Source organism: Lissotriton helveticus, chromosome 9 (assembly GCF_964261635.1).
Source record: "Lissotriton helveticus chromosome 9, aLisHel1.1, whole genome shotgun sequence".
Lineage (NCBI taxonomy): Eukaryota > Metazoa > Chordata > Amphibia > Caudata > Salamandridae > Lissotriton > Lissotriton helveticus.
Window position 1 is genome coordinate 1,227,553,171 of NC_136070.1, and position 288,358 is coordinate 1,227,841,528.

The following is a 288,358-nucleotide window of genomic DNA, read 5'->3' on the forward strand; positions in this document are numbered from 1 at the left end:
GATTATTAACCATTGAGAGCGAGACAGTGCTCTGTACTTTAGCCTCGCCAGAGAGATTTGCTAATAGGCGTGTTCTCTCTTTTTCTTTCCATGTGTGTGCTGGTTTGTGAAATCCAATGGTCCTCTCACCAGGAGAACCAAAGGTGACATTTACTTTGTTTTAAGTTTCCTTGTTTATTATGCACTAATTAAGCAGTAGCAGCATAGGTCCTGACGAAGCAGTAAGTGACCCCGGGGCACAGGTAAAGCTGCAGAAACATGTCGACCATGACTATATGAACTGTCCAGGTAGTAATTTGCTGACACTACCTTTTGCACTGTTTTTAGATAGTGGGAGTAGAAGGTTGCTAATAAATTTATTTTTCCTTCTTCCACCCCTTTTTAAATCACCACATTTTTGAGAAATTCTTTATTTTCATTATTCAGCACTGCTTACTAGTTACGTCCTGACTACTACCTGTCATAAAGCTCATTGGGTTACTGATTTCCACCAGGCTTACGCTGTGCCAAATCGTACATTGGGCTCCTCCCTGTGTACTTATGGTGGCCTTCCCAAATGATGTAGGGCGGTACAGGATGGAACTCTGATGGGAACACTGTAACTATCTTGAAGGTGTCCCATTACTGATTTCGCAATCAGCACACGCAATCATTCAACCCTCACATATGAGAAGGTTTTTGACTTAATGCTACTTGGTAGTTGGTACTGAGATTATCCGCCTCAAAGGTTTGGGCTCTCTCTTTATAATATTAGTATGGACTAGCAGCCCGTCCCGACGTTGTCCGGGTATGAAATAGAATGTGTGTAATGTGTGTATTTGGCAAGGGCAATTTATTTTAAAATCTCGCGGTAGACAACATTTTTTGTTTCATTAGAATAGGGAAGGAGAAGGCCCAGCTGCAGCCCTGGTTGATGTTAGCAGGCGCGTGTAATTGGTGTAGTGATCCGGCGCCTGAGCCCGGCTACAGCCCTGGTTGATGTTAGCGGGCGCGTGTAATGTCGTTGAATAAGAGAGTTATCAGCCACGGGTAAATCCGTTTAATGAGAGAGTTGAGTGACAGCGAGTAGGAGAGGCTGCAGTAATTGTCCCCGCAGACACGCTCATTTGCGTGTTCCCCCGCTTGAGGCCCAGATGCAGGCCTGTTTGATGTTAGCAGGCGCGTGTTCCCCCGCTTGAGGCCCAGCTGCAGCCCTGGTTGATGTTATCAGGTGCATGTAATTAGTGTACTGATCCGCCGCCTGAGCCCAGCTAGAGCCCTGGTTGATGGTAGCAGGCGCGTGTAATTTCGTTGAATGAGAGAGTTTAGTAACAGCGCGCAGGAAAGGCTGCAGTAACGTTACTTACCAGGCCTCCAGGTGAACGCATTTGTCATGCCCCCAGCACACGGCCACAGCAGATGATCTTCTGATTAATGTATGACCCACATGGCATGAAAGGCGGAAAGTAGCACACGCCCCCAGCGTTTCTCACGCCCCCAGCGTGCCCCTTGATGCCGCGCAATTGCGTTCACATGGCATGAAGGCCGGACACACGCCCCCAGCGTTTCTCACGCCCCCAGCGTTTCTCACGCCCCCAACGTGTAACGCCCCCAGCGTGTCACGCCCCCAGCGTGCCCCTTGAAGCTGCGCAGCAACGTAATTGGCGCTTGTATGTACGACTCACATGGCATGAAGGGCGGACACATGCCCCTAGCGTTTGTCATGCCCCCAGCGTTTGTCAACCCCCCAGCACACGGCCACAGCCCACAATATGATAGCCGTACCACACGCCCCCAGCGTTAGTCACGCCCACAGCCCACGCCCACAGCACAATGCAGACACACCCACAAGGGACTACTTTGCTGGCACGGTTCTTTTACCTTTTAAATGTATAGAGGAGTTGGCCTAATGGCTAAGGCGCTCGACCTCAGACCTGGCGATCTGGGTTCGAGTCTTGGTAACGACGCTAAACATCCTGTGATTCTGGGCAAATCACTTAATCTCCCTCTGCCTAACAAAAATGAACGTGTGTCCTCATGTAACGTAACTGGTGCTATGTAAAGCGCTCTGATACCTGATTCAGTTCGGGTCAAGTTTGCGCTATATAAAAAACTGCAAAAAATAAATAAATAAATATGGTGGCCGTCTGCATAGCCTATGTCCTTCTGCTGCAACTGCCCTTTTCAACGCTGTATTGGGTGTTGTGATAGGTGCTGTGGTTACTGAGATTATCCGCCTCAAAGGTTTGGGCTCTCTTTTTATAATATTAGTATGGACTAGCAGCCCGTCCCGACGTTGTCCGAGTATGAAATAGAATGTGTATAATGTGTGTATTTGGCAAGGGCAATTTATTTGAAAATCTCGCGGTAGACAACATTTTTTGTTTCATTAGAATAGGGACGGAGAAGGCCGAGCTGCAGCCCTGGTTGATGTTAGCAGGCGTGTGTAATGTCGTTGAATGAGCGAGTTATCAGCCGCGGGTAAATCCGTTTAATGAGAGAGTTGAGTGACAGCGAGTAGGAGAGGCTGCAGTAATTGTCCCCGCAGACACGCACATTTGCGTGTTCCCCCGCTTGAGGCCCTGATGCAGGCCTGTTTGATGTTAGCAGGCGCGCGTTCCCCCGCTTGAGTCCCAGCTGCAGCCCTGGATGATGTTATCAGGCACGTGTACTTAGTGTACTGATCCGCCGCCTGAGCCCGGCTAGAGCCCTGGTTGATGGTAGCAGGCGCGTGTAATTTCGGTGAATGAGAGAGTGCAGTAACAGTGCGCAGGAGAGGCTGCAGTAACGTTACTTACCAGGCCTCCAGGTGAACGCGTTTGTCACTCCCTCAGCACACGGCCACAGCAGACGATCTTCTGATTAATGTACTACCCACATGGCATGAAGGGCGGAACGTAGCACACGCCCCCAGCATTTCTCACGCCCCCAGCGTGCCCCTTGATGCGGCGCAATTGCGTTCACATGGCATGAATGCTGGACACACGCCCCCAGCGTTTCTCACGCCCCCAGCATGTCACCCCCCCAGCGTGCCCCTTGATGCTGTGCAACAACGTAATTGGCGCTTGCATGTACGACTCACATGGCATGAAGGGCGGACACACGCCCCCAGCGTTTGTCACGCCCCCAGCGTTTGTCACGCCCCCAGCACACGCCCACAGCCCACGATGTGATGGGCGTACCACACGCCCCCAGCGTTAGTCATGCCCCCAGCCCACGCCCACAGCACAACGCAGACACGCCCACAAGGGACTACTTTGCTGGCACAGTTCTTTTACCTTTTAAATGTATAGAGGAGTTGGCCTAACCGCTAAGGCGCTCGACCTCGGACCTGGGGATCTGGGTTCGAGTCTTGGTAACGACGCAAACATCCTGTGATTCTGGGCAAGTAACTTAATCTTCCCGTGCCTAACAAAAATGAATGTGTGTCCTCATGTAATGTAACTGGTGCTATGTAAAGCGCTCTGATACCTGATTCAGTTTGGGTCAAGTTCGCGCTATATAAAACTCTGCAAAAAAAATATATATATATATGGTGGCGGTCTGCATAGCCTATGTCCTTCTGCTGCAACTGCCCTTTCCAACGCTGTATTGGGTGTTGTGATTGGTGCTGTGGTTACTGAGATTACCCGCCTCAAAGGTTTAGGCTCTCTCTTTATAATATTAGTATGGATGGATAGAAGCCCGTCCCGACGTTGTCCGGGTATGAAATAGAATGAAATAGAATGTGTATAATGTGTGTATTTGGCAAGGGCAATTTATTTTAAAATCTCGCGGTAGACAACATTTTTTGTTTCATTAGAATGGGGACAGAGAAGGCCCAGCTGCAGCCCTGGTTGATGTTAGCAGGCGCGTGTAATGTCGTTGAATGAGAGAGTTATCAGCCGTGGGTAAATCCGTTTAATGAGAGAGTTGAGTGACAGCGAGTAGGAGAGGCTGCAGTAATTGTCCCCGCAGACACGCAAAATTGCGTGTTCCCCCGCTTGAGGCCCATAATGCAGGCCTGTTTTATATTAGCAGGCGCGCGTTCCCCCGCTTGAGTCCCAGCTGCAGCCCTGGTTGATGTTATCAGGCGCGGGTAATTAGTGTACTGATCCGCCGCCTGAGCCCGGCTAGAGCCCTGGTTGATGGTAGCAGGCGCGTGTAATTTCGTTGAATGAGAGAGTGCAGTAACAGTGCGCAGGAGAGGCTGCAGTAACGTTACTTACCAGGCCTCCAGGTGAACGCGTTTGTCACGCCCCCAGCACACGGCCACAGCAGACGATCTTCTGATTAATGTACGAACCACATGGCATGAAGGGCGGAACGTAGCACATGCCCCCAGCGTTTCTCACGCCCCCAGCGTGCCCCTTGATGCGGCGCAATTGCGTTCACATGGCATGAAGGCTGAACACACGCCCCCAGCGTTTCTCACACCCCCAGCGTTTCTCACGCCCCCCGCGTGTCATGCCCCCAGCGTGCCCCTTGATGCTGTGCAGCAACGTAATTGGCGCTTGCATGTACGACTCACATGGCATGAATGGCGGACAAACGCCCCCAGCGTTTGTCACGCTCCCAGCGTTTGTCACGCCCCCAGCACATGCCCACAGCCCACGATGTGATAGGCGTACCAGACGCCCCCAGCGTTACTCATGCCCCCAGCCCACACCCACAGCACAACGCAGACACGCTCACAAGGGACTACTTTGCTGGCACGGTTCTTTTACCTTTTAAATGTATAGAGGAGTTGGCCTAACCACTAAGGCGCTCGACCTCGGACCTGGGGATCTGGGTTCGAGTCTTGGTAACGATGCCAAACATCCTGTGATTCTGGGCAAATCACGTAATCTTCCCGTGCCTAACAAAAATGAATGTGTGTCTTCATGTAATGTAACTGGTGCTATGTAAAGCACTCTGATACCAGATTCAGTTCGGGTCAAGTTCGTGTTATATAAAACTCTGCAAAAAAAATAAAAATATGGTGGCCGTCTGCATAGCCTATGTCCTTCTGCTGCAACTGCCCTTTCCAACGCTGTATTGGGTGTTGTGATAGGTGCTGTGGTTACTGAGATTATCCGCCTCAAAGGTTTGGGCTCTCTCTTTATAATATTAGTATGGACTAGCAGCCCGTCCCGACGTTGTCCGAGTATGAAATAGAATGTGTATAATGTGTGTATTTGGCAAGGGCAATTTATTTTAAAATCTCGCGGTAGACAACATTTTTTGTTTCATTAGAATGGGGACGGAGAAGGCCCAGCTGCAGCCCTGGTTGATGTTAGCAGGCACGTGTAATGTCATTGAATGAGAGAGTTATCAGCCGCTGGTAAATCCGTTTAATGAGAGAGTTGAGTGACAGCGAGTAGGAGAGGCTGCAGTAATTGTCCCCGCAGACACGCACATTTGCGTGTTCCCCCGCTTGAGGCCCTGATGCAGGCCTGTTTGATGTTAGCAGGCGCGCGTTCCCCCGCTTGAGTCCCAGCTGCAGCCCTGGTTGATGTTATCAGGCGCGTGTACTTAGTGTACTGATCCGCCGCCTGAGCCCGGCTAGAGCCCTGGTTGATGGTAGCAGGCGCGTGTAATTTCGGTTAATGAGAGAGTGCAGTAACAGTGCGCAGGAGAGGCTGCAGTAACGTTACTTACCAGGCCTCCATGTGAACGCGTTTGTCACGCCCACAGCAGACGATCTTCTGATTAATGTACGACCCACATGGCATGAAGGGCGGAACGTAGCACACGCCCCCAGCGTTTCTCACGCCCCCAGCGTGCCCCTTGATGCGGCGCAATTGCGTTCACATGGCATGAAGGCTGGACACACGCCCCCAGCGTATCTCATGCCCGCAGCGTGTCACCCCCCAGCGTGCCCCTTGATGCTGTGCAGCAACGTAATTGGCGCTTGCATGTACGACTCGCATGGCATGAAGGGCGGATACACGCCCCCAGCGTTTGTCATGCCCCCAGCACACGCCCACAGCCCACGATGTGATGGGCGTACCACACGCCCCCAGCGTTAGTCATGCCCCCAGCCCACGCCCACAGCACAACGCAGACACGCCCACAAGGGACTACTTTGCTGGCACAGTTCTTTTACCTTTTAAATGTATAGAGGAGTTGGCCTAACCGCTAAGGCGCTCGACCTCGGACCTGGGGATCTGGGTTCGAGTCTTGGTAACGACGCAAACATCCTGTGATTCTGGGCAAATCACTTAATCTTCCCGTGCCTAACAAAAATGAATGTGTGTCCTCATGTAATGTAACTGGTGCTATGTAAAGCGCTCTCATACCTGATTCAGTTCGGGTCAAGTTCGTGCTATATAAAACTCTGCAAAAAAAAATATATGAATGGTGGCCGTCTGCATAGCCTATGTCCTTCTGCTGCAACTGCCCTTTCCAACGCTGTATTGGGTGTTTTGATTGGTGCTGTGGTTACTGAGATTATCCACCTCAAAGGTTTGGGCTCTCTCTTTATAATATTAGTATGGACTAGCAGCCCGTCCCGACGTTGTCCGGGTATGAAATAGAATGTGTGTAATGTGTGTATTTGGCAAGGGCAATTTATTTTAAAATCTCGCGGTAGACAACATTTTTTGTTTTATTAGACTAGGGAAGGAGAAGGCCCAGCTGCAGCCCTGGTTGATGTTAGCAGGCGCGTGTAATTGGTGTAGTGATCTGCCGCCTGAGCCCGGCTACAGCCCTGGTTGATGTTAGCGGGCGCGTGTAATGTCGTTGAATAAGAGAGTTATCAGCCACGGGTAAATCCGTTTAATGAGAGAGTTGAGGGACAGCGAGTAGGAGAGGCTGCAGTAATTGTCCCCGCAGACACGCTCATTTGCGTGTTCCCCCGCTTGAGGCCCAGATGCAGGCCTGTTTGATGTTAGCAGGCGCGTGTTCCCCCGCTTGAGGCCCAGCTGCAGCCCTGGTTGATGTTATCAGGTGCATGTAATTAGTGTACTGATCCGCCGCCTGAGCCCAGCTAGAGCCCTGGTTGATGGTAGCAGGCGCGTGTAATTTCGTTGAATGAGAGAGTTTAGCAACAGCGCGCAGGAAAGGCTGCAGTAACGTTACTTACCAGGCCTCCAGGTGAACGCATTTGTCATGCCCCCAGCACACGGCCACAGCAGATGATCTTCTGATTAATGTATGACCCACATGGCATGAAAGGCGGAACGTAGCACACGCCCCCAGCGTTTCTCACGCCCCCAGCGTGCCCCTTGATGCCGCGCAATTGCGTTCACATGGCATGAAGGCCGGACACATGCCCCCAGCGTTTCTCACGCCCCCAGCGTTTCTCACGCCCCCAACGTGTAACGCCCCCAGCGTGCCCCTTGAAGCTGCGCAGCAACGTAATTGGCGCTTGTATGTACGACTCACATGGCATGAAGGGCGGACACATGCCCCCAGCGTTTGTCATGCCCCCAGCGTTTGTCCACCCCCCAGCACACGGCCACAGCCCACAATGTGATAGCCGTACCACACGCCCCCAGCGTTAGTCACGCCCACAGCCCACGCCCACAGCACAATGCAGACACGCCCACAAGGGACTACTTTGCTGGCACGGTTCTTTTACCTTTTAAATGTATAGAGGAGTTGGCCTAATGGCTAAGGCGCTCGACCTCAGACCTGGCGATCTGGGTTCGAGTCTTGGTAACGACGCTAAACATCCTGTGATTCTGGGCAAATCACTTAATCTCCCTCTGCCTAACAAAAATGAACGTGTGTCCTCATGTAACGTAACTGGTGCTATGTAAAGCGCTCTGATACCTGATTCAGTTCGGGTCAAGTTTGCGCTATATAAAAAACTGCAAAAAATAAATAAATACATATGGTGGCCGTCTGCATAGCCTATGTCCTTCTGCTGCAACTGCCCTTTCCAACGCTGTATTGGGTGTTGGGATAGGTGCTGTGGTTACTGAGATTATCTGCCTCAAAGGTTTGGGCTCTCTTTTTATAATATTAGTATGGACTAGCAGCCCGTCCCGACGTTGTCCGAGTATGAAATAGAATGTGTATAATGTGTGTATTTGGCAAGGGCAATTTATTTGAAAATCTCGCGGTAGACAACATTTTTTGTTTCATTAGAATAGGGACGGAGAAGGCCCAGCTGCAGCCCTGGTTGATGTTAGCAGGCGCGTGTAATGTCGTTGAATGAGAGAGTTATCAGCCGTGGGTAAATCCGTTTAATGAGAGAGTTGAGTGACAGCGAGTAGGAGAGGCTGCAGTAATTGTCCCCGCAGACACGCTCATTTGCGTGTTCCCCCGCTTGAGGCCCAGATGCAGGCCTGTTTGATGTTAGCAGGCGCGTGTTCCCCCGCTTGAGGCCCAGCTGCAGCCCTGGTTGATGTTATCAGGTGCATGTAATTAGTGTACTGATCCGCCGCCTGAGCCCAGCTAGAGCCCTGGTTGATGGTAGCAGGCGCGTGTAATTTCGTTGAATGAGAGAGTTTAGCAACAGCGCGCAGGAAAGGATGCAGTAACGTTACTTACCAGGCCTCCAGGTGAACGCATTTGTCATGCCCCCAGCACACGGCCACAGCAGATGATCTTCTGATTAATGTATGACCCACATGGCATGAAAGGCGGAACGTAGCACACGCCCCCAGCGTTTCTCACGCCCCCAGCGTGCCCCTTGATGCCGCGCAATTGCGTTCACATGGCATGAAGGCCGGACACATGCCCCCAGCGTTTCTCACGCCCCCAGCGTTTCTCACGCCCCCAACGTGTAACGCCCCCAGCGTGTCACGCCACCAGCGTGCCCCTTGAAACTGCGCAGCAACGTAATTGGCGCTTGTATGTACGACTCACATGGCATGAAGGGCGGACACATGCCCCCAGCGTTTGTCATGCCCCCAGCGTTTGTCAACCCCCCAGCACACGGCCACAGCCCACAATGTGATAGCCGTACCACACGCCCCCAGCGTTAGTCACGCCCACAGCCCACGCCCACAGCACAATGCAGACACGCCCACAAGGGACTACTTTGCTGGCACGGTTCTTTTACCTTTTAAATGTATAGAGGAGTTGGCCTAATGGCTAAGGCGCTCGACCTCAGACCTGGCGATCTGGGTTCGAGTCTTGGTAACGACGCTAAACATCCTGTGATTCTGGGCAAATCACTTAATCTCCCTCTGCCTAACAAAAATGAACGTGTGTCCTCATGTAACGTAACTGGTGCTATGTAAAGCGCTCTGATACCTGATTCAGTTCGGGTCAAGTTTGCGCTATATAAAAAACTGCAAAAAATAAATAAATACATATGGTGGCCGTCTGCATAGCCTATGTCCTTCTGCTGCAACTGCCCTTTCCAACGCTGTATTGGGTGTTGGGATAGGTGCTGTGGTTACTGAGATTATCTGCCTCAAAGGTTTGGGCTCTCTTTTTATAATATTAGTATGGACTAGCAGCCCGTCCCGACGTTGTCCGAGTATGAAATAGAATGTGTATAATGTGTGTATTTGGCAAGGGCAATTTATTTGAAAATCTCGCGGTAGACAACATTTTTTGTTTCATTAGAATAGGGACGGAGAAGGCCCAGCTGCAGCCCTGGTTGATGTTAGCAGGCGCGTGTAATGTCGTTGAATGAGAGAGTTATCAGCCGCGGGTAAATCCGTTTAATGAGAGAGTTGAGTGACAGCGAGTAGGAGAGGCTGCAGTAATTGTCCCCGCAGACACGCACATTTGCGTGTTCCCCCGCTTGAGGCCCTGATGCAGGCCTGTTTGATGTTAGCAGGCGCGCGTTCCCCCGATTGAGTCCCAGCTGCAGCCCTGGTTGATGTTATCAGGCACGTGTACTTAGTGTACTGATCCGCTGCCTGAGCCCGGCTAGAGCCCTGGTTGATGGTAGCAGGCCCGTGTAATTTCGGTGAATGAGAGAGTGCAGTAACAGTGCGCAGGAGAGGCTGCAGTAACGTTACTTACCAGGCCTCCAGGTGAACGCGTTTGTCACGCCCCCAGCAAACGGCCACAGCAGACGATCTTCTGATTAATGTACTACCCACATGGCATGAAGGGCGGAACGTAGCACACGCCCCTAGCGTTTCTCACGCCCCCAGCGTGCCCCTTGATGCGGCGCAATTGCGTTCACATGGCATGAAGGCTGGACACACGCCCCCAGCGTTTCTCACGCCCCCAGCGTGTCACCCCCCCAGCGTGCCCCTTGATGCTGTGCAGCAACGTAATTGGCGCTTGCATGTACGACTCACATGGTATGAAGGGCGGACACACGCCCCCAGCGTATGTCACGCCCCCAGCGTTTGTCACGCCCCCAGCACACGCCCACAGCCCACGATGTGATGGGCGTACCACACGCCCCCAGCGTTAGTCATGCCCCCAGCCCACGCCCACAGCACAACGCAGACACGCCCACAAGGGACTACTTTGCTGGCACGGTTCTTTTACCTTTTAAATGTATAGAGGAGTTGGCCTAACCGCTAAGGCGCTCGACCTCGGACCTGGGGATCTGGGTTCGAGTCTTGGTAACGATGCAAACATCCTGTGATTCTGGGCAAATCACTTAATCTTCCCGTGCCAAACAAAAATGAATGTGTGTCCTCATGTAATGTAACTGGTGCTATGTAAAGCGCTCTCATACCTGATGCAGTTCGGGTCAAGTTCGTGCTATATAAAACTCTGCAAAAAAAAATATATGAATGGTGGCCGTCTGCATAGCCTATGTCCTTCTGCTGCAACTGCCCTTTCCAACGCTGTATTGGGTGTTGTGCTTGGTGCTGTGGTTACTGAGATTATCCGCCTCAAAGGTTTGAGCTCTCTCTTTATAATATTAGTTTGGACTAGCAGCCCGTCCCGACGTTGTCCGGGTATGAAATAGAATGTGTGTAATGTGTGTATTTGGCAAGGGCAATTTATTTTAAAATCTCGCGGTAGACAACATTTTTTGCTTCATTAGAATAGGGAAGGAGAAGGCCCAGCTGCAGCCCTGGTTGATGTTAGCAGGAGCGTGTAATTGGTGTAGTGATCCACCGCCTGAGCCCGACTACAGCCCTGGTTGATGTTAGCGGGCGCGCTTAATGTCGTTGAATAAGAGAGTTATCAGCCACGGGTAAATCCGTTTAATGAGAGAGTTGAGTGACAGCGAGTAGGAGAGGCTGCAGTAATTGTCCCCGCAGACACGCTCATTTGCGTGTTCCCCCGCTTGAGGCCCAGATGCAGGCCTGTTTGATGTTAGCAGGCGCGTGTTCCCCCGCTTGAGGCCCAGCTGCAGCCCTGGTTGATGTTATCAGGTGCATGTAATTAGTGTACTGATCCGCCGCCTGAGCCCAGCTAGAGCCCTGGTTGATGGTAGCAGGCGCGTGTAATTTCGTTGAATGAGAGAGTTTAGTAACAGCGCGCAGGAAAGGCTGCAGTAACGTTACTTACCAGGCCTCCAGGTGAACGCATTTGTCATGCCCCCAGCACACGGCCACAGCAGATGATCTTCTGATTAATGTATGACCCACATGGCATGAAAGGCGGAACGTAGCACACGCCCCCAGCGTTTCTCACGCCCCCAGCGTGCCCCTTGATGCCGCGCAATTGCGTTCACATGGCATGAAGGCCGGACACATGCCCCCAGCGTTTCTCACGCCCCCAGCGTTTCTCTCGCCCCCAACGTGTAACGCCCCCAGCGTGTCACGCCACCAGCGTGCCCCTTGAAACTGCGCAGCAACGTAATTGGCGCTTGTATGTACGACTCACATGGCATGAAGGGCGGACACATGCCCCCAGCGTTTGTCATGCCCCCAGCGTTTGTCAACCCCCCAGCACACGGCCACAGCCCACAATGTGATAGCCGTACCACACGCCCCCAGCGTTCGTCACGCCCACAGCCCACGCCCACAGCACAATGCAGACACGCCCACAAGGGACTACTTTGCTGGCACGGTTCTTTTACCTTTTAAATGTATAGAGGAGTTGGCCTAATGGCTAAGGCGCTCGACCTCAGACCTGGCGATCTGGGTTCGAGTCTTGGTAACGACGCTAAACATCCTGTGATTCTGGGCAAATCACTTAATCTCCCTCTGCCTAACAAAAATGAACGTGTGTCCTCATGTAACGTAACTGGTGCTATGTAAAGCGCTCTGATACCTGATTCAGTTCGGGTCAAGTTTGCGCTATATAAAAAACTGCAAAAAATAAATAAATACATATGGTCGCCGTCTGCATAGCCTATGTCCTTCTGCTGCAACTGCCCTTTCCAACGCTGTATTGGGTGTTGTGATAGGTGCTGTGGTTACTGAGATTATCTGCCTCAAAGGTTTGGGCTCTCTTTTTATAATATTAGTATGGACTAGCAGCCCGTCCCGACGTTGTCCGAGTATGAAATAGAATGTGTATAATGTGTGTATTTGGCAAGGGCAATTTATTTGAAAATCTCGCGGTAGACAACATTTTTTGCTTCATTAGAATAGGGAAGGAGAAGGCCCAGCTGCAGCCCTGGTTGATGTTAGCAGGAGCGTGTAATTGGTGTAGTGATCCGCCGCCTGAGCCCGACTACAGCCCTGGTTGATGTTAGCGGGCGCGTTTAATGTCTTTGAATAAGAGAGTTATAAGCCACGGGTAAATCCGTTTAATGAGAGAGTTGAGTGACAGCGAGTAGGAGAGGCTGCAGTAATTGTCCCCGCAGACACGCTCATTTGTGTGTTCCCCCGCTTGAGGCCCAGATGCAGGCCTGTTTGATGTTAGCAGGCGCGTGTTCCCCCGCTTGAGGCCCAGCTGCAGCCCTGGTTGATGTTATCAGGTGCATGTAATTAGTGTACTGATCCGCCGCCTGAGCCCAGCTAGAGCCCTGGTTGATGGTAGCAGGCGCGAGTAATTTCGTTGAATGAGAGAGTTTAGTAACAGCGCGCAGGAAAGGCTGCAGTAACGTTACTTACCAGGCCTCCAGGTGAACGCATTTGTCATGCCCCCAGCACACGGCCACAGCAGATGATCTTCTGATTAATGTATGACCCACATGGCATGAAAGGCGGAACGTAGCACACACCCCCAGCGTTTCTCACGCCCCCAGCGTGCCCCTTGATGCCGCACAATTGCGTTCACATGGCATGAAGGCCGGACACATGCCCCCAGCGTTTCTCACGCCCCCAGCGTTTCTCACGCCCCCATAGTGTAACGCCCCCAGCGTGTCACGCCACCAGCGTGCCCCTTGAAACTGCGCAGCAACGTAATTGGCGCTTGTATGTACGACTCACATGGCATGAAGGGCGGACACATGCCCCCAGCGTTTGTCATGCCCCCAGCGTTTGTCAACCCCCCAGCACATGGCCACAGCCCACAATGTGATAGCCGTACCACACGCCCCCAGCGTTAGTCACGCCCACAGCCCACGCCACAATGCAGACACGCCCACAAGGGACTACTTTGCTGGCACGGTTCTTTTACCTTTTAAATGTATAGAGGAGTTGGCCCAATGGCTAAGGCGCTCGACCTCAGACCTGGCGATCTGGGTTCGAGTCTTGGTAACGACGCTAAACATCCTGTGATTCTGGCCAAATCACTTAATCTCCCTCTGCCTAACAAAAATGAACGTGTGTCCTCATGTAACGTAACTGGTGCTATGTAAAGCGCTCTGATACCTGATTCAGTTCGGGTCAAGTTTGCGCTATATAAAAAACTGCAAAAAATAAATAAATACATGTGGTGGCCGTCTGCATAGCCTATGTCCTTCTGCTGCAACTGCCCTTTCCAACGCTGTATTGGGTGTTGTGATAGGTGCTGTGGTTACTGAGATTATCTGCCTCAAAGGTTTGGGCTCTCTTTTTATAATATTAGTATGGACTAGCAGCCCGTCCCGACGTTGTCCGAGTATGAAATAGAATGTGTATAATGTGTGTATTTGGCAAGGGCAATTTATTTGAAAATCTCGCGGTAGACAACATTTTTTGTTTCATTAGAATAGGGACGGAGAAGGCCCAGCTGCAGCGCTGGTTGATGTTAGCAGGCGCGTGTAATGTCGTTGAATGAGAGAGTTATCAGCCGCGGGTAAATCCGTTTAATGAGAGAGTTGAGTGACAGCGAGTAGGAGAGGCTGCAGTAATTGTCCCCGCAGACACACACATTTGCGTGTTCCCCCGCTTGAGGCCCTGATGCAGGCCTGTTTGATGTTAGCAGGCGCGCGTTCCCCCGATTGAGTCCCAGCAGCAGCCCTGGTTGATGTTATCAGGCACGTGTACTTAGTGTACTGATCCGCTGCCTGAGCCCGGCTAGAGCCCTGGTTGATGGTAGCAGGCGCGTGTAATTTCGGTGAATGAGAGAGTGCAGTAACAGTGCGCAGGAGAGGCTGCAGTAACGTTACTTACCAGGCCTCCAGGTGAACGCGTTTGTCACGCCCCCAGCACACGGCCACAGCAGACGATCTTCTGATTAATGTACTACCCACATGGCATGAAGGGCGGAACGTAGCACACGCCCCCAGCGTTTCTCATGCCCCCAGCGTGCCCCTTGATGCGGCGCAATTGCGTTCACATGGCATGAAGGCTGGACACACGCCCCCAGCGTTTCTCACGCCCCCAGCGTGTCACCCCCCCAGCGTGCCCCTTGATGCTGTGCAGCAACGTAATTGGCGCTTGCATGTACGACTCACATGGTATGAAGGGCGGACACACGCCCCCAGCGTTTGTCACGCCCCCAGCGTTTGTCACGCCCCCAGCACACGCCCACAGCCCACGATGTGATGGGCGTACCACACGCCCCCAGCGTTAGTCATGCCCCCAGCCCACGCCCACAGCACAACGCAGACACGCCCACAAGGGACTACTTTGCTGGCACGGTTCTTTTACCTTTTAAATGTATAGAGGAGTTGGCCTAACCGCTAAGGCGCTCGACCTCGGACCTGGGGATCTGGGTTCGAGTCTTGGTAACGATGCAAACATCCTGTGATTCTGGGCAAATCACTTAATCTTCCCGTGCCAAACAAAAATGAATGTGTGTCCTCATGTAATGTAACTGGTGCTATGTAAAGCGCTCTCATACCTGATGCAGTTCGGGTCAAGTTCGTGCTATATAAAACTCTGCAAAAAACAATATATGAATGGTGGCCGTCTGCATAGCCTATGTCCTTCTGCTGCAACTGCCCTTTCCAACGCTGTATTGGGTGTTGTGATTGGTGCTGTGGTTACTGAGATTATCCGCCTCAAAGGTTTGCTCTCTCTTTATAATATTAGTATGGACTAGCAGCCCGTCCCGACGTTGTCCGGGTATGAAATAGAATGTGTGTAATGTGTGTATTTGGCAAGGGCAATTTATTTTAAAATCTCGCGGTAGACAACATTTTTTGCTTCATTAGAATAGGGAAGGAGAAGGCCCAGCTGCAGCCCTGGTTGATGTTAGCAGGAGCGTGTAATTGGTGTAGTGATCCGCCGCCTGAGCCCGACTACAGCCCTGGTTGATGTTAGCGGGCGCGTTTAATGTCGTTGAATAAGAGAGTTATCAGCCACGGGTAAATCCGTTTAATGAGAGAGTTGAGTGACAGCGAGTAGGAGAGGCTGCAGTAATTGTCCCCGCAGACACGCTCATTTGCGTGTTCCCCCGCTTGAGGCCCAGATGCAGGCCTGTTTGATGTTAGCAGGCGCGTGTTCCCCCGCTTGAGGCCCAGCTGCAGCCCTGGTTGATGTTATCAGGTGCATGTAATTAGTGTACTGATCCGTCGCCTGAGCCCAGCTAGAGCCCTGGTTGATGGTAGCAGGCGCGTGTAATTTCGTTGAATGAGAGAGTTTAGTAACAGCGCGCAGGAAAGTCTGCAGTAACGTTACTTACCAGGCCTCCAGGTGAACGCATTTGTCATGCCCCCAGCACACGGCCACAGCAGATGATCTTCTGATTAATGTATGACCCACATGGCATGAAAGGCGGAACGTAGCACACGCCCCCAGCGTTTCTCACGTCCCCAGCGTGCCCCTTGATGCCGCGCAATTGCGTTCACATGGCATGAAGGCCGGACACATGCCCCCAGCGTTTCTCACGCCCCCAGCGTTTCTCACGCCCCCAACGTGTAATGCCCCCAGCGTGTCACGCCCCCAGCGTGCCCCTTGAAGCTGCGCAGCAACGTAATTGGCGCTTGTATGTACGACTCACATGGCATGAAGAGCGGACACATGCCCCCAGCGTTTGTCACGCCCCCAGCACACGGCCACAGCCCACAATGTGATAGCCGTACCACACGCCCCCAGCGTTAGTCAGGCCCACAGCCCACGCCCACAGCACAATGCAGACACGCCCACAAGGGACTACTTTGCTGGCACGGTTCTTTTACCTTTTAAATGTATAGAGGAGTTGGCCTAATGGCTAAGGCGCTCGACCTCAGACCTGGCGATCTGGGTTCGAGTTTTGGTAACGACGCTAAACATCCTGTGATTCTGGGCAAATCACTTAATCTCCCTCTGCCTAACAAAAATGAACGTGTGTCCTCATGTAACGTAACTGGTGCTATGTAAAGCGCTCTGATACCTGATTCAGTTCGGGTCAAGTTTGCGCTATATAAAACTCTGCAAAAAATAAATAAATAAATATGGTGGCCGTCTGCATAGCCTATGTCCTTCTGCTGCAACTGCCCTTTCCAACGCTGTATTGGGTGTTGTGATTGGTGCTGTGGTTACTGAGATTACCCGCCTCAAAGGTTTGGCCTCTCTCTTTATAAAATTAGTATGGATATATATATATTTATACTAGCAGCCCGTCCCGACGTTGTCCGGGTATGAATTGCTGCCGGCCAGTAGTATATTGTTTTGTAGGATTTTGTTTTGATAGCATTTCTTATCTGTGACAGGGCTGTGAAACGCTCCAATTCACAGTGCACTGCTGATGCACTTAAGAGTGCGCGTTCAGTAGTGTGTGATCTCGAGTTTCCCTACTTTATTTTTCCTTTCAATATTATATAGCGCGAACTCGACAACATGGCATGAGCACAATTTACATTACAGAAGAACACATTCATTTGTGGTAGGCACGGGGAGACAAAGCGATTTGCCTGGAATCACAGGATGTTGAGCTGATGCCGAGATTCGAACGTAGCTCCCCAGCTCTAAAGTTCGCAATTCTAGAACTTGTGGCGGGAGGTGTGTCTAAAAGTGTATGTCGGTGCTGGCCATCAATGAGAGAGACCTGTGCATTTTTCAAATGGGTGGTAAAAAAATATGACTATGTTGCTGGAGATGTGGGCCGCCGTGCCACGAATGTACTTACCGGGGGAGGGTATTCCGCAACTTTCTTTCCGCATACCATCACTCCGTATACTTTCATTACGAAAGTACCATGACTCCGCAATGCCATTATAATGCATGGCATTAGATTTGATATGCTTTTACCACGCATACATTTACAACGAAATTCGTTGTAAATGCATGAATGGTAAAAGCATGTTTTTTTTTATGTTTGGATAAGGTAAGTATGGGTATAGGGGTATATGTTTTGGGGTACTGAGGTATATGTTTTGGGGTGTTTGGGTATTTTAAGGGTTCAGATAGAGTTTTGGGTTATGGGGTACAGGGGTAGTTTTAGGGTTTAGGGATAGGTATGGGTTTTGGGGTACAGGGGTATTTTTAGGGTTCAGGGCTAGGTTTGGGTTTTGGGGTATAGAGGGATTTTTAGGGTTCAAGGGTAGGTTTGAGTTTTGGGGTACAGGGGTATTTTAAGGGTTCAGGGCTAGGTTTAGGTTTTGGGGTACAGGGGTATTTTTAGGGTTTAGGGCTAGGTTTGGGTTTTGGGATACAGGGGTATTTTAGGGTTCAGGGGTAGGTTTGGGTTTTGGGGTAAAGGGGTATTTTAAGGGTTCAGGGCTAGTTTTGGGGTACAGGGGTATTTTAGGGTTCAGGGGTGGTTTTGGGGTACAGTGGTATTTTTAGGGTTCAGGGCTAGGTTTGGGTTTTGGGGTACAGGGGTATTTTTAGGGTTCAGGGGTAGGTTTGGGTTTTGAGGTACAGAGATATTTATAGGGTTCAAGGCTAGGTTTGGGGGTACATGGGTATTTTTAGGGTTTAGGGATAGGTTTGGGTTTTGGGGTACAGGGTATATTTATAGGGTTAAGATGGGTTAGTGTTTAAGGGTGTTGGGGTATTTTAAGGAGTAAGGTTGGGTTATGATTATGGGGTGCAGGGGTATTTATAGGTAGCAGGGTGGGATTAGCACACGATATGAGACATGGCATGAAGGGCGGAACGTACCACACGCCCCCAGCGTTTGTCACGCCCCCAGCACACGCCCACAGCACAACGCAGACACACCCACAAGGGACTACTTTGCTGGCACGGGTCTTTTACCTTTTAAATGTATATGGTGGGCGTCTGCATAGCCTATGTCCTTCTGCTGCAACTGCCCTTTCCAACGCTGTATTGGGTGTTGTGATTGGTGCTGTGGTTCCTGAGATTACCCGCCTCAAAGGTTTGGGCTCTCTCTTTATTATATTAGTATATATATATATATATATATATATATATATATATATATATATATATATATATATATATATATATATATATATATATATATATTTAAATCGATATTTTTACATCCAAGTTTTTTGTTTTTTACATCGAGATTTTTGAGTCGAGATTTTTTGGTCTTACCTGTTTAGGGATGGAAGTCGATATTTTGTAGTCTATATTTTTTTATCAATGTTTTTAACATCAATATTTGTGTCATCGATGTTCTATCAGTGAACTACTAACACAGCAGACGTAAGAAAGAAACAGGCAGTCCAAAAAAAAAAGTAACTACTGTAAGATTTTGATTTAACAAAAATGTGTGCTTAACATTCGGAATATTTCTGCGCTAAAACGAAAACATTGCACCTTAAAAAAACGGTATTTTCATGTATTTGACAACTAGCCCCGGACTACGCATCAACTCTATATTGTTTTCCAATGCAGCCATGATGTATATTATCATTTCTCATTCTGACCTCACACATAACCAAATTGTGCACTCATGATCTGTGTTGACCTGCTGTTCTCAAAGATTTCCAGAGTATGTCTTTTGCTACATTCAAGGCTCTTCCTGCCAATAACAGTGAATGTGATACTTCCATTGTTTGGAACAAGATTTGTACTGCTACAATCCGATGATGTTAGGTTGGAATACAGCCAGTTAGAGGATAGTACTATGCCGGTGGGAATAGGTGACATTGTATAATCCTGAAATCTGATTTGTTTAGCTTTGCTCAGTTTATGCTGACTGTGCAATTTCCATTGACTCCCTTTATGGATTTGTCTTTGAAAGCCAGAACATTTGGAGGTGAGCCTGTCTAGTTTGCCACGACTATGAAAGCAGAACTGTGCCCGTCTGTCTCTTGATTTTTACTCAGAATATTTTTGCTCTACTGAGACTTGACTTCATGTCGACTCTTTGCAGCATCTCGTTGAGCTGCATCTCTTTGAACCTTATACTAAGTCCCTATGTGGATTTACCATGAATTCTGAATAACCTTTTATTTTTGCTTAGTTTTAAAATAAGCCTTAGTGGCTTCCAAATTCACTAGAATCCACCCTTTTCTCAAACCTTAATTATTGACTATGGGGAATTATTTGCTGTCAGAACTATTCTCTGTTGGGCCTCATTACCTTGTTCTTGAGGTTAACCCTTTCTCCGATCCTACCTATGGGCTTTAAGTTAGAATATCAGTTAAAATAGCATCAACATTACCTCACTCTGTTTCCGTTCTTCTTGAATTGACCATACTCCAGTTAGTTCCTCAGCCTCTAGTCCCTCTTGGTTCACATACTTTTTCCAGAAGCATACCTTTCTGGTGCATTGATATGTTTTGTGCCTGTGAAGCTCCCAGTTTTGCAGATAATATTCCCTGAAAGAACATATTTGTAAATTCACGATAATTGGGGAAGTGAAGTCCTGCAACTTCGCACACCAGTGCTTCAAGAATATAAATAATTATTATGATTATATATATATGTATATATATGTGTGTATATATATATATATGTGCATATATATATGTGTGTGTATATATCTATCTATCTATCTATATATTCACTGAAAAAACCATAGGTTATAGACCATATATAGTTAGGAATTAGCATTTAGAAAACCTTATTTTACTCACACAAAACCATTGAAATTCCATATATAGTTAGTTGCACTAACTATATATCGCGCACCCGCAATCCACTGCTGATGATGTCACATATTACATCATTCATGACATGGTCAGTGACATCACTGATGACATCACTGATGACATCTCAAATGACATCACTGATGACATCACTGATGACATCTCATTTGACATCATTCTTGTGCTAATACGATAAACCTCTTCAGACTCTAATATAACCTTAGATACACTCAGTGTATACAGACACTCACACACTGTCACTCATCCATGGAGTTACTCACACACCTAGTCAGTCATGCAAAGAAACAATCTCACCTCCATTTCCTCAACTATACAGTTATACACACCTTACTTATTCAAACATATACTAACACATATTTACTCTCTTATACAATCCCTGATACAAGTTCACAATGATCCATACAGCCACTCACACATTCAGTGGCTCTCATGCACAGTTATTTATATATGCCAACTCTCACATGTACTGTGTTTTACATATGTACTTACTATGACATGTAGCATTGAGATATCCATTCACTCATCAATACACTCATGCACACAGTCAACCGCCCATGTAGCTTTTTCCACATGCACTCTTGAACTCATACACCTAGTGAATCAACTGCTCACACATCTATGCACAGAGTCACACACCTCCCAGCCACCCCCACACAAACTCAATCTCCCATAGAAATACTTGGGCAACCAATTAATAACACATATAGCCTCTCGTATAGCTAATGATCAACACATGCAGCAGTTTACATCACAACAGACATAATGATGCACAAATTAAGACAGTTTAGTCACTAACCCATGCATTCAGTGAGACACATTTAATCACTCACTCATACAGTCAGTCACGCACCTACTAAATCCTTCATCCAGACACTTATACATCCACTCATTCTTCAATATCTAAGACATATTTTAACTTTACAGAAACATACAGTCACTGGATGTTGTCATCAGTGATGTCATTTGAGATGTCATCAGTGATGTCATCAGTGATGTCACTGACCATGTCATGAATGATGTAATATGTGACATCATCAGCAGTGGATTGCGGGTGCGCGATATATAGTTAGTGCAACTAACTATATATGGAATTTCAATGGTTTTGTGTGAGTAAAATAAGGTTTTCTAAATGCTAATTCCTAACTATATATGGTCTATAACCTATGGTTTTTTCAGTGAATTTTCAAGGTTTTGTAAATGCTAATTCCTAACTATATATGGTCTATAACCTATGGTTTTTTCTGTGAATTTCATTGGTTTTTTAACAGCTAATATCTGTAGCTGTAAAATGTATTCTTCTTTAAATCCAAAAATATATTTTATATGTTTATGAATAATTTTTTTTTTAAATATTTTTTTTTCTTCGTTCCCGCTTCGCGAATCGGGAAGCTTCCCGTTAGCTGACCTTGATGCCGCGAAATAGACCGCGAGCCGGTAAACGTTTCTTTACCGCAAGTGCCGCGTTAGAAAACAACATCGTGACGCCTCCCGTCCGCATGACGTTCCACGTTGTCGCGTGATACGTCATATGACGTGCTACGTTAGCGAACTGGTACGCGAAGCGAGTGCCAAAGCGCAGGTTTCTGGAAGCAAACCGGGAGGCCCTGCAAAGCGCTTAACGTAAACACAGCAAGTCATGTGACTTGGTAATAACACTTTTCATTGGTTCATTTCACTTTTGGTTTCCTAATGATGTAAGACTAGGTCATATAATCTAAAATGAACACTTTTGATTGGTTGAGAACTCTTGTTTTTCCCAAATGATGAAAATCCCTCCTTCTTTCCTCACTCTGACTTTCATCATTGTGAGAGAAAGACCCTTTGTGATCACTGAGCAATGGCTTCTTTAGTAGCTTCAGCTGGTGCTTCCCCACCACCTCCACCACCTCCAAGGAAGAGAGGACCACCTGCTCAAGTTGTAATTCAACAAGAAGAAGAAGAAGAGGAACAGGAGGACGAGCACGAAGAGAGGCAGTTTTTGCCTGAGCAGCCCAAGACGTCTCACCGGAAAGAAAACTTCATTTGGCAATTTTTTAAAATTCCCAAAGGTCAGAAAAAAGTAAATGCAAGATACGTAACTTGCCTTATATGTCAAGATAGACTGTCCAGAGGGACCGACAAAAAATACAGTTTCGGAAACTACACAATGCATCGCCATATGACTAGGTGGCATCCTAACAACTACAGTGCTGCACAGTTTCGGAACGACCTAGATAATCTCCCTATTATGGCCAGAAGATCTGTTGTACCGGAAGTAACGGGACCAGAGGGCAGGGAGATGGTGCCAAATATACAAATGAGATTTGGTGAAGTAAAACACACCTGCGTATTTTGCGATGGATTCATTTCCTACGGAGAAAGAAGCATCACTCTGATCAACAGAGCTATTGACTATCATATGCAAGTTTGTCCGAAACGCCCAAAATAATAAATACTTCTTTTTTTTGTTTTGTTGCTCCTGTTGAGCCCTTTACAATGAATCGTTTTCATTGCCCCCTCCAAGAAAAACCCAAAAAAATATAAAACTGTTCCGAAAAATTCAAAAACATTAAAAAAATGTTCAGAAAAAAAAAAAAAAAAGTTCTTTTCAGAACTACCTCCCCGTTATTAAAAAATTGGTACAATATTTGGAACTGTGCCAACCTCTATTTCTCTTAGTTCGCTTCCTAGTTCGCTCGCTGGTACGCGAACTGGAAGCGAACCAAAAACAGTAAGTATAAGGGAAGGAAACACACACTTATGTTAAAAGAAAGACAGCTATAGGGGAGTAAACTAGAGATACTATTACCCATAATCCACTACTGATGATGTCACATATTACATCATTCATGACATGCTCAGTGACATCATCAGCAGAGGATTGCGGGTTTTTTGGCAACATGCCTTATCCACGGTTTAATAACGCTGCCTTTTGCTTTATATAAGTTTTCAAATTGTATGAAATATATACCAATAGGTCTTTATGAACCTTTAGGTAGTGCTTTTGTTCATGAGGTCTGGTCGCTTCCATACACATACAGATGTTTCAAAGATGATCAAGAAGTTTATCTGAATGGAGAGGAATGCACTGAGACGCCAGATCATTCACTAATGTGTAGGCACATACAGTTACACGATTCATGCAACAAACACCGACCAAATATGGCTTGCGTGTTGCAAGGCACGCCAGTTCCTGCTATCATCCCCACGTTCAAGTTGTTGGAAAATGGTAGTTATTTGATGCTCAATAATGAAGATTGTTCTGAGTTAATTAAAAGTATTCCTTTTATCGTAACAGTAAGTGAACGGGTTATTTGCTGCAGAAATGTTCTATTTCCTCCCACACATGAACATAGGGAGTTTTCAATCTGGCCACAAATACCAACCTTGGGACACGTTTCAACGGCATGACAAGAATAAGAGCTCTTTTGTCTCAGAGAGAGGTGGCCTTGAGTTCGGCCCGTGAAACTTTCGTACTTCACATAGCGAACACCCGTACACAGGTTTGCCTTTCAATTTCAGCAACATGTTTCCGACTATCTTTAACGCATCCTCCACAAAATCCCTGGCACACTTTTTTAAAGTTGTTACCAGTGGTCTCGTGACTTCATTTGAGAAAATCTTTGGAGTCATCCCTGCTCCCTTTCATTCCATTTTCTCCACTCTGGTTCGTGGATTGCATTTTTACTTGCATTACCAGCGGACGCTCTTGTGCTTTTTTACATTTTTAAATATGGATGTCCCTCCTATGCAACCTCCGACCCTGCAGCTGCTGACACTGTTCCGCAATCGCATGCTAGAATATTATGGCACAATGCCGTTGGCGATATTAAGCACGGCATATGGATTATCTTTTCGGTTCTCCTACTTCACCTGTGTCCAGCCTGTATTTCACTGCCTGACCTGTGATTTCGATTGGGCCATTGATTTGTGTCTCTGCGGACCGGTTTCTCCTGACGTCGACTTTAATCAGCTGATGACTCCTATCATTACTCACGAGTTGGTTTGTCCTGGCGAAAGGATTATGGCTGTGGCATTGATGCATGGACTACTTGGTCCCTGGAATTTACTGGCGGCAGCACAGTCTTTCTTGGAACACAGCTTTCTTGAAAACCCACCGAGCTGTCCTCTGATGGTGATAGAGGATCCGGTGCTGGGAGAGCACGTATGTTCTTTTCCGCTTTTAAATTGGATGGCTGAACTGTTTTCGGATGAAGACGGTGACTTCCTGTTGGAGGCTGTTGCAGCTTATTTTGCATACACAGTTATGTCATAGACCTTTTTCATGTTTCATATGCTGAGTACTAGCATTTCATTGACAATTCATTGACTTAATTGTCAAGTTTTTATTATTTACCTTGCCTATTGGCTTAAGACTCGATAAAGTACTTGGCTGTTTTATTTTTCTTTAGCATTGAATTTTCCTAGTTTTTAATGCTTTACCTTGCGGACCGTCCACATATAAACTTGCAATCTGCTCTCATGAGATGGCACTTCTATTATCTTATTCAGTTCGTTTCCGGATCATGGGGAGGTGTCATCTAGGTCCTGGATATCTTTACACCGTGTTAAGTTAGCATGGGCTCATTACCGGTTTAAACGCCATTTTTCCTTTTTTGCAACTTCTGCACACGACATTTAGTTGTTGCTTTAGCTTTCCACCTAGTAGTTCATCGTGGTTTACATGAGAATAATATGTTATTGGTCTACTATCTGCTTTACTTGTTAAACTATATCTGTACAGCGAGTGCTAAAGTTTCAAGAACAACACGATACAGAATTGTTATGAGGTCTGATCTCCACGACTTCATACTCATAACATAAGTGCAACTTCTGCCAATTCTGGGCATGAGGCGGGTTTTATATTGCTTTGCCGAACACACATACACAACAGTTGATGCGGTTCACATGAAGAGAGAGCTGGTGTATGCTGATGTGATTCCTTCAAATCTAAGACACTAAAGTATGGGCACGCCCTAAACCAACACAAAGAGACCTTCTTAGCAAATAATATAATATGTGTATTAGGGAGGGTGAGATATAAGCAGCCGCGGGCCGTGGAGGGAGTTACGGTGAGGCAGGGAGGCGGGGAGGGGGAGAAGCAGGGTGGAGCCCTCTCTACCTTGCCCCTCCCCCTCCCCGCCTCCCTGCCCCACCGTAACTCCCTCCACGGCCCGCGGCTGCTTATAAGTGTTGCTAACTCTTATTCATTTACAGCATGTTAACATACTGTCACCATTCGCTTTTTATGTACTAGTAACTATGCTGGTAATTTTGCTACTGATAATATGTGTACTTGTATTCTCCACCCTGCTTCTCCCCCTCCCCGCCTCCCTGCCTCACCGTAACTCCCTCCACGGCCCGCGGCTGCTTATAAGTGTTGCTAACTCTTATTCATTTACAGCATGTTAACATACTATCACCATTCACTTTTTATGTACTAGTAACTATGCTGGTAATTTTGCTACTGATAATATGTGTACTTTTATTATCTAAGGTACTACGCCTGAGAAGACGGCATTAGTAAATAAACATTTCAAATACACATGTGTTCTTCTTAACTCCATGTTCTGGTTTCTAAGAAATATATAACGACCGACTGTTCATGAGTTCCACGTATCCTGAGGTACTATAAGTTCATATTCTGGATTGTCTAAACATTGAGAGTTTGTTATATCCAATGTGACACTGTACCTAGCTTGCTAAATAGTTTTTGATTACTAACGTGAGTTTTGGGACACCCTAATTCGCCGAGGTTCCAATCCTCTGTCCACAGTTCTGTGTGAGAACAGAAACCCTGCGACAGGGGCACCCCCGACCCTTGCTGGAGCTTCATCACACTTGCGATACAACTCCAGCAATGCGCCACCTTTACGGCACAGATACATCACGCATCTGTGCTGTTTTTGCCCCGTGATGCGCCGCATTGTAAATGCAGCACACCATAGGTGACGGAACAGCGGCACAGAATGACTAACACATCCCTGGTGATGCGCCAGTCATCATAAATCTATCCCTATGCTTCTTATCTTGTTAGAGATGAACCGCCATATGTATCATCAAAGTTATTTGCATTTCCTAAATAGCGAACTTTAAGGAATAAATAGCGATTCTTTACCATTCCTAGTTTGCGATGAGCTATTTGCTAATTAGCCGAATGTAGCCCAATGAAGCCCAATGTAGCCCAATGTAGCCCAAAGATGGCCGCCAGACACACAAAAAAACAAATGTAGCCCAAATATCAGCCAGATGTAGCCCAACTATAGCCCAGTGACAGAATGACCAATCAGCTTCGCAAACCTCCGTTACGCGAAGCGGAGCGCTGTTACAGATATATATCTTTTTTTGAACGTTAATTTCTCAAAATCCACTGGAGCACATATATTGAGACCTAGCAAAGGCACATCGGGCTACCAGTCCCTAATATTTTGCCAAGTTTCGTGCAAATCCATTCAGCCGTTCGATTATTATTTTTATTATTTTTTTTTGCCCCGCGGGGCCCTTTTAAAACCTCCACATCAAACCTAGGGGGTCAGCGAGGATCTACTATGCCCCCTTATAGTTATTTCCCCCTTTGTTTTGACCTCCTCTTGTCTCTCGATCCTACCGAGAGACAAGATGGCGGCCGCTACGGACTGTTTGGAATGTTGACAGACGCCGGAGAACCAATCAGCTTCGCTTCACAAAGCTCCGTTGCGCGAAAAGTCCGCGAACCAGAGCGCTAACCGGTCCGCTGTTACAGATATATATCTTTTTTTAAACGTTAATTTCTCAAAATCCACTGGAGCACATATATTGAGACCTACAAAAGGCACATCGGGCTACCAGTCCCTACAATTTTGCCAAGTTTCGTGCAAATCCATTCAGCCGTTCGGGCTAAAAGTGAGGCCAACCGCCCTATGGAAAACTCAATGTTAAAAACACGTTTTGGGACCCCCCTTTTTTCTCGGCCCCCACTGGACGAACCCCCCCCAAATTTTCAAGGGCTGCTCAGAAACAAAATGTGCCATTTTCCTGAAAATTTCAGCCGATTCCGTCCACAAACGCCAAAGTTATTAGACATAGAATTTTCAAAAAACCCATAGAGAAAAAATCCTAACTATATATACCTACTGGCGACCGCCAGTAGGTAATATACATATATATATATATATATATATATATATATATATATACAGAGAGAGAGAGAGAGAGACTGCACTTCTGTTGTTGACAACTTCTCCATGACTATGACTTTCTTAGAACCACTGAATTTTAGAATACATTTTGAAAATTCTTCCATATAAGTTACAGAGTGCTGACGTGTTTGCCGCAAGAATCTCAAACATGATGCTTCTGGCCGAAAAGACATTGATAGTGGCACCCTCATAAAAAAGGAATGTGAAGTGGTTGTTGGGTTCTAAGCCCCAGGTGGAGACACATGGAATGAGTTGCATATGTTGGCCAACATGGAGCTAGAGCCAGACTATCTACAGGGGATAACTGAATATTCCCTTGCACGCTGCAGAGGGGGTTGGACTGGTACACAATAAGAGCCCGGGAAATGTTTTTTAAAACAGCCTTCTTCTTTTCACCCTCTGTCTTTTCATTCAATCATTTGTATTCTCTCTTTCTCTATCTTCTTTTTGCCTCTACTGTGGCTACTGCTATAAATGCTGGAAAGCTGGAAATGTGGGCAGCTATGGAGCTTAAAACCAGCAATGGCCCTCAAAATCAGCCTCAAACAGCTCCAGTCTGATGCCAGATGAGATGAATGTCTAGTCCGCCTTGGTCCCTCAGGATTGAGGAATGTTGTATGTGGTTGACTTTGCGTAGCACTACTGGACGTGGCGAGGCAGCAGCCTCTTGGGAAGATCTCCATTTCTCTGTTGGAATGTGACTTACCATTTGAATATTGAAGATGCAGCATGATTACAAGGCACTCCAGTTACCCAGTGGAAAGCAATACCTTGGGAAAGGGGAAGTCAAAGAAACCAGTTGTCCCAAAGTGCATACAGCATTAAGCCTGTTCCTTAAGCCAGGGTGGTGTTTTAGCCTTTTCCGGTCTTAACACTTTAAGTGCGCCTGTCGGCCAACGGCTGTCCCGAGCACTACCTCGGTAGTGCTGTGCACGTCCGTTGGCCGACGCGGCCCCGCCACTTAATGGAACGCCCCACACCACGGCAGAATCGCCGCCGCAGTTAAGGCGTTAAACATGTCTACAATGGACTCAACTTAAGCATTGCTTCGCGCTGCCTGTGGTGCCAAAGATTATTCGAGGATGCAAGATATGGCGATGGATTCAGATGTTAATATTTCGCTCTCCTCACATAGGCTATATGAAGTTTTCACATCAACCCATGAGTCCAGCAGATAAAAGAGAAACTCCCTGAACTTGGAAAATTGATTGCCAGACTCTGCTCTAATGTGAATCCACCAGGAATGCGAAGCTGGACATGGAAAGATACTTAATTGGATAATTGTGATCATAAACCTCTTGGAGACTGAGGGCATTTCTTACAGATTTATTTTATTATATGTTTTGGAGCCAAAATACCAGTGGGAGGTGTAAAAATGTATGAATCATTTCTAAGTAATGATGACTTGGAAGCAAATTGTGGCTGTCCTAATATGTAAGGAATGAATGGTTCTGAGGAAAATAAGGAAGTTGTAGCTTATCACATGTTTTCAAACTGATGCTGCAGAAGGTATTTGAACGGCACTAACGTTGTGAGATGTTGTGTTCCTTGTTCAATGTATGAAATGTTTATTTTCTGGCAGCTCAGCCTTAGCATATTGGCACTTGTCCTTAGTTTTGCACAGCTGCAAGCCTCCACAGCATTCAGATATTTGCAGTATATTATATTATCTAATACTGGTAAAGCTGAATAGGGGGGGCTGAATTTTGCCTCACAGTTGTTGTAAAATTTTCATGTGTTGCTTTGATTTTTGGAAGTCCAAATACAGCTTATAAAGTACTGAAAATGTATTAACAAAAGAAGAATACAAAACAGTACTGGAAATTCCTACAAATGTCCTGGTTTTTGGGAATCATCAGCGATGAGTACTGTTATACTGTGTTGTCATGGTATGTGGATTTGTATAGCGGATTATCAACCTTGAGGGTATCCTGGTGCTGTGTAGGTCAAGGGCCTAGCCACGGTGGGGTTATATGAAGACCTTGGTTTTCACCATCTTGCAGAGAGGAGGAGGATCTGATATGGAGTGGGAGGTCGTTCCACGTTTTAGGAGCAAAGCTTCTCAAGGTGAGGGGAGCAGTAGGATGTTGCTTTACTCAATTTAAATATTTGAATAGGGTGCACATCCAGAAAACTCAGACAACACTCTTATATTGAATCATTGCACATTCCAGCACCACACCTCAGGATGTTAGTACTTGTCCAGGCATAAGGTAATACAGTTTTGTTCCAACCCCCCACATCAATAAAACCCATGATTTTATAACGCAGGCGGTATGCCCAGGTACACGATCAGAGAAAGGAGACACAGCCGCATCATAAACAAACCAAATGAATATATATAACTGGAAGAGAGCCAGCTAGGTTCTTCCTAAGGCTGATGTCCTTCAGCCTCTTTGGTCATTTATTGGGTCTCCATCAGCAGGACTGCAAGGCTGTGGAGAGGATGTGGCCTAATGGCTAGAGCAGTCGACCTTGCAGCTGGGGAACCGGGTTTGATTTTCGGCATGGACGCTCAACATCCTGTGATTCTGGGCAAATCACTTGGGGCCAGATGTATCAAAGGGATTTTCCCATTCTGTGTCTATGGGAAAATGTGTTCATACATATGGCTCTTAATCTCCCCGTGCCTAACAACATTTATGTATCCGTCTGTAACGCAACTGGTGCTCATGTAAACTGCTCTCATGCCTTCGGGTTGTGTTTGGCTATATAAAACTCCCCCCCAAAAAAACATTGTTATGCTCCTTCCTGCTCCACCTGCCAGGGTTTTGAATGGGGTCGACTTCTTGGTCCGTGTTCACCCATGTGCCCCCCTCAAATTCCTTTGGTCAGCGGGCCGAGATATGCAATGCTGCCATCCATCAGTCCCAGCATTCACAATCAGGGAAGATTTGTTGATCCCAGCACTGATATCATTGGACAAGGTGTGTTCACCGTATAAGTGCTGCTCAGCGGGTTAACGCCAGTACCATTTGGGACCCAGCAGCCTCCGGCCACGCAGGCAGGTCAAGGGCTGCAAAAGGCATAGCGCTCCACTGAGTGTGCTACCTGTGAGTCGGTGAGGTGGGTCAGTTTTGCTTCTTCAGCCCAACACCCCTATCATGTTCAGTTAGCACAACTGGGCTCCCCCTGGTGCCCTGATGCATATCTAACTTTGGATCCAATGGCCTTTAGAATGCTTGTGGTCCTCTGGTGCTCTTTGTGGTCAAGAGTTGTTTCTGTGGCGGCGACCAGATCCTTGAGAGAGACATTTCATCTGCTAGTTCTCAGCATCTGCTGCTCATTGATGCTGATGCACTGAGTATTTCAATCAGAGCCAGAATCCTGTTTATAGTACAAATAGGAAAAATGGCCGATGTGCTTAGAACACTGGCATTTGTAGTCCTCAGTTCCTTACGGCTCTGGGGTTCTCGCGCTACAAGAATCCTATAGCACCCAAAACCCAGGTGCTTCATAATTATCAAGGAGTGGCATGGATGGAGACCCACTGCTGTTGCCGCGTACCATAGCATAGGTCCTCCAGGGGGGAGGGCATAAGACCACCATCAATGTCTGTTCCTGCAGCACACATAGGCCCACAACAAGAGGTGGGGGTCTACCACTGGTTCTGCCAGTGATTATGAAAGAGTGACCTCATGAGATACTCTCTGCTGGTCAATGCAAATGCGGATATCAACAGGTCTATGTGATGAAATGCAGAAGACACCATTCATCAACGCAGACCATGGGGGCATACTTACAAAGAAATGACGCAGCATGGCACTGTAAGCAATTTAGCAGCGCCACGCTGTGTCAATCTCAAAAACACAGTGATGCACCTTGTGCCAGCGCTAAAAAATCTACCTAGCACTTACCCTGTGCAGAGTTCACAGAGTTGCCCTACGCGAAATTCTGCAAAGTTGGAAAAAACTCTGCTGCGCTACGCGGAGCTCCGCAAGTGGCAGAGTGCGATAGAAAAATGCTGTTTGGGGGGATTGCACAGTGCCGGATGCTTGTCCGCACTGTGCAATCACTGTGAACAGCACCATGCACAAAGCAAGCTTTCCTTTTCTGCCGCTAGAGTAGATTTTGACTCGAGCAGCAGTTTTCTCAACGCGAACGGGCAGTTTCACAAGGTGAGTGGTCGCGAGCATACGTGACCACTCGCAATGAGAAACCAGACCCCCCGCGTTGAGAAATCTCGCCGGGAGGTTTATTTTCCACGCTCGTGCTCACCAACTTGACGTTGGTGAATGCGAGGAAAAAAACTTTGCTCTGCGAAGTGGACTTTTTCGGAACTCAGCGAGCTCTGTGTAACGCGGAGTTCGGAAAACTCTGCAAACTCCGCGAGCAGAGAGGAGTTCACCGCCCAGGGTTACATAGCACCAACGCAGACACCTTTGTCCCATGGTGCAAGGGTGCCTGTGTTGCAGGGATGATTAATTATGTGCAGGAAGGGACACCTTACTCCACATAAACAATCATTAAAGGCAATTGTCTCCTTCTATGTGTGCTGCAGCATACGCAGAAAGAGCAAAAGACAAGCTGAAATAAAAGTCTTTCTCATCGTTGTACCACTCTAACACCTGCTTTTCAATGGAGTTATTTTTTGGCGTTATCTCAGATTTACAGATCCTTGTAATTCTGGGGCAGTGTCAAAAAGCAGTGGGTGTTGCGGTGGAACACCCACAGCAATACCCTTTGCTCTTCCCTTTGACGGAGAAAACTGCGTAAGAGAGTACGATATTAGCAATGCTGCGTTAAGCCACGCAAAGTGGCTTAGCACTGCATTGTAAATATGGAGCAGGGCATTGCACCACTGGGGTGTCATAAAAAGTGATGTTCTGGTAGCTCAATGCCCTTGTAAATATGAACCCATTTTTCTGAACTTTCTCAGAAATCAGAGGATAATGAAGTTGCTGCAATATGGCTGACAAGAGTTGAATATTAAGAATCTAAAACAAAGTAAAACATACCATTGACAGTGCTATTAACGGATTACACAATCAGATGACACAGTCGATATCCAATCAAAAACAAAGGAGGGAGGTAGAGCGAAAAGTCTGGATTCTTGCTCCACGGGGATACTTAGGTAAACACAGAGAATCCAACACGAAAATTGGAAGGGAAGAGAGTGATCAACGAGTGTTGAAGCACTCAGTGTTTTGTAAAATACCCCTCACACACCAAAAGGCCCCTTGGTGTCATGCTTCATCATCGGGGTCTTCGCACCCCTCTATCCGGATGCGGCGTGCTGCGACCTACGACTACGCGGGAGCACTAGTAGTAATGACTATGTGTGGTGTTAGGTGTGTGGGGTGTATTTAGTTTAAGTGAGTGGTGGGATGTGGTGAAAAATTAAAAAATACCTGGCGCATGAGTTGAAGGAAAAATTTATTCTGAACTCTGGCTGGTATTATTAAAAAGAAGTGCAGTGTGAGGTCAGGGCTGTTGTATTAGGGAACAGGACCTCTGGTGTGCGGTGTCGACATGTTTCGGAGCCAAGCTCCTTCTTCAGGACGGGGGCACGACCTCCCCACCTTACTCACGTTTTTTAAAATAAAAAGTGTATTATACAGAAAAGTGGCAAAAAATAGGCTAAGTGTGCCTACAGCGGTCTGCTACAAGTACAACTTCATAACCAGCGGAGCAGCGTGTGGGGATAGACGGTGTCCATAGCGTCCTGTCATTGTGAGTATTCCATAGATCGACCTGAACAAGACCATTCTTCTGAAATCTAAGTGAGTAAGAATGATTTATTAAAACCTGCATCATTCTTCCCAACAGATTGCAATAATTAGCAACACCCCAAACGTCATTTTTGCTCATGAAGCCCACAAGCAAGCTTCATAAGTATGACCAACAATAACTCTAAGTACCAAACATGTGTGTTCTATGTTGTATGTGTTGTGAGTCCTTTTCCTTCCACAGGCTTTAAAACAAGCATTCTGGTGAGGTTCCAGGTGACTGCACCTGCTTGAACTACCCGCTACAAGGGTAACCAATGTTGTTTTCTCCCTTTTTGTCTTTCTACAGGTCATTGTACTTGTAGCAGACCGCTGTAGGCACACTTAGCCTATTTTTTGCCACTTTTCTGTATAATACACTTTTTATTTAAAAAAACGTGAGTAAGGTGGGGAGGTCGTGCCCCCGTCCTGAAGAAGGAGCTTGGCTCCGAAACATGTCGACACCGCACACCAGAGGTCCTGTTCCCTAATACAACAGCCCTGACCTCACACTGCACTTCTTTTTAATAATACCAGCCAGAGTTCAGAATAAATTTTTCCTTCAACTCATGCGCCAGGTATTTTTAAATTTTTCACCACATCCCACCACTCACTTAAACTAAATACACCCCACACACCTAACACCACACATAGTCATTACTACTAGTGCTCCCGCGTAGTCGTAGGTCGCAGCACGCCGCATCCCGATAGAGGGGTGCGAAGACCCCGATGATGAAGCATGACACCAAGGGGCCTTTTGGTGTGTGAGGGGTATTTTACAAAACACTGAGTGCTTCAACACTCGTTGATCACTCTCTTCCCTTCCAATTTTCGTGTTGGATTCTCTGTGTTTACCACAGTCGATATCCAGCCACCTGTAATGTAAGAGGAAGAAGGAGCATTGTTACCTAAACTGAAGGTTTCTCCATTCCATTCGCAGGAGGAAAACCCCCTAATGCGAATCAGGTTAACCTGTTAGACAGTTTTTTTTTTTTTAAATGTTTAATTTTTACAAGTTGTGGTCATTGCTATCAGATGATTGCATCAATCATTACTGGAAAATGGACTCAAAATGCTCCCTATTTAGGGTGTGTGTAGGGGGGTGGGGGTTGGTGGACAAATGCACATCTTGTAGTCTAAGTTAGTCTGCATACATTTTGTGGTGTTCAAACACCATTCTGATTTCAGGCAGTTGGAACAGTTGTATTTTTTAAACGGGTGGGGTGGGGGGAGGGGGACTCGCTTGTGGTGAACAAACCACTTATTCAAACCCCTCGCCAGTTTCAGGGGTATTTCTTGCTCATTATTATCCTGAACCAGATTTACTCCTGTCCTTGACAGCTCTAGTGGCCTCATTTGGAGTTCAGCAGAGTGGAGCTAAGTCATGAATTATCAGAGCTCCAGATCTGCCCAACTTTAGAGTTTGGGGAAGTGAATATTAGGGTCAGTGAGCCTCCGCTGGCTCTGCCGGTGGTCACGCAATCACAGACTTTGATGAATCAGGTCTGCCTTTCTTAGCCTCTTCTTCACCTAAGTCCTTACTTTAGAAAATACCCCGAAGCAAGATCATGCAGCTCGATGCAAAAAGACCTACTCACCCCAGAATGCTGCAAACTCATGTCGCTTCACTAGAACGTCAACTGGCAGAAGATGCATGGCAAGGCACCTTCATGCATGCAGATCAGTAGAATGGACTGATATCTTAAAATTCACACTTCCTGCTACATAACACTCCAAGCACAGGTTGGAGGTTGGTTTAAGGCTGCTCCACTTGTCAGGTTGGGAGGTGCAAGCCCCATGCACTTTGGTCCACTATATCATAGATTGCGGCAATGCTTTCACGGACAGGTGGTTTGAGTCTCCTGGAACATCTGTATTGGTTACATCCTCTGGATCCAGAGGCATAACTGAGGTCTGCTGAGTGGTCCACGGAAGAAAGTAATGCCCGAAATCATGCCCGCTAACCCAGAATAATGCATCACAGAGTCTCTGCGGGTTCTTCAGTTTTTCTGTGTGCTTTCCTCACTTGACGGACACATATGCATTTCTTGAGTGTACAACAGGTGGCCAATAGGAGTTGATTCTGCATTGGTGCAGGTACGTGATATGTTGCTCAATGCATACTACAGTGGGGTCTGCTTTTTAGTGTATGGGTGGTGTTTTGAGCTGCAACTGACTCTCTGTCATGTGGTGCGTTTCAAAGGGTTTGAATTCGAACAAAAGAGGGAAGGGGGAGAGGAAGAAAAATGCCCCAGGTACATCCTCACAAAATTGATAGATTAATCACAACGCAGTGGCAGGGGAGGGTCAATCAGTTTTAAATGTGTCTCTCCACTTCATAGTATGTTGAATGATACAGCAAAGTAATCCTTTTAATAGGATGAAAGCCTTCACTCAGTCACTCAGTCACTCGCTCCCTCACTCGCTCAGTCACTCACAGGGTGCATGCTTCGTTACAGGGCTCCTCCTTTTAACATTTATTAAAGAGGGCTACAGCCCTAATAGGCAAGGAAGCTCTTGAGGGGATCGAGCGCCAGGACGCCCCTTCGCTGGGGCAGCTGTGCGCTGTACAAAAACAAATAACATAACATAACATAACATAACAAAAGAAGAGGAAGCCCTATTGATGTCAGAGGCGTGGGTGTTGTAAATTGTGAAATAGTGGGGATAGACGTAATGGGAAAAATGTAACCTCTAGTGGACTGACTCCTTTATTAAAAGTCCTCAGTGTGTAGAAAAAAGTAGGGGAATCTTTGTGCCCTAGGAAAGGGGTAAACATCACTTACAACGAAACTTTTACAACGCACTACCATTACAACGCGGTCATTACAACGCAAACTATTACAACGCATTGCGCTGGGGGGCGCTCTAGGATAGGGAATAGGTTAATTTACTATCCAATAACCTTCCCTAGTGTCCACGGGGACTGGAGTTGGAATAGTAAATTAAACTATTCACTATCCAACACCCAAAAGCGCTATGCGTTGTAATGGTATGCGATGTAAAAACCGCGTTGTAAAGGCAGGCGTTGTAATAGCCTGCGTTGTAACGTCATACATCCTAGGAAAGGGTCGATATGTTTCTGCACTAAATACAGCCCGACTAGGAGATGCATTTGGGCATTCATCAGGATATGACCCTCTCTATCTTATGATCACTCCCTATAGTATGAAGTGCAAAGCAAAAATGATGTTATCTTGAGTGCTGTAAATACTGGAAAATAAGTAAGAAACTCGACAGAATAATAATAGATGTGGGCACTAACCCCCAGATTCATCAAAGTCCTGTTTTGCGAGTCCTTAATAGCGATTTTTAAGGAATCGCTTTTAAAGACTCTCAAAACGGGATGCATGTAGAAATCGCAATATTTTTTGTGATTTCTACTGCTTCCTTATTTGCGATTCGCTAATTGCTAATTGCAAATAAGGAATGGCTGTCCCATTCATTCCTATGGGCCTAAAGGCCCATAGGAATGAATGGGGAGCTATTCCTTATTTGCGATTTGCAAATAGCGAATCACAAATAAGGAAGCGATTTCAAGGGTGCCAGGGTGTCCAAAGGACACCCTGTAGCACCCCTGAAATGGTGATTTACACTGGTGTTGCGCACACACATGTCCAAAGGACATGTGTGTGTGTAACATACAACGTAGAAAAATGCACTAAAGTGCATTTTTCTAAGTTTTCGCTATTTACCACGTAGTTAGACTTCGCGGTAAATAGCGGCCCCAGATTGCGAATTCGCAATTTTAAAATTGTTCATGAATTGCATTTAAGGAATCTCAAATTGAGATTCCTTAAATGCAATTATTCGCAATTTAGCGATTTCTAGAATTGCGATTTTTGCATTTGGGATGATGAATCCCAAATGCGAAAATAGCACTCGCAAAGGGCCAGATTCTCAGAATCTGGCCCTTTGCGAGCCGATTTTGGCTTGATGAATCTGGCTGTAAGACCCATGTCGCACAAGAACAAGTGTGCAACGCATTTGTCATGGCAATCAGGTGCACTCGAGTAATTAAGGAACCGGGGGAATGCCATATTATCCATTTGCCATGCCACATAAGTCATGAGGGGGGGGGGGTGGGGGGGATGAGTAGGGAAGTTTGTTTTCTGGCAACAAATGGGGATATAGCAAGCTACGATGGGATGACCGGACTAATTTTTGACTTCCTCTTTGTTGGGATCTTATACCCGCCTCATCGTGGTGAGTTCCTGTATTTACGGGTACAGGGTACATGGTGGGCAATATTTGTGTATTTACAGGTAGATTCATCAAGCATTTTTTCGAGCGCAAACGGTGCGAATCGCAAAATTCGGCCGTTTGTGCCCGCAAAATGGCAATTGAGATTCATCAATGGTTCATGAACTCGCAATTTGAAAAATCGCAAATAATTGCGATTTATCAAATTGCGATCGCATTTAAGGAATCTCGATTTGAGATTCCTTAAATGCTATTCATGAACGTTTTAAAAATTGCGAAATCGCTATTTTTGCCCGCTATTTACCGCGAAGTCTGACTTCGTGGTAAATAGCGAAAACTTAGAAAAATGCACAACTGTACGTTACACACACACATGTCCTTTGGACATGTGTGTGCGCAACATCAGTCTACATTTACATTTCAGGGGCGCTACAGGGTGTCCTTTGGACACCCCTGGCACCCTTGAAATCGCATCCTTATTTGCGATTAGCAAATTGCTAATCGCAAATATGGATTGACTCCCCATTCATTGCTATGGGCCTTTAGGCCCCATAGGAATGCATGGGGAGTCATTCCTTATTTGCGATTAGCAATTTGCTAATCGCAAATAAGGAAGCTGTAGAAATCGCAAATAAAATTGCGATTTCTACATGAATCCCATTTTGCGGGTCTTTAATAGCGATTCCATAATAATCGCTATTAAGGACTTGCAAAACAGGACAATGATGAATCTGGGGGTTAGTGCTATGTTTTGTGTGATTCATTGTGATGTTGATTCCACCTGCGCGGGCACTCACTCACACGTCTTGCAAATTGATCTTGCTAGTATCTTTCAGAGCTCTGGTTCAGGAGGCACATATGGAACGTTTTGAGATTAGGTTGTCAACATCAGGCAATCTTTTCCTCTTGTAAAGTATTCTTTAAATCCTGTTAGGAAATAAACAGTATTACTGACCTAGCATGCTTCCCAATACACAGTTTGCTGCTAGGCTCCTGATGCACAATACTCTGTGCACTAAAATGTGAAACGATGTAATCCTTATTATTAGTCTCACTACATAAGTGGATAATTACTCGTGTGCATTGGATTTACTACTGCAAAACATCTGTCAGCACGTTGACTATTCCTCAGTTGTGTGCTTACGGCTCAGGGTTGGAACATAGATGCTCAGATTAGGAGGGTGGGGAGGCTGACATTACGAAGGTTGTTAACACCCACAAAGCAGTGCTTTTGAATATTCATATATATTCCCAACGTTTTTCTTTTCCAAATTATAAAGGCTAAGTTTGTGCTAAAATTGTTATGTGTAAGTGTTCACATGTGGTGTGAAAAATCACATATTTATCTAAAGGGTTCACTGGAAGGGATTTATCCATGGAAAAAAACTATTTCATATGTATAGAAATAAAGATTAAGGGCCTGGTCTACTATTTAGTATGTGATATACCAATTTTCCAATTTATTATCACATCAAAGAATCACAAAATAGGTTTAGAAACCCATAAGAAAGAGCTATTTCGAAGGGGCTTATTTAGGTCATCCCTTCCAAACAACCAGTGTTTTGCGACCGTATTCTTGAAAAGTTACCGACTCTCCTGCTGGGGTAGTAACCCATTCGCAAATGGCAAGCGGTCCCGCTGGATACCTTCCACTTTGTGAATGTTAAAACAAAGAGTTTTTGGGGAGTAGACTCGTAAACAATCAAGCAACAAAAACCCTTTTTCCTTTTTAGATTTAACTTTGTTTTTATTGACATTCTGCAGCAATAAAACAGCAAGTACAACATATCTGTGACCGTACCTCAGCATATCTACCCCCTGGGACACAATCATCTCCAGTTTCATATTTGAAACATCAATGTCCCTGGAATCAGGTCCAGCTTCACCGTTCAACACAGGACCTGTTCCTATGGTGAGTGTACTTCTCCTGATCATGGCCAACCAATAATATTATTTAATTGCACAAGCGGCTGCGACATCTAGCCATCTTGTGTTCCTGGATCAGGGTCACCCTTTTTAAAGCATTAATTAAAAAGATGCGCTGTTTTCTCTGTGATTCTCTTCTCACCCTGCTATCCCCCAAGAACTATCTGGAGTGAAAGGTGAGTAGGACAAGAGAAGAAAAAGTGTAGAACAGGAGTGATGGAGCCTCACGGGAGTAACACCATGGAGGCTAGCAGGATTGTAGTCGCCTACCGCCTAGGTTCTCATCATCAGCATCCACCACTCCAACCAAGAAGTGATAGTGTGTAAAGAAAACAAAGATAATAGTGAAAGTAAAGGTGCTGAGGAAACAGTGCCTGCCTGTACACCTAGCTTGGTGTACTGCAGGTCTGGACCCAAAGTACGGAAAAGCGTGTCAAATGGCACACCAATCCTGTGATTATAAAACCGAGCTGGATCACACTGGCCAAATGTCCTTTATTCTGTGCTGTGTGTCTGCCCCATTTAAAAAGCAGACATGTTTTGTTGCCTTTGAAAACTTACGGCAACTTCTTCAGGGCTTGGGTCTGTCACTCCACCCTGCACCAAATTTCAAATATGCTGTTTCTCAGCGCTCGAAAGGCATCCTATACCTCGAGAATGGATGTGCCTCTGTCAATGTTTTTCAGGGTTTGACCCTCGTGCTGCAGCTGTCAGCCGGGTCCTTGCGGCTTGTCGAGCGTTGTCTCTGCACCGTCGGAATGTAATAGGTCGGAATGTAATAGGTCAGTCGGATAATCCTCACACTTGTTATAGTTGTGACTTACAGATGTGTGGTTATCCATAGGACTCCTTTAATGAGTGGTGCTGCATGTTCATCCTGGGACTGTGATATGAGCATGGCTTTCATCGTCCCCTATGACTAACTGCATTTCAACCAGTTTTTGCATTCTGTCCATGTAGCATCTTGTGTTGTGTGTTCAGTTCTCTCTTCTAACAAATGTGCTCTGGTGATATGTTTGTATACACTTTCTCATGGCTGTCATTGTGTGTGAAAAGATGTGTGTGTGCGTGTTTGGTAAAAAATATATTATCATGGGTTTAATTATGAGGGCCCTGCATCACTTTTGCACCATGTAAAGTGGTACATGCATGACGCAGGGCTCTCATTTCGATGTATGAAGCCACGCAAAGCCACCCTGCATTGCTTTGAGTGGCCTCATAAATCGTGAGTAAGGTGACGCAGCGCAAATCACTGCTTGCCTTAATCTGTGCCGAGGAGCAATTCTATATGTGTTGTGGTGGGTTTTGCCAAGCAGCGCACATAGAATTTGATGCTGCCCTAGATTTACAAAGTGGTATAAAACGTGAGAAAGAGCCAAATCCATGCGCCTCCCGAGGTGAGGCATAACAAGGAGATATTCCTCCTTGATTTTTCCTCTTTCTTTTCGTGGTGCTGCATTCTGCAGCACAAATAGAAACAGGAAAACAGTACGTAGGATTGTTTTGTGCAGAAAGGTGTCTCTTCCTGCACTAAAACAATCCTGAATTGCAATGGAGGCACTATTGCGCCATGGTGCAAGGATGCCTACTTTGGCACTCGGCTGCCAAAACTGTGCCAGTGCAGGGAGAAAAGAAAGAAATGCACCATGTTTCTTGAATACGTTGCAGCCTGCCCTTTTACTTTGACGCGCTTTGCTGCCCTATGCCAAAATCCCATAAATAAGGTTCATAGTTTTCACTGCTTTCCTAGAATTGGATGTGTCACACAACTGTTATTCATTTTGGATGCTTGGTTGGCATTCACTTATTTTCATGTTAATTGGCGAGGGTGGCGGGTGATTGTGTACAACAGGTGTTTTTGCCACGGAGCAGGGCGGCTCTAGGCTCATGGCGGCCCTGGGCAGGTAGCGTAGGTAGGGGGCCCCAGAAGAGGGGTCCGGCCGGTGCGGAGCGTGGAGGCTAGTGAAGAGGGGGGGTTAGGGTGTTTGGAAGTGGAACAGAGCCGGAGGCCACCAAATCCTTGCCAGGGGCCGTCACGCAAATATATATCCATCCTCAGAGGATTGTTATATTAAAGATTTAGGGCAAGATGTAGGAGACCGGTATTTGAGTTTTGTAATGTAGGGGGCCTTTGATTTACAGAATTGGTAAATTTACCGATTCTGTAAATCAATATGTAGGTGGCACAGTAAACAGTGCCACAGGCCCCGAAGAATTTGTTATTTACCATATAATACTATTGCATGGTAAATAACGAATTCCTGTGTACATGCACATCTGTGCATGTACACCTGTGCCACGTGGCACACATACATGCCCTGAGGGCATGTATGTGTGTCACATGGCACACAAGCCAGAAACAGGGGTGCAACAGGGTGTCAAAGTGACACCCTTTCCCCCTTGGCAATTCGGTATTTTTACCGATTCGGTACATACCGAATCGGTATTTGCCATTGATTCCTATGGGCTTCAAGGCCCATAGGAATCAATGGCAAATACCGATTCGGTAATTACCGAATCGGTAAATACCGAATCCTACCGATTCGGTATTTGTTACCGAATAATTACCTACATCAGATTTACCGATTCATGAATACCGAATCGGTAAAATTCAGTATTTATGAATCGGTATTTACCTACATCTAGCCCATATAGTGGTATGGTGTCCCCTGGGGTTTGGTGGCAATGTGCAGGTGCACAGCTAGCACATGCCTAAGGCCGCCCCTGCCCGGAGTATTGTTAAAGGAAGCCTCCCTTTTAAGGAAGGGATTTTGCGTGTTCGCCTGTGCGCTCTTTTGTCTGAGTTTATTCTTAGTTGTAGATTATCTGTTACAGGAGGCAAGGTGATGAGTCAGTGCATTCTTGGGTTGATTCTGTGTTGGTGGCTAGTTGTGTGGTATTTAATCTGTAATCAGTGAAGTTGTTTTGTGAAAGTGGTGCCTGCATCAATACTAATATTATAAAGAGAAAGCCCAAACCTTTGAGGCGGGTAATCTCAGTAACCACAGCACTAATCACAACACCCAATACAGCGTTGGAAAGGGCAGTTGCAGCAGAAGTACATAGGCTATGCAGACGGCCACCATATCTATTTTTTTTTGCAGAGTTTTATATAGCGCGAACTTGACCCGAACTGAATCAGGTATCAGAGCGCTTTACATAGCACCAGTTACGTTTCATGAGGACACACATTCATTTTTGTTAGGCACAGGGAGATTAAGTGATTTGCCCAGAATCACAGGATGTTTGGTGTCGTTACCAAGACTCGAACCCAGATCCCCAGGTCCGAGGTCGAGCACCTTAGCCATTAGGCTAACTCCTCCATACATTTCAAAAGTAAAAGAACCGTGCCAGCAAAGTAGTCCCTTGTGGGCGTGTCTGCGTTGTGCTGTGGGCGTGGACTGAGGGCATGACTAACGCTGGGGGCGTGTGGTACGGCCATCACATCGTGGGCTGTTGGCGTGTGCTGGGGGCGTGACAAATGCTGGGGGCGTGACAAACGCTGGGGGCATGTGTCCGCCCTTCATGCCATGTGAGTCGTACATACAAGCGCTAATTACGTTGCTACGCAGCATCAAGGGGCACGCTGGGGGCGTGACACACTGGGGGCATGAGAAACGCTGGGGGCGTGTGTCCGGCCTTCATGCCATGTGAACGCAATGGCGCCGCATCAAGGGACACGCTGGGGGCGTGAGAAACACTGGGGGCATGTGCTACGTTCCGCCCTTCATGCCATGTGGGTCGTACATTAATCAGAAGATCGTCTGCTGTGGCCGTGTGCTGGGGACATGACAAATGCGTTTACCTGGAGGCCTGGTAAGTAACGTTACTGCAGCCTCTCCTGCGCGCTGTTACTGAATTCTCTCATTCAACGAAATTACACACGCCTGCTACTATCAACCAGGGCTCCAGCCGGGCTCAGGCGGAGGATCAGTACACTAAATACACGCGCTTGATAACATCATCCAGGGCTGCAGCTGGGCCTCAAGCGGGGAACACACGCCTGCTAACATCAAACAGGCCTGCATCTGGGCCTCAAGCGGGGGAACACGCAAATGAGCGTGTCTGCGGGGACAATTACTGCAGCCTCTCCTACTCGCTGTCACTCAACTCTCTCATTAAACGGATTTACCCGCGGCTGATAACTCTCTCATTCAACGACATTACATGCACCTGCTAACATCAACCAGGGCTGTAGCCGGGCCCAGGCGGCGGATCACTACACCAATTACTTGCCCCTGCTAACATCAACCACGGCTGCAGCTGGGCCTTCTCCCCCCTTCTTCTAATGAAACAAAAAATGTTGTCTACCGCGAGATTTTACAATAAATTGCCCTTGCCAAATACACACATTACACACATTCTATTTCCTGCCCGGACAACGTCCGGACGGGCTGCTAGTTTATGTATAAAGATATGGGGCCATATATGCAAAGGCTTTTTGTGGTCGCAAACGAGCAGATTCACAGAATCGGCCTGTTTGCAAACGTAAAACTGCTTTTTAACATGTACAAAGCCCTATTTACGATTCAGTAAACTATTACTGAATCGCAAATTGGGTTTGCGATTCGGTATTAGGAAGCGACGTGTTTAGGGCGTCCCTTCCAAATTCTGAATTGCAGTGGTATATGTGAAAGTTTTGCAACCGAAATTCAGTCACAAAACATTCACATTTTACCACCTACTTTGAGTAGGTGGAAACCCATTCACAAATGACCGCTGTCTATGCTTAAACACGCAAGGTGGTCTGCATTTCCCAGCATACCACCATCCCTTTGATTTCAGCAATTCCTAATGGGTCATAAACAGTGGCGTAACAAAAGTTGAGGGGGCCCCCCCTGCCACGCACACGGAGAGGCCCATGCTCTAGATTTAATCCGGATTTATTGGGCCTGAATACTGTGTTGAGGAGCCCCCCTGCAGCTCGGCCCCCCCCCCCCCCCCCAGGGAACTTGTGGGGGCCTGTGTTACGCCCCTGTTCATAAAGCGAGATCTACCTCATTAATATTCATGAGGTATGTCTATTTGAAACCCACTGGGAATATATTGCCTCTCTACACGTGCCCATGGTTCTTTGCTCCACTGTAGGAGTCTCAGTTTTGGATGTGTTTCATTTCGGTAATAATAATTTTGTAGATTGCCTTATTATAACTGAAACCATATTAGACCTTGTTCGACTAGGCCCTAGATATTTAGCTAGGTAAAAAAAACTATCTGTTCAGCCATGAGATCTTTTAATAAAGTATTTTTAGTTCATCTTAGTTAAGGTGTCGGCATTCTTTCCTTTCCAAACAATATCAGGGGTGCAGGAAGTGTTAGTCTATGTAAAGGTTTTCAGAGGTTCCTGCTATACATATGTTTACATATGTTTGTAGTTTTCCCCTCAAACTGCCAATATTTCCTAAAAACTGCTGATTGATACCGTGAAAATAGATGTGCTTCTTTCCTGATCCTGTTCTTGGAATAATGTCTTTCATCCATCAAGTCTCATTCTTGTACGTGCCAAAGTCACGTCCCTCAAACACGAGCGGTTTCCTAAACACCCCTTAAGGCGGGGAGTTGCGTCACACACGCTCACAGTGAATGTTCCTTTCCACGTCAAGAGGGAACACGATCCCTGTTTTGCCAGAGATGGATGGTCGGCCGCCATCTTGGACAAACACCAGCGCGCGCAGGCTGGAGCTGGTTCTCATAAATAGAACATGTCTCTTCCGTGCTTTTGCAAGGAAGGCATCCTGTGGAGGGGGAACAGGGAGCTGCAGCTGTTTTGAAGAAACATCAAAATAATGGTTGTGCCTGATAGAAACAGCAGCTTGCTGCGGTTTCTGTAACTTGAACCCCCACTCCGATGTCTTAGTAGTTTGCATGCTGGTCTCTTTCGTTTCATTACGTATTAACATCACTTATCAAAAATAAAATAATAAACATTCAGGAGGAGCTTATCAGCCATGGAATCTGGAAACTTTAGATCATTGAATCAAAAGCTGCTTGGTACCCCGGTACCCACAAACTTAGTGAAGTTTTCTTCAAAGGTTTGAAAACTTTCAAAAAGTTAATAGTTTGAAAATTAGGAGGAAAATGTTAGAAAAAGAATTCTCATAAAAAAAACAAATCTAATTTTACTTGCGGAATTTGTACACAAAAAGTAATAACAGTGAGTCTACACGCATGCACTGTTTTTTATAGTTTACAAAACTTTGCAATCTTCTTCATGAAGTGAATTTTGTAAACTATGCAAAACTTTGCAGGTGAAATTTAAGTTTTATCCAACATCACAAGTCATCCCGTCAATGTGAACATTTTGGAAGAGGAAAGTGGGAGATTTTTTTTAAATAAGCGGGAGAATGTATTTACCCCATTGACTTGTATTTTGGCCTGCATCTAGTCTATCGGCATGTTTGGGACTTGCAAGTGTGCTGCTGCAGGATAATAAATCAGAAATTCAAAGTTTTTTCCTTACCTGTCAGGAGCACAGAGAAATCGCTATGGCAGGCAGAGACAGCTTGACAAAAAATGTTGTGCACCTGCTTGCAGGTGCAGGTTACTGGCACTGCACAATCCGTTCAAGAACAGTCCGTACAGTCAGAAGCCTGCCAAGGAATCGGGTTTTTGCATGCAACAGTCAGGAGGTGGGAGAATAGCCTTGAGATCAGTAGTCTCCTGTCTGAATCAGAAGGGTTGGCATTATGCCATTCACTTTTATACTGCACTAGGTACCACATTTTATTAAATTGCACTTGGGCTAATATTTCTGAGTCTACAGTGCAGTGAGCTTTTGTTTCCGTTATTTGTCAAGAAGTCTCTATAAGTTGACTCTTATGCAACAACCCAGAGGCATCTTTCTCATCACAATTCTGATCTCATCCATTCACTGAGAATAATAAAGTGTAAAAATGTAAATCCGTATTTGTAAAGCACAAACTACTCACCCTTACGGGTCTCATGGCGCTGGGGGCCGTCATGGAAATTAAGTGAGCTATTGCCCAGTCACATGGTGCTGAGCCGAGCTGCCGCCGGAGACAGGGGTCTTACCGTGAACCCTGTGCTTCAAAGTCAGCCCACCTGGCCGCTGCACCACACCTCTCCACATACAACATAAGTGTAGGAGCCATGACGCTTCAATCTGTTCCATGCTGAGGATGGAACGAGTTAATAGAACAATGGGCGACGTTCAACTCTTCCCGCCCAAACCCTGTAGAGTTTTCATAGCGAGGGTGCACTGCTGCCCCTTCCGATCACCAGTGATAGGTTCCTGTAGATAGGCGTTGAGGATGGCTCTCTAAGCAAATCTTTGGGGAACACTCTGCAAGTAGGGCAATCGGTAATAGACCGCAGTATTATCAGCTGCTGAAGGAGGTGGGAGGGGCAGAATATCCAAGGCAGATTCTAACTCCTTCCTCTGCATTAAGCTTTTCATTGCCATTGGTCCTCCTGGAACAGTCAGTACTTTGGGGATTTACTTTCTATTTATGTGAATTGTGACTGCCATTTTTGATCTTGGGTATGACAACTTTCATTAAGAGCTGCTAATTTGGTAACTGCATCACCAAGCTCATTTTCTAAAGCATTCAACTAAAGTGGAAGAGCATCACAGCAAGATTTGTCATTATAAGGAAGAAAAAGTTTCCTAAAAAACATTTTGCCTGACTACATGCCTGACTGCAGAAAATAAGAGCAAGCAAAGAGAAGATGTGTTATCGTTTCTAATGTGCTTTTGCGGTAAAAACCCAGATGCTGGTGATGAGGACTTTTGTCTAGGCTTCTCTAGTGATGCTGAGGATCAAATACTGTAACCAAAATCTTAGATAATTTGCAGGAATCTTATGATCTGATGTGCTTGATAAGATCAAAAGGGACTGTCCACATAAGTGTGCCACATCTTTGTATCTTGCAGATAATCTGCATCACAATCCATATTCAAAAATGTAATCTGATAATGAAGTTATATTGTTAGCTGAAAGATTTCAAAAGGCAAAAGTGAGTTAATTTCTATCAAGTAGGGACTGGTGCATGTATGTGCTATCTGCATGTTGGACACTGCCTAGTTGTGAGTCAGAAGACCATAAAAGATCAAATTCTATAAAAAGGAACAGGCAAATAATTGAAGCCGAAGACTTCAACTGATCCACTACCAAATTTCTCACTATGTTTGCTCATTAGAATTTTTTTTCTGATGATTACTTTGTCACTGCTTCAACACCACAGGAATAGTTTAGCAGAGCAGACAGATCAGAAGGGGGGAAAGCTTTTAACCTTTACTTTTACCCGTTTTATACACACACACACACACACACACACACACACATACACACATACGTATATATATATTCACTGAAAAAACCATAGGTTATAGACCATATATAGTTAGGAAATAGCATTTAGAAAACCTTATTTTACTCACACAAAACCATTGAAATTCCATATATAGTTAGTTGCACTAACTATATATCGCGCACCTGCAATCCACTGCTGATGATGTCACATATTACATCATTCATGACATGGTCAGTGACATCACTGATGACATCACTGATGACATCTCAAATGACATCACTGATGACATCACTGATGACATCTCATTTGACATTACTGATCACATCACTGATGACATCATTCATGTGATGATACAATGAACCTCTTCAGACTCTAATATAACCTTAGATACACTCAGTGTAAACAGACACTCACAGACTGTCACTCATCCATGGAGTTACTCACACACCTAGTCAGTCTTGCAAAGAATCAATCACACCTCGATTTCCTCAACTATATAGTTATACACACCTTACTTATTGGAACATATAATAACACATATTTACTCTGTTATACAATCCCTGATACAAGTTCACAATAATCCATACAGCCACTCACACATTCACTGGCTCTTATGCACAGTTATTTATATATGTCAACTATCACATGTACTGTGTTTTACATATGTACTTACTTTGACATGTAGCACTGAGATATCCATTCACTCACCAATACACTCATGCACACAGTCAACCGCCCATACAGATGTTTCCACATGCACTTTTGAACCCATACATCTAGTGAATCAACTGCTCACACATCTATGCACAGAGTCATACACCTCCCAGACACCCACACACACACTCAGTCTCCCATACAAATACTTGGGCAACTAATCAATAACCCATATAGTTAGTCATATAGCTAATGATCAACACATGCATCAGATTACAAAACAACAGACACAATGATGCACAATTTAAAACAGTTTAGTCACTAACCCATGCACTCAGTGAGACACATTTAATCACTCACTTATACAGTCAGTCATGCACCTACTAAATCCTTCATCCAGACACTTATACATCCACTCATTCTTCAATATGTAAGACATATTTTAACTTTACAGAAGCATACAGTCACTGGATGTTGTCATCAGTGATGTCATCAGTGATGTCATTTGAGATGTCATCAGTGATGTCATCAGTGATGTCACTGACCATGTCATGAATGATGTAATATGTGACATCATCAGCAGTGGATTGCAGGTGCGCGATATATAGTTAGTGCAACTAACTATATATGGAATTTCAATGGTTTTGTGTGAGTAAAATAAGGTTTTCTAAATGCTATTTCCTAACTATATATGGTCTATAACCTATGGTTTTTTCAGTGAATTTTCAAGGTTTTGTAAATGCTAATTCCTAACTATATATGGTCTATAACCTATGGTTTTTTCTGTGAATTTCATTGGTTTTTTAACAGCTAATATCTGTAGCTGTAAAATGTATTCTTCTTTAAATCCAAAAATATATTTTATATGTTTATGAATAATTTTTTTTTAAAATATTTTTTTTTCTTCGTTCCCGCTTCGCGAATCGGGAAGCTTCCCGTTAGCTGACCTTGATGCCGCGAAATAGACCGCGAGCCGGTAAACGTTTCTTTACCGCAAGTGCCGCGTTAGAAAACAACATCGTGACGCCTCCCGTCCGCATGACGTTCCACGTTGTCGCTTGATACGTCATATGACGTGCTACGTTAGCGAACTGGTACGCGAAGCGAGTGCCAAAGCGCAGGTTTCTGGAAGCAAACCGGGAGGCCCTGCAAAGCGCTTAACGTAAACACAGCAAGTCATGTGACTTGGTAATAACACTTTTCATTGGTTCATTTCACTTTTGGTTTCCTAATGATGTAAGACTAGGTCATATAATCTAAAATGAACACTTTTGATTGGTTGAGAACTCTTGTTTTTCCCAAATGATGAAAATCCCTCCTTCTTTCCTCACTCTGACTTTCATCATTGTGAGAGAAAGACCCTTTGTGATCACTGAGCAATGGCTTCTTTAGTAGCTTCAGCTGGTGCTTCCCCACCACCTCCACCACATCCAAGGAAGAGTGGACCACCTGCTCAAGTTGTAATTCAACAAGAAGAAGAAGAAGAGGAACAGGAGGACGAGCACGAAGAGAGGCAGTTTTTGCCTGAGCAGCCCAAGACGTCTCACCGGAAAGAAAACTTAATTTGGCAATTTTTTAAAATTCCCAAAGGTCAGAAAAAAGTAAATGCAAGATACGTAACTTGCCTTATATGTCAAGATAGACTGTCCAGAGGGACCGACAAAAAATACAGTTTCGGAAACTACACAATGCATCGCCATATGACTAGGTGGCATCCTAACAACTACAGTGCTGCACAGTTTCGGAACGACCTAGATAATCTCCCTATTATGGCCAGAAGATCTGTTGTACCGGAAGTAACGGGACCAGAGGGCAGGGAGATGGTGCCAAATATACAAATGAGATTTGGTGAAGTAAAACACACCTGCGTATTTTGCGATGGATTCATTTCCTACGGAGAAAGAAGCATCACTCTGATCAACAGAGCTATTGACTATCATATGCAAGTTTGTCCGAAACGCCCAAAATAATAAATACTTCTTTTTTTTGTTTTGTTGCTCCTGTTGAGCCCTTTACAATGAATCGTTTTCATTGCCCCCTCCAAGAAAAACCCAAAAAAATATAAAACTGTTCCGAAAAATTCAAAAACAGTAAAAAAATGTTCAGAAAAATAAAAAAAAAAGTTCTTTTCAGAACTACCTCCCCGTTATTAAAAAATTGGTACAATATTTGGAACTGTGCCAACCTCTATTTCTCTTAGTTCGCTTCCTAGTTCGCTCGCTGGTACGCGAACTGGAAGCGAACCAAAAACAGTAAGTATAAGGGAAGGAAACACACACTTATGTTAAAAGAAAGACAGCTATAGGGGAGTAAACTAGAGATACTATTACCCATAATCCACTACTGATGATGTCACATATTACATCATTCATGACATGCTCAGTGACATCATCAGCAGAGGATTGCGGGTTTTTTGGCAACATGCCTTATCCACGGTTTAATAACGCTGCCTTTTGCTTTATATAAGTTTTCAAATTGTATGAAATATATACCAATAGGTCTTTATGAACCTTTAGGTAGTGCTTTTGTTCATGAGGTCTGGTCGCTTCCATACACATACAGATGTTTCAAAAATGATCAAGAAGTTTATCTGAATGGAGAGGAATGCACTGAGACGCCAGATCATTCACTAATGTGTAGGCACATACAGTTACACGATTCATGCAACAAACACCGACCAAATATGGCTTGCGTGTTGCAAGGCACGCCAGTTCCTGCTATCATCCCCACGTTCAAGTTGTTGGAAAATGGTAGTTATTTGATGCTCAATAATGAAGATTGTTCTGAGTTAATTAAAAAGTATTCCTTTTATCGTAACAGTAAGTGAACGGGTTATTTGCTGCAGAAATGTTCTATTTCCTCCCACACATGAACATAGGGAGTTTTCAATCTGGCCACAAATACCAACCTTGGGACACGTTTCAACGGCATGACAAGAATAAGAGCTCTTTTGTCTCAGAGAGAGGTGGCCTTGAGTTCGGCCCGTGAAACTTTCGTACTTCACATAGCGAACACCCGTACACAGGTTTGCCTTTCAATTTCAGCAACATGTTTCCGACTATCTTTAACGCATCCTCCACAAAATCCCTGGCACACTTTTTTAAAGTTGTTACCAGTGGTCTCGTGACTTCATTTGAGAAAATCTTTGGAGTCATCCCTGCTCCCTTTCATTCCATTTTCTCCACTCTGGTTCGTGGATTGCATTTTTACTTGCATTACCAGCGGACGCTCTTGTGCTTTTTTACATTTTTAAATATGGATGTCCCTCCTATGCAACCTCCGACCCTGCAGCTGCTGACACTGTTCCGCAATCGCATGCTAGAATATTATGGCACAATGCCGTTGGCGATATTAAGCACGGCATATGGATTATCTTTTCGGTTCTCCTACTTCACCTGTGTCCAGCCTGTATTTCACTGCCTGACCTGTGATTTCGATTGGGCCATTGATTTGTGTCTCTGCGGACCGGTTTCTCCTGACGTCGACTTTAATCAGCTGATGACTCCTATCATTACTCACGAGTTGATTTGTCCTGGCGAAAGGATTATGGCTGTGGCATTGATGCATGGACTACTTGGTCCCTGGAATTTACTGGCGGCAGCACAGTCTTTCTTGGAACACAGCTTTCTTGAAAACCCACCGAGCTGTCCTCTGATGGTGATAGAGGATCCGGTGCTGGGAGAGCACGTATGTTCTTTTCCGCTTTTAAATTGGATGGCTGAACTGTTTTCGGATGAAAACGGTGACTTCCTATTGGAGGCTGTTGCAGCTTATTTTGCATACACAGTTATGTCATAGACCTTTTTCATGTTTGATATGCTGAGTACTAGCATTTCATTGACAATTCATTGACTTATTTGTCAAGTTTTTATTATTTACCTTGCCTATTGGCTTAAGACTCGATAAAGTACTTGGCTGTTTTATTTTTCTTTAGCATTGAATTTTCCTAGTTTTTAATGCTTTACCTTGCGGACCGTCCACATATAAACTTGCAATCTGCTCTCATGAGATGGCACTTCTATTATCTTATTCAGTTCGTTTCCGGATCATGAGGAGGTGTCATCTAGGTCCTGGATATCTTTACACCGTGTTAAGTTAGCATGGGCTCATTACCGGTTTAAACGCCATTTTTCCTTTTTTGCAACTTCTGCACACGACACTTAGTTGTTGCTTTAGCTTTCCACCTAGTAGTTCATCGTGGTTTACATGAGAATAATATGTTATTGGTCTACTATCTGCTTTACTTGTTAAACTATATCTGTACAGCGAGTGCTAAAGTTTCAAGAACAACACGATACAGAATTGTTATGAGGTCTGATCTCCACGACTTCATACTCATAACATAAGTGCAACTTCTGCCAATTCTGGGCATGAGGCGGGTTTTATATTGCTTTGCCGAACACACATACACAACAGTTGATGCGGTTCACATGAAGAGAGAGCTGGTGTATGCTGATGTGATTCCTTCAAATCTAAGACACTAAAGTATGGACACGCCCTAAACCAACACAAAGAGACCTTCTTAGCAAATAATATAATATGTGTATTAGGGAGGGTGAGATATAAGCAGCCGCGGGCCGTGGAGGGAGTTACGATGGGGCAGGGAGGCGGGGAGGGGGAGAAGCAGGGTGGAGCCCTCTCTACCTTGCCCCTCCCCCTCCCCGCCCCACCGTAACTCCCTCCATGGCCCGCGGCTGCTTATAAGTGTTGCTAACTCTTATTCATTTACAGCATGTTAACATACTGTCACCATTCGCTTTTTATGTACTAGTAACTATGCTGGTAATTTTGCTACTGATAATATGTGTACTTGTATTCTCCACCCTGCTTCTCCCCCTCCCCGCCTCCCTGCCTCACCGTAACTCCCTCCACGGCCCGCGGCTGCTTATAAGTGTTGCTAACTCTTATTCATTTACAGCATGTTAACATACTATCACCATTCACTTTTTATGTACTAGTAACTATGCTGGTAATTTTGCTACTGATAATATGTGTACTTTTATTATCTAAGGTACTACGCCTGAGAAGACGGCATTAGTAAATAAACATTTCAAATACACATGTGTTCTTCTTAACTCCATGTTCTGGTTTCTAAGAAATATATAACGACCGACTGTTCATGAGTTCCACGTATCCTGAGGTACTATAAGTTCATATTCTGGATTGTCTAAACATTGAGAGTTTGTTATATCCAATGTGACACTGTACCTAGCTTGCTAAATAGTTTTTGATTACTAACGTGAGATTTTGGGACACCCTAATTCGCCGAGGTTCCAATCCTCTGTCCACAGTTCTGTGTGAGAACAGAAACCCTGCGACAGGGGCACCCCCGACCCTTGCTGGAGCTTCATCACACTTGCGATACAACTCCAGCAATGCGCCACCTTTACGGCACAGATACATCACGCATCTGTGCTGTTTTTGCCCCATGATGCGCCGCATTGTAAATGCAGCACACCATAGGTGACGGAACAGCGGCACAGAATGACTAACACATCCCTGGTGATGCGCCAGTCATCATAAATCTATCCCTATGCTTCTTATCTTGTTAGAGATGAACCGCCATATGTATCATCAAAGTTATTTGCATTTCCTAAATAGCGAACTTTAAGGAATAAATAGCGATTCTTTACCATTCCTAGTTTGCGATGAGCTATTTGCTAATTAGCCGAATGTAGCCCAATGAAGCCCAATGTAGCCCAATGTAGCCCAAAGATGGCCGCCAGACACACAAAAAAACAAATGTAGCCCAAATATCAGCCAGATGTAGCCCAACTATAGCCCAGTGACAGAATGACCAATCAGCTTCGCAAACCTCCGTTACGCGAAGCGGAGCGCTGTTACAGATATATATCTTTTTTTGAACGTTAATTTCTCAAAATCCACTGGAGCACATATATTGAGACCTAGCAAAGGCACATCGGGCTACCAGTCCCTAATATTTTGCCAAGTTTCGTGCAAATCCATTCAGCCGTTCAATTATTATTTTTATTATTTTTTTTTGCCCCGCGGGGCCCTTTTAAAACCTCCACATCAAACCTAGGGGGTCAGCGAGGATCTACTATGCCCCCTTATAGTTATTTCCCCCTTTGTTTTGACCTCCTCTTGTCTCTCGATCCTACCGAGAGACAAGATGGCGGCCGCTACGGACTGTTTGGAATGTTGACAGACGCCGGAGAACCAATCAGCTTCGCTTCACAAAGCTCCGTTGCGCGAAAAGTCCGCGAACCAGAGCGCTAACCGGTCCGCTGTTACAGATATATATCTTTTTTTAAACGTTAATTTCTCAAAATCCACTGGAGCACATATATTGAGACCTACAAAAGGCACATCGGGCTACCAGTCCCTACAATTTTGCCAAGTTTCGTGCAAATCCATTCAGCCGTTCGGGCTAAAAGTGAGGCCAACCGCCCTATGGAAAACTCAATGTTAAAAACACGTTTTGGGACCCCCCTTTTTTCTCGGCCCCCACTGGACGAACCCCCCCCAAATTTTCAAGGGCTGCTCAGAAACAAAATGTGCCATTTTCCTGAAAATTTCAGCCGATTCCGTCCACAAACGCCAAAGTTATTAGACATAGAATTTTCAAAAAACCCATAGAGAAAAAATCCTAACTATATATACCTACTGGCGACCGCCAGTAGGTAATATCACGGTTCGTGAAAAGTTTTGAACAGACACGCAAACCACTGGAGGTAAAAAATGTATGGAATTGTACCACAAGGTCCGGCATGCATCAGAATTGAACTAATTAATGTAATGGCACACCGGAGGCCTATAAATTATCTTAGGCATTCAGGGGACAGTGACAGCCAAGTACAGCGTGCTTTTTCAAACTGCCTCTGAGGAAGGAGCACGTTTGCTCTGAAACGCGTCAGGCAGAATGAACTAAAACAATCGGAATTGAAAGCCTGTTCCTTGCAATAAAGATTTTGTAATCACCAGATGGAGGAGTGCGTCTTCAAATGCTTGGGCATGTTTTTGGTGAATATATATATATATATATATATATATATATATATATATATATATATATATATATATATATATATATATTACGCTCCAAGTTGCACCCAGCGGGTCACTCTCGGGTGGGTGCTTTCTCGTGGTGGTGCGCCACGCTTCTATTCAGCTCCTTACTCCCAATTTTTTTCTTTAAAGAAGAGTATCAGCACTCGCGGGGGGGATTTTCAGATATTTATTCAGCAAAAAAACGCGTTTCAGATAACCTTCGTCAGTGTTTACAAAGCGACACATATATATATATATATATATTCATATGTTGAAAGACACAAAGATTAAAGTGGCATCATAGTTAGGTGTTGAAATTGGTTAAAAACTAGTGCTTATCAACCATAAAACACTGAAATTTGCCAATTATAGCTTAATGAACTAATCAGTCAAAGTCCGTCCCAATGGGTGGAGGGGCCGCGTCCCCTCACCTTTCTTCCTACCCCAAAAAAGTGCCTGTCAGGCTGAGCAAGTGTCACCCTGACAGACACTCTTTATTTTCAGGTCATGCAGCCAAGAGCTAGACATGTGTTAAATGCACAAGTTCCTGGCTGCCTGTGCTGAACTTTGCCGGGTTGAAGATGTCAGAGCTTCTGTGGGTGTGACCTCTTTAGCCTGGCAAAGCACCTTAAGGCCCTCTCCCTTGTGAAGAGAGGGAGCGTCACTGATTGCTATGGCTCTGGGCGCTTCAGTTCTAAGCCTTTAAGTGCCCAGGGCCGAGTGTCAATCATTGACACCTCGTCACACAGTGGAGTGAGCAACGCTCACTGACCCCATCCCACTCAGTGACAAGTAGGGAGTGCTGCCTTCCCTCATTGGCTGACCTACGGTCAGTCACTAAGGGAAGGCAGTAGCCCCAACCCTCCTGGGGAATATTTGGAAGTAAGTGTTGTGAATGGATGTGTCTGTGTTTGTGCAAAAATGTGTGAATGCATGCATATGAATCAGTGGTTATGTGTGTGTTTGTGTCTTGTCCATCTGCCTCCCTGATAAAATTACAAGCTGCCACTGGAACTAATTATAACTTTTCCTCTTGCCATGCACTGCTTATGACTTCACATATTACATCACTAATGAAATGTTAAATTACATCATTGATGTCATCACTGGTGACATCATCCAAGCAACTGCTCTTCAAATTACTTTATAAACCTCTGAATCATTTTAAAATACAAAGTAGTACTGGGCCCACAAACATATTCAGCATAGATTGAACTCATGTATATGGATGCATGTCTGAAACAGAAATACTGTAGTAGTGGCATCAATTTTGATTTACTATGGTTAAAGTTATATGGTGCACAATTTAGCCACCAGTAAACCTTTAAGTGGAAACAGTACTAGAGTTAAACAAGGTCGAAATTGAGCTCAACTAGTGTGAATTTCAGACATATGTTTCAAATATGTTGCGCTTTAAATAAATATCCCAGTTGGCCAAATATGTGAGATAAACTAAAGCTTATCCTTATAATTCCTTATTCACCTGTGGATTTCTCATGCTGATGTTAGAGAGTTGTCATGTAGCGCTATCGACGAATTCTACATAAACTGGACATTTTTACCTTGCAGATAGTTCTGATGATTCTGAGCATTATACATTATTAACCCTTTGGATGCGTCTGACAGCCCCTGGCCGTCCGACGCTATGGGTGGCGTGTGCGTCGGACGGCCGGGAGCCATCCGATTTACACTCACGCAAAATGTTCCCGCACTGCAGGAAAATTTTGCACCCATCCAAAGGGTTAAGAAGGTATAATATAGAGCACTCCGTATGGAGGACATCCATGGCCTCCGTAAAGTACCTATTGCACCACAGTAGGAGGCCATACTGTAAGAATTTCACAGGTCGCTGGAGGGAGGGGCGGGCCCTCAGACACTGCCCCCCTGTAGAGGCCATCCTCGATAGGAGGTCGCAGCCTGCAGCTCCCCCTTGAGGCGCGACAGGCCTGCATTGTTGCCTCGCCTATCCCCCCACGTGCTCTTTTTATTTTTACGCCCCTAGAATCTTGGGGTGCTGTAAGGGGGAGGGGACGCAACTAGAGTGGGCCCAGCGGGAACAGCTCTTACCATCATGCATGCAAAACCCAAACACAAACTAAACATACCACACCAGCAGCATATGTACTGCTCACCATAGTTGAGTTGCTTCTCGACCTTCTCGGTATAAAATCAACCGTATAGGTCTGCCAGTGGTGAGCTGTGTGTGCAGTGATGCACACAACATCTGCTTTGTCACTGTAGCACAGTGTAAACCCAATGAGAACTGTAAGCCATAGACTGCTTACCTCACGTAGTGAAGTGAAATTGTACTAGAATGCTCAGAAGTTCTTGTTCTTCATGTTTAAATCTGTTGCACAGTTGTCTTATTGATGGACTTAACAAATGTACATCCTATCTGAATCTACACAGTCTGTGGGCAACTCTACTGTAATGGATGAACACATGTGTCTACGCAACAATACGTGTACCATTCCTGTTCATCACCTGTAAAGTCAAGCAAATGGTATATATGTAACGTGTATGCCAGCACAGCTGAATCTAAAGATCAATAAACAGATGTTTAAAAAGAAAATAAGAATGTATAATATATGGTGATTCACTGACAAACGGTCAAGTCACAGTATACCTTTAAGCATTATCCTATTGGTGTACGCCATTCTCCTCCTTTCAGGAATATGCTTAATGTATTTTTACAAACTATAAAGGGTTGTGCATAGGACCTGGTTGTACATGACTTATCAGTGGGTAATGCACAGATGTAAAGCAGTTGACAACGTTCTATGTTAGATGAGATTTATAACAGGTGCAGCTTATTACGGTAAAAAAGAATCAATCCCCGTTTGAATGGTATTTAAGGATTAATACATTGCTAATCACATTAACATCTACAGAGACATATGAAGCAATTCACAAAGGTAACTTACACTTGTGAGTTATTTACACATGTATTTTTACACTTCCATGTATTGCTGATCACATTAATATCTACAGAGACATTATGCTTCTTATGCAATCGGAATACGAATGAAAAAATAATGATCTGCATGGCGTGAAAGGTTACATCCCTTAGCACTAGGGAGGTTATAAGAAATTGGGTTTCAATATAGTTTGCTGAATACCTTCCAGTATGAAATGGGTATATCAGACTGCCCCACCCACTCTCCTCTGCCCTCTGTTCTTGCTACGTTGTCACTGAAACCTTTGGATTTTTTCTACTCAAAAAAGAAAAGTGTGTGTATGTGCGTGTCCTTTTCTATCTCAACATGGATGACACTGTGCAAATCCTATGCTTAATAACATGTATAGAAAAGCAGACTTTGAAGTGAACAAATGCAGAGTGTCACTGGTGGTTTAGAGTGCTCTATGGCAGGAGGTGCTCTCCAGTTAAACTTAGGAACTACCCCGAGTTCTCTGCTTCTTTTTTGCATAATGTATGCTGCACTCTATGACTGAAAGGGTATTGTTTTGATTTTTGGTGGCTCCTGTCCAGTGAAAAGGTGAATCATGTCCATGTAATGTTAGCGAAATCCCGGTTCAGAGCACACAATAGTTCTTGGCAATGATTTTATGGAGAACAATGGGAGAAAGGACATGATTTTGACTTTACCCACTTGCCCATTGTAGCCTTAGGGCACCAGTCACTCTAGCCCAGGTTCTGATTAAGTCTGCCTGTATCATGAGTGATGCATCGCTGCTCCTGCTGCCTGCAGATGCCACATTTTCCACGCCTGCTCGTGTTTCTAATGATGCCCACAGCTGCCGGGAGAGTTTGACATTCCTATAGGAGACGTGTCACTTCTGCACAGGGGCTTCAGATCTGCACAGTAAGGATCGGTTACCCCGTGCTGTAATGTACAGTAACAGCTGCTGGGAAGTCTTCCATTACAGACCCCTCTAACATGGCGGGGGGAGGGAGGGGGGGGGGCGCACCTGCAAAAACAAAGCTCGGCCGAGCTTGTCGCGAGGGACAGAGAGAGGCACTCAGAGTTGTGATGCAGGTAAGAGTGATCACATTCATATCTCGTATGTGCACACCACTTGTTGCCACTGCCCTGTGGCTCCGCAACACAAAAAGAGGTGTTCGTCTGACCTGACTTAGTGGTTGTGGACCTTGGAAGGATGGAAGCTTGGATTGGCTCTGCTGGATTTGAGCCTGCAGTCTGCAGATTCCACGTCGATCTCTGGAGCAGATGTACTACTCAACTGAGCTAATCTAATTAACCTGCATCTTAAGCACAGAAAGAATCAACGGGGCCGATTCACAGAACTAATCTGAGACAAAATCCTAAATTTACTACTTTTGGTATTCACAGAAGACATTTAGTAGTAGTAAAGTTAGGATGTTGTCTTAAGTTAGAATTTGGTTTTAAGACAAAATCCAAATTTGAGACAAAATCCTAACTTGAGACAAAAGCCTAACTTTACTACAACTAAATGCCTTCAGTGAATACCAAAGGTAGTAAATTTAGGATTTTGTCTCAGATTAGTTTGGTGAATCGGCCCCATAATGTGTAATATTCGCCAAACCTTGGGACAGGGGGTGCCTCAGCAAAGACAATCAAAAACCCGAACGAGCAAGACGTTACCCAGGCTGTAAAACTCTCACTGACAACTGCTGCTGCTTGGGCACACTAAATCAGATATAGGGTCTGAATGGCGAAGGTCGCCGATTGCACCACTGCAATTATGCGGTAAGATTTAATTTAAAGAGTGCAAGGTTTGCACTTTGGCGGGGCAGTTTTTCACTGTGTGGTAGGTGATGTTGTGGCAATGTGTGTACCTTGTAAAATGCAAGTTAAGTGTACTGTGTGTGCAGTTTATGCTAGTTTAAAGGAAAGAGAATAGTACTGTAGAATCTTCTCTGATGTTATGTGGATGCTGAGATCAGACCCTGTATGCATGCATGTTTGAGAATGGTGTGATCTGGAGTGTTAGGTTTCCATGTTGTGATTGGACAGAACAGTTGAGAAGGCTGCTGAGGATCTTGGCTGAGCGTGGTAGGTGGCACTGTTTCGGGTGTTGCATTGCATTACCTTTGACTTCATCTTGAAGTGATACCTCCTTATTCTAGCAAAGAGCCTACAGTGAACCTGCAGTCTCCAGTGTGTTCTATTACATTCACTCTCCATTGGAGATCAGGGTGGAAGCTCAACCAGAACACAACCTTATGAAGAACTGTGCCCATGTGGGTGTAGGGTGGAAGTTTCACCAGGGTCAACTTTGTGAACAATTGTATGCCTGAATTAAATGTGTCTAGATGGACTGTGGACTAGGGGTCAAACCAGTGAACAACTGTGTGCATGTCAGAAGCCCATGCGTAGGCTGGGTGAAAACTCGACCAGGGCACAACCTCATGAAGGACTGTGCCCATGTGGGTGTTGGGTGGAAGTTTGACAAGGGACGTCTTTGTGAACAAATGAATGCCTGAACTAAATGTGTCTAGATGGACTGTAGGCTAGGGGACAACCCAGTGAACAACTGCGTGCATGTCAGGTGCCCATGCGTATGTTGGGTGGAAGCTCAACCAGGGCACAACCTTATGAAGAAATGTGCCCATGTGTGGTGTTGGGTGGAAATTTGACCAGGGGCAACTTTGTGAACAGTTGCATGCCTGCACTAAATGTGTCTGGACTGGAGACTAGAGTATAACCGAGTGACATGTCAGGAGCCCATGTGTATGTTGGGCGGAAGCTCAACGAGGGTAGAACCTCATGAAGAACTCTGCCCATGTGGGTGCTGGGTGGAAGTTTGACCAGGGACAACTTTGTGAACAATTGCAAGTCTGCAGTACTGCAGTAAATTTTTCTAGATGGGCTCCAGACCCAGTGAACAATGTGTGCATGTCAGGAGCACATGCGTATGTTGAGTGGAAGCTAAACCGTGCAACAACCTCATGAACGTCTATATGTCTGGAGTAAATGTTCTTGAGGTTTTACATTAACTTTTAGTTATAGTTATCTTAAAGTAAAGCCACTTTATCACAAGAAAGACCTTAAAGAGAGTTTGCACATAAATTTGGCCCAGCTGCCACATACAACATGTTATATTTGCACTAGTCATTTGGTTCAAATGTCTGGCCCGATTTACAAAGGTAAATTGAGACGAAAGTCTAACTTAACAACTTTTGGTATTCACAAATGGCATTTACGGGTAGTAAACAATTGCGGCCCGTGCAGGTACGAGTGGTGGGGCGGTGGGACTGGGTGGGGTGTTATTTCCACAGACGACCACGATGGAAAATTCATTAATTAATGAATTTTCCCTCATGGTCAGCTGTGAAAATCCCCCCAACCAGCTCTACCTGCAGGGCCCGAGGCTGGTAGTAAAGATAGACTTTTGTCTCAGTTTATCTTAAGTTTTTGTCTTAACTAATACGACCTTAGGTAAACTTAAGACCAAAACTTAAGTTAAACTGAGACAAAAGTCTAACTTTACTACTCGTAAATGCCCTTTGTGAATACCAAAGACCATAAAGTTAGACTTTTGTCTCTGTTTACCTTTGTGAATCCCACTCATATTTTTTTTACTTGTCAAGTGGTGCAAATATCAGTGGAAATTCACAATCACTTATTTTTATTTAATTGAAATCCTCTTTTTACCGGTTGGATTTTATATTACGGGAGCCAGTCCTTATCCAACCATTCCTTGATCTCAATTAAGGCTCCCTGTTTTCCGTTTTTACTGATTTTTCCAGACAAATACAGACAGAAAACCATTTATTTTCATGTCTGTATTTATTATTACATGTGGAAAAAAACTAACAGTGGATTCTTTTTGTCTAATTCTAAATGCTGTCAGTCATGACTGCTTGGCCAATAGCTGTGCGGATTGACAGGCAAAGGCTTAAAAAAACAAAAGTAATTTTTTAAAGGGGCTTAAACAACAGTAGATATGCACAGCCTTGATACTAAAAAGTTTATGTTTTTATAGACTTTCATTGATTTATCATCTGTAGGTGTTCAAGCATAAATGCATATTTATCAGTTACTTAAATGTGGAAATATATTAGTTACAACTCCATTTTTTCACAAAACCCAAAATAAATATGGATAAGTACAGAAAACATTAGCAAAAAATAAATATGGATAAATACAGACAGAAATGTCAACAAAATAAATACCATAAAACCGCGAGCCCAAATCACACTATACCACATTGGGATCTGAATTAGTTTATTTAGAAACCCATAAATCAACTTGAGAAATCCCTAGATTGGTAACCTATTTTTAACACTGGCATTGTTGTGAAATTGTTTGTTGCTTTCCAGTCCAGAATATTTTTTGCTTTAAATAGAAACCAATATTTGTCATGTCCTTTTGGTCAAACACAAAAGCCCTTAAATGTAATAATTTATTATTTCATGATATATCTGCAAAAAGGTCCACTGAAACTAGAAGAATTATAAGTTATAGTTCTGTGATGCCAGGTTATCTTTTTTTTCCCCCGAAGAAAATGCAGATGAACAGCAAAAAATGAGCACTTTGTTGTACAGTGAACTCTATGTTATACTATTTTAATGTGATATAGCACACAAATCATCCCAACGGGGTATCTATTGCTCACTCACTGACAATGTGTCCCCTTGCAGCACAACCTCTCCATTTGTTGATTTACCATGTATTTTCCCAGCTGTGCTCTCCCCACATTGGGCCGCATTAGGAATTCCTCAAAATTCCTGGTGTGGTAATGATCCAGGGAATGCTGATACTACGCGGTAATTCCAGGGTGTGGATATACTCCAGTATTTCACATTTGACCTTTGGGATTGGGGAAGAACTATGGGAATCAGTGTTTTTGCACTGATTCCAGTATGTTTTCCTCAAATCCAGGATGTTGTTTTCCCCACACAGATTTCACTAAGTTTTTCTTGGTGAAATGTGCACGTGGTGGGAAAACCCGAAGATAGGGGGCTTTCGCACCACTTGTAATAGTGAGTGCTATGCAGATATCACACTTACCGACTGACTGGCTCACTCACTCACTCATACTTACTGTTATTTCTGTTGTTCGTCCACCAGCGGTAAGACGCCTTCGGGTAATCGTGCGCTACACAAAATAAATTTACATTACATTACATTACACCACACACTCGCCATCCATTGACTTCCCCCTGTTACTTCCTAGTTGTCACTACCTCCACTGTGGCAAAACACATTCAGTATTCCAAACAGGAAGTTCCATGCAACAGAGTCTGGTCTTGGGCTCCTCTGATTGGCTCATGAGACACAGGACAGTCCCCAGCAATTACTGTGGCCCAAAAAAAGATAGAATGAGGTGGAGGGGCTAAACATGGGAGTACAGTTTGAAGTCTTTCTCTAAATTGCAATCCTCAGTGGGTGGTGAAAACTTCAAACTAAATAACATGCAGTTGCCGTCGCCTAAAATAACCCCTGCTGTTATTTTCTGGTGTGAAAGGACTGAAAGAAAGTGAGAACTAACTCACAGGAATGAGTTTTCAAACTTAGCTCAAGATGGCTTCCGCACTTGGACTTGTCTCTCTTGAGTAATCTTGAACGGCATTGGATTTCGCGTGGTATTTTCTGACATGACTCTACAAAGGAGCGGCAGTGACAAGATGGGGGCCAACTGATACATGCTGGTCCATGTGCTGAGAAACCTCATATGACATATAAATAGCACAACAGAAATTTCCAAAACAGAAGGTTGGCAGCTGGACTGAAGTGCCTGATCCTTTTGCGTCCAAAGATAGGTCAGTCCCTAAAGCCATCAAGTGACAGACAGAAGAGCTGCATTAACACTGAAGAGGAAAGCTGACATAATTTCACAGCTTCCGGTTGTTCGGGGCTGTTAAATGCTTTGGTAAAAGTGGCTTTCAGTCTTCCAAAGTCACTAAAATGTACTTGACTAATTGGGTAAGGATTGCAAGAGACATTTCATAGAGGGGTGAAGACTTGGGGCCAGATGTTCAACCATTACATTTTGCGAGTAGCAACATGGTCAACGACTAGCTGCCGCCTCCCCCCCAATCCGGCACCCAATACCCAGGAACGTGGACACGAGACGTCTTTACTTTTTGGAAGGCGGGCGCTAGTCGCCCGGCCGTATTTATTAAAGTATGAAATTAAAAAAGGTTTTAATTGCATAATCAACAATTTATACAAAAATTCAGCAGGACATTTAGGTTTAGCAATAAGTTTGAGAGCCTGACTTTAACAAAACTCTAATACATGTTATTTTCCTAACTTATACTAAACATCCTCATCTAGAATTTTTGTACATTTCTGGCCATATGGCAGGGTCACTACCGGTGTCAGGTCCTACAAGCTGCGCCTCCCCTCTGGAGGTGCGCATGCGCAGTGTTACCCCGGGAATTGCCCGGTCTACGCCCTGAACTCCATTTACCCACTAAAGGAGGGCCCTTACTCTGCGCCGGTGGCGTCGTGAGTCCACGCGCGCGGGGTGGCTACCAGCCTAAGGAAAGCGTGAACTACTCCTACCCGCGCTCCTTTGCTTTGTAGCATCCATTACCTTGCCCCTGGAGTTGTGGGAGTGGCCCGCAGGCCCCTCCCCCTGGGCGGGAACCTCCATAGGATGATGCCCGCCCCCTCAGACCTCAAATATGTGCTCACCGATAATGACCTTACCGCATGCCCCATACCTAATAAATACGACGACCTATGGGAAAAAATTCTAAAGGACAGCTACACTGGCTAATAAAACAGTATCAACGTATAGCTACAAAGGGAAAAAAGGCCTAAAGACACATAGCATTAAATACAGTTCACTTCAAACAGTATCAACGTATAGCTACAAAGGGAAAAAAGGCCTAAAGATACATAGCATTAAACACAGTTCACTTCAAACAGTATCAACGTATAGCTACAAAGGGAAAAAAGGCCTAAAGACACATAGCATAAAATACAGTTCACTTCAAACAGTATCAACGTATAGCTACAAAGGGAAAAAAGGCCTAAAGATACATAGCATTAAACACAGTTCACTTCAAACCGTATCAACGTATAGCTACAAAGGGAAAAAAGGCCTAAAGACACATAGCATTAAATACAGTTCACTTCACACATGACTTGATAAAAGGGGGAAAAATTCCTAGACAAAAGCATCAACAAAATATACCAACAGTTCATCTCTATTACCCTGTGAGACCCGTGGACCGTACATCCAGAACTTACCATTCAACCAGACATAAGAACTGCTACCAAACATTTTGTTCCAAGGGATGGTGGGTGGGAAAACAAAGAAGCCCCGAGCGCGGGGCACACCGTTTCGGCGAGGGAGCGTCCAGGGACAAGGGGGTCTCCTGGGCGCTCCCTCTGTCTATATTCCCGAGGGGCCAGGTGGCCCCTCCTCTAGCCCGCCCCCCTTGACCCGGACCCACTTCCCAGGATCCGGGTCAAGGTGGCCGCCAGCCAACCGGCGGTGGGCCGCGCCCCCCAGGGCACGCCCCCACGGCCGAATGGCAACAAAGGAAACTGTGGGGGCGACGGTCGCCGCGCCGCCATGCGTGCGGGGGGGCCGAGGGCCCCCCCTTTTCACATGGTCAGCGACTAGCTGCCGCCTCCCCCCCAATCCGGCACCCAATACCCAGGAACGTGGACACGAGACGTCTTTACTTTTTGGAAGGCGGGCGCTAGTCGCCCGGCCGTATTTATTAAAGTATGAAATTAAAAAAGGTTTTAATTGCATAATCAACAATTTATACAAAAATTCAGCAGGACATTTAGGTTTAGCAATAAGTTTGAGAGCCTGACTTTAACAAAACTCTAATACATGTTATTTTCCTAACTTATACTAAACATCCTCATCTAGAATTTTTGTACATTTCTGGCCATATGGCAGGGTCACTACCGGTGTCAGGTCCTACAAGCTGCGCCTCCCCTCTGGAGGTGCGCATGCGCAGTGTTACCCCGGGAATTGCCCGGTCTACGCCCTGAACTCCATTTACCCACTAAAGGAGGGCCCTTACTCTGCGCCGGTGGCGTCGTGAGTCCACGCGCGCGGGGTGGCTACCAGCCTAAGGAAAGCGTGAACTACTCCTACCCGCGCTCCTTTGCTTTGTAGCATCCATTACCTTGCCCCTGGAGTTGTGGGAGTGGCCCGCAGGCCCCTCCCCCTGGGCGGGAACCTCCATAGGATGATGCCCGCCCCCTCAGACCTCAAATATGTGCTCACCGATAATGACCTTACCGCCACAGGCCAGCATTGTTAACCGACGATCTGGCCTCCCCCTGCCTAGACCTACCCTAGAAAGTTCTCACTCTAGCAAACCTTCCAACCAGGCCCAGACCCCAGGCCCCTTCCTTCCTCCGTCAAATGGACTCCCCTTACCAGGTAGGACAAATACACCCATGTTGGATCATCTGGAACCGGGGCTTGAAATAATTTGTCCCGCTGTGTGTTGATCCTCTTTATCGAGTGATTCAACGCCCTGACCGGGTCCTTGCCACCCTGGGATCAGTTGAGACCCACCCACTGTGCCACCCGGGCTTGTCCTGAAGACCCACCCACAGTGGAGATGAACCCATCAATGAGTATTCGCCTCCCCAGTTTGGCCCATTCAGTCCCCCCTAGGTGAGGTATCACCACTGACAGGGGGTCGGGCTGCTGCGCTAAAAGTCCCTGAAAGCAGTTCCTGAACTGACCATGGCACAGACCCTCAAACCCACTCTTCCCTGTCCTGCGTCCGGCACGTTGTTTGTGCTGGCACATTTTTCGCTCCTCAGCTTCTGACGAGGAGTTCCTCCCCTGCGTGGCAGGTTTGAGAAACTGCAAGAACCAGAAAAAGACCAAGAAAACCTGGGCAACCATTTTTAGCTCCTCAACTTCTGGTGAGGAGTTCCTCCCCTGCGTGGCAGGTTTGAGAAACTGCCAGAACCAGAAAAAGACCAAGAAAACCTGGGTAACCATTCCCACTTCCACCTTAGGGAATGGGTAACACTTACACCTGCCAGCAATACCTGGGCCCTTGGTGTCTTCTTTCTCGACGTATGCTTTCCTTTTGACGTCCACCCACTGATGATGTTGCGGTGTGGAGTACTCCTCAGATATCCGCCATGGACCCAGCCGTGACTGACGTAAGCATCCCTTGGGCTGTCCACCTGTTGCAGCTGTTGTGATATGGAGCACTCCAGGTATCACCCATGGACCCGGTCATACATAAATTGGAAAGATAGACACACACCATTAGTCTTTCCGGCAATAACTGCTGTACACGTGTCAGACTTACATTACCATCAGTCGCTAAACTTAGCTAATCTTAAAGCCAGATCCGTACACCTCAACACGCCGACAGCAAATGTTAAGCATAGCCTCAGTTTGTCTGCTTCCTGCCCACGTCTTTATGCATAGGATCTATGTGTTAAAACAAGACGGCTTACTTAGCAGTGCAGTATCACAGTTGTTGGCTAAAGATTTAGCACAGTCCAAACTCCGCCAGGCCCCAAGCTGGCCCCAAGGACCTTTTAAGTACGCCACTTTGGCTTCTGGGAAATATCATCCCAGCCACCCGGACATGATCACATGCATCCCCAGAACTATGTGATGCCGCAACTAGGCTCTTGGGCACCTTTTAGGTGTGACATCAGGGTGTGTATCTTTATCAGGACCCCCATTATTCGTTCTAGAGGCTCTAGGCCCTGTCTCTATGCCATTCGTGGTTCCCCCACCATATTATTAATATATGGCTTTGGTGTACCCCTAGAGCTCAACGTATATGGTGGTAAATTACTGTGTGCTATAGAGGTCTTCCCACCGAATCATTTGCCTCCAATCTCATCCTAGGCTCAACGTATATTGGCCCATTTACCTGTGTGAAAAATAAGTTTACTGACTGAACCAAAGGGGGTGTGTTTAGTACAAATACATATATTTGTTGTTATACACCTGCCCTTTTCCATTTACTCATTCATGACATTAAAGAGTGGTAAAACAAGCAGCTCTATATTCCTTCAAGACTTAGCCTGAAGGCTGCACGCAATACAGCTAACCCTAGGATAGTTTACTAAGAATGTTGGTTTAAACCTATCATCCATGAAGGGGGCGTTTGGACAGGTGCAATGTTAGGACTGGCGTATATCCCCCCTATATTAGTGAACAGCACCTCATATGGTGATTAGCTCCACAATGAAATAAGTCCATTGTTTGGCTTTCTGCCTTGGCTTGCGAAGGAAAGTGGGACCTGGGAAACTATCCCTCAGTCTCGCTAAGCCCTACCCTTAGACGTCGTTAACCCCCAGGTTGACCCCAATGGAAGGTGGTATACCCTATTCGTGAATGGTTCCATGATTGTTCCAACTATCACCTAGCAGACCACTGATAGTCGTTCTATAATGACAAATTTGACTTATGGCGATGGATGTTCCTCGCGTAAGAGAACTAAGCAGCAACCATGGCTTCGATAAAGTATAGCAAGTGCTTATGGGACATGAATAAGCAGCCCAGGCATGTCACCAACCATCCCATTCTCTAGGTGAAATTTAATGTCCCCATGTAGCGTGAGCTCTGATTTAGACAATGAGTTTTTCAGAACTGAACTCATCAACCGAATGCCAACAGAGCATATTTTGGGTAACTCACCACCCCTGGTGGGGACCCATCCCATCAGGGAGCTGCGTCTGCCTTGTGAATTCTACCCAAGTACAACCCGAGCATTTTAAACGCCCAAGCTCCCCATTGCTGGGTCCCCCCCGGCACGTGGATGCGATCCAGTTGATGGGCATTGGTGACTTCGTGCACCTCGGGTCACATTGAATACAGCGGATACCACCAGTGCCAATTTAAGATGGCGTAGGTGCCACCGTCTTTGGGGCTGACTGGATTCTTAAATGCTTGAAGAGCTGGGGATGTGTTACCTTACCACACTTGTGTCACACTGGTTACTGATGAAAGAAATTTTAAAGGTACAAGTCTAATTTCGGCTAGAAAGGCAGCAGCATGCCCCCCAATAACCTTCATGTAACAATATACCCCGATAATTAATAAGTAATAAGTAATATAACAATAAAATTAAAATTTTTCAGGGCCCAACATCGCGACATAGTCAGATCTGCCTCCAGCCCAACAGCTATAGCCCTGCGCAGTATTTTTGCAATAATGAAGTACAAACACTGCAAAACCAAATTTATCCGAACACATCGCCTTCCTCTTAAGATGTCACACAATTTGGTAATGACCAACCCTGAAGTATTTATTTAACACCCACCCGAATGTCTCAATTTACTACGAAGGACATAACAATGTTCCGTGATCCGGGACATTCTGTTTTGTCAAGCACAGGGAGATTACGCGCTTTGTCCAGACTCACGGGATGTTGAGCGTCATCACAGAGTCTCGAACCCAGTTCCCCAGAATTGAGAGCAACCACCCTAGCCGTTACAGCCACTTTGTCTGTGGTTGATCTATATCCTGCCCAAACATCACAAACACCCTAATGGTAGTCCAGGCAGACCCGTCATCTCTGCATGTGGTTTCCTAGCAGAACCCTCACACAATATCTAGACACCCTTTTCAAACCGTTTATTGTACTACTGGGGCAGCTTGTGATGTAGGACTCCCTTCTCTAATGTCACCCAAGACGAGACCATATCTGGGAATAAAGATGTGGTGAACTCAAGGACACTGCCACCCCAGGCCCCACTAGAATTTCTGTTGAAATGGCATCACAAGTGGTACCGCTATATAAATTATGTCATATGATTCGGTAAGTTGAATGAGCTTTAGAACTGACTTAACAATCAGACTGAGTATTTCCCATGATGCATGATACGGAGAAAGCCAATTCCTTGGACCTAGCCATGTTAGTTATAGAAGGCGAATAAGCGTGTAACTTGTACACAAAACCAATAAAGCTCTACACATTATTACACGTCCCCGAAGGGCACCCAAGGACACTGGAAGGAACTCTACCCTTTGAGCAAGTCCCCCAGACCAGGCAGACGCAAACAGGGTAAGTGTGAGTGGTACACACCTGTGCAGCTTTTAACCCTGTGGTCCCTCTGCGATGATGCAGCAAACATGCCACGCAACACCGCCCTCGCAGAACTCTGGGGACCGTAGCTGGTCTCAACAATATGGTCCTCGCCTTGTTGGTACCACAATTCATCAGCTGGCCCACTACATATATAAATATTCAGACGACTAGCAATTTGCTCTGAGTCATCGTGGCTGACAATCAAACACCAGACGTAGATCAATAACTCCAAGGTGTTTCTTTGCTACCCACCGTAACCATCAGAGGATAGTGCTTTGTACTGATCTAGGTCAAAGTTGGCGCTTTTCAAATCTCTCACTCACATTCCCTGAGTCCCGGTCCCATTATATACACGCATACGTATTATGTAGCACTTCCAAGTACATTATAGAGCTTTGTTCGGTTACGATTAGAATCATAAAAGTAAAAACATTGATATATTATATATACATTACACCAATAATATCCTTTCTTTGGGAAAAACTAAATGGCAATGTGCAGACAAAACTACAACGGAAAAGCATCTGGAGGGGTCCATTAAGAAGTATGCTAAGGGATAAATTACTGACAATTATTTTCAGTAGCCAGTGCTCTAAAGTAAGTCAGTGGGTGCAAGAAAAGTTGAGCAAAGACACATTTAAAAAATGCTCACAAAAAAGCAGGTGCTGACTAAACTACAGGGTTTCATAAAGTCACAGTGCTCTAGCAAATCATCCATTCATAGTTCACATTCTTTAAAAGGGATTCGGGCAAACACAGTATGTGGATTTCACAAAGCTGCGTGTTTTGTTCAGGTGTGTTATATGGCTAGACTTTTGGCGCGCAGTGTATTTGCTCAGAAACAAGATATTTCGTTCGAGATCCAGAGCCAGGAGCGTAACCCAGGTCTTCAATCAGTAACTATGCCACTAGACCACATGTTCGATTTTAATGCCATATAAATAATTCAACTGAAACACCGCTTGTGCCGAAGGCAGAATAAACAGACATCATAGTAACCACCTTGAACATCAAGCACATCTAACAGGGAGCATGCGTTTGTTTCCCAACATGAAAAACTTGCCTCACTTTCCTTCGAGATTCGCTATTTTTAGCCTGAAATTACAAAAAACTGCGCCGTCCGCATAACACTCAAACAAGGCTGTGGTGCAGTGATTTCATTGCTGCCCTGAATTCAATGCGGCTGAAATGAAAAAACGTCAGGGCTCGAAGGGAGCGTGTTCCTATTTGCTCCCGAGTTTCTTTGGAGTGGGGCAGTTTGCCGAGGAGGGAAAAACACAATAAATTTTTGGCAAAGTCAAGATGTCCCGTCTCTGCTTTTCCCGCTCACCCTGACACTCGAGCCTGGGTCTCCCAGACCGCAGGCGAGCGCTCCGCTCATTGAGCCACAAACACCGCTCCGCCCCTATGAAGGGCTACCTCACCGTGCTCAGCCGCTCTCCATGGCTGTCCCTTGTCCTGACACCCAGCCGCTTTGCACCCTACGGCCCCCCGACGGGTCTCCTCGCGGCGCTCCGCAACCGTGAAGCGATGCTTCCCCGCGGCTCTCCACTCTCGCGAAGGCGCTGGCTCCACGCGGCGAGGAACGAAGCGGCTCTGAATGACGCCATACTCGCGAACGATGCCCAACGTAAACCCTGTAAAAGAAAGGCAACAATTAATAAAACAAAGAAGCCCCGAGCGCGGGGCACACCGTTTCGGCGAGGGAGCGTCCAGGGACAAGGGGGTCTCCTGGGCGCTCCCTCTCTCTATATTCCCGAGGGGCCAGGTGGCCCCTCCTCTAGCCCGCCCCCCTTGACCCGGACCCACTTCCCAGGATCCGGGTCAAGGTGGCCGCCAGCCAACCGGCGGTGGGCCGCGCCCCCCAGGGCACGCCCCCACCGCCGAATGGCAACAAAGGAAACTGTGGGGGCGACGGTCGCCGCGCCGCCATGCGTGCGGGGGGGCCGAGGGCCCCCCCTTTTCAATTGTGAGGTTTTGGGACTTGCAAAATGGAATGTACACAGTGTCTCGGACACTGTATGCGATTCCTAATGGGGTAGTTAAAGACGCATCTCATTCATATTAATGAGGTAAGTCGCTATCTGCGACCTCATAGGAATCTCACATATCACAGGGATGGTAGACTGTTGGGTACAGCAGACCACGATGTCTGTTTTTGCTCTTTTAAATAAAGCAACTTTTTTTCAAATGCAGCCCGTTTTCCTTAATGAAAAACAAAGTTAGTTTGAAAGAAAAAAAGTAAAAGTTTTCTTTTCATTCCCTGGGACCACTGCCTGCTCTTAAAAATATATTTTTGCATACATTCACAAAGGGGAAGGGTTCCACCTGTTTGAATTAGGTGGTAACTATGACTGTTTTACTACAGTATTTACGGGTGCAAAACAATTGTAGATAACAGTCTGACTGGCTATTAAAAAGGGACGCCCGTGTCATGCCACCTCCTAATAGCGAACTAGAGTTTGTACATACCACAACCCTTTTAGAGGAGGGCAAATGGGATGATTTCCCATTTGCATCCGTTTAAAAGGGAAGCACATATGGCCCTAGGTGTCTAGTAACCTTACTCATACTAAGTTATGGCACCTGTGGGGTTTTATATGTGTCTGATAATGCTATTAGTTGAGTTCAGGACTCAAAAATCCTTGAATGTGATGGCCCCATTTAAGTGTGGACCGTCTATTGAAGAAGACCTTCCAAGTCATATTACTAGCCTCTCCATGTGTTTTTCAAGTTTTTATTTTAATTTAATAGACCTTCAATGATGCCCCTGCACAGTGGCTGGGATCTAAAGAGTCCATTGAAAGTAACACAACTGTTATCATAGAGAAAAGCTAACACACTAAGAGGTGCCATCTTTATCTCACGCAGTCCTAGGTGGCATCTCAGATTTAAGAGAACTTTCCAGGACTTATACTAAAAATGTCTGTAAACACAGCTGAAAAAATAAATGCCACTACTCTCCTTCGCATCCCTGTTCCAATACACTTTGATGATGGTTTACAATGATGCATCAGCTCCAGGAACAGTTCAGTTAGAACTGCCAAGCCAGGTCCTCCCTGTGCTGGATCCAAAGCAACTCAAGACTTGATTTGGCCTACTTGGGCCTCTTCAGTTGGTTGTAGCCTGCTTCCCCCGGCAGAGAGATAATGTTACCCACTTTTGGGAATATCCATCTTACATAAGGCATCACAATGAGGAATGAAAAAAAGTGATGGATGGAATACCCAAAATAATCTCAGCTGCTGGTAACCACTTAGGACTGCATCCCAATCCCTCTCTTATTTTTGGCCACTGCACCACCTCAGATTAGTCCCAGTCATATTCAAATCAGCCTCGGTTCAGCTCAAACAGGGAGAGTCTACCCCAAACTGCAAAGTCAGGTCCTCTATGAACACAAGCAACCCAACACTGGTTTTGGCCTACTTGGGCCTCTTCATTTTGGTGTAGCCTGCTTCCAGTCTAATGGGTATGCCCAGATGTATGTCCAGTGCCCGATACGCCATAGAACTCAATCTGCATCCTACTGGCGAGCCCCAAATAGGACATAATGAGCCAGGGCTGCTATTCGTCCCTCTGGATAGACTATCTCCACAAGGAGCAGGGTTGATGCTGATTTACATAAAGTGAGCCTTTATCGAGAGTGGCATGGTGGGGAAAACACGATGAACTGAAATACGGCTCGACCGATCCTCATTGGCTGAGATTCGATGAAGCATTCCATCCATTACCTTGAAGTAGGAGCCCTTTACAGCTGTAGCTAATAATGTCCAGAAATAATCCAAGTTCTTTCCAGCAAAATGGTACATAGAAGTTAGGATTTGGACTTTTCATTCAAATGCCATTTTTCCCCTGAGTGGAGTATCCAGGGCACAACTTTAGAATATAACCTATCCTTCAGCAGACCTCTTTAAAAGATGTGATTGTATATTTCATAAGCCAATTTCAGTCTGTGAGTTGGATCTAAGTGTCAGTCAAGCTACCCCAAGTGTTTCCAAAGGATTGCACGTCAATATTGTTCATTGAGCTATAGATGAGCACTAAATATATTGAGTTTACTTGGAGAGAACCCACTCTCCTGCTTGAGTAACCTACTTATAACCTCCTGTCTCTAAGGCTAAGTGCCAAGCTCATCCCAGTGACTATAATTAGATTTTGGGAGTCGGGAGTGAATGCAAACTTTCTTTTGAGTTCCAGAATAAAGAGGCAGTGATATTGACAATTTGTGAGCCATTTGACCTCAAGATTCTGCTTCCTCCTTTGAATTTTCCTGCTTGGATTTCACTTATGGGGCCATATTTAGAGTTTTGTGGATGGGATACTCAGTCAAAATGTGACAGATATTCTGTCCGCCTAGTTACAAAGTGCTATATACTATTAGGCACATGTGAGGTTGGAGAAAGGATTATCTACCACATTTGTGACGGAATAGCCCATCTGCCAGAATCTAAATAAGTCTCCTCGTGTTAGGACAAACAACTATTTTGATGATTTTCAGAGCTGCTTTACCAATAGTGACCAATTGTGTGGAATTGGGTGCCATTGCCCTTGGAGTGCAAGCCATGAGAGAGATTACTACATCTCTCCAGGTGATTGACCACATTTGGTAGATGACTGTTAATTCAATATCTCATCCACCAGAGCCGAGAGTTGTCTTAGAGCACTAATATTTTCACTAAGACAGGTAAGAGTGCACTTGTCTGTACAACTCACTACCCTTCCTGTAAATGTTCACTGCATAACCTAAATGTTGGGCTTGGTATTTTCTGCAGAGTAATCCCTAGACTTTTTGCCTTCACCCTCCTGCTTTCTGAACCGTTTTTTTGTTGGATTTTAGGACTCTGCACTTTAGCACTGCTAACCAGTAACATACGAGAAAGTGGCTACTGGCAGGAAAAAGCCTTGAATGTTACAAAGGCTTTCATTGTGTTGTGTTTTTTGAAGAACAGAATGTCAACAATGCTTTAGAAGTGCATATTCTGGGTATGCATGGTGAACACAGAAATGAAACACATACATTATGATGAGTGCTTTAGAGAAGAATAATGGAGTTGAGGTCTAGTTAGAACCTACTCTTGTGAAGCACAGGAAAAAACGGTTGTGTGAACGGCAGCGTTGTTTTCATGCAGAAATGTTATATTTTATTAATTCAAATTCAGCTTTATCACAATGTTGACAAGACTTTTCCTGGTAGCAGCAAGAAAAATCCGAATAGGTGAACACTAGCAAAAAAATGTACATTTGACTGACAGTGATTGAATCGCATAGGTATTCACCTGATGAACTAGTGTTGGTTAAGGTACAATGTTCTCAGGACACCCCCGTGCCGCACGGCCACCATCTGTTGTGTGTGCAACTCGCCCCGCTGCTGCCCGCAGCCTCGCTGAGCCTGCCTCACCGACCCCGCCCCCGCCGTATTTGCGTGTACCGTTTGTTTTTAATTCGTTTCCTTTTTGTTTCCCTGCATCTTGTTAATATTATTATTGTTTCCCATTTGCTGTAATTGTTTCTTGATATTGCCTGTGCTGTTTTCCTGTCTCTCTGCCCCCTGTGCCTGCCCGCCCCGCCGCCGTGCCAGAGGCCACGCCCCCTTTTCCTTCTGTGCCCTCCCCGCTCACGCCTCCCAGCTGCTCCTCCATCTCTCCCACTTGGCCATAAATGGCGACCGCGCGGCGCAGGTGAGTGTGACCTGTTCTCAGGACACCCCCGCACCGCACGGCCACCAGCTGTTGTGTGTGCAACTCGCCCCGCTGCTGCCCGCAGCCTCGCTGAGCCTGCCTCACCGACCCCGCCCCCCGCCGTATTTGCGTGTACTGTTTGTTTTTAATTCGTTTCCTTTTTGTTTCCCTGCATCTTGTTAATATTATTATTGTTTCCCATTTGTTGTGATTGTTTCTTGATATTGCCTGTGCTGTTTTCCTGTCTCTCTGCCCCCTGTGCCTGCCCACCCCGCTCCCCGCTTCCGCCGCCGTGCCAGAGGCCACGCCCCCTTTTCCTTCTGTGCCCTCCCCGCTCCCGCCTCCCAGCTGCTCCTCCCTCCCTCCCACTTCGCCATAAATGGCGACCGCGCGGACGCGCAGCGGTCATGCGCAGCGGGCGCGCCGATTGTGCGCTGAAGGCGCGCCTAAGGTAAGCCCGTCTGCGCCCGTCCGCGCCTGGACCGTGCCCAGCGCCAGGACCTCTGGCCCCCACCGACGCAAGCCGACCCGACAGACCTACGACGCCGCCGCCCTCAACGCACTCAATGCCGGCCGGCACCCCGCCTGCTGCCGGGCCGCCCCGAAACGCTTCCACGGACCCTTCACCTGCACAACCTGCAAGTTCACCTGCCTCCGAACATGCACCGCGCCCGCCAAGCCAAACCCCAGCAGCGACCTCAAGTGCATCCTGCTCAACACCCGCTCCGTCCACAGACACGCCGTCGAACTCTGGAACCTGCTCGACACAACATCACCAGACGTCGCGTTCCTCACCGAAACATGGATGCCTCCTCAGCCCCCGACATCGTCATCGCCATCCCGGATGGATACAATATCATCAGGAGGGACCGCATCAACCAGACTGGGGGAGGCATCGCCATCGTCCACAAGAACACCATCCGCATCATGACCGACGCCGACGACACCTACACCACTGCCGAACACCTCCACTTCCAGATTCACACCGACCCAAAGACGACCCTCAGAGGCACCCTCATCTACAGACCCCCGGGACCACGCACACAATTCAGCGAAGACATCACGGACTTCATCAGCCCGCACGCCCTCCCCTCCGCCGACTACATCCTCCTAGGGGACCTCAACTTCCACCTGAAGAACAACAAGGACCGCAACACCGTCACCCTGCTGGAAAACCTTGCCAGCCTCGGACTCAAGCAACTGGTCAACACCCCCACCCACTACGCCGGCCACACGCTTGACCCCATCTTCTCATCCAGCAAGCACATTGCCTTCAGCCACTCAACCGGACTTCACTGGACCGACCACAGCTGCGTCCACTTCAGCTTCAGAAAAACCACTACCCACCACCACCCGCAACAGGTTCCTCACAGAAGCTGGAGCAAGATCACCGCCGACCAGCTCACCACCTCCCTCAGCCAGAACCCACCTGCCAGCACACCGGACCCCAACGAAGCAGCCCGCAACTTCACGCAGTGGGTGACCGCCTGCGCCGACGACCTCGCACCACTGAAGAACCCTCCCAGCAAACCAAGAAGCATGAAGGCCCCCCGGTTCACCAATGAACTCAAGGTCTCCAAGAAGACCTGCCGCACCCTCGAGAAAGCCTGGCTCCTTGACCGGACCACTGACAACATGACCGCCCTCAAACACGCAACCCGCAAGCACCACCAGCTCATCCGCGCCACCAAGAAGAAATCACTGAAGGATCGATTGGACAACAAAGCCCACGACAGCAAGGAACTCTTCAGCATCGTCAAGGAGTTCTCCAACCCCAGCACCGGCAACAACGACATCACCCCGTCACAAAATCTCTGCGACTCCCTCGCCTCATTCTTCCACCGCAAGATTGCCGACATCCACAACAGCTTCGGCACACCTTCCTCGCACCCAACCGTCGAACCATCGCACCCCACCGCCACCCTCCGCACCTGGACCGCAGTGACCACCGAAGACACAGCCCGCACGATGAACACCATCCACTCCGGATCTCCGACTGCCCCCTGCCCCCACCACGTCTTCAACAAGGCCGACTCCACCATCGCACCCCAACTCCGAGATGTCATCAACACCTCCTTCGACACCGCCACCTTCCCGGAGAGCTGGAAGCATGCCGAGCTCAGCGCCCTACTGAAGAAACCAACAGCGGACCCCACCGACCTCAAAAACTTCTGCCCCATCTCGCTCCTCCCTTTTCCTACCAAAGTCATTGAGAAGATCGCCAACAGACAGCTTGTCGCCTTCCTCAAGACGAATGGATCCCTCGACCCCTCGCAGTCCGGCTTCAGAGCCAATCACAGCACCGAGACCGCCCTCATCGCAGCCACCGACGACATCCGAGCCCTTCTCGACAACGGGGAAACAGCAGCACTCATCCTCCTGGACCTCTCCGCCGCGTTCAACACTGTCTGCCACCGCACCCTAGTCCAACGCCTCAGCAACATCGGCATCCAAGAGAAGGCACTGAAGTGGATCATCTCGTTCCTCGCTGGAAGAACACAGAGAGTCTGCCTCCCCCCGTTTCGATCCGAGGCCACCGAAGTCATCTGCGGCGTCCCGCAAGGATCATCACTCAGCCCCACCCTCTTCAACGTCTACATGAGACCTCTCGCAGCCATCGCACGCCAACACAACCTCAACATCATCTCCTACGCCGACGACACCCAGCTGATCCTCTCCCTCACCAGAGACCCCGACACCGCCAGAACCAGCCTCCACGAAGGGATGAAAAACGTCGCCGAGTGGATGAAGAACAGCCGCTTGAAACTGAACTCAGACAAGGCGGAAGTCCTCATACTTGGACCATCACCCTCCGCCTGGGACGACTCCTGGTGGCCCCCAGCCCTGGGCACCGCCCCCAAGCCGACAGACCACGCACGCAACCTGGGCTTCATCTTGGACTCCTCCCTCTCGATGACCAGACAAGTCAATGCCGTCTCCTCTTCATGCTTTCACTCCCTCCGCATGCTCCGCAAGATCTTCCGATGGATCCCGATCGAAACCAGGAAGACGGTCACCCAGGCCCTCGTCACCAGCCGGCTGGACTACAGAAACACCCTCTACGCCGGAACCACAGCCAAGCTATAGAAAAGACTACAACGCATCCAGAACGCCTCCGCCCGACTCATACTGGACATCCCTCGACGCAGCCACATCTCCGGCCACCTGAGGAACCTGCACTGGCTCCCCGTCAGCAAGAGGATCACGTTCAGGCTCCTCACCCACGCACACAAGTCTCTCCACGACCTGGGCCCCAAGTACCTCAACAACAGCCTGACCTTCCACATGCCCACCCGCCAGCTACGGTCCGCTAGCCTCGCCCTCGCCGCCGTACCACGCATCCGAAGAGCCACCGCCGGAGGCAGATCCTTCTCCTACCTGGCGGCCAAGACATGGAACGCCCTCCCCATCCACCTTCGGCTTACCCAGGACCACCTCGCCTTCAGGAGACAACTCAAGACCTGGCTGTTCGAGCAGTAGCGGCCCCCTTCCCCCAAGCACCTTGAGACCCTTCCGGGTGAGTAGCGTGCTATACAAGTGTTATGATTGATTGATTGACTTACCTTAAGGATGGCTTAGTGAGCTCAGAAATCTGGTGGTTGACAAGGCAGACTCAGACATTCATCTTTCTGCAGGTTGATACACCAAGCATGACATATTGGGTAATAGTAACATCTGTTATTTAAAATGCTTGCAAATTGAAGAAGCACGGTATGAAACGATTTATCAAAACATTATTATAGAAGAAACATTTAGAAGACTTTTCATTGTTCTGTGACTAAGATAAACTCTCATTCCGAAGCCATCAAGAGTCTTTCACAAATCTGGATTTTCCCCTTCTCACTTTCTCCCCTTTCTTCTCTTTTCCTTTTAACATGTTTTTAATATTCTGTATTGATGAAAGTCTTGTAGCCAGATAGGGTGACCAGGCGTTCCCTTTTTGCCAGGACGGTCCCTGTTTTTGACCTGCTGTCCCAGCAAATTTCAAGAAATGTAGCTCATGTCCCGGTTTTTAGGTCGAGCCTAGACAAAAGCAAATGCGAAGCATTTGCTCTCTGACTCGACAACTATAGTCAGCCGTCTCGTGGGAATGTGAGACAGGGGCCAGGCACGAGCGTCGACTTCACCTCGTGGGCGCGCACGCCCAGGCCGGCGCCGTGCCCGTCCCCTGGCTCAGATTCCCCGCAAACACGCAGGCACACACACTGACACACACACGCAGGCAGGCATACACTCACACAGGCAGGCACGCACGCACCCCCAGCACCACCACCACTCACGGGCTCACGCGCACACACCCGTGCGCACACACAGATGCACACAGACACACATATCCCCCCTCCACTCACCGTGCTCTTTTGTCTCGTCGCCTCGCTGCGCTCCTTTTCTCCGGCGCATCTCCACACGCGGGGGTACTTCTCTGGATTTTCACGCTACCGCGGGGCTCTCCCTCCATGATGGGAGCCCCGCATCAACGAGCAACACCGGCCTCTTCCGGCCGCGTCACAGGCCCCGCCCATGTCACGGACAAGGATGCCTGACTTCCTGGTTTCGCCCCCGCCGGGAACACTGCTTCTACAGCTTGTTTTAGGAATGCGATTACTTTATAAATTTTTCGAGGTCTGGGTTCCACGTCATGTTTGGCTGGTCGAGGACACCCCAGAAATGTTGATCCTAGCTAAATCACCTGCATGTAAATAAGCTTTAGCTTGTGTTTAAATTGTTTACATTTGCTTAGAGAGAGCATGTGGATGTTTTACCCGTGATTGCAAACAATTACTTGCAGTCAAACAGTTGGTGACTAGCTGTTGAGAGGGGGGAATCAAATATATCCATGGAGAGTAACTGAAGTAGTTCGCAATCGATTATTGTGTTATCCACTTATTCCACATTCCCTAATACCTTGCATGTTGCTAGCATGCACATCACAAGTGTACACAAAGCTTGGGGGGGCTGTATGTGCAATGAAATTGTTCTCTCAATTGCGAGAGTTTAAGCTATTGGCATTGTAAATGACAATGCCATTTATTATTCTGTTTTAAAAACAGCACATAAATAAAAGCGATTGTCGTTTACAATGCCAATAGCTCAAACTCTCGGAAATGCGAGACCTATTGCATTGGAAATGCTTGTTAAAGAGGGTTGACTGAAAACGGTGGGAGGTGTTTTTTATGTTTTACAAAGCGGGGATAGTTAGCAATTGTTTCAAGAAAGCAATTTAATTAACAGGCAAGCTACTGGGTGTAAAAATTGCATTTTATGTATGTTCTTACTGCCTGTTCTGTAATTCTCTGCTGAGGAGCGCTCTCATCGCTTGAAGTAAAATTGTAGACCTTCTTCTATTTTTGTGAAATGTCCCAGTTTTGGGCTTTAAAATTCTGGTCACCATAAGCCAGAAACGTATTGGCATTAAAACCTAATCATTCATAGATAGCAAAATGTTCAGCTTGTATTTCTGACTACTTTGGTGCCTGGATCTCTGTGGCGGCTCTTCAGCTTTTCCTTTCCTGATGAGTCTTGGGGGCGGGGTCTGGTAGTGACAGGCACAGAGGGGAGTGGTGGAGCACTCCGTTCACTGTGCATGATAGTATGGCTGGCCATCTTAGGCCGGCCAAACATTTCATACGCAGTAAAAGCTCTCTCCAACCCAGCCGCGCAGCTGTGTTGGACAGGCACAGACTCAGTCTGTCCTGTAGCGCAAAGCGAGGGCAATCAGGCCTCACCATGGGGCTTGTTTACAAGTGCGCATTTACCACGCAATTTCGTGGTAAAGATATGTTTGGTAGGGGCGTGGCCTGACCACCGAGCAAAATGGCCGCTTAACTAGGCGGCTCCGCCGACCAAGCCAATAATCTGACATTTATCCTTATATTTGACACTGCATCTCGGACCCACGAAGAGCCTACCTGCCTGCCCGATCCTCCGGTCGACTCCCTGACGGAGCCAGCTACATGAGGCGCGAGAACACGGCTCCGCTGCCCGATGACTGACTGAGGGGGCGCGGCCTGCGCAAGAAAGCCGAGCCGGGGACTGGATTTTCACCCAGCCCGTGTAGGAGGAGATCAGAGCGGCAGCTGTAGCAAGAGCTGCCGCGGATCATCGCTGGCGCCTGGAGAGCGGTACCAGCCGCCGGCCGTAGCGGGGCCCCCCGCGGATGATGCGATTCTGAGAACGTGCTGCTGCTCGGGACCTCCCGGCCGGAGCCTCAGAGCGGGCGGAGATGGAGCGGCTGCCACGCGGGGAGACAGGGAGACGAGCAACCCCCCTGCTGGGCTCCACTACCTACAGCGGAACAACAAGAGCGGAGAGGGGTCGATCCGGGCTCCTGGGGATTTTGTCGAGCCGACCAGAAGCGACAACGTAGGAGCCACCAGAGCTGTTTCTACCGCGAGGGGAGACGCAAACAAGCCGCCATTTTGAGACGGGACGGCCTGCCCGGCCACACTGCCATTCACCCGCTGGCTGCTAGCAACAAGACTGGGCCCTTCCCGAGTCCTGCCGAGGAATCCAGATAACGGCTGCCTGGTCTGATAAGAGCGGAGACATGGCGACCTGAGGTAAGCCGCGTCTTGCGGCGGAGAACTACTTAGAGGCCCAGGCCACCTGGCCACTGGTGAAACCTTCTGGCGAACGACGACGGCTGTGGAGGGGGGGCACTAGCATAATAACACGTACCTAGCCTGTGGCTCTGCTGCTGCCACGGTGACTGAGAGACATATGCATGGTGTGATCTGAGTGACGACCTACAGACAGGGGACGTCTGGGCTGCTGTGGGACACTGATTGCGCGAGTGGAGCGCTATTGCCCGGGCCGGAAAGCTGAGTAGCTCTGACTGCAGTGCGGGACGCACCTAGCTGAGGCCGGTGGCGCCATGGGGAAGCCAGATACACGGCAACCGAAAATCACATTTGACAGAACAAAGCAGAAAGCTCCAAACCAGGACCAATCTGAGCCGGATACTGGCAATGAGGGCGCACAACAATACCCAGCCGAGGACATTCGCCACATGTTCCAGGACCTGAAAACGAGCCTGCAGGCATTTGTTGCTAAGATGGACACCCTGGCTGCCCGAATGGATGGCATTACTAGACGCATGGACAAGCAGGAAGGCAGGGTGAGCGTACTGGAAACTAGGGTAACTGAAACTGAGGAGGGCCAGACAGAGCTGGAGAAGAAGGTACGGGGCATGGATAAGGTTCTGGAACTCATACGACAAAAGAATGAGGATTTGGAAGCGCGATCGCGCCGAAATAACATACGCGTCACGGGCGTGGCGGAATCCACGGCAATCCCGAACATGGAGCGATACATGGAGACCATGCTGAAAGACCTCTTTGGCGACGACTTGTCCTCAATGTTCTTAGTGGAAAGGGCACACAGATCACTAGGACCGACGCCAAAACCGGGAGCCCCGCCTAGGCCGATACTGGCCCGGATCCTGAACTACAGGGACAGAGGCGCTATACTGCGACTTTCCAGAGAAAATGGCAAGATTCAATACAATGGCAATAACATAGAAATCTATCCGGACTTTACTCTCCAAGTACAGGCAGCCCGCAGGGAATTCATACCCGCAAAGAAGATATTCCAACAAACGGGCACGAAATATGCGTTGATCTATCTGGCAAAATTGAGAGTACAGGGTCCAGGAAAGCAGACGTTCTTTGTTGATGCGAAAGCTGCACTACAATACGCTAAGCACTTGGCAAAAGAGCAAAAGCAAAAGACGAATCAGGGCGAGCAGAGTGCGCCGGACCGGCTCAGTGATGTTGAATGATATCTCCCTGCGCTGATTATTTGCGGCACGCTGACTAGGACTGTGCCACGGCGAAGGGGAAAGAGACACCTCTGCGGAGAGAGGAGACCTGAACTAATCATCTGACATGATGTACGGTATGGTTTCGATGGGTTCCGGGGAGGCGGTGCTCCTAGCAGCGCTTGGTCACCCTGTCACAAGTACAGGGTAGTAGGTGGTCCCCCTGCGTACCCTCTGGGATGATTCCCGCAGTTATTGCACTAGTTGAAGTGATCCCTGGCGGATGTTCTTTCACTGCAAAAAGGGAAGTGTGCTGGAGTGGGGGGGGGGGGGGACATGATACACAACCTAGTTGGGGTGTTGGTGTGGGAGGTGGGAGGAGGGGAAGCTTGTTGTTGTTTGCATTCTTGTTATTTTTTGGGTCATCGTGCATGCCACTACAATGGAATGTTGAAACTGTCAGATTTACGATATATGTGGTGTGCTTGGTGTGTGTTACTTGTGCACTCTGGGACTGCCGATTGGCATACCCGCGAAACAATCGCAGTATTGGCGGCTGTTGCTTACAGATGTTCTTGACTTGACTGAGATATGGCGGTACACACGACTGCGACTCATATGGACACATTGAAATGTCTCACGTGGAATGTTAGGGGGCTTAACGACTGCCGGAAAATTAGGCTCACACACGCATACTTGACAAGGCATGATATAGACATCTGTCTGTTACAGGAAACACATTTACTCCCTACAGACACGACCACTTTGAGGAACAGGAGATGGGAGGTGATTGTTGCGGCTGGGTTTTCTAGCTATTCTAGAGGTGTGGCGTTAATGATAAAGAGGGGCCTACACTGGCGAACACATTTCACGATTGCTGACAGGGAGGGCAGATACATAATACTAGTGGGAGCACTGTATAATATGACTGTCGCCCTAGTAAACATATATGGACCTAACACTGACAGCCCTGAGGTCTATAGTGAGTTATGGCATGAACTACAGAAACTAGGCCCTATAGCGATACTGTGGGGCGGAGACTTTAATATCCCACTATCCGCGACACTGGACAGGCAGGGGGCTTCACGTACGCACCACCCTAACGCAGCGAAGTTACTACATGAGATGATAAGTGATCTCCTTCTGGTAGATGCATGGAGAGTGGCGAACCCGACGCGCAGGGAGGGCACTTGTATAACACACCACAGAGGGGCATGGTCATGGTTGGATTACTGGTTACTTACAAGAGACATGCATGCATGGGTGACTGAAACCTCACACCTTGCCCGCACTCTGTCGGACCACGCCCCTGTACAGTTAACCATTAGAGTGCCCCCGGCATACACCCAGCCCTATACGTGGAGATTCCCGTCCGAGGCCTTGAGAGATCAGGTTTTCCGCGAGGGCCTTAGAACCAGAATCGAAGAGTACTTCACATTAAATGAGGGCTCGGTGGACTCCCCTGGAGTGCTGTGGGAGGCCTTTAAGGCGGTTGTGAGGGGGGATTGCATTGCTCTGAAAACTGGAGTGCTACGAGACATACGAAACACCCTACAGAGACTAGAGAGAGAACTACAAGATCTAGAGCGGAGGCAGGTGGACAGCCCATCGCACGACACACTAGCAAACATTAGATCCAAACTAACGGAATATCAAACTGAGGCGGAAAGGGAAGTGGTATACATACATAAACACGCGCAAGCACGTAAATATGGTGAAGGTGACAGACCTGGCAGGACTCTAGCTAACTTACTAAGAGCGCCGAGAGGCACCTCTTATGTAGCAGAGATACAGATGAAGGGGGGTGAGATGGTACGCACGCCACCGGACATTCTAAGGGAATTTACTGATTACTAAACGGAGCTGTACACCTCTAAACTGTCCCCGGCGCAGACTGATCTGAGTACATACTTAGATGAGATATGCCTTGCGTGGTTTAATGGCGGGGCGCGGCAATACATGGAGCTACCGTTCATGATAGAAGATATTAAGAAGGTAATAAGCGCCATGCCAAGGGACAAGGCACCGGGAGCAGACGGACTTACGGCTGCCTTTTATAAGGAATATGCTGAGTTACTGGCTCCCTGGCTGCATAATATGTATCAAGAGGCACTTGAGGTCGGTAGATTGCCGCCCACTGTCCGCGAAGCTATAATTATCACGATCCTGAAGCCAGATAAGGACCCTACTAAGACAGACTCTTACCGCCCGTTGTCCCTCATTAATCTCGACGCTAAGATTTACGCTAAACTGCTTGCGGATCGGCTGACACCTATGGTACCGCAAATTGCATTAACAGATCAGTCGGGTTTTTCTCGGGGAGATCCACAGCGCATAACCTGAGAACCTTTTTTGGAATGCTTCATTATTTGGCTCCTCATGTGCAGGCAGCGGCGGCTCTGCTGGACGCCACTAAGGCGTTTGACTCCCTGGAGTGGGGCTTCCTGTTTACCCTGCTGCAGCGGCTGGGTTTCAGCCCACTATTCTTAAAGCAAATTCAGCTATTGTATACTGACCCCTCTGCCAGGATCCGAGTGAACGGTCACACATCTGAACCTATCCACATCACCAGAGGCACAAGATAGGGATGCCCACTTTCTCCCCTGCTATTTGCTATCGCGACGGAACCCCTGGCAGCTAAATTAAGACAGCAGCACGCCCATAAGAGTATAGGTTTCACTACGCGGGGAATCCTCATTTCCCTATATGCAGACGACATATCGGTCTATCTTAATAATCCCCGGGACAACTTTGACACGATGTGAGTTCATTAGGTACGGCGGCCTGACAGGCATACAGATTAACTGGGCCAAATCCACTATGTTCCCACTGACTGACGATACAGCTCCGATTACCTCAGAGTTTCCTATAGGGTGGGCGACAGAGGGGGTGCGCTATCTGGGCGTCCAGCTGAGTCGCTCGCTACAGGAGTTGTGGACGCTGAACTATGGCAGAGCCATAGACTGGATAGAGGGCAAGGTGGCGAGATGGAAAAACCTCCCGTTGTCTCTGACGGGGCGCATTGCCATTGCAAAAATGATAATACTTCCCAAGCTACTATATCTTTTTGTAAACCTGCCCATCCCCCTGAATGTGCACTTTTTCAAACGCTTACGCACTGCGGTACTGGTCCTGATATGGGCGGATAAACAGCCTCGAGTCTCCTGGCAGGTGTTGACTTTGCCCTTATCACAGGGTGGACTGGGGGCTCCAGATTTCGAACTTTACGCTTACAGCGCGCAAGCACAGTACCTACATTACTGGCTACATCCGGTTCCTTACCAACCGCATGTGGCGATTGAAATAGATAGAGTCTCCCCTACCCCCTAAACACGGCAGTCTTTCACCCTTATAAGCACCCACGACAAGATGTCGACACCGCCGAAAGTGTGCAGTGGGCTTGGAGGAAGATAGCAAATAGAGCACACATTGACAAACTATATGCCCCGTCGATGCCCTTGAGGGGTAATCCATTGCTGACACCGCTGATGGATGAAGCGATAGCGAACAGAGCGCAGGCGCCCAACTTACACAAAGGGAGGGACCTATACCCTGCAGGGACGTTCCTGACGCTGCAAGCTATGTGCGGCACGGAGGCTCCTACGGCTTCCGATACTTTGCTTTACTACCAACTGAGAGCCGCGTGCAGAGCTACCTATGGCGACTTTCCAAACGAACCGCCTCCACTACCGGCGCTTGAAAATATAATCGCAAACGCCTCACCTTACAAGCTAGTCACGCGAATATACAGCATCACACAACAGGAAAACTCGGTCATAAGTCCTAGGTCGCGGGAGGCTTGGAATGATGAGGCAAGCCTGGACATTACGGAGGAACAGTGGTCTTATTGCTGTAATCAATTAAAGTATCTGTCGCCCAATTATAGGCTCAGGCTCATTCATTTTAACTATCTACATCGCTTATACCTCACACCTACTCGGATGCACCGAATGAAACTGAGTGATGATGACAGGTGCTGGAGATGCAATATGCATAACGCCCACTTCACACACATGGCATGGGATTGCTCGGAGATCTCACGATACTGGGAGGAGGTCCTCACACACATTGAGCACATAATCGGGACCACTGTTGAGAGAACGATAGGCCTGGCGCTATTGGGGTATGTGGGAGATATCCCGGTGAAGCGGCGGAAACTCACGGCGATGCTGCTGCTGATGGCAAAGAGACAGGTGGCTATTCACTGGCGTAAGAGACAACCCCCGGTGGCAGCGTCCTGGGTAAAGGCGGTTGTATACTGTAAAGATCAACTTGGGGGATACTGGGAACAGATGCCGGAACGGTCTAGACCCAAGGATATATGGGCCCCATTTGAAGAATGGTTGAGACTGAAGGATGTTGACCCCCAGACAGGACGACTTGCACTCAGCTAGTCATAAAAGATGGAGACATACAGGGGAGTGTACACGTAAAAGACATGCAATATGCCTACACTGAGATACATAGGCGGTCTGCGCGATGGGGTAAAATGGATCATGAATGAATGGCTGTAATCTGTAATTTTAATCGCTGAGGATGTGAGATGACAATGCTGAACTACCTACTGTCTCGGGTAGCACTGCGCTGATTCCAATTGCATAACTGACTACATTTACAACTTAAATTGCTACGCTGCATGCCCCTGAGGTTGTTGGCTAAACAGCTGTGGATATTGTTTAACTGTTGGACGATTGCTGCCGGCCTCCGGGTTGTAGGCGAAGAGCCGTGTATTGCATGATGACCCAATAAAGGTTTTTGAAACTAAAAAAAAAAAACAAAAAAAAAAAAAAACCCGTTTCAAGACTTCCGTTGCCAGCTAAAAAAAAAAAAAAAGATCTGTTTGGTAGATGGGCATGAGTGGTAAAGATCACACTCCTACCCCTCTGCCCTAAACCTTAAAAACATTCTGAACCTAAAATCCCTACCTCCCCCGCTACCCCAGCCCAACTGCCCCCGACCTGAAAACTGCGCCAATCCTGTCCTCTTCCCTGAACCCTACAACTCAGCCGCCTAAAAACTACTCCAACCCTATCCCCCTCCCTGAGCCCTAAAACAAGCCCCACCCCCTAATACCTAACGCCACCTACCCCCACCCCAGCCCAACTGCCCCCTCAGCCTTAAAACTGCCCTTTTCCTGTCCCTGCCCTGATACCTAAAACTCCCGACCCCCCCAGCACTGAAAACTACTCTAACCCCATCCCCAAAACTATCCCCAACACAAATAATCTACCCCACCTCTGTGCCATGCCCTGAGCCCAAAAACTGCTGACCCCCCGTCATCCCTGTAAACTACCCTGACCCCCTCCCAGCCCTGAAAACAACACAACAACCCTTACAAACTACCCCCTCCCCCTCAAACCAGACTTACCTCTCTGCCTCGTCCCAATCCTTCCTCTTCTTGCTCTTCTGCAGCAGCAGCAACTACACCGCGCACATGCCTCAACCACACATATGCGTGGTTAAGGCATATTCGTGGTTTAGGTATGCATGGGACCGCCTGCGTGGATCAGCCCAGTGTAGTTCACGCTGTGTGATTAAGGCTGTTTTCCCTTAATGTGCAATGCTTTCCTAAGGGAGAAAAGGCATATATTGAATACAGTTATTTACGGTCTCTTTCTGGGGTCTCCTTCAGGACTTAGGGTTGTCATAGGGGGGCAAGGTCCAAAGTACCACCAGCAATTACTTGTTACCTGTCCTGGGGCATCTGAGTAAAGAAATGCTGGACAGGTTGGTAGCTGTGAGCGCTACACCGGTAGAAGGAAAGGAGGCCACCTAGAAATAGGCTGCAGAGGGGGACTTGGGGACAAGCCCGGGAGCTCCCAACAGGGTGCTTGCATCACAAGGGTCCTGGGGACAAGGGGGCACAGCCAGTTTGTTGATACCCGGGCTGGGGCGCTCGGTGCAGAGTGAAAAGGTCGGCTGGATTCTGTGCCTCATATGGCCTTAAGGTCATTGGTCTTGCTGGTTGTGGGTGCAAATCAGGACAGCTGGGCCACTCTGGAAGTGGGCCTCTGTGGTGCTGATGTCCCTCGGTGGCTGCTTTGCTTCGGAGTCATAGGAGTCCTGACTGGACTCTCATGGTCTTTGCTTGCTGCAAGGGGTCTGGTACACCGGGTATTGGTCCTGTGCGGCTCCGGTTGGTCCTGGTGTCCTCTAACTTGATGAGTGGACGTATCAGACCTTCAAGAGCACAGAATCTTCTTCCTAGGGAGCTGCTTTGATGGGCTGGCCAGGGAGCAGCAGCTTAAGAATATGGACTTTGCATTTCGGTGACCGGGGATTACAGGGGAGTAGCTCCTCTACTCCAAGGGTGATTTGCTGGCAATTTGCGAAGGACTGGCAGTCTCTCGGGGTTCTTGGAAGATGCTCAGCTGCAGGATGACCTGCTGGGTCATAATTGTTGAGACTTAGTGCTGCAAGCTGCTTTTGGTGCCAAACGTTCAGCACCGGGACACCACTTCCGACGTAGCTGTGCGCTTTACAAATACTGGTATTTAATTTTCGTTTGATTTCATTTCAATGTAGGGGCATGAAGGGGCATTACGGGTAGTGACAGGTAGTAGCCAATGGGCTACTTTCCTTCAGAATGCCTACACCCACTATATGTATATGGATAAAACAAGCTGAAGTGCTTGTTACAGCCGCGCACTGTTCACTTGGTGTTCATTCACACCTCAAACAATTCATCAAACTCTAACTCAATTTATCAAATTTGAAATCTTGGTTATCTTTTACTCGTCATAATAATCATTAAAAATATACATTGAAAATATACATATTCATATCCTTGTTGATATGCCCAAACTTATGTGTCACAAAACGTAACATTCATTGTTGCTCATTATACAATGTTAACAATATAAACTGAATGCAGCACATATTCGCTTCATGCCCAATGCATTACGGTACCAGCCTGGTACCTTCCTCAGGGGCCAATCTTTATGAAACGAAGGTTCGCTCAGCTATCGTTCTATTCACGGTCTATGTAGATGTTAAACTGTTTGCGTTGATCAAGATATCTTTCTCTCAGTCGTTTAAACTCGTGTAGTCCTATTCAGTCATCTTACTCGCCATGTGCTCCCCAAAACCCCAATAGTCTCATACACCCACTATATGACCATCTCCTGTGGAAAGTAGGCATAACCCTGAACCAGAGAGCCTAATCCCACCACACACAAGATGGCGGTATTGCTGTTTTCATTTTCACTTCAGGCTGTCCACCCTAGAGGTGTATCCAGCCTGGAAGTGCAACACGCCTCCTGACTATCTAATGTTCCTGCCTCACCTGATGCAAAATGGGCCCGGGGTAGGGGGTGGATTTCCCCTGCCTTGGGCAACCTTGGGTTGCATATCAAAAGTGGCAGAGGCCTTTTAAGCCTCCTGCTCTGGTATGCTGATCACTTAGCCATCCTGCTTGAAAGATTGTTTCTGCCCTCAGAGAGCATGGGTTTTCACCTTCAATGTTTGAGAAACCTCTCTGTTGTGGCAGGCTGGTCGGCACCTGTCCTCCAGAGCACTAATAGTCGGTAGGTTTTCAGAGGGCACCTGTAAGGTGCCCTGTGGTTGCGTGTATTAATAAAACCCACACTGAAATCAGTGTGGTTTTATCAATACGAGATGTTTCATACCAAAAATCTCCAGTTTCTGTAAAACCATCATGTAGCTGGGGAACTCGTAATTACCAGTGTCCAGCACACAAGCTTAAAATGGCTTCCATGTTCATTTCTAATATTTTAAGAATCGACTTAGACATCAAAGGGAAATATCTGCTTATGCAGATATTTCCACACATGTAGTATAGTGCAACCTGCCTTAGGGATGCATGGCCTGCGGTGGGGGTGAATTACCAATACTGCATGCAGTATCTGCAGGCATGGCACACAGGAGGTGTGCCATGTTGTGTATTCACTTTTCTCTGCATCATGTCACGCAGCCTGCACTGGCAGGCCCTATGAGTGTCCTGAGAGGTCCCTTAGGGTGGCATAATACATGCTGCAGCCCTTAGGGACCCTCTTTAGTACTCCATGCCCTAGGTACCGGAGGGTACTATTTACTAGGGACTTACAGAGGGTGTTAAAGGTATTGCCAATTGGGGAAATAGTTACACAGTTTAGTGAAAGAAATCTGGCACTGGGGACCTGAATAGCAGGAACCCAGGAGCATATTTCAAGGAGTTAGTGCTGCTGCCACATCATTTTGTTTGATGCAGCGGTGGCGCAATCAGTGCTCCACTCTGCTCCATATTTACACACCGACGCATTGGACCTAATGCATCAGTTTGTACGTGCTTCTGTCACATTATACCTGCGTCAAGTATAAAGCATGCAGGGTAGGCATTCCCACGTTAAAAGCCACATAAAACGGACGCAGTGGAATGTCCAACTTTTCACTGCATCACTCTATGACTTGACTGCTTCAAAATCCCTACGCCTTCTCAAACCAGGCGTAATGAGTGATGCAGGGCTTTTAACATGGGACTCACCTCTGTGTTCTGACACATTGTTGGAGTTTCATCAGTCTTACGACCAGCTCCAGCAATGCGTCACTTTAGTGTCAAAAGGTGAGTCAGAATTTCTGACGCATCCGTGAATCCGCGCGCCTTGGAGCACTGTATTGTAAATATGGCAAATCCATGGCATTGTAAAGGCATTTGCATCACATGCAAAAAATCTGACGCATCGATGCTGATGAGTCCGTTCTTGTAATTATGAACCCAGTGCACATTCTTTCAAAATTGCTTCGTATACCTGCCAAAAAGTGGGGATTACCATGTAAAAGGGGCACTTTCCTACAATGTCCATGTTCAGACGGTAAACAACCTTTACAACGAAACTTTTACAACGACCTACCATTACAACGCAACTTTTACAACGCAAACTATTACAACGCATTGCTCTGGGGGGGCGCTCTAGGATAGGGAATAGGTTAATTTACTATCCAATAACCTTCCCTACTATCCACGGGGACTGGAGTTGGAATAGTAAATTAAACTATTCACTATCCAGCGCCTAAAAGCATTATGCGGTGTAATGGTATGCGTTGTAAAAACCGCATTGTAAAGGTAGGCGTTGTAAAAGTATGCGTTGTAACGTCATACATCCGTTCAGACGGCCCTGTGATAGAATGACCAAACTTTCAAGTAGCACAACACGGTTGTGTTGTGTGAAAGGGAGAGAGTGCCATATTTACTAAGATCTGGCACTGTTTCTCCCTGCAGGGCCGGACTGGGTTTGCAAACCAGCCCTGGCAATTAGGTCCATCCAGCCCAGGGGGCTGGCAGGAACACTGCTACGTGTGCTTTTGTTACAGGGACCAATTTTGCACCACTGCTGCAAAACCGGCCCCCTCTAAGAAAAAACAGCCCCCACCAGTCCAAAACCGGCCCTCAACCTTCCGGCCGACTGGGTAAACGCCTGGTACCTGCTACGGCCAGTCTGGCCCTGTCTCTCTGCCCCTGTGCTGGTGCTCTTTGAGCCTGCCTTGCGTTTGCCTCAAGCGGCACACAGTGCAGGGGATCTGTGCATGACATCTAGGATAAGCTGTGTACAGCCAGGGTACAATCCAGGTGCAAAATACTATGCTTAGACGCGGCGTAAAACTGTCCGCACATTGGAAGTGTGCTGCGAAGTACAGCACCCATGCAATTTTGGAAAAGTTAAGAGAAAAGAAAATATTTCTCCTTTTTAAGGCGTGCCATGAAGAGGCATTACTTTTTGGCGCAACAAGCTGTCGACTAATGTGAGTACATATAGCTTTGCTTCAAATGCATGGTTGGAGGGGAATGCCCATGCGCCATCCATGGGACGACTGCTTAATGCAAAGCAGCAGAAAGCAGGGCCAGCTATACTTTGCATTATGTTTGAGGTACTTTCCAGGGCAAATACATTTTTGCCCTGGAAAGTAAATCCCAAATACCCAGTTTGCACTGACTTTTGTCACTTGTGATGCAAATCCAGTGTAAATTGTTACTACATTTGCCCCTCTGTGTGCTGAAGCAGGCTGGAGACTGAAAAGAAGCACATCTGAAGCATTCAGGGGCTGTATTATGACGCCTTTCTATGTGTATCACACATGTGGGTGGGGTCTTTGTGTCTGTTTTGCTGAAACTGCAATGTCTACAGTGCATACATTACCTCAGAAAATCTCAGTGTTAATGAATGAGCTGTAGATATACCATCTCAGACACAAGGAGAGGCAACTATTGTGCTGTGTTTCCTGGGAGCCAGGCTGATAGGGGCAGTGATGCAGACAGATTGAGCTGTGTGGTCCAAGATGGAGATGTTCAAACAAACCCTTGCACCTTCATTTCTATCCAAGCATTTGACAGCTCCTGCCTAGTCACTGGGCTATGAAGGACTTTCTATTACAAGAGGCTTGATCAACTTTGAATGAAGAGCTTCCAAAAATGTATGGACCTTATTTAGAGTTTGGCAGATGGCATACCCTAACACAATCATGGCGGATGTCCCCCGCGGCACAATATTACAAGTGCATTATAGACAGTGCCACTTGTAATAGAGTGAATGGGACATCCACCATGTTTTGACAGAGTACCACATCTGCAAAACTCTAAATAAAGCCCTGAGTCTTCTAAGAATTTGCGGGCATCGGTAGTTTGAGCTTCATATGCAGGGACATATTTATGGCAAAGTCGTGCAACGCAGCAAGTCACCTTGCCATGGTGCGTTGCGTGACAGGGCAGGAATGTGCCGCATTTAGAAGAATATGGTGAATTTCTGCCTTTGCCCCAGCTCTGGCACCGTTTTGGCTGGCTAGTGCCAACATCATGGTGAAGGGTACCTGCGCTGTAAAGAGGATTGTTTTCGTACACTTTTGTACACCTTCCTGCACAAAAACAATCTCTCAGGCAATTTCCTCTTTAAATGTGTGCTAGGAAGTAACAAGGAAAATTAAGATATTTCTCCTAGTTAGCACGTCACCTGGGAAGGCAGGGAATTTTGGCGCATTCCCAAGTTTATCAATTTTGGTAAATCCATGGATGTAGCACGGGAACACCCACGCAACACCCACGCAACACCCACGCAACACCCATGGAACACCTCACTGGTACTGAATAACGCAACACAGCATTTTGCACTGCGTGGAATTACTTCAGCTTTATCCAGCCACTCAGGACCACGCAAGGTGGCCGTGCGTGGCTTGATAAATCGCATTTTGGGCTTGCGTTGTGTGTGCACCACGTTGCATGGTGCAAGAGTGATGTAACCCCTGTCTTAAATATGCCCTATGGAGTTTTCTATTCCCTCTTACTGCAGAACACCTCTGCTATGATCAGAAGAGTAGAAAAGAGATATAGATGAGTCTGAATGGGAAACATCCTTTACAACGCAACTTTTACCACGCAGTGCTATTACAATGCAGGTTTTACAATGAAAACCGTTACAACGCATTGCACTGGGGGGCGCTCTAGGAAAGGGAATAGTTTTAATTTACTATCCAACACCTTCCATAGTGTCCACGGGGACTGGAGTTGGAATAGTAAATTAAACTATTCACTATCCAGCACCCCTAAGCGATATGCGTTGTAAAGGTTTGCGTTGTAATACTTGCGTTGTAACAGCATGCGTGGTAAAAGCATGTGTTGTAACGTCATACATCCAGTCTGAATGAGTCACTGAAGGGAAGCCGAGGAGAGGTTGACCTCAGGGCTGCTGTGGCCACAACAAGCGACACTGCCAGTATCTCTTTGAAAACATCAGAGCAAGAAGCCATCTCTGAATGAGTTTGGTCTTGAAACTTTGACCAAGAGCACTACTCAAATGACGTCTAACAGGTTGCTTATTTCAGTTGTTTTTCACTGATAACAGACTTCAGGTTAATCTTTAACTTCTGTTTAGCTTCCGGCATGGCGGCTCTGTCCTTCCTATTGACCCTGTGTGATGTTTTCCTGGCTAGTTCAGCAATCGCACTACAGTAAGACCTTGAGGATCAGTTAGTGAAAGCACGGCTGAGATAGGGAGTGAGCTCTGTTGATCATGAGTCTGCGAGCAAGTGTGTTAAAGGCAAGTGAACCTATGGAGCTTTCTATGAGTAATAATGTACCATAGAGTCCGAGAGCAAGTGAGCTTTCTATAAGTAATAATGTACCATAGGGTCAGAGAGCAAGTGTATTAAAGGCAAGTGTACCTATGGGGCTTTCTATATGTAACAATGTGCCATAGAATCCGGGAGCAAGTGTATTAAAGGCAAGTGAACCTATGGAGCTTTATATATGTAACAATGTGCCATAAAGGATGGGAGCAAGTGTATTAAAGGCAAGTGAACCTTTGGAGCTTCCTATATGTAACAATGTACCATGGAGTCCGGGAGCAAGTGCATTAAAGGCAAGTGCACCTATGGAGCTTTATATATGTAACAATGTGCCATAGAGTCCGGGAGCAAGTGTATTAAAGGCAAGTGTACCTATGGAGCTTTCCTTATGTAACAATGTACCATGGAGTTCGAGAGAAAGTGTATTAAAGGCAAGTGAACCTATGGAGCTTTCTATATAACAATGTGCCATAGAGTCCGAGAGCAAGTGTACTGAAGGCAAGTGAACCTATGGAGCTTTCTCCATTTACGTATATGTAAAGATCTATGAAGTGTATATTCCTGGAATTTTGTGGCTGTTACAGATGTTTAGGCTAACTTCTGGATTTCTTTGTGAATTGCAAGAGGGCCAGAAATGTGCTCCAAACGCAGGATTAACCTTACACCAGCACTTTTCTAACTTTCTAATCAGCTGTTTCTGCGACTCAGGTCCAAAGTACACGAGCACATGTAATCACTAAACATATAAAAGAAAGAGAAAAAATATGTTGATCATTGAGACTATTTTTTGCAGAGCATGAGTACATTATTGTATTAATTATTACATTAGTACGACCTACCTGCACGCCAGTTGGCACCTACTCTAATTATAAACATGATACTAGATGGCATTGCTCCAATTCTGAGCAAGAACTTTCAGAGCAGTAAATATTACAGCTTTCAGTCGAAAGAGTCCACAGAACAGACCGCCCCTCCCCCGTAAGAACTATGCAAACATCCAACACATGAAAAATCAGATTTAACAAAAATAAATCCAATAGATGTGGATTCTTTTTGGTCTATGTGGAGGGCATGTGGCTAAGCAAAGCTTATGACAATTTATTGCATTTTTGTATTCCCTAGGAAAGGAAACCGGAATGTAAAATGTTATTCAAGACAGATGCTGGTATTCAGTCAGTTAAGAATGTTTGTTCCAGACATGACCATAAAAATATAGCAAAACTCATTCACAATTCAAGTATTTCGCTGGTGGAATGTTGCTGCCTCAAAACACGAGGCCTTAATTTCATAAATATATCCAACGAACCTGACCTCCCCACCAGAAGAAAGCAAAATTACAGAAATGTATTCCTGTCTGGCTGCCCAGCACTCAAAATATAGGGTGAGGCCTATGTTCAGGGCCGGACTGGCCATAGCAGGCACTGGGCGTTTCCCCGGTAGGCCGCTAGGGTGGAGGCCGGTTTTGGGACCCTGGGGGGTTGTTTTTGTTACCGGAGGTCGGCAATATCGGCCCCGGTAACAAAATCGGCCGAAACCGGCTGTCGCAAACTGCTCAACGGCACTCACCCTGACCCCAGGGGGGGCAGCTAAGCAGTTTGCCAGGGCCGGTTTCTATTCCCAGTCCGGCCCTGTCTATGTTGCCACAGGAGGCTTGAGTTTCACCGGCAAGAACTCAGGGGCTTATGCACCACTTTTGCATCATTTTTAACATGGGAAAAGTGACGTACCGGTGGCGCAGGGGGCTCGTAAATAAGCCCCTTAAACTTTCGAGGAATGGAATGAGTCCTCTAGCCCAAACCCCTTTGGTGACTGTAAGAAGGAGGTCACTGAGGCTGCGATGACGTTTAAGAGATTTATTCCTTACACTCACAAACAGGAGCGTTCGGCACCTGCGAGGTACATCCAGCCACTGAATAAAGTTGCGGTAGACACCGTTCACTCCCGAATGTATAACTCATAATGAATCATGACCTGGCATCTTCTCTACAGAGTCACACGAGGATACTTCATACTACAACATTTCCCTTTTTTTTTAAACAGGAAAGCAAAACACAAGCAGGTATAGAACAGTACATAAACATCAAATCTGCAACATAAAGAACCACGCATCGACATTTAATCTGTAAGGTGGCTTTCTCTGATGACACCCCACTTCTCCTATAGCCACGACAAAACATAACAAAGATTAGAACAATACATAAACAAAGGTATTTCCCAGATGGCTGCCAGTTGTCGGAGAGATAACCGCAATTAAGGTTGCTGGGTGTATGGCGTAGGGTGCTTTTTCGTTCTGCTATTATTTACAACAAGGGGTGGTGATGGACAGAGTCTCTGAATTAAGCAGAGTACTCTCACCCAGTCAAGAGATCAGGGCTAGATCCAACACCGTTTTTTAGCTCATTGCATCATCCCAGTTTCAGAACCTGGCTGTATGCAAATTAGTCTGTCCCTGGCCCAGTGCATCATGGGAACAGGGCAGACCAGACTACAAAAGCCAATTCTTACACTGGGAAGGAAACAAGCTTCCGGGGACCGGTTTCTGCCATTTCAGGCGTCTTCGGCCCGGCTTGCTTGAATCCTGATGGTGCAATGAGCAAGGGACTCACATCTGAGTATACCCTTCCACGCTTAGGGTGGACAAAATTATTTACAACAAGGGGTGGTGATGGACAGAGTCTCTGAATTAAGCAGAGTACTCTCACCCAGTCAAGAGATCAGGGCTAGATCCAACACCGTTTTTTAGCTCATTGCATCATCCCAGTTTCAGAACCTGGCTGTATGCAAATTAGTCTGTCCCTGGCCCAGTGCATCATGGGAACAGGGCAGACCAGACTACAAAAGCCAATTCTTACACTGGGAAGGAAACAAGCTTCCGGGGACCGGTTTCTGCCATTTCAGGCGTCTTCGGCCCGGCTTGCTTGAATCCTGATGGTGCAATGAGCAAGGGACTCACATCTGAGTATACCCTTCCACGCTTAGGGTGGACAAAATTATTTACAACAAGGGGTGGTGATGGACAGAGTCTCTGAATTAAGCAGAGTACTCTCACCCAGTCAAGAGATCAGGGCTAGATCCAACACCGTTTTTTAGCTCATTGCATCATCCCAGTTTCAGAACCTGGCTGTATGCAAATTAGTCTGTCCCTGGCCCAGTGCATCATGGGAACAGGGCAGACCAGACTGTATCGTTTTTGGCCACTATAGGTGTGGCAGGGTATACTCAGACATGAGTCCCTTTCTCACTGCTCCATCAGGATTCAAGCAAGCCGGGCCGAAGAGGCTGAAATGCCAGAAACCGGTCCCCGGTAGCTTGTCTCCTTTCTGGTGAAGAATTGGCTTGGTAGTTTGGTCTGCCCTGTTCCCATGATGCACTGGGCCAGGGACAGACTAATTTGCATATAGCCAGGTTCTGAGCTGGGATGGGGCAGTGAGATAAATAACGGTGATGGATCAAGCCCTGATCTTTGGACTGGGTAAGAGTGGTCTGCTTAATTCAGACACTCTGTTCATCACCACCCCCTTTTCTGTATCGTTTTCGTTCTGCTAGTCGCCATGATGTAGGAAGGAGTTTACTGAGGCAGCAATGAAGTTTAATAGATTGATAGCATCCTGCGGTTGTATGACGTAACCACGCATACAATTACCACGCATGCCTTTACATCGCTGTCCGTACAACCCACGTATCATTACCACTCATGCATTTTTTATGATAATTTTTACAATATATATGCCTTTTCCATGCACGCCTTTACCACAATGATATTGTTGTAAAGGCATGCTTGATAAGGGCCTATAGGTGCTCAATTGACATGCATGGTAAAGGCATTATCTTGAAATGGTATGTGTGCCATTGTGACGCGCTGGCATGAACTTTCCAGATTTTTTGTTGTTTCTCCCCAAGTGATCCGTTCACAGTGCTAAATAGACACTAAACAGACTTCCATTTTCTGGAGATGGAGAGTCCAGAGCCGGAGGAAACTTCCCCTGCCCCGGTCTTGAATCTTAAGTCCGCCAGTCCAAGGGAGAGCCTGATGGGCCCTGAGAAGCAGAGGTGAGTTTAAAGCTGCGTGGTATGCCTGTACCTGGCCCTAACCCTTAAAACCACCCTCTGCCACAGCCCTGAACCCAAAGTCTGTCCCTTTTCTTGGCCCTAAGTCCTAAAGCCACCACCCCTGCCGCACTACCCCGTCCGGCCCTGTGTTCCGTAACCCTTCCCCTAGTCCTCTGCCTGGTCCGGTACCCTAAGTCTATCCCTTTTCTCTGGCCTTGATCCCAAAAACCGACACCCCTGCTGCAGTCCCTCATCGGCTCTGAGTTCCTAACCCATTACCATCCTTTAGAATGAACTTGCCTTTACCACGGCATATTCGTGATAAAAGCTTCGTGGTAACGGACATGCGTGGCAAAGGCATGTTCGTTGTAAAATATGCGTGGAAATAGTCATGTGTGGTTACGACTGCGTAATAATGGCTTTTCCCCCATCCTCTCTGGTTCGGGCCTCCAGGTTTTCGTGGGGCCATCATGACACCCCTACAACCAGCCAGGGTTTAATGAAAACAAGCTGGTGCCTTCTGCAGAAATAAAATACCAGTATTTGTAAAGCGCTCAGATACCTCCGAAGTGGTGTCCCAGCGCTGGGGGCCCTCAGGAAGATTACGCAAGCTATTGTCTAGAGTCACATGGTGCTGGGCTAACCTGCCGCCGGCACTGGGGATTGAACCGTGAACACGGTAGTCCGGAGTCAGGCACCCTGGCCACTGCGCCACACCTCTTCCACACCTGCTCTAGATCCGAGGATCCATGCACTGGTCTCATTTTGGGCACCTCCTCTTGGCCCTGCATTCCCGTGAAGGGTTACATCTCTGATTTGTTAGGTTCATTGACAAGTTGCTATGCTGTCACTGCCATGTCGCTATCCCCAGCCGCCTCTCTTACGTAGTTACTGCGCACAGTTGGCAAGACTCATTCATGTTCATTCAAAAGACTACATTCCTGCCTGTCTTGTATGGTGGCAGTTTGTCCAAACAATACCCACAATGACATAGCAACACAATGTCATTGTTAAATTAAGTTTGTTGTGATTTCGTGTAGCTTTGGTGGGGTTTGGCTGGGCTTTTTCCATTTCCCTGTTTTGCGTTAAGATAAAATGATAAACTAACTCTTTTGTCAGTGGATCCGCGAGCTTCTATAAAAATGAAAAAGCATGAAGTCTAGATGACTGCATGCTGTTAAGTTCCATGATGGTACACAGATCATTATAGGTATTAATGCACATTTTAAAGCACCTGCAAAGTGCACAATGGTTGCTTGGCAGAGGTGGGCGAGCCAACACATTAACAGGGAGAGCTGAGGGTCTTTCTCGGATCTTAGAGCCCATGGACGAGCCGAACCCTGAAAATATGTTATACAAATCATACAGCAAACCATGTACAATATGATAAAGTCTCTTCAAAGTTCAAAAAAGTGTATTTCTTCAACACATATTCACGACAATGAAGAAAAAGAGTTTTGGTGAAATTTGCCTCAGATCACTCAATTTAAGCTTTACGCAGGGAAGCAGTGATTTATTCTGTTTTCTGGTTTCACTCTGTACAAATCAGCCAATAAATGGGTATCTATTTAGCTGTCCTTATGTTAAGGCTTTGTTTTTAACTCTTAGTGCATTCTTCTAAATTTTTTGTAATGAAGTGCCAACTTGACCCGAAGGTACATGAACACTACACAAGGTCACATGCATTGTTTATTGTCATAGGGGAATTAGGTGATCTACCCAGAATCACATAATTGTGAGCAGACACTGAGACTCAAGGATACTTCCCGAGTTCTATAATCAGCAGCTCTGACCATAACTACACTGGCTGCCGATCAGAAGCCGCACAAAGTTTAAGGCCTTGTGCATTATTTACAAAACATTGAACAATACTGGACCGGACTTTTTAAAAAAATCCATCAATGTTTACAAACCCACTCGATCTTTACGCTCTGCAGCATCTCAGTCACTTGACATCCCACGCACTAAGAAAGCAACATGGGGCGATAAACGCTTCACAGTTGCTGCCCCTAAATTGTGGAACAAGCTCCCCCCTCATATTAAATTAAGCTCCTCCTTACTTATATTTCGGAAACAACTTAAAACGTGGCTTTTTAACCAGTAAGCCTTGTAGGAACCCTCTGCAATCTTAATGAACTCTAGCGCCGAGACACGGGAAGGTATTTGTGTGCTCTAGAAATTTTATAAATAAATAAATAAATAAATAACACCACATCCGAGGTAGAGGAAGGTAGGCAGGGAGAAGCCAAATGAAAGCTCGGCTCATTATGAGCTCAAAGTTCCAACAGGACCTCGAGTTAAGCCAGAGCCAGGATTCAGGCGCTAGCCTGGTTCGATCTTTCAGTGGCTCGCCCACCTTTAGTGCTTGGGAATTGGACTGGCTCCTTCTATCCCTACCCTGGTGTACATGCTCTTCATCTCTGCTTGTCTCCATCACCCCTCTTTGTCTGCAACCCCTTACTTTGTTCCATTCTCACCTCTTTTACTTTCATCTGTTTATCCTTCCTATGTCGGTCTCCATCACCAGCCTCTCTGCCTTTTTCTGTTTCCACTGGCCCATTCTGCAGCACACATAGAAACTGGAAAAAGCTTCCCAGGATTGTTTTTGTGAATGAAGGTGCCCCCTCCTGCACCACAACAATCCTGCCAACAATACAGGCACCCTTGCACCATGGTGCATTGGCGCTAGGCTGCCAAAATGGTGCCAGCTCAGAGGGAAAGGACAAGAATGCACAGTATTGGATAAATACAGTGCATTCTTGCCCCATCATTTTGATGTAGGGCAGCGCAGCAAGGGGACCTTCTTGCCAAATTCCCATAAATGAGGCTTCATGTTCCCACTTGTGTCCTTTCTGTCTTTGTCTCTGTATCACCAACTGTATTTTTCAGCTTTGCACCGTCTCATATACAGTCCCCTCTTTTGTGGGCTATTCACAATGGTAGAGTGTGTCTACATTTACACTTTGTGGTAAATATGCTACTTTAAGCTATTCTGCAAGTGTTAATTTACCACAAATCGAAGACTCACATACCTCCACCCCTGAAACCTGGGGATGAAGTCTAGTTTACAAGTGTAACGTTACTGCTTATAACTTTTTACACATAGGCAGGGATCACCACCGGGGCAGTGTTTTTTCTATAGTATAGGAAAAGATTGAAAAGTTTATTAAAGTTTAAAAAAAGTACAAATATTTTTAAGATAAATATCAATGTAAGTTAACTTAAAATATTTATTTTAAATGTACAGCCCCCCAAAAAAATTACACAGCAGTACCTTAATTTTGAATAAAATATTTAATTATTTTTAATATATAACATTACATTAAAATTATTTTTTAAAGGATTTAAATAAAAAAAAAAAAAAACATATTTATTTTTTTATTTTGCTTTCGTATATTTTCCATTTTAAGTCCCTGGCATGATTTCTTTCTATGGCAGAATGTTTCAGTACCAAGGGCTGGCCATGTGGGGTGCTGGACTTACTGCAGCAATGAGGTGCACTACATTTACTACTGTTTGGGACCTTTCTGGCTGCAGTAGCTACAGAAGTGCGTGAATAGCAATAGGCTTACTCTTTTGTTTCTGGGTGCATGTCCCTTCATTAACCCCTCCTTAGCATCTCTAAACCCATCCTTACTTCTTCCTTAATTACCGCCACTTAATAGTAAGCTTTTCCCCATTTCTAGCCACTCCCCTGTATCACCCACATTTACTACTAAAATGTATACCTACATGTGTGGAGGTCCACTCAGTCAGGGCAGAGATTTCCACACATAAAAGATAGGAGAGTCGGAGGAGTAACCGACTGCATCTAGGTTACTGAGCAGCATTTTGTACTACGTTAGTAGTACTCTTATAGTACTTCTAAGTATACTACACAATTCTGTTTTTAATGGGCCCCTCAGTCTTTGCTGTCCAACACTCCTTTTGGTCCTCAGTTGCATCCTCTACACTCTTGCCTGATAAACCCCCTACACCTTCGTCCTCATTTGCACCTTCTCTGTCTTTTTTTGTCTTTACCCCAATGCCATTATCTCCTTTTCACGCTCTCTTTATTTATCTTTAGACATCCCTTTTACTTTTTTATGTTAAATTCTAAATTCTAAATAGTAGGCTCGCAGTATGAGCGTAGCAAACCTAAGAACCATGCATATGACTAGCCACCCTACTCATCCAACCAAAGGTACAGCTGAAGGTCAAGACAAGGCAGGCTCTCTCCAGTGTAAGTTTCCTGGCTATAGACATTTCAAAGTCAAAATCATAAAGGTATTTGGAGAGGATTGAATGATGGAAAGAAGGGAGGGAAACAGAAACAGAGGAAGGAAGACAGTGGGAATGAGGGAAGAATGGAACGAGGAAGTAACTCGAAAGGAAATAAACAAATAAAAAATAATGGAGGGAGGAAAATACGAAGGGACGAACTAGGAAAGAAGAGAAGAAAGGGGGTATGGAAATGGATAAGAAGGAAGAGAGAGACAGGAAGACTGTGAGGAAGGAAGAAAGTGTGAGGGAAAAAGGAAGGAAGGAGAAGCAAGGAAGGGTTGAAGAAAAGGACAGAAGAGGGAAGAGTGAAGGAGAGATAGACGAGATAGACGAGATGTCAGTGGGAGAAGGGAGAAAGGTAGAGTAGAATAAAGGAAAGAATGAAGGAAGCAAGAAGGAACAGAGTGAGGGAGGAAGAAAGGTCGAAAAGAATAAAAGAAAGAAGGAACTAAGGAAGAAACGAGGAGATAAAAATGAAGAAAGGAACGTAAAAAGGACAGACCGACTGGAGTGTAGGAAGGACGGGTTGGAGGAAGGTAGTTTGGGAGTGTGACAGGGAAGGAAGAAATGAAAAAAGAAAGGAGGGATGGAGGGAAAGGGGTGGGATGGAGGGAAGAAGGAAGAAAGTAAAGAGGAACAGAGTTTTGTGTTTCAGCCACAGAAGGCTGGTTTGTATTCAAATGATTTTAATGAGTAGTGGTGAGGACAGGACGCCGAAAGGTTCAACCCCGGGTCACTGGAGCCACACAGCGCCTCTGTAGAGGATTAAATGAACGAGATGATAGTATTACACGAAAACCCATTCGATACTGGATCAAGGCACAAAGAATGCGGGGAATGCCTGCTTTGGGCTGACTGTTTTTACAGACCTGTGGTGCTTCTGCAGAGAGTTTATAAGTACACTTCAGAGTGCATTCCATGTGAACCTCATATCCTGCCTCAGGGGGCAGCTACTGTTTGTCCCTACATTCATCTCTGATATACAAGGAGCGCCATCCTCAGGAAGGGGGTAACAGTAACAGTAGGAGGTAAGATCCCTAGGACATTATGACACCATGGGGTGCAGTTTATGCCCTGTGGGTTTCTGCTTCCTTATTCTGACCCTAACAGGTCAGAATGAGGGATAACTCGGCATTCTTGCACACGTTTCACCTTTTTCACACTACGGAACTTTGGGGCATATTATCAAGCACGGCGTTAACATTATCGCCGCTTTAGCGGCAGAAAACTGCGGCCAAAGCAGCGATAATGGGCGTGATAACACGCCATAGAGAATTCCCATAGAAGCCCATGTTCACACCATAACACGGGCTTCTATGGGAATTCACAAGGGCGTATTATCAAGCCCATTATCGCCGCTTTAGCGGCAGTTTTCTGCCGCTAAAGCGGCGATAATGTTAACGTTGTTTCTTGATAATATGCCCCTTTAGCTCTTTTACAGTTCTCCCCCAGGACAAATTTTGTCAGTTTTTGCCTGGTGTAATGTGTACAGGGAAACAGCAATGTACCGCTGCAACTTTTGCACACACTCTGTAATGATTCAGGCGCAATACCCCTTCAGTTCATTTCATTGGTATTACCTCACAAACAGCAATGAGGACCAAATAATTTAATATATCATTAATTTCTAATGAGCATTTCTACCTCCTGCATCTTCCCTCTACTTGCTGTGCAAAGAATCCTTTTCTTTCCTTTTGTTTTTTGATTTCAAATGATTTTATTGAGAAAAGAGTTTTATATACATTCCTTTTTGGGTCTCGCTGGCAAAATGCATCCGCAAGGATGCATGTGTCCAGCTGGAGACCTATAGCGATCAGTCTGGGGGGAAGGAGGATAAGAGGGTGCACGAGCTTTTTCAGGCTGGATTCGTGTGCGCGAACGCGCACGTTCCGTCCTGCGCCGCCCTCCCACACTCCCAGACTAACGCGCATGCATGCATGCACACAGACAGACACACACACACACACGCGCGCGCACACGCACTTACACAGACACGCAGGCACCCAGACAGGCAACCCCCTCCTCCTCCCCCACAGTCACACACGCATACACACAGACTCCAAGACGCACGCACGCACGCACGCTCACACACATACACAGCCCGCCGCCGCGCGCGCGCGACACACACATGCCCCCCCGCCCTCGCAGGCCAGCCAGAAAGCGAAGCCCCACTCACCGGCAGCAGGACTCTTCCTCCCTTCTTCGGCACCGGGGCGCAGGGTAGGCTCCTGCCTGCTCCGGTGCTGCAAACAATCGCGTCTCTTCCGTCTCTTCCGTGGGAGGCGGGGTAGGCTCCCGCCCTCCTACTTCCTGTTTCCGGTTGTCCCGCCCGGCCTGCCTGACTTCCTGGTCGCAGGCCGGCGGCGTTGCGCGGTTGCGCTTCTGGGATGCCATGTAAGTCATGTAAATGCAAAACATATTAGTTTTAATAAATAATGTTTCCTTCCACATTGCGCTATGCCTGGACTCAGTAACTGAAATTAATGCTGACTATATTCTTTCATAATTGTTTTACGCTCTTAGCGAGCCTTCGTCTTTCAGATGCTGTAATAATACTGTGCAATAATTCAAAGGTGAGAGTGAAATGCTTGAGGTGGCGTGCGGATAGATTTATCACAGGGGAAGCACTGCAGAATGCATATTTTTAAATATACGGGACTGAATAAACTGGGACCGGTGGCATGCCGATTGGCTCCGTAGGGGTGTAAAGAAAGTACACTAGGGGATAGAGATAATTTGTCTTAACTTTGTGGTTATAATTAATTAAAATAAACGCTGACACTTGTGGATTTTTATTTTAAATAATCACAGATGCAGGGAAGTTTGGGGTCGGGACTTGTTCCTCTGCACGCACGCACGCCTGATTCTTCTGAGACGTTAGCTGACAAGTTTTCAAGGCGCGAATTTACACCAAGGCAAGAAAAAGAGTTGAAAGCCCGTATAATCATTTCACGCCGCCTCCACATCTCACACAAAGAATTGTGTGACGCCCACAACGAAGATCATGTTCAAAACTCTGACTCACAAGTACCCAGATAAAGGATTCCTACTGCATCGACTTCAGTAGAATGAAAGGCTGAATTAGCACAGTGGACGTTCAAAAATTGCTCGAGTAGGCTGCATGTGTGTTTTTTATCCACTGAACCTTCTTGCTTCCCAAAAAAAGAATGAATTTATTGTAAAGTCCCATGCGTCGTCATATTTCCTGAGTTGAGTTTGTGCTCCTGCCAAGGACAATAGGACACAAGGACATGAGAGAGCAGCAGCACAGAAGAATGCTCTGTATGTAGCAGACACCGACAGCCGCGCCCAGGGTCACAAAAGCAGATACCTAGACGATTGAACTGGAAGCCACACATACTGACTGCAGCACAGAAGAATGTACTTAAACCTGGGCCACTGCAATAATGCGGCAGGGGAAGGCTAAATTATGGGGCAGGGTTGGTCAAAGTGGCAAGAAAAGGCAAATTGTGCGGCGTGATGTGTCCCATGTTGAGATAGTATTACTTAATTATTTTGTTATTTTTACACTTGTGAGCACTGCCTGGGCATTGGTTGCACCAGTTTAACACCCAAATAGAGTAATAAGCTGCAAAAAGGCGATCACTCAACCTTTGCAAAGGGCCCTCCACCTGTGCGGCAACACCCGCTGCTGCGTTTGTAATAACTTTGGAAACGTCTAAGCGAGAAACATTTTTTTTTATTCTGCAAATTATGCAGCAGATATTGGATTATGTAGCAAATTCAGCAAATCTTTAACTATGCGAAAACGTCAGTGGCATAAGTCCAGTGGTCCTGATTTAGGCCCTCACCGATAGGGCAAGCAGGTGGCACTCATCATTGTGCCCCAATCTCCTGTCAGTACGAGGAGCCTGCCTACTACAGCTATTCTTTTGTCCAGTGCTGTCCGCGCGCTCATGCACGATTCCCATGTATACTACTGCTTTTTGGGTCTCGCTGGCAATGCATCCGCAAGGATGCATGTGTCCAGCTGGAGACGTATAGTGATCAGTCTGGGGGGAAGGAGGACAAGAGGGTGCACGAGCTTTTCTTCCTGGATTCGTGTGCGCGAACGCGCACGTTCCGTCCTGCGCCGCCCTCCCATACTCCCAGCCTAACGCGCATGCATGCATGCACACAGACAGACACACACACACACACACACGCGCGCGCACACGCACTTACACTTACACTTACACAGACACGCAGGCACCCAGACAGGCAACCCCCTCCTCCTCCCCCACAGTCACACACGCATACACACAGACTCCAAGACGCACGCACGCTCACACACATACACAGCCCGCGCGCACACACATCCCCCCCCCCCCCCGGCCAGCCACAAAGCGAAGCCCCACTCACCGGCAGCAGGACTCTTCCTCCCTTCTTCGGCACCGGGGCGCAGGGTAGGCTCCTGCCTGCTCCGGTGCTCCAAACAATCGCGGCTCTTCCGGCTCTTCCGTGGGAGGCGGGGTAGGCTCCCGCCCTCCTACTTCCTGTTTCCGGTTGTCCCGCCCGGCTTGCCTGACTTCCTGGTCGCAGGCCGGCGGCGTTGCGCGGTTGCGCTTCTGGGATGCCATGTAAGTCATGTAAATGCAAAACATATTGCATTACAAATGCTATAGGCTCTTCCGTGGGAGGCGGGGTAGGCTCCCGCCCTCCTACTTCCTGTTTCCGGTTGTCCCGCCCGGCCTGCCTGACTTCCTGGTCGCAGGCCGGCGGCGTAGCGTGGTTGCGCTTCTGGGATGCCATGTAAGTTATGTAAATACAAAACATATTGCATTACAAATGCTATAGGTATCACATTTGCGAAAGTTATAACTATTGGCATTGTAAATGACAAAGCTATTAATTTAGCTATTTAAAAAAAATAACATAAATAAAAACGTAGCCATTTACAATACCAATAGCTCAAACTTTCCTAATGCGAGACCCATTGCATTGCAAATGCTTGTTAAGTCTGTCTAGACATCAGCCATCGTCTTTTCTTACACAGACAACAGGAAAAGAACTTTAAGAATCCCTAATGTGAGACGGGCTTTGTCAGCTTCCATATGCTAATCGTCCTCCCTACTGGATTTGATTGGATATAAGTTGTGTGTTTCACTGAAAAGTGTGCTTGTATTTCACACAGAAAAACCAAAGGTGATGATGGACGAAGCGTTGACAATACAAACACTCATCCCCAGTCAACTGATCTGGGTTTAATCCATCACCGTTCTTTAGCTCACTCCGCCACCCCAGTTCAGACATGGCCAATGGATTAAACACAGATCTGTTGACTGGGGGTGAGTGTTTGTATTGTCAATGCTCCGTCCATCATCACCTTTGGTTTTTCTTTGTTCGCCCTAAGTTGGCAGGGTATGCTCAGACGTGAGTCCCTTGCTCACTTTGCCACTGGATTCAAGCAAGCCGGGCTGAAGACGGCTGGAATGCCAGAAACCGGTCCTGGGAAGCTTGATTCCGGTCCAGGGAAGACATGGCTTGGCAGTTCGGGCTGGACTGTTCCCACGAGGCACAGGGTCAGACTGATTTGCATATGGCCATGTCTGAACTGGGGTGGCGGAGTGAGCTAAAGAACGGTGATGGATTAAACCCAGATCAGTTGACTGGGGGTGAGTGTTTGTATTGTCAATGCTCCATCCATCATCACCTTTGGTTTTTCCTTGTATTTCACACATCATGATCAATACAGTAGGCCTGGGTTGATTGTGGTGACAAGAAAATAATCAAGCCTCTTGACCTGATAGGTTGACTCAGGAAGGTGCTGTCAGATGCCAGAGGTCTGATCTGTCAATCAAGCAATGTTATGACAAAGGATGTAGGGATACATTATTTTTAGATGTTTTAGAAGTATAGAAGGGAAAACTCAGATTATGTCATGCCAGATTTCCCCGTCTATTTGTGACAGCCATGTGGGTGAAAAGTGTGCTCTTTGTTATTTAGACTTAGAGCTGATACTGTTAAATAATTACTGTGTTTTCTGCTTGGCAATCAGCCAAACCTTGCTGCAATTCTGTGCGCGTGCAAACCTGGCCAAGCCATGATACACTTTTTACTTTTTTATAAATGTTATGAATTTTATACCAGGCAGTTTTTAATTCCTCTGATTAAAAAGAAGTATCATAACATTAGGCAGGGTTGAGACGTATTTTCACTGCTTCAGCAATTATCTGATGTAGACATCTGTTTACATGTATGGTCATTTTTAACTCATGCTGTAAGGGCACGCATCACTTTATTGCTCTAAACTTTACTGTTATTATTTGTTAGTACTGTCAAATTTATTGCCTTTGATATGTGTCTTTTAACTTTTCTGAAATACATTATTTGTTGTATTTATGCTACTTTTATGGGCGAAAACATCGTCTGAATAAAGTGTTTTGAATTGAATTGAAAATATTTATTTCAAAAACTGTATGTTAAAGCCACAGGCCTTTAAAAGTGGATTGTTATTACTAACCCTGGGCGTAGCGAGGCTCCGTGGAGGTCCACGGAGGTGCGAACAAACTCCGTGGAACTCCGCTATGCTACGCGACACGCCTCCACCCCCCATATTAACAAGTAATTCTACATTACTTAAAGTAAATTAAAACCACTTACCTGCACTGCGGCATCCCCGGGCTGCCCTCCTCCTCTTCCTCGCCGTCTGGATAAACCTTGAGAAAAGTGCGCAGGCACTTGCACCCATGCATGCGCATTTCTTGCGAGAAATGCGCATGCACCCCCTATATGGGGTGCCTTCTCCACGGAATACGGAGGAGGCAAATTTCCGCACACTCTGCGGGCAGAGCGGAGGTCTCCGCCCGGGCTTAGTTATTACACACGTAGACAAGTATTTTCTAAAATGGATTCCCACAGATTACCTTAGTAGGGGAGGGCTTTGGATACCCCCTCTGACAAATCTTGGCTTTTCTGAATGTTATTGTTTTTTGAGCCTGGCTTCCCAGTGAAGCTGCCTGCAAGAGCTTATTAGATCAACAGAATAGGAACTGCAAGAAGCAGTAATAATAGAGAGCTGTGGCTCCGCCCACACATTGATCTTCTTCTCCAAAAGCATTTGATTGGACAATAGGCCTGTTAACCCACCTAAGATGCAGTCCAATTGCTTCTAACTGATAGGGTGATTATTAAGGAGGTCCCCATTTCAAATATAGGAGGAAGGGGCTATGCATCCTGTGCCCCCCTGATCAATAAAGAAGGAGGGAATGTATTTCACAGTGTGAACTCTTTGCCAAATATTATAAGAATGGATTTTGCATTCATATGCTTGCCAAAAACATAGAAACTGGCTTTACATTGTGAACCCTGCAACAAATGTAGAGGGAATGGGTTTTACCTTGTGACCACCTTGCCAAAGACAATGACTTTACATTGTGAACTCTCAACAAATGTGATTGGAAGGGGTTTTACAATGTGATCACCATGACAAATACCATGCACTGTGAACTATTTGACAAATACAATACAAATGGGTTTTAATATTGGCAGATCTCTGACAAATGTAATATATATGTTTAATACGTATCTATGTGTCTATCTACGTAATATGTGCTTATCGTGGATATCAACTGCGCCTGTATTTGTTTAAACTGTAATTACTAACTGTGCCCACGGAAGTATTTTCATTTGCATTGGCTTTATTTCTCATTACTTGTGCCCCAATATCGGCGTGTTAGCCTTTGTTTTCTGCTTGTTGCCATTTGGTTGTGCCTCCAGCCCGTCCCTACCCCCACGCTCCTGCCTCCCAGCCGCCCCCCCCCCACCCACTGGCTACCTGGAACGTCCGGTCCGACATCTCCTTGTAACCAGCCTGTCTCCGGACGCAGCGGTTGCTCCCCCTTACCTCCTGCAGCTCTGGGTATCGTAGCGCTGCTCTCCTCCACACTGCTGCCAATTTGAATTTGCACATCATAGCACCTCGCATTGCCGGACAATAATTGTGCCGTGTGTTGATTGTAGAGTTTTATGGTGCCTGTGTGCTTATCGTGGATATCAACTGCGCCTGTATTTGTTTAAACTGTAATTACTAACTGTGCCCACGGAAGTATTTTCATTTGCATTGGCTTTATTTCTCATTACTTGTGCCCCAATATCGGCGTGTTAGCCTTTGTTTTCTGCTTGTTGCCATTTGGTTGTGCCTCCAGCCCGTCCCTCCCCCCACGCTCCCGCCTCCCAGCCGCCCCGCCCACGCTCCGCCCCCCTCCACCCGCCATTTATGACAGTTGGACATCCGCGCAGCGGAAGCGCCCCATGCGTGCCGAAGGTGCGCCAAAGGTAAGCCCGTCTACGCCCGTCCGCGCCTGGGCCGCGCCCAGCGCCAGTCCCCCTGGTCCCCGCATCACCCACCCCTCCCGCATTACTTACGATGGCTCCACCCTCCTATCACTGAACCCCGGCCGACTCCCTAACTGCACCCAAGCAACACCAGGACACACCCCTGGACCCTTCACCTGCCACTACTGCAAATTCTCCTGCATCAAGACCCACACCAAACCCTCAAACACCAAACAGAGATCCAACACCAACCACCTTAACTGCATCCTTCTCAACACCCGCTCGGTTCACAAACACGCCATCGACCTTTGGAATCTACTCGACACCATTTCTCCGGACATCGCCTTCCTTACAGAAACCTGGATGAATGCCTCCTCAGCTCCAGACATCACCATAGCCATCCCGGACGGCTACAAGATCATCCGTAAGGACCGCACCATCCAAACAGGAGGAGGCATCGCCATCGTCCACAAGAACACCATCCGCGTCTCAACCAGCTCAGAAGACAACCTCGCCATCGCCGAACACCTTCACTTCCAGATCCACACCGACCCCAAGACTACACTAAGAGGCACCCTCCTCTACAGGCCACCAGGACCCCGTTCAAAATTCAGCGAAGACATCACTGACTTCATCACCCCACACGCCCTCACCTCGGAAGAATACATTTTACTGGGAGACCTCAATTTCCATCTGGAAAAGAGCAACGACTGCAACACTACCACCCTTCTGGACAATCTCGCCAATCTCGGACTCAAACAACTTGTCAACACCCCCACACATTACGCAGGACACACACTCGACCCTATCTTCACTTCCAGCAAGCACATCTCCTTCACTCACACCACACCCCTCCACTGGACGGACCACAGCTGCGTCCACTTCATTTACAACAAGACCACGACCCACAACCACCCTCAACCAACTTTGCGAAGAAATTGGAACAAAATCACCATCGACCAGATCTCCACATCACTTCTTCTAAAACCCCCTGCCTACTCAACGAACCCTAACCAAGCCGCTATCAACCTCACACAATGGCTAACCCAAACCGCCGACAAACTAGCACCCCTGAAAAATCACCAAATCAAGCAAGGAAGCAAGAACGCCCCCTGGTTTAACGATGACCTTAAGAAATCCAAGAAGCTCTGTCGCCCCCTTGAGAAAACTTGGAAAAAAGACCCAAACACTGCCACCCTAGCCGCCTTAAAAAACGCCACCCGCAAACACCACCAACTAATCCGGACAGCCAAGAAATCAGCACTCAAAGACCGACTAGACAACAACGCTCGCAACAGCAAGGAACTTTTCAACATCATCAAAGAATTCACCAACCCTACCGCCAGCTCCAACGACATCACCCCCTCTCAAGTCCTCTGCGACTCCCTCGCCTCATTCTTCCATGACAAAATAGCCGACATTCATAACAGCTTTGACAACCTACCCGTAAACCAGTCCACCCCTCTCACCTCCGAACCTGTGCCTCTTCCGAATAACCTTTCTGACTGGAACCTAATCACCACAGAAGACACCATTCACCTGATGAACTCCATCCATTCAGGATCCCCTACAGACCCATGCCCCCATCACATCTTCAACAAAGCAAGCTCCGTTATCGCACCCCATCTCCGAGACGTCATCAACTGCTCCCTCAACTCCGCCACATTCCCAGAAAGCTGGAAACACGCCGAACTCAGCGCCCTTCTGAAGAAACCCACAGCCGACCCCACCGAACTCAAAAACTACCGCCCCATCTCGCTCCTCCCATTCCCTGCCAAAGTCATTGAGAAAGCCATCAACAATCAACTCGCCGCCTTCCTCGAAACCAACAAATCACTCGACTCCTAACAGTCTGTCTTCCGAGCCAAACACAGCACCGAGACCGCCCTCATCGCAGCAACAGACGACATCCGAACTCTACTGGACAACGGAGACACAGTCGCCCTCATCCTCCTTGACCTCTCTGCAGCCTTCGACACAGTCTGCCATAGCACCCTTACACAACGCCTCAGAAACATCGGAATTCAAGGAAAAGCATTGGACTGGATCATCTCATTCCTCGCTGGAAGAACTCAGAGAGTCCGCCTCCCCCATTTTAAGTCAGAGGCCTCCGAAGTCATCTGCGGCGTCCCGCAAGGATCATCACTCAGCCCCACCCTCTTCAACGTTTACATGAGCCCCCTCGCAACCATCGCACGTCAGCACAACCTCAACATCATCTCCTACGCTGATGACACTCAGCTGATCCTCTCACTCACCAAAGACCCAAACACCGCCAAAACCAACCTACATGAAGGGATGAAAGAAGTAGCCGAATGGATGAAGCACAGCCGTCTGAAACTGAACTCGGACAAAACGGAAGTCCTCATCTTAGGTGCATCCCCTTCCGCCTGTGACGACTCCTGGTGGCCAATGGCCCTAGGAAAAGCCCCCATACCGACTGACCACGCACGGAACCTGGGCATCATCCTGGACTCCTCACTCTCGATGACCAGACAAGTCAATGCCGTCTCATCATCATGCTTCAACATCCTACGCATGCTCAAAAAAACATTTCGCTGGATCCCCACCGAAACAAGAAAAACGGTAACCCACGCACTGATTACTAGCCGGGTAGACTACTGAAACACCCTTTACGCCGGTACCACCGCAAAACTGCAGAAAAAACTCCAACGCATCCAAAATGCTTCAGCCAGACTCATACTAGACATCCCTCGCAAAGACCACATCTCCGGTCACCTGAAAGACCTGCACTGGCTCCGCGTCAACAAAAGGATAACGTTCGGTCTCCTCACCCACGCACACAAAGCCCTCTACGAACTTGGACCGGATTGCCTCAACACGCGCCTTTCCTTTTACACCCCCACCCGCGGTCGTCCAACCAAGCCCTCGCCGCCGTCCCGCGCATCCACAAAGCCACCATGGGGGAAAGATCCTTCTCCTACTTAGCGGCCAAAACCTGGAATTCCCTTCCCATCCACCTCCGCCTCACTCAAAACCACCTAGCCTTCAGAAAACAGCTTAAACCCTGGATATTCGATAAGTAAACCTCCCCCCCTTCCTCAAGCGCCTTGAGACCCTCTGGGTATGTAGTGCGCTATATAAATTCTGACTTGACTTGACTTGACTTGAATACGTATATTCCATTTAGGTCTGGCCATAAGAAAGGCTTGTATCCAGTAAGAGAGTTAATGATCATGTAATTGGTTATTTTGCAGCTGCCTAAACTGTCTGATGGGTCTCTCTCATAAGAAATGACATGGTCATTTATATGTTCCAGTTAAAGACACCAGGCTTACTTTACAAATTAACACATTTTGGGCCAGATGTAGGTAAATACCATTTACCGATTCTAAAATACCGAATTTTACCGATTCAGTATTTTAGAATGGGTAAATGGTATGTAGGTATTCATTCGTTAATTTTTACTGAATCATTTAAATTCGGTAAATACCGATTCGGTATTTACCGATTCGGTATTCCCATTCATTCCTATAGACCTGGAGGCCCATAGGAATGAATCGGAATTACCGAATCGGTAAATACCGAATCGGTAAGAGGGGGACGACCTACAAGGGTGGCAGGGTGTCACATTGACACCCTGTTGCACCCCTGAATAGTGCATGGGTGCACATGTGACACACATACATGCCCTAAGGGCATGTATGTCTGCCATATGGCACTGTTAAAAAAGCACAAAATTGCTTTTTAACAAGTTGGTGGTAAATAACGAATCCTTACAAGTGAAAAGCACTCACTTGAGTGCTTCCTACATTAAGGATTCGGTAATTTACCGTATCGGTATTTAAGAATTCGGTAATTTACCGATTCCTTAAATTACCGATTCGGTAAATTACCGAATCCTTAAATTAGGCCCCTACATCTCAAATACCTAATACCGGTCGGTAACGGACGAAATTCGGTAATTTCGGCCATTATCGACCGGTATTAGGCTTCCTACATCTGGCCCATGGTGACAACGGCAGTGGCCCTCTTATTTTACAAAATGAATGACTTGACAAAACCCATAGTTCTAACTTTTTTGACTCTGAAAAAGTCTCATCTTTTAGTAGAGGGTTAAAAACTTGGCTATTCACTCTGTAATCTTCTATTTACTGTTGAACTAGCTGTTGGACTAGCGCCATAATACTCCCAGGAGCATCTGCATGCTTTATAAATCTGTCTTCATCGCTGTCAACATCATGTTTTTCAACAGACCATATCGTTTGCTGCTGTTTTTATTTTGTTTAGAGACTGCTGGTGTGCACATTCTCCCATTGCACCAGGGTTAGTTGCCTCTTCTTTCTCCTATTTCTTTAGGGCAGGGGTACTCAAATTACAGCCCGGGTCTGATTGCACCCTCTTGACTTTTAAATGCAGCCCACTGGTGAACAGCAGCACCGGGCTCCTGTTTACTTGACAGAGCATTAACATGCAGAAGCTTTTCACCTTCGTATGATTAGATTATATCACTGCATTGAGAGGCATTTATTATTCATCCATCTCCCGCCCCTGACAACAATGCCATTAGTGAACCAAGAGGCAACTCATTTGTCATGAGCACCCTCTGGGTAGAATAGGTTGTTATTATACTTGGAACATCATTATAGTTTATTAAATCAAACACAAGCGAAGGTTTTGTATGGCACGCTTCCTGAATTCATGCATTTCATGGTGCTCTCATATGTGAAAATGAAGACAAAGGAGGCGAAGGGAAATAAAACATTTGCCTAGGATCACACAATTTGGTTAAGTGGGGAAACCAGGGTTGATCCAAAGCTTTCTGGTTTCACATTGTGCAATTCAGCTACTAGATGGTTATCTCTTTCCATTTCCGATTATAAATCAAAAGTTAATGCTATGTCTTTAATTCTTAGCATATGGGGGTAGAGTGCGAATGGTAGACAGAAACCACATAAAAATGCTCAGTTTGTTTTGGACTTCAGGGTACAAGAGTAGCTCGAGTTGAGCCAGAGCCTTATGTGGCTTGCCCACTTCTATCACATATTGGCAATTAAGGTGACAAAGGCATAGGAAGGATATGATATGACCTCAAATTAACTGCACAACTCACTGTCAACACCATGTACATGGTTTTCTTCACCTACGTCCACTCTACCAATGGCCATCACCCTGCTAGCATCAATGCGGCCCTTGGTTATGTCACAGTCTATACTTTATGACCCCATGGAAAATGTTTGTGAGGACCCATGCTTTAAGGCATGTGATTTGCACCCTAGTTAATCTTCAAGGTACCTAAAGCAGGGGTTTCAGTTTGTAATTCTACATAAAATCTTGAAAATATTTGTTGTTTTGATCTCAGTTTTTAGTTGTGTAGTACTGTGTTTAATGTTGTACATTGCAGGTTGTGAGTATCCAGTCTACAATATATTCCCGAGTCAGGCTTGGACTGCTCTAGTTGCTCTTAGACACAACTGTTAAAAGGGGGAATTGATTTCCAGTTTGAGAGTCTGGGCTTGGAGACCCCAGGACTGATAGGGTGGAAGACCACAGGTGGTACAATTGGGGCTAGTCATTTCCAACAGCCCTGGGACCACTTGGAGTGAATTTCTCAAATACAATAGAAAGGGGTCTTGCCATAGGAAGGGACTTTAGATTTGTATCCATCTGACAAATGCAACAGGAAGAGAATTTACATTGTTAACTCTCTGACGAATAAAATAAGAAGGTGTTTAATACATATGACTCATCTCTTGACCAGACACCGGAAAATGCTTGATTTTCTGAAGCAGAGTTAAAAAAAATATTTCCCTACCAGACATCTTCAGTCAGGAAAGGCACAACTATTGATAGTGCCCAATTTCAGACGTGCACGATGTGGAGGCAAAAGCATTGTGCGTGAAGCATCTAGAGCATGGAACTCACTCCCTCTTGGTATAAAAACAGCACCCAGCCTCCTTGCTTTCAGAAAAGCGGTAAAAACCTGGTTATTCAGGATGTAGTGCATCATTTGACCCTCTCCTGATATTTTGCATTACTTCCGCTACAGCGCTTAGATGCCTCAGGGTAGTAATGCGCTATATAAATTCAAATAACATAACATACTTCCAAGGGTGATCTAAGGCTCACGTCAATGTATACTTTCTGTCATTTTTTACTTATCGGCAGGTCTATTGAGGCAGAGAACACACAGTTACGTTTATTTATTTTAATGTGAAAGCCAACAGGCATACCTTGCTCTCTCTTTTTAGATTTTAAATGACTTTAAAAATCCTCTGGGCTTAATTGTTTGATTGTGAAAAGATTCTTTTGTTAATAGGCATACATCGAAGCTTGATACTTTTAGGACTAAAGGTGGTTTGAAAACTTCCACAAGGTGCCTCACTGATAATGGGAGGACACTACATTTTCAAAGTAATATGTCCCATGTGATATTTAGGGTTTGTAATATGCTCCCTGGTTAATCAGCTAGGCCCATAAACCTGGGTTTCTAATTTGTAATTCCACTTGGATTCTTGTAAATATTTCTCTATTGGACCAAGGGCCAGATGTAGGTAAATACCATTTACCGATTCTAAAATGCAGAATTTTACCGATTCGGTATTTTAGAATGGGTAAATGGTATGTAGGTATTCATTCGGTATTTTTTTACTGAATCGGTAAAATTCGGTAAATACCGATTCAGTATTATTTCCCATTCATTCCTATGGGCCTCCAGGCCCATAGGAATTAATGGGGAATACTGATTTGTTAAATACCGAATCGGTAAGGGGGAAGACCTACAAGGGTGGCAGGGTGTCACATTGACACCCTGTTGCACCCCTGACTAGTGCATGGGTGCACATGTGGCACACATACATGCCCTAAGGGCATGTATGTCTGCCACATGGCACTGTTAAAAAAGCACAAAATTGCTTTTTTAACAGTTTTCGTTATTTACCACCAACTTGTAGTTGGTGGTAAATAACGAATCCTTACAGGTGAAAAGCACTCACTTGAGTGGTTCCTACATTTCAGAGTCGGTAATTTACCGAATCGGTATTGAAGAATTCGGTAATTTTTTTTTAAGTAAGTAAGCTTTATTTCGATACAGTACATATCCTAAAAGCAATACAAAGCATCAAATAAAACAATACAATTTACATAATATAAAATACCTTCAGGTTTGATAATAAAAGCAATAAAAGCAATAAGAGCGAGATGCGCAAATAAGGGTAGCATTAACATTTGAACACCCATACGGAATATAGTTCATCAAGGGGCACTTTACTGAAGCAGCAGCTTCCTTGAGGTTCTTATACGCCAGGCCCAACCTAAAAATTTTGCCATACAACATGCAAAAAATGGGCGGGCATCTGAGCATAGTATGCGTAGGGCTTCTGAATGTGATCTTGTTCCTAGGCTCCTACACAATGGTTTTAGCCATTTCGATCTAGGTGCTGCATAAGCCTTACACTCAAACAGTAAGTGGGCGATGGACTCAACCCTTGAAGCACAGAACGGGCAATGTGGAAGCGTTTGAAGTGGAGGTTTCCAGGTAGAGGTAAACGAGCCTAGGGGGAGCACACCCACTCTAAATTTAAAATACAGTGATCTGTCTCCAGAATTATGAATCAGGTCCAGATAGGGTTCCCTATAGGGGATCTCTTTGACCAACAAGAACTTGGCGACAGATTTGCAATGGTTGGAATTGTGTATTCTCTTATTGTGTACCCATAGCCAATACACCCTCTTCAGGAACTGCTTGGGGGGTGCGGTTTTGTTGACCCAGGCGTCACCCAAATCCAGCTCATAAAGCAGGCGTTTGACTTCCCTAAACCAGGGTATCTTACTGCAACCTGGAAGCGACAGAAGGTCTTTTAGGGCGTCAGCGTAGCTACACAATTCGGGGACGTTCCAGATCCGGGACCAGAGAAGCAAAGGTCGTAAATTAGCTTGCTCACAGATTGGGCGAGTGCCTGTATCTAACAGTAGTGGGATTGTAGGAGTACTATGGGGCAACCTCATCAAATCCTTGTGGAAATTATTTTCAAGGTGGGCCAGGGTATCAACTTTCTGTAAGCCCCACAGTTCAGCCCCATACAGGGCGGCACTCACAACCCGCGCTCTGTAGATATCTATCAATGCCCCGATTGGTTTTAAGGATGAGGCTCGCTGTTCCTTAAGCAAGGCTCCTGTGGCCCTTTTGTGAGTCAGGAATACCTTTTGGTGGTGTGCCTTCCAGCTCATGGTATCACAGAGCCGTATTCCGAGGTAATCAAATTCCCTGACTCTTTCAAGGGGGATAGAGTCTAAGGCAGGAGGGGTAACAGATTTCTTAGGAGGGTTAAGGACAAGGAATTTAGTCTTGCCTATATTTATTGCCAATCCCCTAGAGTCACAAAAAGATTTAAAACTTGTGAGCAATTTCTGAATGCCCGCAGGTGTTTTGGATATCAGAAGGGTGTCGTCCGCAAACAGGAGAGTTGGAACTTTTCTGCCCGCCAGGGTGGGTGCATCTGCTGGATGTTCCAAGAGATGCTCCACCACTCCGTTTACATAAAGAGAAAACAGAGTGGGGGCAAGCACACACCCCTGGCGGACACCCCTGTCTACTGGGATACGAGATGTTTTTTCTCCCTGGACACCCCATCTGATCTGGGCGAAATTGTCTTCGTGGAATTTTCTGAGCAAAAGCAGCAAGTAGGGTGGTAGGCCTAGTCCATCGAGGACATTCCAAAGTAGTGCCCGTGGGACCAGGTCGAAGGCAGTACGCAAGTCTATAAAGACTAGGTACAAACTGCCCCCTCCCAGTACCACCACCTTCCAATATATCATTAGGAGACGGAATGTCTGCTCGATGGTGCCTGTCCCTGATCTGAATCCTGCCTGAAAATCAGACAGAATTTTTCCCTCGTCAACCCACTGCAGAATCCTACCCAGAACCACCTTGCCTGCCACCTTTTGGGTTGAATCCAGCAAACTGATGGGACGGTAGTTGGCTGGATCGTCCCTGCTGCCTTTCTTAAATATTGGCACAACTTCAGCGCCCCTCCAAGAGTCAGGAAAGGAGCCTCCCATCAAGACCTCGTTTAGCAGTGAAGCAATTAATCTGCTCCATACTGCTGGATGGGACTTCAAAAGGTCGCCTGGGATTCCATCGGGGCCCGGTGCCTTGTTAGAAGCAATACCACCAATTGCCCTTTCAACTTCCTGGTTAGTGAAGGGGTCAACGATGACAGGGGAGAAGACTGTTGGGCTGTTCAAGAGGCCCGGGCCCGGGCATGCAAGGGATATCCCCTGAGTCTCAGAGTATAGTTTGGAAAAGTGAGCAAACCAAACGTCACCGGGAATGTTGCAGGTTATCTGCTGGTCAATGGGCTTGTCCCTTGCTCTTAAAAGATCCCAAAAACCCTTCGAGTCCTTCCTTTTACTTGCCTCAGTTAACTCACACCAAAAATAATATTCATAATTCTCCTTGGCCTCAGTCACCGTTTTTTTATAGAATTTCCTTGCGGATTTGATAATGACTGGATCCCTATTCTTTACTGCAGTGATGAGATCCCCCCTAGCAGCTCTACATTTGGCGGAATACCATTTAGCTCTAGCTTTGTTGGCACCATTAGCTACAGACCTGGCCTTGGGTTGAGGAATAACAAACAAATCACTCAAGGATACTACGGTCTCTATGAATAATGGTAGCACTTTAGTGTTCGGTGGGCATAAAGTGTCAAGCCGGGATACCACCACAGACAAGATGGTCCCAGCTTGCATCAGTCTAGCCTCGTCTTCTTTAACTTTAGCCCACTTCAATCGTCTGCCACAGTTCGTTGGTACAATGTTATGGGATGATTTCCAGATGTGGGAAGGCTTGACCTGGTTCTTCATCTGCCACGGGGAAGACAAGGTTAGGGAGAGGGGGTTGTGGTCGCTGTCGGAAGACGTGATGACCTCCATGTCATGGTGAAGAGGCCAGAGATTATAGTTCAACATGATAAAATCTATTCTGGAGGTATGGCCCGTCCTATTATATGTGTGGGCACCCCCAGGATCCGATTTGGATCGACCATTCGTTGAGCGCAAGTTGTGTTCCATGCAAAGTGCAGTGATGTCTATCGCACTTTGCGTCCATTTTGGAATTGGGTCGAGAGTCAAAATCGGTATTCCTCTTTTAGTGTCCTCATCGAAAGACTCCAAAATGTCCTCCCTTGCCAGTGGTTCAAAGCAACAGTTAAAGTCGCCTGCAAGGAGGACGTAGGAGTTAATATTGCAAGCAGCCAGATCTTTACTTAGGCCTGTTGATGGCAAGCTGGATGACCCATTTCTAGCACCTCTCAAGTACAGATTAAAAACCTCTAGCATCCTTCCCCCATCACAATGAATTGAAATCCTCTGTAGGTCAGGAGATTGGGTGGGCCTATGACTCACCTTTAGGCCCAGAGCAATACTGACCCATATCAAGAGGCCGCCAGATGGGCGACCCTTAGATCCGCTTTGCTGGTGAGCTGGGACAAAGTAGGTTGTGAACCCTACCCTATGTTTAGGTTCCTGAGACCAGGTTTCTTGCAGAATGCAGATGTTAAAAGGCTCTAAGAACGCATTCCATTCCGGGTTATCGAGGTTGCGAGCAAGCCCTGCCACATTCCAGCTTACAATCTTTAACAGTGATACCTCTAAGGAGGAATGGTTGATGGAATGGGTAAGTGCAAATGGAGAGGACACAGCCAATGACGGTGGCCTATCTAAGGGCTCATTTTTAGAGTTGTTAGGAGCCATAGTATCCTCCAGTGGGTAAGCCGGTGCTGGGGTGAGCCGGGGTAATGAAGACAGTGGAATATGGGAGGGGACCAACTGGGACTCCCTACCATAATGACAAGGCTCACCTAGGATGGTCGAATCAGCCAATGCAACCTTGCTCATGTCTGTCATCCCACCCTCTAGCAGTGGAATGTTAGGTGTTCCTATTAAGTCAGAAGGGCGTTCGATGGCTAAGGATTCCTTAGAGACAGAGGGGGATTCACAAGGCCTTCCGGCTTGTGGTGATATTACAATCCCCCCTGTGTGGTGATCAGGGTGCTTAAGGAGTCAATCTACTTCCTCTAGGCCTCCAAATCTATTAGAGGTAGGGAAGCCGTTCCAGTGTGAGTAGGGATCCACATTCTTAAAATGGCCTTTCCTTGGTTGGTGGTGGACTAGTGACCAATTATTAATTTGGTTGTGAGTGGGGCGTGGAGGATAAAAAAAGGACAATGGCCTGGGGATAATAGAGGAACCCTCACTACAGGGCCATGAACATATATGCTGCGCCGTGTGGGGGTCATCGAATGTTACGACTATACAGTCCCTAGGAATGGATTTCCTAGTTGGGCCCACCCATGACGTTCTGCGCACCATCAAGACTCTACTTCTATGGCCATTAGGGATGGGTCTATTGACATTAAGCCAATGCATTATTTTGTTGTTCAGGGACCAGTGGTTCTCATGTTGGTCGATACCTATCTGGGGAACTCCCGTCAGGACAACCACAAAATCATTGGCCTCCGGTGGAAGGTCAATGTAACCCCCTCTAAAGTTGTTCTTAACTGAGAAGTCCTGGGTGTGCTGGCTGGCCGGTTTACTAAGTTGTGGTTTGGTGGTGGCTCCAGGTTTGTGGTTAACCGGAGGGTGTGTAGGGGCACGTTTGGGGGCCCTAGGGTTTGAAATGGTTGAAATTTTATCCACAGCCACAGTCCTTGGTTTAGGGACCGGGCGTGTAGTACGTGGAATAGTAGGAGGAGGTTGGGGGACTTGCGGTGTGGGAGCTGGAGGTGTTAAATCAGCGTCAGGGACGCCCTTATTCTCAAGACTTCTCAGACCGAGAGTGGCAAGAGCAATAATGCTCTTTTCCATCTCAAGTAGGTTATTTTCGATCCGCGAGAGTCTGAGATCTAGGGGAGAGAGGAGATGTTTTAGGGTTTCCCACACCAGCTCTATGAATTCTCTGTCATTCTTACCCAACCCATCCGCCTGCAAGCCCTCAGCCTCTACAGTCACATTGGCTGATACAGCGGTAGACCCGACCCCCCCTTCCATCATTTTAGGCTGTACCTCCGGAGCCTGACCACCTTGGATTAGAGTGGTCCGGCCTTCGGGCAATACCAGATCGTGTGAAGCAACGATCTTCGCCTTCTTCCGGGAGTAAGCGGAACGGGAACGATGTTTTGGTTTGGTTTGGGATACACTGGGGGCGTTGAATATCACTGGGGGTGGAAGGTTAGAAATAGGATTCTCGGGACAGACAATGGCAGGTACACTCGTATCGCTAGGTTTGGGTGATAGTGTAGGTTGCGAAGTAAGGGTGTGTGGGAGCAGGGTTGGATGAACTTCGGCCTGAGTAATTACACAACGGGGTACGGTTGTTCGCTCTGGAGTGACCGCGGCAGCTATGGGGCCTAGGGAGGATCTTTTAGAGGTAGCAATAACCTCCGACAGTCTTCTAGCCGCTACCAACTCTAAGGATACACGAGCTTGAAGTTTCGATATTTCCTGATCTATGGCGAAGTTGGTACGGGAAATAAAATCATCCATGGGGCCACTGATTGGATGACCACCTTTAGAGGTTTTACTCCTAGTTAGCCTAGAACACATGTCGTAACAAAAGTGAGGAAAACAATGAGATTATGAATAGGCAGGTAGAAGTAAATCACAGACCTAAGTGGGTACTTGGTGAAGTAGGAAGGGTGAAAGAGAGAGGGCCAGGCCAGTCCTCCTAGGCCTCAAACGGTCCCGCCCTTGTCCCGGGCTTCTCCCGGCGCCCCCGGGAAGATACTGCGGCGGGAAGATACTTCCTCTATATAGCGATTATCTTCGGTTCAAAGCAATTGGCCACCGAGAGGGCGGGGCCGGCAGGGAGAGCAGCCCAGCTGTACACGGGCGGGCGGGGACTCCTGGTCCTTGGAGTCCGCCGCTGTTGCTCGCAGCCCTGCCGGTCACAACAGAAGAGGCCCCTTGCTAGAATTCACAAGCCGCTACAAACCGCGAAGCGGGACCCGCGGAGCGGGTCCGGCGAGGCGTGGCGGCAGTGGCGGCAGTAGCAGTAGTAGCAGGCTGTCAGCAGGTGTAAAAGTTTGCGTGGATGATCCGTTGGAGGGCACAGCGTTTTTGGAGACAGTCCGAATTATATCTGTGCACAGAAGGCTCAGGAGGTATGGGGCAGCGCGTTCCGCGTTCCGAACGCCAAGACTTGAAACGCTGGTGCAATATGCCTCACCTCGTCACACCACCACAGCGCCGTATCCCGCTGCTGTCCGGTTATCCTGCGATGTCCCCGTGATGTCCAGCGACCCCCCGGCTCACACCAGCAGTTACCGACTATCCGCGGCGATCAGTTTAGGCAGTTTGGGCGGCTTAGGCAGCTTGGCAGGGCCGGTGAAATGGCGATGGCGTTTTTGCTTGCTGCCGCTGTCGTTCTTTCCGTTACTGCTCTCTCTCTGCTCACTCGCAGCTCACTAGCGCCCTCTCGTGTCCTCCTTCGAGAATCTTGGGAAAGCTAAACTTTCAAACACAGTATCTTATATGCTCGGTAATTTACTAATTCCTTAAATTACCAAATCGGTAAGTAACCGAATCTGAAATGTAGCCACCTACATTTCAAATGCCTAATTCCAGTTGGTAACGGCTGAAACTCGGTAATTTCGTCCGTTACCGACCGGAATTAGGCTTCCTACATCTGGCCCCAAAGAATTTAGCTTTGTGTGCATTATAGACGTTTTCTTTTTGAAAGGATAAGCATTGAGTTGGCAAAGATAGGCATGCTACACTCCTACTGTGTAGTCTCTGCACTCGTAAATTTATTATAAATTGCCGTTTTGTGAATTCCAAAACAAACGTGTGCGTTTACTTTTGGGAATCGGGGCGAAGTGTTAGCCAGACAGGTTCCACCATTACAAAAGTAATGGCGGGCCCTGTCAGGAAACACTCGTAACACCTATTTCATGCTACGTAGATTCTCAGTTTTCCAATAGTAATACCTCCACTGTGTCTGTTTGAGTCAAAAGTGGGGGTGCAGCACAGACCACAACCTGCTTGTTAAGTGTGAAAAAGGCCGCTTTATTAAAGACAGGTGCATCTTACAAACAATTTCCTTGGCCTGTGCCGTACAAACCTAAACCTCACTAAATATTTTCCTCCTGCCTTACTGCCAACCCCTCCCCTAACGTTTTCCCCTTTGCAACCATTTATAAACCCCCAAATCTGTCCTCCTTGCTTCCCCGTTAAACTTGTCACTTCTTATCTTTTTGTAACATAACTATCTATCTAACCTTCCTATGCTACTTCCCCTTCCTGCGTGCTCCCGGAGTGACATTTCCCAACCAATAAACTGTAACTGTAAATAGATCTACCAACTATTACCCAGAAAAAGTGCACTCAGAAAATTCTTGCCTATGACTTTTCTGACCCCCCCAACTAGGGACCCTGTTGTTTCGGATACCTGCGTATGGCCAAAGCCCTGTCTAAAACCTCCCTAATCTGTATTATATTTAACTCCAGGCCATAACGGGACAAATGCACCCCATCTTCTCTGAAAAAATAGACTGCAGTATACCGCAGTTCTGGATATTCCACTCTCCCAATGCCTTCCCTGTCACAAAATATTTGCATGTCCCGGTTGATCTTTCTCCTGGCCTTATCAATCGCTGCTGGTCTCTCTGCCCCTGCCTATGCCTCCTGGGTATGAACTCCGACCAGATATCATAACAACCTGACCACTGCCGCTTAATCTCCAAGAGATCCCTCTTCATTTGTTTTAACAGTGCCAAACCTTTACACTGAACTAGGTCATTTTCCCCCAAATGGATAATCAACACATCCGGACAAATCCTCCCCTCTGATCTTCCTGTTTAACATTGGAAAAAACTCATGCCACCTCATACCCCCTTTTCCATTCCAAGAACACTAAAACTTTTAAGAATCTAAAACCAGATTCAAAACGTTCCCTTTTGTAAACTCATAACGTTCCGTCAGTTTGACAAACGAATGTCCCACAATGCAGATGGATAATTCCGCCGCAGCAGGCCCCACCACTGCACCTGCAAATACGCATATATGAGGAAGGAAATGAACATTATGCATCCCCTTCTCCACAGCCCCTCAACTGAATATAAGTTTAAAGCAATCTGACTTTCAACGCCCCAAGCGCACAATCTCCTCCCTCCCCATCCTCTCTTAGCTACGTGTGTGGCTGCCCCTATGCGGAATGAATGTGTCCCAAACTGTCTAGGATCCTCCCCCTTGCATTAGAGGGCCCGCCTCAAGACCAAAAGCAGCTGAGATGCCAGCACCCTGTCGTCCTCTTTTTGCCAGTAAACCTCTCTGTCACCGCGCTCCAACCCCCCGGCCATAATCCCCCCCAAGCCGCCGGACACACTGTCTGGTCCCCAACCGGTCCCATGACCACCCACTTCCCCACTCCCCGCTGGTCCGTTTTGGATCGCTTGAGCCGCACTGCCACCGCGTTGAGCCGCAGATCCACGTCCCACTACTGCACCCCTTGGGCCCCCCTCACACCCAGCAGCTCCGAAACCCGAAAAGCCCCGAAGTACATCCACAACATTAGCATGGAAAACAAAACCACTTCCTCCACATTGCGGCATATTTGCGGCATAAGCCATATCAGGCCGGCCAATATCCTGACCGACAATGGCCTTCTCTGCTGAGATCTGCCACACCTCTCGCGTGCCCAAACTTCCAGTAATAGACTGCCCAATTCCCCCGCCGAAGGCGCATAAACCCACCACAATTTGCCCATGAAAGCTATGGCCGACAACTTGCCTGCTATCGTTAACTTAGACAAAACTTTGTCAATCATGGAGAAAATGAACTGCCCCACCTGCTCCTCCCTTGCCCATTACCGTCCACGGCAGTGTGCACCACTGTCAAGAAATTCCTGCCATGTCTGTTCATACGCCATCCATGTGGATGAGGCCAGTGACCATCTTACCAACTGTAAGACCCTTTGTCTCTTACATACCACATCCCTGCTGGAACCGGCGTCCTGCCCATGTCCGCCTCCATGACTAGTCCATGGAACCTCTGCCACTGTAAACAAGACAAAGCATCCACAATGTCATTGTCCACTCCCGGCACATGTCTGGCCTGAAACAAGATATCATGCTCCAAGCATCTCAGCACAAAAACCCGCAACAACTTGAGAACTTGGGGTTCCCAGCCCGATTGTCTGTTCACCACCTGAACGATTGACATATTGTTCACCTTAAAGATCACCTTCTTATGGATCAAATCCCGCGACTAGACTGTCACGGCCACTACCAGAGGAGAGAGCTCCATAAAGGCAAAACTCCTCCCCCAATTCTTCCAGTGTGGAGGCCATTCTTCCGCGCACCACCTCCCTTGCCAGTAGAGCCCAAAGCCACCTGCCCCTGAGATCGGTACATCCCATTCCCATTCTTCTGGGGTTGCCATACGGATGCCGTTGAAATGTTCCAGAAAGATGCACCACATGCACAAAACCTCCTTAGTTCCGGCCGACAGTCGCACATGATGGTGCGACAGCATCAGACCCGCCAAAAACATCCCCAACCTCCTGCAAAAAGTTTGCCCTGCTCGCACCACCCTGCACGCAAAATTGAGGTGTCCTAGCAAGACCTGCACCTCCCTGACCGTCACCTTCTTTTTGTCCAGCAGACTGTCAATCAGCATCAGCATGTGCCCTTTTTTGTCCATTGGCAAACGGGCTTCCATTGCCCCTGAATCTAGTTCAATACCAAGAAATTACAACACTGTACTGGGACCTTGTGCATTCTCTGGCGCCAGGGGCACACCCAGGTAGCCCATGAGCTCTTTAAAACTTGCCAGCTACTGCTGACAGTCCGTAGAACCGGGCAGTCCCACCAGGAAATAGTCATCCAGGTAGTGTGTCACCGTCTCTTTACCAGTGTGCCATGAGAAAACCCACTGCAGTAATGTACTAAACCGCTCAAACAGTGCACAAGATATGGAACAGTCCATTGGCAGTGCTTTGTCCATGAAAATGGACCCCTCATACTGGATGCCCAACAGCTGATAATCCGCGGGTGTACTGGGAGCAACCTAAATGCCGACTTTATGTCACACTTGGCCATGAGCGCGCCCGCCCCAACTGTGGCAATCACATGTCGTGCAACATCCACCGAGGAGTTGGACACGGACGACAGTTCGGCTGCTATGAAATCATTAACTGATGCCCCTTCAGGCCACGACAGGTGTAGGATCAACCTGCATTGTCCCGGTTCCTTCTTTGGTACCACACCAATTGGGGAAATGATCAGGTCCCGAATGGGGCTGCTCCTGAAAGGACCTGCCATACGCCCTTCCTGCACTTCTTTGAACAATTTGGCCCACAATACTGGACCCTGTGTCTGTGCCGATTTCAGATTCTCAGCCCATTGAACGGCCCGCGGACCCTCATAGCCCAGTCTGAAACCCTCCCAAAAACCCAGCTGTAAAAGTTCAGCGTCTTCGGTCCATGCATATGATGCCAGAAATTCTTCCATACAGTCCAGTTTAATGGGCGTATGATCCTTTGCCCACAGTTCCTTTTCCCCCCTTACCCACCCACCCCCTGCTGCGTGCTGCAATGCCTGGTTGGACTGTTGCCCTTTACCACTAACTCCTGCCCCCCAGCATTGCACCACGGGGTGTTTTCCTGTGCACTTCGAGCATTTGTGCCGAAACTTGCTGTATTGTCTGGCACATGTGCCCTTGTTGAAATCCCAGCACGTTCCCATTGTGCCCCCGGTGCTGTTCCCTGTATACCCCACCCCGCCGTGGGTGGGGCAGTTCTGAAAGGGGCGAGGGGCAAGCGGGAGTCAGCTAGCTGTGTATATTGTCTTCCCCTCATAGTCTGTTGGTAAAGGTCCGAATCTATCTCCCCCCACTTAGCCTCTGGATCCCATGCCAACCGCACCCAAAACTCTTCATCATAATGCGACCACGCGTATCCTCCGTAAGTGACCTGCTCCCATCTAATCACGTCCATGTATTTAAATAATGCGACAGACCTGCAGCAGCTTCAGCATGTCCACGTATTCTCCCTTCCAGATTTACTCTTTGGTGGCCAATGTAAATTGGGCCCCCAAGGGCTTAGTAATCCCCATGTACGGCAATTTCTTCACTGGGATATCGTGACTCTCCTTACCCTCCTCCTTGGACACCCCCTCGGCCTCTTTTTCTCCCGCAGCGAACACTCCTTGGTTTCCCGTCGCCTGCCCCTCTGGGGGGCTGGGTGACGCAGCCTTTTTGCTCTCACCACCACCCTTGCGCGGTGACTCTGTCCCCACACCTGTTTCCTTTACATATGCATCTTTTCTTAAGTGCACCTCCCCTTCCTCACCCCCACGGATCCCTGCAGTTCCTCACCTGTCGTCATCCCATTTACCCTCCTTTTTGCTGCTCCCCGCCAGCCTCCATCCCCCTGCGTATGCTCTCGTGCCTTACCTGGAGTCAAGGTTGGTGTCCTGACCGGACCCCGTCGCCTAACTAGTTGTGAACGGGGGGCCGCCACAATATCCACCTTGTTCCGTCTTTCCGGACCTTGCTGTAAAACACTGAACACGTCATTAGTGACACCCCCCCCCCATCAGCCTGCCCTTCCTCTTCTCCTAGTATTTCCCCTTCTTAAATGCTCGCCTCATCATAATCCAATAGCAACAGGCCGTCCTCCGTAGGCTCCAGCCTGCTCAAACCCGCTCGCTCCCTGCAAGTGCATAGCAGTTCCCCTAAATCAACGCTCCATTTCCGCTGCCCTGCGCGCTTGCTCTTTGGGTCCCGTGTTGAATTCCACAAAACCTGTGCCTGCTCCCTAGAGGCCGCATCGACCCACCGGGGTTGTGGCACCGGAGACTTTTCTTTCCCCCGTCTGTGCACCACCTCCTGCACGTCCCTTGTTGGAGCCCATCCGCTCGGTAGGGTGGAACTGCATGCAACTCTTCCGAGTACCGCACCTGTTGCCCCTGCCAAAGAAAAGTGGAGTCCGACATGCTGGGGTTAGTCCTGACCCCTGACCCTAAAACACCTGAATACCCGTGCCCACTTTCATGCGCTACCCGCCCAAGGCCTGATGCACCGGACAAATGGCCTCCCAGCCGTGCCGGAGTGTCCACCCTGCCCCCAGACCTGCCCCCCAACAGAAAGGCCCCAACACCCTTCCCCTTGATCCCCAGCACCATCCTCCTGCCCCGTTGCTCCACTCCAACGAATCCACCACCCTCTTGTCCGCGCGGCCTTCCCAAGTTTGGCCGACCTGCTTTGCGCCCCCCCCACTCCCCCAGCACTCTTCCTCGTCTCTGGGGCCACCCTCCACCCTCCACCCTCCCCCTCCGACCACCGGTGCCTGAGCCCTTCCAGGGCCCTCTCCAGCCATCCCACCATCTCCAGGGACGGCATCGGTCACCACAGAGGCCCCTCTTTTTCCACCACCTTGAGGGAACCGACCGCTCCCTCCCTTGCCCCCTCCCTGCTAACCAACCTGTCACGGGGCCCTCGCCTGCCTTCCCTCCTCACTGAGCCCTCCCTGCATCCCACCCGTCTGCCCTCCCCCCAGAAACCCCAAGCACTGCTGTGGCACCCTGCTCCACCCTCCTGGGCCCCCCACTAGCCCTGTGCCCTTCCCCCAGGAATTCCACCTCCCCCCACCTGGCTCCCCCTCCCGCAGCTCTTCACCAACACAGGAGACGATTCCCCGATGTCCAGGTAGATGGGGGCGGCCCCCTGCTGACCCGCCTCCTACTCGTTGTCCTCCTTTCAAATGGAGCAACCTGCCTGAATTCGAGAGCGGGCCGCGGAGCTGCGCCCCACCCCCCTTCATGCTGCCTTATCCCGCGCTGCCCGCCTAGCAGTGCGGCCACGCCCCCCAGCCCCGCTATTCCTCTGTCTCCGGGCCCAGGGCGGCGAGCATGCTAGCACCGCCGCCGTGACCCCCGCTCGCTGCCCGTCTTGGTGGCCTCACCTCAATCGCGGTTCGCAGCATGTCTGTGCGGCCCGCTTCCGCCAGAAGGTGCAAAGCCACCGTCACCCTGGGATCCTACGCCATCACTGAAACACCGCAAGTCGCTACAAATAATGAACAGCACACTCGAGCCGCTCTAAAATAATCACGCAGCGCTCCGCAGATCAAAACGCTCGACCAGCAATTACACCGAACTACTAACGCTCACACAAAATTGCACAAAAGTTTTTCTTGCCCTAATCTCTAAACCGGCTGTCGTGTCACCAACACCAAAATGGTGGTTGTCAACACAAAAGGGCCGGTTATATATCCCCAGCCCAAAACTAGCCCAAGTGCAGCCCGACAAGCCCGATTGAGCTCCGGCTGCACCCCCGTCCCAAACCCCCGGGGGCGGCAGGCCTCCCGTTGGTCGGTCACCCCCCCAAAGCCCTATTTTGGAAAACTTACTCTGATGGCCTGGCTGAGTAGAGGTTATCAGAGTAAGGATATTAGACTGCCCAACCTATTTAGAGAAGAAGGTCAGATGGTCTGAAGCCTCTTTTTTTTCTGTCCGTCACCATCATGAAAATGTTTTTATGACCTTTACACCCTGTAATCAAACTCCCAAAATGTGGAGGGTTATTAGTTTTTTTATTTTTCACAAACAAAACACCCAGTTTGGATTTTTTTTTGTGAAAAAACTAAATTTTTGGTGCGCCGGTGCCTAAAAGACAGTGCTATGGCGGTGCTTCCTGTGAACACACAGAGAACACCACTAAGCCAACAGTGACCTCTAAACAGGGTGATCGTCTACCCACCAGGGTGGGAGACATAATGTCCTCTCCCACCCAAAACACAGACTGCAAAGGGTCAAATGAGGTCCCTTTGCCTGCATTGTATCTGTGTATTGAAACATATGTTGTTGGTTTTTTTAGGGTTGTGGATGGCAAAGACTCGTTGCTGTGGCAACTATCTGAAAAGGGGCTGCACCACTTCAAACCCGTTCCATTTCTGAGCTATACATTTCAGATTCTATGTCATCACTAAAGTAAACAGTGCACATTTCTTTGAATTACTGGCCAAGGCAGTAGTGCACATTTCTTTAGGTTAAGTAAGTAAACAATGTGCATTACATTACTCTATAAAACCCTTATTAAATACTAAATCCAGAATATAATATGCTTTTCCTATCACTTGGCAAACTTGACAATCCTGTCCATTACTGAATACAACTTTACAAATTACTTTCCATTACTGAATAAATGTACCCATTCCTGGAGCAAAGGTAGGATTTCCCTTGTTCATTTCCTTTTATTTCATAATACACCAGCACATACTTCTTATAAAAGGGCCACATTGTGCTCACCTCGTTCCATTACAGGATAAAAGAGAACCTATAGATGATTTTCTTTTCTGTAACAAAAGGAGACACTCTCTTGTATGCGTCTAAAGAACCAGAGCTTACCCTTTCAATTTCTGGAGGAAATAGTGCCTATTCCTTTCAATTACTGACTAGCATTATGCACATTCTTTCCCATCACTGAATGCACGTGCCACCTTTACAGAATGCATGTGTGTTCATTTCCTTAACTGAATATAACTGAATACACAGCGGATGACTGATCAAAGGCTCTTTTATCAACCACTGTCCTAAAACTGAAAGTGGGTGTGGCTTGCACTCAGCCCCTTCACTCTCTATGGACGTTTCAGATCCGGGGAAGGAAATATTATTAAATATTTCAGATTTGGTCTGTGCATTTACGTTCTGTTATTTTAAGATCTCTTCAGTAAACTGCTTGTGACAGAGTTAGCTCTCCTGGTTTATGTCGACATCTCTGTTTGTTTTTTCATCTCCCTGCCATGCAGTATTTGCAGAGTGGTAACATTTTGCTGTCATGCAGTGCATTTTGTTGTTCTTTCCACAACGTTCGATAGTGCATCGTGTTCCCTTTGTGATGTTTTTTGTTACTGCACATTGCCAGTGGCATTTTCCACTGACGCGCTTCAGGTGAGTTTGGAATTTTCTGTTGCTTTTTTCAGCCAAGCGTTGTATTTTAGTGTTTCCACAGAAGTGATTACTTCTTCCTTAGGAGTGTCTGACGCACGTGAGTGGCATTGTCTGACTTAATATGTCCTGGAGACTATTAACTCTCCTCGGCCTTTAATAAGGCATTGCAGCCCAGTTGGCATGCCATGCATGGCTTTCCAATTGTTCAGAAGTTTCCACAGCAGACTGAAGTCTCAGCTGGTTTGTGTAGCTGTGTTATCAGTAGGATGAGGGAAGGTGCCCTTTTTAAGCCAGTGTGTCACATTTTCTGGGTTGCAATTATGCAGGGTGAGGCTGCCAGACTGTGCCAAGGTTGATTGGGATCTTCTCATGCCCATTGCCCAGAGGTGTGCTTCAGTGTTTGGTGCCTAGTGGAGTGCAGACAGAGTGAGTGGTAGGTCGCACGCACATCTCCATGTCGGACTCCTTCACACCGCAGTTATTACACAGTCCTCTACCTTGACCTAAGGCGCTACAAGTCCTTTCTCATCTGGGTTGGGATGTGAGATCCGAAGGGTGATAATCTGTAGGTACTATTAACCTTTTATTATCCCTAGAGATGATTAGACAAACCCAGCTACTATAGAGTCAGTCACCCTGCCCTGAATAAGGGACTGGACACTGGATTCAGTTGGTCCTGAAGAAGCGCCACAGATCCCTCCTGGACCACTCAGGCATGAAACATGTCGGCCTTTTAAGCACTTATCAAGAGATTGTCACGCTTCATAACACTTCCCTGACAATCTACTCTCACCTGATTTTTAACCCTGCCAAGGGGACCCCCTGATTAAAATATATTCTGGTACACCTTCGGTAGTTTTAAACCACTATATTACTACACACACTATCGTATCCCCACACACCTGCATGCATACGGCTAAGGGAAAAGATCTCCGCTAAAGAGCCCTCTCTTGGGGTATGTGGGGCATTGCAGCTCAGCCCCACGAGGAGCTAAGCCCGAAGATGAAGCATGACACTCCCGAGGGCGTGTGAAGGCATCACCAACCAATAAGGAAGATCGATCCCCTCACTTCATATATGTTCCAACCAGACGTCTTCTTTAACCCCTTGGCCGCGGCGGTAATTCCGCCGCGGCGCTAGGGGGGAGGGGGGGGCAGCGCGGCGCCGCCATGCTCGTGATGGAACCACTCCGTCATGAGTCGCGGTGGCACTGTGCTTGTGACGGAATGGTTCCGTCGCGGCCCCGCCCGCCTAATAGAACCCTCAGCGCAGGCGTGAAATCAGCGCCACGCAGGCACGGCGGCCGGGCCGTGACGGAACCATTCCGTCACCAGCACAGCACCACCGTGCAAGGGGTTAAAGGAACAGCTACCCTCTTTTTGTGCAAATAGTGGAACCATTTGCCGTTGAATGACATATTACCCGGTTAGGTGCATATTTGGTGCTTGTTGGGAGTGATAATCAGAGGGCCCGATTCACAGAACTAACTTAAGACAAAATCCTAAACTTACTACCATTTTCGTATTCACAGAAGGCACTTACTCATTTTGGTATTCACAGAAGACACTTACTCATTTCGGTATTCACAGAAGTTAGGAGTCCTAACTTTAGGACTCCTAAATGCCTTCTGTGAATACCGAAAGTCTTAAAATTAGGATTTTTCTCAGTTTAGTAGTAGTAAAGTTGAGAAAAATCCTAATTTTAAGACTTTCGGTATTCACAGAAGGCATTTAGGAGTCCTAAAGTTAAGACTCCTAACTTCTGTGAATACCGAAATGAGTAAGTGCGTTCTGTGAATACCAAAATGAGTAAGTGCCTTCTGTGAATACCAAAATGGTAGTAAGTTTAGGATTATGTCTAAGTTAGTTCTGTGAATCGGGCCCAGAGTTCTGTCTTTGCACTTTCTTTTGTACAAAATGAAGGGCATCTGAGTAGGAGCTTGGTCCTAATGAAAAGTAAAGATGATGATGTTGAGCTACAGAACCAACCAGTAAAAAGATTGGACATTTTCAAATCTATAAGAAATGACAGATGATCATCAAGCAAGCGTGAAGTCATCTGATAGGAATTCCAAGCTTTTTCCACCAAATAAGAGAAGGTTGTGGGGTTCTGCAAGAGGGTTTGACAATAGTGAGCAATTGTTGAGAAGACAATCTAGATGAACGTGGGATCTTTTAATAATAAAATGACTTGAAGGAATTTGGGACCAGAGTGGTGATATAGCAGATGGAACAAGCAGAGGAACTTAAATTTGAGTCTGATACAAACAGGGAGTCAGTGAAGGGAGTCATAGTAATTGGAAAGATGGGAGCAATGTGGTAGGTGATTAACAGACCAAAAAGTAACCCTGGGCATAGATCATGGAGTTCCATGCGTAACTCCGCAAAGTGCAAAAATAAACTCCGCCACACTATGTGGTGCTCCGCAAGGGGCGGAGTGTGTTAGATAAATGCTGTTCGCAGTGATTTCCTGTGCCAGGTGCTTGTCTGCACTGTGCAATCATCGTGAACGGCACTATGCACTGCGAAAGCGGGCGCTGCTTCATTTCTGCTGCTCAAGTAGATTTTTATTAGAGCGGCAGCTTTCTTAACGCGAACGGACAGTTTCTCAATGCGAGCAGTCGCGAGCATACGTGCCCACTCGCAATGAGAAATCTGACCGCCCGCGTTCAGAAATCTCGCCGGGAGGTTGATTTTCCACGCTCACGCTCGCCAACTTGATTTTGACAATCGTGAACGAGGAAATTCTCACTGGGAGGTGGTTTCCGGAACTCCGTGAGCTCCGCATAACGCAGAGTGCGGAAAACTCTGCAAACGCTGCGAGCGGAGCGGAGTTCGCTGCCAAGACTTACCAAAAAGCAGAACTTCAAACTCCTGACACTTTGAGAAATTGGAAAGCGGGAAGCCAAGGTATAGCGATTTTTGCAATAAGATAAAGCTGTGAAAGGATAGCTACTTGAACCACAGAAGGTCGATCTGGGAGCAAAAAGGGCCACAGATCTAGGGACCTGAATGAGGTATCTTTATTGATGAGAAGGATCTCTGTTTTATACGTGTTTACTTTCAGCAAATTCAAACGCTCTCACACAGCATTTTCAGATAGTCAGGTGACTAATTTAAGATGAGATTGAGAGGACTCCAGATTAATTCAGATTTTTGTTAGAGTATGTCATGAATAAGAAAATATGAGAGCGATTGAGTGTGGCTAAGGAAGTAACATAAACATTAAATATTGTCAGGCTAAGGGGAGCCTTGAGGAACTCATGAGAGAGCAGGGCAGAAAAGAAGGCCTGAAAGGAAGGAGATACACAGCTTGGATAGTGAAGAAAGGGGACCCCCTCTAGAGATACTTTCAGGTCAGGGAGTAGAGGGGAGAGCAAAATCAAGAACAAACAAAGAAAGGGCTCCCTCTTGACCTATAATTACTTATACCATCGGGATTACCTCTCAGACATCGGGCATATACCAACAATATCTACACAAAGTGTAAAGTTTTTCTCATTTTATTTCATTTTTGCAGTTAAAAAATCTTTTTTTCTTTTTTCATATCATATTTTTTAGATTCATCAATTATAAAAATATATACATTTTACACGGTGTTTACAACTATTTACAATACATTAAAATTGCAAATATATGTCCTTAATTCTTCAAATTCATATCAAACACAAGATCCATTGAATGTGCACACCAGGTAAAGAGCCACACATACAACACATACATACTCCTAAACAACCATTCCATCACAAAAATAACAGAAGGAAAAGATTTCCTATAGCGTTGAAACTGTAGTCCAATTAATGACCAAAGTCATTTAGTTTTTAAAGGAAGGAGAAAGGTCGACGCGTTTCGGGGGAAATATCGCATTTGAGACCACCTTCACCAGGACCGCACAGAGACAATACTGCATAGGATCCCTGAACCTGGGGTGTAGATCTGAAGGTTTGTAGAGGTCCAAGAGGCCAGATTTTATATTTCTTTTATGGTGTTGAATAAAACAGCTGAATGCTGTAACAAGTACAAAGGGGCCGAATGCAGCAGGAGACGACTTATCAGTATCTCTAAGCTTGATTTATTCTTCAGAAGTGTTGTGGAGGGGACGCCACATTTTAAAATGTTTTTTGCTTTCTAGATGACACCTGATCCTCTTGAAGCGGTGTATTTCAATAATATGGATGCGTTTAGTATAGTGCAAAGGTCCTAGTCCCCAAAACAAGCCGCCTCCGCCGTCGTCCGAAGTTAACTCCGTGAGTTAGTTCCAAAACGTACATAATGATAATTAGGGCCAAACCAAAGTTAAACCTACTTTTTTTTGAAGAAGGGCAAAAATTGATGGAAACCCCCATGTTGTGTTATTTGGGGATACTTTTTGATAACAAGAATTTGTGGACCCAAATGACAGTCAACAGATGTGCACAAATGTAGAAGCTATCGAAAAAGTGAAAAAGTGAAATATTTTTAATTTTTAAGATACTATTTCTCTAGTGAACGTGCTAGGCTCTCTCTTAAAGGTGGAAAGACCAGAGCGCAATGTGCTTTTTAAAATACCCCTCACACACTAAAAAAATCCAGCAGTGTCATGCTTCATCATAGGGGTCTTCCCGCCCCTATAACGGGACGGGGCGTGCTACGACCAAACGAATACGCGGGAGCACTTATATTGTGACAGTGACTATGTGTGAGTGCACAGGTGTCAGTGAAAGTGTAGGGACCTCAAAAAGTGATTTATAAAAAAGTTAAAAATTCCCTGGCGTAGTAGAAAAAAATACTTTATTTGCTTCTGTAGCTGGGAACGTTAAGAAGGGGTTGTGAGGTAGAGCAGTAGCTAGCTAGCTAGAGAAATAGTATCTTAAAAATATTTCACTTTTTCACTTTTTCGATAGAATCTCCTTGATTATAATAGTTCCGTTTGGAGGGTGATTCTATCAGTACCTCTACGCTCCCCTTTTGTTTTGGAAGCACAAATGTAGAAGGCCATAACAGGATTGCACTCATTCACTAAGAAATTAGGATTTAATGATGTGCGGGAACTTCTTAATATATACCTAAGCAAGGTAGTGGCCATGGCATCATATGGAGCAGGGGGATTGGGAATGACCAGCATGCAAAACATGCAGAGAGTCGAGGACTCATTTTTTAGATCAATTCTTTCCAATCCTCCATGTAGTCCATGCCGAACTGGGGATGCTGTTTATTTTCGACAGACTGAAGATCGCCCCTATAATGCTTTGACACTCGATCTGGTCACATGAGGACACAGGCTTGAACAAACCGATACTTAATGATGCCATGAACGTAAACTACACAATAGAAATTCCATGGCTGGTACACAAAAATCCACATTTGTGGCAAGTGTGGAGAATAAGGAAAAGCATAACTCTGGAAAACCCAATGTAAAGATCACACCTGGCCTATACAAGGTATCATATATATGAAAGGCGTTTTTTTTTTTTTTTAGAAATGTGATAATGTATTATATATATAAATTGTGTTTCATTAGATTTGATAATGAGATTTTTACTAAATGCTTTTTTATTGTGTATCATACTTTTATGTTACTGAAAAGCAACAAATGAAGTTAAATGATGATGATGACTAATCAGTAACGCCTATGTTGGAAAGCTGAGAAAGGAAGATTTAATGAGAGATAGTATTGAAAAGAGAAGAAAGATCTAGAAGGATCACAATGGCAGTGCCACCTGAATTACCAATAGTCAATGTTCATCAAGAATGGATACCAAGATTCATTCCTGCAATGAAGAAGAGAAACCCAAACTCATGAGGGTCGCAAATGAGATTATTTTCTAGAAAAAGGGAAAGCTGTTGATTGATTTATTTTAAAGGGTTCTTGTTAGGTAAGGGAAGAAGATAGATGGATGGGTTCAGTTTTGGAATATCGAAGGGGAAATATTGAGGTCACACAGACCCAAAATATCGATAGGTAAGTATGTAAATATTTTCTATCTCCAACTCAACATATACATACCGTGACAATATAGGTGTGTGAGTATATATATTCAAAGGATGTATATGTGGAGTTAAAATCGTAGTTCTATACCTTCTTCTGTGCACTTACTTTCTCAATATTATGGTCTTTGAATTCTGGTCATGATGTTGTGCAACCTCAATATTCCTTCCTTGATATTCAATACTACAATTGATGGATGAAAATTGCTGAGGACAGCGTGACCATCAGATGATTCATTTAATCGGGGCACCACAAGGGCTTGTTTCAAAGTTATGAATACTGTAGAACTGGAAAGTGACACATTGCATAGGTCCTGGAACAGGGTACATTGCATCAAAAGGTAGGCGGAAAATGTGGATGGGCAGGGGCTTTGAGAGAACTTGATTTAACAGTAGAGAGAGATGATGTGACATAGAGTCCAGGGAAAGAGGCATGTCAACAGCAAGAACTGGATCTGTCTTAGTGGTAAAACTGGAAGAAGAGAACAAAAGTGAGGACTATACAGCTTGAAACATCCCAACCAGATGTTATTAACTTAGCAAAAATATTATTGAGACAGTGGTCCAGATTTTTTAATATTTGATACAGTGGAACACAGCAAGACAAGTAGATACGCTGCATCAAATGATGAGGCTAAGGGCCAGATGTAGGTCGCCAAATACCGGTCGGTAACGGCCGATTTTGGTCGTTACCGACCGGTATTTGGGATTTGACATGTAGGTGGCCTTTAATGTACAGAATCGGTATATTTACCGATTCTGTAAATTTACCGATTCTGTAAAATACCGAATCAGTAAATTTACCGATTTGTTATTTACCATGTAATACTATTGCATGGTAAATAAAGAATTCCAGTGTACATGCACATCAGTGCATGTACACCTGTGCCATGTGGCACACATACATTCCCTAAGGGCATGTATGTGTGTCACATGGCACACAAGCCAAAATCAGGGGTGCAACAGGGTTTCAAAGTGACACCCTGTCCCCCTTGCAAATTCGGTATTTTTACCGAATCGGTAATTACCGATTCGGTAATTGACATTGAATGTTATGGGCCTCAAGGCCCATAGGAATCAATGACAATTACCGAATCGGTAACCGAATCCTACAGATTCGGTAAATAATACCGAATTTTTAGCTACATCTCATTTACCGAATCTAGAATACCGAATCGGTAAAATTCGGTATTCTAGAGTCGGTAAATGAGAATTACCTACATCTAGCCCCAGGAATGTGCCATATGTACTGAGATATGACACATTCCTGTTTTCCCTCTGTGATGGTGCAGTAGTGGCTGTCAAGCACCAATGCAGACACCCTTGGAGTAAGGGAGCCTTCAATGCAGGCAGAATTGGTTTTGTGCAGAAAGGGGCTCCTTCCTGCACAAAAACAATCCTCTGAGACTTTCTCCTCTTTCTACATGTGCTGCAGGACCCAGAACAGGTAAAAGATTAAAATACTAGAAGAAAAAAACATAGGGCATCATTTATGAGGTTCTGCCGTAGGGTAGAACTGCAGGCCTCCCTGCTGCGCTGCCCTACGGTAAAAGAAAAGGGCAGTAATGTGCCTTAGCTCATAGATACAGCTCATACTTTTCTTTTGCCATAGGGCAGCACAGCAGGGAGGTAGTGTTCGTGCACTGTTGGGAACCAAAGGGAGGGAGGGATGGTATAGCATTTTTTCAGGCTTCCCAGGTTTACTGGTGTTAGCAAATCTGTATATGCACATCAATCCATTGAGTGAACACCTTTCCAGAGCAGAGTAATGCAAGGCAATGACTTGTGCTTCCAAACGTTACTCCTGATTTACCAAGCCAATCTGGGCCACTCAAAGTGGATTTGTTTGGCTTGTTAAATGTTACTTAATGATTGCATTATCCTTGTGTCACTTTGTGTGGCCCAAGGGCCTGATACATCTGGGCCAGAGTGTCACAGAGAGTTTGTGAGGGGTCAACCAAACTTGTATTAGTAACTTAACTATTTTAAAGATTTCCCGGGAACTGTTGGATGAGTGCTAAGAATAGCAAAACAGGTAGACCAGGTCGATCTGATTGCCTTTTTAAACGGCCTTAGTGTATTACAATAGAGTAGTCTATATGCCAGGCTTTTCTGGCCCTTCTGCACCTCAACTTGATCTCTCTGAGTTCCTGTGTGTACTGTGGTGTAAGTGGAGGATGACAGTGAGAGCTGACCACATTAAAAGGGATAGAAGAAGCAAGAGAGCTAGAAATCATGGAATTAAACTGGTGACTGCAAGATCAATAGAGCAATCCAGCGAAACACAGGAGTTGTTCAGTGAAGTTTCAAGGCCAGAATAGTTGAGTGTGAGTCAAAGACTCTTACCCTTGAAGGAAGTGACCCGATTAGGGCCACCCTGGTCACTCGCGACCACCTCTAAGCCTTCCATACAAATGAAGAGTCTGTCAGACAATAGAGAATACAAACCAAGTATATTTAATCAGGTACACTCGATCGGAGTACGGTCTGACCAGCCTCCTGGGATTGCTGCAGAGGGAATGACTTCAGCAAGCATGGTGATACATTATGTACAATTCAGAACCAATGAAGGCACGCCCTGACTAGAAATTTCCAGTTGGTAGCTGGTGAATAAAGGAGAAACAGAAGGATGAGTTTCAATCCGGAGACCGGGCACATGCTATCTCAGTGCCAAGGTCACTCTGCCTGTGCCCCCGCTCTAATGGTGGGAGCAGGCCTATTTAGTGGGAAAGGCATGCACTAAGAAGGACAGTGTGTTCATTAGTACAGCAAGGCTCAACCTTGGAGAAACAAAACTGTTGCAGCTGCTTCCAGCTGGGAAAGAGAGACAGAAATTCGTTTTGATCATGGCTCAAAATGGAGCCTGATTATAAAATGGTGCTGCGAATGCTAACTTAAAATGTACAATGCACGAACAACACATTTTTATTCAAAAATCCTGACAGTGTGAGGGAGAAGCAGGTGTCTTTCTGCGAGCCCCAGAGACTTTTCAAAACTATGTGAGAGCAACTATGGGAAGTGAGAATTTAATCTGCATTTCAAGATTATTTAAACCTCGTCTTTTGCAGGAATTGTCAATACCAGTACCAGTTGGTCCAAGGATCTTTACTGAAAGCAAGTATTAAATAATGATTGTTGATCAAATTAGTTGAATGGAATCAATAAGCTTGAAAATATACATTATTTCATACTTTGGGTTAAAGCTATGCTTTTGGTGAAGGTATTTCTTTAACAACAATGAAATGAAAAATCAACTAATGGGTACCCAGCAGTAACATGAGCTTAATAAAACACATATTTCACCTCTAGTTTACAATATAGTTGTAAAGTGCCTTGTGAAAGGGTCTAGGCCTGAATCGAACATACCACAATCCAGGAAGATCTACAGATTAAATTATATATGGACAGAGAGGCCTTGAAAGAGTTGGAGAAATGGAGGCTTCAATACAAGGAACTCTACAACAATAACCATGGGTCCAGGAGGTCCTGGAGGCAACACATCCAGGGAGATGAGTAACTGTGACAAGGAGACATGGAGTGAGGAAGATTAGAATACAAAGCAATGTCCATTTGTAAGAATGTCAGACACAAGGACAGTCTGATAATGGAACTGAGAACATGAGAGAGCTAGAGAGCAGAGACAGATCAGTGCAAATGAGACCCAAGACAGAGGAGCATAAAGAACAGGCAACATCACCAAAAGAAGCTCTAGTTTTGGGAACCAAAGAAGTACCAGACATTAACATCCTAGGGATATGATTCAATAATTTCTTCATTTTTGAACTGTTGTAACTTGGCCTTATTCCACTATTTGATACCTAACTTACCATGGTGCCCAGGGCAACTACCTAGTTCATAGTACATAGTTCATAGCCTGCAACTATCCATGAACCACAAGGCCCACTAGAACTCCCAACCAACCAACCACAGTCAAAACTGCTATACCTGACTCAATATAGGTAGAGAAATATAACTCACAGATCCCCTTTTCCCCAAATAACAACAGATAGGAAGAGCCACAAAGTGGCCTCAATTCACAAGGGTTAGGTTTTTGCTCCTTCCCTTGTGTAGCACACCACCGCAGCTCTTCGAAACCGCTGCTGTGCAATGCATCTCCATGTTATGTTAGGAAATTTTTAAAGCGCGCGATTACTAAAGGTGTCTTGACAATGTCAGAAGAGGCAGGTTAGTGGAGACTTAGATGTTAAATAGCCCGGTTTTTATCTCCTTCCTACATAATGTTAATGAAGTAATAGCCCTGAGGTGGGGTGGGATGCTGTTCCAGAGTTTAATAGTATTGAGGACTATGGGCTAGATGTAGGTAAATTAGATTTACCAATTCATAAATACAGAATTTTACCGATTCGGTATTTATGATTCGGTAATCTAATGCAGGTAATTATTCGGTAAAAAATACCGAATCGGTAGGATTCGGTATTTACCGATTCGGTAATTACCGAATCGGTATTTGTAATTGATTCCTATGGGCCTTGAAGCCCATAGGAATCAATGACAAATACCGATTCGGTAATTACAGAATCGGTAAAATTACCGAATTGCCATGGGGGACAGGGTGTCACTTCGACATCCTGTTGCACCCCTGTTTCTGGCTTGTGTGCCATGTGACACACAAACATGCCCTCAGGGCATGTATGTGTGCCACATGGCACAAGTGTACATGCACAGATGTGCATGTACACAGGTATTCGTTATTTACCACCAAATAGTATTTGGTAAATAACGATTCGGTAAGGGCCTGTGGCACTGTTTCAAGTGCAACCTACATCTGTATTTACCGATTCGGTAAATTTACCGATTCTGTAAATATAAGGCCCCCTACATGTCAAACACCAAATACCGGTCGGTAACGGCCGAAATCGGCCATACCGACCGGTATTTGCCGTCCTACATCTGGCCCTATACCTCTGCCTCCCTATTGCATCTTCTTAAATGTTGTAACAACGAATAGATCTGAGTTCTCTGTTGGGCTTGTATCTCTTGAAAGCCAACCTGAGGAATTCTGGGCCTGAGGTATTTAGTCCTTTTTGGGCCAAGCAGAGGACTTTAAACGTAGCCTGGCTACACATGGGAAGCCATACGCGACCTCTCATTGCCACCACATCTCTCTCAGAACTGCTGCTGTGCATTGCAAGGATGTCAAATTGCCTCTGCATCCAGACACGAAATCTGGACATTTTCTGCAACCAGGATTTACATTACTCTTGTTCAGCAGGCCTAGCTGAGTCCCTGTAGCCAGCTTGTGCTCCATCACGGTCCTGCCCATTGCTTTTTTAATTTATTTATCTATTTTTGTCCTGCCCATTGCTTACTATTGGTTGGCTTCATTGTCACTCTCAATTGCATGCTTTTTATTCACCATCTTTCACGGCTTCCCTTTCTCTTCTGGTGTTTGTCTCACTCCTGGAGCAGGGACCTATTACTTGCATCGTCGTTCTACTGCTTCCTTTTCAGGCACTACATTTTTTTCTTTTTGGTTTAGCACTCTAAGAGCTTGCATACCTTTTTTAGCTGTCTCCCATATGCACTTTGTTTAACTCTTTCTCACCCAAGTCATAGCTTTAGGGAAGGTATTTGAGGGGGGACGCCACTCCTAATAAATGCATTCTGCTTGGTTTTTGGGTGTGGGGGCCCTGAGTCAGGTCAGCTATCTTGGAATCAGATTTTCTCCTCATAAGCCAAGAATGAACACAGAAAAGTGATCTTTGATGTCAATGAGAGAGAGAGAGAATGGCATACAGACATGCCCAACGGGTGGCTGAATTATAAAATGTGAAACCCAATAACCTTGAATCAATATCAGCTTCCCTGCTGGTGAAAGTTGTGTGACCCTAGGGAAATATTTTATTTGATAGAGCATCTTTTTTTCTTCATTATCTCATAGGAGTGCAGTTTTAAATACTTGACTTTGAGATTACGTTGTGCAAGCACAATGTTTGATTAAATATACTATAATGTTGCTCAATCTATATTAGGAATCTAGGCCACATTTAGGGTTTACATGACTACTTACTTGCCTCTGAGGTCACTAATGGCATTGTTGAGGGCGATCCATGTATGTTTCTAAAAGCTAGCATTTTTTTTTTTTAAACATGTTTTAAAAAAACTTTGAAAAATTTGTAGAGATTGTATATATTTTTATATCGTTTGTTGCACAATATGCTTGCTAAATATTTTCATGGCTCGGCCTGTGCACAGACTCTTACAACCAAGACAGACCTATGGCATGGATCTGACTCAGCTCACCCTATTAATTTGCCTGCCACTTGAAAAAATGATTTATAAACAATGAAGACTAGAAACAGGAAGCCCTGCCCACATGCACTGATTTGAGAACCCTACCATCCAGGCTTCTTGTAGCAGAGACGAAGAAGAGTGTGTGCAGCAAAAATACATCTAAAATAAGTGATCGCAGGGCGTGGACGCTAAGCTGATTTGTTGTACGTGACCATAGTCATGATTTCTCAGGAAGAACTACAAGGCCCCGTTGAGTACGGGCATGGGATTAGCTTCAGCTGGAATATTTGTGGTTTGAAATCCCTCAAATGCATTCTTATGGCATCATTACGATAGCGGGCAGACAAAGTCCGCCTGCCACCGTAACGCGAAATGGGACCGACCGCCAGAGGTGCGGCGGTCCCACAAGGCCAATTAGGGTGCACCCGCCACACTGGCAGGGCGCATTCTGGCATTTAACATTGCGGAGGTGCTGCTGCGTACAGTTCAGTTCGCAATGTTAAAAGTGCATGGATTGCATTGCCATGCACAATGTGACAGGCACCGCGCGGCGCCTGCCACCTTGTGTATGGCAATGTAGGGGGGTATCATAGGTACCCCCCAAGTGAGGCCCCAACCCCCCGGGGGCCCGTAACGGGCCCCCAAAGCAATTTCCGCCGACCTTTCCATGGCGGCATCGCCGCAGTGGAAAGGCCTTTAAATTTGCACCGCCACCATATTATGCCCCAGATCCGCATGGCAGCCAATCGTACCGATTGCCTGCCGGCGAGAAATCAGCGGACGGTCTTTCCGTCCGCCGCGGTACCCCGCCACACTAATATGGCAGGGGTAAATCAGGTACAGATGGAGGGCGGATCGCAACCGCCGGGCCGGCGGTGGCGATCCGCCTGCCATCATAATAGGCCCCTTCGTTTGGTAGTTGGGTCTGTGCGTCGGGTCTGCCATGTCTACCGATTTTTCTCGTTCTTTTTTCATTAACAGGTTTTACCATATTCATTATTTGGATCGCAGTCTCAAATATAAAGTGAGCGGTTTACTAAAAAAATAGCAAATCTGCACCCATATAAGCACTCTTTGGATGGGGGCAAATGTACTACTTTTTGGAATTCACAACCATTTGCAGCAGGAGGCTTGGCAAGCTGTGCCAGACTCACATTTCTAGTAATACTACTGGCAATCAAACACCCAAAAGGTGATGGGATGAACTCTTGCAAATAGTCTATCCAGTGGGAATCGCTCAAAGTAGCAGTTTTTCACCCACTGTGCCACTCTAGACACAGGTCCACCTAATGCAAATCAGTACTGACAATGCACGCTATGGAAAGAGCCCATCCCGAACCATGGTCTTCTCTCCCCACCATCCTGCAGCCCACTGCTTTTTTTGTTGGAAAATTTGAAATTCACATCCCCGTATCTCACTGACTAAGCTGCCTCCCTTGCCCAAGTGTTTCTAGCCTCGCTCTCCCTACCCCAATTGCTGTTCTTGCTTCATTTCCAACTGCTCACCTTTTGTTGACGTTCATGCTTCCCAACCCCCCTCTATTGTCCATGTGCTTCCCCATCCCTGCCTGCTGCTCTTGTCTGCAGCCGTGGCCGGTATTTCGTTGCGCGCACTGCATCGCATTTGGTGATGCAGTGCACACAACGAAATTCGTTTTATTTATTTATATGTTTACTTAACTGTTAAAGTCCGTCATCCATACATTACTACCCCCTACCCTGCCCCTCCCCCTCCCCACGTCACCGCCCTGCAGTTACACCTTCTACCGGCCGTGGCTGCATGTCTGTATGATTCCCCATCAAACCCCACCCACTCTCCATTGTCCATGTGCTTCTCCAGCACCAACCTCCATTTCTTTCAAGTAGATTACTTACTTGAAAGCGCTTTTAACTCATTTCTGCTACCCTGCAAAAACTCCTTCACCAATCTCAGCATAGCCGAGTAGGGGCTGGCGCTGAGACATAGAAACAGGGCTCACCGGCACTGAGATCCGCCACATTGAGAGGGGTAAGAGATTTGCAGTCTAGCTGCAGGACGCCTCCCACCCTCTTCAACATCCTATAAAAATCCTATGTCATTACGTCCGCGCAGCGGGCGGGCGCAGCGGGCGCGCCGGCGCCGCCGAAGGCAAGCCCGTCTGCGCCCGTCCGCGACCGCACGGGACCAGCGGCCACAACCCCTGCCCCTCCATTAGGAAATTTAAAGGGATACAGCGCTAGAGACCTGTTTAACATAAGACCACCTGTTAAGACAGCATGTAACCATCTTTATCATCCGCTGAAGCTGCCCACCCAATGTCCGCACTGTTACTCTCATCCCAAAGCCGCTCCTTTTATGAGATCCCATCACTCCTTCAAAATGTTCCTCCTTAATTGTAGGTCCTTACTGAGGCACCAAATAGAACTATCTCTGCTACTCGATGAGCTCACTCCAGATATGGTGTTTCTCACTGAAACATGGCTAACCTCGTCGTCGGAGCCTGATATAATACAGGCTATGCCTCAAGGATACCAAATAGCAAGGTTAGATCACTCGCGGGGTAAAGGAGGCGGTTTAGCAATAATATTCAAAGACACCTATTCTTGCCGTTGCTTCCCTAGTCCCTTTTTAGACTGTGAAAGCTTGTCTTTCAGTATGGAACTCTCGCCTAACATTAACTTTGCGGGAGCACTGATCTATCGCCCTCCGGGGCCGATTAAACAGTTTGCACATTCTCTATCTTCAGCTGTTGCAGACCTAGCTTCCGTCTCGGCCAATTATACTTTATTGGGTGACCTAAATATGCACTTAGAGGACCTTGGCGATCATACGGCGCAAGAGCTTATCGCTGATATGTCCGCTCTACAGCTATCACAGCTCGTCCGATCCTCTACACACATGAAAGGGCACTTGCTGGACCCTATATTTAGTAACTGCTCAGATCTAGAGGTAGAACATCCTATTATATTGCCATGGACCGACCACTGCTTAGTCCCTTTTACCTGGCATACGCACAAACCCCCCGCTTTGATGCCAGGATCATGGGACGCTCGAAACTGGTCCAAACTCCCTTTAGACAAATGGACAGACGAGCTACAAGCTACTATACCATCTATTAGTGCAGACCCCTTGTTAGCTAACGAGGAATTTAATAACTGGATAACAAGAGCGTTGAACACCGTACTCCCAACCAAGACAACTCGGGCCAAGAGATCCAGGACCTCGGCCCCCTGGTATTCGGAGGAGCTCAGGGATACTAAACGCAAGTGCAAAAGGCTAGAGAGGAAATGGCGCCTGGGCTATACTGACGATGACAACATTTTATATGGGAAATCAATCAGGGATTATAAAACAGAAATAAAAAAAGCACAAACCCAGTACTATTCACATAAGATCTCTGAAGCCAGCTCGAACTCTAAGGAGATCTATAGGATCGTAAAATATCTCACTAAACTTCCCCAGTCTCCTATAAATAGTGATGACTTACAAGCTCGATGCAACGAGCTGGCCGATTTCTTTTATAAAAAAGTGAACCTTATTTACTCATCCTTCCCAATCATTCTTCCTAATGCCTCAGCTAACACTCAGGAGCATCTCAAGCAGGACAGAACAGACAATCTACCACCTGTGTTGGATAATTTTCCTCTGTTACACCTGGACCTTCTGGCCACTTTAATGGCACAGGTCAAAACAGGTTCCCCTAGTGACCCTGCCCCTCCGAGCCCCTTAAAGACAGTCAATCACATCATCCTCCCGGTCATCTTGGAGGTACTTAATGCCTCAATCTCCACCAACATGGTTCCACCAGCATGGAAACAGGCAAGGGTGAGGGCACTCGCAAAGAAACCTAATATGGACATGAATGATTTTAACAACTATCGTCCCATCTCTTTGCTCCCCTGGATCAGCAAGATATTGGAAAAATACATTAACAACCTTATAACCAACTTCCTGGAAAATCACCAACTGTTCGATCCATCACAAACCGGTTTTCGCCCCAAACATGGGACGGAAGCGGCTTTGTTGTCAGTTTTGGAAGAAACAAGAGGCATCTTAGATCGGGGAGGATCAGTGGCAGTCATCCTCCTCGATCTGAGTGCCGCTTTTGACACTGTGAACCACGAGATCTTGTTGCAGCGTCTCCATGATATCGGGATCCAAGGAGGAGCGCTGAAGTGGCTCAGGTCATTCTTGTCCAACAGAACATTCCAGGTTTTCGAGGGAAACACCATCTCCACCAGTAGACCGTTGGGCTGTGGAGTCCCGCAGGGCTCTTCGCTCAGCCCGACATTGTTCAATGTCTATATGAGGCCGCTGGCGGGTATCGTCCGCCCATATGGTATTAAGATCGTTACCTATGCGGACGATACCCAGCTGGTGGTCTCTCTGATGCGGGCTGAGGACCCCGCGGCCACAGTGGACTTGGCTGGTTGCCTGAGCGAGGTGCACAGCTGGATGACCCTTGTCTTGCCTCAAACTTAATGGAGGCAAGACAGAGGTTATGATGCTGGGACGCTCGGTCCCGCCCTCGCTGAATTCCATCTGGCCGGCTTGCCTGGCCCCCCCCCAGTTCCAAAGGATACCATTAAGAGCTTGGGCATTTGGTTGGACAGGGATCTAACGTTAAACCACCAGGCTGTTAAGTTGTCGGCTACCTGTTTCGGTATTATTAGAATGCTGAGGAAGATCCTCCCCCTGTTACCTTTCCAAGCTAAGCAAACTGTTGTACAGGGACTGATCCACTCTAGGTTGGATTTTGGAAATGCTCTCTACTTGGGAGCCCCTGACTTCACATTGCGGAAGCTACAAGTGATCCAAAATTGTGCAGCCCGGACTCTACTTCAAATCCCTCGTAGGTCCTCCGCTAAACCCGGACTGACAAGACTGCACTGGCTTCCTGTGAGAGACAGGATTGCTTTTAAATCCCTTTGTATTGCCCACCAGTCATTTTGGTCAATTGGCCCCTTGATTAATCGTCCCTTAATCACCCCATACCTCCCTAGCAGACAGCTGCGCTCAGCTAGTGCCTTCCTTGCCACGGTGCCCAAGGTCAACCGGGCCAGATCAGGAGGCCGCTCTTTTTCTTTGAACGCTGCTAAGTTGTGGAACAGCTTACCCCTTCAATTAAGGTCTAACCCAGATCTGACTTCTTTCAGAAAACACTTGAAAACTTTTTTGTTCAATAAAAAATTTTTTTCCTTTCCTGTGTTATGTGGTTTCTTAGAACTTTTAGCAATCCTAGCGCTAGGACGCCCCCGGGCAACTACTTTGCGCTTTATAAAATGCATTTTCATTTCATTTCATTTCATTCCATCCTTCAGTTTATTATTTCTCCATCCCAACTACATGTTGTCTCCCGCTTGTCCTTCTCTCCCCACATCTTTTACTTCTGCCCTCCCTCCCTTCTTGTTGCCTCAGAACTTTATTCCTCACTCAGCACATTTGTTTCAGCCCTTCTGGGAAATATGTTTCACTTGACCCTACCCGAGGTCACTCCAGGAAGGTGGTTGTGATCAGAACATAAGCATGATTCATATACTTTTATCTTGTGTTGGGTTTCACAATAGATTGGATGATAAGAGTGGATGAAAATGTCTACGCTTTGCTCACTTTGTGCAGTATGTGATCGTTATGATTTATTTATGTTATTCTTATGGCTAACACTTTAAGAACATGAGATGGTGGAGAAGTAATAGAGAAAGAGCTGTGTGAGGTATCTGGCACAAACTAGTCATGCTTGGTGTATCACATGGGTGGGATGAGCCTCCATGATGACAATTTCAGATACTTCAGTTTGTTTTGGCAGAAATAGCAGGGGAAGGTGGGAAGGTGCAGAAATAAATGTATAAACTCTTTGCCTCTCATCATGGAATGGGATCCCATAATCACTTTTTCATGTGTGAACCGTGAAGTAACAAATATGACTAGATGTTCATGCTTCCCTATTTAAATATTGAAGAGATGATATGACTGAGATAACAGACCTATATGAAATTGTGTTGCTCCCTTAGCCACTCCTTGTGCCTTTAAATGTGCTGTATTGTGCCCTTTTTGCTGGAAATTCTAGCTAACCTGTTGCAAATGGTTTCTACTCAATCTGGGTTTGGCAAATGGGGTTTTGTACATACACAAAAAATTGAGGTCCAGATTTACCATAGTGTTTCATTGCTCTTGTGTCACACAAGGTAACGCAAGGGCAACTCAACAATAAAGTCATATTTACCAAAAACTGAAAAGCCACGTAAATCTGGAAAATCTGAAGTAACTCAAGGCTGTACAAGTTGCTGTCTTGATTTACTCCACCCATGGATGTTGGTGCATTTTCAGATTTACCATGGGTGATAGACCTGGGAATGCATCCAAATGTTATGCCTTCCCAGCATAATGGGGAGAAATATCATTATTTCACCACATATGTTTCTCTTTCTATGCATTCTGCATCACACATAGGAAGAGGAAAAAGCCTCCTGCTTCCTGCACAAAAAACATCCTGCCTGCAACACAGGCACCCTTGCACCATGGTGCAATACTGCCTGCATTGGCACAAGGCAGCACACTGGGTGCTAGAGCAAGGAAAGGACAGTAATGCGCCATATGATGTTAAATATGGATTCCATCCCTCTCCCTTTCCCACAGTGCCATGCAGCAAGATGTCTTGCGTGAAAGTTTGATCATTCTGGGCCTGAATTTTTTCTGCTTAAAAACAGCAAGTGAAGCCAAGAGGTACCATCAAACACCATTGCCCAGTTGCAATGAAGCTGAGATTTCTCAAAAGCAGGTTATGAGAGGTGTAAAAGAGCCTTTGTGAGGAACTTGATCCAGTAGAAGCTAATTGTTCACTAGTGCAAAAGGATGCCAACACGGCAAAGTTGTCTGATGCGTACTTTGGCCGAATACGTCCGCCCCCCCCTCTCTGCAAAATGCTGCCCCACAGCTGGCAGTGAGAGGCTCACAATAACCAATATTTTTTGATGCAGCCACGGGCGAAAGGGCTGGGTCACCATATGCTGAATCTTCCATGGGTAGACTGAGGGTAACGGTCACCCAACACCGGCATGCTCAGGATGGACTTTGAGTGGCAACCAACAGCACTGTAACTGAGCATTGACTTTGGTGATACTAGAGGAAGATGCACTGGGAGACGTCATGTGTTTTGGGCATTTGCCTGGTCTGCCTTGGAGAAACAGCAGCAGACCCCTGGAGAGCTGGGAGACGTGGCTGGAGTACCTCAGGTAAGGCAAAGGTGAGGCCTCATCTATTTTAGTTAGGCACACTATCTCCATTGTTTGAGCTTCTGAGTATGCGGAGACACAAGCCGGGGACTAAGTCAGTGGGTAGTCTGCTAAAAAGCTTGGATTGCTGCGCTAAAAAAAAAAGGCCAGGGGTTTGGCAACCAAGAAATGTACTTTCTGTAACTGGACCAAATGTAAAATGAATCTCTGTAAAACAGATGGAGAAAAGTACTTCAAAGTGAAAGTTGAGTTCAACCACATGAGAACATTAGAAACCTCCTCTGCTCCTTTAGGTTTTGAACTCTCCGAGGACTCCCCGATTAGTTAGGACTTAGCGCCCATAAAGAATATTGTGGATAGCCAAGAAAGCGGGCTCTTCAGGGTTTGGAAACAGTTCAATGGCTTGCTCTTCAGAGTCAAACACAAGATAGTTATCCCACAATAGGCGTGCTTGGGAGCCTGAAAAAGAGGACGAAAGGTAGAAATCCAAAGGGGATTCATAGCAAAGGATGTAACAAGATTTTTAGGGCTGCACTAGGTGCGACAGGGTGTGCCCACAATAAAAAGGCCACTTTTTTTCGATTGGCAGAACCTCACACATTGCCCATCTGCAGCAAAATCAAACAGTGGTGGGGCAGAATAGGTTTTCCGCATCTTTATCAAGGCAGATAAAGCTGTCACAATCTCTAATTCCACCAGCTATCTTGGGCAGAACAATGTGGTTGAAGAGGGTATTAGTTTAGGGGATGGGGCTCAACAAGCTCGCCAGTCAAGAGATCAGGATGCGTGTCAAACATCCGCAATTCCGCAAAGTGCAGAACTTAGGGGCTCATTACGATGGGGGGCGTACTTGGTCTGCCCGCCACTTTAGCGGTGATGGGGTCCGGCACCGCATGCGTGCAGCGGTCCCGCATATACAATTATGATGGAACCGCCTGTTGGATTCCGCACCTTTAACAATGTGGCGGTGGCTGCTGACAGCAGCACCGCAGCAATGTTAAAAAGAGCATGTTGTGCATTTCACTGCACTACGTAACAGGCACGACACTGGGCCTGCCACATGGTGCGGTGAAATGTAGGGGGTACCATGGGTACCCCCCAGTGCACCCATACCTCCCTCCAACACAAGGGGGGTCCGCAATGGGCCCTTGAAGACATTCTCCACCAGCCATTCAATGGCGGTTCAACCGCCACGGAAAGGCTGGCTTCCGCCGGCATCATAATTGTGCCGGCTGAGCCTGCTAGGCTCCGCTGCCATTGTGAGCATGCTGACCGCTCCGCTAGGCAATCGTGACGATTGCTACCAGTGGAAAAGTAGCAGACGGACTTTCTGTCCGCCGCTATACCCACCACCATCATAATATGGCGGGGGGAAATCTCATGACCGGCAAGGTGGCTATTCTGCCGCCATCGTAATGAGCCCCTTAGTTCTTAATTTGAAATGTTGGAATAAGGTAATACCATTCCGAGAAAAAAATTGCATGCTGGTAACACTGGTTAATGAAGGCAATGAGAACCAATTTTAATAAGATTAAAAAAAATAACAACATTTAGGGAGTTGTCTGAGACTCTCCATTTAACTGAGTTGAAATGATCCCAAGTATCCTCAATATTTTAAGGCAAGAGCGTCTGTGAAGCATAAGCTGCAGCAGTTTCTGATGGAGAAACAATGAATAAATAGTAGAACTAATGGGCAACAACTATATGAGGAAGGAGAAGTTATCGGGAGGTTGTTAGCCTGGAAGGTTAGAGCACCATTCTCAATCAGGACAGATCAGACTGGGTTTATTCTTGGGAGTCAACTGAACATTAATACACATTATTTAAGTGTAGTTATAGATTTTTTAAATCTAAGCAAGACTCCTGCAGCAGTCCTGTTCATAGATGTTGAGGAAGCTTTCGACCTTGTGAGCTGGGATTATTTGTTTCAGTTTATGGAGGTAATGGAATTTTCAACACAGCTTGTAAGGTCAATATATAGCAACAGTATATGAGTGGTCATCCGCTGAAATAACTCTAAATGGTAGGGTTTGGGGTCCCTTCCAGATCTCTTAAGGAACAAGGCACGGCTTCCCCCTGTGAGAAAGGGCCCTCTTTCTAGCATGGTATGCCCCCCTTTTGGCTGATTTGCTGATGTGCTTTGACTGAGTGTGCCCTGGGCTCCTGCCAATCAGGTACCAAGGGCCTGTGTTCCTTCCCTCAAACTGCATTGAAGCCTAAACCCAATTGGCATCTCTGGCCACAGGTAAGGCCCTAGTAAATAGTACCACAGGTACCCATGGCACTGTGACCAATGAAGGCCCCTAAGGGCTGCAGCACTTATTGTGCCACCCTTAGAGGCCCTGTACCCTGACACACACACACTGCTTTTGCAGGCTGAGTGTCTTGGTGCAGAACAAAGTGAAAAGTCGACATTGCACACATCCCTGTGTGCCATGCCCACAAACCACTGCCCTGGCATCCATCAGTCACCCCTCTAGCTGGGTGCCCTATGCCAGTGGTGAGGGTACAGGTGCATAAGCCTTGTACCCGTAGAGTACCCAGGTCCATTCCTGGGCACTGTAAGTGCAGTGCTGCCTTTAAGAGTATATGGTGCTGGGAGCTTGTAATCACAAACTCTATAGCACCATAATGGCTGCACTGAAGACTTAGAAGTTTTGTATCAAAATTCTCAGCACATTAAACCCACACTGATGCCAGTGTTGAATTCAATGTAAAATGCACGACATAGGGCATCTTAGAGATGCTACCTGAAACTCAACCAACTCCCAGTGACCTGACTAAGTGGCTGCCGAGGCTGCCACCACCAGACATGTTTCTGGACCCCTGGGTCGAGAGCATGCCGCTCTCTGGGGCCTGAAAAAATGCACATCCTGGGACAAGGTGCCAAGCCTCCTCCCCCAGGATGGGCAGGGTTCATGAAGGAAAAGCTTAAAAGGCATCCCGCCTTGGTGAGCCTCTCTAGACCACTTGCTTTACTCAGCAAATGATCCCCACTGGTTCTATCCCTCACTTTGGGCAGGAGACCCGGCGGGAAAAACAAAGTGAGGAAGAGAGGTGTGCCCACCGCTGTCAACCACACCCCTAAGGTGGGGGAGGCGATTTGAAGCACAACCTCGAGTCCCCGCCATCTTGAGGATGGGGGGACCCAGCCAACCAGGGACAGGCTCCTGCCCCCCTCCCACTGGAGAGTGGCAGAATAGGGGGTGTACCCACCCCAGGGAAGGGACCCATTGGTCCCTGCCTTTTACCTATCTGTAACACCCCGAAATTTAGTATTTAGGGGTACCCTGAACCTTCCTTCCTCAGATCCAGCAACCACAAGAAAAGAATAAGTAAGAGAAGCCGTGTAGAGCTAACAAGAGGACGACGTCCACTGACTTGGCCCCAACCGTACAGGCCTGTCTCCCCTCGAACCTGCTCCTGCAAAACCCCGGCGTGTCCAGTGGCCAGCAACCTCAAAAACCCAGGAGGACTTGCCTGCATTCACTTTCCAAGCTGTTTCTCCCGTGAATACTGGACGTGTTTGAACTGCAGCTCCTGGTGCCAGCCAGGAACTGCGAATCCAGCCCACTCTGCACCCGCCGAACCCGGCCCGAAGTAGAGTGGAAAAACACCATGAGGAGGTCCCCCCAGCAATCCTGACCCGAGATCCTGGGACCCCGGACCTGCCTCAAACCTCCAGACGATGCCTGCAGCCTCAATCCAGAGGACCCCCCCTACCACAACCAGAGCAGGTAAGAAAATCCAACGTCCAAAGGCACCCCTGCACCCCTATGCCCCACGGCTTTGTGTGGCCAACCCAGCAGTGCCTGACCATCCCTCTACATCCCAACTTACCCCTCGAAGTGGTGGGCACTCCCACTCCTGGAAGATCCTCGTCTCTGAGCCTGCAGTGTTTCTTTGTCCCGGAGTATCCCCGTTGAAATCAACAGGGCGCCCGGCCTCAAAACAGCACCCTGCACCCGGCCACCCTAGTACCGCTGAGGGTGCCCCTTTTGTGCTAACTTGTTCCCCAATTTGCCCTGAGCTTAACCCTAGGAGCTTTGCTCCCACAACCCCTTGGCCTGCTTGCCAGCAGCCACCAACCTGAGTCCCCCTATCCTCCATAGGATAAACTTGGGCCTCAACACTCTGCACGCGGCCGCCCTAGTGCCGCTGAGGGTGCAACAACAGTGCATCACTGACCTTGGGAAACCCCTGAGTCTAACCCCAGAACCCTAACTCAAAAGACCGATTACTTACCTCGAAACCGATAACCCATTTTTCCTCATAGGATAACATTGACACTTTTTCTCCCAAAAAGTTCTGTTGACTTTTGAAAACTACAAATATTCCTTAAAAATCAGCTGAATAACAAAAACGCATTTTCTCTACTGTTTTTAGGAAATGCCCCAGTGCTGAATCTAGGATCCAGCACTGAGTAAGAAAAAGTATTGATAACATAACTTACCTGCTAAATGAATTTCCTCTCAGAAGATAACATTGGTGATTCTATGTGAAAAAGTTTCTGTCAACTTTTGAAATGCAATATTATTCGTTAAAAATCGAACCTTTAACCAAAACATATTTACTCACCTGTTTTCATGAAATGTCCCAGGGCTGAATCTAGGATCCAGTCCTGTGTTAGCAAAAGTAATCTGAAAAGTAATTAACTGCATTTTACTTAAAAAGCCCATTCATTTGAATGTTCGACACCTGCAATGTGTTGCAAACTGCTTACTTAAAACTGTAACCAAAAACAGTACAAGTTACACTGCAATTTGAACTGTGCTCATACAAGTAATTTACTACTGAAAAGTATTTTTATGCTTAACTGTACCAGGCTTGCTTGGTTCTAGAAATAAAACAACAGTATATTTTATTATACAAAACAATTGGCCTAGAATTCAGTTCTTGAGTGTGTGAATTCATTTGCTGAGTGTGTACATCAAATGCTTGACACTGTCCTCTGATACTGCCTCACTGCTCGACCAGGCTACCACTTCAGAGAGAAAGGTTCTATCTAACTTTAGCCTCTGCCAAACCCCTGGAGAAGCTTGAACTCTATACACACTGTAATTGAAATTGAAATTGAGTGGTATTTATATAACGCATGGCTACCCGGAGGCATCCCAGCGCTTTACAGAGACAGAGGCAGATGAAACAGAGCGGGTTAAGGGAACAACAATGTCTTTAGGGATCTGCGGAAAGAGAGATGATTGGGTTCGGCTCGAAGGTAGTGCGGGAGAGCGTTCCAGAGTTTGGCAGTGTGCAGGGAGAGTTGACGGCCTCCACTTCTGGCTTTTTTGATTTTAGGGATAGATGCCAGGTTTAGGGATTTGGATCGGAGGGCTCTGTTGGGCTCATACCGCTGAATGATGTTGTTAAGAATGGGGGGGGCCTAAATTGTAGAATGATTTATGGGCAATGCATAGTGGTTTAAATTTGATTCTTTCCCAGATGGGAAGCCAATGGAGGGATTTCAGAGCTGGTCTGGCAGATTGCATTTTGGGAATGTTGAGCAGCAATGGTGCGGCCCGATTCTGGGCAGTCTGTAGCCTGGAGATAGTGGCCATCAGGGTCCCCAAATAGAGCGTGTTTGCATAGTCCAGCCTGGACAGGACGAGGGCCTGTACCTCACTTTGGTGCAGTCCTGATATAGAGCCAGTTTCTTACACCCCCGTCACTAATTCTCTTTGCCCTGTTTATTGAGTTCCTGGCCTGTTTCATACATCAGAGTAGGGAGGTGAAAGTGGCAGTATTGTGTTTCAACATATTAACTATATGCAAATGACCAAGGAGCATATGTAGGTAATTTTCATTTTGCGATTCTCAAATTGCGATTTTTAGGGAATCGCAATTAGAGAATCGCAAAACGAAATGTAGGTAGGACTAGCAAATTTTATTGCAAATCCCACTTATTCCTTATTTGCGAATCGCAAATTGCAATTCGCAAATAAGGAATACCTTCTCATTCATTCCTATGGGCTAGAAGCCCGTTAGGAATGAGTGGGAAGACATTCTCAATTTGCGTTTCTCAATTAGAGAATCGCAAATTGAGAATTAAATTTTCAAGGTTGTAACTGTGTCAATAGGACACCCTTTTGCACCCCTGAAATTGACATGTGGGCACATGTGGCCCACATACATGCCCTAAGGGCATGTATGTGACCCACATGGCACTTTGAAAAATGCCGAAAAGTGAATTTTTCAAAGAAATCGCAAAATACCACCAACCTGAAGTTGGTGGTATTTTGCAATTCCTTAAGCCAAAAGTCGCACAACTTGGGTGCTTCCTACATTGCATTTAAGGAATCGCAATTTGCGATTCCTTAAATGCAATAACAAAATAAGGGATCGCAAAGTTTGCGATTCCTTATTTTGCATGTGGGTTTTTGTGTCATACATAGCACACTGCTATAATTGCGCTTGCAAATGCTGAAATTCTGCGAAATTCAGCATTTGCGAGCGCAATCAGGCTTCCTACATATGGCCCTTAGTGTTATATCTGGCACCTGTGAGAAGGGTGCTTCAAGATCTGTTTGTTATGTTTACTTAAGTCTCAAGGTTTTCTGGCAACCAGGTAAATATCTAAAAAACACGAGATTCTCCTCTTAAATATGGATATAACAGTTCTACTTCATGAGTTACAGAATATATATCAGCAAATGCAGTAGGGTATATGGGAATAAGAGTTTCCGAGAGATTGCAATATTTTTATGAATGAAACTACCATGCCTTAATTGCTAAGATTCAGAATATTTTTGATTGGTAGGGGAGGATGCCGATTGGTATAAATTGGAGAGTGGCATTAGTAAAAATACATAATCTGCCTCTGCTAATCTGTTTTTAACCTCCATCACCTGTACATATATATTATACATTTTTTCAGCGGCTGAATGCACTTACTAGTACCTTTATCTGGAAAAAGAACAACCCAAGAATCAGTATGAAGAGGTTGATGTTGCTCACTCAACAAGGAGGATTATCCCTCCCAAATTGCAGAGTATGTAGCACTAAGTACCATGATTTGACTCAATGTAAGATTTTTGATAACTCTTTTCTTTTGGGCATGTGAGACTGAGCTTTGTTCTACCAAGATGCTATTCTGCCCCTAGTTTAAAATCCCAAAAAGATAAGATATTGCACGCTTTTGGCTTTTAAAACTAAACAGAAACAACTATTTCACTAGTTACCAACATAACATACATGCCAATAAATAAGCACACAACACAATTTTTTGTTTGGGTAAAGTTGATGCAGGTTTATTACATACACCGTTATGTAATAGGTGGGTTATCTTACGGGCGATCCAAGGGCAGGGAACCAACTGAGCCGCCTGCCCGCCTGATGAGCCAGGCAGCACTGGGGCGAACCCAATCTGTGCTGCCCTTACTGGTGATCCTCTTCCCGGATCACGTGATACTTGGTACCTTCTTACTCACACCCCTTCCAGGGCGGAGCGTAACATAGCAAACCCCCCTGGTTGTTCATGGTGGTGGAGGGATATATACCCTCCCCAAGTCCTGGTGCCCAGGAAGTGACGCCCCTCGCGTGCCGCTACCAGGCTGGGGGGATTCCACTCAGAGTCCCTGCCCCTGATGGGGGCGGGGGGTGTGGGGTGCCAGGCGACACTAGAGTGCTGACCTCTCTAATGGCCCCCTGCGGGCGGCCTCGGCCAGCCACAAATCACCTATTGGAGTTATCTCCCATTTTTTACTTTATGCATACTCTTCATGTATCATTGCCTTTGCCTTCTACTTTTCCAGACATCAGTGATTTAATACAGTTCCTCGAAGATGGATATAAGAAAATAACTTCCTTGCTACAAGAGTCTAAAGAAGATGGTAAGCAGTTCCTTGGCTGTCATGGGAAATGCATTTGTTTTAATCCCCGCACAATCTGTTTTGTTGTCATTCATCAACGTAATACTGTTGTTAGTCTCCTCCAAGCTAAAACATAAATACAAAGGTCCATACGAAGTGGAAGGACTCGCCAATCCGGTTACAGTATGCTTGGGTTTACCTTTAAATCTGAAGCATCATCTGATATTCCATTACTATCTTTGCAAGTATTTCCATGCATTGAAGCCACACCAGTGAAAAAACATGAAGAATATGAGCTCCTATTAATGACTGATGCCAGATTGAGAGATAGGGTGTGCAGTTCTTGATTAATTGGAAAGGGGTATGGGCCAGAATATCAGTTCTGGCTTGAAGAAAAAAATTTTGACATCTCTACATTCATCAGTTAGTCAATGTTTATTATAGATTGCACCCACAGGCCCTCCATTCTTTGTGGAGGTGGGAGCTCTCGGTGGAAGGGAGAAAATTGTTAAGACTGAGTGCCGTTGTGTTCATCCTGTCAGCGCCCTCCTCGTTGCAGGCCCTATATTAACACTCACCCAGAAGGATTGCGTACAGAGGAAGCTGTTGCATCTTGAGGCTAGAGCAGCAGCACAATGGACAATGTGACCATTGAAGGGGTTGGCAGTTCACACAGAAAGGGGCTCCATGATAAACACCTGAAACCAATTACCAAGATTGAAAGGTCTATACAAAGGCATCACCACAGAACCATATCAGCAAGGCCAAGTCCTCCTTGGACCGGAAGCAAGAATCCTGGGGCTCGTTTTGGGGTTTCACCCCCATCAGCCAGTCTAGCTTGAATCCAGTGGCAAAGTGAGCTAGTGACCCACGTCTCAGCATACCCTGCCAACTTACGGCGAACAAAGCAAACACAGGGAGATGATGGACAGACCACTGAAACGTTTTAGACAGTCACCCACAGTCACTATCAGATCTGGGTTGAATCCGTCATTGTTCATTAGCTCACTTCGCCACCCCAGTTTAGACCCAGCCATATGCAAGACGTGGGTCCCTTGCTCACATTGTCACTGGATTCAAGCTAGCCTGGCTGATGAGAGGTGAAACCCTGAAACCGGCCTCAGGTTGCTTGTTTCCGGTCCAGGGAGGACCTGACCTAGTTGTTCAGGCTGGACAGTTCCCATGAGGAACAGGCTCAAGACTGATTTGCATAATCAGTCATAATCATAAACAATCACTTGCACACTGGTTTACATGTAGAAGCCTACATGTGGGAGAAATTCAATTGGTAAGTGGTGTCGGTTATGACCATTTCTGCGAATGGGTAACCAGGGCCCTTGACTCCCTTATCCCGATGATAACGAGTAAGTGCGGTCCTCGTGATCCCAGCCCCTGGTATAATGGTACTCTGCGCGCACTGAAAAGCTCCTGCAGACGTGCAGAGAGAGACTGGCGAAGAGCGTACGATCAGAGCAAAAAAACCTTCTATATGGCCACTGTCAAGGTTTATCATCGAGCTGTTTGCAGAGCTCGGGCCGCTTTTTATGCTCTGGAATTTCGCAACAGGTCGAATCCGGTCAAAACCATCTTTAAGGCTCTTAAGGACCTTGTGGCAAAAAAGCCCGCTGCTGATACCATCAGCTCTAATGCTCATTGTGAAATGCTGGCGGTCTTTTTTCTGGAGAAGGTTCATTCCATCTACAGAGCCTTCCCTGCCGCGGTGCAGGCCGGTGTCGGGCCGCATACTGTGCCTGGACAGGTGGTGTTAGATTCTTTCCCCTGTCTTACTCCGGAGACTTTCAAGATTTTGGCTCTTCGAGTCAAATCTGGGTCGCCGGCAGACCCACTCAAGCCAGTAATGTTTAGAGACTCGACATTCTCTCACCCGGTCCGCGATTTGATTAATATCTCGCTTACATCTGGCCGGGTGCCTTCGAAGTGGAAGCAGGCAGTAGTAATGCCCATTCTAAAGAAGCCATCTCTCGACCCCAGTAAATCGGAGAACTATCGTCCCATCTCACTTCTCCCGTGGCCAGCCAAACTCGCGGAGAGGCATGTTAACATCGCCCTCACTGACCATCTGTCGCGCACCAACGTTCTGGATGATACGCAGAACGGTTTCCGCGCTGGCCACAGTACGGAGACAGCTCTCCTGTTTATGGTCGAGCATTTGAGGGCAGTGCTTGATGCAGGTCAAACGGCGGCGCTTGTTTTGTTAGATCTGAGCGCCGCCTTTGACACTGTCTCGCATGACATCCTCCTGCAGCGCCTCAAGGAGGCAGGTGTGACTGGTACTGCACTTCAGTGGTTCTGTTAGTTCCTAGCGGATCGGTCCTTCTGTGTGGCTGCCCCGCCCTACCAGTCCAAATCCCATCCCCTGTCGTTTGGGGTCCCGCAGGGTTCCTCGCTGAGTTCCACGTTGTTCAATCTCTACGTGAGGCCGCTAGCTGAGGTTATGAAGTTCTGCGGTTTGACTATGGTGTCATACGCAGATGACACTCAGCTAGCGGTCACGATCAGCGGGGACCCCGAGGTGGAGGCCCCCCGATTCAGGGACGGACTTCGGGCGGTGGCCAGCTGGATGACGTCCAACTGTCTCCAACTGAACGCCAATAAAACAGAGGTGATGATCTTCGGCAAGCGGACGGATCTCTGGGGAGATACCTGGTGGCCCTCTGAGTTGGGTCCCACCCCCACTCCGGTTTCGGAGATCAAAAATCTGGGGGTGTGGTTGGACCCCTCACTCAGCTTTGTTGGTCATACCAAAAGGACGGCAGCCTCCTGCTTTGGCATTCTGCGTAATCTGAGACCTGCACTCAAATATTTTGATGCCGCAACCCGCCAACTTGTGGTTCAGGCGACGATACTGGCTCGGCTAGACTATGCCAGCTCCCTTTTTATAGGGTTAAATCAGGCCGAGCTGACTCGTCTCCAGCGAGTGCAAAACGCAGCAGCCAGAGCAGTTGTAGGCCTCCCTAGGTTCTGCTCGGTCTCTCGCACCCTGCGTGCTCTCCACTGGCTGCCGATCAGGCAGCGGATCCATTTTAAGGTGCTTTGTTTGGCTTTTAAGATCCTAAAAGGCCCGTCTGCTCCCGTATTGCACAATCTTCTGCGCCCATATATCCCAGGCCGTTCCCTTCGCTCCTCGGATCACGAACTGGCAGCAGATCCACGCTTCAATCGTAGTCGAGCTGGGGGACGTTCCTTCAAGGTGCGGGCAGTAGCTCTGTGAAACGCATTGCCTCGCGAAATTCGGACCCTTGCCGATCTGCTTTCTTATCGCAAGGCCGTTAAGACTCTCCTGTTTCCTTAGCCCTGTTAAAAACTCGAATTTTTAAATAACTCTGCTCCTTGGTTATGTTGTGTGGCTTCCTTGTCGGGCGCCGGGACGCTCCTTCGCTGGAGCAGCTGAGCGCATTACAAATACCATTAACATAACATAACATAACATAATAACAATTTTCTCCCATTCTGTATTCTCACATGTATCTTGAATAAAATGGAGCCAATTTGGGGAGTCCAGGGTTGTGTGATGCTACAAAATATTCGTACCCACGGTGCTCTGCAAACCTCAATCTTTATCTACAATTATGCATTTTCTTCACATTTCTGTTATGAAAAGATCCGGAAACTGTTGGGATCCATAAACTTCTTATCAAACAGCATTTCCAAGTTTGTCCCAATAAAAATGGTACCCCACTTGTGTGGCTAGGCCTATAACCTGTGACAGAAAAGGCCCCAGAATGGAATGTGAAGAAATCAAATGTTCACCATAAAATTGACCAATTTAGCTATTTTGCCATCCAGGGAAATCAACTAACAGCAGACATTTCTGAAAACTAGACACCCAGGGAGTCCACGGTTGTGGGACCCGTATGGATCCAACAAAATATCTTACCCAGAATACCCTTCCAACTTCAAGCTGTGGCTACAATACACACATTTACCTCCTATTTCTGTGATGCGAATTTCCAGAATCTGCAGGGTGCCACACAATTCCTAATAACCAACATTCCTACATTTCTCTTGATAAAAATTGTATCACAGTTATGTACTTTGGCCTATCACCTGCAAAAGTAAAGTCCCAAAACCACATAATGAAGACTTCAAATCTTTGTGTGATGTAGTTAACACCAGTATTTTAGCCCTGTCTCAAACGACATGCAGGGAAATATTCTAAATCCAGACACTTCCTAAATACTACACAGCCAGTGGTTTGTCTTTTGTTGATCTCACTACTTTTGTCTTACAGAGAATGCCCTGCAAACCTAGAATTTTGGCTAAAAGCAATAATTTTCCTCACAATTTTTGTGAGGGTGGACCTAGTGCCCATAATGGGAACATATGAAAACTGCTCTCATATGAAGTCGATGTGGTCTTTGCATGCTCCCTCTTTTTTTTGCTCTTGCCACAGTTAATCGTCCCAGCTGCAGGTGGATCGGTGCGCGGGATGGAGGTGGATAGAGTTATGCTTGCTGAGCACCAATGAAAGTGAAACCAGTTAGTACACAGTGAATGAAATAAAGGTAATGTTGAGATACAAGGGAAGCTCGTCCCTTGTGTACCAATATTATTTTTGAAAAAAATAAAATCCTTCTGGTGCTTGGCACCCGAAGGATCTCCTTCTCCAATGCACTTAAAAGATTAGGGGGATATGAAAGCTCATATTGGATGCCACTCCCGAAGGTACATCTTTTCCGATCTGCCAGAATCATGGAATATCACAGCGCTAAAATGCTACCATAACGGATTTTTAGAGGGGTTAACCAAGACCCTTGATGGTTGCCTTTAACATATGCTTTGTGGTAACTTTTCATAACAAACAGATCAGATTTATAGAATCAACTTGTTCCCAATGAACCAAACAGACTGATTTATCATTATCTTTAACACAAATGAAGTAACAATCCACTCCAAAACCCCTATTTGCTTCAACATAAGTTTTTCACAATAAGTAAATAATATGTACTACTTTGTTTAAACGTTTCCAAATAAACAGATCAGACATATGGCATTGGACGTAAGATTTCACTTTCCATATTCAGGCTTCTAGATTGCTCATAAGCTTTCCAACTAGTAATACAAGTAGTCTTCTTCGGCGGCAGGCCCAGTGCATAATCTGAGCCGCTGGTTTCTGGTGCTCAGCACCATCACTGAATTATCAGCATTGGCTCTAGTGGCAGTCCGCCACATGGTGTTGCTGTCTGTCAAATTTTTAGATAAGCAGAACAGTATTTAATAAGTCAATATACATTAAAAATGAATGACATATGTCGCTCACACCATTATTATAGCTTCGGGGGGCCTGGGATAATAAGGATTGTCACACTGCTAGCCGTGCGATGGTTAGTAGCTGTTTTGCTCCTGTCATTGGCAGTGCTGGCAGGGGCGATGAGAGGATGCAGCTTGCAGTGGCCTCCTATAAGAAGGGCTCTGGCACTTACTTTTTTTTTTTTACAAATTAAGCAATGAGCAGGCCACAACTTCTGCCCAATCAAATGCCCTAGGAAGCAATAGTGGTAAGAAAGGCCCCCGGAATGCAGAGGGTCCCAAGCTCCAGGGGGACCCTCAACACATACACTGGCCTGCAAGCTCCTGAGTAAGTCCGGAAGGGGGCCCCTCCTTGCAATTTGCAGGGAGTCCCCCTCAAGTTTCGTTGCACCACTGCTAGGAAGGAAGATCAACATGTGGGCAAAGTCCTTGCCCCTCTCTTAGGAATTTTTCCTAGAGGACTTTTCTTGTTTCTCACATAAGGTCCACAATTAGTTGATCTCGCAAGCCAGACCTAAAAAAACTGAGCATGTTTATTTCTGCTTGCTTCCCCTCCTCCTGCTCATTTCTGCTTACGCGTTAAAAGCCGGCACTTGCTACAAATCTGCTTGTCCTCAGACAGTCCTGGGGACTTGTCACGCTCGGATTAAGACTATCCAGAGACCTGTGAAGAGATTGATGTGGATAATTACGCACAGTTCCGCAGCCCTGCGCAGTGCAGTCACCTGGTATGAATGCAGGCCCTGTGCTACGGAAGCCCAGAGGCGGGGAGCGGCCATTTTGTACCTTCCCATGACTGAAGGTAAAGTACAGCTGGTCCCGGCGTTCTCACCACAAATCAGTGACCTGTCTGAAAAACTAAGAGGTGCTTGTAAATTATCTGGACCATGTACAGCCAGCAATTTGATTGCTACAGTGATAACCTATGAAAGTTTAAGAAAAATATGGGGAGGGCAGTGAGTCGGCCATTTTTATCCTCCAGGTATCGGAAAGTTGTTGTGAATTTCATTCTCGTGAGTGTTTGAGAAGTGCTCTTCCAGTGAGTCTGAACTCAAGAAACACCTGAATAAATAAAAAAGTAAAAAATGTACTGTTTTGCTCTAGTATAGAATTGTAACTTTGGTAGGTAAGTACTTCAAATGGTATGGGTGGTTATTGCTTGTAATAGAAGAATGCATTCCTTTTTGAACTGCAGAATTTTAAAACAATGGTCAGTAGTTTATCTACTGGTACGATGTGTTAACGTAACGCAGTGCGCTGTTATGCACCATTTTATTCATAGGGGCTATATCTTCTTGTTTTCGGGGCTATAATAATTCTAGGTGCACATGCAAGCCATCCAATTAGATGGCGGGAGCATGGTAGCATCATTTCCTCCGCATGCCCAGTCCATCAACAAGTACCCTTGATGAATGAATCAATCAATCAATCAGAGTACTTATAAAGCGCACTACTCACCCATGAGGGTTTCAAGGCGCTGAGGGGAGTGGGGTGCCGCTACTGCTCGAAAAGCCAGGTCTTGAGGAGTTTCTGAAGGCGAGTAGGACTTGGGTCTGCCGTAGATGGGCAGGGAGGGTGTTCCAGGTCTTGGCGGCGAGGTAGGAGAAGGATCTGCCACCGGAGGTCGTTCATTGGATGCGGGGGACAGTGGCGAGGGCGAGGCTGGCGGAGCGGAGCTGGCGGGTGGAAGTGTAGAAGCTGAGTCTGTTGTTCAGGTAGGTTGGTCCGGTGTTGTGTAGTGCTTTGTGTGCGTGGGTGAGGAGCTTGAAGGGGATCCTCTTATTGACGGGGAGTCAGTGTAGGTCTCTCAGGTGGGGGGGTGATGTGGCTGCGGCGGGGGACGTTGAGGATCAGTCGGGCAGAGGCGTTTTGGATGTGTTGTAGTCGTCGTAGGTGTTTGGCTGGGATTCCTGCGTAGAGTGCGTTGCCGTAGTCCAGTCTGCTGCTGACGAGGGCCTGTGTCACCGTTCTTCTTGTTTCGGTCGGGATCCACTTGTAGATCCAGCGCAGCATGCGGAGGGTGTTGTAGCAGGAGGAGGAGACGGCGTTGACCTGTTTGGACATGGAGAGGGAGGAGTCGAGGATCAACCCTAGGTTGCGTGCATGGTCCGTGGGTGTTGGTGCTGGTCCCGGTGGTCGACCACCAGGAGTCGTCCCAGGCTGAGGGGGTGGGTCCGAGGATGAGGACCTCCGTCTTGTCCGAGTTCAGTTTCAGACGGCTGATTCTCATCCAGTCGGCGACAGCCTTCATTCACTCGTGGAGGTTGGTTTTGGCCGTGTGTGGGTCCTTGGTGAGGGAGAGGATGAGCTGGGTGTCGTCGGCGTAGGAGATGATGTTGAGGTCATGGTGGCGGGCCACTTGTGCGAGGGGGGCCATGTAGACGTTGAACAGCGTTGGGATGAGGGATGAGCCCTGGGGGACGCCGCAGATGATGTTGGTGGCTTTGGATCGGAAGGGTGGGAGGCGGACGCTCTGGGTTCTGCTGGAGAGGAAGGACGTGGTTCAGTCGAGGGCCTTCTCTTGGATTCAGGCTTCTTGGAGGCGTGTCTTTAGGGTGCGATGGCAGACCGTATCGAAGGTGGCTGACAGGTCCAGGAGGATGAGGGTTGATGGTTCGCCATTGTCTAGTTGGCGCCTGATGTCATCTGTGGCGGCGATGAGGGCTGTCTCTGTGCTGTGGTTTCATCTGAATCCGGACTGGGACGGGTCCATGATGTTGTTGTCTTTGAGGTGGCGGGCCAATTGTATGTTGACTATTTTCTCGATGACCTTAGCCGGGAACGGGAGCAGGGAGATGGGCCGGAAGTTCTTGAGGTCCTTGGGGTCTGCCTTGGGCTTCTTGAGGAAGGCGTTGATTTTGGGGTGCTTCCAGCTTTCCGGGAATGTCGCTGTTTCGAAGGAGATGTTGATGACCTTCCGTAGTTGGGGTGCGATGGCTGAGTCTGCTTTGTTGAATACGTGGCGTGGGCACCGGTCTGACGGAGATCGTGAGGGGATGGAGTTCATGACCTTGCGTGTCTCATCGTCGTTGACGTTGGACCAGGAGGTCAGGCGGTTGGTGCTGGTGGTGTTCGCAAGGGAGGTGGAGTCTGGTGTAGTCGGGCGGTCGTGGTGTTGAAGCTGTCGTGGATGTCAGCGATCTTGCGGTGGAAGAAGGTGGCCAGTGAGTCGCACAGTTCTTGTGTGTGCAGGATGTTCGTTGGCGTTGGCGCTGGGGTTGGAGAGTTCCTTTACGATGCTGAAGAGCTCTTTGCTGTCGTGTGCGTTGTTATACAGGCGGTCTTTTCCAGGAGGATCTCTTGGCTAGTCTGATGAGGTGGTGATGTCTGCGGGTGGCGTCCTTGTGGGCTACGTGTCTGTCCGGTGTGTGTTCATGGAGCCATTTCTTCTCCAGTTTCCAGCATGCACGTTTGGAGGTCTGGAGCTCGTTGGTGAACCAGGTGGCTCTCTTACTGGCGTGGTTGTTGGAGGGTTTCTTTAGCGGGGCGAGGGTGTTGGCGCTGTCGTTGATCCACTGTCTGAGGTTGCATGCTGCGGCGTCTGGGTTGGTTGCGTCGGTGGGTGGATTCTGGGCGAGGGTGGTGATCAGCTGGTCTTCGGTGACTTTGCTCCAGCAGCGGCGAGGCAGCTGTTGGGTGTGGTGGTGCGTGGTTGGTTTTTTGAAGGTGAAATGGATGCAGCGGTGGTCGCTCCAGTGGAGTTCGGTGGTGTGGTTGAAGGAGACGTGGGTGCTTGTGGAGAAGATGGGGTCCAGCGTGTAGCTGGCGGCATGGGTGGGTGCGGTGACGAGTTGTCTGAGGCGGAGGTTGGCGAGGTAGTCGATCAGGGTGGCGGAGTTGGTGTCGTTTTTGTTCTCGAGGTGGAAGTTCAGGTCCCCGAGGAGGATGTAGTCCGTGGAGGCGAGTGCGTGAGTACTGGCGAGGTCGGCGATAGAGTCGCTGAACTGAGCCCGGGGTCCGGGGATCTGTAGACGAGTGTTCCTCTGAGGGTGGTGTTTGGGTCGGTGTGGATCCGGAAGTGCAGGTGTTCGGCGCTGTTGAGGGTGTCGTCTGTGTGGGTGGCGACCTTGAGGGTGGACTTGTAGACGATGGCTATTCCTCCTCCGGTTCCGTTGGCGCGATCCCTGCGGGTGATCTTGTAGCCGTCCGGTATGGCTATGGCGATGTCGGGCGCCGAGGAGTCGTTCCGCCAGGTCTCGGTCAAGAAGGCCACGTCTGGGGCTGAGGTGTCGAGCAGATCCCAGAGCTCGACGGCGTGTTTGCGTGCGGAGCGGGTGTTGAGGAGTAAGCAGCGGAGGTGGTTGGGTCCAGTCCTTGGAGGTTTGGTGGCTCTGTTGCAGGTGAAGCTGCAGGTGCAGCAGGAGAAGGGCCCGTGGATCCGTTTTGGGGTGGCCTGAAAGCAGGTGTGATTTTGGCCGGCGTTGAGTGCATGGAGGGTGCTGACGTCGTAGCGGAGTCTAGTGTTGCAGCGTTCGAGGGGTCCAGGGGTTCTGGCTCTGGGTGCGGTGCAGGCGCGGACGGGCGCAGACGGGCTAGCCTTAGGCTTGCCTTCGGCGCACCAGCGGCGCAGCCGCGCAGCGTCCGGCATATATGGGGATGTGGGAGGGAGGAGCAAGCGGGAGGCGGGAGCAGCGAGTGGACAGGGGGGGAAAAAGGGTGGTACAGAAGGCAAAAGGGCACTGAGGGGGGGAAAAGAACGAGTGCCAGAGAGTACAAAAACGGGGCACACAGTCAAAAGGGGCACAAAAAAGGGGGAAACGAGTGAGTCGGCGGCAGCAGCAGGGGCACATAGTCGGAGCTGCGTGGAGGCGGAGCGACCTACCAGGAGGGTCAGGGGTCGCTCACCTCACCTCGCAGCGTCCGGCATATATGGGGAGGTGGGAGGGAGGAGCAGCTGGGAGGCGGGAGCAGCGAGTGGGCAGGGGGCGGGGCACAAGAGGGGAAAAAGGGTGGTACAGAAGGCAAAAGGGCACAGAGGGGGGAAAAAGAACGAGTGGCACAGAGCACAAAAACGGGGCACACAGGCAAAAGGGGCACAAAGGGGGGAAAACGAGTGACACAGAGCACACAAATGGGGCACACAGGCAAAAGGGGCGCAAAGGGGGGGAAACGAGTGGCACAGAGCACAAAAGCGAGGCACACAGGCAAAAGGGGCACAAGGGGGGAAAACCGAGTGGCACAGAGCACAAAATGTGCTCTGTGGGGTCACAGAGAGGGGAAGCAGTGGCACAGAAGCCAAGGACAATTACCAGCGAGTCGGTGGCGGCAGCAGGGGCACACAGTCGGAGCTGCGTCGAGGGGGAGCGACCTACCAGGAGGGTCAGGGGTCGCTCACCTCACCGCGCAGCATCCGGCATATATGGGGAGGTGGGAGGGAGGAGCAGCTGGGAGGTGGGAGCAGCGAGTGGGCAGGGGGCGGGGCACAAGAGGGGAAAAAGGGTGGTACAGAAGGCAAAAGGGCACAGAAGGGGGAAAAAGAACGAGTGACACAGAGCACAAAAACGGGGCACACAGGTAAAAGGGGCACAAAGGGGGGGAAACGAGTGGCACAGAGCACAAAAACGGGGCACACAGGCAAAAGGCGCACAAAGGGGGGGAAACGAGTGGCACAGAGCACAAAAACGAGGCACACAGGCAAAAGGGGCACAAGGGGGGAAAAAACGAGTGGCACAGAGCACAAAAACGGGGCACACAGGCAAAAGGGGCATAAAGGGGGGAAAAACGAGTGGCACAGAGCACAAAAATGGGGCACACAGGCAAAAGAGGCACAAATGGGGGAAACAATGAGTGGCACAGAGCACAAAAACGGGGCACACAGGCAAAAGGGGCACAAGGGGGAGAAACGAGTGGCACAGAGCACAAAACGAGGCACACAAGCAAAAGGGGCACAAGGGGGGAAAAGTGAGTGGCACAGAGCACAAAAACGGGGCACACAGGCAAAAAGGGCCACAAAGGGGGGGGAAACGAGTGGCACAGAGCATAAAAACGAGGCACACAGGCAAAAGGGGCACAAGGGGGGAAAAACGAATGGCACAGAGCACAAAATGTTCTCTGTGGGGTCACAGAGAGGGGGAGCAGTGGCACAGAAGCCAAGGACAGTTTCCAGGGAGTCGGCGGCAGCAGCAGGAGCACACAGTCGGACCTGCGTGGAGGGGGAGCGACCTACCAGGAGGGGATGAAGATAGCGTTAACCATCACCTCCCTGTCTTGCACGCACAGAAATGTCCACTCCCTCTCTCTCTTATTTTATTAATTTATTTATAAAGTTTTATGCAGCGTGAACATGACCCAAGCGGGTATCAAAGTGCTTCACCTAAGAACAAAGATAACATAGAGGCAGACAAATAGGACATACAACAATCGGAGAGTGCAGGATAAAAGAGTAAACAAGAGTACCGAAGTATCGGAACACCACATAAATACAATGCATGAGCATATGTGTGAGGAGGGAGCATCAGAGCATGACCTCAGGGGGGAGTAGGTACAATACAAGTTCAGAGAGTATGCATAAGTAGTGCTTTCACTTCTTTTTTGAAAGAAGATGCACATCATAAGTTCAGAGTTTTTACTCGGGGGCACAGTGAGACCTTTTGTGGTCAGACAACTAGGCCAGAACAGATATTTTCATCATTCAAGTAAGCTGTCCACCATATGCTCTTTTCATGTAGTTTTAGCTCAATCCTTTCTGCAACTCATAGGTTTATTTTGTTACTTCCACAGAAACCCTCGAAGGTCGCTGCACTCCCTTTCCATTTAATGTATGTATGCTGCCTTTAAAGGAAATACTCTGGGCCTCTCCTACCACTCACATGTTGACAACACCCCACTGTAGAGATCCAACCTCCTGCAGGTCAAACTTCAGGTTCAGCAGGAAGATCATGGCCTCTTCTCTCTCACAACATTCCTCAGCATCACACCATATTTTCAACCCCACTATGAGCATCTGAGACTTGATGAAGACAGCCATGAGCATGAGCCACTCAACAGGAAATTGCTTCCTACCCAAAGCTCTGGGACTACTCTCTCCTACATCACTTTAACATAGACTTGGTTGCAATGCGTGCCATGGTGAAAGCCAAGCGGGAGGACACAAACTCACCCTTAGCACCAATAGGGCTAATTCAGAAGATGGGTTGTTCAGGCAGAGCACGTAGACACATTCATTAAATGCTTGCTTGACTACTGGTGGTGGGCGGAGAGGGTCAAAACCTTCTGTCATTAAAATTCCTGTAAGGTTTTGCCTCTTTGTTGATTTGCTGAAACTAAGGCTCAGTGGACAGCATTCCAGCCAATCAACCTGCAGCCTCCTCTTCATACTCCAGCAGGGCTAGATGAGTATTTCAGCCTTCAGAAAGTGACAAATGATAACAATATCAACCATCTAAGGCCCTAAATTCAATGGAATGATGAATGCTACATCAAGGGTGTCCAACGTAAGCTCAGCTGGGCGAGACCAATGCCAGCTTTTAAGTTTATTTTAACCCTGGGCGGAGTTAGCGGAGTTGCACTACATGGAGCTACGCAAAGTGCAAAAAAAACTCTGTCGCACTACGCGGAGCTCTGCAAGCGTTGGAGCTCCATAGAAAAATGCTGTTCATGGCGATTGCACATTGCGGATGCTTGTCCACACTGTGCAATCATTGAGAATGGCAGCTTGCGCAGCACAATCGGTCCCTTCTTTCTCTTTTCTGCCGCTCGAGTAGATTTTTACTCGAGCTGCAGCTTTCTCAACACGAACAAGCAGTTTCTCATTACGAGTGGTCGGGGGCATACTCGGCCACTCACAATGAGAAACCTCGCCAGGATGTTTATTTTCCACGCTCACGCTCGCCAACTTGATGTTGGCGATCGCGAAGGAGGAAAAATCTCGCCGGGAGGTTGATTTTCCTTGCTCGCGCCCTCCAACTTGACGTTGATGAATGCGAACAAGGAAAAAAAAGTAACTCCTTGCGCTCCGCGTAACGCGGAATGCGGGAAACACCGTGAGCGGAGCGGAGTTCACCGCCCATGCTTAGTTTAATTGAAAAATATAAATTTACTTGCAGTTCATCTTAACAGAACTAATTTTCATAATCCACGGTTATCCTGAAATACTGGTATACATCCAGCCCTTCTGGGTTTATGTTATTCAATTCTGTACTTACTTCAGCGCCCAAAAACTTGTACTTCCATCAGGTTGCCTTCATGGGAAGCTCCCAAAAACTTCAAACTGAAGACTATATAACTATTATTGTATCATCTGCAGGTCACGAATCAGTAACTACGATGACATTCATGGGAGGCTAATCAAACGAAATCTTAAACAAGCAGTAAAGAGCGGGCATTTTTGCTAGTCCTTCGTCTTTTGTCTCAGCGGCTCAAAATGCATCACTCCATCTGCAAAATCAATCCTCTCCTTTTTCATCAAACAAAGGATTGATTTCAAAAGCCTGGGCCCGATTAACAAAGGTAAACATACACTTTTACGTAAGTTTAGTACTTTTCGGTATTCACAAAGGTAAAACAAAAGCCTAACTTTCCTAATAGTAACTTAAATGTGTGAATACCGAAAAGTAGTAAAGTAAGACTTCTGGTCTAAGTTAGACTTTTGGTCTAACTTTACCTTTGTGAATACCGAAAAGTAGTATTAAAGTAAAACCTTTGGTCTAACCTTACCTTTGTGAATCGTATTTAAAGCAGTTCTTTAGGTGATTCAGAGGGTATAAGGTGCTCAAATGCTGGCTGGTGATGCGTGAAAGCAACTGAGAAATATTTATTGATGTCACATCACAAAAACCAAATGGAAACTGGAATGGAACAATGTAACCTTTCACAATTGTGTGTTTGATGGACAGTCCATTCAAGCAATAAAAAACAATGACAACCACTCGACAGCTGTTGCTTTAAGGGGGCTGACCCAAAGCCCAAAACATTTGGACCACTTCTTGTATGTACTTGTTAAAGGATTGTCAACATTAGGCCTAGCATAAGCTCGCTGGACCTAAAAAGGTATTCCCTTCCACTGATGTACTGTAGCATCATAAAATATTGGTCAAATAAAATAAAATGATTGTTTGTTACTGACCACTCAGCTCAGAGGTTTGGTAAATGAGAGCGTTATTTCGAACAAAAAATTTGGGCCCAGATGCAGGTAATAGCAAATTACCGAATGGTAAATACCGAATTTTACCGATTCTGTATTTACAATTCGGTAATTGCTATGTAGGTAAAAAATTTGGTAAAAATACAGAATCGGTAAGATTCGGTAATGGTATTTGCCATTGATTCCTATGGGCCTTGAAGCCCATAGGATTCAATAGCAAATACCGATTCGGTAATTACCGAATCAGTAAAATTACCGAATTTACAAGGGGGACAGGGTGTCACTTTGACACCCTGTTGCACCCCTGTTTCTGGCTTGTGTGCCTTTTGTGACACACATACATGCCCTTAGGGCATGTCTGTGTGCCACATGGCACAGGTGTACATGCACAGATGTGCATGTACACTGGAATTCGTTATTTACCATGGAATAGTATTCCATGGTAAATAACGATTCGGTAAGGGCCTGTGGCACTGATTACAGTGCCACCTACATATTGATTTACAGAATCTGTAAATTTACCGATTCGGTATTTTACCGATTCTGTAAATTTACTGAATCGGTAAATATACCGATTCTGTAAATTTTCATGCCTCTACATCTCCATTTGCAATTACCGGCCGGTAACGGCCGAAATCGGCCGTTACCGGCCGGTAATTGCCGACTTACATCTGGCCCTAAATACCTTGTAGATTAATAAACAGTGGATAACCACACCTTTCCTTGCCAGCTGCACCGAGCGGATGCCACATGGGAGTGTTAATCTACACAGAAAAAGCAATCCTCCTAACTCGTATTCGAGGTCCAAGAATTCATCATATTTGATAACACCCAGTGACTTGGTAGGATCTTATATTTAGGTGCTTAACAGCAATTAATGTTATGATGTGTGCTCCCTCCCTCTTGGCGCCCTATCAGGTGCTGTTCAGGCTAGAGCTTAGGGAGGAAAGGTGATGATTTATGTGAGGATGCCGGCAGGCAGGCAGCTGCTAACCTCAGTTTCATATTCCCGTTAGGCCCATCTGGCGGGTACCACTGCCGCATCCTCCTCCTGCGCGAGGGAGGGAGGCCTGAGTCCATGCAACAGGACCAGCAACTTCATACTAGTCAGCACTCTCCCTTGCAGCAACATTATCTAAGGCTGCACTCTCACTTGCAGCAACTTCAAATCAGGCCGCACTCTGCCTTGCAGCAACTCTACCTTAAGGCCACACTCTCACTTGCAACAGCTTCAGCTAAGGCCACACTCTCACTTGCAGCAACTTAATCTAAGGCCATACACTCACTTTCACTTGCAGCAACTTCATGTCAGGCCGCACTCCCACTTGCAACAACTTCATCCAAGGCCGCACACTCACTTGCTGCAACTTCATCTAAGGCCGCACACTCACTTGCAGCAACTTCAGCTAAGGCCGCACACTCACTTTCAGCAACTGCATGTCAGGCTGCACACTCACTTGCATCAACTTCAGCTAAGGCCGCACACTCACTTGGAGCAACTTTAGCTAAGGCCGCACACTCACTTTCAGCAACTGCATGTCAGGCTGCACACTCACTTGCATCAACTTCAGCTAAGGCCTCACACTCCCTTGCAGCAACTTCAGCTAAGGCCGCACACTCACTTTCAGCAACTGCATGTCAGGCTGCACTCGTACTTGCAGCAACTTCATGTCAGGCCGCACTCACACTTGCAGCAACATCCTCTAAGGCAGCACTCACAGCAGCAGCAACTTAATGTCAGGCCACACTCACACTTGCAGCAACTTCCTCTAAGGCAGCACTCACAGCAGCAGCAACTTCATGTCAGGCCGCACTCACACTTGTAGTGTGACTGACAGCCCTGGCTGGCAGCACATTTACTATTCATCCATGTGCTGACAATCACCCTGAAGTCTGTATAAGGGTTGCAGGTTGAACTGTACATATTTACACATGTCCTGCAGGGATGGCTGATCCCTCAGACTTAGGGACATATGTACAACAGAATGACGGATCATGGTGGTAAGCAAAACTTGCTAACACTACGCGCCGCCATTATGAAAACGTATGGATGCACCATATTTGCAAAGATATGGTGCACTTCTTAGTGCTGGCGCTATACTAAGCTGCCTAGCGCCAACACAGGCACCCTTCCACCAAAGTGCAAGGGTGCATGCATTGAGGGAATGCCAGTTAGTCAGTCAATCCACTTTATTCGATTAATTAAAATCATAAACGTACAAAAGACAAATCACAAACATAGACAATATAACAAATAAATTTGACTTAATAATTAAAATACACAGACAACATTTCTGTACACTTAAATAAAATACTTGGGGCCAGATGTAGGTAATTCCGATTTACCTACTCTTAAATACCGAATCATACCGAGTAGGTAAATTGGAAGTAGGCAGATGTAGGTAATTTTTATTTTACAATTATGGATTCTGTAAGATTCGGTATCTACCGATTCGGTAAATACCGAATAGGTATTCCCCATTGATTCCTATGGGCCTTGAAGCCCATAGGAATCAATGGTAAATACCGAATCGGTATCTACCGAATCGGTAAATACCGAATCCTGGCAGGGGGAACGGGGTGTCACTTTGACACCCTGTAGCACCCCAATTGCAGGCTTGTGTGCCTTGTGGCACACATACATGCCCTAAGGGCATGTCTGTGTGTCACATGGCATAGGTGTACATGCACAGATGTGCATGTACACTGAAATTCGGTATTTTACCACCCAATAGGATTGGGTGGTAAATTAAGAATTCCTAAGGGCCTGTGGCACTGCAAACTGTGCCACCTACATATGGATTTACAGATTCAGTATATTTACCGATTCGGAAAAATACCGAAGCGGTAAATTTACCGAAGCGGTAAATATACCGATTCTGTAAATTCCGAGCCACCTACATGTCAAAAGCCAAATACCGGTCGGTAACGGCCGAAATCGGCCGTTACCGACCGGTATTTGGTGACCTACATCTGGCCCTAAAACATGATCCTACCCCTTGTCCCATAAAATTACAGTAACAATTACAATCTTACTTAGGGAGAAAACGTCTTTAGATTTCTTTGTTTCTTTAGCTTCACAGCAGATGAAAAAAAGATTCAATATTAAAAATATCCCCAGGATTACACAAAGGGGAATGATTGTTTATGTGTAGGAAGGTATCCCTTCCTGCGCATAATCAATCCAGAATGGTGATTTGTAAGCTCTATGTGTGCTGCATTGTGCAGCACTTATGGAAGTTGAAAATCGTCATTTTTTTCACATAAACAATCATTCATGGCTTTTCGTTGTTTCTCTGTGTGCTGCACAATACAGCACACATAGAAACAGCAAAAAACGAGGAGAAATAAAACATTTCACCTACTTTCGCCATGTTAAGACCAGGTTTTCCCTCGTCTTAATGTTGGCGCTGCCCCATATTTACGCCACCCTTGTAAATATGGGGCAGCGTTAAAATCACCGACTTCCATGGACCACGAGGCCACGACTCCTACCCAGATCTTTTATGATCCAATCTCAGAGAGCCTAAGAGCCCACCGTTTTTACTTACCAGCCTGATTTTTCTCGCTGACATTGATTCGGTGCTCCCCTCTTTTGTCCTGATGAAGACCCCAGGCTAAGGATTCAGTAACCTTTACTGCACACAGGGTTCGAAACGTCGACAATCGGTCCTTATATATTTTTGCAAGCCCCTACTACAGAGATTTGTTATCTGCGTTGTTAGAATGCTATGTTTATAATGCAATAATTTGCCTGCAATAGGCTGAACAGGTTTTAGCTAAAACTTGATGTATGTATTCCACATTGCCTTTTTTTTCCTAAAACCCCTCACAAGCACACATTTTTCCTATAACCCTCACAAGCACACATTCCTCTTGAACACTGTTTCCCCCCTCTTTCGAGCACCGTTTTACCAAATATATAGACAATCGTGATGTCTTCTATAATCATGAAATGATTAGGAAATAAATTGTATTTTACATTGATGTGTCATGGTGATGCTATTAAATACTGCCAACATGCAACGCTGGAAAAGTTTGGAGAAAAGAACAATTTTGTCCATGTTATGTCCGCCGCAAATCCCTTTGTACCAATGTTAACATGTGGAGATTTCCATTGAAACCCATGGGTGGTTCTATCGGAATGGCTATGTATCACCCATGGTTCGCCCCATTGATGCAAACTAGAACAAAATATCGCATAATGCAATTACTTTAGGGCTACTTTCTAGTGCAAAACAAGTTTCCACCTGGACAGTAAAGCCAATATAACACTTTGCGTCAGTTTCAGTCACTTCTGTAAACCGTATTAATAAGTATAACCACAGTTTCTTGTAGAATGGGTTTGTGACGTATTCTCCACATCCACAAAGTGATCAGGCAACCTGCGAGCATACTCAGGAGCATTGTAGGATAATGTTCTGCAGTTGCAAGGTAGACATATGAAGGGCTTTGATTTTGAGGCTTAGGCACTTTCACCTCTGGTCACGTTTTGCCTAGTTCATAGAGGCTACAAAGGACCTTCCTGTTACAGAAAAAAACACAGCAGCCACTGACCCATTGCATTTATAAAAGGCAGTCCTCTCCCAGAAAAAGGTTTTGAAAAATAGATTGATCAATGAGTTTTAAAGCACATTGACCCAATTATATTCTCTGAAAGTTAAAGATTTAAAAAAAAAAACACCAAAAGTGGACACACAAAATAATCCATCACATCAGGGATGTTACAATGTGTGGAAGCATTATTCTTGTGCAAAACTAAATGCATGTATGTGCTCTTTAGAAGAACTGGACGAGAGCAATATTCAAGATGCAGAATCCTGAACAGACTGCAGCACTGGCTTCATTTGCAACCCGACTGCTCTTTGATTGTGAATATAGAAAAGGGGAGTGTTTAGGAAGTCTAATGTTTTTACTAAGAGTTCATGTAGTCCAATAATAATCCATATTTGTTCAATCACTATAATTCTTGTTATAGATCCAATATAAATCAGAAGCCATGAAATGGTTTTCAAAAAAAAGTTTTTCTTTATTCTTCACAACATCAAAACTGCAGCCCTGGCAACGTGTTTCGTCTCAATAAGGAACATAGGGGCATATTACCAACCAATAGAGATAATTTTTGTCTCTAACTTATTTAGAGACAAACTTTATCGCCGCAAATCGGCGATTTTTATCGCAGATAAACCTTGCTATTAGCAAGGTTTATCGCAAATGCGATAAAAAACGGCCGCAATGCATGAATATCGCTGAAAAGTCAGCGATATTCATGCATTATCGAGCAAATGCTCTTAGCCATGTTATCCACCTCCCATTGGATAACATGGCTAAGAACTGCTCCTGGGCAAGTGTTAGCTTTTGGAGATATTCGCGCTTAGCGCGAATATCTCCAAAAGTTGGTAATAGGAGATAGCGATGTTAGCGACTGTTTTCAGTCGCTAACATCTTGGCACGCCCACTTTGCATGTCATTAGTGATAAATATCACTGACATGCAAAGCGGGGCCCAAGATGGTCACTATCTCCTATTAGCTGTCGCTAACTGGTGTTAGCGACAGCTTGGTAATAGGGAGATAATTTTATCTCCGCTTTCTTGGGTTTTAAAGCCAAAAAAGCGGAGATAAAGCCCCTTGATAATATGCCCCCCAGTCAGGGTATGGAGATTTCTCGTATTCCCTTCTGGGCAGTCTAAGCCTGAGATAGGAAAAGGGGGCTGAAAAGCTGTAACGCTGAAAGTTAATTGAAGAGTTCCTTATTGATTCTTTCTAGAAACGTGTAATCCAGAGAACTGAGCATCAATAGCCCCAGTGGGACCTGCAAGTTCAAGCAGAACGTAACATCCCATCCACGCCAAGCCTTCTCAGACCCCTTTTCCTATCTCAGGTTTATACTATCCAACTATTAACTGCAAAATTGAAAGATAGAAGACAGGGAAGCATCTGAGTAAAGATGGTAGAATGGAATGAGTAATAACCACAATGCACCTAATTCCAAGACTCAACAGCCATGGTAGCTGACTAACCCAGGCTACGAATTGCTGCAATCATGGAGTGATGGCCCCAATAGGAGTTTGGTGTACTGACCACATATACCCATACCAGAAAGGTTTTTGAGTTACATTGACCGCAAGAGGCAAGTGAAGGAAGTAGAAACACGCTTCTTCATAACCCCGCCTCTAATCCTGGAGAGTCTCCCTAGGACACTGTGCAATGGGAAATAAATATACTTTCAATACAGTCCATACCAAAGCAGAAAAGAAGAAATAATAGCTTAAATGGGAATTGAAGATAGAGGACCTGATGTCCTAAGCCTCAGGGACAGTAATTTCCCTCTGAAAGCCTTTGTAGGAATGGCAGTGCCGGGTGACACACTGAACTAGCAGAGACCAACCCTCGAGAATGGAGCAGATCATTGTCCAGGTAATATATTGAAAAGGAGGAAAAGCTGCCGCTCATGGGGTGTGAATAGATGCGACTTGACCCAGTTTGGGGCAGCACCGCGTGGGCCACAGTCCTGGAGTTTGCTAAGGATCGTGGCATGAACTATGATGTAAAAGCTGAAGACAAATCTAGCAAGAGCCCACCATCGATACTTCAACAGGCATTAATTCCCTGCAGGGATCTCGTTGATTAATGTCATAGTGCAGTGAGAGCCTGGCCATGTTCCAGCAATAAATATTAAGAGCCTGATTAAGACCTTGGTGGGTGGGTTACTTTGTCACAATGGTGACGGGTATTCCGTCCGTCGAAATATAAAACCCATTCTATCCTACGGGATTTATATGTCGGCAGATGAGATATCAGCCACCATTGTGACAGAGTAACCCATCCGCCAAGATCTAAATCAAGGCATAAGTCTAGGGGGCATATGTATGAAGCCTTTTTCCTGTTCGCAAATGGGCCGATTCTCAGAAAAAGCTTTTTGGGATGTATCATCCCAAAAGGCCATAGCAGAATAGGGAATCACAAAATTTGCGATTCCCTAGTCTGCGAATGCGTTTAAGGAATTGAAAATTGCGATTTCTTAAATGCAATTCTGGAAGCACCCAAGTTGTTCGATTTTGCCTTTAGAAATCACAAATTACCACCAACTTGAAGTTGGTAATAATTTGTGATTTCTTTGAAAAATTTACTTTTTTGCATTTTTCAAAGAGGAGCTTCTATGCATGACTGAACCCAAGACAGGCTTCATCGCAATGCCTTGTAAAACAGATTGGTGTGACTTACTCTTGACTGGCACCTGAATTGCTCATGCCTCACCTGAACAGAGAAGAATGATTTTGGAATCACACCCAGTGAGTGCACACATTGAAGATGCTGTACCTTACAAGCTGTTCTGTCACCTGAGGGTCAGTGTATTACAAGCCAAACATGAATTACCATTCCGCCGTTCAGATTTAACCTCATTTTATGTACATAACAAATTCCAAGTTGACATGGAAAGCCTTTGATGTGACGTGTAGTTTGTAAACAGTGGTATGTGTCACACATCAAACCAGTTAGACTACATTTTGAATGAGAACAAAGAGTGTGGTTTTGTAGTATGTCCACAGAAAAAACAAAGAGGGTAACATTTAATGAAGTGCAAAAGACGGGCTGGAAAGTCTTGTGAGAATACTGTCACATTGGGGCTTTCTCCTTAGATGAGGGGAGATTCGTTTTTGAAATTAAATGAAATTTGTACTTGTAAAGCGCACTTATACCCCAACTGGCTGTGGAACCCTTCCTGGCTTTTCCCTGTGCAATGTCCACTCCTGGGCACCCCCAAGGTGAAGCTTTGGGCCATTGTGGAGATTAAGCAAGCTATTGCCCAGAGTTGCAGACTGGGACCCATGATTAGAATAGGCACCGAGGCGAGAATTATCAGGTCCGAGGAAATTGAGCCCAAGACCCGCCGAGGCAGGAATTGAACCCTGGTCCCAGGCCAGACCTCTGCACAGGGTCTGCCACTCTAACCATTGAGCCACACTTCTCCACAAAAGGCTTCATTGACCAATCCATTTGTTGAGGGCGATTTAGTTGGGGTGTTTGACACTCTAGAAGGATCCCAAGGCTACGAACAATATAATAAAATGATTTTTAGAATTGGAAAGGCAATAGCCGTAGGCATGTCAAATGCAGACTCTGGGTGGGAAACCCAGGCTTATGGTGGACGGGCAGACGCATGCTATCTCCCTTTATGCAGATGATATTTTAATAAACTTGCATGATGTCGCCACTGAGCTAATAGCAATGATGGGACTGCTGGGCTCATTCGGCGCACTGTTCGGGTTACAAGTGAATGTGCAGAAATCATGTCTCTTCCCCGTGGCCGGATCGGTGCGCCGGATCGGCATGTTAACGGAAACCAGTGCCTATGCTCATCCAACTGCCATGCACACCTTTCGGTACCTGGGTGTTCAGATGTACTGTACCTAACTGATATTTGTGGGGACAATCTAGACAGAGTGACTACCTCCCTCCCTGATCATCGGCTTTCTGTCGGACACTGCCGCTTTTGCCCGTTGGGACACATGACTCTATAAAAAATGGTGGCTTTAGCACGACTTAAATACATGTTCTGCATGTTAGTATTAAGTGACCTAAATAGCTGGGTTTCAGAATTGATCTTGGATGCCCTGCACGGCTGCATGGCCTTGGAGAAATTGTACCTTCCGATGGCCGAGAGAGTTGTGGGGGCACCAGACTACGAATTGTACTAGCTAGCATGCCAAGTACAATGATTGATGACATGGATCACCTCAGATACATCACCTCAGGTCCTGAAGAACAAGAGAAGGTATATTTAGCGATGTGCTGAGGCTGGCCCCCTGGGCCGAATGAACACCACTCCTGATAAGGGTAGCTCTGTATTTCTGGTTGCACTATCAATGTCACCAGTCATGGGATTGCATTTCTCGCCTGATCTGCATCTGTGGTGCCTGCCATTCTTTGCCAAAGTTAGACCGGCAGCGGACCGATTGCAGCAGCAACGCAACCTCCATTGTTGACCTGGGCCAGCTGTTCGTGGAGGGGACTACCGTCTCTTTTGAAGACCTCTGAGAAATACACACTATCCGAACGGGACTGTTTTTAATGCTTGCAGCACTCAGAAGGGCCATCGGCTACACATGGGTAGACCCTGGGAGGACATCCAACGTTGACCCGGTATTGCAAATTCTGCTTACATCGAGACCCACAAGAAGCAGGATCACTAACATATACATGGTATTAAGTCAAACAGTGGGTAAAGGCTCTCTTCGACCTGGAGGACTGCTGGAGCCGGTGTCGTGTAGTTCCTACTAATCCGTAGGATCTGCGTACTGTTTGGAATAACATAAACTAGCGGCTTGGTGCCAAGACTGATTCCGGACACCCCTGCAGGCTATGTTGGCCTATAGACCAGCTAGTTCACAGTGCCACCGTAAGCCCATTTAAACTACCAGTGAGTGAATGGTTTCTGGCAACCACTGATCATGACAACCCTAACCCCTCAGGGATCTGTATATATGCAGGCATATAAAACAAGGCAGTAATCAAGCGTACTCCTACGATGCAAACCTTACTCTGAGTGCACCTAGAGTGTGTGTTGGTGCAGGGCCAAGAAACCCCCAAGGGTCGACCCAGCCTCAATACCTGTTGGGACAAAATGAAGGAACCCGTCTTGGTCATGAACTGGACACCCCTCACGAGATGTGAAACCGCTGCGTGGTGATTTTTCAGCATGTAAGGACACTGAGTGTCAACTGCTAAAACAACAGTTGATGGACAGAATGCAGAACAATGTCATACATTCACCCCACTACAGAGATCTGGGCCTAAATCCATCCATTTTTTTCTCACCATGCCATTCCAGTTTGAACCCAGCCATATGCAAATCAGTCTTGACCCTGTGCCTCATGGGAATAGTCCAGCCCGAACTGCCAAGCCAGGTCCTCCCTGGACTGGGACCAAGCATCCTAGGACCGGTTTCAGGGTTTCACCCCTCTTCAGCCAGGATAGCTTGATTCCAGGGGCATGGAGAGGTGTCAGCAGAAGTGCCTCCTCTGCTAACCTATTGGGATGCTCATCTTTTATAATAGAAAACATCCTTGCGATGTGCAAATAGATTAGTGATGTTATAGATATGCAGATAGCCCTGTCGCCTCGTGGATAAAGATAAAGGGGACATTTGTACATAGTGCGAAACGATATCTTGTACATGATGTTCAGGGTACTGTGATAATGTTGTGGGAAGCTAGATGTGTAAACAAGTTTAGTTTCAGGGAAACTAATCCAACATTGTCATGCACACAAATTTGTGCAAAAGGTCACAGCTGGAAATGTTATTGTGAGGACAATGTAAGAAATAAGCTGCTTCGCTACATGGGTCTAAATTGGGAATATAATACCCACTCCTCACACTAAGTGTCTATATATAAAAGCTATCTAAAAAGCCAGCAGACAATTTTAAAAATGTAAAAACGACACTTAATAGCATCTAAAATCGGGCTTCCCTTTGAAATATTTAATTAAAAACCTTCATATAATTTGAGATCCCAAGCACTAAGAAAACCATTGTGGCTAGAGGAAAAAGCAAAAGCTGTTTTGGTTCAATTTGTTCCCACACGGAAAAGGCCAATTGTCTATGTGTTACGAGTGGTAGCCACAACATTCCTGTTGCCCACAACCACAGAATCTCCCACATGCGCACCTTATAACATGTTTATGGAGCAAAGGTGATTTCATCCAGTTACCAAAGCAGCTGCTGGGGGAGGCGTTGTATCCCAAACGTTTTCCAGAGATGTTGTTCACATCACCAGGAGCTGAAGCATCTCAGGGTTCATCCTCAATAGAATATGCTGGGGACAGCAATACGCATTGGCCTCTATGGAGTCCATCAGTGCTTCAATGTCCGGTGGCCCAACCAATTCTGATCCGATACATATATCCAGGATGCATTTGTGGCTGCAAAACAGACGGCAGAAGACAGGTTGCATGCAGTAAAGCCAGACAGGCCTGAAGGATAAGAACCAATGCTCGCTCAGTTCCTGAAGTGGAGTTGTGCCTAAGCAGTGTACCATGCGCTCACAGCAACACAGCAATAGCAGTGCTGTCTCCATTCCGAGTTGAACTGGGACGTCCATTGCAGAGCAGATAAAATAAAATCAGAATGCCCGCCACAAGCAGCAGGACAAGCGGGAGCCCTCCAAAAACAGTTCCCAACATAGAGTGTGTGAAAGATCCAATACATTTAAAAAAGTACACTATTCCTTTCATATCAGACATGTTTAAGATGATGGACCAGCTCCCCAGAATGCAGCGGGAAGTTAATATGGAGTAGTGTCTGTATCTCAGATGAGGACATTGCATCCTGGAGATCAAACGTCTCTCTGGCTGAAGTTAAGGTCACATCCTTTTGAAAAAGCATGGCTTTCAGTTTGCTCAGAGAAACATACCATGTGTTGGAAACATGTATTGAAGGCCATAGCAATGCATCCCTAACTGTGAGGGCAGGTGGAAAGAGTAAGTGTGTACAACAAGTCACTATCGAATTAACCGTCACTAGATATGCGATGCCTGGTTCCATTCCGCAGCAACCTTGATCATTCAGCATCAAATAGCTCTCATTCGAGAGCAGCTTGAACACAGGACGAATCACAGCAGCTGGGCAACCCTTCAGATAACAAGACAAGTTCGCTTCTAAAGCATTGCATGCTCCGTGGAGAGGATTATCCTTGCAAACGAACAAACCACTTAAAGCATCTTCACAGTTAGAACCGCTAAGAAATACTTCTTTGTATCTAAACCTTAATGGTAATTCCCCATACTCAGGCACATAACCTTTCCCTTGTGCTTCATATCTGCCTAACTGTTGGTACTGTACACAATATTGGAATTGGAAAGTAGTGACCAGTAGGGTGTTGTAACCGTGGATTATCCAGTCGGTGGATGGTGTCTCAGTCACAGTAAAATGTAATTGGTCTAATTTTTCAATGTGCAACATGCTATATTTAGCATCTCTGCATCTCATTATTATCTGTCTTTCCGTTAGATCATATGCTGAAAACAGACTTGTACTGTTGATGTAAAGCCATGGCACATGGCCAGAACGTAATGTTTACAACGTCCAGCTCAGAATTACGATTGACCCTAATTGTGACTGTCCATGTTGTAAAATAGACATGTCTTGCTTTATTATGTCAATTGCAGAAGACACTATGTTGCCCAGAGAATAAATTCTGGATGAAAAAGTGGTCATACCATTGTCAACCACAGCCAAAGCCTTTTCTACATTAACCCTATCAATCTCGCGCAATCACTTACCAGCTTCCGGTTGAGCAATCTTCCACAGCTCATTGTATATTCTGTACAAAAAGCGCTCTTGACATAAAGTCTGGGGACCTAATACAAATTCCCTGAGATCCATGTCATAAGAGAGAAGGGACAAGGGTTGTTTCACCTGGCATAGTGTTGAGGTTTTCTGCCCATCTAGGCATAGCTTCCCAACACTGTATGATGTCTCCACTCTAGAGTGTTCTGTTTGTACATATCGCTGATCAGGCCTAATGATCCTAAACCTTTCAGTGGGACCCAAGAATCTAGTTTTACACCTGTTTGTATCCACAGGCCAAACCAACCATCCCTTCCAATTGGGACCTCATGAATTAAAGGAAGCATTACATATCATAGTATCTACTGTATCCTCACTAAAGTGTGTTAAATGCTACCAATTGTCGAAGCTTGAGAATGCGGGAATATGCGGTTTGTTCAAATCCTTCATTTTTGCTAAACATGGACATGAAGTTTGTTGCATGGTTTTGTTCAGGAAAATTATTTGATGTGGTATGAGGCATGCTCTAAATAAGGTATCTATTCCCTGAACCTGCCAATCGTTTGTCCCCCAGACAGTTTTGTGTCTAAGGTGTCTTTCCAAAAGTTGAAACCTTGTATAGACAGTTGGAAAATAAAGGAAGCAGAGTATATCAGCTTGGTGTTTGTTACCATATTTTTCTTTGCAGGTGTAGGTGCATGGCTATAATAATACAAGGTTGGATCTGATATTTAAAAACCTGAAAAATAAGCAAACTTCTGTGCAAATGTTTTTGAACAACCTTTCTGTGATGTTAAGCAGAGTGCCCATTGTGTGCAATTATAAACAGCCCGTGGGATACTAGCTCTGTGTAAAAAATGGTGACCACTAGGGGTGGGCGTAATTTGCGAAATTGCCTTTTGCAAAATATTGCGAAATGGCAAAAAATCACCACGAACACGCGGAATATCGCATGCTCGTGGAGATTTCGGGGGCGGGGCGTCTTTGTGAGTTCACATGCCTCTCTTGTGTTTAAATTATAAAAGGTCAGAGACCGAGCAGAGCAGCAGATGAGGAGAAAGAAGCTCCTGGTCACAGGAACTGCACAGGGATTGCGCTTGTGAAAGTCAAGGATGCAAAGGCCTCCATCAAGCATCACAGCCCTGCATATTTATACAAGAAGACGCCACCGTTTTGTGCGATACCTCTACTCAACTGGAGTACTTTCTACTGGCTAATCAGTAAGTGCTACCTCGTTGGGTATCTATATAGTGCAAAGGCCTCCATCAAGCATCACAGCTCATTTTCGACCGTAGATATGGGGAGAAAGCACACCTGCCCAGCCTCGACAAAGCTCATGATTTTTTTGGGCTGATAATGAGTTACTGAATTTGAGCTGCAATTGGGCACCTGCTTCATTTATATCTGTAAGTGCTTCCTGTTGAGGTTTAATTTTTGTGAGAAGAGCACTGTGCAAGAAAGAATCCTGCCCTGCATTATTTATCCAAGACGCCACCATTGCAAATATACCATTCAGTTCCGCCGCAGATCGCGGAAATTTTAACATTTTCGTGTTCCGCGCAGAACGTGAAAATGCTGAATTTTCGCAAAGTCCACAAGCGGAACGGAATTTGCCGCCCACCCCTAGTGACCATAATGTTAGTAACAGTACATGTCTCCATAATTACCTTTAACATCATACAATTCATCGTTGGAAAATGCAGCTTGTTACTCTAGAACAACATTGTGCGTGGCATTAACTGCCACCATGGTTGTTCCGTTTATCCTCGTACTTGAGCAAACTGTTGCTTTGGTGGCTTCATCCGATTTGAATTCCCTTCAACAGGAACGCCAACATGTTGATGACTCAATGTATAAACGACATGAGCCAGTGGCAGGCCTTCTTTCAGGTTTGCCACCTGTTCCCAAAGGATGTATGACATTACAACGCATGCTTTTACCACGCATGCCTTTAGAACGCGGTTTTTACAACGCAAACCTTTACAACGCATAGCGCTTTGGGGTGCTGGATAGTGAATAGTTTAATTTACTATTCCAACTCCAGTGCCCGTGGACACTAGGGAAGGTGTTGGATAGTAAATTAAACTTATTCCCTATCCTAGAGCGCCCCCCCAGCGCAATGCGTTGTAAAAGTTGCATCGTAAAGGCGCTGCGTGGTAAAAGTTGCGTTGTAAAGATCTAGGCAAGAAGGATAACCGTTGGGATTGAATACAGAGACAATTTGGCAGATAATTTATTATTAAATGTTAATAGAAGTTACACTCATCATTCATTTATCCTGAGGACCTGCTGGCTGTCCATTTACTATGAACACGACATTCAAGACTGGTGCATTCTTCTGCCCTGCAGATGGAGCTGCAGATAGAGCTGCAGGTGGACTTCTGTATGATGGGTCTAGATCAAGCCGAATGTGCAGGGTGACGGAGTTAGCTGGCCTTGAATGAGAGACAAACGCACAATAAGTGTAGCTTTCCGTTTTCTTAGCTCTGGCCTTTGAGACAGCTTTATCTGTGTTGCCAGACTTTTGGTCTTCCACAAAATTCATATATAACATACCTACTTGGTAAGAGGGCTTCATCCATTGATCTGTTAAATTCTCACTCCTATTGTGCTTCTACCCACCATAACATACAGTATTGGGCACTGGGTCAGGCCACTTTATCCACTGCCTCCCTTCACTTTGAGTCAATGCACAAAGCTTGTGTAAATCATTTGCTTCAAACTAAAATAGTTATTTTCTCTTCTGGGATAAAGTTGGTTTAAAGGGTGTTTTTTAATTTACTTATTTGTATGTTCACGCAATCAATCAGGGGTTTGTAAAGCGTGACTACTCACCTGTGATGGTCTCAAGGCACTGGGAGGGGGGAGATGCTGGTCCTTCTGGGTGTGGAGTATCATTCAAAGAGCCAGGTCTTGAGGTCCTTCTTGAATTGGGTCACCAACGTGGACTGCCTAAGGTGGAGGGGCAGGTTGTTCCAGGTCTTGGTGGTGAGGTAGGAGAAGGAATCTCCTGGTGACCGAGGCTAGGGCACGATGGGCAGTGCTGGGTTGTCTGGCGGGAACTTGGAATGCAAGGTGGTTCAGGTATGCTGGACCTATGTTGTGGAGAGCTTTGTAGGCATGTGTGAGGAGCTTGAAGGTGATTCTCTTGTTGACTGGGAGCCAGTGGAAGTGTTGGTGGTGTTGCGCGATGTGGCGGCGGCTGGGGGATGTTGAGGATCAATATGGCAGCAGCATTTTGAATGTTCTGTAGTTTCTTGAGTTGTATCTGGGTGACACCGGCGTTAAGTGCATTGCCATAGTCAAGTCTGCTGGTGATGAATGCATAGATGACAGTCTTTCTGGATTCTGTGGGGATCCATCTGAATGTCTTCCAAAGCAGGCAGAGTGTGTAGAAGCAGACTGAGGAAACAGAGTTGATTTGGCAGTTCATTGAGAGCGATGAGTCCAGTATGTTGCCAAGATTGTGTGCATGGTCTGTAGTGGCGGAAGGGGGTCCCAGATCGGCTGGCCACGAGGAGTGGCCCCAGGCTGAAGGGGTAGGACCCAGGATGAGTGCTTCAGTCTTGTCCAAGTTAAGCTTGGGGCATCTGTCTTTCATACAGTTGTCGATGGCCTTCATTCCGCGGTGGAAGTTGGTCTGGCGGTTGTGGGTTCATTGGTGAGGGAGAGGATCAGATGGTTGTCTTCGACGTAGGAGACTATGTTGAGTCCATGGATTCTGACGATATATGTGAGGGGAGCCATGTAGATGTTGAAGAGGGTGGGGCTCAGGGACCCTGGGGCACTCTGCAGCTGATCTCTGTAGATTCTGAGAGGAATGGGAGTAGTCTGATTCACTGTATCCAGCAGGTGAGGATAGAGTGGGTCCAGTCCAGTGCCTTGTCACAGATGTCGGAGTCATGGAGTCTTGTGTTTAGGGTGCGGTGGGAGACGGTGTTGAAAGTGGCCAAGAGGACAAGTAGGATTAGGACTGCGGTCTCGCCTCGGTCAAGGAGGGAGCGGTTGTCATCGGGGGGAGCGAGGAGTGCAGTCTCCGTGCTGTGGTTGCTTCAGAAGCCAGATTGGGAGGAGTTCAGGGCATGGTTTACTTTGATGGGCGTTGATGGCCTTCTCCATGACTTTGTCTGGGAAGGGAAGGAGAGAGATGGGTCTGAAGTTCTTGAGGTCGGTCGGGTCTGAGGACGTCTTCTCCAGTAGGTGGTTGATCTCTGAATGTTTCCAGTTGTCGGGGAAGGAGTTAAGTTTTAATACCAGCTAATTAATTTGCTTGCACTTTGGTTTATTTTCTGTCTTCTTTTTAAAGTTATAGAGTGTTTTAGTAACATTGTAGCTATCTTCAATTTGAGTGCTTGGTTATGTGGTGATTTATTTTTGTCTCCTTCCCGATAAACAACAATAATAAAACACATGACAATTGAAAGGCTTGTTATTTAAAAAACATCACTTGTAAAATTGCTATATCAGAGACTGGTTGTTAAATGTACATTTTTTAATGCACACACGTAACAGCCATGTTTAGGTTTTACTTTTTCTGTTTCTTTTTGTGGCATATACTTGCAATAAAAAAAAATAACTATCACACAGCTCATCAGGGTCAGTCCTATTGGTTTGGCCAATGCTTGTTTTTAAATGTTGCTGAATGAAGGAAAGTATGCACTGGCATGCGCGAGCCTCCTTCTCCTGTAGTGCAAAATTTGATATGCACTTCACAGCACTTCAGGGATCTGAACTCCTGCATCGAAAAGAGAAGTTGGAAAAATAGCATTTCTGCCCAGGTCCTCCATCCCCCTCCAGCCTTCAGTTATGATCTATTCAGTAGTGCTCTGAAACCTCACAACATGTGTGTGGCAAGATTCGGGGGCCCAGGTCTAAATATATATAAAACTAAACCTCCAAAATTGTGCTGGTCAGTTCTGTGCAAGTTCGCCCAGGCCTAATTGCTTGATGTAGGTTTTGACAATTTACATGAAGCTGTACTTTAGAATTGCCACTGGAAAGCCTGTAGCTCTGCAGAATATGATGGTGTGAATTTGGCAAATCTTTGACACAATTGACTTGACTCGCTGTCCAAATGCCATTGGAGCAGAAAGCTAGCAACTAAAATTACATTATTTAATCGAAAGTAATTCCAGGGACCAGATATTGTATATCTGAATATTTATTATATGTGAGACATGTGGCTGTAAGTTCTTGAAAGTTCAAAAACATGAAATAAGAATAAAAAACAATTGTACAGTGTCTGGGTTACACTCTTTCAAGAGTTTGCACTTATTACTGAAAAGATGGTGCCATATTAAAAAATCCAGGGGGGCTTATTTATGAGCCCTTGCGCCTGATTTGCGCCGCCGTTGCATCTCTTTTCGTGACCCTGCTGCGGCGTAAAACATGCGCCACTTTGCAGCATATTTACAAAGTGACGCATCTAGGCATCAGGTATAATGTATGCAGGGCGGGCGTTCTGTCGTAACAAAGCCGTGTAAAGTGTGTCGCAGTGAAATCTATGAGATTTCACTACGACACTGCTATGCCCCCAATACATCAAAACTTTATGCCTGCCTCATGGCAGGTGTAAGGGTGACACAGGCCCTTTCACATGGGGCTTGCCCTATGTTAATGGAACATTGCTGGAGTTGCGTCAGGCTTCCGCCAAAACTCCAGCAATACACCACTTTTTGCGTTGACAGATGCGTCAGTAATACTGACGTTTCTGTCATTCTTTGCAACATGATGCGTCATACTGTAAATATGTAAATAAATAATGTAAATATGTAAATAATAAATATGTAAATAATACTGTAAATAAAGCTGCAGTGCAGTGTTGTGACTGATTTTGAGTGTCCTGGTTCGATGCTCAACCAGAGAATGGGGGTCTGGGCTTGTTCTCCACGCTGGCTGCCCTGCAGCCTGCATGGAGAACGGGGAAAGTGCGCATGACGGGTTTGGGCCGCCCGACAGGGTCGATCAAACAGTCATTCACACTTAGGAGTCTGCAAACCACTCCTCCCCTGCTCTGCTCCGAGAGCAGAGCAACCCCGCCCACCCACCCGCAAAGCAGCATAAAACATAAAATGATAATAACTATAAGTTATAATGAATTTATGTTTCTTCTTCCTTGCACTGCTTAAAAGCAGTGGGGCGACGCTTCTCCATGGCGGGGCTTCCACTGGGACCAGAGACGCATTTCCTCTTCCCCATGACTCTTCACCTGTTAGCAAAAGGTTGACGTTTGAGGGGTGGCCTAGCCCAGCCTCATCCAGTGGCGGACGGGCCTGGCCTTGGCCAGGGCTTTGCAGGGGTGTGGCCTGCGCGTGTCTTGCGCTGCAGGACTGCAGCGCGCCAGAAGTGGCGCCATCCAGATGAGCCTATGGTGTTTCCAGGCTGCGGGAGAGTTGTGGGACTTGCAGTCCCTAGCGGTCGCAGGCACTCCCATAGCAGCTATCCCCCTGGAGCAACAGCGTCCAGAGTATCCTTATTACCGTCAGGAGGACAGCAGGGCAACGGGAACAATCTTGCGCCCAATGAAGATGACAAATGCATATGTTATCTCATTAAATATACAGCATTGACTGTAGCACAGCACACATACCTATCAAGATAATTAAGCTACCAAGGTGTAGAAATCGACAGAAGTAAGTCAAAGGAACTCACAAATATACAGAAAAAGAATTTGCCAAGGACCTCAAGGTTATACAAATATTGAAATTGCCAACACGTGTTTCGCGGACTTTATCGGCTTCTTCAGGGCAAAATTTTAGTGGAATAATAGCGAAGAGGCTATTGTAAAATACAAGAAAATGCTTTATTTTTATGTGCTCCCCAACTCCTGTCAAATGGAACTATACAGCAGCTTCTCAAACAAACAAAAGTCTGAAAGCCTAAGATCAAACGAAGAGTGCAATTACAGCTGCAACCTGAGGGCATTCATGTAAACTCAAAACTTCTTGTTACAGGAACAATTGTCATCAGGTTACTACCAGCATACGAGACTAACCTTCAGCCTTAAAGCTCCCTCGAGCGCACTTATTACAATACGTCTATTATCTCAAACTTTGATTGTTTTGGCTGTCTTTCACTGTGCCTCAATTGTGGTAATGTATTCATGAGGAAATTACAGTTTTACATGACATTTGTGATTCCTGACGTTTTGCTATAGTGACACTATCAACAAACTAGACTTTCTAGTGAAATTTGAGAATTACAGGAGATGGATGGTTCGTTGCTCTGCAGAATTTATTGTCTCAGAATTTAAGCCCCCAGGGTGTAGCTGGCTAAACGAGCCCTACCACAAAGAAGTCAATTTATAACTTAAAGTTGCCAGCTAGTATTAAATTAATCAAATTATATTTTTTTTGCTACGAACACTCTATCAGGATGTCCGCCATGCTTCTCAATATGATGGTACCATTGGATGGACACATCCAGTAATGAATATGAAAGAAATATGTATAAACCATCACTTCCAGTTGGCGTATCAGCTATGACGTAAGTAAATGATGAAAACATTTATATGAGTAGTAAGCCATATTTGTATCCTAATACAGGAGATTGTAACCCGAAACACATTAACATTAGTTATTTGTCAGAACACATTTGTTTGCGCCATTTATTTGCCAAATATTTTGTGACACCTGGATATAATGGTCCTAATACATAATGGTTTCTCCCCAAAATGGTAGAGGTAAAATTCAAGTTGTAATAAAAAATGTTCTGCATATTTCTTTCTATTGACACATTCTTTAAACACCCCTGGGAATTTTGTAATCCCACAACATTGTATAGTTAATGAATGGCACATGTTACATGGAAATCCATTCCAATATCAGTGTAAGAATACAGCCAAACCACTGAAACCTATGCTTACAAGGCACAAAGTAAGGCCACCAGATGAAACAATCGACAGATAATGTGCAATTGCTGTCAATTGGAATTTTTAACCATTAAAAGGTCACAGCATTTTTAAATTGTATATCTATCTATCTATCTATCTATCTATCTATCTATCTATCTATCTATCTATCTATCTATCTATCTATCTATCTATCATCTATCTATCTATATATATATATATATATATATAAATATACATATATATATATATATATATATATATATTACCTACTGGCGGTCGCCAGTAGGTAGTTATAGTTAGGATCGTTTTCCATAGGAAATCCGCAACATTCTATTGGGAATAACTTTGGCACCGAATGAGGGATCTGCCTGTAATTTTCCTTAACTTTGCCTCGCTGCGCTCCGCTCTGTCCCTGAAAGTTTCGGGGGGATCCGTCTAGCGGGGGCCGAGATAAAAGGGGGGGTCCCAAAACGTGTTTTCCCAATGTTAATTTCCATAGAGCGGTTGGACTCACTTTTAGCCCGAACGGCTGAATGGATTTCCACCAAACTTGGCAAAATTGTAGGGACTGGTACCCTGATGTGCCTTTGCTATGTCTCAAGATATATGCTCCAGTGGTTTTTACGAAAATGTACTTTGAAAAAATATATATTGGGCTACATTGGGCTATATATATGTTAGAGCCCAAATGTAGCCCAATGTAGCCCAATGTAGCCCAAAGATGGCCACCAGAGACAAAAAAAAACAAATGTAGCCCAAATATCAGCCAGATGTAGCCCAACTATAGCCCAATGACAGAATGTCCCAGAGTGTTCTAAAGAACAACTAGAGCGCTAACAGTCTTACTTATGACAAAAGTATGGCACACCTGAAGTCATCTTGATTGGAATAAAGTGTTAACACTTAAAACATTTAATTTGCAAAGGAACAAAATGAGGGGGTTCATTTTGCCATAGAAATTATGATTAGTGCTGAAGAAAGAAAAATTAGGGCACATTTTGAGTGACTTCTCAAATCCTCTTATATTTCATTAAAAAAATTCTGATATGCAGTCTCCCAAGATGGCCACCGGAGACAAAAGAGCCCAAATGTAGCCCAAATATCAGCCAGATGTAGCCCAACTATAGCCCAATGACAGAATGTCCCAGAGTGTTCTAAAGAACAACTAGAACGCTAACAGTCTTACTTATGACAAAAGTATGGCACACCTGAAGTCATCTTGATTGGAATAAAGTGGTAACACTTAATACATTTAATTTGAAAAGAAACAAAATGAGGGGTTTCATTTTGCCATAGAAATTTTATATATATATATATTCACTGAAAAAACCATAGGTTACACACCAGTTATAGTTAGGAATTAGCATTTAAAAAACCTTTGAAATTCACTGAAAAAAACATATGTTTCACACCAGTTATAGTTAGCTGGAAATTTTACTTGCATAAAACCATTGAAATTCCCACGTTATAGTTAGTTGGACTCACTATTACTTGCACGTCTGCAATGCACTGTTGATTACGTCACATATTACATCACTCATGCATATATTTAAATATTTAAACATTACTCGCTAATATATGTATTCACTAAGATACACTTAATAAGCCAGTTAACCAATCAATTTTTTAAAAAAAAAACACTGTCATGAGTGATGCAATATGTGACGTCATCAACAGTGCATTGCAGACGTGCAAGTTATAGTGAGTCCAACTAACTATAACGTGGGAATTTCAATGGTTTTATGCGAGTAAAATTTCCAGCTAACTATAACTGGTGTGAATGGTTTTTCCAGTGAATATATATATATATATATATATATATATATATATATAAAGCTCCAATTTCTCAGTTTGAGTAAGAAATATCCGCACTCCAAGGCTCAATTCATTCAGGTTGCTTTAATGGTACAACAGACAAGACAGACGCCCTCGCGTTTCGGCAAACAGCCTTTTTCGATGTCAGTAGCCACTGACCATCGTCTTGTTTTTAAACATTATTTAGTGTAGTGGAAGAAGGACTGATGGTGTGCTGACATTCACCAGCGCCATCTTGGAGTGGCTAATAAACAAACATTAAACAACGTTGTAATCAACTCCTTGTATGTCAGCATATGTATAAACACACAACTAACCACTAAAAAGAACAGAGTAAAAGAAGGGTAAATGTGTCACATATAGTTTGCCACATTCATCTCATGCCACTCGAAATATTTACGGGTAGCCTAATTACTCAATGTTCACATTGTCACAATTCAGCCGTGTATCGGCAATTGTCCTTCTTGAACCACTACTCATATCTGTTAGTCATAGTATCTCAACCCGCTAATATTTACAATTACAATATACAATGACATTTACAATAGCTCCATTAGATTCAAAAGCTCGTATGTGTCATATTGTATGAAGAGAAAAGTCATGTCGTTGCATTAGCATATTTACAGAATTTACAAATTTGTCATAGTTACTCTGTTATATATCCCTTTTGGTTTATAAATATTCGATGATAGATTAGCCGACCATAATTCGAATCAAACCGAAGGATTGAAAAAATATATATATAACAAATGTAACAATGGTCACTATGAAATTCAAGAATCAAAAGACACTACATTCTACCACCAACCATTGTGATTGTTGTCCTAACCTATATACATATATACATTGATGTTACCTGCACATTGGTTTATTCACATATCTACAGGTGCTCACTTACTATCAGGCCCGCCATATATCATACAATGTTGGACTATTATGTGTTATATTATTATGTTGCAACTGTGTGTATCCCGATGTTATTACAGTTATTGATATACACAACTGCTCGTATTTTACGACCGTCTACACCAGATGTATTAGTAACCTAGATGTTATGCATGTTATACACCTATGTGAACCATAAGGTCTTCGCCACTGTTCAACCCCCAAGGTGTTTTTGTGTGGAGGTCGATAATATACCTGGATTCCAGCCTCCGTAGTTTCTTCAACCTGTCACCCCCCCTGATGTTATCCGGGATGAAATCCAACCCATAGCACGCAAGTAGATTGCGGTCACTTTTGTGATATTCCGCAAAATGTCTTGCGACAGGATATGCTTGGTCCACCTTATCTATTGCCCTCATGTGTTCTAATACCCTGATTTTAAGAGGGTGCACCGTACTGCCGATATAACGCAGCCCGCATGGGCAAACGAGACAGTACACCACATAGGGGGTGCTGCATGTGATGAACCGGTTGATTTTTTTTAACCATACCTGTGTCTTGGATGGTATACGTTAGCGTTCTTTTGCTGTTACAGCACGCTTTGCATTTGTGACAGGGAAAGAAGCCCTTCATGCTTCTCAGAGTGTTAGTGGTGGGGGTCACTTTATCAAAATGGCTCTGTGCCAACTGGTCACGTATAGACCGAGTCTTTTTGAAAGTTACCAGGGGGTGTGTTGGGATATCCTCACCTATCACACTGTCGGCTTTGAGAATGTGCCAGTTTTTTCTTAGCATGTATTTTAAGTGATTAGCCTCCGCCGAGTATGGAGTGATGAGTCTGAATTTCCCTTTTTCCTTATTTTTCCCCCTATTCTGGTCTAGCAAACTTTGTCTGGATATGGCTTTGACCTTTTTGAGGGTTTTACTTAAAGTGGTAGGGTTGTGTCCTCTTATGATGAATCTGTCTACACAGGCTGTGGCTGCAGTATCAAAATCGTTCTCTTGTGTGCAATTTCGTCGCAATCTAAGTAACTCCCCATAGGGGATACTCTGCACTAATTTGGGAGGATGACAGCTTGTCGCGTATAGTATCGAGTTGCCAGCTGTTGCTTTCCGATATAAGGCAGTCTCTATTTTGCCCTCCACAATTTGCACTTTAAGGTCCAAGTAGTCGACAGATGTTGCACTAATTGTTCCAGTAAAGTGCAGATTTAAATCATTAGTGTTTAGATTGTCGATATATCGATGTGCACTCTCCTCAGATCCTTTCCAAATGATGAATAGATCATCGATATATCGATGCCACTCAATCACTGAGCCATTAGACACCTCATCCCTGTAGGTCCTGGGCACCTGCTTCTCCCACCAGCCAACAAATAAATTTGCATAGCTGGGAGCGAAGCAGGTACCCATCGCCGTGCCGGACACCTGCTTGTAATAATCATTCTCAAAGAGAAAAATATTATTGTTTAAGCAGAAATGCAAAAATTCAATCAGCATGCAGTTGTGTTGCACATATCTTAGTTGTCTAGTTTTTAAATACATAGTAACTGCTTCAATTCCCTTTAGATGATCAATGCAGGTGTACAAACTCGTTATATCCAGCACGACAAATAAATAGTCAGACTCCCATTGTACATCTTGAATCTTGGTGAGGAAATCCTTTGTGTCCTTCACATAGGAGGGTAACTTGATCACCAACTTCGCCAGAAAAAAGTCAAGAAATTTAGAGACACGTTCTGTCAACCCCTGGACCAAGGAAACTATAGGTCTCCCTGGGGGACACAAGTGGTCCTTGTGAATTTTGGGGATGTGGTAGAAGGTGGGGCAAGTGGGGTTGGAGCTACGAAGATATAAGTGTTCATCATTGCCAAGCATTCCTTTCTTGTACCATTTGCTAATTAGATCATCGTACGCTTGGATACTGAGTTGGTATATCTGGTACGTAGTTTTCTGGTAACACCGTATATCAGATAATTGTCTCATTGCCTCCTGATGGTATTGTTCCCTTGTCTGTACCACCACATTGCCTCCTTTGTCGGAAGGTTTGATGACTATGGTTTTGTCACAGGCCAGTATATTGAGTGCTTTTTTCTCCTCACGTGATAAATTCATGCCATTACTATCGAATGTGTGATGTTTTCGAAATTGCAAGAGGTCCTTTGTCATTACCTCTGAAAAGGTATCCAAAGCATCGAATGGCATCTGCGGGTTAAAGGTTGAAATGGATTTATAGGGACTCTCCTCTTTGTCCTGCTCAATTCCCGCATCAATTGCCCGTTGAACAACCTCCTGACTTCCCATATTGTCCCTAGTTGTTTCATTCAGAAGGTCTTCCATAGTCTCAATACATACAAGGTCATTTACAGCAAGGATATCAGTTGCTGTAAGTCTTTTTCCTGTTATTTTGTTTGGCTTCAAATGGGATCTAATCTTGAAGTATTTATGTAGTTTCAGTTTTCTAACAAAGGCGAAAAGGTCAATTCTAGTTTGAGTATACTCAAGTCGTGCATCCGGGCAGAATGTTAAACCTAGGCTAAGTACTTTTCTTTCGGAGTCAGTCAGTTGTCTTTTTGAAAGGTTGACCACCGTTAGATTTGTGGCTGTTCCTATCTGCGATTGTTCCGCCTGCGATTGGTCCAAGCCGCACTTTTTGGTTTTGTTACCACCGCCTGCACGTCTTGTCCTCCGACGTTTGCATCTGCCTCGGGTGGCTTGTTTTTGCCCCCCCGCAGCCAAGATTGCCGTATGACTTGGAATTCGGTCTGAAAAGGGGTTTGTTTGTTGAATCTACTAGTGGTTGGTGCAGTTTGATCATCATTAGATTCATTACCCGTCAGATCCGATTCAGATGTTTCCACGTTTTGAATCGGTGCTGCTGCATATATATATGTGTGAACATATATATATATATATATATATATATATATATATATATATATATATAATAAAGAGAGAGCCCAAACCTTTGAGGCGGGTAATCTCATGAACCACAGCACCAATCACAACACCCAATACAGCGTTGAAAGGGGCAGTTGCAGCAGAAGGACATAGGCTATGCAGACGCCAACCATATACATTTAAAAGGTAAAAGAACCGTGCCAGCAAAGTAGTCCCTTGTGGGCGTGTCTGAGTTGTGCTGTGGGCGTGTGCTGGGGGTGTGACAAACACTGGGGGCGTGTGGTACGTTCCGCCCTTCATGCCATGTCTCATACTGTGTGCTGTGGGCGTGTGCTGGGGGCGTGGGCGTGTGCGGGGCGCGGGATTACGGAAAAAAAGCGAGCGTTGTGCCCAATATTTCATTGTTTTTTCTTCCCAGGTTCTGTACATTCCAGCTCCGGGAGTCCACCCTGCTCCCTTTAAATACCCCTGCACCCCATAATCATAACCCACCCTTACTCCTTAAAATACCCCAACACTCTTAAACACTTACCCATCTTAACCCTATAAATATACCCTGTACACCAAAACCCAAACCTATCCCTAAACCCTAAAAATACCCCTGTACCCCAAAACCCAAACCTAGCCCTGAACCCTATAAATACCCCTCTACCTCAAAACCCAAACCTACCCCTGAACCCTAAAAATACCCCTGTTCCCCAAAACCCAAACCTAGCCCTGAACCCTAAAAATACCCCTGTACCCCAAAACCCAAACCTACCCCTGAACCCTAAAATACCCCTGTACCCCAAAACCCAAACCTAGCCCTGAACACTTAAAATACCCCTGTACCCCAAAACCCAAACCTACCCCTGAACCCTACAAAATACCCCTGTACCCCCAAACCCAAACCTAGCCCTGAACCATAAAAATAACCCTGTACCCCAAAACCCAAACCTACCCCTGAACCCTAAAATACCCCTGTACCCCAAAAACCAAACCTAGCCCTGAACCCTAAAAATACCCCTGTATCCCAAAACCCAAACCTAGCCCTGAACCCTTAAAAAAACCCTGTACCCCAAAACTCAAACCTACCCCTGAACCCTAAAAATACCCCTGTACCCCATAACCCAAAACTATATCTGAACCCTTAAAATACCCAAACACCTCAAAGCATATACCTCAGTACCCCAAAACATATACCCCATACCCATTACCTTATCCAAACATTAAAAAAAAACATGCTTTTACCATTCATGCATTTACAACGAATTTCGTTGTAAATGTATACGTGGTAAAAGCATATAAAATGTAATGCCATGTGTTATAATGGCATTGTGGAGTCATGGTACTTTCGTAATGAAAGTATACAGAGTTATGGTATGCGGAAAGAAAGTTGCGGAATAATGGGTGTTTACCCTCCCCCGGTAAGTACATTGGAGGCACGGGCGCCCACATCTCCAGCTACATACTCATATTTTTTCACCACGGATTTGAAAAATGCACAGGTCTCTCTCATTGATGGCCAGCACCGACATACACTTTTAGACACACCTCCCGCCACAAGTTCTAGAATTGCGTACTTTAGAGCTGGGGAGCTACGTTCGAATCTCGGCACCAGCTCAACATCCTGTGATTCCAGGCAAATCGCTTTGTCTCCCCGTGGCTACCACAAATGAATGTGTTCTTCTGTAATGTAAATTGTGCTCATGCCATGTTGTCGAGTTCGCGCTATATAATATTGCAAGGAAAAATTAAGTAGGGAAACTCGAGTTCACACACTACTGAACGCGCACTCTTAAGTGCATCAGCAGTGCACTGTGAATCGGAGCGTTTCACAGGCCTGTCACAGATAAGAAATGCTATCAAAACGAAATCCTACAAAACAATATACTATTGGCCGGCAGCAATTCATACCCGGGCTGCTATCCATCAATACTAATATTACAAAGAGAGAGCCAAAATCTTTGAGGGGGTAATCTCAGTAACTACAGCACCAATCACAACACACAATACAGCATTGGAAAGGGCAGGTGCAGCAGAAGGACATAGGCTATGCAGACGGTCACCATATATATTTTATTTTTTTGCCGAGTTTTATATAGCGCGAACTTGACCCAAACTGAATCAGGTATCACAGCGCTTTACATAGAACCAGTTACGTTACATGAGGACACACATTCATTTTTGTTAGGCACGGGGAGATTAAGTGATTTGCCCAGAATCAGAGGATTTCGGTGTCATTACCAAGACTCGAACCCAGATCCCCAGGTCCGAGGTCGAGCGCCTTAGCCGTTAGGCAAACTCCTCTATACATTTAAAAGGTAAAAGAACCGTGCCAGCAAAGTAGTCCCTGGTGGGCGTGTCTACGTTGTGCTGTGGTCTAGGGGCGTGACTAACGCTGGGGGCGTGTGGTACGGTCCTCACATACTGGGCTGTGGGCGTGACAAACGCTGGGGGCATGTGTCCGCCCTTCATGCCATGTGAGTCGTACATTCAAGCGCCAATTACGTTGCTGCGCAGCATCAAGGGGCACGCTGGAGGCGTGACACGCTAGGGGCGTGTGTCCGGCCTTTATGCCATGTGAACGCAATTGCGCCGCATCAAGGGGCACGCTGGGGGCGTGTGCTACGTTCCGCCCTTCATGCCATGTGGGTCGTACATTAATCAGAAGATCGTCTGCTGTGGTCGTGTGCTGGGGTCGTGACAAACGCGTTCACCTGGAGGCCTGGTAAGTAACGTTAATGCAGCCTCTCCTGCGCGCTGTTACTGAACTCTCTCATTCAACGAAATTACACGCGCCTGCTACCATCAACCAGGGCTCTAGCCGGGCTCTGGCGGCGGATCAGTACACTAATTACACGCGCCTGATAACATCAACCAGGGCTGAAGCTGGGCCTCAAGTGGGGGAACACGCGCCTGCTAACATCAAACAGGCCTGCATCTGGGCCTCAAGCGGGGGAACACGCAAATGAGCGTGTCTGCGGGGACAATTAATGCAGCCTCTCCTACTCGCTGTCACTCAACTCTCTCATTAAACGGATTTACCCGCGGCTGATAACTCTCTCATTCAACGACATTACACGCGCCTGCTAACATCTACCAGGGCTGTAGCCTGGCTCAGGCGGCGGATCACTACACCAATTACACGCGTCTGCTAACATCAACCAGGGCTGCAGCTGGGCCTTCTCCGTCCCTATTCTAATGAAACAAAAAATGTTGCCTACCGCGAGATTTTAAAATAAATTGCCCTTGCCTAATACACACACTACACACATTCTATTTCATACCCGGACAACGTCGTGACAGGCTGCTAGTATTATATATTGCAAGAGGAACATTTTCATTGAATTGATAATGTGCTATCAGTTCCAAAACCAGATATCGACATCTGAGTGATTTGTGCAGCAGTGTTTCTCAAATAAAGCAGAGAGCGAAAGGTGCCTAGAAAAACATTTAAACAAATTTGTGGTCTCTAAACAATTGTTAATTGTGACGGGTCAGTTTTTAAAGTGGGGACGCTTTTTGTGAAGTATGGGAAATTCTCCAACAAGATAACTGTGCTTATGAAGTTTGAAATGCTGGATGCCAAAGGACTATACGTTTTTCATTGAAGTTTGTTGTGGTAACGACTTTGTGAAAAAGAAGAGTGGGTGGTTATATCATTGGTTGTGGAGAAACAAGGAATGCTCACGCCTCCTGGATAAACCGAATGTCTGATAGTTTCTTTTGCAGGAACAGAGAAGCATAGGATTCAGGGACTAGTTTAGAATAAAATGTGATAGTATGGGACAGATGGCCAAACATACAAAAATTAAAAATGGTAAAAATATTTGATTAAACCAATAAAAACACACCGGGGTCTGATGGGCAGGGCGAGGAAGAAGCAAACGTAGTTTTATACACTTTTCATGTATGTGGGGGAGAGATATTTGAAATTCATGCAAACGTTCATTCATAAGGACAAACTAGATACCGCAGCAAAACATAACATACAATCCACAAAAGCCAACCCTAGGAAATTACCAGAGGTCTAGAACCTCAAATATATCACCTAGTGGTGGCGGAGTAAAAGGCCTAAAGATGATGAGAATCCCCTTTATTAAATTCCTACTAAGCATGTTTCCGGTGAGACTCTCCCAAGAGTTTTTTAGATCAGTAAACAGGATTTTACCTGATTTGCTACAGTACTCAAAGAAAGCTAGGGTCTCTCTTTAAAAGCTTTGCCTCGTAAAGTTATGTTTATAGAGCGCAGCAGATGCCCAAAGGCGTCAAGGCGCTGTGGTCGCAATGTTAAAGGTCCACCCACGAGTAGTGAACACACTGTCTAGCAAAAAAGAACTGTCGTGTGAAATGCCAGATCTTTAATGCTTTCCTGAAGGGGGTGTGAGCTCTAATGCCGGTCAAATAACCTGGCAGCAAGTTCCCTAGTCTTGCTGCCACAGCTGAGAAGGCTTTCCCCCCATTTTTTCTTCTGAAATCTGGGTCAAATTGAGGTGAGCAGAGTGAAGATTCCTACCAGGGACATAGCTATGAAACATTACCCTAAGCCCTGCTGGACAGCTCTGATAGAGGTCCTTATGCACTAAGCAGACACATTTGAACATAATACATTTTCTAATGGCGAGCAAGTGACGGTGTTGTAGAGCATTGTTCACTGACTGCCGTTTGGGAATGTCCAAGATAAGCCTAGACATTGCATTCTGCACTACCTGTAGTTTAGCTTGGGTGCTCTTGTTGGTATCTAAATATAGGGCATTACAGTAATCCATTCTTGACATGACTACTGCCAAAGCCAGTTGTTTCCGTGCTCGTTGCGCCATGGTAAGACCAGGTTTTCCCTGGTCTTAATTATGGCGCTGCCTCCTATTTACGCCTCCCTCGTAAATAGGAGGCATCATCAGAATCAACTGGTGTTGCGGTGGACCGCCCGCCACAACACCCATTGCCCTCCCCTTTCACGCTAAGCTTTGCATGGAAGGGGGCTGTATTTACAAGGCAGCGTTAAGCCACCTTAAGTGGCTTAACGCTGCCTTGTAAATAAGGCAAAGCTCCTATCGCCACAGGAACATCCTAAAAAGTGATGTTCTTGTGGCAATAGAGGCTTGTACATATACCCCTCAGTTGTGTGACTGTAAAGTCATGTAGGAGATGGCATTGAGGGTCTTTACTGTACTTTGTTTTTCCGAAGAAATGTATCAACTCTATTCCAGACTATCTTAGTCTAATACACATGATTAGGAGATACTGTAGGTGCTGCATCTGGCCATCAAACAGGCCCACCATGTATAAAATGGCATTTAATTGTCAAGTTTCCATTAGGTTTGTTTTTATACCCAATGCCAGCATAAGATCGAACAGTAATAGATTAAACTCACATAGATGAGGTAAAGAGTGTGCTGCTCATATACCTAAGGTGGTCGTATCAAAGTTCAACTTTAGTTGGATCAAAACATATTTTAACGTAGGAAGCAAGATTAAGCGTACATCATTTATCATCTGCTACAATGCCCAGTCTATGGAGTCTGGAGGGAGTCAATATAACCTGTCTATGGAGGGGAATCTGTACCATAACAATGAATGCTTGATTTTAGAAGAATGAGCAGTGAGTCATATCCAGTTCTATCCTTGGAGTTCAACTTTTAAGTTGGCCTCGTCTCTCATTAGTCTGTACCTGAAGTAAGCTAAGGTTTTAAATCCACATGTTGTGGGAATAATTAAGAATCTACATTTGTATTCTTCTCCTTACGTTACTCCTATCTATCCTTTTCTTTTTTGTTCTGAGGCAGAGCTGTGTGCAAGTTGTTATCTAAAGGTCCAAAATGTTTTTCAATGTAAGGTTACAAGCATCTCATACATCCTCCTTCCATGTAGTCTGTATCAGATGGCACACCTACTTTGCTGATTGCTGATAATATATAGCTGCATTCCATTACTTAATAATAATTTATGAACACAAAAAATATGGATGTGGCTGAGAACTTGAGTGGGTGAGATTGTTATGAGGGCTGCTTGCACAGACTGGCCTACAGGAGGACTACTTTTGGTGATAATGCTGGAGAGAGAAGATAAGTATATTTATGACAAATGTCAAATTGAAAGTTATCTTAACCGCATCGCTGCGGCGGCTATTCCGCCGCAGCGCTAAGGGGGCGGGGCAGTCGCGCGGCGGCGGCATGCTGGTGACGGAACCGCTCCGTCATCAGCCGCGGTTGGGCTGTGCTCATGACGGAGCGGTTCCTTCATGGCCCTGCCCGCAGGCGCGGCGGCCGGGCCATGACGGAACCGCTCCGTCATCAGCACAGCCCAACCGCAGCTGATTACGGAGCGGTTCCGTCATCAGCATGGAAAGGGTTATCTGATAAGTATTATTTGACTAATGGTCAATTTGATGTCAGGCAAATTATAACAACAAAAGAAAAATCTGTGCTTCTGGGGTACAATAAATAGTAGTAATTTAAAAGTGTGTAATCTGTGGGTTTTGTCCCTCTTTTTAGATTAGGTGGAGGCTTGATTCATGCCATTCCTCTGGTACAACCTGTTCTTGAATGCAATAGTTATCTAATAGGGTGATGAGCATTGGCCCAGAAGTTAGTATTATATTTAAATAGGACCGCAAGGGCCATTATGGCCAGGACACTACTCATCCAATTTCTTTTAATTATATAGGTGACCTGGGGGAGAGGCTGGGCCAGACTATTGCCTGGAGCAACATTGTGTCCACACTGCTAACGGAGGTGAGAAGACATGCCCGGGTATTGTTTTGGAATCATTGGGTCTCTTGGGGAGCTGGGAGGGAGGGTGGGTAGGGTGGACTTGTTGTGAGTGAGTGGGGGTTGCGTGTGTTGTATGGGGTGGCTGTGTACGTCCTGGCACTGGCGGGGGAAGGGCAGGGTGGCATTTTTCTTTGTTGCTATCCTTTTGCTCGTGGGTGGGGGTGGGGAAGCTGTTTTTGCACGAGTTCCGTGTTTTGGGGGGTTTTTGGGGGGTGGGATGGGGTCCTTGGAAAGGGTATTGCTGACATCATGTGCAAATGTTTCGGATGTTGGGGTCACTGGGGGGTGGGTTGGGTTTTACGTAGAGGTTGTTGCTGGCATCATGTGTATGTTGAGTCCGAGTTGTGGAGGGTTCCCTCGTGGTGCTCCTCCTTTCAATCTGACTGTTGTGGGCACCGGGTGGGAGTAGGTCATGTTGTATTTCTACTGTGTCCCGTACGGGCGTAATAGCTGGCCATGGGATTTAAATTTTTAACGTGGAATGTGCGTGGATTGGGTACTTGCACCAAGAGACACAGAGTGCTCACCTTTCTGAAGCGACATGGGGTTTCGGTAGCTTGTCTGCAGGAGACCCACTTAGACGACGACGGTGCGCAGCGCCTGTCCAAGAAATGGAGGGGCCAGATTTTCCATTCCTCCTTCTCTACATATGCTAGAGGGGTCCTCATCTGGGTGGCACCGGGGATCCCTTGCGCTGTTCAGTATGTTGACGCGGATGTAGAGGGTAGATACCTATTGGTGAGACTTAGATTGGATGACAAGGAACTCCTGCTGCTTAACACCTATGCCCCAAACACTGATGACCCGGCTTTTTTCTCTCGGATCCAGGACCTGGTGGCTCCTAGTTTGGATGCACCCCTCCTTTGGTTTGGGGACTTTAATTGCAAATGGCACCCTGAGTTGGACCGCCATCCACCCCGGTCGGGCACTAAGCCCCGTATGACGGCACGGTTGCGGGAAGTGATGCACAATCTTGGAGCGTTGGACGTGTGGAGGGCCTGTCATCCTGCTCAGAAGCTCTATACATGCTACACCCCAACACACGGTACCCATAGCAGATTGGACCGCGTACTGGCGGCTAACCTCACCCCGTCTCTTACCTTGACGGTTACCCATCAGGCCCGGTATTTGTCGGACCATGCTCCTGTGACGTGTGTGGCGCAGTGGCCTGATCGAGTTACACGCCCCCGCACATGGAGAATGCCTGCTGACCTCCTTCAAGATCCAGTGGGTAAGGATCACGTAGCAACCTCACTGTTGGACTATGTGGACCTCAATTGGGGAGGTGATGAGCTGCCCTATTCTGCTAAGTGGGATGCATTGAAAGCAGTGGTGCGTGGAGCATGTATGGGCCTCACCTATGGGGTCAGGAAACAACTACTATCTGAGTTGCAAGATGCGGAAGCTGCGCTTCGGCGCACCCAGTCCCGCCCCGACCCGGACGCCCTAGATCTACAGGCTGAAGAGAACGCTTTGGTCTCGGTCCACGACATCCTCTCCCGGCTTGACAAATTTACTCTGGGCCAGTACCGGCAACGTCTCCACCGTGAGAGCGATAAATCTGGTCGCCTGCTGGCCTGGATACTTCGCCGTGAGTTCGCACCTGAAAGAATAGTTGCCTTGCGCGACCCGTATGGTGTTATGGTCCACTCTGAATCCGATATCCTCGAGGTCCTCCGAAATCACCTGCAGTCGGTATATGAGGCGGACCCGTCGGTTACGGAAGATACCTATCAATCGTATCTTGAGGAACTGGACCTCCAAGCTTTGCCGGAAGCGGCGGCAAAAGAACTAGACGCGAAACTGACACTGAGTGAGATAACTGCGGCAATGGCCGCCCTCCCTCGTGCCAAGGCCCCTGGTGGGGACGGCTATCCAGCAGAGTTCTATCACTCCTTCGGCCACGTCCTGGCCCCCCTCCAGTTGCAAGTCTATAATGAGGCTTTGCGAAAGGGCGCCCTTCCGCCCACTATGAATCAGGGAGAAGTGTGCATGATTTTAAAGCCGGGCGGGGATAGTGCTGACCCCGCGGCGTACCGCCCTATCACCTTGATTAATACGGATGCAAAAATCCTCACCAAGTTGTTGGCCACTCGCCTCGCCCCACTTATGACTCGGTTGATACATCCCGACCAGTGCGGATTTATCCCGGGTCGTAATACGGCGATGAATTTGCGCCGCCTGAACCATATCCTACATGAGGTAAGGGGTCGAGAGGGCCCTCATGTATTGGTGTCGATCGATCTAGCTAAAGCCTTTGACACAGTGCACTGGGGATATCTGATGCAGGTGCTCCAGAGGACGGGTTTCGGACCTGAATTTCGCGCCTGGATCCGGGTGCTCTACGGAGCGCCCTGGGCCAGGGTGCGGCTGGGATCGTCCCGTTTGGAGGAGTGGTTGTTGGGGAGGGGTACCCGACAGGGCTGTCCTCTATCCCCCCTCCTCTTCGCTCTCGCGATTGAGCCCCTTGCCGTCTCCGCCCGCGCTGCACTACGGCGCTGGGGGATAGCCGTGGGTGACACTGCTAATGTGATATCCCTATACGCGGATGATGCACTCTTTTATCTTGCCTCCCCCTCTGAGGCCCTTCCCGCCTTGATGCGGGTCCTGGATCGCTTTGGTGCGGCCTCTGGGTTGCGTATTAATCTTAACAAGTCCCTAGTTTTCCCGCTGATGGGCTGCGTCCCGGACCCAAGCGTGGATAGACCCTACCAGGGCCTCCATTGTGAACGGGAGGCGTTCCGCTATCTTGGCATCCAGGTGGCCGCGTCTGATAAAGCCCTGCTGACTCACAATGTTGACAGGGTGCTTATAGCCCTCCGCAAGTCTGTCACCTTTTGGAATACGCTTCCTCTCTCTCTCATAGGACGGTTGGCAGTTTCCAAAATGGTGATGCTCCCTAGAATCCTAAATGTCTTACAGAACACCCTATGTCCGTTGCCTCCCCGAGTGTTTCGCACTTTGGACTCGCTCCTCACTTCCCTGCTCCGGGCGGGTGGGCGCAGCAGGATTGCTTTACGCACAGTAGTGCACTCCTGGGAGGAAGGAGGCCTTGAGGCCCCGAGATTCGAACTATATAACTTCGCGGCGCAACTCCTCCCAGCGGCGAGGTGGTTTGCGGAGGAACAGAACTGGGAACTGGCACTGCTGGCCGGTACGGCTAATAAAAGGGTTCTAAGGGAGGCCTTGATGCAGGGCCGAGGCGCTGATGACACTTTACCGTATGTGGTACGCCACACGACCGAACTCTGGCAGCGGTTTGTTGAGAAGGTGTTGAGGCGAGCGCCGTTTCACAGGGAGCTTCCGATATGGATTTTGGCCCCGGTACTCCGGTTGGAAGAGACTATGTCCTACCGGGAGTGGCGCTCTGGTGGATGTGAGACACTAGCGGATCTCTACCCAGACGACTCTTTCCTATCCCTTGAACGAGCCAGGGAGTCATTTGAGCTGGGAAGGGGTCAATACCTTCACTATCGGAGCCTCCAAGATGTGGCCAAGACAACCTTGCCCCAGTACCCGGAGGCCCCTCCGGTTACGCATACCCTTGACATCATCTTGTCCTGTGGGCGCGGCAAACGATTGATCTCCCTTCTCTACTCGGCCATGCGCCGAGATTCAACCCCCCGACGGCGCCGGCTTGGGCGGCCTGGGAGGCGGACTTAGGGGTGTCACTGGAGCCGGACCAGCGGAAGCGAATAGGGCTCTTAACTCACAAGGTCTCCTGTAACGCACGCTTTAAACTTATACACTTTAACTTTCTCCACCAAACCTATATGACCCCTGTCTCCTTGCATCGTATCTCAGCGGATAGACGTCACACTTGCCCACGGTGTGGAGCACAGAGAGCGGGCTTTCTGCACTTAGCATGGGTCTGCCCTCCGGTTCAGGACTTTTGGAGGAAAGTGGTGCCCCACATTGCCCGGGCCACGCACATCAAGCCCCTTTTAAACCCGCTCCATTGTCTCCTGGCGCTGATACCCAAGCCCAGGAAGAAAAAGCTGCCCTATAAGTTCTTGCAACTTTTATTGGTCCTAGCGAGGAGAAGAGTGGCCATCACGTGGATGGGCCAAAGGGCACCCGACCTTTCCCTTTGGCTGAGAGATGCGAAAGAATGGGCTCTAGCTGAGGAGACGCACATGCAGCGCACTCGCAGAGATGAGAAATTGCAAGATGATCTGCTTGCCTGGAGGGTGCTGTGCATGGAGGGGCTAACGGAGGATGACTCGGATGCCACCAGCGCTGAACTGTTTACTCCCACTGATCCGGAGTCCGACTGTGCTGGGGAGGGTTCAGAGACGGGGGGTCTCGATCAGGTGTAGGAGCCCATTGTACCCACGCCGGGTTTCTTTAAAATGTCTGCTTGTACACAGCAGTGATTCCCATAGGTCCAGTCTGCTTCATAAGATCCATGCCTTAGCTGGTCCCCACACTTGTGACTTACTTCCTTAGAATCTGTACTACTGATGCCTTTTTTTTTTGGGGGGGGGGGGGGGAGTTTGGTTATTGTTGAAATGTTATATGCAATAAGAATTCAGAACGTAAAAATCAGCGAATGCATTGATAGTCTAGTATCCTTAGTGCACAAATGCGCCTCCTTTCTCCTCATTACATGCTTTGTTCCTACGCCGCCCAGCCTCCGGGATGTGGGCGGTATTTGGCTGTGTATTGTTCTAGCGACGGCATGTTGTTATTCCACTCACGTATGTGATCTGGGTGTCATTGTAAGTTATGCATACTATATATTTTTTGCAATAAAAACATATTTTCAAAAAAAAAATTATATAGGTGACCTGCAAACTTTGAGAGGTAACCAATTCTGCTGCTGAAAATGGAGGTTCGCCTGAGGATGTATAGTACTTAATAATCGAGAAATAATAGTAAGTGGTTAGATGATTTATACATGCCCCCTCCATGACATTGGTATTCTTTTCACTAGGAAACTTTGTTTTATTTCACTTATGTGAGTCCAAAAAATAATTGAGTTCATTTTCTTCCAGATGGTAAACAGGTTTTCCGATAATGTACATGGATGTGTTAATTTTGCTGTCCAAACAATCTTTTTGTCGACGACAACAACTTCCACCTAGAAGACAGAACCGACTCCTGCTCCGCAGCAATCCTTGAAAGCCTGAACAACATTGGAATACCCAACATGTTACAGGACCAACAGACATTGCAGGGCACACGCTAAACTCCATCTTATCAAATGCAGCTCCACTTTGCCGCTCACATGGACTGGCCACTCCATCATCCACTTACAAATCAACACACCACAAGCCAATGCACCCACCAAAGTCAGCCTACCCAGCCATAGCTAAGTCAAAATCTGAGAAACAGGCTGGCTGAAAACCCTCAGCACGGACCAACCTAATGCCACAGATAACCTCAGTAAGGACATCACCAACTTCAACAACCAGATAAAGAACTATTCATACTACCTCACATCCATCAAATCCACTAGCAAGGAATAACCAACAAGCACACAAAATGGTACACAAAGGACCTTTGAGATTCCAAATACATTGCAAATAGCTAGAAATAAAATAGAGCCAGTCATTACCACATTGATTAAACCACCTACACAGTTGCACTCAGACTCTACCACCAGCAATTGAGACACTAAGAAATGAACACTAGCTGAATGTATCAAAGAAGCTCCAATGGCTGCAAGGAGATATTCTCAATCGTCAAGGAATTCACCACACCTTTTGTCAGCAACATCATTCCCACCCAAGAACTCTACGATGACTTATCAAACTTCTTCCACAGCAAAATCACAAATATTTACAGCAATCTTACACACCAACCAGACCTTAGCAATCTCATCTCCAAACTGCCGAACACTAACCAGATGGCCAACTGGCTGAATGAAAACTTTCACCAATTGAAGATACAGTGACAAACATGCAGACCATCCACTCACGTCTACAACCTCAGAGCATCACCAATCAGCACCAACATCATCCACACCTCCATCGCACCGCCACATTCCCAGAAGACAAGAAGCATGCAGCAGTCAACGCCCTCCTCAAGAAGCCAATCTGTGCCAACTGAACAACTTCCGTCCATTCTCCCTACACCACCAAAGTGATAGAGAAGGCCATCAACAACCAACTAACAGGCCATCTCGAACTACACAACCTACTGGAAATCGCACAATCAGGATTCAGAAAAAAACACAGCATTGAAACACCACTCATCGCACCCACCGGCAACATCCAGACCTTTCTAGACTGAGGAGAAAGAGTGGCCTTCAACCTCTCTGCAGCCTTCAACACAGCCTTCCACAACACACTCACCAAAAACTTCACAAGATTGGAATCCAAGGACATGTGTAGTGTAGTTCCTATTATCCCAATAGGCTCTGCGCATTGGAATAATACCTTCAATAGTATAGGCCTAGACCAGACGTTAACTAGGTCTACTACTGTCGATATTAGACTTAAAGTTTTGGGTTTTGCCAGCTAGCTCAGAGTTCACTAGAAACTTTCTCGAATAGGCAAGGAGGAGTTGAACCTCCCTGGATAGACAAGAAGGGATTTAGTTTCTGACAACCATAGAACATGACAACTTTGCTCTCCCCTAATCAAGAGTGTATCTCTAGAGTCGTGTGAAAACAAAAGACGACTTATTTTACTCAGTCAGTACGTGCATTCTTAGTCTCACCAGATTGTAGAGAAAAGGAAGAGACGGGCGTGTTCAATAAAAGATGTTATTTATTGATCAGTCTCTTTTCTCATACAAGAGAAATGGATCGATATTATTGCAATACTTATGGTTAAGTAAAGTGCATACAATAAAAGCAGAAGTATAAAATAATACTGTAAAAACATTGATATGGTTTCTAAGCCATATGAAGGTTTAAAATGAATAAAATGAATACATACACATTTACATTTGACTAATCGTACTCAACTGGTGTTTCTAACTACGCCTACCCCGTGTACCTGACCTAAGCCTAATACGTGGGCGGGAATAGAAAGTTACAGTTTAAGTTAAGTTTGTTTTGCCAAGTGACTGACTAAAGAATTCTCTGCAAGGGGTTATTCAGTTCCGTACCTGGAATCTAGGATGAATGAGGGATGGTATCTCTCGTCTCTGGTCTCGATATTCCAGGCTGCCTGCAAGGGCTACCCGGAAGCGCCGGAGCTGGATTTCTCGGCAGGAGAAAGCAGCGTCTCGTTCTCAGCGCGTCAGGAAGGCGGGGCTGCGCCAGCGGGGTCTGCTCTGCTCTGGGCTTCGGCAAGTCTGGCTGCTCCGATCTCGTCACCACCGCGTGTGTTTGCATAGGGCAATATCGGTAATATTTATACCTTTAAGGTGCCGAGATTGACGTAAGGATGGACATAGATACGTCAATAAGGATGTCATACGACCTGGTCGTTAGCACATTCTTTTGCTGAAGTTCTCGGTGAAATCAAAACAATGGCCGCAGGGTTTTTCCCAGGTCTGTCATAGGTTTGATTTGTTTTGAGAACTCCGTATGCCTTATCAGGGGCTGGAGGAATATCGCTTGTCTAATTAGATGGCAAGCGTTATGACCTAATCAGATAACACGTTCCTGTGCCGTAGTGTGGCTTTATCAGATAACGGTTCCTGCATCATGGGGGTTTTCTGCCTCATGGGATGGCTGCTAGTTAACTTGTTAACCAGAATAGGGTCAGGAATAGGGGGATCGATACAGAACCTATAGGAATACATCACACCCACTCCACGCTAACTATGGACATATTTACGAATCTATGCATAGTAAAACATACTGTAGAGTATCGTGTATACCTTACCACCCCAAAATACATAAATGCATTTTGAAATTATCAAATATACGGAAAAAACAGTCACATGTAATATATGCACTCAAGCTGTAGAATAATGCTAAAGTAATCACGCATATCTATACATTATCACTAATTTGTATATGAGAATTTACACATGAAATGGCTCTTAATACAGAAAAAAGTTTCGAGACCATTCCATCACAGAATAAAATAATTATGAACATACCAGCGGGCAGCTAATGTCTATAAAGTATCTAAAAATAGAAATTTTAGTTCTCTAAGAATAGTTCTTACTTTAAGCAGAAAATAAGTGTCCGGAAAAATTCGTAAAAATATTTTGGGGCTGTTGAAAAAAATTGCTGTCCGTGAACTGGAGGGAAAATTGTTCATGGTATTTTGCTATTCTAGTTGAAGGCCAAATTCAGGGAACGCCGTGTGCGAGCTTGCTCAAAAGTCTCTATTTCTGCTCTGGTGAGAACATCATATCATTTAGACTGTCGAAAAAGCTGTCAACAGCTTCCTGGGAGAGTTCCACTAACTCGGAAAAAGATGTAACCATGCATTCGTGCGCATGATTGTTTCCATTGACGTTTTGATTAGTATTGCTGACAGAAGGTCGTACCTGATCAATGCTGCTTTCATCTTGAACTTCACTACCCCTTAATCGTAGTGGTGAAGCTTCCACGAATGCCGTCATCAGGATTGGTAGCCGTTGAGGGCAGCACAAAGCATGAGCCTTTATTGGACTCAACAATGTTTCTGCATCCATTGGCGCATCTGATTGTAGAGTCAGACAGGTGTCTAACACGCATTCTTCTCCGCATAGCAAGCACCTTAATACAGGTAAAACACATCGATGCCACATTGGTCGAAATGAAAGAAACCAAGTCATGTTCAGGTCTCTAAGCCGGGATAGTCCCAGGATTTTTGATATCCGGTCCCGGTATCCAATGGCTAGGATTGTTTCTTCCCTTGTCGCAGGTGTTTTGTCTGTGGCATGGTTTGCCATAACGAAATATAAGGACTAAGAATAGGATTCCTGCAATTAGTCCTAAAATGAGGGGAAGTCCGCCAAAAATCGAATGGACGAAATCTGGAAAAATACCCAGTATGGCTTTGAATGGTGTTAATGCCATCGAAAATACTGTCTTAAATACTTTTGAGACTCCACTGGTATCAGAAATATTTAAGATTTCATTCAGGATTTCTGCGAAATGTATGGGGGAATTAGTTGATAATAAGGAGTGAATCTCTGCAGTCGTCCTTGCGACTAGGAGATCATACGTTTCTTTTGATGACGTGAGTCTGGTCGGCGTCTGAAGAAGCACTGTTTTCATTCTGCTTAAAGTATCTATTCGAATAGAAGTAATTTTCAAGTTGGGCCATGCCCTTGCCTCCCTGTCTGGAAGGGAGCTGGGGAACAATAAGCGTCCACAGCAATTGACCTTCGCAGTCGTAGTTACGAGATAAGGAGTCCCGGGCATAAGACTACAGCATCTGCGATCTACAATTAGAATGTAACTCCCATTATAGAGTCTTTGAAAGAATGGTTCTATCTCTGTTGCAGGTGCGCCTAGCTGGTGACATGAAAGGTTATTTGAGTTCCCTTCACAGGCTCCATGCAAACTAATTCCATTACACAGAAGTGTACCGCTCAGTGACATTGCACAATTATTGCCACTAAGAAACACTTTCTGTCCTTTATTACTGACACATGCATGTGAATAGGGCAAGTTCCATGTTGTTTTAATGTACCCCTTTCCCATTTTTTCGTACATGCCAGCCTGTATATATTTTTGGCAGTATTGAAACCTGAAGGTTGATATTGGAATATTAATTATCCCATGTATTATCCATTCACTGACAGGTCGTTCTGACATTGTCACTGGTAATCTCTCGAGTTTCTCAATGCTCAGAATTGTATAATCAGCACCCTTTTGTGCCATACTGATTTGTTTATCAGTAAGGTTAAAGATATTGAATAGTGACGTTGTGTTGATTAAACGCCAAGGCACATAGCCTGAACGCAGATTTTGTAACGTCCAGCCAAGCTGTTCAATAGAACGCAATTGAGACTGACCGTGTTGTAACAACAGTAAGTCTTGCGATATTATGTCGATTGCTGAAGACACAATGCTGTCCAGAGAAAAAATTCTGGAGGACAGAGTCATTAACCCATTGTCCACTACAGAAAGTGATTTTTCCAAATTAATACGGTCAATTTCCCGTATTCTTTCTGCTGTCTCAATTTGAGTCACCTTCCAGGCCTCGTTGTATGCTGCATATACAGAGGCTGCTATGAAACGTTTCTGACGCTGTTTGCGCGGTCCCATAATGAAATCACGCAAGTCAGCACCATCAGTAAGTAAAGTTAGGTGTTGCTTAATTTCTGCCAGTGTAGAAGTCTGTAGCCACTGAAGGCATAATTTGCCCACACTGTAGGTGGTTATTATTCCTGGGTGTTGTCTTTGGGAATATCTAGGGTCTGGCCTGGTCATTTTGAACCCCTGTGTTTTGTTCAGGAATCTGTTTTGACAGTTATTAGTATCTGTGGGCCAGATCAACCACTGTTTCCAATCAGGATGTGTTCTGTTTTGGTTTAATACATAATTTACGTCTATCTCTTCATCTGTGGAGCTATTGCTGTTCATTGTTGGTTTTGGAATAGACGGTTTATTTAAGTCTTTGATTTTGGCTAAGCCAAGACAGGTAGTTTGTTGAACAGTGTCATTTAAAAATATAATTTGTTCTGGGATCATGCAGGCTCTAAACAAAGATTCTATACCCTGTACTTGCCATTCTTTTGTACCCCAAACACTTTTTACTTCAACATTTTTGTCCCAATAATCAAAACCAAAAGTATTCATTTGTTCAAAGAATGAGTCTGAATATATCAATTTCGTGTTTGTTATCATGGTCTTTGTCCCTGTCTTATTTGACAATTTGAAATAAAATGTTTCGGCATTAATTGTGTTAAAACCTGAAAAGTATGAATATTTGTCATAAACGGTTCTTGAGCTTCCTTTTGGAGGGGTTGCACAATGTTCCCATTGATTATAATTTAAAACATTTCTAGGTTGTGCAGATCTATGTAGAAAATGGTTACCATAATGGTTATAACAGTACATACTATCATAATTTGTCGAACCCTGCAAATAATCATGTTTGGTAAATTTAGCAGACATCACTAAGTCAGACATCATATTATTTATACTTTCAAAGTCTCAATCATCAGCAAATGAGCTTGGTTTTACAAAGTCACTCAACGAGATCTTAATTTGGTGTGGATATTTCAGGATTTCAACCGGCCCATAAATTTCGTAGTCAGTTTTGTCCCATGCTACCCCACCCGGTATAGGATTGGCTGTGAAGTTGACTGAAGAAAGTTCTCTTTTCTCGACGTGTGAAGATGTGTGTGGTTTGAGGATCAAGTTGATTTTCTGACTTGCTGTGTCCATTTTAGCATATTTTCCCTCAATGAAGCGTCCCAAAGTTAGTACCATGATGAGCCAAAGTATGAGGATAAATGCACCAAAACCCACCCAAAATTCAATCCATGGAGAAATTAGATATGTTTCTTTCAGTTGTTTCAAAAGTACTTTAACTTTATCTTTAAAGGTTTTTGTTGATGGCTGTGTTTTTGATTCAGTGAAGCCTTCAGAGGAATCATCGAAGTTTATGAAGTAGCCTGATGCAGTTCTGTCAATTGTTCCAATTGCTTCAGGATTACTGTTTCTTGCATAGTCGTTTGTTACTTCATTATAGATTGGTGTGTCTCTGCTAAATGTTTTTATTTGGGTTTTCAGAGGTCTAAGTTCCATTGCATTGTTGCATAGTCCTTGTTGTAGTTCTGTAGGCGTTTCGAATGTGATTAGCCTCTTAGATTGAACCTCTGTGTCAGTAGCAAATCTTGGTGTTCTACTACTTCTCGGGAGTCCACTTGGCCTACTATTTGTTATCGGCCACATGTTGTGGTTTTACCATGTCGATGGATACAACTCGGTTCTCCTTTTTACCAGCAAGCGGCGGTAGTACAACTGATCTTGTCCCGTTGACAGACAAGACAGGAACTGCTTTTCTGTAAGAAGGCCCAAATTCCTTCTTTACCGCGATCTTTTCTCTGACTAGATCCCTGACTTTTGGAATCCAGACAGGTCTTGCTGGGACAGGTGGTGGTTCTTCAGTGGTTGTTGGCTGCTGTTTCAACTTTATGTTGCTCAGGTCTTTTCTTGTTTCGTTTAAGTCCTGCAAAACAGCCAAACGATCTTTGATATCAAAGCATTTTTCCTTCACCACTGAAGTCTGACTGTCGAGATCTATGACTAACATCCTAGTTCCAAATAATAATTCGTACGGACTGAATCCCTTCAGAGAATTTCTTGGCAAGTTATTTAGACTACATTGGACACTTATTAGATGTTTGACCCACCCAGCTCCCGAACCTAATACCTTTGCCGTTATAGATTGCTTTATGTCACGGTTTTTTCTTTCAACAATTCCGTTCCCCTCAGGGTGAAATGGACAAGAGTACCGCAATGTAACACCCATGCTGACCATGGCCTCCTTATAAGCCCTAGAGCTAAAAGCAGGACCATGGTCCGAATGCAGCATGCCAATTGCGTATGTGCCGATAAAGACTCGCAAATCTTTTATAACAGTTCTGGCGTCAGCCGTTCGCTGGGGCCACATCCATATGAATCTCGTGCATGAGTCCACTGCAACCAAGATGTATTTATAGTTACCATCCCTTTGTAAGGGACCACAGTGGTCTAGGTAAACACAGGCTAATGGTTTATCCGAGATTAGAAGGGGCGTCTGCGCTGGACGTCTCACCGTTGATACTTTCATTCTTTGACATATTTCACATTCTAAAACATAGTTCCTTGTTTGTCTTCTCATTTGTGGCCACCAGTATCTCTGTTTTAATAATGATACTGTGGCTGAGACGCCAGCATGTATAGAAGCAAGCCCTTCGTGTGCCGCTATTATCAGTCCTAACCTATGTTCCATGTTTGGAATTGCCCTATCCCCCACTCCAGGGATTCGAGCAAAAGGAACATTGTTTGCATCAGTTATGTATGAGTATTTTACTGGAAAGCCTTTCGGGAGTGTTTCTATCGAATCCTTTTCTGTAGCGCTGACAGCCTGTAATATTTCGCTGTCTATTTTTGTTTTTGACCGTGTGATGGCAGCTACGGAAGCCGTTTGCACAGCTGCCTTCGCGGCCTCATCAGCCAATGAATTCCCTGCAACGTGAACGCCATCAAGTTGATGACTCAGCGTATGTATCACGTGAGTCTTTGGTAGTTCTTTTTGTAATAGAACTACTTGTTCCCAGAGCATCTTATGCTTGATTGTGCCTCCTTTTGCATCCTTAAAGCCATTCTGAAGCCAGATCTGCAAGTATTCATTGTAAGACTGAACGCAGTAATACGAATCGCACACTATGAGTGTGGGGAATTCTCGATCGGTATTTTCAAGCGCCATCTTAAACGCCAGTAGTTCAGCTCGCTGAGCTGTACAATCTCCTAGAGATTGTGTCTTAGTGATAGCCGGTTTGAATTTTCCTTCGTGCCAGCGACCTTTAACAATCGCGCACGCAGCACTGTAAGCTTGTTTACCCCCTACTGCGGGTTGTGCTGATCCGTCTGTATATATTATACAGCCGTAATGTTCTAGAGGCAGAATTTCGGTCGGCGGAGGACATTCAAATTCATATTGGAGAAATTCTTGTGTTTTTAAGTTAGGATCAAATTCGTATGCCACGTCTGTTGCAGCAAGAGAATTAGCCCATTGTATCCATCTCGGATGGAGCGCTTTAGCATTTGGAATGCTTGCTTTTGTTACAGCCTCTAGGGCTGGTATTGGTGTCACGATTATTATTCGTTTACCTTGTGCCAGGGCTCGTTCTTTTGCTATAGCTGTCTGTGTTGCAGTAAGAATTTTTTCCGTTGGGCTAAATTTCATTTCAGCCTTAGTGTACAAGTGTGATTTGAATGCAATCGGTACCTTTTCTCCCTCATTAGAGGTCAGGTATGTGAATCCGCATCTTCCTGGGATGACTCGAATCACAAGATTGCGTGTGTTATCACGTGTTTCTAATTTTGTTTTAATTAACATGTCTGTTTGTAAGGATCTCAAAATTTCTGTGTGTATTTGAGTCCAATTGGTTCTTTTAAAATCTGGTTTTATTAGATCATAAAGGGGTTTGACCCTTTCTGCGTAATTTGCAATGTATGTTCTTCCGAAATTTAGGAAGCCTAGAATTGACTGTAGGTTTTTTAGTGTTCTAGGTGCTTGGAGTACGGCACATTTCTCTAGGAAATTGTCAGCCAGGCTTTTGCCTTCACTTGATAATTCGTATCCTAAGAACAGGACTGTTAGATGGGCAATTCTGGATTTTTTAAAGTTGAATTTGTAACCCTCTGCTGCGAACCCAAGTATTATGGTGTTCACTCTCTTCAAGTGAGTATCCAAGTCATCATCTGTTAAGTATATGTCGTCGACATAAGATAATGCTTCGTCATCATATGTTTGTAGTAATTCTGTTACTCTCGCTGAGAATACCCCTGGGCTATTCTTGTACCCCTGGGCTAACCGACAGAATTGTTTTTGAGTGCCATTTATTGAGAATGCAGACAAATATCTGCTCTCTGGTGCTATGTTTTGACAAAAGAATCCATTAGAGATGTCTAATGTTGTTTTGTATTTTTTGCGCACTATGTTATTCATTAGTGCAGCACTATGCGAGTTTTGCACTGCAAAAGTTTTGCAACATGAGTTAAGGTGTCGGTAATCCAAAACTAGACGATATGAGTTGTCTGGTTTGGAGACCGGAAACAAAGGGTTGTTCATTTGTGAGGTGCAAGTTTCAATCACCCCCTGGTATTCTAGTTGATCTAGGATTTCTTTTACCTGTTTTTTAGCTTCTTGCTTAATTGGGTACTGTCTTTGTGCAGTAGGTTGTGATTTTAACTGGATTTTGTGAGGAGGAGAGTCCTCATCCCATCCTACATGATTTTTATATAAAGCAGGAGCTTGAGCTACTGCCCACTTTCTGGCAAGTGTGTATTTTTTATGAATTGGGATATGATTTGAGAAGGCAGGCATAATTATTTCTTCGCCATCAGGGCACTCCCTGACAAACTCTGGTGGCCAGTCTTTTTCAGCTAGAAGGATGTCATAGCCCTTGGAGAGATTATCCCAAAATAGTCCCCTTATTTTTCTAGTCTTATCCCCTTCTATACGTAAAGTTATTTCATATATTTTGTGAGGTTTGCTAACTCTGGTGTCTGCAGTTTCCACTTGAAGATATTCATTCGTGTCCACTGTCTCCAGAAGATTCATAAGGACTTTGCGAGCTATGCTCACTTCTGCTGCGCTGTCTAGCATTGTCTGAGCCCATTCTCCGTTTTTCAGTTGTGTCCTCAGTATTCTCGGCATTGTTAACTACCTTAATACTGGCTACCTTCTTTTTTGGAAATTGTAATTTCTTTTTTAGATGAGCAGGTTCCTTGTCTTTGGACTTGGCGTGCTCTTCTCTTTGTTCTGATCGTCCTCTTCTTTCCGATTTCTGCGAGGAAGTCTGAAAAGATTGAGAGGGACGTGTATCAATGTCTTGATATCTATCAGGCTTCTTTATATTATCCCTATTTCTAAGGTTATATCTTTTCCCAGAGGGGTCACTTTGGGGTGACCTGTGTCTTTGGTTCGGAGATTTTTCTCTCCGCCTAGGAGACCTTCCTCTGGACTGGAATTTCTTTTCTTTAGGATTGGATTGTTTGTTTCCATCCCAGCTCTTTTTTTGTGATGTTGAATTATTATTAAAAAATATTTTTTCGGGACTTTCAATCAGTTGTGGTTTTACTGGTATTCCACCTAAACTATCTCTACCTAGTTCCTCATAGGATTTTTCTATAATTCTGGCAATTTCAGCTGGTTGGTCTGCTATATCTGTCTCCTTTAACCTCTGGCGGAACGCCACATTTGCTGCTTCTCCCTTTATGTTGGCTAGTAATATAGCCGAGACCTGCTTGAAGTCTTTTAGTAATTTCATACCAAGAGTTAAAGCGGGTTCTGGACCGTATTCGTCTTGAATTAGTTTTAGCACATCTGGTATTACCGAAATGGATGGAACACCGTGCGTTTTTGTGTAGATGGAAGCAAAGACTGTACCCCAAGTGTCACAGTCCTCCATGTGTGGTGCGATTCCCATTGGAAGACAGATAGTCAGAATCCTGTGTTTTTCTAACGGGGTGGTGTCTGGAAACACCGCCTCTATTTGGGTGATTTTTTGTGCTAACCAGAATGGTATTTGTTCCCGTTTAGCTGGTACTTTACCTAGGCAGGATTGTATGTTCTGTGGTGTAATTTTATTTGTGTTCCCCTGGTGAGGGGTCAGCTGTGGGATTTTAATTGCTGGTTGAATTGTTGAAGTCCGCATCACATATTGGACTAATTGTCTATGTAATTTTATTAATTGTTTTAGCTGTGTTAAAAGCTCTGCTGCAGACATCCCATCGATGTCTGGATGTGGTGTGTAACCGGCTAGAACCGGCCACGTTGCTCCTGGTCTACCTAATGGACCGAGCCTGGTGATGTGATTATTATGTTTTAGGGCGCCATTAAATAAGAGCAGATGCTCTTGAAATTTAAGTGGTACTTCCACCTCCTCGAAAGGAGTGTACTCATTAGGAGGGTCCTCTGTTTTGTAATAGTGGAAGTACTTTGTTACAGCATTTGCTGCTGGAAAATGTATCCATGAATAATATACCTCTGTCTGCCGATATTCGTGTGCCTCAATTACGAATATGACCGTGCCACCTCTAGGTGTCAGTCCATTTTCTATAAGTTTTAAAGTTATAGATTTCCTCTTGATGACCGGGATGAGTATTATATCCGGGTCTGTGTCCTGCAGTGCATTATCAGCTGCTGCGAGTTCAGTTGCTATCCTAACTGTCTCTCTTTCTTCATCACTGTCTACCATTTTACCGACAGGAAGGTTATTTAGTTTGTTTGCAGATCAGGTTTCTTATGGAAACAAAGATTAGATGCACAATATTTTGGAACAGTGTATCCTTCAACGTTGACTAAACCAAGGACCATACATAGGAGTTTCCTCCTGCGAGGTCTGGCGGATATTACCTTTTACCCACTCCAGACGTCTTTGGCGTATTATGGGAAAAAAGGGGTCTGAGTGAAAAAGCACGACTGAGTTACTCTAAATGTCTTACGTTAGTTTTATCGCCCTTCCAAACGCGTTGGGCGCCATGTAGTGTAGTTCCTATTATCCCAATAGGCTCTGCGCATTGGAATAATACCTTCAATAGTATAGGCCTAGACCAGACGTTAACTAGGTCTACTACTGTCGATATTAGACTTAAAATTTTGGGTTTTGCCAGCTAGCTCAGAGTTCACTAGAAACTTTCTCGAATAGGCAAGGAGGAGTTGAACCTCCCTGGATAGACAAGAAGGGATTTAGTTTCTGACAACCATAGAACATGACAACTTTGCTCTCCCCTAATCAAGAGTGTATCTCTAGAGTCGTGTGAAAACAAAAGACAACTTATTTTACTCAGTCAGTACGTGCATTCTTAGTCTCACCAGATTGTAGAGAAAAGGAAGAGACGGGCGTGTTCAATAAAAGATGTTATTTATTGATCAGTCTCTTTTCTCATACAAGAGAAATGGATCGATATTATTGCAATACTTATGGTTAAGTAAAGTGCATACAATAAAAGCAGAAGTATAAAATAATACTGTAAAAACATTGATATGGTTTCTAAGCCATATGAAGGTTTAAAATGAATAAAATGAATACATACACATTTACATTTGACTAATCGTACTCAACTGGTGTTTCTAACTACGCCTACCCCGTGTACCTGACCTAAGCCTAATACGTGGGCGGGAATAGAAAGTTACAGTTTAAGTTAAGTTTGTTTTGCCAAGTGACTGACTAAAGAATTCTCTGCAAGGGGTTATTCAGTTCCGTACCTGGAATCTAGGATGAATGAGGGATGGTATCTCTCGTCTCTGGTCTCGATATTCCAGGCTGCCTGCGAGGGCTACCCGGAAGCGCCGGAGCTGGATTTCTCGGCAGGAGAAAGCAGCGTCTCGTTCTCAGTGCGTCAGGAAGGCGGGGCTGCGCCAGCGGGGTCTGCTCTGCTCTGGGATTCGGCAAGTCTGGCTGCTCCGATCTCGTCACCACCGCGTGTGTTTGCATAGGGCAATATCGGTAATATTTATACCTTTAAGGTGCCGAGATTGACGTAAGGATGGACATAGATACGTCAATAAGGATGTCATACGACCTGGTCGTTAGCACATTCTTTTGCTGAAGTTCTCGGTGAAATCAAAACAATGGCCGCAGGGTTTTTCCCAGGTCTGTCATAGGTTTGATTTGTTTTGAGAACTCCGTATGCCTTATCAGGGGCTGGAGGAATATCGCTTGTCTAATTAGATGGCAAGCGTTATGACCTAATCAGATAACACGTTCCTGTGACGTAGTGTGGCTTTATCAGATAACGGTTCCTGCATCATGGGGGTTTTCTGCCTCATGGGATGGCTGCTAGTTAACTTGTTAACCAGAATAGGGTCAGGAATAGGGGGATCGATACAGAACCTATAGGAATACATCACACATGCACTCAACTGAATGTGCTCCTTCCTCATAATAAGAACGCAAAGAGTCATACTGCCTTCTTTCACAACGGTGACGAAGAACCTGAACTGCGGAGTCCCCAGGGGTAACCTGTCTGCCCAACCCTGTTCAACGTCTACATAACACTCCTCACCAACATCAGCCAATCCCAAGGCATCACCATCATCTGCTACACCGACGACACCTAACTTATCCTCTCCCTGACAGACAAGACAACCATCACCAGAAGCAACTTCACCAACCACATGACCATGGTAGCACAGTGGATGAGAACCAACTGTTTGAAGCTCAACTCTGACAAGATGGAAGTATTGGTCTTTAGAAACAAGATCTCCACCTGGTGGCCAACAGAGCTTGGACCTACACCCACCCAGCACACCAAAAATCTTGGGATCATCGTGGACGACATGCTTGACACGATGGCAAAAGTCAATGCAGTGAGCGCGGCCTGCTTCCACATCCTTTGTATACTATGAAAGATCTTCAAATGGTAGACACACCACACCAGATGAACTGTGATGCAAGAATTCATCACAAGCAGACTAAACTATGGCAACATACTCTATGCTGGAATGTCCAGGCACCTCCTACAGGCTTTGGACCATCCAGAATGCTGCCCCAAGACTCATAAACAACCTCCCATGCCGCATCCACACCTCACCCCACCTCAGAGAACTCCACTGGCTCCCCATTGACAAACGGAGCCAATTCAAACTCCTCACACACACATATAAAGCTTTCCACAACACTTGACCAGCATACCTGAACAGCTACATACACTTCCACCAGCCACAGGCACCTACATTCTGCCTCACATTTACTCACACACCCATGCATTCACAGAATAGAGCAGGAGGTGCTAGTTATCATATATCTTACCAAAAACATGGACCAACCTCACATAACACACCAAATCCTCCTTCTTGCACCTTGATCTCCACAAGAGGCTGAAGGCCTGGCTCCTTTAAAAACGCCTACACACCTGCTCAAGCACTTGGATTCCCTAATGGTGACTAGTGCACTATACAAGTTGACATAGCGTAATTTGAAGCCAAAGATCAGTATAGAGCTTTATGAAATAATGTGTCATATAAAATTAAGTATATAAAATGAAACTAAATTAATCTTATAAGAACAATTTAAGGTGGCTTAGGAACATCAAAGGGTATACATGTAAGGGTGTTTATTTCACAAACTTTGGAGAAGAAATTAGTACATGATTGCCAAAAGAATAATTCTTAATTATAAGTTGAATGTGAGATTTATGGGCACTATCAATTCTATGTTTTCCATATCCTCTTCTATGGCCTACAAAGGTAAGAAGTTCAGTTTGATGCCAGTTTTAACAACTCTAACAAAGAGATTCACATACTAACATCCCTCAGTAATAGAGACCAGTGTCTTAAACAAAGAAACACAGACTTTCATAATTCTAATTCCCTGAGAGTCGGTCACCAATGTGAGAAACAAATTCATCCATGCTTAGCTATTTAAGTATAGAGGCAGTAAAATGACTAAAGAATAAACCATATGTTGAGTTGAAGAAGTGACCCGATCAATCCACATCTGCAGCATACGTCATTAAAATCAATCCAATCATCCGGAACAGCTTGCATCCTGCAGCCTCATCGAACAGGGTCTACATAGTTCAGGGGTGGTAATCTGTGATTACAGCTGGCAAATTCCTCCAGGTAGGAGGGATTGGGTCATTAGGATGTGATTGAAATAGAATAGCTGGACCAGGCTATAAACTCATGTGTTCTTTCTCTTTTATGTGTTAGGTTTAAGGGTTCTGAAACACGAGGAGGCCATAACTATTTTATTTTAACCATCTCCTTACCCTCAGAGTTTTTCAAATGATCTTGCATTTAGAGGACTCCACAGCCTGATGAAGATGTGTAGAGAAGCAACAACAGTAACATTCAGGGCATAAACAGAGACAGCTGAGTTGACAAACAAGCTAGTCTAGATGGCATGTCTTTCTGCATCAGACTTTGACTGAATGCTATGGTTGACCTTTGTTTGGAGACACTCATGGACCTAGAGAAAACTAGTAGGTCAAAAGTCAAGGTTGGGCTCAGACTCATCAAGAACAGTCTGCCACATCTTGGCCTTGTGAGGATGTGGAATCAAAAGCAATTAATAAGACAGAATGCAGTTAACATCTTACTTAGAGAAATCACAACAGTCAGTAACCACAAGCGGACCCCAGAAAGGACAGTTGCTTTTAAGACTACTTTGCTCAGAATATGCCCCTCACAACAAGATGGCTCTATAACACCGGCATGGGTGGCTCTCAGTGGCAGCACTGATAGCGTGGAGGGTAAAGTTGTCTGAGACTGCTTAAAAGTCTGTGAAGATAAAACCATTAAGATGCAAGTGTCCTTCCAACATTTCTTCAAAGCAGCTGAATGTGGAATTATACTGAGGCTGCTCCTCAATGCAGAGGAGTGATGAGTGTCAGGGAAGTATCATTGCTGCTGATGACTGGGGAGTGCTTTTTGCAAACAAACAATTCTTGAAGTTAGTGTAACAGCAGAAAGAACACTCAATTGGGTTCTTTGGTAAGGGTTAGTGCCACTTATATTCATCCAAGGTACCCGACTAAATGGCAGCTCAACAAATAATTTTGTGTCTGCATTTCTCTCCCACAACTCCCAGTTACATTCTAAGAACTCCTGAAGGAATATGAAAGTTTCATACAGCGGCATCTCATTACTTTTTAATGTTTGCATTTATTGTTGATTTTGCTGTTTTATAGAAGTTAAACTTTTCGATCTTTCGGTTGATCTAACTTGATCTAGTATGCTTTGACTAACATTCACAGCATTTAAAACACAATTTAGCATAACAGACATCACTGCGAGCGAAATCAAAATAGAACTAATTTTTTTGTGATAAAACAATTTATAGATTTACATTTAAGTATTATATAGATATTTTGAATTCAATATGAATTCTAGATGTTGGACCTGGCCCTCTCTGCAAGGTCACCCTCAGACATTTTGAATTCGCCCCACATGTTTTGCTGAATTTGTTTTTTTGGCTTTACGGCTCTATGCACTTTACCACTGCTAACTAGTACTAAGATGCTTGTGCTCTTTCCCTAAAATATGGTACAATTGGCTAACACCCAGTTGGCACATCTTGTTTACTTATTTGGCACCAGCAAAGTGGTACTACTTGTACCCAGGTCCTCGGGTCCTGTAATTTGTTTGCTACTAGCGAGCCTGCAGCACATATTGTGCCACCACAAGTAGCCTTTTTAAACATGTCTAAGCCTGCCATTGCAGCCCATGTGCCATTTTAAACTGCCATTTCGACCTCGCAAAATATGTCTTTTGCCAGGGCTAAGCCATCCTCCAGCCCTAAACAGCCCATAGGGCTGGGTGCAGTGTATTTAAAAAGTTGAACACTTACATTTAAGTTTTCCATGTTGTGGTAGTGAAAAACTTTTAAATTAATTTTTCACTACTGCAAAGCCTACCGCTTCCTTAGGATAACATTGGGTTTCCTTATTACATTCAATAAGCAACAACTTTTTATGAGGAGCGGGTAGGAATGTCAAGCTTTTTTTTTTTTTTAAAACCTTTATTTTTGGTGTAGGAAGTACATGAATATCGTCTGCCCTAGACAAGGAGACAATAGAGGAATACAATCTCTAAAGTTATCAACATGATAAACCATCTCACACAGCCTTTCAGCCCACAACCCAGAGGCCGGGCGGCAAATCTTCAATCCATCTCAGTTGTAAGTCTCATATTCATCTATTCGGGCATTACATCGTTTGGCATATCCCTACATTTTATATTCGTATCCCCTCCCTCCCCCCAACCATGTTCCATAAAACCAAGAAAAACAATCCCCAACTCGGGAGTTGCCACGTCGTATCTTTCTAAGCACTTTAATGTGTACGTCGTAATCACCGTGTCTAGAGTCTCACCCTTCCCCCCTCCCGCCCTCAACGGTACTCATCATCGCCGTTTATTGCATATCACTTCTGCTACTCCTCTACCACTTCTGTATGTTCCCAGCTCTGTCTGCACGAGGTCATGTTTGGTTATTAGCCAATCCGGTAACCTCATTAACCCGCCCATTCGACTCTCCTGGTCCCACCTCAAGTCCACGATAGAGTCTCCACTTGGCCCACACCCTCCTGAACTTCTTGGGGCAACCTCTCACCTTGTACGTCACCCTCTCTGCTCCCATGTAAAGATCTAAACCCCTTCTCCATTCCTCTATTGTTGGTGGTTCTGTGGCGCCCCAGTACTTTGCTATGTCTCGCTTAGCTACAACTAGTGCCAACACCAGGAATATGAGTTGTGGGCGTGGCAGGTCCACCTCCGTTGACATGCCTAGCAACGCCAACTTCGGGTCCTGTACCAGTTTGAAGCCTAATACCTCTCCCAACTCCGTGAAGATGTGTGTCCAATAAATTTGTATCGTTTCGCAGGACCATATAGTGTGATAAAAGTCTCCTCGTTGTCGCTGACATCTGAGGCATGTGGGATCGTTTATTTTCCCGGTTTTCATGAGGCGTACCCTATCAAAGTAGGTCCTGTGGAGCACATTTAGTTGGATGAGCCTTAGCCGCGACTTAATCGCCACCTCCCGGGGGTGCATCAGGGCCATCTCCCAATCCAAGTCCTCCATCTCCCCCACCTCCGCCTCCCATAACCCTCTCAGTTTCAGTAAGTCACCCAGCATATGGTTTGTTAGTGTCTTGTATGTGAGGGAGACCGCCTGGTGTATCATCTGTTCCTGGAGGAGTCTACCTTCTAGTGGAGCGTACTCCGGTATGTCTACTAGTGCAATATTTTGTGCCCTCCACGCATGGGCGAATTGAGTGTGTTTAAACAGTTGCGAACGATGTAATCCAAAGTCCGCCTGTAGCCTGTGGAAGGACTTCATTTCACCCCCGCATATCACATCTCCAATATGCGAGATACCTATGTCGTCCCACCTTTGGAACCCTTTCAGTTTCTTCAGTTCAGGCAGCCATTGGCAATGCCAAAGTGGCGTCTGACGTGTTAGCCTTCCCCCCCATCCTATGCGTTTCGTGGCTCGTGTCCACGCCCTCAGGGTGATCGTAGTAGCTGGTAGGAGTGACCTCTGTATCTTTCCCCCGTATAGGTAGTGGAGTATATTGTGGTGAGACAGTTTATGCCTCTCCAGCGCATAGGTCGGGTGGTCCACTGGGGTGTGTATCCAGTCATTAATCGGTGTTAGGTGTTCCGCCCAGTAATACGCCTCCAGGTTGGGTAGTGAGATCCCCCCGCTATATTGGTGTCGTTGGAGTGTTTGGAGAGCGATTCGTGGTTGTTTCCCCAGCCACAGGAACGAACGGAGGTCTGCATGTATGATGGAAAGTGTGTTGGCCGGGAGCGGATAGTATTCATTCTCGAGGGCATAATGGAACTTAGGGAGAGTTATCATCTTATACATGGCAGCCCTGCCCAATAGGGTAAGAGGCAGTAGTCTCCATCTAGTCATGTCCTCCCGCGCTTCTATCATTATCCGGTCGACGTTATTGTGATATGAACGAGCGCCATCTAAAGTGATATAAACACCTAAGTATTGAAAGCCGTCTATGGTGGTGAGCAATTGGTCGGGAATAGCCCCCCAGTCGTGAGTTCCCCTAGGGTCGTAGAGAACTGATTTGTTCCAGTTGATCGTGTGGCCTGCCCTCGCTCCAAAGTCATTCAACTCATTAAAGAGCGCCGGGATCGAGTTCTCGGGTTTCGTTATATATAGCAGCACATCATCAGCATATAACGATATTTTTTCCTGTGGTCCTCCCCCCTTTTCCCACGTGAAACCGCTGACGTCTGCGTTTTGCCTGATCCTTGCCACCAGGACCTCAATCGTCAGCGTGAAGAGGAGAGGAGACAGGGGGCACCCCTGTCTCGTTCCCCTAGAGATCTGAAACTCATGGGACAGTCGGCCATTCACTCTGACGCGCGCTTTCGGCTCTGTGTAAAGCAACCGTATCCATCCCTGGAATATCGGGCCTAATCCGAACCGCTGTAATGTAGCCATCAGGAAGGGCCAATGCACTGCATCAAACGCTTTTTCAGCGTCTAGGGATAGGAACCAGTGGGGCTCCTCCCTGTCCTTAACTTCTTGGAGCCAGTTGTGCGTGCGTCTAAGGTTCAGCTTACTTGCCCTGTCCTGCAGGAATCCGGATTGGTCCGCATGTATGAGATCCGGGATCACCGATCTCAAGCGCGTCGCCAGGACTGTAGCTAGAATCTTCGCCTCCATGTTTAAGAGGGAGATGGGGCTGTAGGAGGCACATTCGTCTTTGGGCTTTCCCTGTTTGTGGATCGGGACTATAGTAGCCAATGTGAGGTCTGGTGGTAGGCGGCCTTCCCGGTAGGAAGCAGCGTATAAGGCTTTGAGATGACGCGTCAATAGGTCCGATGTGCGCTTAAAAAATTCCGCTGGGAATCCATTTGGTCCCGGCGTTTTTCCTGTTTTAAGTTTGTTTATGGCATCCGAAATCTCGTCGAGTGTAATTTCCGCCTCTAGTGTTGCGCTAGTGTCGGGCGGCAGTGTAGGTAGATCAACCCCTGCCATGTATTGAAGTGCCTCTCCTTCAGTCCCGAGGTCTAAAAGTGTGCGTAATGGGACGCAAAAACGTTCGCAATTTCCCTGTCAGTATGGACCAGGACCCCATCCGACCCTCTAATCCGTTCCACCCATCTTGCTGCTCTCTCTTTTCTGTTCAGCCAGGCTAGGAGTTTGCCCGACTTGTCCCCCACATCGTATAACCGGTGGAGAGTTGCCAGGGATTGAGTCCGTGCCTCGTTGGCTACTAGTTCTCTATATTCCCGCTGTTTGTCTAGCAGTCTTCTCAGGGTTGTATCCTCTTTATGGATCTGGCATTCCCCTTCAAGGCGCAGTATCGCATTTTCAAGTTCCGTTGTCTCCGCTAGTTGCTTCCTCCGTTCCGCTTTCAGCCTACTCTGTATCCTGTCCCTGAGGACCGTTTTCATTGCCTCCCAGAGGGTCGAGCCAGAATCAACCGAGCCCTCATTTTCTGCCATGTAGACTTTGATGTCAGCCCGAAGCCCTCGCGCTACCTCTCGGTTTTGGAGGTCCCAGGCTGCCAGGCGCCATTCTGTGCCTCTTTTCCCCCTATCGGACCCCACCTTTGCGAACAGTGGCGAGTGGTCTGATATTCCCCTCGCCTTGTACGCAATCTCGTCTTCTACCGCGAGGTGGTGCCTGGCCATAAAGATGTAGTCTAATCTGGAGAATACTCTATGTGCCCCCGAATAGAAGGAGTACGCCTCTTGGTTCGGATGCCGCCACCGCCAGATGTCAGTGAAACCTAGACCAGTCATGTGTTGCGATAGCGTGGTCGGTGCCCCCCCTCTGCGAGTAGGCCCAGTGCGATCTAACTCTTCTGACATTACATCATTAAAGTCGCCACCCACTATTTGGATCGAGTCCGCCGTGTCTAGGAGGATGGAAGCGAGTGCTGTGTGTGTCCGTGCCTGTAGTTTCGGTGGGGCGTACACCGAAATCACTGTGTATGTTTGCTTCTTCCACAATCCCTGTACCCCCGCATATGTGCCCTGCGGGTCTATCCATGTGCGTGTAGTTATGAACGGGGACGAGTTCCTTATCAGCACCGCCACCCCCCTCGAATCTGTCGTGTACCCCGCGTGTGCCAGAACCGTGTATCTCCCTCTCGCTATAAACGCACACTTGTCCCCTCGTAGGTGGGTTTCCTGTAGGAGGACAAAGTCCGGGGCCACCCTTTTGATATACGCGTTTACTAGCCCTCTCTTTATTCTGGAACCCAGGCCGTTGACATTCCATGTAAGGAGTGAAACCCCTCTACCTTCCTGGGGTGGGTCAGTCAGTGTACCTGCCATGACGTGGGGTGTTGCTTATGTTCTGTGAGCATTTCGGACGTGTACAAAAAGTAGTGCTTCAGTGTGTACGCTAGTGGCTGCCCCCCCCCCTGTTCCCCCCTCCCTGTCCCAACTTGTTGAACTCTTTCCCCCCTCCTTCTGGATTTCCTCCTCTGTCGTTGGGGTAGGCCCCATTGCGCCTTTTCTCTCACGACCTTTTCCAATTCCTCTCGGCCAGCAGTCTCTCTGCCTGTGAAGATCGGCCTCTCCTCGAGCCACTGCCATGCGTCTTCCGGATGGGTAAAGAAGAGTGCCTTATCTTTATAGATGACTTTGAGTTTAGCCGGGAAGAGCAGCATATAGGTAATGTTCATGGATCTGAGTTTAGTTTTTACCGAGTCAAAGGAGCGCCTCTGCTTCTGCACCTCCTGGCTGTAGTCTGGGAAGATCATGATGTTGGTATTCTCCCACCTGATTTCTCCTAGTTTCCTTGCTTCCCTCAAGATCAGGTCTCTATCTGCAAAGTTGAGGAAACGTGCGATCACCGGTCTAGGTCGAGCTCCCTCCGGGGGTTTCGCCAGTAGGGCCCTGTGAGCTCTTTCAATCACGAAGCATGCCGAGAAGGGCGCCCTTGGGAAGGTGTCCTTGAGCCATGTGTATAGGAACGTTGACATATCTGTCCCCTCAATTCCTTCCCTAAAGCCCACGAAGCGTAGGTTGTTGCGGCGGGCTCGGTTTTCGGCATCGTCCACCTTCCACAGCAGTTGTCGGTGTGACGCTTGGAGTTCCGCCATTTCCCTCCGGACCGTGGTGATCGCGTCTTCCGCTTCTCCGATGCGCGATTCCGTGTCCGTCACTCTGGCTGAGAGGTTCTTAAAGTCCTGTCGCAGGAGGGTGACTTCCGATCCCACCTCGCCGATCTTGACTTCCAATGCCGCCCGTGATTCCTGGATATCCGTTCTCGACGCCTGTATTGCCGCAAGCAGAGCTCCATTGTCGATGAGACCCTCAGACGAAGCCTCTGAGTTCCCTCTGGTCAGTCGAGGTGCTGCAAAATTGTCCATAGGGCCCTGTTTCAGAGGCTTGGGTGGTGGGTTGTTCTTCCCCATGATTGTCAAGGTGGGGTCGGGATTGCGCGGCCAAGACGAGGGGCGCCCCTCCGCAGCCGATGGAGGTAAGGAGTGCCGCTGTTCAATATTGGTGTCCGCGTCTCCTGCCACCCCCCTGCGTGTGGCTCGCTGCTATGAAACTGTTGCGCCCTAGCCTCTGACTCAGGGCGATGTGTGTATGGGGGGGAAGGGGTGCAGCGATCCGCAGCAGCCTCGTCGCTACGTGACCCTGTGTCTGTCTCTGTCTGGGATCGGATTATGTCCCAGGCCTTCGGTCCAGCCAAAAGGGCAAGACTCCCCTCACCCAGGGGCCTGTTTGCTCAGTCACGGGTGGCGAGTTGAGGGGTTACTCCTCATCTGTGGCCCCCGTGGCGGTCAATACGTGTTACTGGACCTCTGTCTAGTCCCAGATCCCCAGGCTGCACAACGTCGTACCGGCTCCGGCGTATCTCTCTCCTGATCTGGCAATCTGTGGCTGCGGGTCTCCTCGTGGCAGCCTGCGGCATTGGTGTCTGCCTCCCCACTCCGTCACCTCACGCTGTCACACGAGCGGTGGTGTGGGAGGAGGTGTGTGTCCTACCCCCTCCTCGGTCGGCCCCTCGGTGTCAGTTCCGTTCTTGCTTGCACTTTCTGGACCGGGCTAGATCCCAACTCGCGTCGACCTCTGTGGTGGGGGTATCCTGTAGAGTGCTGTGGCCGCCATCTTGGTAAAGTATTTACCGGGCTTCAAGGGGCTCCACACCATTGTCCGCTCCCTTCCCGCTGTCTTCCCTGGGTGCCAGCCGCTGAGCGGTGGGGCGCAGTTTTGCCGGATGTCACTCCTGCGGTATGCCCGCCGCGGCCGCCGAGCCACTCCGCCACCCCGGCGACAAGGTGCGCGCGTCCCGACTCACCGCGGCAGTCTCCGGTGGGTCGTGTGATCTGCCCCGTGTGGTCGGAGTCCCTTCATCGGCTGCCCCCACCGGGTCGCCAGTCGGTTCCTCGTTTCGTGCTCCCGTTCAGCGCCCCCGGTGATCTCACTGCAGCCCCGGTCGTTGTCCCGGGCAGTCCGCCATCTTGTGTTGGGATGTCGGGCCCCGGTATCCCGTAGAACCTGGGGTCAACGTTGTGCTGGGTGCGGTATCTCGTTGTCCGAGTACCGTAGGAGTAAGTTGTCTCTGGATTAGTGGCACAGAGCCCGTGGCGTTCTCCACTGCCTCTCGGACACAGATCTCACTATGAGGCCGCCATGTTGCTCCGCTGTGTCGTCCGCCGGCCTCCGAATGAAACTCCGAATGTACAGCTCCGGACTCGGCGAACCCTCCCGCCGTCACATTCACTCGTCTCTGAGGTTTCCGCCACACGTTTTTCGGTGAGATAGTAGGTGGTAGTAGTAATTAACGCCGGATTTTGGTCCTGTCGGCCGGGAGCTCCCGGGTCACATGTCTAACTCGGCATGCTGTTGGCCACGCCCCCAGGAATGTCAAGCTTGGTCTTAAATTAATTGTATTTTAAAATGCTATTTAATGGTAAAGTCTGAGTTTAAGTCACAATTCTTAAAATGCCACTTTTAGAAATTTGTCATTTTCTTGTCCTAATCATTTTTCGCATGCAGCCTGTATCCTGGGTCACAACACAATACTAGGTGTAGCTGGCAGTTGACCTTTGTATATTCCCCGTAGGTGGCATCATAAACGGGGACTGGATGTTGTCAGGGTGGGCCATCCTGACCTAATGGAGAGGCAGAGCTGCCACCTACCATGCTTGCACTCTAGTCCAAGTGCAACCAGGTACATAGCCCAGTAGGCCGAAGTCTGTCCTGTACCCAGCCCGCGCTCCATCACGATTTGCGCTTTTGATGCTACTTTTACCAAAGACTATGGAATTATATATTTGTTCTACTGATTGGATTCTTTTTATTGTTCTGGTAACATTTTATTTATTAAAATCTTCTCTATTTTTCCAGATTGGTGTGGGATTTTTCTTTTATTGTATTTTCTCTTTGTTAATGATTGAGTGCTGCATAAATACTTTACGCATTGCCTCTAGGTTAAAACTGACTGCTTTTGTGCCAAGCTACCAGAGGGTTAAGCACAGGTTAATTTAGTGGACTTTCTATAGTTCACCCTGACGAGGATTGTGGTTGCTGCTTGAGCAGGGTTTCATCTCCTTGAACCAATAACCCAATTACTCACATTGATATTCAGTGGTGGTATCTCCCAGTACCTCACATTTTCTGATCCGCAGCCCCTTCGAAACCGATGCAACTCAACATAAGGTGGCGCAGTAACTCACATCTCTAGCAAAGTACAACTAGTTATATTGCCCAGCAGGCCAAATTCGGTCATGTACCTAGACCATGTTCCATCGTGGTCGACTTGAACTTGTGAGTTTGTCCCTATTTGGCACAACCAGAAAATCCCATTTGTTCCTTTGCGTTTTCTAGCTCTACTTTTACCTAAGGCTTTTGATATTGCATACCACCAGTTAAACTGATTGAATTTTTGTCGTTCTGGTATCATTTTTATTTTTTTAAAGTCTAATCTTTTTCTAGATTGGTGTGGGATTTTTCTTTCATTGTGTTTTCACTTTGTTACTGATTGACTGCTGCATAAATAATTAACACATTGATTCTAAATTAATCCTGACTGCTTTTGTGCCAAGCTACCACAGGGTTAAGCACGGGTTAATTTAGTGACTTTTTGTGGTTCGTCCTGGCAACAAATGTGGTTGTTGCTTTAGTAAGGTTTGAACCCCATCAACCAATAGCCCAATTCCACACTCTAAAGAATATTCTGTTTTATGTAAAAAGAAATTGCATTTGGGATTTACTGAAACATGAGTAGCATTCATCACTTAATAAAGCAGAGAGAAAAAAACTTGATTATGAAACCCTTTTATTTTTAAGTCATTGAATTGTTGACACAGACCATTAATAATATGCATGCTCCACGTATATTAACTCCAGCCAAGCAAGTCACTACATGCAAGTCATTAGTTCAGTACTATGAATGATGTCATATATTGTGTTTAAAATGGATTAGAATCATCATTCTTTATCCATTTAATTATATCCATTAGATTAGTGTCATAATTCACTTAACTCTCTCTTCCATGCCCCTTTTAATGCAGGGTGCCACAGGCACTGAATGGCATGGCTGGCCACACCCCAGAATTGGCATGCAGAAGCTTGCTGGTGTGCACTCATTTAGGCACCACCCAACCTGTCACTTCCTCTCCCTCATTAGATTCCATTTCTGAAGGGTAGAACCTTTCCCATGATATTTACACTTACATCATTGGAGTGTGCAGTCAACTCAATTACACTTAGTGCATTGGCAACGCTTTACCACTGATAAATAGTAATTACATTGAGAGAAATACCTGTTAACTTGGAAGAGAGACAGAAATGGAAAAAAGGCAAAGAAAAGTGAAAAGAAAAAAAGAACTTCGAATACTCTAGTAAAATACTACAGAATTGGTTTAATTTATTGGATGTTCCTGCGTTTAAAGAGGCCATTAACTGTAACTTCCAAAATCTATTGATATATTTGTTGTGCTGCACAATGATACTTCCAAAAGGTTAGCACAATTTGATATTAGGATTTTGAACAAATCTGATTTCGAAACCTTTAGTACAATGTGTGTAATAAAAATGATGCAAAACGTATCTTTGTTTGGAAAGCTCTCACCCCCCAAAAATTAGCAGTAAAAATGTCCCTCATACGTGTAGGACATTTGACAGGTTCTAGTCTCACAAAGTAGTTTATTACAACATATACCACATTACTTACTCATATGTGTGTATACGAGTGAAGTGAAGTGACCCCCTGCAAGAACTCACTTCGAAAATCTGGTGAAACAATAGTGAAAAAGTACGAAGTGGTGTTTATAAAGTACAAACTACTACAACAAGCATTGGCAAAGCCATTAGATCTTGCCTATAGAAGAGCTATTGGATTTGGCAATGTATTTTTGTCATGCTGTACACCAGTGTGGCTGCTGTTCAGCGTGGCTAAAAGTTAGTCGCATGTAATCCCCTGGATTGGATTAATTTAGGGTGGTTTGGAGTGAGGTAAATTAGAGTGAAGTGGAAAGGGGTAGATTGGACTGGACTGGAGGGGGTGGATTGGATTCAAGAGGGTGGATTGGAGTGGGGTGGTTTGAAATAGAGTGGGGTGGCCTGGATTCGAGTGGGGTGGGCTGGATGGATTGGATTGACTGGGGTGGACTGAACTGGGGTGGGGTTAATTGAATTGAGGTAGAATTAGACTGTAGAGGGTGGATTGGAGTGGAGTGGAGTAGAGTGGAGGTGGGTGGGTTGGAGTGGGGTAGATTGAATTGGAGTAAATGGACTGGAGTGGGGTGGAATTGAGTGCAGTGGTTTGGAATGGGATGGATTAGATTGGCATGGGGTGGGGTGGATTGTATTGGAGTGAGTTGGATTGTATTGAGTGGGGTGGATTGGATAGGCTATATTGAATTGATATGGATTGGGTTGGGGTGGGTTGAACTGGATTGGGGTGGGATGGATTGGATTGAGGTGGATGGGGTGGGGTGGAATGCAGTGGGGTAGATTGGATATGGCTGGATTGGGGTGGATTTGACTGGTTGGGGTGATTGGATTGGAGTGAGGTGGATTGGAGTGAGGTAGATTGGAGTGGGGCGGATTGTAGTTGAGCAGATTGTTTTGGATTGGAGTGGGGCAGATTGTTTTGGACTGGATTGGGGCAGATTGTTTTGGGTAGGAATGGGACACATTGGAGTGGGGCAGATTGTTTTGGATTGGAGTGGGGCAGATTGGAGTGAGGTGGGTTGGGAGTATTGGAGTGCAGTGGCGGCTGCTTCCAGTGCAACCAGGTATGACAGCTGCATGGGGGGATTAAAAAAATGAAAATACAAACACAAAATGAAAACATTAAAAAAGACATTTTCACTTACCTGACGCTGCGTCTTCCATCTTGCTCCTCTACCAATCCTCGACTGGTGCACACTACGCAGGCTCCTAGATGCCAATCCCGACGCTACTCTCATGCTAGGAATGCTATTACCCAGCATGAGAGAAGCGCTGGGATTAGTATGAGGGGCCTGGTTTGCCGCTTAGACAGGGACTGGGATTCTATGTGTTCTCCACCAGGCTGTGCAACACAGCTCGGGTTGGAAAAATGCTAACCACGCATGTCGGTTGGGCCGTCCTAAGACAGCCGACCAAACAGACATGCGCTCTAAGCAGTACCCATCACTCCTCCCCAAGGGTACACTGGCCCCTCCACGCCACGCCCTGTGACTGTTGGGCTACCAAGCAGAGGTAACAGTGAAAAATAAAATGATAATAAAATTGGGGCAACGCTCCTGATGGAGTGTGGTGGTGGATTGGGGTGAGTGGTTTGAATTGGATGGGTCTGCGGTGGATTGGATTGAGCGGGCGGATTGGTTTGGGGTGAGGTGGGGTGGATTGGTGTGGACTGGAATGGAGCAGATTGGAGCGGGGTGGATTGAGGTGCAATCCACAATTATGTGTTAAAGCATCATTTAAGAAATTACATATAAGAAGCAATGTCGCTTTGCAATGAGATAATCCTTATCTTTTGAGAACAGCAAAAAGAAATGAAAACATAAGTACCAAGTGAGAAACGAAGACTTGGCAAATTAAAAGAAATTTGACCATAGAAAATAAAACTTTGCAATTTTGTTTGTCCTGCTGGGTGCGTTTTCACCAGTCACATGCCATCTGTTTGCAGGGCAGTGGAAGTTAAAAAGAACAAAATAGTGCCTCAATCAAGGAGCAACGGACGGGCACTGATTAAGTTGAATCAATCAGTGCTTGGTCTCTCCTCCACAGAGAGGAACGGAAATGATGTTAGAGCTGCAGTGACGAATTAAGAGGCTGTAAAGAAGAGTGCCATGCAGGCCAGGAAATGGGTAAGCAACGGGTGGGCCCCAAGCCCTTTTTGGATACAAGAGTGTCTCGCAAGCAAGACGCATGAGCTGGTTGTTGCATGCTCTTGCAAGCTCAACCCTAAAAAGAGAATATGAGAGAAAAATAAAAGACAGAGTGAAAAAGGATAAAGTATGAAAATCTATGAAGAAGTAAGAGCCAGGAAAGCAAGAGAGGTACATACCTGTTGAAATGTTGTTGTCATGATACAAACAAACTGATTGCCTTCCTTTGAGCTACATGCACACAGGCGATTGTGGATCAGCCGTAATGAACTGAAAGCCGTTTTGTAGGTGTTTGTACTTTAAAAACATCACTCTGTACTTTCGCACCAAACTTTCTTGCACGAAGTCACTGCACTTCACTGTTATACACACTTATGAATAATTATGGTGGTTTATGTCGTAATAAACTACTTTGTGAGACTAGAACCTCTGAGATGTCTTATACGTAACAAAGCATTTACAGTAACTTTGCTGTTCTATATACTCAACTTTTGTTTTCAACGAGTTCTGTGTGAACACTAATCTCTACATATTTAATACCCAGGTTCACACCAGCATTTAGATTGCTCTTGTTTCCTGATATATATATATATATATAAGAATACCATATTCAACATGAGTCAGAGAAGAACATGGCCAGTCATGGTCTCTGGAAGCTCAGAGTTGGACACTAGGAGGCATATTTACGAGTTTAGTAGTGCAAGGCAGCGCAGCAAATCACCCTGCTGCGCTTCTCTTCTCACATGGAAAGGGCAGGATTTGCACCTAATTTATCCAGTACAGCACATTCCTGTCCTTTCCCCTTGCGCTGGTGCCATTTTAGAAGCCTAGCGCCAACATCGGCACCCTTGCACCATGGTGCAAGTGTGCCTCAGCTGTATTCAGGATTGTTTTTGTGCATGAAAGGTCAGCTTACTGCACAAAAAAATCCTAGGAGGCGTCTTCCTCTTTCTATGTGTGCTGCAGAAGGCAGCACACGTAGAAAGAGGAAAAAACAAGAAGAAATAAATATATTTCTCCTCGTTGTGCCTCACCTGGCGAGGCATAAGATTTTGGCGCATTCCCAAGTTTACAGGTCTTTGTAAATCTATGATTGCATCCAAAAGGGAGACAACCTTTACATTGCATGAGATGCATTGCATGCCATTACAACGCAAGTTGTTACAACGCCATGCTGTAGGGGGCACAAGGTGTTGGATTTCAAATCCGACACCTTCCCTACTGTTGCACAGACTGGAGGTGGAATAGTAAATTATACCATTCCAACATCCAGCGCTCCCTACAACAAGCCGTTGTAACGACTTGCGTTGTCAAGGTATGCGATGTAACAACGCATATATCGTCGAAAACCATAATAGATGTTGTGTGGGTACACTCACTGCAACGCTCATGGAATGGCTTCCTTGTGCAGAGTAAGGCAACGCAGCGCTATATGTTGTGTTGGCTTCCTCCAGATTTTTTTAAACCATTCAAAGCCACGCACTGTGGCTCTGCTTGGCTTCATAAATCCGATTTAGAGGTTTGTGTGGTGCAAACTTGACGCAAGCCTCTCATAAATATGCCCGCAGATTTTTATCCCAATTCCATCTCTTAATATGAAGGAGGAAACAGTCATAACACGAATGCCCCTGGGTTGCCCTGTTCCACTACTGCCCCAACTCTTTTCTCATCCGCACCCTCTTATACCGGAGTACTTTTTTTTTTCTTTTTTTTTTTTTTAGCTTTCCAGCAAAACAGAAAACTAAAGAGCAAAGTTGTTACATTTGCCCAGAGAGCCTGCTTCCTAATTGTCCAAAAAGCTGGCGAGCAACGCCAGGCTCCCCAAGGGCCACTTACTCAACATTGCACAAGTCCTTTGAGCTGGCTGTCGAGAGAGACGCAGTACGTGGCGAAGAGCAAAGACCCCTTACTGTATCTGAAACTTGGCTGCCGCTCTGAGAGCTCTTGAATTAATTATCTGCCATTTGTGAACAAACATCTGCTGCTAAATAATCAAATAAAGAACAAAGCCAGCTGTGTTTTTGTTCTTCGGGCTGCCTTAAAGATGCAGCGCCCCTTCCTAATAAAGTAAACACTATTGATTCAGCCAAAATTAAATCCTCAATTGCATCCTGTCAAGAAATGCTCATCCTATTCTATAGGATTAGATCATTCACATTTGAATGTATGGAAATTTGAGTTTGTAAAATGAAGCAGAGTTGAATGACTTCCTGCCTTCAATATCATACCTTTTAAATTGTTGCTTTTCATATGAGTTAGGATAAAATGAATCTGTGTTTTTTAGACCTCGCCTGCAAAGCGTATGCACTGTTGCTGCGAGACGTATTGTTTACTAAAAGGGCCCTGGAACCCCTCATTGCTTACCATTGGTTGGATTCATTGTCACTCCTATATGCTGCCACATGATTGGTCAGTGTTTGCCAAAGTCACTTCCTGTTCTTACCTGTGGAGCATGGACCAAGTACTGATTGATTTAGTTTGATTAGTGTCCTTTCGCTCCCTCGTTGTTCGAGTGCATATGTGGGTAATGCACCTGCATGCTTTTATGTGTCCACACAGAAGTTACTTTAAGTGTCAATGTGCATTTACGTGTGTACATGTGCATTGCCTTCACATGTCTAACGGAAGGAAAGGTGCCCCACTTGGGGTGTACTTTTACAAGATCCAGAGGAAGACCATAGTTGTTAGTTTGGTTTCCCCGGCCTAACTGATGTGTTGCACTCCCTCAACACAGCTCGCTCTTGCGTATGTCTTCAATGAACCCTCTGTCTGCTCCCTTCTTTGCCCTTGTATCACACTGTTTGGGCATCTGGCCGCTCATCCTCCCACACTTATACGGAGAGGTCAGCCTCCACATTCTCATACACGCAGCACAACAATTCAAGTCTCTTGTCATCATCCAACTCACTTGTAATGTTTGCAGCATCATAACGCTTTCTTTTACTGTTCCCTCATAACCTCCCATTGTCCATGTTGGATGTTCCTACCCTCCCTCCCCTTTCCTGTGTTTCTCAACCACCATAAGAAAAAGTGCAAGGACAGAGCATTTTTTGAAACTTTAGTTTTGGTCATGCTGCACAGCCACGCTGCTCTATAACATGGCTAAAATACATTGGCAAAGACAATAGCTTCCGCTGTGGGAACGCCTATTGTCTTTGCCAAAGCTTGTTTTATTTATTTAGTACTTCACTCTTTTTTTGTGGCCTAGAGAGGAGGCCGAGCAACATGTATGGTTAGTGCAGATGGCATTCCTTCCTCAGGCACTGTGGATAGTCCACCCTCCAAGATCTCACCAAAACTTTTTATGAGATATTGAAGCTTGGGTGAGTGGTGGTGAAAAACAAATTAGCAAATTCTAAAGGTGATAGAATGGTTCTGCACCTGACCCCAAAGCACTCAGGCCCAGATTTGCTGATATTGTGCATTTTGGTTGCACCAATGTTTCGCCGCACCACAACACAAAGTGTTAGTTTGCATTTACTAAACAATGGAAGGGCCGACTTGCGTTGGCATGCTTGATTTGATAAAGACAATGTGACACAAATCAGCCCCTTGTGCTGCACTGTGCTACATTGAATCTGGAAGGCATTACATGGGTGGAGCATGGGTGTTCTCACAAATCCACCCATGGATTTTGGCGCATTCCCAGAGTCATTACAGCTAGTAAACCTTGGATTGATTCAAAATGCTAGGTTTTCCCCCATGAGGTGTAATGAGGAGAAATATCTTCATTTCGTCATTGCTTCTTCCTCTTCCTATGCATGCTGCATTCTGCACCACACATAGAAAGAGGAAATTGCCTCACAAGATTCTTTTTGTGCTGCAAGGTATTCCTTCCTGCACAAAAACAACCCTGCCCATAACGCAGGTAGCCTTGCAGCAAGGCACAAAGGTGCCTGCATTGGCACTAGACAGCCATAAATGCTCTATCACTAGGAGGGAGCTGAAGGGCACCATATCTTAGTGCATATGGCGTTTTTCAGCTCTCTCCCGTTCATGCAATGCAGATCAGCATCTTTGCTTGCTGCCCTGTGTTGTGTGAACTTTTGACAAATATGCCTCTCAGTCTGGGTGCTAGATGTGATAGACAACTGAGGGCCCGATTCACAGAACTAACTTAAGACAAAATCCTAAACTGTCTACCATTTTGGTATTCACAGAAGGCACTTACTCATTTGGGTATTCACAGAAGTTAAGAGTCCTAACTTTAGGACTCATAAATGCCTTCTGTGAATACCGAAAGACTTAAAGTTAGGATCTTCTCAGTTTAGGAGTAGGAAAGTTAGGACTCCTAACTTTAGGACTCCTAAATGCCTTCTGTGAATACCGAAAGTCTTAAAGTTAGGATTTTTCTCAGTTTAAGAGTAGTAAAGTTAGGACTCCTAACTCTGTGAATATCGAAATGAGTAAGTGCCTTCTGTGAATACCAAAATGAGTAAGTGCCTTCTGTGAATACCAAAATGGTAGTAAGTTCAGGATTTTGTCTTAAGTTAGTTCTGTGAATCTGGCCCACAGAGTGTGGGCCAAACATATTGAGGGCCTTAAACTATTGACCAAACTCTTTTCACTCAAGTCACTGTCATTGTTTTGATGATAGCAACAAAAGAATAGGAGTAGACATCTTTTACGGAACTAGCAACTACTGGAAGGAGATAATAATGAACAAAACAATTGAAAGAAAGCTTGGAACTGGTCGCTCTCCCCTCCTAAAGGCCAGACAATTATCTGCCTCACTGGCACATTCCAAGGAAAACTGGCTGTTTTTCCGCATTATTGTTTATTTCTGCGGTAAAAATATCAGCATAATCTATGGTATAATGGGACATGCGGTGGACAAGTACCCATTATCTTCCATAATTATACATTGAGGAGTGTCTCAGATATCCAGAGTGACTAGAAAGGGTGACAAAGAGGACCAGAAATATGACATTTCTGTGTCACTCATCTGAATCTCCACTTATTGGGGCCGATTCACAGAACTAACTTAAGACAAAATCCTAAACTTACTACTTTTGGTATTCACAGAAGTTAGGATTTTGTCTTAAGTTTGTCGTAAGACAAACTTAAGACAGACTTAAGACAGACTTAAGACAAAATCCTAACTTAAGTCTGTCTTAAGTTTGTTTTAAGAAAAACTTAAGACAAAATCCTAACTTCTGTGAATACCAAAAGTAGTACGTTTAGGATTTTGTCCTAAGTTAGTTATGTGAATCTGGCCCACAGAGTCCTTTGACTCCATAGAAAAATAAATTAGGCAGAAACGCACAAAAACGGACATTATGTTTGCTCTGAGTTCTCCAAGAATTTGTGCGCCTGCTTCACAGGTGCGGGGGAAATTATGGAAAACGATACGCACAGGTGGGATTTGGAACTGTTTCACACTTTTTGTTTTAGCAATGGCTCTTACCTACAGACTAAGTGCATTTGCTAAAGCAAGAGCCTGTGCACGGGCCTCTGTTTTAATATTTAAATGCATGGGCCCAACAGTCCTTTTTGTGTTACCTTTTTTTAGAACACGACATCTTGTATATAACCTTTATTTGCAACTACTGCCTAAGAAAACAAATCTAATGAGATGTTTTTATTTTCCCTTTGCAGACCTGGTCATAAATTATGTGTTTTCCTTCCTATATTTAAACATTCTTCTTAGTTGGTTGATAAAACAAACAACCTGTTTGATATTTCAAAAGACTTGCCTTGTATACTAAGTGCTGGCAAAGCCCTGTGGAAACTTTCTTTGAAGTTATTTTGCAGAGAAAGGGCAACAGAGATGTTAAGTCTACAGCTCCCTTATATTCGTACCAGTGCTGACTTTGAACAGCACTAGAATAGTTCAACTTCTATATTGTGATATTTTGATCCATGTCAGAAATTGGGTTACTGGTTGAAGGAGGGTGAAACCCTACTCAAGCAGGAATTACAGTCATTGTCAGGGTGAAGTCACAAGCAATCCCTCAATTAACCGGAGCTCAACCCTCGGGTAGCTTGCCCTAGAGCAGTCAGGCTTAACTCAGAGGCAATGTGTATAGAGCAGGCGGAGGATGTAACCTTATGGCTAGAGCGGTCGGCGTCAAAGCTGGGGAACGGGGTTCGAGTCTCGGCACCGTGGCTCAACATCCTGTGATTCTGGGCAAATCACCTAATCTCCCCGTGCCTAACAAAAATATAAGAATGTGTACTCATGTAACAAAACTGGTGGTTTGTAAAGCGCTCTGATACCCGATATCTTCGGGTCTAGTCCGCGCTATATAAAACTCTTTTAAAAAAAAAAAGAAATTGTGTAAAGTATTTGTGCAACACCTCAAACATTACTAAAGTGAAAGCACACCACAAACGGGATCCCACACCAAGTTAGAACAATGGGGTAACTTTTCTTAAAAAAAAGAAGACCAAAACGACAACATTTTAATCAGTGGAACCAGAGATATACAATTTTAAAGATTTAAGTAAAAATAGCGCAAAAAAGTATAAAGCTCTGACTGTGGGTATCTGGTCATGCCAGACTGGGAAAAAGTCACAAGTTCATGCCAACAGAGACCGGTGGAGTCCGGGCTGCCTACAGGGAGCCACTTAGGCCAGCTGAACAAAGTACCTTCATCCTGGTTTTGGATTGTTGTGCGGTCGGTGTCGAGGATGAGTCACAATGAAGAAGTGATGCATCGTTTCTTAGGAGCAGCAAAGCAGCAATGTGAGGTCCTGTATCATCATCAAGGAGGCTGTTAACGAGGGAATGATGTGATATGAAGTGATGTGTCACACTTCGGCTGGTTCTGAAGAAACTGCAGCACTTGTAATGCGAAGTCCTGCGTCATCTTCGAGAATGCCGTTGATGAGAGGCTTGGGATGTTAGGGCATGTGTTGCAGATGCGCTACGCAGAGGCAGTTCTGATGTGGTTGCAGGGTACGAGGTTGATGCAGAGTACTTGTTCTGAAAGGACCCTCGCAGCTGAGGCAATGTGATGGTTCTTCTCTGGCTTATTTGGCACAGCAGAGTCAATGTTTTGGTTCTATTGGATCCGCAGATGGGCTAGCAGAGCACCTCCAGGCCCACTTTCAAAGGTCCAGGACTGGGGTGGCACCACTTGGCAAGAAAGGGATCAGAGCTGCAGAATCCAGGAGCTGATTACAAGAGACAAGACCTTGGAGTGTCTCTGGTGGTCCTGGTTTCATGATACAGGTCCAGTTTGTCCCATCCAGGCAAGAGGGCAGCAGGTTAGCACAGCAGGCAGCTGTCTTTTGGGACAGCAGTCCATCAGAGTGGCAGTCCTTTCAGCAGCACAGCAGACCTGCTTCCTAACAGTCTTCTACAGGTACAGAAGTGTACTGAAGAGTTGGTGTCTGAGGTCCAATATTTATGCCTGGTGCTGCTTTTGAACTGGGAGAAGCTTCTATAGATTTCCCTTTGAAGTTCCTTCCCTGCTCTAGTTCCAGACTAACAACAGTAGGTATAAAAGCAATTTTGTGAAGGCAAGACACAGCTTATTCAGTTGTAAGTAAGGCTGTGCCAATCTCCAGTCTCCCTTCCTGCCAGTGTTGTCCGTTCAGGGACACCTAAGCTCCCCATTGTGTGTAGCTGTCTAGGAGGAATGCACAAAGCCCAACTGTCAGCTACACCTAGATATGTGACCCTGAGACAGGCGTCATGCACTGAATGGTTAAGGCAGGAACTGGCAGCTTTCTATAAGTGGCAATTTCAAAATCGTATTTAAAAATCTAACTACAACTTAAAGGAGGATTTTTCATTACAATTCAAAAGACACCAAACATGAACTGTTTACCTGTTCCCATTTTGAAGTTACAGCTTATTAATGTAACACGGTAACTCCAGAGTTATCCTATAGGAAAGGTAGGTCTTCCAATAGTGAAAAACAAATGTAAAGGTTTTTCACTATCAGGATATGTAAAACATAAAAGTACTTGTCCTACTTTGTAAATACATTGCACTCTGCCCTCTAGGCTGTTCAGGGCCTATCCTAGTGGTGACTTACATGTATTAAAAAGGAAGGTCTGGGCATAGCTACAGGTTTATATTGCCAGGTCAAAACGGCAGTTTAAAACTGCACACACAGACTGCAGTGAAGGCATGAGACATGTTTAAAGCGCTACTTAAGTGGCACAATCAGTGCTGAAGGCCAACATTCTCACTGTCCCACTAAGAGTTTGGATTGTGTTAGTTCTCCTGAATACTATCTGTTTTGCTTGTGCTCATGTCAGTTTTATGAGTAGGGAGTAAATAAACTACAGAAAATGCTCATAAAGCTGTTTTAAGTTGGAGCGAAGTGTGAGAGTTAATGAGCTCTGCACACTCTGATGTTTGAATAGCTTGAAGAACTTGAATATCATTGAACAATTAAAGTATAAAGCCAGTTGTGCTATGTTTTAATTGAAAGGATTCCAGCTTCCCTCGTTTAGAGGATTTTTAATACTTGCAGATTTTATTGTTTTATGTGGATTCCAATAAAAATGGTATGCTTAAGTGATCTGACCAGGTAAGTGCATGGATGTGAGAAAGCTAACAGAGGTAGAGATTGGGTCTAATAAATAGCTAGCTTGGAACTTTTGGGTTCATTGTTGACTAAGTGAGGAATGAAGTGTTCAAGTGCGTTTTTAGATCTTTAGTTAGCCAAGAACTTTTTATTTTAATAAAAGTATATGCATTACATTATTACTTTTCGGGGCTTCCAGCCAGCCCTCTTCATCCATTAGTATGTTATTGTGTCATTCACATTTCTCTTCTGTCAACGACTGTATAGAGAATGGGGTATTGTGTCAGCCCTCTTCAGTCATTGTAAAATGTAAATCCAGTATTTGTAAAGCGCACATCTACCCGTAGGCATCCCGGCGCTGGGGGCCGTAGGGAAGATTAAGCAAGCTATTGCCCAGAGTCACATGGGGCTGGGCTGACCTGCCGCCGGTGCCGTGGATCGAACCCTGAACTTTTTATTTTAATAAAAGTATATGTATTACATTATTACTTTTCGGGGCTTCCAGCCAGCCCTCTTCATCCATTAGTATGTTATTGTGTCATTCACATTTCTCTTCTGTCAACGACTGTAGAGAGAATGGGGTATTGTGTCAGCCCTCTTCAGTCATTGTAAAATGTAAATCCAGTATTTGTAAAGCGCACAGCTACCCGTAGGCATCCCTGTGCTGGGGGCCGTAGGGAAGATTAAGCGAGCTATTGCCCAGAGTCACATGGGGCTGGACTGACCTGCAGCCGTAGCCGGGATCGAACCCTGATCCCCAGCGTCCCCAGCATCCGACGCCCTGGCCGCTGCACCACACCTCTTCCCAGCTGACTTCATTGTGAGTGACAGCATGCTGCCCTTTCACAAGATCACATCCACACACAAAGAAGTTCCCTTCAGTGCCAGGGACTACTATGGCAATATGTGCTTTTCGAGACCAAAAACTACTATCGCTTTTAGCCACTTTTTTTTTTTTTAGATTGACGAGGGCCCAGAAGCTACCTCATCCATAAAGGTTTGCTAAAAACAAAACAAAGAAAGCACTGCCTAAGCCAATAGGTTGACAGCCAAAGCCAAATCTATTGGCTTTCATAATGCTTCTTGAAAACTTGGCCAGTGCTAAAGAGGCCTCTAGCCAAAGATTTAAATAATTTTTCTTTCTCAAGAGTAAGGTAGCCTGTCTGTTCTATCTCTGTTAGTTTCGAATTTGTGCATGCAGATGGCGTTATATTAGCAAAAATCCTTTTGGTGTTTCAAACTCATGTTTGAAAGGTAATAGTTCCTGCCCCACTTTTTGTTTGCTGCCACCCCTGTCCTCCCTGTGGCCGGGTGGATAGAACCCGTTCCTCCTCCATTCACTCCCTTCCCACATGAGGTGCATAGCTGGATTGGGCCAAGAAGGATAGCTTGCTAGGGGGTGATTGCACCCCATGGCGACAGGGTAACAGGCTGGTTCCCCTTCTCTGTTGTACGAAGCACCCATCACGGAGAAGTGGCTGGGGGTATCTCTACCTGTTGTGCTGAGACTTGGAGGACAGATCTTCCCTTTGACCCCCCCCCCAGTGCGGGAGTTTTGAGATTCCAGAGATTAGGGCTTACTGGGCACTATAGCTCCGGAGGTACAATCCATCCCCTACAGGCATGTGAAGCTGCACCATCTGATGAAAGATTTACACATTATTTTTCAGAAGGCAAGATTAATAGATATACCGAGGTGGTTGAATCTCCCCCGGATGACTCTGCTGCCTCCTTATTGCCTGACAATGCAGCTCTTTTAGCAGTGATTCAAAACTCTAGGATGGCCCTGGAAGCCAGGATTGTTGAAGTTCCGTCTAATGTATCACTTTTGAGGCAAGATCTTAGCAATGTTGCGGATCATGTGACAGCCGCAGAGGATAGAGTGTCTGAACTTGAAGATAGGACGCATTCCCTTGGAAAAGACCTGGCGGAGGAAAAGGCGATCACAAAGGACCTGGTTTGAAATGTGGAATATTCTGAAAACTGGGCGCAGAACAATAATTTGAGACTGGTGGGATTCCCAGAAGCGGTTGAGGTGACCATTATGAATGACTTTCTAGGGCAGTGGATCTGTTCCACCTTCATGGCTGTTAACTTCTTTACCTACTTTGTAGTTGAACAGGTGCATGGAATGCTCTCTGGTCGGCCGCTCCCCAGCCACCCGCGTGTCACATAATTGCACGCTTCTTGAACTTTCAGGATTGGGCTATAATCCTTAGAAATGCAAGACAGAAAGGGGTGATCAGGTTTGATACAGCTACCATTATCTTGTTCCCCGATTATTCTAGGAAGGTGCAGAAGAGAGGAAGGCGTTTGACACAGTGAAGACCATGTTGCGGGCCATGCAGTTGCAGTACCTGTTGCTTTTCCCTGCCAAACTGAAAGTCATGTTTAAGGACAAGGCCCATTTCTTTCTAACACCTCAGGAAGCTTGGGACTGGCTCGAGGAGATGCCCCAGCCTTGGCCTTCACTGGGACAGCCACGTGAGACTTCTGGACGGGGTTGAAGGGCTGTGGGGAAGGACGGACATCACTCTAGTTATCGTTTATGTGCCCCCCAAACTGCAAGCTCCCACAATGGACAGGGTGGGTAACATACTTAAGGAGGCCTCATCCTCTCTGCACAATGTAGGATGGGATTTTAGTTACGTTATAGCACCAACTTGGACTATGCCCATGGCTCGCTTTGTGGCTGTGTTGGTGCTCTCTGATCTTTGGCAAAGCTGCCACCCTAGCGTGACAGGTTATTCATACTTTTCTGGGGTACATGGGGTCTTTTCTCAGCTATAATATGTTTTTGCCCTGGCAGGGGAAGTACAGGTGGTACCCAGAGAAGAATATTTAGCAGGAAGACTTTCGGACCATTCCCAGCTCTGGGTTTCAGTGGGAAAGAAGAAGCAAGTGGTATCTGTGGAATGGAAGTCGAACGCCTGGGATCTGAAGGATGCAGACATGGCTAGAGAGATACAAATTGACACGGAGCTGCACTTTGCAGAAAACGAGGGCTCTGTGGAGTCTGCCCTGATCCTGTGGGAGGCATATAAAGCGGCACTTCAGGACTGAGCGCAGAACATACTTTCACGTAAAAAAGGCACGCGGTGGAACAGATTGAAGAGCTTGAGCTCCAGCTGCAAACCCTGAAAGCGACTCACTGAGGTCATCCTACTCCGAAGACTCTTCAACAACTTGAGGTGCTGTGAATGGAATACCGGGATTTGGCTTAAGAAAAAGGAAGGTGGAGTCAGATGGCAACCCATCACTTTCTCTGAAGTACTGGTGATAAGGTGGACAAACTGACGGCGTGGCTCAGCAAGAAAGAGGTGGAGGCACACTGGACCATCACAGCTTCGACAGGGAAAACCTGCACGACTGACACCCAAATAGTGGGTGAATTTGCCCAATAGTATGTGGAGTTCTAAGGGGCACATTCGCTGCCAGGACCTGACCAAATCTAGGATTTTCTCAAAACTGTGACAACCCTGGTTTACTCTATGAAGGTCGGTATAGATCTCGAGGGAGACATAGACCTCTGTGAGGTACAGGCAGCCATTGTGAGACTTAAACCTGGGAAGACTCCGGGGCCTAATGGTCTCCCAGCTGGATTTTTCAAAAGGTATGCTGAAACACTGGGTCCTTATCTCCTGAACCTGTTTCATGAAGCAAGAAACCAGGGGCCGCTGTCACTAGCCCTACAGTGTGTGACCATAACTGCTATACACAAAGAGGTCAATCCTAGGACCAGCTGTGACTCATATCACCTGATTTCACTTCTAAATGTAGAGGTTAAGGTGTTGGCCACGATCATGGTGACTAGGCTGTTAAAAGTCATAACCCCCCTGATACATAGAGACAAATCAGGCTTCATGCCAGGCTGATCCTCTCGACCTACTTTAGGATGATTGCACAACTGGCTGGTGGAAGCCCCCTGTCTTTGTCTCACTGGATGCGGAGAAAGCATTAGATGCTATTCATTGGCCCTATCTACAGCAAACACTGGTAAAATGTGGTTTTGGTACTAGATATAGGCAGTGGGTGGTATTACTATAGCACGCCCTGATGGCTGTGATGCAAGTGAATTGGGTCATTGTGGAGAAATTCACGATTGCACGGAGCACACAGCAGAAATGCCCGCTATACCGTCTTTTTTTTGCTATCATGTTGGAACCATAGGCATGCATGATCGATGCTCACACTGCTATGCGGGGATTCCGGGACTCGGAATCCAGCCTGCTGGAAGAGAAAATCACGCTCTACGTGGACGATGCACTTGTTTACATTGCAGAGCCTCATTCTATGATCCCAGTATTCTTCCAGACCGTAGAATTGTTTGGTGGCTTCTCAGGATACAAAATTAACTGGGGGAAATCAGTGGTGTTCCAACCTTAGGGCACCTTTGATGCTGCCACCTTGACAGGTCGACTACGTGTTGAAACCACAAGTTTTAAACAGTTGGGTATTCATGTAATGCCTGATTGCGACCCATGTCTAGCTGCCAACCTTGGGAAAGTATATACTACCTTTCGGGGAGATGCAGAACATTGGTGTGGGCTACCCCTGACCATCCTGGGGAGGTCTGCCTTCTTCACGATGATTACACTCCCCAAAATGCAATATAAAATATATATTATCCTACCCCGGAGCAGATGTTCAACAAAGTTGATAGAGCGATGCAGATGTTACTGTGGAGTGGGAAAGAACCCAGGGTGGCGATATGGATGCTCCAGTGGAACTCTTATAATGGGGGTATATGTATGTATGTGTCTTGTAAAGCGCACTGCTGCCCTGAGGCGTCGTGGCGCTGTAGACTGCTGGGGAACCCGTCCTAGTTTTCCCTGTGAGATGGTCCCTACTGGGTATCTACAAGGTGAAACCAGGCATCCCAGGCGTATGTGGGGGGCCGTTGTAGAGATGAGGCAAGCTAATGCCCAGAGTTGCTGAGTGTGATCCCTGGTTAGAGTAGGCACCGAGGCGAGAATTATCGAGTCCGCTGACCCTGGTCCACGACCCTGACGCGTCGGGAATTGAACCCTGGTCCCGGGCCGTTCTCTGCTTCCGGGTCTGCCGCCTCTAACCAGTGAGCCACACCTCTCCACCTGCATATATCCCTTCCGGACATATGGGACTATTATTGGGCAACACATCTGATACCTACCAATGATTGTATGTTTGCACCACAGGATCACCCAACTTACATGTTGGAGAGGGCTTCCCTCTTCATTACATATATGATGGGGTTGGTTTGGGCAGGTTGCTACCGGCGATGCAAGTGACATTGGGAGTGTGGCAGTGAGCCTTCAAAACTATGGGTTTGGCATGTAAGGTCACCTGGGAAACCCACTGTGGGAAGGGAGTATGATGAGTAAAGTGAGGAAATTACGTGGGTTTGAGCCCTGGGACTTGACAGGCATTTCCAAAGTAGGTGATGTTCTGGAAGACGGGGACTTAATGTCCTTCCCGTCCTCTGAGGCCGGAATGTCACCTTCATCTAAATCAATATCTGAAAGTTGCACAGTTCCGCCGTGCCTGCCTGGCTGAGGCATTAGACGCAGTTGACACACCTGAATACGCTCCACTTGAGGGTAGGTTGATTATGGAAGAGCTGGGGAGAAAAGACATCTCCAAAACTATTAATAATAAATTCCCAGATACATTAGGCACACTGCGAAGGGAGATGGCGACTGATACTGAGGAGGTTGATGATACTGATTGGGTGGCGGCCTTGATACATCCCTGGGAAGTTGCATTAAAGTCAGGACTCCAACGAATCCAGTTTAAGGTCCTCTGTCAGATTCATTAGGACCTAGTCAGGCTGCATAAGATGGCGAGGGAGGCTTCCTCGGATTGTTTGAGATGTATGGGGTCAGAGGCGACATCCCACCCACACTTTGGAGTTGCCCTAAAATCAAGACTTAATGGACTGAGGTTGTACAAGAACTCCAGGCTATCCTAGAGTTCGACGTCCAACTTGATCAGAAATATATCCTCCTGGGAATACCAATGGAGATGGATGTCCCGAGGGCCCAACTCCTGCCAGATAGTGCTGGAGGTCCCCACTCTGCGTGAATGGAAGGCGGGTATGGATGCATGACTTCTGAGAGAGTCGCAGATAAAAGCAGTGGGTGACCCCGCAAATTTAGCAAAGTCTTGGGACCCTGGTTGTGTTACTATGATGGGGCTCGAGACTGCGAGGTGGGTAACTTGAGTATGGGAATTGTAGATGTTGAGTCTGGGGTGTCTGGATAGAATGGCACTCATAGTTGAATTGCCTGTGATGCTTGGTTTTCCCTGCTGCAGGACACTCTGCATTGTGCTTATTGCTGGGATGGGGGTTGCGGTGAGTTTTCTCCCCCCCTTGGTGTTACATTGCGTTTGATGTGCTGGACACTGCACGCTGGCTACTTTACCATGTGTCTCTTTTGGAAACATTGCTTTGGATGCTCTAAGATACTTGATTATTTTGTTGTTTCAAAAATCAAATAAAGATATCAAAAAATAAAATAAAATTACCATTCCCATGGCGTCGCTTGAGGAACATTTCAACCCAAGCTAGTGCAATACAAGCCTAACCTTCCAGCAACATTGATGTGGGGAAGGTAAGTCCTGCATTAAGTGGTATACGATTATTAGAAACACACAAGAAGGCAAATCATGATGCAAGATGCGCTCTTTTCAGCAGGGGAGGCCGGCACGGTAGGCAGGTGGCGAGGCAGGCGGTAGGGGTGTGTGTAGGTAGGGCGGTAGGGGACGTGTAGGTCGCAGCAATGTTTTTTTTAAAAAACACTCACCTTCCCGCCGGGTCCCTTAACTCTCTGCTGCTGCTCTCATCTCCCAGGAACAGGAAGGAGGCAGCCAGGCGCCCACCCCATACCAATCACAATGCTGCAATGCAGCGTTGTGATTGGTCTGAGCGTCGTGACACGTCGCTCAGCCAGGGGCTGTTGGAGTGGGCATATTCTCCATGCAGGCTGTAATGGAGCCTGCATGGAGAACAGGGAAAGTGCGCATGACTGGATTGGGTGGCCCGAGAGGGCTGACCAAACAGTCATTGCACACTTAGGAGGGTTGTATCCTCCTAACCTGCTCTTCAGCCACGCCCCCACACGCAAGCTGCCACAGCAGGAGGCAAAAATGAAATGATAATAACATTACGTGATTATCATTTTATTTTTTCCTTTCTGTTCCTGCTTGAAGGCAGTGAGGCGACAATCCTCCGCCTTAGTGGAGGAGCCGCCACTGCTTTTTAGCTTGGAACTGTCGAGGCAATTAACTAGGTAACTTGAGTGCAGATAAATGATTTATGTGCAAGTTAATCTTCCGGTAAGATACCTTTTAAACTTCAGAATTTAGTGTAAAGTGGCTACATTTACGAAAGGGTGTGATTATTATAGCGCTTCAATACCTCATCAAGGGTAGTAAGCGCTATATTTATTTTTTTATGAAGTTTTATATAGCCCAAACAGGATATATAAATCAATCAATCTATCAATCATGGCACTTGTATAGCGCGCTACTCACCCGGAAGGGTCTCAAGGCTCTTGGGGAGGGGGTCCGCTACTGCTCGAACAGCCAGGTTTTGAGTTGTCTCCTGAAGGTGAGGTGGTCCTGGGTCAGCCGAAGGTGGATTGAGAGGAAGTTCCATGTCTTGGCCGCCAGGTAGGAGAAGGATCTGCCTCCGGCGGTGGCTCTTCGGATACGTGGTACGGCGGCGAGGGCGAGGCTGGCAGACCATAGCTGGCGGGTGGGCGTGTGGAAGGTCAGGCGGTCGTTGAGGTACTTGGGGCCCAGGTCATGGAGAGACTTGTGTGCGTGGGTGAGGAGCCTGAACATGATCCTCTTGTTGACTGGGAGCCAGTGCAGGTCCCTCAGGTGGCCGGAGATGTGGTTGCGTCGGGGGATGTCCAGGATGAGTCGGGCGGAGGCGTTCTGGATGCGTTGGAGTCTTTTCTGTAGCTTGGCTGTGGTTCCGGCGTAGAGGGTGTTTCCGTAGTCCAGTCGGCTGGTGACGAGGGCTTGGGTGACCGTCTTCCTGTTTTCGGTCGGGATCCATCGGAAGATCTTGCGGAGCATGCGGAGGGTGTGAAAGCATGATGAGGAGACGGCGTTGACTTGTCTGGTCATCGAGAGGGAGGAGTCCAGGATGAAGCCCAGGTTGCGTGCGTGGTCTGTAGGTTTGGGGGCGGTGCCCTTGGCTGGGGGCCACCAGGAGTCGTCCCAGGCGGAGGGTGATGGTCCCAGGATGAGGACCCATGATAAATGCAACTACAATTATTCTCAACATATCCGGTAACAATAAACATCTGTTATTCAGCGCCAAGATACCCTTGAATGAACGTGGGCTTTACAAGTACACATTGTTTTATAAATGCCCTTGCCTAAACAGTGAGGGCTGCCAGAAAGGATCCGTCGCGAGCCACGAGCAGGCCTGCAAGACTCCAAACAAAGTGTCTCTAAGGGAAATGCTGGGCTCGGCGCATCTCTGCAGGCTACAACCGCCCAGAAACAGGAAATGCAGCTCCAAAGAAGAATCCCATCTGTTCCCAAGCTGCCTGTTACTGCAGTCAAAGCAAAGAGCAGTGTTTATGTCTGTGATTTATGCTGTTTTTCTTGTGCAGCTTGAGAGTGGACATTATGATGAAGAACACATTTAAATTAAAAATGCTCTTGTAAAACTGTAGAGGTTTGAGGCCCTGTCTGGAAAGTAGAGTTTACGTTTTTGATCACATTGTTGTCATTTTTTTGGATTCTAGTTTTCAGATTGACAGTACAATTCATTCTTACAAGGTAATTGAGATCCGAGTAGTAAAAAAGGCACGAACACAATGTGCCCTCTCTGGTTTAGTACCGATGCTGATTAGAGTCCGGCGCAAAGGGCGTTCACTTCTGTGCTCCACAATTCCTTTACAGGGGCTTCTACAACAAGGGAAATGCCAATGTCAGCCAATGCCCTAGCAAACAAAGTGGGAGTAAATATTATTTCCACACGTTATTCCCCATTTCGGGTTATTCCTCTTTTTATACCTCTAATCTGGCATCGAACTCCGCTACAATTTCATGGCACTCACACTTGATTAGGCCTGGGCGGTAAATTCCGTTCCACTCGCGGAATTTGCGGCATTTGGGTAATTTTGCGTTCCACGTAGAACGAGAAGTTGCCCAAAATTCTGCGTTCCGCGGCTTTGCGAATTTTTTGCTTGTTCGCATTCTCAAAATGCGTGTCCACGAGATATTTCCCCCCGAGCACGCAAACAGCAATTGCAAACAGGAAAAAAGCATCGCGAACAAGCGATTACGCAAATTCCGCCCACCCCTACACTTGATGTGCCTTTACACCTGATATTGTTGTGTGGTTTCAAATGATCCAGTTACCTGGGATACTGCAAGCCCAAGCTAGCAAAAAACTAAATTGGCATTGAGCAAACATGATCAGATCAAATGTTTGGCCGGATTTATAATGTACTGTGTTGAATCTGTGACCTTCACAATGGGCGTGTCTGTATCAAAATAAAGACACACAGGGGTAGGGGTGTCGTGTAGTAATAGCAAGCAATACCTACCAAAGGGTGGGTCTGAATACAAATGGAAAGACCCGACCACAAAGAGAGGTAAGTGTCTATGAAAACGAAGGAGCCATCTACAAAAGTGTGTGACTGTGCCCACCCACAAATGGGGATAAAGAAAGGAGAATTTGTAAGTTAAATTCGGTCAAGTAGAGCCTTAAAAATGTTTTATTCAATTTACCTGTTCAAAGGTTAATTAGCCAAAGGAAGGTCTGATGCCAAAAAAGATGACATAGACAATAGGGATCCAATCATGATGTCAGTCAGAAAGCCTCCGACTGCCCAATAACATTGTAGGCGGTTGGAATCAAAACTGGACGGTCATTCCGGCTGTATTCCAATGGGCTCAACGAGCCCGTCGACCAGTTGGGGGCTCCACCATAATCCCTGAGGATGGCGTTTCCACCAGCAGGATTATGTTATGTTATGTTATGTTAACACGTTCTTCTATAGCGCAACAGCTACTCCACAGGGAGTGTCCCGGCGCTTTGGCGAAGAAAGCCTTCAAGGGCAGCAACACAACTCAACAGCAAGGAAAGGCGGCAAGCTTATCTGGTGAAAAGCCAGGTTTTTAAGGCCTTTCTGAAAGACAGAAGGCTGTGGGTCTGTCTAAGAGAGAGAGGAAGCTCGTTCCAAGCACGAGGAGCCAAATGATGAAAGGAGCGGCCGCCCTGTCTGACGCGTTTAATGGTCGGAACTACCATTTGAGACAAGGAGGCGGACCGTAGAGCTCTATTGGGTTTGTAAAGGACAAGACGTTTCCTGATATAACTGGGGCCAATATCATGGAGGGCTTTAAAGGTCAACGTCAAGCTTCTGACAGGCTTTCCATTTTCAGGTTTTCTGACATGGAAAGCCTGTTGGAAAGCAATTTGGGGGCCCCTAGCAGGGACCACATTCCTCCACTGCCTCCGGTTGGTGCCGAGTGACCCCCGTTAATCCCTGCGCCACTCGATGCAGGGATTAACAAAATCTTCCATTTCTCCATGGGAGCTTGTGCTATGGTCAGTTTACGGCCACAGCACAAGCTCCCATAGAGAAATGGGAGTATGCAACTGCACTGGGCGGAAGTCGCGTAAGGGATTTACGCGGAGAGGCACGGAGATTGAACCAATCTCCGTGCCTCTCTGCATATTTCCGCTACACAACGCCCGCCCGCAATATTAAATGTAATTAAAAAGCCTTAGGATGAGATTTAAAATGAAACTTACCTTATCGCGGGGTCATCCTGGTATTCCTGGGCCATCTAGCCTTCTTCTTTGGAACTGCGCATGCGCGGGAGCCTGCGCATGCGCATTTCTGGCCAGGCTACTGTGTGAAGAGGCTGCTGGTGGATGTTTTTTGTGCCCTTGTTAAGAGTCTGGCAAAAACAACAGGCGATGGACAGAATGCAGAACATTGTCATACATTCACCCCAGTACAGAGATCTGGGCCTAAATCCATCGTTTTTTTGCACTCCACACCACCCCAGGTCAGACATGGCCATATGCAAATCAGCCTTGACCCTGTGCCTCAAGGGAACAGTCCAGCCCGAACTGCCGAGCCATGTCTTTCCTGGACCGGAATCAAGCATCCAAGGACCGGTTTCTAGCTATCAGCCGTCATCAGCCTGGATAGCTTGACTCCAGTGGTGTGGAGAGCATGGGACTCACGTCTGAGCATACCCATCCCACTCGGGGCGACAAAGGCAAAAACAACAGGTGATGGACAGAATGCAGAACATTGTCATACATTCACCCCAGTACAGAGATCTGGGCCTAAATCCATCGTTTTTTTGCACTCCACACCACCCCAGGTCAGACATGGCCATATGCAAATCAGCCTTGACTTTCAAGTTTCTTAAGTGTTGTCAGTCTTAGTATGAGCAGGAAAATTCCCAACAGGTAGATCACTCTTCTCTGTTCAAATTCACACATGACCAGCAAAGTGAGCAAACATGAAAGGAGCTTGCTTGTGCAATGCCTGGTCCGACCGAGTTACTCATTACACCGGACCAGGCCCTCTGCGACAGCCCTTTGCTCTCTGTCCTTGTTACGGTGACCCTCGTATGCCTCACTCCGTACTGTACGTTAGTGAGGTCTCTCTGACTTCAATTACTGTTTACTGATTGTTTTCTCTTAGGTTAAAAAATGCTTGCTCGAAGTGACGCAGCTGAAATTGCCCCTTTATCATGGGTAAACAAGAAATGTTGCCTGAACGTGTGGCTGTGCCAGAGGTAACTACGGGTCAGGTGGCTTGCACTAAAACAACAGGTTCAGCCACATTACCTCCACGCCCTGGAAGCGAAGCAACAAAGTGTGTATGTGAAGGTTCACTCACGTTTCCATCGGATCAGCAACCTATATCACACCAGCGATAGCAGCTCTGGAGTAGAGGGCGCAGCGGGAGCGGGGTTAGGTCCAGGAGGGCCGGATCCATGCTAGAGTCTCATGATTTTCGTATATACTAAATTTACAAACTACGGTCCGCATTTACAGGATTTTGGTGTAGGGCAGTGCAGCAAGTCACTGCTGTGCTTTCCTACGTCAAAGTGAAAGGGAAAGACTGCTCAGCATTTATGTAATACGGTGCATTCCTGTCCTTTCTCCCTGCACAAGTGCCATTTCTGCAGCCTAGCGCCATAAAGGCACCCCTGCACCATGGTGCAAGGGTGCCTCCGTTGCATGCAGGATTGTTTTTATGCAAGAAGGGACACCTTCCTGCACAAAAATGATCCTAAGGGTTATTTTCCCCTTTCTATGTGTGCTGTAGAACGGCCTCGGGAGGAGTAAGGTTTCGGCACTGCCCTTTATTTACATGATTTTGTAAATCTGGGGCAACGTCAAAATCCAAGGGTGATGTGTGGAAACATCCACTGCAATGCACATGGAACACCTCCCAGGCGCAGAGTAAAACGGCACAGTGATTTGCACGGCATCGTCTTACTCAAGATTTATGAGGCCACTCAAAGTCACGCCGGGTTTGCATGATTCCATAAATCAGATTCCGAGCCCTGCGTCCCGCATGTACCACTTTAAGTGCGCAAAAGTGATGCAGGACTCTCATAAATAACCCCCTATCGGTCTGAATCACAAGGGCATTTACCTCCCTACAGTTGATGTGGCTGGTGGTATCAGTGACCGAACGTTTGGATGACGTCACTTCCGTTATCCCTGGCATTTTGGTGAATCGATGCCAATCAAGAGGTGCAGAATTTCCCCAACTATTATAATGGTCTTTAAAGTCCAGAACCAGGGGAGGAGCTTTTACCAGGGGTCTCCGTCCTTTTGTGTAATAAGGACTACTTATTATGAATGAAAATCATCCCGAGCTATTGATATTATTAATTAGTGTTGTAATAGGGACCACATCAGACAAGATTGCACTCATAGCCGCCCCACTAGCCATGGTCAGCACATTGCATCAGTCAGGCTAGCCAGCAGTAATGCAAAAAAGGCTTTGTTAGTATGGAATGCCTTTACATAAGTTGTACATAATAGCTATACAGTGATTGCCCCTGACACCAAGCTAATGCTATTAGAAAGCTTTCAAAATATTTCGGAAATTCAACCATTTTTCTCCAAACATCAGCTTATGAGCTCTGAATATAATTTTTCGTCTCATATGCACACTTTTCAATTTTGGTATACATAGCATAATTCATCCAAGCAAAAGCTTCCAATTAAGTAGGTTAGGCTGAACGCGGGTGAGTAACTTACAGGCAGCTGGACCGCTACCAGTAGCTTGAGAGCTACTCATTGGAGACAGGGGAGGAGCTTCAGGGGGGATGTTTGGGGTGTAACACCCCCCTAATAGATATAATTTCTGGTAAATAGTTGGGTACAGATGCTTTCAGCTGGGTTTGGTGAGGTGTCTGTCGGATTTCACCAGGACTTTTTACATACACACAAATGCACTCTCTCAGGGGCGGCTTTAGGCCTGTGCAAGCTGTGCACCTGCACAGGGCCCCCAAACCCCAGGAGCCGCCACACCAAAATATATCCTTAATATAATATTCCTCTGAGGATGGATACATATTTGCGTGGCGGCCCCTGGCAGGGATTTGGCGGCCTCCGGCTCTGTTCCACTTCCAAACACCCTGACCCCCCCCCCTCTTCACTGCCCTCCACGCTCTGCCCCGCACGGACCCCCTCTTCCGGGGCCCCCTACCTACGCTCCCTGCCCAGGGCCGCCATGAGCCTAGAGCCGCCCCTGACTCTCTCCATCTTTCGGTTTGGAAAGTCTTCAAAAATGTTAGTTATTTTACAAAATATTGTGTTTTTTCTCACTACCCCTTCCGATCTGCAATCCTCTCCCTTTTCACTGCCCTTTAAGACCCTCACATGCGCCCTGTTTGTGGATAATATATTTTAATATTATACTTTTGGAAAATCTGAACCTCCCCCTCCCTCCAGCCTCCCCCAATATTTCTGCGCAAGCCTCACCCCTGGTTGGAGAAGCCTGCTTTAAACTGTATTCCAATGTCATAACGGCTGAAGTAAATCAACTTCCACCTGGTCTGGTGACTTCAAACTTCTGACGTGGTCGGTTATTATTCCACTTCAAAATACAGTTTCCAAACGGCGAGTTTCACTTATCGTTTCTGTATGTTTGCTCGCACTGGCATGCAAACATGTTCCCATGTGCAAACAAGGGCTGGAACACGCCTGCGGCCTCCCAGATACTTTCATTCACTCGCTCAGCCCTGCTGCTGCTGTCAGAAGTCTCTGCCCCGAGGCCAGGGCTGCGGAAAGACATGCCGTACATTCTTCAAGGCCTCGTTCACAAATAAATACCGTACATAGATGCACGAGCACTTTACCAAAGGGGCGTTCATTGGCTGCCTTCGAGGCTCGCTCTGTTTCAACAGTTCCCGCGGGACTTCCTCTGGCCTCGTGACGTTCTGTTTACCCTCACACTGAGGGACCCATTCACAGGAAGCCTCTGAAGGAAGCCTGAGGCCTGCTCCCCGCACCATTACTCCGATGTTTACAGCGACATTTCTCACCTTCTCGTAATTCATAACGAAATCAAGCAGTACCCAAGAAAATCCATCAGTCACAACTTCCAAAGTTCATTCATATGGATTTTTCCCCAAGTGGATTATTCCAGGGGGGCCCAAATATGGTAGGGGCGCACGCGACCTGGTTTGCGCCACAGCACATGAGTAGCGAGGTGTGTCTAACTCAGATTGGTGGCAGTGGGACCTCTTACCATCAACGTGATGTCACCGGGACCCCTCCAAACTCACATCTGCCCTGGGAGCAGTACATTAGAATATTGGGGAGAGGATGTGGTCCGTCGGCTAGACTGCCGACTTTGGTGCTGGAAACCAGGGTTCAAGCCTCGGAGTCGCGTCCACCTCCTGTGATTCTGGGCAAATCAATTAACCTTTTCACCGTGGTGCGAATTCGGCTGTGGCGCGGGCGGGACTAGGGGGTGGCCGTGGCGCTCCCTTACTCATGACGGTTCCACGCTGTCAGGAGTCAAGGGCGGCGTGTGCTCATGACGGCGTGCAGGGCCGGACTGGGAACCACAACCGGCCCTGGCAAAGTGCTTGGCCTGCCCCCCCTCCCCACTCGGGTGGGTGGGGAGGGGGGGGTTGGCGGGGCCGCCGAGCTCTTTGCCGCTGCAAAATCGGCCCTGTAACAAAAACCGCCCCCAGGGGCCCAAAACCGCCCCCGCCCGTTCGGCGCACCGGGGGATTGCACGGTGCCCACTATGGCCAGTCCAGCCCTGATGGCGTGGAGACTCACTAATTCACCCGCACAGGCAGGGAAATAGTGCCGCGTAGACGGAGCGTGGGTGTGCGAGCGGCAGTTGCATGATGGCTCCACTCCTTCATGAGCATACGCCGCCCATGGCTCATGACGGCGTGGAGAAGTCATGAGCATGGAAAGAGTTAATCTCCCCGTGCCTGAATATGTGACGTAACTGTAGCTCATGTAAAGTGCTCCAATACCTTCGGGTCGAGTTTGCGCTATATAAATCTGCCACAAAAAAAATAAAAAATTAGAATAAGATGCAGCAGCAGCAGCAGTCACTCTGTTTTTCATTGTGCATGGGTCACCTGCCGGCATTTCAAAGGGTGGACAGAAATACCCCTGAAAGGTGTGCAGTGAGTGGCCATGCCCCCATGCAAATGAGGGAACACCCTTTTAAGAAAATGACAGTACTATATGTGTGCCCGTGCTGCCCATATTAAAGAAGAGCCGCAGAATTGTCTGCAGCCTCTTCTGGTCCACCTTAGCGGCACTGTCAATGACGCGTTCCTACATGCATAAATGTGGCGCAAATGTGCATCTGCACATTTAAGTTATTTTTATTTTCTTAATTGCAAAATTCTAAATCCAAGTAGAGAACCCACTTGCTCAAGATCCCCCATTAAGAATATGTGGGGGTTTGGGTGTCAGTATTCATCCTGGAAGCCCGGGGGTATATTTTGGAAGAGGTTTGCATCGCGTTTGCACCACAGAACCTGGTACATGCACAATGCAAACCGTAAGTATGATTTATGAAGCCACGCAAAGCCACTTTGTGTGGCCCTAAGTGGCTTCATAAATGTGGAGTAACGCAGTACAGCGTAAATCGCTGCATTGCGTTAGCCATGCAACTCCCATAATTTCTTATGCAGTCCCAGATTTCCCAGAACTGGTAAACTTTGGTATGCGCCGAAAAAGTTATGTCTTTCCAGGGGAGGCATAACATGGAGAAATATATCTATTTTTCCTTGTTTCTTCGTCTTTCTGTGTGTGCTGCATTTTATAGCACACATAGAGAAATGGGCCTCCCAGGATAGGTTCTTTGCAGGAAAGTGCCCCTTCCTGCCCAAAAACAATCTGGCATGCAACACAGGCACCCTTGCACCATGGTACAAGGGTGCCTGCATTGGCGCTAGGCTGCCAAAAGGACGTCAGCACATGGGAAATTTTTATTTTTTATTTTTATTTTATTTATTTGTTTGAATTTATATCGCGCACAGCTACCCAACAAAGGGTTTCCCGGCGCGACAGATCCCAGTGTCAATGCGGTTACAGGAATTAGATGTTGAATAGCCATGTTTTTAGGGCTTTCCTGAATTTGATGTAACTTGGTTCAGGTTCAGAGGATAGGAATGAGCCGGATTGCCTTAAATATGGCGCATTCATGCCCTTTCCATCTCATGCACTGCAGCACAGCAAGGTCACTTGCTCTACTGCACTGCATGACGTTTTCATAAATGAGCCCCCAAGTTACCTTAGACAGAAACAAATAGGTATCAATTCAGGGTGGGAATCGACGTGCAAGACGTATGAGAATATCCACAAGTTTATAGGTCTTTGGATGTTCACTTACTCTTGTAGGGTGCTCCTCCTTCAGAAACACCCACACTGGCGCCTAATTGATACCTTAAGTTGTAGTGACTATTGTACTTCTTCGCCCTTCCTCTAGCTTCATAATCCTGAGACCAGGGTTAGCAAGTGCAGTATCCCCGAAGCACAAGTCAGGGGTAGCAGCTGCTGGCCCTTGCTGTTCCGTATTGACATACATGGGAGCATGGTATCATGAAGCAGGGTGTGGGGGAAGCAGGGAAAGGAATAATGGCATGTGGTGGCAGGTTACCTTTCCTCGCCCCTTACTTTGCTGTGTAAAGCGTTATAACTTAGAGTTCACCTGCAAACTTTTTCACAAATTACTACTAATAAAGAATCTACTTTACTAAGCTTTGAATGCTACTTCCACATAACCAACATTCTCCTCTAAGGGCCACATGTACGGCCGCCAGGTTTTGTAAATCGCAAATTGCGATTTTTTGTTTTGTCAGTCGTGAAACTTGATGTACAACAGTGTCTTCAACACTGTTTGTGATTCCCAAATGGGTCGTAAGGGACCTGCCGCATTAATATTCATGAGGCAGGTTGCAATTTGCGACCCTTTGGGAATGGCCAGCTCTCACAGGGATGATGGCCTGCTGGGGTCAACAGACCACCATGTCTGTGACTGCCTTTTATAAGAATCAGCTTTAAACAAAAAAATGTGGCCCGTGCATTAAAAAAATAAAAATTAAAGGTTTTCTTTTCATGTTTTTTAAGAGTGGGCATTGGCCCATGGGACCACTGCCTGCTCTTAAAAAAATGTGGTGCCCTAATTCACCAAGGGAAAGGGATCCCTTAGGGAACCCTTCCTGTTTGTGGATGGCTTACCACCAATTTGAAATTGGTGGTAATATGCAAATGTTTCGCAACCGCATTCCCGTTTGCAAAACATTCACATATACCAGTGCGACTTGCTATTAGGAAGGGACGCCCTTTACATAACCCTTCCTAATAGCGACTCACAAACCTATTTTGCGAGTCGGTAATGGGTTACAGACTTGCAAAATATTGTTGGTACATAGGACAATGCATTTTACCAGTCACAAACGGCCCGATGCACCGTTTGCAACCAGTAAAATGCATTGACGTCTGGCCCTAAAACACTAATACTTTGGACAGAACAGTGCAATATAACCTCATGCTTAGGTCGGGCATTGTTAAACCCTACCTTTGTTTATAGAGAGGCCTGTAAATACAGTCCCCAAAGTAGCCTGAACTTGTTGCCTTAAATACTTGCTTAATCTAGGTAGACTTTACCCCGACGCTATGTTTGCTGGTACTGCTCAAATCCATTCAACCATGTAACCGCAGACTAGTAGCTATCACAATGCTGCTGACTAAAAGACTAGTAACCAAGAACTGAGGCAGGAAGGCTGTACCTACTGAAACTGACTGGATGAAAGATGTTGTGTACTGTAGAGAACAACTGGACATTTATGCTGAGGAACTGCCGGCCAAAAGATATCTGGAGCCCTATGACAATCTTCCTTTTGGAGCACCCGGATGTGTTGCAATGAGGTCAAGAACTATGGAATCTGGGTCCGGGTGGAGGGGCGTTTGACACCTACATGAGAAACACAGGGGTGACCATGGCCCCTGATGTAGCAGTTGACGTGGGCTAGACTGAACTAGATGTACTGCGCTGCATATTTAAGTTGTGTAACGTATGTTGTTAAATACATTGCACCAGTTGCATTACTTTTGTATGCCAAATGCATAAGCATTATGCAAGGATGGAACAATAAAAAAATTTATAAAAAAATAATACTAGCATAATCTGGTAAACTAACACTATGAAGGCTCTCATACAACCCCAATGAACAACACTGATTGGCCTCTCACGTGTGTCTCTTTTAGGCTTGTTAGACCTAATGGTCCTGCCTCTTCTTGGCCTATTGGTTCGTCCTTGGAGTGGACCTGTCTGTATGACAGTGCCCTTCGTACTCCTGCCTTTTTCTTCTTTATTTCCCATACTGCGGTCTAGGGGCCCTAAGCTCCTTGTACCGCATGGCATTGTCTCTCCTGGGTCCAGTCATGGTCCCTTCTGAGGCCAAATGCATCCAGCTCTACCTGAACATTGTAGTAATGCCGCTTGCAATTCAACAGTCAGTCTGAAGACTCCATCTCAAATCAAATAGTCCAGCCTAGTGCTAATGAGCATCTTTTCTCCAGGCTAGTCTGCCCTCATTGTTTTTGGACAGATGTATTTTTATTGCTACAATATCAGTCAACCTGGGCTGAACTACGAAGAATGTCACAATTCTTCCCATTTATGATGGAACGCGTTATCATTATCACCCACATCGGTATTTTCCAGGGAACACAAAGTGGCTTAATAATAACAAACATATTTAATTAGAATAATAACTTATTCAGTACCAGATACAATAACTGATCTAATATGCCCCCAAATTAGAAAGACCAAGCACCTAGGCACACATAAAAGGTAAATCAGTGTGATAAAGACACAAGTATAAGTAATACAATAAGGTATTCTTCATATGGAAGGAAAGGTCCTCAAATGTTGTTATTATAAAGTTCAGTCTTTCAATTCCTTGCGAGATTCAATGAACGGCGAACAAACCAGCTGACACGTGTTTCGTCGCGTTAAGGAGAATTGCTCCACAACTTCTTCAGGGCTGTACAAACACGAAGTAGGTCTGGATAAGCGCTCAGCCGGTGATAATTACAACCCGGCCGGGCTCTTTCTGGTCAAACCAAAAACGGGATGTTCTAGTACGTCAGGAATGCGGTAAAACCAATTACGATCTGCAAGTGTCAATCGGGTTCGATCACTCAACTTAAGACTTCAGGCCAGAAGGGCTGTACGTCGTGGGGGAGTTCAGTATTCCGATGTACCCAATAATTGTATTGAAGTCGTTCATAAGTTCTCACATCTAGACTCTGAAAAATCCCAGAGCCCCCACGGCGGATCACTCTGTTCCAGGTAGCGGACCACATGGGTATTTTCCAGGGAACACAAAGTGTCTTAAAAATAACAAACATATTTAATTAGAATATTTAACTTATTCAGTACCAGATACAATCACTGATCTAATATGCTCCCAAATTAGAGCTAGCCAAAGAAGCCGTTGCTTAGCCAAAGGGCATACAATTATAGGAGTGTGGATGTCATATATCTGCATTGAGGTACCTCTATAGAGGATATGAGGTCCCTTAGGTGCACTCAGTGGTTCCCCATGATTGCAAGTGCACTTTCTTCACATCGTATTGTATTGTATTGTATTGTCATTTATATAGCGCGGTTGCTGCCCGGGGGGCGTCCAAGCTCTGAACATAAGACAGAGCTGAGTATAACGGGAGGAATTTAGAGAGCAGTGGACCTCGCAAACAAGTAGGTTTTCAATTGTTTGCGGAAGGAGAGTAGGTTTGAGTTGGTCCGGAGCTGTAAGGGGAGTGAGTTCCACATCCTAGAGGCGTTTAAGGAGAACATCCTACCTCCGGACCTAGCTCTCCTTATTCTGGGTACTGCGGCCAGAAAGGCATCCGTAGATCTGAGGTTTCTCTTAGGGTGGTATTGCGTGACTAGTTTGTCAGTGATAGCTGGGCCCGTTTTCCAGAAGGCCCGGTGGGCAACACATAGTGCCTTGAATGCCACTCTCTGTCTCACTGGAAGCCAGTGTAGGCTGTTCAATGCGGGTTTAGCCGACTGAGTCCGTGGGATCTGTAACAGGGTGCGGGCTGCACAGTTCTGCACCACCTGTAGCTTTCGCAGGGTCATCTCTGGAGCTCCGACATACAGGACGTTGTTCGAGTCTAACCGAGACTGAATCAGGCCCTGTATTGCCACTTGTCTGGCTTCCATAGGTAGGAGGTGGAGAACTTTCCTTAGTGTTCTTGGTAGGCCAAAACATGTGGCGGAAAGTTTAGTGGCCTGAATGGAGAAGGAGAGGTTTTTGTCAAGCCAGACACCTAGACTTTTTACGCTGTCCTTGGGAGTTGGAGGGGTACCTAGGCACGGAGGCCAAAGGGGGGTGAGAGATATTGGGGATGCTGAGCCTAAGAGCATGAGCTCAGTCTTATCTCCGTTAAGTTTTAAGGAGGAGCAAGTCATCCACTCCTTGACGTCCTCAAGGCATTTCATCAGGCCCTCTGAAGTGTATCTGGTACCCTCTTGAGCCAGTGAGACCACTAGCTGGGTATCGTCGGCATACGAAACAATTTTTATACCGTATGGTTCGACGATCCCCGCCAGTGGTCTCATATATACATTGAACAGCGCAGGGCTCAATGAGGAGCCCTGCGGTACCCCACAATTCAGGGATTTACTGGCTGATACTGTATCCCCGTCAAAGATCTGAAAAGATCTGTTGTTGAGGAATGAGTCAAACCACCTTAGAGCATCGCCTGTGACGCCGATGTTGCATAGACGGTTCAGCAAGGTGGCACAGCTGACCGTGTCAAAGGCCGCACTTAGATCAAGGAGGATCACTGCCACTGATCCTCCCTGATCTAGTATCCTTCGTGACTCTTCGGTGATTGCAAGCAGGGCAGTTTCAGTGCCGTGCTTGGGCCTAAATCCTGTCTGGGTTGGGTCCAAGAGCACATTATTTTCCAGGAATTGTACTAGCTGGGTATTTATGTACTTCTCCAGCAGCTTACTTACCCAGGGAAGTAATGAGATTGGACGGTAGCTGGAGTGGTCTTCTGGGTTGAGAGTGGGCTTTTTTAGCAGTGCCCGAACCATAGCTCTCTTCCATCCCGTGGGTACTGTACACGAAGAGATGGAGGAGTTAAGTAGGTCCAGTACCACAGGGAGGATGGCATCCAATGAGTTTTGAGAAAAAAACATGGATCAAGAAGGAAAAAGTTTCTCTTCCTGCTTGGAATCCCAGGTGACAGCCATGGAAAGAATTTCCCAGTCACCAGAACATCACCAAGATACATTTAATATATATTTTTCCTATTGTGGCAAAGACCTTTCAGCAAGAGGGTTTCTTGGAAAGAAATCTATGGTAGACCACACTTGTAAAGCTACACCTGGTGCTCTAACCAATTGGGTGCATTCACCCCAGCCAAGTGAGAGAGGTCTGGAAGTGCTGAATGGGCACATGTTCATCTAACAGAGCAGTATGCTATGCATTCAGGTAATCTCTGCGGGGCCGATTCACAGAACTGACTTAAGACAAAATCCTAAACTTACTACTTTTGGTATTCACAGAAGGCATTTAGTAGTAGTAAAGTTAGGATTTTGTCTTAAGTTTGACTTAAGACAAACTTAAGACAGATTTAAGACAGACTTAAGACAGACTTAAGACAAACTTAAGACAGACTTAAGACAGACTTCAGACAAAATCCTAACTTAAGTCTGTCTTAAGTCTGTCTTAAGTTTGTTTTAAGTCAAACTTAAGACAAAATCCTAACTTTACTACTACTAAATGCCTTCTGTGAATACCAAAAGTAGTACGTTTAGGATTTTGTCTTAAGTTAGTTCTGTGAATCGGGCCCTGCATGTTTCAAACATAAATCATATTTTTCTAACTTACGAATGATGGTTATTACAAAAAAAGACTGAGCGATAGAGTAGATAAAGGGACCATAAACATCTTGAGGCGTCCATTATAATCATACGGTGGGATGTGGGGTTCATGTTCCACAAATGAATATGGAGAGATTCAAGCTTCTGTTTTATGGAGATACCATTGGCATTTAGTCCATGAAACCGCTGATACATATGGTGGACCTATTCTACACCCCCACTGTAAATCCTCACAAGCTAACTTGTAAAGGAGCAGAGATGACAAGTCAAGCCCAAAGATTTAGTGTGGCTCGGGTGGACCGCTACCCTTAGAAAAGGGCCAAAATGAACGAAAGCAGTATTCACACATGAGAGAGGGTAAAATGGTCCACACAGACTTGAAAAGACCGTGAAATATCCAAGAAATCCAATAGCCCAGAGGCTACAGTGAGAAGGAAGAACAAACAATAGCTCCACTCGTTGAGCCACTCTTGCATATTATTTCTGGTCGTGTCACTTCTCTCCACCCACGCAGCTCCACCGTTAAGTCTCTGCAGGGTATGCCCAGACGTGGGTCCCTTGCTCACTTTGCCACTGGATTCAAGCTAGCCTGGCTGATGAGGGCTGTCAGCCCGAAACCGGTCCCAGGATGCTTGTTTCTGCTCCAGGGAAGACATGGCTTGGCAGTTCGGGCTGGACTGTTCCCATGAGACACAGAGTCAAGACTGATTTGCATATGGCTGGGTCTGAAATGGGTTTGTGAAGTGAGCTAAAGAACGATGATGGATTCAACCCAGATCTGTGACTGGGGGTGAGTGTCTGAAAAGTTTCAGTGCTCCGTCTACCATTTCCTTGTGTTTGACAACTTCTACAAAACCATCATTAAGGACACTGAAAACTATGCCGCTGCTGGCCTGAACCAGTCTGTGCCTAGAGACATCTTCAATTCTCTTTCTCAAGTTTCAACTAAATTCTTCAACTGCCAAGAATTCTTCTTCCATTCGGCACCATCAGCATCATTCCAGTGACAACATCAAAGTAGCTTTAGCTCTGACTGGAACTAGAACATTCTGCACAACAGAAACATTCATACACACATGTTTAACATGAAAAACAGACGCGCCCTGGTAAATACACTCTCGTTGAGTCAATAAACTAAAATGTCGCCTTGACCCTGATCAGACCACAGAAAGCCAGAGACATTCTGGGCCATGTGCACCACTTTCCTAAACAGAAATCCTGGGCAGACATGGTCCATAAACACCATGAGGATTACAGTAGTTTGAGAGAGAAGGAATCTTCAGTTTGTGTTTGTGTACATTTGAGCTACTGCTCATAAACCGTGGTCCCACTTCCGCCTGCGCTCCTCGCCCCGCTGGGTTTATCCGGCTTCCTTTCATGTTTGCAGAACTTTACAATGTTGTCATCTCTGGTCTTTGGCATCCTGGTTGTTCTTCTGAATTCCCCGCTTGCAGTACTGACCTCCACGGTTCTGCTGCTGGCTCAGACAGTGGCATCTGTGTATGCCACCCCTGGACTAGCAGCAGGGTCTGTGGATGTTATGCTGCTGTGTCAGCAGCCAGTACTCACACTATTCTCTTAGGGCCATATGTAGGTAAAATGAGTTTTGCGATTCCCAAATTGCGATTTTTAGGGAATCGCAATTAGAGAATCGCAAAATGCAATGTAGGTAGGATTAGCAAAATATTTTGCAAATCCCACCCATTTGCGAATCGCAAATTGAGACTCAAAAATAAGGAATACCTTTCCATTCATTCCTATGGGCTAGAAGGCCCATAGGAATGAATGGGAAGACATTCTCAATTTGCGATTCTCAATTGGAGAATCGCAAATTGAGAATGCAATTTTAAGGTTGCAAGGGTGTCAGTAGGACACCCTTTTGCACCCCTGAAATAAACATGTCTGCACATGTGGCGCACATAAATGCCCTAAGGGCATGTATGTGCACCACATGGCGCTTTGAAAAATGCAAAAAAGTGAATTTTTCAAAGAAATCGCAAATTACCACCAACCTGAAGTTGGTGGTAATTTGCGATTCCTTAAGCCAAAATAGCACAACTTGGGTGCTACCTACATTGTATTTAAGGAATCGCAATTTGGGATTCCTTAAATGCATTTGCAAAATAAGGAATTGCAAATTTTGCGATTCCTTTTTTTGCGTGTAGGTTTTTGTGTGCTACATAGCACACTGCCCAAATTGCGATCGCAAACGCAGAAATTCTGCGAATTTCTGTATTTGCAATCGCAATTGGGCTACCTACATATGGCCCTTTGTGCCTTGAGTCTGCTGATAGACTCATTCTTTCTACATATGATGGCTGGAATAATCAAGGACAAAATAATAGCAATGGAACCTCTGGACCTGGGAAGTCCCCGTTTAGACCCAGAAGCCGTATTATGCATGGGAAGTCCATGAGGCAGGTCCACATAATGCAGCATGCATGGGGAGACCTTAGAGGAGCTTCAAGGTGCGGTATTTATAGGAAGGGTCAAGAAGACCCTCACAATGCAGTATGCATGGGGAGGCATTAGAAAAGCCCACAAGATGCAGTGTTTGTAAGGAGCCTCAAGAAGACCATTCACGATGCAGTAAGCACGGGGAGGCATTCGAAAAGCCCACCTAATGCAGTAATTATAGGAAGCCTCACGAAGACCATTGACGAAGCAGTAAGCCCGGGGAGGCCTTAGAGAAAGCCACGAGATGCAGTATTTATAGGAAGGCTCAAGAAGACCCTCACGATGCATGGGAAGACATTAACCCGTTGCGTGCTCGTGACGGAACCGTTCTGTCACGAGCCTCGGGTGGGCTGTGCTGGTGACGGAGCGGTTCCGTCACGGCCCGCTCGCCGCGCCTGCGCTGAGCGTTCTGATGAGCGGGCGGAGCCGTGACGGAACCGTTCCGTCACAAGCACAGCTCACCCGAGGGCCGTGACGGAGCGGTTCCGTCACGAGTACGGGAGCGCCGCGCGGCCCCGCCTTCCCCTTAGCGCTGCGGCAGAATAGCCGCCGCAGCTAGCTCACAACATGCAGTATATGTAGGGAGCTCAAGAAGACACTCACGATGCAGTATGGATGCTGATGCCTTAGTAAAGCCCACAAGTTGCAGCATTTGTTGGGAGCCTCAAGGAGACTCACATGATGCAGTGTGCATGGGGAATCCCCAAAATGCTCAGAAGATGCAGTATGCATGGGGAGTCACCAGGAAGGAACACAAGATGCAATATTCATGGGAAATCCTATAGGAAGACCAGCAAGATGCGTAAGGCCATGGCGTCCCACTTGCTAGAAGCAGAATGCATACGGAATCCCCGCAAGTTGAAGTTTAAATGGAGAACCCCCAGGTAGACCCCTAAAATGCAGGTCCCCATGGAATTCACCAAGAAATCCCACAAGATGTTTTATGCATGTGGAATCCCAGAAGAAATCTGGGATGATGATGTATACATAGGGAGGCCATAGAAAAGGCTGCATGATACAGCATGCAGGGGGGGCAGAACGGAAAGTCTGCATAACACAGTAAGTAAGGGGAGTCTGTGTGTAGTCCTGCACGATGCATTATGCATATTGTGCGGTTAGAAGGCTGCAAAATGACCACAAGATATAGTCCCTAGAAGGTAAACAATCTGCAACCAGATGTGTGAAAGAATAGTCCCTACAAAGGCCCATAACATTTAGTATGTGAGGGAGCCTAGTAGTAAGACCCTCATGGTGTTGCATCTATGTGGATTCCCATAGAAGCACCACAAATTGCTGTGTACACTAGGGATCTGCATAAGAAGATACAGACAAGATGTTGTATACATGTTGAGTTTTAAAAGGCCCATAAGCTTCTGTAGGAAGGAGGTCTCCTAGGAAGTTCCTAGATGTGCATTATGCAGGAGGAGTACTACAGGAAGGCCAATTTGACTCACTACATTTTGGGAGTTCCCAGAAAGTTCCACAAGAATTCCTGGGCATGGGGAGCCCCCACGTAAGTCCCAAAATATTAACATGCATGGAACGCCCAACATGAAAGTTGAAAAGGTGCCATATAGATACAGAGATCCCAGGAAGGTCTACAGGATCCATCACCAGATCCCAAGATGGCCTGAAAGATGCAGTGGTTGTACTACAAAACATCAACACCAACTATATTGTTGTATAAGAATATGGAGGACAGAGTATCGAGGGACAAAAAATCGAAAGGTAAATGCATTTAGGGAAGTGTTGATTTACTATTTCTAACTGCACATCTAAGTACCTTGAAGAAATATTTGCCACTTAGGTATATATATGGAGTTAGGATTAGAAAATCTAGACTTACTTGTGTGTCAATATTTTGTTTCGATATTGTGTCCTTGATATTCGGTACCACCGATATTCTGGGTGCACACCAGAGGCTGTATGAATGGGGAGTAAAGAGAAAAGCCCATGTGGTGTGGTATCAATGGGAAGTCTTCAGGTAGGACTCCAAGATGCGATCTACACACAAGTACCACTGATGGTTCCTCAAGAACCCAGGTGCATGTGAGCTGCCACATGAATGCCTACAGTACGCAGTGTGCCTAGAGAGCTCCAAAGAAGGCCCACATTATGCATTAAGCATGGGAAGCCTAATAGGGAGGTTCACAAGATGTTGTATGCATAGCAAGCCCCACGAGAAAGCCTAAATGATGCTTCAAAGAATGTCCACAAGATACAGTGTGCATAGTGGCACCGCAGTAGGCCCACTAGATGCAGAATGCATGGGAATTCCTACAGGAGGGCCACTAGATAATGTTTGCACAGGGGTGCCCATGGATGTCCTCAGGTCTGCCTAGGAAGGCTCCCAGCCATCAGGGCCGGCTTTAGTGCTGGTGGCGGCCCGGTCCCAGAATCATTTTCGGTGCCCCTACACCCCAGGACCGCCTCATAGGATTCTCCCACTACCACCGAGCATAATTGCTCCTCATCTCTCCAATCATAAGTTATTGCTAAAACAGTGTCCTCCCCTGAGTTTGGCACCCTCTCAACAGGTCAGCGCCCAGTGTGGCCGCACTAGTCGCACTGCCCTAAAGCCGGCCCTGCCAGCCATGCCCACAAGATGCAGTATGCATGGGGATTCTACAGAATGTCACATAATACACCGTATGCATAGTGACTCCAACAGGAAGGTACACACAATGCAGTATACAATGAGTTGCCCAGGACAGACCACAGGAACAATATGCATGGTGAGTCTTGCAGAGTTGAGAAGTGCTGAGTGGGCAGTGGTCTGATGATTACCCAATAAGTGGAAGTAACCTATTTCAAACTACCCTGGTCCATGAATGACTGAATGATTAGCATAATGTGCATCTTCAGGTCTGCATTTCAATGACATTTCTGATAAAAAAAACGTACATTAAGCAGTATCAGAAAGTGCTCAATGCTTTTGTGCAAAATATTTTAAGAGTATCTCTGCACCCAAAAATAAGACAAAATTTAAATAATGGGGAGATAAGGAAAACATGCACAATTTTGCAAATTAGAAGGTATGTTCCAATCTTGACGTACCCTTTTACTCAACAACGTTATGTTCCAAAGGTAACAGAAAAAATATTATGAGACTGATCAATTGTTCATAGGATCACACACCTACTAGGCTCTCTTCCATTCCTATGATTCCATAAAATATGTTATTGTCTTTCTATACACCCAAGACTAATGTTCAGTATCAGACCTGTACGTAACTCCGGGCGGAGACCTCCGCTCCACCAGCGGAGGGTGTGCGGAGATTTACCTTCTCTGTGTTCCGTGGAGAATGCGGAGAAGGCATATCTCCACCACATTCCGCAGCGGAGCGCCCGCGCATGCACATTTTTGTCAAGGATTACAGATACGGTGAGGAACCAGAGGAGGGAAGCCCAGGGATGCCGCAGTACAGGTAAGTGGTTTTAAATTTACGTTTAACCCCTCCCATGCTCGTGACGGAACCGTTCCGTCACGAGCCTCAGGTGGGCTGTGCTGGTGACGGAGCGGTTCCGTCATGGCCCGCTCGCCGCGCCTGCGCGGCGCGAATTCCGCGCCTGCGCTGACGTTCTAATGGGCGGGCGGGTCCGTGACGGAACCGTTCCATCACAAGCACAGCTCACCCGAGGGCTGTGACGGAACGGTTCCGTCACGAGCACGGGACCGCCGCGCGGCCCCGCCTCTCCCTTAGCGCTGCGGCAGAATAGCCGCTGCAGCGAAGGGGTTAATTCATGTTTAATTAATTGTTAATGGGGGTGGAGGCGGGTGTGCGTAGCGGAGTTCCACGGAGTTTGTTTGCAACTCCGTGGACCTCCGCATAGCCCCGCTACACACACTACACCCAGGGTTATCTGTATGCACTCCTTCACAACATTCCAGCGGTTCTCCTCTAAAACATTAGTCAATTCAGTCTGGGGATGTCAAAGAAGGAGTTTTTAAATCTTCTATTTTTGTGTTTCACCCAAGATGCTGTCTCTAGTGAGCTTACTTCCTCTGCACCAGTTTCACACCAAACAATAATCCATCAGTTCTTTCACCGGAAAAACATATTTTCTCTAGCATAGATTTCAACCTACTTAGAAAAGATTTGTGCTATTAATTCACACTGAAGGTGCATCTGCAAGAAAAGTTACTAATCTAGCCTAATTTCTGGTAATTCCTCAGATTTTCTGAGATTGGGTAGCATTCTCCTGAATGATTCAGGAGTATAATAAAATTGTCATAAGGAATGGTGTAAAAACCATTGCCATTCTCTCCCACCCTCACTCTTTCAAAACACTAAGGGGTACATGCATCAAGTTAGGCTTTTGCGATTCCTTAATTGCGATTATTAAGGAATCGCAATTAAGGAATTGCAAAAGCCTATGCACGTATGAAATGCTTAAGAAAATAGTGATTCCTAAATATTCCTAATGGCTTCCCATTCATTCGAATGGGCCTATAGGCCCATAGGAATGAATGGGAAATTGCATGTGTAATTTGCGAGTACCCCATAGGTACTCGCTATTTGCTCATGCAATTTCAAGGGTGCAAGGGTGCCAAAAGGACACCCTGTTGCACCCCTGAAATTGATATGTACACTCATGTTGTGCACACACATGCCCCAAGGGCATGTGTGTGTGTGTCCTGGAACTTTGAAAAATGCATTTTAGTGCATTTTTCAAAGTTTTTCGTTAAATACCATCAGGTTTAATTTTTCGGTATTTAGCCGACCCTAATAGCAAAATCGCTATTTAAATTGCCATCTTGCATTTCATTCAAGGCATCGCAATTTGCGATTCCTTAAATGCAATCGCAATTTGCAATTTTCGCATTTGGGATGATGCATCCCAAATGCAAAAATACTGGTCGCAAAGGGGCATATTCTGCGAATCTTCCCATTTGCGACCGTTTTTTTCCTAGATGCATGTGGCCCTAAGAGGGTTAATTAGACCATAAATTGGTGGTTCATATGTCGTGCCAAGTGCAGATGACCCAGCCACATTTGAAAGCGGAGAAAGTGCCAGGCTTGCATTAATGGAGTCCCCGCTGGTTCTGCCATTGAAATATTTGACCTGCTGGTCCATCTGCCACGGTACCGGTCAAAGTGACCAAGGCCTCTCTCTGCTCAGGTCATGTTAACCGGCCTAGATTTCCCTGACTGAGACTGCTACGATAGGTCCTGGTCAGGGAAATCAGGTAATGGCCCCATGTCAAAGGAGAAAACTCCAAGCTTGTCAGGGCCATTGATAGTTGGTTTAACATTAACCAACTCCTGCTCTAGAAGTTTATGTTTAATAAACTGAAATACCAGTTCAGCAGCTCCACTGCAGGCATAGAATCCCTGCCAGGCAGGCAAGGATCTTGAAAAATGTCTGTCAGTCCTCTGCCAGGGGTATGGAGGTCACAGTGGAGGCTGACCTGTCAGCCTGGTGGCTACCCAGATTAATCTAAATGAATGCCTGAGATGGTTTGCCATTATGACCTGCTCCCTCTATGTTTTAACCACTGTTTGAAGTTTGACAGCATACTTACTGGGTTCCTTCTTAAGCTGTCAGATGTAGGTAAGGACCCTATGCCTAGTTCCACAAGTATCCTAGCAAACGGCCAGAAGGTGAAACATTGACTTCTGAATTTCCTTTCAAAATGGCCGACTTAGATTTCAGTACCGCGTGAAAGGATTCTTCCCACTTTGTACTGCATGAAGCGCTTATTTGTCACTGTTGGCAGTGGTGCATATTAGCACTCTTTTTTCATCATGCGAGGGGAAGAAAGTGAAGGAAGTGAAAGATTGAAAAAAAGTGACAAATTGTGAAAGTGGGGATGAAAGAGAACCCCCTAGTGAGATAAAGAGATAGGAAATATAGGATTTTTTGTATAGTAGACTTATTTATACAGCACATTCCATGCATCGTGTGACCTCCAATGTCAGTGCTTAATTTTAGCAGGTGGTGTCCAGCGCTCGGCACCCACACTTTACTGTCAACTTCAGCACTTATGACAGCCTACCACATGATGGCGCTGTTTGTATTATTTTGCAATGAGCACAACCCTAGTTATTTAATAATTCAATACACATAACAAAGGACTCCTACATGCCACCGCATGAAAATAGGTTGGGCGACAGATTTAGTAATTTTTTATATATATTAAAAGTCTGAATTGTGACATTTGAAGAAGTGTTATGGGTAGTAGTCGTGTTTTGCAAGGGCAATCAGTGGTGCAAGCTGCAGCGGCCTCCTGACAAGGGCACTGGCACCTATTATAATTATTTTTTTCACACATTAAGCACTGTAAACGTGTTTAAAGAGTGATGGAAAGAGGCATGAAGTGTAATTAAACTAGGCAGCTTTGGTCTTCAACACCCATGGCTTTCCGGGCTGCTGTACTTATTTATTTATGTTTTCTTTATTCATAAAATATTTATCTCATCCACTTGGCACAGGTTTATTCCAATCTCGGCATGTGTGTAAAAAATACGCCCATGTGCAATCAACAACAACTAAAGTACGAGAGAGGGGTGTGGGAACTGGCAAAGACTGCAGGTACTGGAAACATCTTAATTCCCTAATTAGGGATTAGATTTGGCAAGCAAACTTTGATATCAGATGTTACATAAAAGCGCCCTTCCTCACTGAGGAATGATTTAATGGCTTGCGGCTGGAACATTTCCCAGGGTGTAATTAAAGACGCCACTGTAATTATCACAGTAACTTGCAAAGACCAAGGGGCTGATTCACAAAAGCATGTTAGAGTTTGTAAAAGAATACTCCAGTAGTAATATTTTATGTTCTCTTACATGCCCTTGTGAATGGGTCCAAAAACCTCCAAAATAGGAATAAAAGGGGAATATTTAGGTCATAGTCACATGCAATTAGTACAAATATAAAGGGCTAGGGCATGTTTGGGCTTTTACTAATAAGGAGTTGGACATTTTAGAATTGATTCACAAAGGCATGTAAGATGATGTGAAAGATTACTCCTGTTGTAATACTTCTAGTACATATAAATGCATTTGTGAGTCGGTACCATAAGCTCTGTGATCAGTGAACAACCATCTTTATTTTGTGTCACCAATTCTCCTGTTTCTCAGTATCACTAGGGAGTTTTTACAACACAGGTAGATTGTCCTCTCAAGACATGAGGAGCAGTGCTGAATTTGTAAAACATTATGGGGCCGATTCACAGAACTAACTTAAGACAAAATCCTAAACTTACTACTTTTGGTATTCACAGAAGTTAGGATTTTGTCTTAAGTTTGTCTTAAGACAAACTTAAGACAGACTGAAGACAAAACCCTAACTTAAGACTGTCTTAAGTCTGTCTTAAAACAAACTTAAGACAAAATCCTAACTTCTGTGAATACCAAAAGTAGTAAGTTTAGGGTTTTGTCGTAAGTTAGTTCTGTGAATCGGGCCCTATGTGCCAGGGCCCTCGCCAGCAGGACACTTCACCCGTTGCCCCTGCCAGACCCACCAATGAAAGGTCCAGCACAACTACTAAACATTACACCCTTCAAGTGTAACAATTTGGACTATTTGAGGCCCTGAATGGCTTGGCCGGCAATTATTAGTCAATTTTAATGTATATTAACAACTGTTGTTGTGTTCATTTCTATTATGGACAAACAGTGCGACCATGTGGCAGACTGTCACAAGTGCTGGTGTTAACAATTAAGTGCCGGTGCTGAACACCAGAAACCATCGGCTCAAATTAAGCACTGATTAGAAGATCTGACTCTAGGTGAGCTCGGCAGTACTACTGTAACACACCAGTCACTTGCGTGCTTTTTACTCTTTGGAAGTATTTTGAATAGATATTCAACACACGCTGGGGACTTCCTGTGCAACAGTGTTGCACCCTACTTATGTCCTCCTCTTCCCCATGCACAAGGAAGGTTAGTGTCCCCAGAACCAACGCTATCCCATTTCAGCACCGAATTAACAGGAGTGCATTATTTTGGTGTCAATCCATCAAGGGTAGCGATAGAGAGTCATTAAACAATGGGACCTTCAGAGGTATCAAATTCATATTTCATGCAGCACAATTATAGGACTTGTTTTATTCACTGTGGAATCCATTAATTTCTTTATTTTCTTTTAAAGTTAGAACAAACCCTGGGCAGTGTTTGCAGAGTTGCACTACGCGAAGCTACGCAAAGTGCAAAAAAAACTCTGTCACACTACGTGGAGCTCCGCAAGTGGCGGTGTAAGGTAGAAAAATGCAGTTTGTGGTAATTGTAGAGTGCTGGACGCTTGTCTGCACTGTGCAATCATTGCAGACAGCACCATGCACAGTGCAAGCTTACCTTTTCTGCTGCTCGAGTAGATTAGCATACGTGACCACTCGCAATGAGAAACCTGGCCCCCCGCGTTGAGAAATCTCACTGGGAGGTTTATTTTCCACGCTTGAGCTCGCCAACTTGATGTTGGCAATCACGAACGAGGAAAATTCTCGCCGGGAGGTGGATTTTCCTCACTCACGCTCGCCAACTTGATGTTGGTGAAAGCGAGCGAGGAAAAAAACTATGTACATCTGCTGCGAAGCGGAGTTTTTCAGAACTCCGGGAGCTCCACGTCACACGGAGTGCGGGAAACTCCGCAAACTCCACAAAACGGAGCAGAGTTCACGGTCCAGGGTTAGTAAGAACACATCAGTAGAGGTGGGTGAGCCACAAATCAACAAGGCGAGGCGAACCAGAGCTTGGCCAAGGTTCTGGCTCCGATCTAGAGCCTGTGCACGAGCCGCACCCTGTAAATGTTTGCTATGTAAATAATAGACCAAACATCACATAAACTGATAATGTCTCTTCAAAAGGGTTTCTATTTTAGCTCATAGAAGCTATGACATTAATACGTCATATCATAGCACTGCACTGAGAAGTACTTTATTAAAAGTGATCATTTTTAAACATGAACCTTAAGTGAACTAAGATGTAAGACAATTGTCATGTATCCCCTGTACTATCCCAGATTATTCAAAAGAGACAATCTTTATGTTAAGTCTTTGATTTTACCTCTTCGTGCACCTTTTGGCTGTTTTTACACAGCGCTAACTTGACCCATAGGTGTTCCAGAAGCCCTCCATTATAATTCACAAGATCGGCATTCATTGTTTTTAGGGCTCGGTAAAGGAAGTAACTGCCCAGAATCACAGGATATTGAACCGATACCGAGACTTGAACCTGGAAACCGGGTTTCACCAACCAACCGCAACAGCGCCCTCAAGTGGATCACTTTATTCCTCACAGGATAAACACGGAGTATCTGGCTGCTTCCCTTCAGCTCTGCATCCAAGGACATCATATGCAGCGCACGCCTAGGATCATTCCTTAGCTCCACCTTGTTCAATACCTACATGACCGCCCTCACAGACATCATCAGATTTCATGGCCTCAACATAATCTCCTATACAGACAACACTCAACTTATCCTCTCATTCACAGAGTACCCCACCAATGCCAAAATCAACATCTCCAACACCATGCCCAATGTAGTTAACTGGATAAGGGACAACTAACTCAGACTCAACTCCGACAAGACAGAAGTACTGATCTTCGGGAAGAAAACCTCTGCCTGCGAACACAGCTGATGGCCAGCTGAACTCGGACCAACTCCAACACCAACGGACCACACACGCAACCTAGGGAACATCCTTGACATCCAACTGACCATGAAAAGACAAGTCAAAGCAGTTGCCTCCTCTTGCTTCCACACACTTCACATACTCTGCAGAATCTTCAGATGGATTCCAATCAACACCAGAAAAACTGTCAATCAGGCCCTCATCACCACCTGCCTCGACTATGGCAATGCTCTCTACACCAGCACCCCCGCCAAGCTCCTCAGAGAATCCAGACCATCCAGAACGCTGCAGCCAGACTCATCGTGAACCTTCCCAAATGTTCACACATCACCCCTGTACCTCAGAAATCTCCACAGGCTTCCCATCCAGAAGGCATGCCAGTTCAAGATCCTCATGCACACCTACAAAGCCCTACATCAACCATCGACTGAACTTCCATCAACCCTCCAGACACCTGTGTTCCTCCTGACTGGCCCTCTCCCCCTGCATCTGATGCAACCACAGTGGTGCCCACTCCTCCTCCTACATCGCTGCTGAGACCTGGAACGACCTGCCCCTCCACAGCTGAACAGCCCCATCCCTGGTGGACTACATGAAGAGACTAAAGACTTGGGTTTTTGACAGAGACATTGCATCCGGCACCCCCAGATATCCCAGGGGTGATAGTGCCACGCTTTGGAAATGCTGATTGATTGATTGACAGTTCTGGCCATAAAGCCAAATCCAGAGTATGAGGAGGCAGAAAAAGCTCAGTTTGTTATGGGCTTGAGGTTCCAACAATTCCTTGAATTGAGCCAGAGCCAAGCTTCTGTCTCGGGCCTGGCTAGATCTTTCAGTGGCTCACCCACCTGTACACACATCAGCATAAATAGTCTGGCAATATTTGCTTGTTAGGCGGGTCAAGATTTTCACTTAGACCAACATTTGTGATAAATAACAAGCACGTAATGGTTTTAACAAGCACTAGTCAAAAAGTAGCCCCCACAACAAACATTCTTTTCCTGCTTGCTTGTTGGCAAATGGGATTATGAGGGATTAACCACTTGGATGCTAAGGCCTTTTCCATCCTTGCCATGTGATTTCCATTGAAACGAATGGCATTTCCATGACGAGCTGAGCTCGTCATGAGCATCGAAGGGGTTAACAAACACAGCGACCATATAGAGCCCCAGTACATCATTAGTCTCCATTTCTACCATGACCTGCATTGCACACCATAATAATTTGAAAAGCTTGCCTAAAATGAGCAGTGAATGGAAGAATGAAGGGCATATGTAGTACACCTGGAGTCTAAAACCTGAGTACTGCGCATGGCAGTTTGAATGTGTTAACAGTATCACACATGCATTCCACCCGTCTTTGAGTGTTGTAGACATAGGGGACAAAGGGGTGTATGGTAAACATGTTTTAAATTGTTATTGGCTCTGTGATTAAAAAAATAAACAGTTCCCATCCTTTGCGATGTACTGTGTGAGGCCCCACACTGCCAGGTGTACCACATGTGAGCCAGACCTGTATGTTTGTGGCCAGTGATATGCCCTGTATGTTTGTGGCCAGTGAAAAGACCTGTATATGTGTGGGGGCTGATGTAACCTGTACGTAGGTGGGGGCTAATATGACCTGAATGTATGTAGGGATGAAATGACCTGTATGTTTGTGGAGGGTGATATGACAAGCATGTTTGTGGCCAGTGATATGACCTGCATGTATGTGGGGGCTGATATGAAATGTATGTTCACTGAAAAAAGCAAATGTTAAAGTAACAATATAGTTAGGTGAAGATGTCAGTGATAAAATTAACGATTTGAACAAAAAAAAATGAAATTGACCAGTCATAGTTAGCACACCATGCACTGCTTATGGCCTCAAGTATTACATCACTCATGACATGTTGTATGACATCATTTATGATCACTTATGACAACTCAAATGACATCACTGATGACATCATCCACTTAGTGCATACGTTTGTTTTATAGTTTACATAGTGGCAGGCAGGCTACTATATACTTATCTACCTAATTCTGTACTGCCTGAGTCCAGGCACTGGGTGTGTTTACAAAACCTTGAGCCCTTGGATAGCCTCCCTTCATTAGTTTTAACCCCGTCAACGGAACCACCAAATTAAACATAATTTGGCATCACTTGGACAGTTTTACCTTTACTTTGCCTCACTTCATATACTCACTCCATCCTACATGTTTCACACCCGTACACACACATACTTCATTATGGCTAAAAATAAAAAGATCTCCGACAAAGAGACCCTTCACGGGACCCGTAGGGTATTGCAGCACTGGCCGTACGAGGAGCATGCCCCATGATGAAGCATGACATCCTTTTGGATGTGTGAGGGCACCAAGAAATAATCATAAGGATCCCCTTGGATTCGTCCACTATTCCTTCTTCTTCCTCTTTCTTTCACCTAAAGGAACAGTACCTCCATATATTAGTGTTAAAATGTTTTGAAGCATGGGTACTGGACCTTTATTTGCTCCCAGTCCCCTCTTCTTCTGTATATAGACTTCTCTTTCCTCTCACTAAGATTAGGGTGGCAGTTGTGATAATATCAGTGACTCAGCATTCTATGTGCCTTTCTTTATTTAGCTTGTACAGTCCCAAGCAATCTCCCAGTGATGTGTAGTATCCATCTATGCACTGAAAAAAAGAAAGACTGAGTTGGCCCATCAAATAGGGCTGAGATTGAGAATGTGATGAGAAGCAAAGATCATTCGTGCAATGGAAGTTCTAAAATGTAGTTTAGGTTTAGAAAATTTAGAATAGGGCTTAGGCTTAGGAAATTGTGAATAAGTCAACACGATACTAGTACGATAAGTGATCTGATTTAGAAAAGTGCAATGTTACTGTGATTGTTTTTGCCCTTTCAAATGTTTTTGGATGATTATTACCTTTACCTTTAAATCTTTTTTTATTTTATCTTCTTTATTTCTTACGTCAGCATCCAGGGGCAAGAAGAGGGCTAGCAGCACATAGGCGGTTCAGGAAGCCGGGGGTGCCACCAACAGTGCAGCAGAGGGTGGAAGTTCCACAACCACCACTACCATCGGCAAGGCGCTGGCTGATGGATCTGCTGCCCCCAGTAAGTCCTCCTGTTAATATTATTGTTATGTTCCTGACTTTTACTGCTTCACATTTAGAAAAAGGGAGAGTAGGCCGGGGCATAAAATTCCGCTCTGCTTGTGGAGTTTGAAGAGTTTTTCCCACTCCATGCTCCGCTTTTTAACGTTAAGTTGATAAATGCGAGCGAGGAAAATCTTACTCCAGACCACCCCTCGATGATAGTTCTCAATGCGAGCGGTTTCAGATGGTTGCTATCACTCGCGTTGGGAATTCTTCCATTCCCGTTGGGGAAGCTGGCGCTCGAGTAAACCTTTACTCGAGCGACAGAGAGAAGCAGATCCCTCTTGCGCTGCACCTTGTGCAGTTCACGCTGCTTTTACAGCACTGGACACTGGCTCTAAAATCAGCATGAACGGTGCTACGTGACGCACTCCACCGCTTGCGGAACTCCCATAGCTGGTGGAGTTTTTTGGTCACTTTGCAGAGTTCTGCGTAGAGCAATTCTACAAACTCCCCCCCAGGCCTACCAGAGTGTGACCATGGTTATAGGTGTACCCCCACAGGCTAGGTATGTATTATTATTGATTTATAGTAGTATACCAGCAGTTTTGATGATAGTGCAGCATGGGTGGAAACTAGTATGAGGACAGTCCTATTGCATTTGCCAACCAAGACCATGTGTCCCTCAGTGATCAATCATTACACCCCTTCTTTGCATTTCAATGACCCAGAGTCATCATAGCTCTTCCCCATATGCTGAAAAAGTTTTTGGATGGTTTGACTACCTGGCTTTTCAAACATTGCCAACCAACAAATTGCCCTAAGTGATATTTGTGATAGAAGATACTGCAACTGAACTGTAGTGATGTATTGTGGTTGTATTTTGTTTAACAATAAATAATAATAAGGGGAGGCATTTCTGGCATCTAAAATGTGCAATTTTGTTTCTAACCGCACAGGCCAACAGTGTTGAGGCCAGCAACAGTACCAGTGGAGCAGACGCAGCTGAGGTCGAAGGGGGAGTCCCAGTAGTGGCAAGG